Source organism: Pagrus pagrus, assembly GCF_965226575.1.
Source record: "Pagrus pagrus genome assembly, chromosome: 6".
NCBI classification, from domain to species: domain Eukaryota; kingdom Metazoa; phylum Chordata; class Actinopteri; order Spariformes; family Sparidae; genus Pagrus; species Pagrus pagrus.
The window spans coordinates 19,133,057-19,421,414 of NC_140190.1; the positions used below are offsets into that span (position 1 = coordinate 19,133,057).

At 41.0% G+C, this 288,358-nt stretch overlaps 11 protein-coding genes across 14 annotated transcripts; 5 read left to right on the plus strand and 6 right to left on the minus strand.

Annotated features, from left to right (window-relative positions):
• The first annotated feature begins 5,945 nt into the window (after positions 1-5,945).
• tsc22d2 (TSC22 domain family 2) lies at positions 5,946-42,701 on the plus strand. The gene is made up of 3 exons (XM_084355052.1): positions 5,946-8,178; positions 41,383-41,434; positions 41,880-42,701. Exons 1-3 carry the CDS (start codon positions 6,632-6,634, stop codon positions 42,171-42,173), a joined length of 1,893 nt encoding a protein of 630 aa, XP_084211178.1. The 5' UTR covers positions 5,946-6,631; the 3' UTR covers positions 42,174-42,701.
• Positions 42,702-51,465: 8,764 nt separating this feature from the next.
• On the plus strand, positions 51,466-75,779 carry rubcn (rubicon autophagy regulator). Of its 3 annotated transcripts, XM_084354334.1 has the most exons (22): positions 51,466-51,677; positions 53,517-53,670; positions 54,113-54,196; positions 55,817-55,976; positions 56,173-56,279; positions 56,678-56,909; positions 58,801-59,205; positions 59,860-59,907; positions 60,622-60,714; positions 61,223-61,338; positions 61,437-61,635; positions 62,410-62,517; positions 63,441-63,515; positions 65,956-66,016; positions 66,255-66,387; positions 66,485-66,630; positions 67,311-67,375; positions 67,652-67,890; positions 69,233-69,294; positions 69,401-69,554; positions 69,743-69,836; positions 72,763-75,779. In XM_084354334.1, the coding sequence occupies exons 1-22, from the start codon at positions 51,640-51,642 to the stop codon at positions 72,894-72,896; spliced, it is 2,907 nt and encodes a 968-aa protein (XP_084210460.1). In that variant the 5' UTR covers positions 51,466-51,639; the 3' UTR covers positions 72,897-75,779. The 3 variants fall into 3 exon arrangements, with proteins under 3 accessions (XP_084210460.1, XP_084210462.1, XP_084210461.1); XM_084354336.1 differs by lacking the exon at positions 63,441-63,515; XM_084354335.1 differs by lacking the exon at positions 59,860-59,907.
• Positions 75,780-76,155: 376 nt separating this feature from the next.
• LOC311258092 (uncharacterized protein) lies at positions 76,156-85,896 on the minus strand (the record flags this gene model as incomplete). The annotated part of the gene is made up of 18 exons (XM_084354138.1): positions 76,156-77,518; positions 77,624-77,833; positions 78,551-78,761; positions 78,881-79,041; positions 79,432-79,601; positions 79,965-80,071; positions 80,214-80,258; positions 80,341-80,501; positions 81,250-81,315; positions 82,300-82,506; positions 82,588-82,878; positions 82,993-83,203; positions 83,580-83,740; positions 83,992-84,161; positions 84,427-84,536; positions 84,697-84,741; positions 84,882-85,045; positions 85,842-85,896. 18 exons carry the CDS (start codon positions 85,894-85,896, stop codon positions 77,211-77,213), a joined length of 2,853 nt encoding a protein of 950 aa, XP_084210264.1. The 3' UTR covers positions 76,156-77,210.
• Positions 85,897-87,771: 1,875 nt separating this feature from the next.
• Positions 87,772-91,762, minus strand: LOC311258093 (5-hydroxytryptamine receptor 3E-like; the record flags this gene model as incomplete). The annotated part of the gene is made up of 8 exons (XM_084354139.1): positions 87,772-88,046; positions 88,183-88,392; positions 88,929-89,139; positions 89,656-89,819; positions 89,962-90,131; positions 90,402-90,508; positions 91,218-91,381; positions 91,756-91,762. The coding sequence occupies 8 exons, from the start codon at positions 91,760-91,762 to the stop codon at positions 87,772-87,774; spliced, it is 1,308 nt and encodes a 435-aa protein (XP_084210265.1).
• A 1,555-nt stretch (positions 91,763-93,317) lies between these two features.
• On the minus strand, positions 93,318-97,158 carry LOC311258094 (5-hydroxytryptamine receptor 3A-like; the record flags this gene model as incomplete). The annotated part of the gene is made up of 10 exons (XM_084354140.1): positions 93,318-93,632; positions 93,771-93,956; positions 94,302-94,512; positions 94,885-95,048; positions 95,194-95,363; positions 95,924-96,030; positions 96,140-96,175; positions 96,481-96,644; positions 96,913-96,967; positions 97,132-97,158. 10 exons carry the CDS (start codon positions 97,156-97,158, stop codon positions 93,343-93,345), a joined length of 1,410 nt encoding a protein of 469 aa, XP_084210266.1. The 3' UTR covers positions 93,318-93,342.
• Positions 97,159-101,535: 4,377 nt separating this feature from the next.
• LOC311258436 (receptor-transporting protein 2-like) lies at positions 101,536-103,752 on the minus strand. Its single transcript, XM_084354695.1, has 2 exons — positions 103,427-103,752; positions 101,536-102,273 (listed from the first exon to the last, which is right to left on the minus strand). Exons 1-2 carry the CDS (start codon positions 103,573-103,575, stop codon positions 101,922-101,924), a joined length of 501 nt encoding a protein of 166 aa, XP_084210821.1. The 5' UTR covers positions 103,576-103,752; the 3' UTR covers positions 101,536-101,921.
• Positions 103,753-105,615: 1,863 nt separating this feature from the next.
• Positions 105,616-111,301, minus strand: LOC311258500 (receptor-transporting protein 3-like). 2 transcript variants are annotated; one of them, XM_084354828.1, is made up of 3 exons: positions 110,950-111,301; positions 107,879-109,575; positions 105,616-106,407 (listed from the first exon to the last, which is right to left on the minus strand). In XM_084354828.1, exons 2-3 carry the CDS (start codon positions 108,025-108,027, stop codon positions 106,044-106,046), a joined length of 513 nt encoding a protein of 170 aa, XP_084210954.1. In that variant the 5' UTR covers positions 108,028-109,575; positions 110,950-111,301; the 3' UTR covers positions 105,616-106,043. The 2 variants fall into 2 exon arrangements, with proteins under 2 accessions (XP_084210954.1, XP_084210955.1); XM_084354829.1 differs by lacking the exon at positions 105,616-106,407 and having other exon boundaries at positions 108,776-109,575; positions 110,950-111,165.
• Positions 111,302-113,783: 2,482 nt separating this feature from the next.
• On the plus strand, positions 113,784-116,659 carry dynlt2b (dynein light chain Tctex-type 2B). The gene is made up of 5 exons (XM_084354830.1): positions 113,784-113,934; positions 114,462-114,595; positions 115,394-115,463; positions 115,879-115,942; positions 116,046-116,659. Exons 1-5 carry the CDS (start codon positions 113,888-113,890, stop codon positions 116,091-116,093), a joined length of 363 nt encoding a protein of 120 aa, XP_084210956.1. The 5' UTR covers positions 113,784-113,887; the 3' UTR covers positions 116,094-116,659.
• A 32,576-nt stretch (positions 116,660-149,235) lies between these two features.
• On the minus strand, positions 149,236-154,407 carry nmur1a (neuromedin U receptor 1a). The gene is made up of 2 exons (XM_084354692.1): positions 153,516-154,407; positions 149,236-149,786 (listed from the first exon to the last, which is right to left on the minus strand). Exons 1-2 carry the CDS (start codon positions 154,339-154,341, stop codon positions 149,401-149,403), a joined length of 1,212 nt encoding a protein of 403 aa, XP_084210818.1. The 5' UTR covers positions 154,342-154,407; the 3' UTR covers positions 149,236-149,400.
• A 26,093-nt stretch (positions 154,408-180,500) lies between these two features.
• On the plus strand, positions 180,501-192,882 carry LOC311258095 (uncharacterized protein). Its single transcript, XM_084354141.1, has 9 exons — positions 180,501-180,747; positions 181,583-181,891; positions 182,370-182,512; positions 183,809-183,989; positions 184,139-184,573; positions 190,087-190,434; positions 190,677-190,819; positions 191,945-192,122; positions 192,272-192,882. The coding sequence occupies exons 2-9, from the start codon at positions 181,588-181,590 to the stop codon at positions 192,712-192,714; spliced, it is 2,175 nt and encodes a 724-aa protein (XP_084210267.1). The 5' UTR covers positions 180,501-180,747; positions 181,583-181,587; the 3' UTR covers positions 192,715-192,882.
• A 3,847-nt stretch (positions 192,883-196,729) lies between these two features.
• Positions 196,730-200,507, plus strand: LOC311258025 (hydroxylysine kinase-like). Its single transcript, XM_084354063.1, has 4 exons — positions 196,730-197,309; positions 197,788-197,938; positions 199,688-199,860; positions 200,009-200,507. The coding sequence occupies exons 1-4, from the start codon at positions 197,006-197,008 to the stop codon at positions 200,449-200,451; spliced, it is 1,071 nt and encodes a 356-aa protein (XP_084210189.1). The 5' UTR covers positions 196,730-197,005; the 3' UTR covers positions 200,452-200,507.
• The last annotated feature ends 87,851 nt before the right edge of the window (positions 200,508-288,358 follow it).

Sequence of the window (288,358 nt, forward strand, 5' to 3'; positions counted from 1 at the left end):
CCCTTCTTTTAGCAAGTGCTGAGTGATGTTTGGTCAGTCTGTTTGTTGATCGTGCACTCTCGGACCCCGCAGTGCTTTGCTAAAGGCCAGAGGTCTCCCAGGTTGGGCTGCTGAAAGTGACCGCTGGCCTGGACCCCGGGCCCCAAAATACAGCGGTACAACACTGGTCTTGTTGCTGTGGTGGTACACTGAAAGTTGACCCAGCATGGTGGACTGTGTCACGCCGCAGCAGCACAGCCTGGTAGTCTTCACCCTCAGACCAGAGTAAATAAACACAACCAGCTACACAAACACTTTGGCTGGGGCTGGGAAAGCCCACGCACGGCCCGCTACTAAAGCAGGGCGTCTAAGTATAGAGGGGGCTGTTGGAGCTGATGTCGCAACATTGTTTTTTGAGGGAGTTGTTTCCAGATCCATTTAGAGAGGAGTAGGTAGTAATGTTTGCCTAATAAAAATCAAATCTCAACTTGAAACATTTTAAAGGGCACTGCTATGTGAGATCTACTTTTTTCAACATTGTTTAACTGTTTTACCTTAAACTAACAGCTTCAGAATCACGCTGATGGTACAGTGTCTTGTAACAGGGTGAATGGTGTCTCTGTCTCAGCCACTCTGCCCCCCTATCACTTGTTTCTGCACCATGTTACTTCAGCGTGAGGGTAGGATCACAGCGTTACATACATGTTTACTTCATTATACAAGTTTTCAACACATAACATCGTCATGATGTCATGAGTTTTGTTTGTAGTTAGCACCTACATTAAATCTGACAAATTGTTACAGACCTGGGATTTGCAGTTACGACAGCGGTGACAGCACCAAATAACACAAAATGCTGATTTTTACATTATGCTGCTACTTTTCCACTGCCAACACATCCTCATATCAAAACGATTGAAAATGTTGTTCCAGCAACTTCCAAAACGACATATATCACCGTTCACAGAGCAACATGACCGTTGTGGGGTACCAGTGAAAGGTGTACCTGACCCCCGTCAAATGGTGGCAATTTGGTCAGGTTTACATAAGAAAACGACTTTGTTACTTTGAGGAAAGCATCGTAGGTTGGGTTAAAATAATTTTACTTCTGTAACTTCAGTTACAAATAAACATAGGTTAAGTAAGTCTGATGTTACCTCACAACATTAGCCCAGTTTCGCACTGGACATGAACAGTGGTCTCCTGAATCAAAGGCCTGTGCTTATTTTTCTTGACCATCCATCCCTGAACTCCTCCCCATACATGCCGATAGAGGGTACGGCCTAACAAGAAATGTAAATATGGGTGGTCATAAGCTACTTTCAATTCTTTTCAGGGTTAGTTTGGATCTGAAGTTTTGTTGAGTTGTGTCCTTACATTATCTGAAACATTTAGAGCAATGTTCAACCCCGAAAAATCCATAACTTTACTAAAGATAACGCTGCATGTCATTTGATCGCCTGTTGCTATCACTTCTGGGAGACGGTCAGAAAACGTGACTAAACTTAACATGAATAAAACTTCAACCCGTCTGTGAACATGTCTGTCTGAGTCATGTATAGATTTTCATCAGCAATCGTTGTTCAACAACTCCCATGAACCCACCACATCACGTCACCAAAGTCACACAACAACACAAACAAACGATAAGTGATCGAGGCAGTGGTAGAGCTGCGGCTCCTGTGCTCTGCAAGATAAAATCACTGTTTTTGTCAATGGAGTCTGGTGGCATTGAAGAGAGCAATATAACAGCTGTTTCTAGTTAAATGAATATGATTTTCCTCTTTAACAAAAAGCTGTCTGTAAGGATCCTTTCGATAATTGTCAGTCGGAAGGGCTTTAAGTGGATATACTTTTACAGGTGTCGTTGCCCTCAAGGATTACACTGCAGCCATTGCAGCCTGTTTTGCGAGGACTGAAGCAATTCAAAAAGTTTTATTTTTGAATCTATTAGTCATTTACACAACAAAGGTTATCAAATACCAGAATTACCCTTTAAGTTATATATTTTTTTACATTGTGTCTGTTGTGCCACCGCTTAAAAATACAGAAGGAATAAAAAATAAAATGGTGTGTTTTACTACTGTGTCAACTGAGTTGTTTTCCATCTCCTCTGTGTTATCTGAGGACTCATGAAATTGTTTTTGTCAGACAGACCTTGTGAGTCGGCACTCGGACATTATGTAACTGTGTAATTCAATGATTAGTCAGTCGTGTCAGGGGAATAATACAGAAAAGCTATTTTCAACCTCACTCTTTACAACCCGTGTAGTGAAACTTTATGAAACTACAACAGTTTGTGGTATTGCCCTTTCTCACACACATAGTTACATAGTTTTTAAGATCAATAAAACTTTTTTAAAAAATGAAAGAATGAGAAAGTGAACTGTTGGTTTAAGTGACGAGGCTGAGAGGACACAGTTTGGTCCCTGGAGTCTCTTATCCTGACAGACTGTCCTTGAGAAATAAACTAAACTTAGCGCTTTCAACTGTAGCTCTACACTGCGGTATTAGAGGGTCTAAAGTTGAAGCACGTTGTACAAATTGTACTCCTATGCGGAAAATCGGGATTTTGGGCTCTCAAAATAAATATATTTGACTGTGTTGTATTCAGAATCAGGCTACACTGTTCACCATCAACTGTGGCTGTGAAAGCTCAAAATGAACCGGAGATGTTTTTCAGGGTGAAGTTCTTTAAAATGGATGCCTTCAGTTTTACTTTGATTAGTGAAGGTTGGACTTTGTATGGAACAACTTTGAAGTCTTTATATTTCCATTTTCTGCTTCTGCTCCAATACATTTATTCGACAGCTATTATCACCCATTTTTGCAGATTTTTACACACAAAAAGTTTTTAAATTATAACATAAAATATAACTGTATTTATCCCAAGGGAAATTGTTGTTGCAGCTGCCGTGCAACAGTTTAAATATAAGAAAATGAACAAAATATGAGATCAATTTCTATAAAAATAAACTGCATTATCAGATTGCCTCTGTGAGGTTAATGTGTCAGAAATGAAATTACTCAATAATTATTTTAAAATGTGATAATAATAGGACATTGACCACATCCAGGGCTAAATAATGAATACTTACTACTGTATATCAAAGTAAGATTTTATGCAGGTTTTTACTTAATAGAGTAGTTTTTACATTGTGCTTTTGCTACTTTTACTCAAGTAAAAACCTGAATGTTTCTTCCACCAAATTTGGATTTGAATATAAAAGAAACCTCCCAAAACTCCATGTGTGTGTTACAATTTCGATTTTACATTTGATTTCCTTCATAAGATGAGAGCTGTCAGGAAATGTGTGGAGAGATATGACACAAAATGCCTCAGCTACCCTTTAACAGGGTACTTTTGCAATTATATGGTCTTTAACCCCAAGATCACCAGGATGTTCCACAGTGTAATGTTTTCTGAAATTTCAGATCTGTGGCTGAATCACTTCTGGCACTGGCTCTCTCTCTCCACTTTATTTTCACATGAAAATATGTCACGTTTTTTCGGTCAAACGAGTCAGAAAACAAACTGTTCTGGGGAGAGGTGAAAACCATGATCAGCGTTGACGTCATTCACAGGACACCATGACACATATTTTTCTTTGTATCATGTGTTGATCTTGTGACAAACTGTCCTGCAGTCAAGCACTGGCCTTTGATGGCCTTTATTGAAGCAATGAGCTCCAGTCATAAGTTCGTTACTAATGAGTCACCATCAGGGCATAAAGTCATTAATACAGTGTGGGTGTGTCCTAGAGTGTCTAGGTAAATGCAGTATTTGTTAAAAATAAACTTTTATTCAAAGGTCTCATCAGATTAATTGATGATGTGAAGTCCAAATCATTTAAATCTCTGTGGGTCGATCACACCCTAAATGTTTTTAAAGAGATTGAAGTGAGTCATTGTGGTTATACTGTATGAATGAACGTTTGTATTGTGCAATCGTTAAGGTAACGCCTTCTGACACCTCATATCAAGGGTATGTTGATAGACCAACTTCCTTAACTTTTATTTCATTTGTCATTTCTGTCCATAATGTGACTATATCTGTCCTTTTATCCGTCCACTGCACTGCTTCAGTGTGTGTTTGCATTATTAAGCAATAGTGATGGTACAAGACAAGTATAGTGTGACGATAAATCTTTTTTTATCTTTCCAAAGCAGGACTAGGGGTTAAAAGTCAAGTAACAAATTCAATTGAAGGAAGGTAGAGTAATCATACAGCTTGAGTCTTTGGAGCAAGTCAAACTAGATCTATGGAGGATGTACATTTATGGTATGTACATTGTCCTCTAGTAAGAAAAAACACATGCAAGAATGAAAGTCTACACTGAAGAGAGAAATGCAGTGCAAATTCTACCAAAACATTGACAAGAGTATATTTCTCCTAATGATTGAATGTGTTTGTTTTGTGCTAAACCTTTAGGGGTCACCATAGTCATGGGCCATATGTATGAAGTATTTCCTGCTTCCTGGACATGACTGGATGTGAACACTGGCCACCAGCCAAATACCAGTATGTTATACTGGAGATTATGTCTGTGTCGCTGGAATGGAAGATGACAAGCCTGAGCTGAACCAGTGCTTTCTTTAATATGACTGGTCCGACAGGTGAAATCCTTAATTTACTTGGCTCAGCGATCAAACGTTTGTTAATGTCTTCCCACCCCGATGCTGGTGACTAACAAGTAAGCAGATGAAAGGTGAAGTTGACTTTCACACAAGGGTCGTTAAATCTGTTTTGACATGGCAGAAAATTAATGTGAACGCTTTAGGCATTTCAAGTTTAAACATCAGATTGTTATTTTGTTTTTATTATATCAACAACAATTTGAGATGATTTTTCCGGTTTCATATGATTAGGCTCATGATTTTAGTTTGAGTCTAGTCCATTTATTTTTTTAAGTTCATTTAGCCTAACTTATTATAAATTATGGTTAAATTAAAGAAAACCTATAATGCTTTTTGTTTTGTCCTTTGCCACAGTGGTTTTTCTAATAGGTTCTTGTGCATGTAAAAGATCTCTCGCACAGAAAACGCTGCTCCAGGAATACCTGGTCAGCAGCAGTATTGATATAAATTAATCAATCTAAAAGATGTAAAGTTAGAGTTAAAATAATTTGTAACTAAAGTCAGCCTGTGAAGACGGACCAGTGAGCAGATCTATCTATCTATCTATCTATCTATCTATCTATCTATCTATCTATCTATCTATCATCATTGCACAATCACACACCAACATGGTCATTAATTAAGATCAATCATTCATAATCATGACTGTCATCCCCGTTAGGCAGCATTATGCCAGCTAAGCTGTGTCTGGATGGAGGCTCTAAGATTTCCCGGAGATGAATGATTCATTCAGAAACAACGCATGTCTTGACTCATTTGATTTGAATCACAGGCGACTTCTGGCCGCGATTTTGAAGAGTGACTGTCTCAGACTTTAATCCCGGATAGCAAATGAATTTAACGACAGAGATCAGTTAAAAAGATAAAAACGATACTTCCAAAATAATTCGCTCTGTCATGCAAGTTTAGACGATTGAAAAAGGGCGATGTTAGACACGATGGTTGTAATAAAAGCAGCCGTAAATATACATGTTTACTCCTTAAAATGTATTTGTAATCCGTGAGGTTATCCGAAAGACAATCAGTACATTTTAAACCCTAAATCACCCCAAAAACGAACATCTGTCGACTGTAGGACAACTCTCTCTGCCGTTTCCACCGGGTGGGACGTCAGCCGGAAGTGACGTCGGGGACAGACATACGTTTCAGCGGTGTAAAAATTAATTTAGCTTTATTTGACATTTTTAAACAGCCACAAAACTTCACAAACAATTAAAAAAAGTCTGTGGTGCCGTCGATGTGTAAATATAATTTTTGGGATGACAAAAAAATAGTTTGACCTCCATACCCAGGATGCACTTCGCTCTTCTTGCCATCTTGTCGAGTGGTTGGGGTAGAAGAGCGGCAGCCAGGAGTTAGCAGCCTGTTAGCATACTGCCTCTGTAGTAAAGTGGTTATCTGTCAGCTAGCTGCTAGTAGCAGCTGCCAAAAGTGAGCTGTCCACACGGAGAGAGCCAAAACTTCACCGACTTTGAGACGTTTTCTCTGTCCACCGCTGGATTATTTGTTCTTTTTGACAAGCAAATGGATTTGTTTACATCATGATATCGCACACGCTGGTACCCAGGTATGGAAAACTAGCTAACATCAGCTAACTCAGCTAGTCGGCGAGAAATACATATATAGCTGAGAGAGAAGAGTGGGCTGCGAGACCGGGCCCGCCTCAGACTAAAGTACCGGTGGCAGCTGCTGAACAAGAACTTTGACAAGGGCCTGTTTGCAACTCCGCTGCCGGGACACAAGGAAGGCCGACTGGGTGTCAGAGAGGCCGGAGAAGGAGAGCAGCAGTCGCCTGTGTGCTGTGAGTGGACACCGCGGAACATTTCGGGACTTTCGCAGGGTCTGGCTCCGCTTGTGACACTTTTCTCCGACAAGAGAGAGGAAGAGGAACGGTATGGAAATGACCTGTGACGGTACGTGTCTGTGTCATATCCCTCAGCTGTGAATTACTTCAGACATTAGTCCAGCACTTCGTTTCATCTGGGAGCAGACAGACTTGACGCAGATAGTCAACATGTCGAAAATGCCAGCGAAGAAGAAAAGTTGCTTCCAGATCACGAGTGTAACGCAGGCTCAGGTGGCGGCCAGCAGCATCACCGACGAAACCGAGAGCCTGGACGATCCGGACGAGTCCCGGACAGAGGACGTGTCGTCGGAAATATTTGATGTTTCTCGGGCCGACATGGGGGTGTGTGAGAGGAGTTCATCCGAGGAAACTCTTAACAACGTAGGAGAGCCTCAGGAGGGCCAGCCGCCGACCACAGGTCCTGTCAACGGGGGACTTTCTTACAAAAGTATAGGCACTGGTCGTGTCACCCCACATAATTTAGTAGGAAGTGTGCCTGTGCCAGCTACAGCTCAGTCCTTTGTTCCAAACTCAGCCACCCATCCATCTACAGTCATCAATTCAGCCCCTGCTGTCACTGTCTCTACCAGTGTGGCTCACACTGCCCCTGTGAGCACCAGCTGTAGTTCCCGTTTCAGGGTCATTAAACTTGACCATGGTACTGGAGAGCCCTTCAGACGGGGCAGGTGGACATGCACTGAGTTCTATGAGCGAGATTCAGATTCAAATGTTAATCGAACTGTGGATAGCATAAAGCCAACTGTAACCCTCGATCACAGTATAGACAGGGACAGTGGGCTTGGGGCCACTATTAACTCTGTGGTCACTAGCAGTGCACAGGCTTTGGAGAACACCGGGGACAGTGGTTACTCCATCGGGCACCTCGCCCACCCCCACCCATCAGAGCCTCTGCAGCAAGGCTACAGCTTGGCTTCTCAGATAGGGAGCGGTGCAAGTGCCTTCCAGCCCACAGGGTATACATCTACAGCATCACAGCAGCCACAACAGGCTCAAGTCAATATGCAGCCTGGTGCTCCCCAAACCTTCCTCTCTAACAGCCTCAATGGTGTGCACCAAGGTGCCATGCAGCAGAAGTCTCCCATTATGCCTCCTGCCATGCAGGTCCAGCAGTTTGCCTATTCGACTCATCCCACTGGCCTCTCAGCGGGTCAGCCGGACTATCGACAGCAGCACTTTGGCTCAAATACTCAGAACCTTCCCATGTCGACCCTCCCTGTGGGGCCTCCATCCAGCCAGGTACCCTCGTCTCTAATCACCAGTGCTGGTGCAGGAGCCCACCGGTTGGGTGTAGAAGCAGGCTCAGTACAGGCCCTCCTCCTACAAGTGGGCAATGCAGCAGCCATGGCTCCCATGCTTATAGGAAGTGGCCAACAGCCTCATGTCAGCCAGACGCAGCCTTCAGGAGGGATACCCACCAACTCCCACAGCGGTGTCCAGAATGCGGCTGCCACAATCGGAGGACTTGTCCAGCCCCAGGGAGCCCACGGAGGAGCCACAACAGGCCTTCCCTCTGGCTTCAGTATCCAGGCAGAAGATAGTAGGCAGAAGTCTGATGTCCTACCTCAGTCCAGTGCCGTTATGGTGCCAGGGAAAGATGGTGTAAAACCTTTTATCGGTGAAGGCCTCAACCTGCCCACTCCTGCTGTCAACAGCCTGTTTGGCATCCAAATAACCATGAATGTGGATGATGACAGGTAAGAGAGTATAATGCAAAAGAGCTTGTGCGAAAGGAATTCACATCTATAAATATTGTTTACTTCTTTTTTGTTCAGCTGTGTGCCATCAGTGATGCAATATTACACTGTGGATATCAGTTTGCCCGAGTCTAAGGGGTAAAAAGCTACCTGGACCAGCAGTGATAGATTGTTGGAGGTAGTAAGTGTGTATCTGGAAGTTTGCCCTCATATTAAACATTCTTGTTACATTCTACAGCAGTGTGGTCATACTCCAAACTCTGAAGAATGTCTCTCTCTTCACTAGCGTCAAAATTAGGCACGCTATAACTACAAGTCTTTAGTTGTACTTAAAGAACAATAAAACAAAACACACATTTTACTTCTGTTTGTAAGTCTAAAGCTGTAGACTGGGAAGAAGGAGGCATTAGAAGTGTAGTGAGCCAATGAAATTTGGCTGCGACAGGAAGAATACTCTGCCTTTTTCATTAATAGCCAACCCACAAAACCCTGGATAGTGTTGCCTGTTTAGACACCCACAGCCCCCTCCCTCAAGCTTCCATTCAACCATACAGGCTGTTTGGGTTTAGGGGGCGTTAACAAGCACTTAGATATGTTACAACACACACAGTAGCTGTGTTTTGTAGCTGAGAAGTGAATAACTCTCCAAACGTAGGCAGTGAGTTTTATTCCCCTGTCTGCCTTGGAGAGACAGTGATCTCAGACTTAAAACTTTAAAGCTTGTAAATACCGACTCTTCCCATACCTACTCACTCTACTCCTGTAATGTACATACTGTAGCTATTTTTAGGGTTTGTCAGACGGCCCTCAACACACTCTTCGCCATTCCAAGCAAGCAGTTGGAGAGGTGATGTTTGACCCAGATGAGAGCTGGAGTCCACCCACACACACGTGCAGAGTCTGTCCTGTATTTATGTAGGCCTCAGTGTTTATCAGTGTGCTCTTGTTCTGTTCTTCAGTGCTTATTATGAATGACACAGCCAGGAGGAGGAGGTGCGTGTGTGTGTGTGTGTTTTAAGAGGTTGAGGTCTGATTTTTATTGCTCATAGTCCAGATATTCCAGAAGCTTATCGTTGTTTACAGACAGACTTTATCCCAGCAGCATCACTAATGTGCCGAGGGCAGAAACAGTGTTGCGTTGTGTGTCCCTGATTTCATCAGAGGAACAGCCAGTGCCCGTTTTCTAGCCATTTCTGTGTGTATGTGTGTGTGTGAGAGAGAGGAGTGACATCAGTGGCTGTCTGCGTAGCTATGGTGATGGTGGCAGCAGGACAGGACGTGTCAGGGAGGTGAAGAGGACAGACAGACGGGTGCACAGACACACACCTGTGGAAATGATAGCAGGCATTAATGCCACTGTGTCTCTGGCAACGATGACATGACCAGACTGAATCAGCAGTACGATGTCTGCCTTCTTCGACTGTGGCTCTCAGACTCCTTGTTAGACCTGCCGATGTCCATGTTGACACATCATCTTTAGGAAGTGCTGACTTGTTCCTGACCTGTAAGGGGTTTAAGCTCCTTCTTGGTTCTTGCTTGCTCAGTTTTTCATGAGACTGTAAATTGTAGAGACTTGAAACTGCACTCTTGTCATCAGAGCTGCAATGATTCATTGATTAATTTTCAACTATTAAATTAATCGCCAACTATTTTGACAATCGATTGGTATCTTAAAAAGAAGTCAAGCTTCTCTGACTCCAGCTTCTTGATCATTTTCTGATTTCTTCACTCTTTTATTACAAAACAAGACTTTGTGAAACACTCAGAAAATAGTCATAATTTTCTGAGATTTTATACAGGAAAAAACTAATCAATTACTTGAGAAAATGATCAACAGATTAATCAACCGTGAAAATAATCATTACTAGCATAAGATTAAAACAAAGCTTTGTGAAATGCGGGCTCACTTTGCCACAAAGGACAGCTATAATTAAAGTGCATGTTAAGTCCTTTTAAATTAGATGCAACTCCCACATTGGTTAGTCTTTATAAATGTTTTGGAGCCAGTTTCCATAATGTTTTTTTTTTGTTGTTCAGTTTGCAACAAAATTGCTACATAGCCCCTTCAGTCACACTTTATAACATTTTTACAGCTAAGTAAGATAGAAAATCTTCACTAAATCCACCACTTAAGATTACTAAATGGCTATATCTTATTTAACATAGTCAATAGGAGACACTGCATAAACATGGTATTTTCCAAGGTTGGTGCATTTTCAATTTGTGTCCTACACGGTGTGGGCTGCGATGTCATAACTGTACAAGTTTCTCTAGAAAGGCAGTTCATGTGTGCCAAATTTCATGGAATTTCAATATGACATTTCAAAAAATGTAAAGGCCTAATCTGACACAGTGCCAGAACCAAAACTAGGTTGACAGATTCAGCCATCCAAGCTTTAAAATTGTTCCATGGGAAAAGAGTTTCTGTCATTTTGAATGTTGCTGAAAACATTCCTGATGGTTTTGCTTTGAACAACGCACCAGGAAGCTTAGCAAATATAAACGTATAAAGCGTATTCCGACGGTGAACCATAGAAATCACAAACGTGTACGTAGGTTGTATCCCTTTTAGGTAGTTTTAACTAAACTTAGTCTTTTAATCTACAATGAAAAATGCTTAAAGAAAACTGTTTCACTGATTCAGCCTGGATAAGCCCACCTCTTATACACTTTTCCTAAATAATGAGAATTGTGGCACTTTCTATATGGACCCTGCCTGCCTCACACATGCTGAATTTTGGTCAACCTCAAAACTTGTGCAGTTTTTAAATTAAGTTGTGGGGCCCAAAGGCAAGTTGGCAATCATAGGCATAATTTTAACTATCATCAGTTGTAATTAAAATGCCTTGTTAACTCATAACGTTCTTGTAAATCTCAGTAGGGACCAAAAGGAAGAAGAAAAAAAAAAAGACATATTTCAGGGAACACACCCCAGCATAACGGGACACATATTTTCAAACTTTTTCCTCTTGTCAGAGGTGCATTGTTCTGTGCACGAGCTCAGCCTTCATGAGGAATCTGCTCCAACTCTCATTGTTTGGTTCTGTTTTGAATTAGCGTGCATCACAAAAGTGGAACAAAGAATTGTGGGGGTGGAGTCGTGAGATTAGAATGATTTCCCCTCAGCTTGGACTGGTTAACATCTCTGCTCAGCATGCTGCATCTCTGCCAAAAAAAGTGATGAAGCTGCCCCCTGGGAGGAATCTGTTTCCTTCAATAGGGGCACTTGACCTTAAACTCAATTACTTCTTCCCAGGACAGACACACCCTCCCTCCCTCTTGTACTGTCTCAATTAGGGATGTTAATTATTAATCCACAATTAATTACATTTTCTCAAGCAGGAGAACAGTAGTAGCGTAATGGCACATGGGAGAGAAATGCAGTCTGATGGTTATTCTGGCACACAGTTCACTGTATATCATTACATTTTAAACAGAGGAGGAGCACAATAACTCACCTGAAGTCAAATTATTAATCTGATTGATGTGAATGAATTTGCAATTAGATTCATAAGGTCTGAACATCCCAAACATCTAAACTGATCACTTTCATCTTGCATGTTTTTGCTGGAAAGATTAATGATGAGCCATAGGAGGAATTTGTAATGTGTCCTCCTTTAGGCTACATGCTGAGTCATATTGCTCTTTTGATGCAGATCACACTGAGCACTGCTGGTGCACTCGGATATTATCATTATTAACCTTTTCCTCGCTGAATTTGTATGATGGTAAGAATCAGCTTTTAGTACACTGTCTTGCTTTCATTTGTCTCTTCCTCTGCTGGTTGAAGTGAGGCCAAAGGCCTGCACACTTCTCACCCTCCCTCAGCCTGACATTTGTAGGCGGCTGTTTTTCTTGAGTTTCACCATCCCAGTCTTACTGGAAAACTTTTTTACTGGCCTAAAAATGGTAGTTCCCTAAGAAGAATTGGTTATTTGTGACTTTTAACACTGTCAGTAATGTTGTAGCAATCTTGTATGGGTGATTAGAAGTTAGTTAAATGACCATAAGTGGGTCTGCACCTGCCAGCTTTTTCAAAAAGACCCCTCCTCTCTTTTGTAGATAGAGCCACATTCATACTTGAGAGTGACCCAGTTCAGCTACAGTGTGGTGTTGGCTGTTGAGTGGGTGCTACTGCATGAAATACAAGAGCCTGGGTGAAGATTATTGTTCACAGTCAGTATGAGGGATTTCAACCGAGCACCATCCAGTCACGAGTATGGTTTCATAAACTTAAGTTTTGTTTCCGGCAGATTAAAAGACTGCCGCGGTCTTATCAGCAAACAATCCGATGAACTTGGGCCAACAAAAGGAAAGTAAGCCAGACCTCCTCGACTTGTCTGATAGCCGACAGATGATGTCACCATGCAATTGTGGAAACTCAAATACTCACAAGATTAATTTCTCCTCACACACACTGAATGTCACATAAAGTTGTAATCTGATTGGAAGCTTTATGAAAGGTCAGCTGCAAAGTTGTGCGAGTTCAACTTGGTGGAAATTCTGAGTCTTCCAGTGCAGACACTCCTGCGGTTGTAAACACAATGGTTCCACTGGCGGAGACTGATTTTGTTGGTGTTCACAGGAAAAAGTGTCAGTCTTTGTTACTGTCAGTGGACTTTAAAGCAGTCTCCTTCTAATATACGTTAACACTGGATTGACTTGAAGCTTAGTTGGAGCTTAACTGGTATGCGGATGTTTAGCTGTTAATGTCTCTCAGCTGACTGTGTTGTGTCAGACTCAGAAAAATATTGTTTCACTCGTTAGCTGAGCAAGTGAATGGCCCTTTTGATATAAAGAAGAATCTTTGTATTTTACTCAAAATACTTCAACATGTGTATTCTGAGTTGAACAGTAGACATAACATTGGCATTGCATGATTTATTTGATAATATTGCTGCAAGTAGGGCTGCAACTAACAATTATTTTCATGATCATCACAATTCCCCAGAAGTGACATCTTCAGGTGGCGTCTTTTATCCAACTAACAGTCGAAAACACAAAGACTCTTCATAACAGCAGTTCTTTTACTGTTTTATCATTTTTATTTGTTTTGAAACAGTGAAGAGACACTTGTCTTTTGTTCAGTTGGATTAGTGTTGAATGCCGGAGAAATGAGCAGAGTTTTAACCCCCACTGCGGCTCATGGCTTTAAAAGCTGTGAAGGCACGTGTTTTACAAGCCTGGAGTGCAGTGAAATGTCAAAAGTTCATGCTGTTATTGACTGATATTTTAGTCTAAAAATGTGTGCTTGTTTTGGGTGGAAAGTTTTGTTACAACAGAACACAAAATGTATCTTTATTTAACTATACAAGAGCCTGTCTGCACTGAATGTTAGTCTGAATGTGCACATGTTCATTGCTTGTACTGTAACACCTAACCCTCCTGTTTACCTCTCTACCTCCTGTTTGACAGTTTAACACAAAAGGGGAGGGAGCTGACGACAGGGAGGGATGGAGGGACAGGTTTGGGATGGGGTGTGTGTGTTTGTGTGTTTGGGGGGTTGTAGTTTGGTTGCCACAGTGTCTGGAAACAAGGGAGCAGCTTATTTTCCACAGATAGCTGACCTGCCTGAACCTCCAGTGGACACATTCCAGGAGCCCTGAATGGCTGCGATTGTGGGATGTCCTGGGCTGCGGCCTGAGCAGACGGGTCTGCACCAGCTCTGTTTTTGGGCTGGATCACTGACCCGGCCCTTCTGTCTATATCCCTCTAATGTGGCTGCTCTGTCTCTGGCTCTTGTTTTTTTCAGTCCCCTGACAGACCTGTTTGCAGTCTCTCCCTCTCCTCTTCTAAACTGCTGATTACACTTCATCAAACTCTTCTCTTTGCTGTTAAAATTGGGGTGTACGTTTTAGTGTTGAGCAATCACCAGCATGTTTTTACAAGCCTAATTATTGACCTGGATCCTCCTGGACCCTCATAATGCAGAAAAAGACAACGCTTCTTTCTTGCACAGAGGCAGTGCAAAACTAACATCCTCATTTTGTAATAGCACAAGTGAATTGTGTTTGGTTTTAAAACATGTCAAGTTTGTTATATTTTTTCCCCCCTTTTTATAAATTCTCGAAGATCTGAAGAGGCCAGTGGTGTGAGGCAAAGTGGTTGACTAAGTTAGCATAGCAGGACCCACCCTGTTATCTCAGCAAGATGCGGTCAGGGGATCACTTCCAATTAGAGTGGACCTGCCAAAGCAAGTAAACAACCAGCTCCTGGCGGCCTACCATAGCTAACTCAGTTTGTACTGGAAGCAAGGCCATTGAATCAGCCACAGAGTATGTTGCTGGCTGTTCCAGGAATAAGGACAGTGTGTGCAAACTGTATGTGTTTGTTGTCTTTTCCCAAACGGTGTCAGTACAGAACAAGTTTGACACTATCTTTTAGGCTAGTTACAGCATGTGAAGTATGCGACGACTCATTTCTAACCCTCTGACCAAAGAGAGAACCTGTTGACAGGTCCTTGTTACCAGTCTGTGCTTTCTACATGGAGAAGGGGGGCTACGTTGAGCTGAGGGACTGTGTCATGTTCCAGTATCTTCTACTGGCGATGTTGGAGAATTGAGTCAATCAAGAACATAGTAAACAATACACACTGATTCCAGTTGTGTTTTCACAAGATTGACTTATGACAATTTTTCACCCAGATAACTGATCAGGGGCTGGTAACAAAATCAAACACAGACTTTTTTAAGCCTGGAACCAAGAGCCATGTTTCCATGCTATCAATGACTGACACCTGCTGACCAGTAGTACCAAGTAGAAAACAAAACTGCAAAACATTGCTAATGATTTGTGGTTTGCTGACAAAGGATTTAGTGATAAGAAGGGAAAGAGTTTTGAGAGAGTGCGCTTACCTGTTGGAAGTATACAGAACAGAAGACATTGTTGTTGTATCCTTGGCCTTTCTGGTGATTTAGCAAAAGCACGGAGTCCTGCCACATCAGGATGCCACAGCATTTCAGTTCTGCTTGGTTTGACAAGGTTCCTCTGTCAGCCATTTTGGTTTTTGTTTTGTTTTGTTTTACGAAGTCTTAATTTACCCAGAATTGATGGCATATTGGTGCCACTTAAGTTATCTGAACTATTGAATTGATTTAAATATATATTTTTGTGAGACTTGCCCTTGTAGAACTGCAACAATTAGTCAATTAATTGATAAGTTGATCAGCAGAAATTATTTTGTCATTAATATTTATATTAATAATTAGTTTTTAGCTCATTATTCAAGCAAAAATGCCAAGCATTCCCTTCTTCCAGCTTCACAGATGTGAGGTTTTGCTGCTTTTCCCTCTCATTGTGATAGTAAAGTAAGTATCTTTTGGATTTTGGGTCTGTTGGCCAGAAACAACAAGCAATTTGAAGACATCACTCTGGTGTGAAGGAAGTTGTGATGGTTATTTTTCATAGTTTTCTGACTTATTTTGGACAAAACAAAATCCACAAATCAAAGGTAGTAATGACCAGGGAATGACACTCAACAATAAACTGTCTTTCTCAAGAATTGCCTTCCCTACCTTAAATCGATGATGACAATAATTATTTGCATACTGAGTGCTTACCATGAAAAACAGTGATGCATGTTATTTTCATACCACAGCAACAGCAGCTTGTTAAATGGCTCTTCACTACATATCTTACAAAGTTCTCCCACAAGCACCTGTTGCCTGCAGCTCTTCCTTTAACTTGCTCACTCATGCTGTTTTCTTGTGACATTGACATATTTGTACTGATCTTGCTTCTGACGTAAAACAGCAGCATCCACTTTACAAGGGACAGTGACCTGTTCAAGGACCTTAATCTGTTTGAACTTTCTGTCAATGAGATATTTAAATATATTTAAAATAAAACCCCTCTTGACAACGGTCTTGCTTCAGCCTTCTCAGAAGCATGTCACATATTTCCGATTTTGTTGTCTCGTACCCTGGTGGTTTACAGTAAAGTCAGATATTCTGATACAAAATAGGGGAAGTGAGAGAGAGAGGAAAGTTCATAGTCTATTTAGGGGACTGTTTCTTTGCAAGCGTCAGGTACAATTTCTGGACAACCGCTGGGCAGAACTGGCCACATCTCAGACTTTCTCTTTTCTTGTTGACTCTCCGATATGTCATCAATACAATCAATAATGAAATAATCAATAAAGCTGACCATAGAGTTTACTCTTGAGGCATGGAGGAGAAGATTGCTTTTCAGCTCTAAATAAGCTAACCAGTTACTGTAGAAAATGTGGAGCTGTCTGTCGCAGCCCTTCAGTCTCCCAGAGTGGGAAGCAAGGCCTGAACAACAGGGTTTCAGTGCATAGAGCCCCCCGGAGCCTGACATGACTGAATAGTGAGTAATGAGGATGTGTGGAAAGCATGGCAGGCAGCTGCATTTGAGTCATCTATCCTCTCTCCGTGCTCTCGCTCACTTTCAATGGGTGTCGTCGACTGATCTGGCTCACTGGTGCCTGTGACTGTTCATCTGTTCTTCAGTCCTGTGTGTGTGTGTGTGTGTGTGTGTGTGTGTGTGTGTGTGTGTGTGTGTGTGTGTGTGTGTGTGTGTGTGTGTGTGTGTGTGTGTGTGTGTGTGTGTGTGTGTGTGTGTGTGTGTGTGTGTGTGTGTGTGTGTGTGTGTGTGTGTGGTGTGTGTGTGTGTCACAGTGACATTGTGGGTTTGGCTGAAGAGAGTTAAAGAGAGGCTTCAAGTTGAAGAACAGTTCTCATGTTTGGCTTCCTCTCAGCGTCTCCAGAGTCTGTGAGCTTTTTATTCCTCAATCACTGCCTGCGTTGTTTTTTCTAATTTGTCCCAAACTTTTTCCAAAGGGTTTGTCTGTGGGTAAGTCCCCACACAGTGAGACAAATCACTTCTTGGATGAACAACATAACTTAAGCAGATCTGGCCTGGCCTGTTTTGGCTTAAAGAAAATAAAAGGCTAAGATTTGTCAGTTATGATCAAATGTTCATTTTTGAATTCAGTGTTTACTGTTTTATGTTTATGGAAGCCACATTTCTCCACTGAACAGCTCTCTCTATTGAGAAGCCAAGGCTAGGTGGAAACCATTTTCCAAACTAACGTTAGCTACTGTTGCTCTCTGCTAGCAGAGCGGAGAGAGGCTCTGAGACGAGGCATGTGATTGTCAACTGTTTTGTTGTCGCAGAGAGTCCTTCACAAAGAAATCCACAGTCCAGCAGCATTAAACAACTCAAAACAAATCGTTCACAGGATCAAATAGGCAACTGAGAGAGACAGGGAAGGTATCATTTTTTTACCTTAAGAAAAATCCCATAACGATATATCATCCATTATCAATTTTTAACTTAAACACATAGCATATACTAGCATATAGAAATTTGATTATTAAAGAATTATGAGCTGGATGTACACTGTCTAGGACAGTGTACTGTGTACAGACATTGCTCTCTATATCTGTAATAGAGACGATGTTTCTACATTACCTCAATCATATCTTTGCCATGTCTATATTGATAACCCTTGTTATTAATTGGTTGACTTTTTTAAAAAGTTTTGCTTATAAAACTAATAGTTGTGGTATCCTAGCAAAACTTAAATCATTTCAGTCATCATCAGTCATTTCACTGATGGAGAATATATTGGTCTAATGTGTCAGAAGGGCAGAAATGAAAGAAGATTTTCATTAGTGATTAATCTTGCAGTTATCTTTTTGATTAAAGTAAAAAATGTAATCACAACCTCCTAAAGTCCAAGGCGATGTTTTCAGATTACCAAAAGTCCCAAACTAATTTCTCTGCCTTACTGTCTTGCAGCAAATCCTCCCAATTTAGAAGCTGGAGCTGGAGATAGTTTGGCTTTTTGCTTTAAACAATGTATTGATAATACATTAGGTATCAATATCAATACGCTTATGGATTTATAGAGAAGATCCCAACAAGTAAGCAATCACGAGCACAGCCTGCTCTAAAGGCCAACTTGGGTCATATCAGTTCTGCAAGTTGAATCTAACATCCATGCAGACACTGCAAATTCTTCAGTGTGCTTTTTTTTCTGCCTTCAGTTGAGAAAGGCGCAGGTTTAGTAAGAACCGAGGTTTCCTGCTTTGCTTTGATGTCCGCTTTCATATTCTGTCAAACGCTTCCGCCGTTGTCTTCTTCCTCTTCTTGTTCTCAAGTTGACTTCATCTCGAGTGTCTCCTCTCGTCAGCAGTGAACCACTCTCTGCCGCCCCCACCACCGCCACCACCACCACCACCACCTCCTCCTCTAATGTTTTACAATGAGCAGGCTTCTGCAAGGAAACGGACGTGAGTCATTGTGGCTAGGTAGACTGATAACGGTTTATTCACTCACTCGAAACGCCGGTGTCGAACAGATGACACCTTGGCTTGTTATCACTGAATCAGGTTGGATTTGTCAGTAGTGCCCAAACTTGTCCTCTTTTTCAAACAGTGGGGATCATCCAGATCATATAATTTATCTCCTAGCTACCAACAAATAACTTCCTGTAATTATGTTATTATATTTGTGTGTCTGTGTAACTACTACCGCTTAGAAAATGACCTGCCTTTTCATAACTCTTTGTTGAACTTATTGCGTCATGCTGTTGTGATTCATTCTCTGCTCACGCGAGTTATTCCGTAGAAATGCTGAAATGTATAAAAGCTTTAGTTGTCATTGTGAAAACCAGAAGCCTTTCTTCCTCTTGAAGCTTTCTAATCTGCTCTTTCAACATTTGTTGGTTCTCTTTTAGCCTTGTAAGAAGCAGTCATCATCGGCAGTGTTGACCTCCTGGTTAGCACTGTGGTGAGGTGTGATGACTGGTTCATTCGGAACTTTCACACCGTTGTGCCTTTTCATCTGAGTCAGCCTCCGAGTTTAACATGTTTAAACATTTCACTCACATTCTCAATCATACAGCTGTGAAACAGGAACACAAGCGAAAAAGTAACAACATGTGAAGTTAAAGCCCAGCAAAGTTATTTTTTGAAAAAAGACAGTTTCCTATTATATATGGTTTCTGGCCAAAAAGACAATATTGGCTTCCAAAATAAAGTAGAGTGGAAGTATAAACTTCTATAAAATGGAAACACTCAAGTAGAGTAGAGGTGCCTTAAATTTGTACTTAAGTACAACACTTGAATGAAGTGAATGTACTGTAAATGTTAAATTCCACTGCCGGCAGTGCTCTGCCCTGCTGCCACCCTCTGCTCTGACTCAGAATTAGGTCATCCAAAAAACTCCAAACAATGGAAAATATCCTGCGAGCACTTCCCTCACTGTCCATGAATGGACCTCAGCAGACGCAGCAGCTGAAACCACAAAGGGTAGTGCTCTGGCATTTAATGTAGGACTGCAACCAACATATCTGACTGTGCGACAGTCACTGTTATGTTCACTTCTTGGATGTGAGAGGAAAGCTAAGACTATAGAACACATACAGTAGAGCCAATACAGGATGACCTGCTCATAAACACATTGCTCTGCAGTGACCAGAATATAATGCATATATAATTTTATTCTCACATTAATGTTGTGAAACGTAATGTTTCTTCTATATACTTTTATTGATACCTTGTGTTTAAAAACACAACAATAACTACATTCGATTGAATCGAAAGTATCAAAGCTATTAAAAAAAGAAAGAAATACCTGTAGGTCTAGGTGTGATACATATTTGTATTGAATTTCATACATTAAGGTGAAACTTTCCTCCGAGGCTGGTCTTTAGGAGGTGCTAGCAAGCCCGTTTTGCCCTGTCTGCACAAAAGCATTAAAAAATCACCAGTTCAAGATGCGTGTGCAAGGTTTTTGTGCACCTTTAGCCCCTCAAAAATGAGTCAAAGATGTCAGATAGTTCTAAAGCATCTTGAATTGTGACCATAAGCATATATACACACAGCAAAATAATATTTAATTTGCAGACATTATAGAGGATTGAACCTTGAAAGAAGTAACATACTTCACAGTGATACATATGCTATATTCAGCATTAAGGCCCTCTTTGTCTGCATGGTCCTTTTCTCTACTAGAGATCGCTTTACAGCAAGAAAAGTTTACCTTAGGGCAGTCGATGTAAAGCCCACAAGACACACCCAGTGTACGGTATGTTAAAGGAGTTGGTTGTGATTTGTCACAGGAATCTGCCAGTGTTTTTTCTGCACAGAGATATGAATGCCCGGGCAACCAGCAATAGAGCAACTGGGAAGATCTTGGAGCAAAGCCAGAGTGTGGTATTGAACAGTTGCAATAACACTTCCATGTTTGGAAGTGTGGCTCCTCCTGGGAGCATGTATAATAAACTGGTTGGAGTGTATGGTTATGTTGTGATGTTAGGTTTTCTTGGATAGAAAATTCAAAATGGAGACAACCTGCCCTGCCAAAAGCCACCAAGAAATTCATGCTCCATGTCTTGATCTACACGTCTTTTGTACTTGTGGTCAGATCTGTGCTCTGCATCGGCTTGACCTGCCCACTCAACCCGTGGCAAAGTCACCGGAGAGTGACAGACCAGTGTTGTTACACAGCAGCTGACAAGCCGGGACAGAGACCGACCTGAGGGCCAGTGTGGCAGAGTTCACTTGGCTGCCGTCACGCTTCAGGAACCAATTCTACACTTTATTTAACCGGCTGAGTCAATGAACTTGAGCCCTGCAAAGTGAAATTGAGCAGAGATAGGGAGGCTGTGTAGCTCCAGGCTGACACTATCAGCTGCCACCCAGCTGAACGAGCCACCACGGATCCTGAAGTATACTGACAAGACGGCACTCATGGTAACAATTATGTGTAACCAGAGCAGAAATTAACACCCGCTGCTTACGAGAATGCTCATATCAGTGTGACATATTTTCGCTTGTCTTTCTTTGACTCTGTGTTTGCTGAGGTGTTCAAGCCTGCCTTTAACGTCCATGAAGCTAAAGCTGTGATCTTATCATGTTTATTAATGTTGACTCATAAATACCCCAGCAAACCCCTTGTCTCTGTCATACATGCTGTATAGTCCCATAGGAGAGTTGCTGGAGTTGGGTTGTCAGTGGTGGTAAGCTGCACAGCTGGGACTTCGCCTGACTCGGGTATGACTGCAGGCTCAGCCCCATGCAGAGGGTCACGTCCCTGTTTGCCATTGAGCCTTTTCTCCCTCTCTCCCACGGCATCTCCTAATCACTGCATTATGAGGAGAACTCCTCCAGCCGCCGGGTCACATCTCATCCCTCCAGTGTCCAGTTTATTCAGCCTCCCTCTGTATCAGGCTTCAGCCAAAAGACTCTGCAAATGCAACTTGTTTGATACAAAGAGGGAGAGAGTTTGTATGCATGACATGAAGATAAAGATGTATTGTCATGTGTGTGGGGATAAAGTCTGCCCAAATCTGCGTGCATTCAGCAACATCAAAAAGTCTGCGGCTGGAAAAACAACTCCAGAAAAAAAGCCTGCAGTTGAAAACCCAGTGTTTGGCGTGCTGCCTGTCCTTATGTTTCTGAGTCTATGGACTAAAGACTCCTTGTTTTTAAGTTATGTTAAAGGGAGGAAATTCAATTTTTCTGCCTTCCATTAAAAGCAGCAGCTTTTCCTCAAGTGACCCGAGGGAGCATGTGTTCATTCAGGTCTGTGCAGCAGCCTTTTCTGATTCAGCTTAAGGATTGAATGGGCTTTTTACAGGCAAAATCCCACTTGAGACTCTGTTCTTTACCTTGTGTGTGTTGTGCCATGATTAACCTGTCAGAGTAGAGAGATTTTCATAGGCCTACTTGTTTTTATAAGTTCCTGTTCCACAGCAGGAAGTTGGAACATCATCAAACCAATACAGTTATATCACTGTAGTTATATCACATGTTGTGGATATTTATTTAATGCCTATTTTTATGTTCCCAAACACTTGTCATCATTAATCAAATTATGTAATGTCCAAAGCCTTTGACACTGCGTGTTCTACGTGTTTGAGTTTATGGGCTCGCATTGTGTGATAAAGGGTTGTGACATCGACAAAGTGTCTCTGTTGACAAAAGTTCTGGCTGTTAAATCCCTTGTCAATCACATATGAGCAGAGAAAAGTCTCTCAGTTTTGGCTGTTTGGTGTGACTTTGCTTCAGGCAACTCATCCTAATGTGAGACCCATTTTTTGGCATCTTTTTGCAGGGTGTTTAAGCACGTTGTCATGCACCGTGACAATGTTTCATTGTGCTTTTATCCAAAATATATCACAGCATAATGACTGTGTGAAGGGTTGCAACGGTATGAGATTTTCTCAGCATGATAAACATGTCAGAAAATAACACGGTGTCGCAGTATTAAACAGTTATTATTATTATGGATATTAGCAGTTACCATGACCTTCAACTGAATGAAAACAGAAACGGTGTTTCCCACAGGACTTGTGGCGGGACCTGAGTCGACCTCAATATGAGACTCAAAAATCAACTATCTTTTTTTCAGGTTTCCTACATTATTGTTACATACTGCTTGTTTGTCTCCACCAGTTACGTTTTCTGCATTGTTTTTCAGCAGTAAGTTTTATAGACACACCTCGCATTTAGGATTTTCACCCGCAAATCCCTTGTCATTACAGCAGTGTGGAGGAAGCTTGTTGTTAATTATGTAGCAGATCAAAACCAACATGTACCAAACAACAGTGCAACAACAGTGCAACAACCAGGTGCACTTACAAGTTTCGGGTGGCGTCGTCCTCTCGGACGGATAAAAAAAAAAAAAAAAAGGAATAAAATTCTAAAATGGGTCGCCAAATATACTTGGGCAGCCAGTAATATTAGGGGTCACCTGATATGTTTTTTTCTGGGCCAGTACTGATACAGATTACAAGTATTCCAGGAGATCGATTACTGAAAAGTGGAACAGATGTACATTTAGAGGACAAATACAATTTTTGTCTCAAAGTCCAGAATAACCAGTAATGGGATGAAACAAACTACAGTTTACTCAAGTACTGCCACTTAATACTTTCACTCCACTTCATTTATTTAATAACTTTAGTAAACAAAATCAGATTATTCAGTGCTGATCGGCTATAACTCGTGACATCATTTAGTGTTGTGGACACTGAGACCACAGTAGTGGTGACCACTAGCAGAGAAAGGATGTTGCATCATAGCCAAATTACTGCATTTAGAAAGTTTATTTTATTTTATCGGCAATCAGACACAAAAAAGACCAGCTGGATCAACAACCCGATACAGTTTCATCGCTAAAATATTTTTTAGCGTGAACAGCTTTGGGATTTCTACATATCTATTTGAAGTAAACAGATCCAAGCAAACTGTTTTGCTTTGATTGGTGGGATCAGAAATAACCTTGAATCAAACACCAAACATCTCCTAAATTTCGATGCTCTTACAGGAGTCACGCGAACAGTGGACAAGCAGTGGCCTGATGTGGATGCTCCGCAGGGCTTTCTTAACCTCTGATCCACAGAAACTCACCTTGAGGTCAAGTGCAGTCATGTGCACATCAGTCAAACTGAAAGATAACTGCTGAGTCCAAAATTAATGCCCGAGGAGTTTCCAACACGTTTTCCATCACGTTTTCTAGCATGGCTTGAGGCTGTAGGCCAACCAGTTAACATACACTAAGATGCTTATATGAATGTAGTTTAAATATTTGCTTCTGGCAATGATGCAAGTCCGAACGGCTCAACTAGGCCAATTTTGTTATAGGTGCAACATGTCAGAACAGAAGCAGTGCTGTCAAATTACAGGATGATTGTAATTAGTGCCTCAATTTATGTATAGCTGCAATATGACCTCGACTTCGCTCATGCTTTACACGCATGACTGCGACCCAAAGTATCTTTTTATGCTTTAACTCTTTTTTTTCATTGAGCTTTGAAGTGTATGATTGTGTATTGAGCTGAAAGAAAATCCGGAAAAGATGCATTTAGAGTAAATCTGGTGAATGATTGATGACGAGGAGTGCAATGGATCACAAACCTCACGTTTTGAATAGTATCACAGTACTGAGTAATGGATTAGATTATTTATCAGAACAGCAAAAAACAGGGTCAGGGTCATAAATTGATTAAGAAATGTGCTAAAGTAGCAGCCTTTCGCCGTCTGTAGTTACCACTCTGTAGTCTTGCTAAGTGTCTGTTTGGTTACACATCAGAAAAATGCTTTGATGCGTGGCAAAAGTGTTTCTTGAAACTTTCATGCCAATAAAACCTTTGAATTGACTGTAGCTACTACAGTGAGCGCGTGGAGCTGTGTTTCAAAAGAAAGGCGGCAGATTTTGCCGAAGTTGCACAAACACACATCACAATCACATGATCTCTTTCCATGATGAAAAGCATGCCCAGTTTCCCAGTAAAACGACTGAAAAAGCCCCGAGGTCACAGCCTTAGGGATGTCACTCAGTGGAGGCAAAAGTGACGCCTCTTATCTCATTTTGCTTAATTTAACCTCTAAAACACATGAAGCTTGACACCTTAATTTGCAACGGTTCAGATAAACAAAGAAACAGCTAAATAACTGCAAGTATTTTATACAAAAAGAGAATCTGATACATTTTATATCAGAAATAACTGTCACTCATCTATACACTTATTTGAGATCCCTCTAATGTGGTTAAACCTGCTGTAAAACATGAATGATTCCTAGTTGTGTGACCTGCACAGGCCTGTGACAGAACACAAACAAAACACCGAGCATTGGCTTTGAAAGTGGCTGTTACAGTACTGTTTAATGTATACTACTGTAACACATAAAATAAGACTTCTCCACTTCAATCCTACAATTCTCGCTGCAAAAGGTGAGGTAACTAAAAGGGGTTCAGGTGAGGTGACACGCCACGCCTCCTGATTTTCCCGTTCTCTTCTTCTTCGGTTTTGAATTGCTCAGCTTCTCTGCAGGTATCTCTGCTCGTCACCTGTCTACCTGATGAACTCATCATGCGTTCAAAAGTCCTCATAAAACCAGTTATCTTGGCTAGTTAAGAGAGTCCTTCTTACAGCTGCTGTGTACAAGTATGTTGTTTGTGAGCTCTTTAAACTTGCAATGTCTAAATGCCTCACCAGCGCATGAGGAAACTCGAAGGTCCAGAGCTACTGTTTGTGGGGTGTGGTGGAGATAAATCTGTCAAGGCCTCAGATATGGAGAAACTTGTCTATAAATCACTCTTGTCAGGTCACCAATACAGTAGTGGATGGTTCGCCATGCTTTTCTTGTTTCGTAAATGAATTCCTTTCTCCCGCCTGCTTTTGTTTATCGTTCCTCCAGGCTCTCGTATATAATGAAACTGTCCACTTTACGATTTTGTAGACCACCCCTGCTCTTATTAAACAAGCTGCCCATAGAAAGTTTAACATTTAGGTTGCAGACAGAAGGGTGACTGACATGAACTTGAACCCGGCAGGAGCATTCACTTGTTCAGTCACATGTTTTGTTTCGTGTCACCTCACCTTGTCTGCCCGTTTGTTTGTTGTTTGTGGTCATTGGTTTTAGCTGAAAGTTGTTTCTTACATTGCACCTCAGTTAATGGCTATCTAGATTTTTTTTAATTACATGCTGTCTGTGCAGTTTAATGAAAACAATTTAGTTGCCTATCTAAGCATTAAATTGAGATCAGTGTAGAGCAAACCTTGCAAGTGAAAATAAATCTTTTTTGCCCGGAAAGCATGTGGTCATACATGCTAAAAATGTCAGCACATAGACTAAAATGGCTCAAAAATTCCTGTAAGCAAAGTTTATTTACAGGATAGAGTGCCTCTATAGATCAGACTTGTGCTTACAATGAAAGATCAAAAAATAAAATAAAGACACGTGAGTAGTAAATGAAATAGAGATAATAAACACTACATTTTTCTGATGATTTTTTTGTTTAAGCAAGAAGTTGAAGTTTCCGTTGAAGTTTAAGTGCTGTAATGAGTGAGACAAAGTGCAGCACTTGGAGTCGTGCAATAAACCAAAAGAAGAGAAAATATCGTCAAATACTACTCAAATTGGTCTATATTTTTGTAGTCAAGCATCTTGGACCGTTTTCAGGACTGAGATTTGTCACCAAGTGATATCATGAACTTGGTGTATCATTAACATCCTGTGCTGCCACTTACCTGATAAATATTTGATCTGGTTTGTAATTTTATCTCCTCTCAGCCACTGTGCCAGGACAACCGCCCCTGTTTTAGGTTCACTTTCTATTCCAAAATCGTTCTGATCCAGTAATGTAGAGTAGTAGTAGATTCATTAATGTTAATGGGTCACTACAAAGTTAACCTACTGTCCACATCCTCCCTGATAATGACGGTGGTGGCCTTCTGACAATGTTTACTTAATAAAAACAGCACCGAACAAAATCCCATGATTACAAATGTGTTGTTTGTTTTGGTTTTATAGAATAACAAATAGTAGATTTACATATGTATAAAACAAAAAAATCATCAGGATGGCCTTTTTTGCATCTTTGTACTTAACAAGAGGATACAAGGGGAGGCGGTGGTCCGACATTCATTTAAAATAATAATGCACGCTTTTACAAAATCTGACTCCAAACTATTGATGAGGTATACAGATGTTATTGTCACATCTTACAGCAGACAAATAAATGAAAACAGATTGGTTAAGCACTGAAATGTTTGCATTGAAGTTATTTGGTTTAAAAACACTGATATGTCCATAATGCACTTGGTCTTGCTTCACCATGTCATGTCTGAAAAGAGCTGGGCAATCTGGATCATATCATCATTTCCTCTTGACCTCTCACTGTGGTTCAGGATCTTCCTCTACTCTCATTCACATTCTCTCTCTCTCTCCTAAAGCCTGTCTCTCTCTCTCTCCCTCCCTCCCTCATGTCTCTCTCTCCCAGCTTACATGTTTCCCTTCCTTTACTCATGTTTCTCCTGTCTCTGTTTCCTCCCCCATTAAAATGCAGGAACCCGTCCACTGCTTTCTACCAGGCTTTCCGGCCTAGCAGATTACGAGGGTCAAAGCCTGTCAACGATAGGTATGAGCTCGGGTGTGTTTACATGTATGTGTGTGGCCTGGCCTGGCTGACTAAAAACCAGACCCTGCACCCCTTCAACCGTGTGCACCTTGCAAGAAAATGTCCATTTTGACATGTCGCTTGTAGTAATTTTTCTAAAAATATATCAACAAGGTGAGACATTGCCGTCAGTTTCCAGAGGAGTCAAATATCAGGATGTTTCAACTCGACCTCAGCTGCATTAAGTCTTCAGACCCAAATATATTTTTTTACACTTGCACTCACTGCACTCTGCAATTATGGCTTTTCTATAGTAGTTCTCCTGTTTATAGAACTGAGACACCAAACAAAGAGTAAGTGTCTCATATTTTAAATGCTGTGTAATACACTTTTCCTGCCAAAGGATAAAAACACTAAATGTACTGGAAAAATTATCACATGAAGATTGTAAGTATTGGCTATCAATAACGTCATTGTCAATCGTTATTTCCCTCTATTGGCAGACTAAGTGTTGACCAAATACTGACTTAATGACTTGTCAAGCTGGACATTTCAGCAGCTGCGAGTGTGTAGTGCATGGAGAGAGCATGGCACTGGAGGAAGTGTCAGGGTGCAGTTAGTGACATTTTCAGCGACACTTTGAGTGTCTACGTTCTGCCCATCACGAGGATCCGGTGCTCAGGTTTCCCTTGCCCCTACGACGTGTGAAGCGTGGTGCCAGGGGGTTTTAGCACTGCAAATAGCAGACCACACTTAGAGACACACAGAGGTTGTGTTATATTATGTCATATTCTCTCAGAAGTCTTGTTTGTAGGCTCAGATGAGAAGCTGCTGATTACTGACCCAGATTCTTTGACTCAGGGAATTGTGTTTTGAAATGAATTCACATCCTTTAAGAACTCATCCTGAAGCCAAAGAATGAAAAGCTGAGCTGCAGCTGCACTAGTAACTAACCCGTCATGACTGTTGGCACTTTCTGTTTGAAATGCTATCAGCTAAATAACAAGAGTGTTTCCTTTTAATTCATATTTTTTGTGACATATTTTTTTGTTTTAGTTTTATATCACGTTAAATTGAATGGCATTGTTTTTTGGAGATAAGCAATTTAAAGTTGACTTGGAGGAATTATAGTGGGCATTTTCACTATTTTTTATTGATTTGGTTGACAAATCATGAGCAGATCTGCCAACTATGAAAAAGGAATGACTTTGGACACTTCTTGGTCATTAAGAAAGTTTGAAATTGGACAAAAATGGGGCCAAAAACAGTGAATTCACATTGCATTTTCTCCATACTTTACTTTATTAGGGATGCAAATTTAAAGCAATTTCTTTACTTGATTGTTAGCTGTCTTAACAATCGATTATCAGTTAATCATTAATAATACATGAAATATGTTTCAAATACAAATTGCTTGTATTTAAAGTAGCAAGATACTTTTTGATGCACTTGTGCCCATCTAATTGTTGGTCAATACATTTTTAATTGGTTAAATTCTTAACAGCGATTAATCAATTAATCATTATTCATTAACATTGCTATTACACATATAAATACCAGTTTTTGCTGGTATACCACCCTCTGTCTGTTGTTTGAATAACTGCAATGGTTCATTTCCTTTCTTTCGGTCTTCTGTCTCAGTAAAATTCACATTGTTTTGCTCTCAAATAGCTAATATTTGAACTACATATTTGATTTGGGTGGGTTTGCTTGTGATACAAAAAACACTTTTGAGTTGTAATTGGATTGCTTCATCAAACATATCATAAACTTACAGATGTTGGCCTACATTATCAATGGATTGTTGATTATTATAAAACATGCGACTACCTGTCGAGGAATGTCAATACGGGAAACAAATAATTGTTGGTTTTCACTTGGGAGTGAACATGTCCGTGGTTTGAGTGGTTTGCATTAGTCATGACCACTTTTTATTCCCATGTGCTATGTCATGACTTTCTGACTCTCTGCCAAGGATATTTAATTGGCTCCCAACAAACAGCGGCAAACAAACTTTGGAGTTAAGGTGGCAGCGCATTTTTCATTCAAGTCTTTTATGTCAAATGTGGTTGGCTTGTCAATTCATGAAATTATACGATGTTGTCTATCAAAGATCTTAAAGAAAACAAGTCCTAGGACACGGGTTCTTTTGGGGGAGTCTTTAGGGCATTGGCAGGGAATTTAGTCATTTTAATTTAGTCTTTTACGTAATCTGCCAAATTTGAACAAAATGGGACAGTGTGAGCTTTGTGTTATAGCTCGAGGATTGACCCAGCTAGACTTGTTCAGGTGTGTAATTGACAAATACCTTTTTAGCCCAGGGGTTGTTCCTGGAACAAAACCTGTCTCAATTAAATTAATCATTTGATCGAATTTTACATTTGGCAGCGTTTGAAACAAATATTTTTCAAAAACGCTGCTCTTAAAAGAACTAATTTATGTTAAATTTGTCATTGTGAGGCAGTACAGTTTGTGTTTGTCTACAATTTTCATTTCATTAATGTGATCAAAGAGATTAGTAACTTGCATTATTTGATTATATGACTATTTAATTAACCAAGATAATTTCAGGCTAAATAGCATCTCACTATAATAGTTTATCTACACTCCCAGGACTTGTGACAGCTTTTGGCAGGTGAACAAAGACAGTTATTGGACTACAACAGATGTAACTGTCATGAATCCAAATTTTGGGTGTGAGCAATGCGTTGCAGTCAGCATAAAATGTACCAATGTCCAGGCCACAGAATTGACACCTACCACAAGATAAATGCTGGTAAAATACGTAAGTGGCTGGTAGGTTTGCTTCACTCACAAGCAAAAAAGAATCTTATCGAGTGCCTGGTCTTTTTCTTTAACATTTACTAATCATTTGGCTGGTGGTTAATTTTGCACCAACGTCCATATGACCATATTCTCTTGAGCTGCTGCAGGTGAGACGTGGATATTTAAGTGAAACAACAGTAGCAGTTGAGCAAGGGTGTAGCGTCAAAACTGGCAGAAGATTCAACACTTTTGTTTGTTCTTCATCCAGCTCATGTTTGCCTGTGGGCTCTGTGACTAACAGTGCAGCTTTATTCAAAAGTTTCAACTAACCGCAGGTAAACCCAAGGGAGGCGCCGCATTTCACCTCCCTTTGTCCAGAGCCTGCTCTCCTGCAAGGTTGGACTTGTTGGAAGTGAAGGGGGGATTGCACACAAACAGTTTAAGGGCATGAAGGAGCATTCCTGAAAGTGATTGCTTTGTGAAATATGTGAAACCTCAACTGGGCAGCATGCCCCCACATTTCTTTTTTATAACCAGCTGTGGTGTTTTGCGCAAGTTTGTGGGCTACTACGTAGTGGGCATCAAAACATGCACATCTGCTGCAGCTCTGTGGGCTCAAATATGGCTCAAAAAGATGAAAGCTTGTAGAATAATGGGTTGTATATCAGTTTTTTTTAACGCTGTGGCAACACTGAATTAATGTTTAGAAAAGATTTGTTGTTGTAGATTAACATGTGTAATGTCTGAATAATATTTGTGCAAAGTACAATGTGTAAGACAGTCAATAGTTGAGTCTCATTCCCAGATTGTCAAATACTGACACTTTGGGTCAGTGGCGGGCCAACTCATCAATCAACCATCTTTCTCCAGATTAACTTTTTGCACCTTTTTTAAACAATGATTGATAATAAAAAAAAGTTTTTCAATAATCTGGGCACAATTTCCAGGTCTTTTTTTCAAAGTACATTTAAAGTGCAAATTTTGGCCCTAAATTTGTACCTGGAATAGGGCAAAGCGATATGGCCTTAAAATGATAATGCAAAATGAAAAATGATCTATATCGCCGTATTTTGAAATCTCTTCAAAAGCAGTAGGGGTGACTATTGGTACTTTCTTTAAATAATATATTAACACAATAAGACTTTGATCAATAATCATCAGTAATGTGGATAATAATGACTAGGTGGGCAAGTATTAGAACAAGTAGAGTCCGGTAATCTCATAACTCGGCATATCTGCTAATACCTATTGTTTTCTGTGTTGTTATTGCAGTGTTACATCACTTTGACTGCCTTGTAGTGTATTGGAGTCTCCACCCTGATGCAGCATAAGACTTTATTCTATGTGACTGTACAGCATTAAGTAACCTCATAAAGTCAGTGTTGTTGGACTGGCGAGTACTTACTACCTTTGTTGGGTTAGGGTAAGGGTGAGAATATTACGGTAAGCCAATCGGAGGCAGAGTAGCATATGCCTCTGCCATCCTTGGGAGAAAAAAATATTGCGAGCAGTTTGAAGAACTCCCAAGGACTGATTCACTCAGAGTCTCTCTCACAAACACTAATTGATAACTGAGGCGCCTGTAAAAATCCCCTCCTCTCCTTGGGGAAGCTTAACATTAGCCATGTCCAGAGGCACATATGATCATGCGTCCAGTGTTCTGCAGTTTTCCCCATTGCTTGAAGATTTACATTGCAATAGGGACAGAAGCAGTTCGTCAAGATTCTTTGTGTGTTACAATTTTGGTTCAATGTGCGGCAAGTATGCGTCAGGGTATAGGTCATTTGGATCATGTTGATGACTCACTATGCAAATGATCATTTTACTTACATAACTTTTTTTTTTAACCTAAAAACCGTTTTGATCATCCTGAAGTCGATGTAAATGGTCCTAAAATCAAAATGATGATTCTCTACTTGGTTATTTAAGTATTGGCATCCAAAGTACCTTTAATTCCAAACTCAAATGAATAACTTCAGTACACTGATTTATAGTAAGCTTGTTGCGCCGTCAGATTAAACGGCAGTTAACTGTGTAATTCTTCATGTTCCTCTGAACACAAACTCTCAGTCCTGTGTGTTTCTATAGGTGAGCTCTGTAAGCTCTCTTGGCTCAGTTAGCCAAACACACTTCAGGACTATGCTAACTAGCTCTCCTGCTTCAACACAAATTTTTTTTTTGAAAGTGCAGCATCATTAGGCAAAACATAGGGTGCATACCCTGTCAGTAGTGAGTTTACTGCATCCTTTTTCAGATTTTAATGTATCATATTTTTTATAGGTCTCGCAGTGAGTAGCCTCCCCGTACAGGGACTAAAAATCTACCATGTCCAGAGGCACACTGAAGCTTTACAATGCAATTTGGACAGAAGCAGTTGAGATGATCTGATTTATGACTTTTGGCTCAACATGCCAGATATATGTTTTTATGGGGAATTTAAAGTGCGCAAGGTATGCCTCAGGTAACAGGGTAATTGTTTGGATCATGACAAGCATATTGATAGCATGTAGATTCCTACTTTCATCTCGCTATGCAAATCATTTACTTGCGTAGCGCTCCAGACTTACTTTTTTCACTACTGTCCTGGAAAATGTCCCGAAAGACGATTTGAACCATCCCAAACTTAAATATATTTTCTTATATTTACTTGGTTATTTAATTGTTGCGATGTCACATTAAACTGTAGTTCACTATTTAACGATTTATGTTTCCTTTTGAAGAGAAACTCCAGTGTGTTTCTATAGTTAGCTGTTAGCTGTTAGCTCTATTGGAGGCGTCCCAGGGAAGATCTCTTTGTTCCCAACACATTTTCTATCATCCCTGACAACATGATGCCATTAGTCTCAAACCCTGTACTCACATTTTACTGCGCAAGTGAAAAAGAAATAACCTACTGTGACTGTATAGTTTGAGGTAAAGAACCTCATAAAGTCAATTTTGGTGGTCTTGGTGATGATGTTACTTAGTCGGTTCAATTAACAGAGTAGTACAAAGAACTCCTAAGGATTGATTTGTTCACAATGTATTAGTTAAACAGAGTACCTAGAGGCAGGATTAGGCAGTGATTTTCTGGGTGCTGAATGATCGGTGGCTGATGGATCTAGGCATCCCTAATTTCCACCATTTTCTGCAGTTGACTATTTTTGTGAACAATTTTGTTGACATGCTCAAATTCTTAGTACAACTACATATTATTTCTACTCATTTCCCATGCTGAGCTTTTTCACAGGTTTACAAAAGCTCAAAATCTAAATGACCCTCATTTGATCCCATGCAGTTCTGCTTCAGTCTCCTCTAGTTAACAGCTCGTATTTCAACTGCAACAAGCGAGAGATGAATTTATTTTAGCTGAACTAAATTACAAGTTACACTCTGCGTTTGTAAACATTCCAGGAAAGCGATTTGTTGGTCTGCTGAATGGAAACACTGTGAGGCTGCGATTGGTCCCAAGCAAGGCAACAGCAGCCCTTTTACTGCCCTCGGTCCACAATGATCAACTTTATGATCACGGACAATAAAGAAAAGACAGATTTATATTCCGACTGAGTGCACCTGATCAATGGCCCCACGCTCAGCCACTGAGAGTTACTTGATCCAGACCAGGTATGCGGTTGCTGTTTATGGCATAGAAACAAACATTTCATTATTGGGACAAGAGGGAGGAGGAGGAGGAAAGTTGAACGTGGGAAAACTGCAGCCTCACTCTTGAAGTTCTGACAGGAAAGAACTGTGCCAGTAATGTCCTTTTTTTGATTGATACATCTCATCAATTTGTTTTTGTAATTCTTTTATTTTTAGAAACACACAATTGGTTAATTCAACATCTGTCACTAAATTTTTACCAACTACGCCTTTTTTTTTTTCCTTGGCATGAACTTGATTGGACACACTTTCTCTCTCTCTACAAACAAAAACACACACACACAAAAACACACAATGTAATTGCTAACAGGCTTTGGGGCATTTCCACAGAGGACTTAGCCAAATTCAATTTCAAGGTCTTTCTTTGAGGCACGAACAATAGTAAGAACATAGTTTTGAACAGATTACTCAGCAGTTGTACACGAGGTTCTGAAGGCAGAGTATTGATGGACATGACGCGACTTGACGTTCTGCAGAGGCGGGAGGATCTGATAGATGATGGATTGAGATCATAACCATTTTTCCGTTGCTTGCATAACAGACCTCATGTCTCAAAAGCGGCACTGTGAGAGTGCAACATTTTCATCCTGTCAACTTTATCTTTGGAAACTTCTTGGATGTTTGACCTTTTATTTATCCAGGAAATGATTGCTGAGCATACATGTGTCTTTTTCAGCATCGTCTTGCTTCACAGTCAGTCAGTTAGAGACATTCACACCTGGGAGATGCCTAATATAACCAAAGGCGTCTACTTGCACTAATACGTGCACCAATAAGCAGCCAAATAGTTAGGAAGGGGTTGCGCATTTCACCTCTAGTGTTGACCTTAAACCCCTTTTCTAAACATTAAGATAACTGGAATGATTCAAGCTCAAGCCACACAGAAGCCAGAGTGAAAGACGGTGGGCTGAGACACGTATTAGGCTCAGTGTTTTTGCAGCATAGCTCCTAATGACATTAGTCTGACCCAAACCATGCACTTCAGAGAGAAAGCCCAAATGAGGCTAAGTCCTTGATCCCGTGATAAATGCTCTGCTGAATACAGAAGCTCGTTAACGGCGAGGTGCCAGGATTTTCCCATTAAAGCCTCGGGAGTAACACTATTACTTTTAACACATACCAGAGGGGTCCACATTGAGTCAAACGAGTGGCACAGGCCCAAATCACTCATAGAAAAAAAAAAAAGGTAGTGAAATGTGATCTTGAGGCGCATGTTACATGCTGAAGATCTGGTTTTAGTTGAGCACCGTTTTGGCCCTGATTATTTAAGCCTGCCTGGAGCCCCCGCTGTGTTTGCATATGGACATTGATGGTCACATTACACAGGGGCTCTTCAACCATTAACAGACACCCCTGCTGGCAGTTGTTTTAGAGTCTAAAATAATGAACGATGATGATCCGTTGTCTCAAGAATTCAGATTTTATCAGGGCCTTGATTCCTTCTCATGCTCCCTGTCGTCCGGTTCATCCGTCTGCTAGAGGTGAGCGTGTCTTCAGGGAGGACATGCTGGTGGCCTTTGAGTACGTCATATGCATGCCAAGATGTTTGTGCACAAGTCTGGGGTTTATGTAACAGGCGAGTGGGACAGTTCCTTCGGTCTGTTTACGAGGAAGCTCGGTGGCAGTGGACACACCTACTCATGACTCTGATTTAGTGCTGGAAAAATAAGACTTCCATCACCAGACAGGAGGTCCCTTCGGTCTGTCTAATTTTGTTTAGTCTCCCATTGTGCAAGTATGGACCACCCTTTACCCTATATGTAGACGATACTTCTCAACAATACGGCATTCGAAAAATCCACCGTGTTGTTCAGACGCACTCGTATCCTGCAGCCCTCACCATTCTTGGAAGTTTTAGAACAAAAGCACTTTGTCAAGAATCTTTTGGGGAACTTCAAGGCCACAACACCAATTACCGAGTAGGCCTCATGTGTTATGTCACTTGTTTCCCTCCTCAGGTTTCAGGCCATTTGTTTGTGACAAGCGTGTTGATGGCATGATATGTATGTTCCTAGTTTCACGTCTCACTATGAAAATTATCATGTGACTGCCACCTACTTCGCAAGTGAAAAAATGAACAACTTAAAAGTCAAAAACCAGTTATGTAACGCCGAAATCAAGCTTGTTTCATAACAGTGTGACAGCGATTAAACAAAGTCAACACAAGATTCATGTAGGAGCAGTTTGTGGCTTTTAATTGTATCATAAATCTTCCTCGGTTCGCCAAGTTGTCAGGGCATTGTACTTTTAAAAAAGACTTGTCTATGTTGGCTAAGTAGTTGAGATATTTAATCTTTTATCTCGAGTTCAAGACATTCTCAGTCGATTATTTGACAGAACATTTATGTAAGACTGTTTTGATAGCTGATAAATCCCATTAGTCATTTTTTTAATATAAATTCTGAACATTTGCAGGTTAATTGTTCTGCCAGGTGAGGATTTAATGCTTTTTTTTGTCAAATATTTATAAACTAGGGCTGAACAATATGCAAAAGAAAATCATATTGTGATTATTTTTGACAGATATTGTGATTGCGAGTCACACATTAAGTGGGAATGGTCATTTTTCCATTTCATTTGCTCTTAAAAGAAAAAAAAAAAAAAATGGTGTGATTTTTGCTTGGGTCTCTACCAAACAGACATGTTCCCTTACGTCTGGAGAACATGATTTGTAGGCACATTTTACCTTCATCAAGCGCCTGGCCATTCTGTGATAAAATTAATATTTTGATTAACCCATTAAACACGTTGTTTGAAAACGCCTCCTAAAACATGAAACACTTGAGAATTGTCAACCTTCACTAAAACTATTTCTCTGCCTTTTTTCATTCACATGTCTTGAAAGTGACAACGTCATCCAAAACACGCTCACGTCGCATCAGTCAACACTCAAACGATGCATCTGGTCCTAATAGGTTAATTTTGCAGACTTAAAATAAACTGTATATCATTTATGTTTTAAAGTGTTGGTCAAACAAGCAGTTTGGACAAGTCACTTTGGGCACGTTTAGTTGTTGTATGAGTTGTTTAAAGACACAAAAAGTTAGATGGTATCTTTCTGAATTAAGTTAATCTCCAATAAAAATGTTTCAGTCCCTCCTCTAACTGATATTGATGTGCATTTTATGAAAAAGAAAATTCACAGTGGAGTTTTTTGTGGAAAACTGGATGTGAACGCTGCCATGATCTAATTTATCTAATAAGACAGGTAAGCATGAGAGGCTCGTAGATCCCTGTAAAGAGCTCAGTCTTTCAAAAATACTGGTCTCTTTGTTTCCACAGTGATCATTAGTTTAGTTGCAGCTGTTTTTGAGCATGTCAGTAAGTCAGATTTAGAGGCCACTTTCAGTTCTCTGAGCCTTTTACAAAACATGTGACATTTCCTTGTTCATTTATAGCATTCGGCTGACACGACAGAATACGTTAGCGATTGGTATCAAAAGTTTCACTCGCTAGATCACAACTACAAATGTTAATGAAGGGTCAGAGCGACGATGACAGCATCCCTGTGTCTGTTGAGTGGTTTTGTCTCATTAACATAGATGATGAAGGGTAATAATTTGAAACGACATACTCATTTTTCAGTGAGCTTGTAAAATAGAAACTTCTAGTTCATTTCAGGCCCTGACAATGAATTCTTTGTGATCATTTAGACATGACTAAACTGCTCTTGCCTGAAGCAGCTCTGTGGAGTTTTGTGTCGCAGCTACTCGGAGCCTCTGCTGACCTCATCTGGCGTCCCGGCTGAAGTGCACCTCTAGGGAACGGTCTCTATTAACCGGGGCTACATGCATCTCAAAGAGAACAACAGTGAGTCGTTAGTGAGCGCACTCGTCTGTTGTTACAGCCCCCACCCTCTAGCTATTGTTTTGAAATACACTTTCCAAGGGACGGGGGTTATCACTTAAAGGCTGAGGTCTGATTTATTCAGCTGCCTCCCCCCACAGTGAGTGTTTGTATGCTTTGCGATGGGGACGTGTGCCGGTGCATGTGTGCCCTCAATGGAGAGAGCGCATTGGATTTCTGATGCTCTGAAACATCATGTGATAAACCCAGAGACATGGAGGAGACCACACTTTGCTTGCGCACGTGTCTCCTCTGATGTAGAGCGACGCATGAAGTCAGTCTCAATCATATCTACATTAAAGGCGTGTTGAGCTTTACGCCTTTCTTCGGAGCTGCTTGCAAGAATGTGAGCAAGCCGGTGAGACTTTTCAGCTGGTATCAAACCCAAAACTCGTGGTTCCAGGACTGTTTTGATAGTGAGGAACTCGACTGTGTGCTTGTCACAGCGTGATGGTGGCTCTGACACAGATGTCTCGGTTTAGAGGTGCTGGCCTCGGGGCCGGAGGTGTCCGGAGTTGGAATGTGCTGCCTTGTGGTCCTGGAGATGTTTGGGGGCATGTGTGCGCTGCCGCAGTCTGCGGGGAAGGCCCATGTTGAGGTTAACACAGCGAGCGGTCCTTATATAAACCACCACATGTCTTCCTCCTTGAATAAAATGTACAGTTGGCTTTGTTTTGCTTGGACACCGAATGGCAACAAATGAGTTTTTGTCCCCCTAACTTTAACATTTCTTGTAACTGCTTCAGGACAGATCTCCCAGTCACTTGTCATGTCTCTTGTGGACATTCTTCTGTCCCCCTTTGTCCCAGATGTGTAAATGCTCAGTTCAAAGGGAGGAATGTCTTCTCCTCGTGTTGTTTATCAGCCTTTAGATCGCACGACCGAGTGAGTCCCTCGTTGTGGAATGTAACTCATTTACCCCGCTGTCGTCACGTCAGTGTGGATCTGTCATGCTGTACATCACCTCCAATCTGCATTTATGCTATTTTTAGAGGCTCTGAGCAGATAAATAATCTAACTATTACTTTTCCTCACATGTTTTGTACTTTGGGAGAGAGAAGTAGTAGAGGAGGACTGTGGAAATGTGAAATGCTGCATTACAAATTTGTTTATGACTTGTTATGGTGTTTCATTTCACTGATGTCAGCTTAATGTCAATGTGAGCAATAAAAACGTGCGAGATTTTATCACTAATATGCATTTTATGTCGCTCAGTCTGCATTTCACACTTGATGTTGATGTCGCCTGCTCAGATTTGACGATTTCACAGCTTGAAGTTGTTTTTCCTCAACACTAGGTACGGAATAATCACATTAAAAGGGCGATGGACGGTCCACGTGCGGAGAAAACCGAAAAATGTTGCAGTAAGAGACCGATTTAATGGCTCATTTGACTGCAAACAGCTCCAGACTCAATAATTGTCATTCACAGAATAGAAGGGAACAGGTACAACCAGATGTTGATGACACGATGTTTTGTCAGTACATGCAAAACCACTTTTTAATTAACGCTTGGCTTTTAAATAAGCCGTCTTGTCCCTCAGGAGTCCTGGGTATAATTTTTTTTGACAGACGGTTACAGTTAATAATGTAGTTTGTACAGGCGTCTCCCTCAGAGTAAATTAAGTGGAGAGGGGAGGGAGGGGAGGAGGGAGAGGCTCAACTCCGCCTCTCTGTTTTCTCACCATGTGACTGAGCGTGCTTTTAAAGGACACACTCTCAGCTCCGACTTTCAAACAAGAAGCATCTGTGTTTTAACACTCAGTCAGTAAAGAACGGTAAAGAAAGTTTTAGAGGAACATGCGCTGCAAAATGAGCTACAGCCTGCCCTGCTCGCCGGGAACCTCGCCGACATATTCAGGACGTTTGATGTCCTACAGGGCCAGATGCGTCAGGTAAAGGACTTTCATATACGATCTGTGTCATTTGTTTACTTTCGGATAAGTCAACTTATATATGTCCTGTGTGCTTCGGGGGTAATGTCCTTTTGGCGGTGCGTATTATGTTTTATTTTATAGGATTAATTCCCTCCTACATACGCGTTTAAACTTAGTGGCACGCTCCCACTCCGGGGACTGAAGACATCTCATTCAGATGCAGCTCTGGTAGAAATCCAATCTGCCCAGTGTCCATTTGCTCTCGCTATGTGCCCCCCAGATGGACTAAGTGTTTTGCCATCAGCTGTTCGGTATGCAGGACGCTCTTCTTTCTGTTTGTGGCACTCCAACATGTTTCCTCCTCAAGTGTGGGCATCTGTTTGTGATCGGGAGCGGTGTACGTGCCCTCCAGCACGCAGGAGAGCGACATACACAAGCTGGAGAGACGGCTGGTGATCCGTATGGCGGTGTGTGGTTAGATAAAAAGTTTGGCTAGAATTTACGCACAGCTTTTACGCACACCAAACCTCTTGTATTTACCCAAAGACTGAAACACGTGAATATATTTTACATACTATATTTAGTGTGTATCAAGCCTCCATCACCTTTTACGTTTGTGTTTTTTAAGATAAGTCGAGCCAGGAATGATTTTTCCGACAACTCTTTTGTTTTTTGTTGTTGTTGTTGTTGTTTTTCTTCTTTTCTTCTAACGCGTGTTTTCTCGCTGGACTTGAGTCACAAACTTGTTTCCAAACATCACTGGATGCTCTGCACATTATGTTCCACTCATGTCTCAGACTCACGCCACAGCGCCTACTAGCGGCGCAAAGACGCGTCGGTCCTTCTTTGTGTTTGCATCCACATCCCAGCAGGGCGGTGATTGTGCAAGCAGCGTTATCTGTCGAGACGGATCAAGATCTTTAAAAGATATTCCCGTTCCGTGAAGTCAATCCCGAAACTTGGCATCGTTTTTGTCCCGCGAGGATCGTACGCGTGGTTTAGTAAGTCGATCTTTCTTATGTGCAGATTGGTTGGAGACGCGTTTTCGTTCTTTGTTTCAAGGGGGAAGGGTGGTGGAAAACAAAATGTGCGCTGCTCGCAAGCGATATGTAGATGTGTGGGTGCACACAGCCTAAGAGCTGCAACAGAAAACGCGTTTTTTTCTTTACAGATGTTTATGAGAGGTGGAAGCGATCAGCCGCACCCCGCAGGAGGAGAGTCCCATTCCTCGTCTGTAATCTGCTTTTATTACAGTGGAGGAGTCATGCATACATTAAAGCGGATGCCACCGCGACTGGTTGAGATGTCGGGATTTGAACAGTCTCCAGGTGCTTTGTTATCCGGGCTCCTGCTGGCAGATTTACAGCGGGGATGTTTTAGGAAGACGTGTTGAGAAAACGGCGCTTTTACTACATTTCAATGCCTCTGAAACCCCATAGACGAGCACAATAAGATGAGCATGCTCTGATTCAGGCATCAGCATCACGGCTGGTTGCACTGATGAAAGACGTCACACTAGGCGCGTCAGCTGCTGCTGTGTTAATGGAAATTTACTCCTGTTAATCTCCTGTAGCCTCATGCCAATGTGGGCCAACAAATATACCTCTAGAGTAAAAGGATATCCGTGTGTATGATTTTTGTTGGGTGTGTGGTGGAGGATTATGCAGAAATATTTGTCTATTAAACGTGTGTAAGCTGAAGGTTTTTCCCCTTGACGCTAGAGCTGCAACGATGCTTTGATTGATCGTTCAGAAAATTGAAAGAAAATTAATCGGAGAGCTGATTACTGTTGAGACATCTTAACATCTCACCCTCCTCACCTTTAAAAACAACACCTCTCCTCTTCGCCTGTATTGACAGTAGCTCTTGGAAGGTTTCGAAAGAGTCCATCTGAGACGCTTCCTGTCAAGTGCGCTAAAAATAGTCTTGTTTTTTATTTTTGGTCCGTGTGTTTTGGATTCCATCTCAAATCTCTTCATCTCATTCTCTGGAAAGGGATTTGACCGTTAATCTACGCATCAGATATTTGTTTAGCCTCCCGAGGCACCAGTGAGATCATGTTTGGGCTCATGCTTGGCACGTTAAGGACCAGATTTGGCACTTGAAGTGAATGCCAAATAGCTGATATCATCTCAAGCACGCGTAAGACATGAGATGAGTATCTTGTTGTTAACTGTCGCTCTTTGTCTCTACAGTGCATCCGGTGCCAGCGTTGTCGCCATCGATAACAAGATTGAACAGGCAATGGTGAGTTTCCACACATTTTAAAAGCTAAAACAATGTGACACACATTCTCTGTAGGCCTCAACAGTGACTTGTTTCCTGATGAGTTGTCCCAGTTACACAACTGTCTCAGAGCTGATGAAGGTAAAACTCACTTGGAGGAACATTTAATCTAATAATCCATGACAAATTCACCTATATTTAGCTCACGAAAGCTCCCGCATTTCCTGCTCTGGACAACTTGCCTTCCTTTGGCCTCTCTTTAAAACAACACAGTAGAAAACAAACAAATTGCTGTATATTTGTTCACGCAGTTTGACTGACAGGTGACCTCAGGTCACCACAGGTGAAATTTCGTTACAAAACTGTCACAGAAATCTCACCGCAGGATAAAGCTGTCGGGTGACATTTTCTGTTGTCTAAAAACTATTTATGTGCTAATCATAGTTTCCCTTTTCTCGTCTTACAGGACTTGGTGAAGAGCCACCTGATGTATGCTGTTCGCGAGGAGGTGGAGGTGTTGAAGGAGCACATCAAGGAGCTGTACGAGAGGAACTCGGTGTTGGAGCGCGAGAACGCCGTGCTGAAGTCGCTGGCCAACACGGAGCAGCTCGGTCAGCTGTCCACTCAGCTCGTTCAGAGCAGCAGCACGTCGCCGCCGCTTCTGCAGCAGCAGCAGCACCCGCTCGTCACAAACAACAACAACAACAACAACGAGGGGAGTCAGAGTGTCCCTCATCAGCCCAACATCACGTCGGCGTGATCCCCCTTCTTCAATACACACACTCAAACACACACCACCCACGGACAGGAGTGGAAGATCCTGTTAGTAATGACAACAACTGCTACCGTCCCCTTAGCTCCATAAAGCAAAAGGCTCGGCTCTGCATTCAATATGCTCCATTCGAGGAAAAATCAACAACAGCAACATCTTTGTTTGCCACCAAGAGCCATGCTTCAGTGTGTGCACGCTGCCGTCACCGGGCCTTCACATTATTAAGACATTTACCACCCTGTCAAAGTCTTATTCTGTCCCCGTGGTTGGCTGCAAAGAAAGCTGAAAAAGAAGGAGTGGCAGGGGAGCCGGTGCACACCATAAAACTGCATGCTGTTCTTGTGCAGGAGACGGTGTCAAAGGGCACAGAGAGCTTGATTTGTCTGGGCAAAAGTGGTGGAAAAGGGCGGTGCAACCCTGCGAGGGGACTGACATGGGTCCTGTAACATCCAGCAGGGACTGTCCTCCCGGTATCCCCACGCCACATCACTCTCTGGCCCAGAAGAGTCCAGAGAACTGGGGGTGGGGCGGGGTGGGGTGGGGGGGAGTTGGGGAGGGTGGAGGTGGAAGTATTTGTCCTCCCTGAGCAGAGGAGGACGCCAGCGGTTGCCTCGGCATGAGTGGAGCAAGTCGAGAGCCTCGGCTTGTTATATGCTGCAACAAATGCTTGTGTTGTTTTCTCAGAGCCACCGTTCTTTGACATGAATCATAATACCTTTTTTTTTTTTCATTAGTTCAGTTTTAGTATTTGCATTTATTTATTTCAGGGCTGCTATTTTCATAATGTAAGTGAACAGTGTCATGGAGATACTTATTAAAAACAAAAAAGAAAACCTTTCTCTTTGGTCTTTTGGTATTTTAGAATCTGTCAGGTATTAAATTTGGTAGTCTCTCTTGCAACAAGTAGATCTCAGTAAGTAGGCAATAAGTTCCATACTAGAAACTTTTCTTCTCATGAAATAGTGCTAACACTAAAGCCGAGCTTACATTAGGTGAAATCCAGGTTGAATGTATATTTTGTAAAGTGTAAAGTATTAAGAGCGAGGAGGGTTTGTACAGGAGAACACCTGTTGTTAAAGATGTGATGGGATGTTTCGATAAAGAAAACTATTAATGTACTTTTTTTAGACTTTCTTTGTCAAAACAAAAAAAAATAATTTGTGGGTTTGGTTGGGGGATGAAAAGCTGTGAAAATTGTTTGACCTACTTTATAACCAAAGACGCAAAGCTGTGTAAGTCTTTTTTTTTTTTTTTTTTTTTTTTTCATTTTTAAATGCACACTCATACTTTTTTCTACTCTCTCCTTCCCTATATTTTTTTTTTGTCGCTGTTTTGCATGTTCTGCATGATCTATAATCAAACCACTTTCTTACCTCATGTTTTTATCTAGCACTCTTTATTTTTCTGTCAGTCTGTGAATGATTGTGAAAGGATTTATGAACGAGAAAGGGAACAATGAGGGCAGAGAGAGGGTAGAGTCGAGGGGAGGAATAAGATGAAGAATGGAAAGGTGTTTGTGTCGGGTGGAGGGAAGGGCCTTGTGCACAAAACAGTCAGAAAAGGAGCCATCTTTTTTTTTTTTTTTTGGTCATGTAAATGCTGTGTTGACTTTCATATGCAGAGAAAAGGTTTTGTTACATTGCCGATTTTAATGTATTTAATGAATGCAGCATTTAGATTTCGATTGTAGTGTACCAACACTTTGCTTACAAAGAAAAAAAAACAAACTAGACAAACATTATCTGCAGAAAACAAAACAATGGAAACTATTAAACATTTCACACTTTAAAGCTGGAACCCAGTCGATTGTGTGTGAGCATATTATGGGATGTCCTGTCTGTGTCACGTCTTTTGTGCCTCCTGTGCCGTCGTCTGCTGTCGTCAGGCGATTCGGTTTCTCTGTGGCTTAGAACCAAACCAAAACGCTTGGTAAATGTACAATCAGTCATCTTTTTACAGGATGGACTCTATGATTTCCTTTTTTTTTTTTCTTTTTTTTTTTTGCAAATGGGCTTATTTCTTCACTCGTTTAGACTTTTTTTTTTTTTTTCAGTTTTCTTTCGTTTGAAGGAGATGCCGTGTACATGCCAAGTGTACTGTATGAAAGTGATCACTGAGCCTTGGATAAAATATCTTAATGCCCTTGTTAATGTGCTGTTTCAGACAATTTTAGTTTCCAGTCAAAAATAAATTACTGTTTTATTAAGAGAATGTCTTCATGCTTGTTTTTTTATTACGTTTATTCCTGACAGCAGTTTGATTACAAACATGGGTCTGCAAAACACCGAAGATTTTCATGAACACATTTTCCCACTAAATATAACAGTGAGCCAGGGTGCACAATACCAGCACCCTGAAACTGAGGCAGCTAAATGAACATCAGCCGTTATTATTTTCACCTGTATTTTACTACTCAACGTGTCAAAACGTCGTCTGAGCCCCGAACAGTCCAGAGTCCCAGATGTTAAACAGAATTAGCTTGACCTTCAAAATAAAACTTCAGCTCTTCATGTGCATGATTTCCAGAGTCGATTTGATCCATTTTGTTAATACAAGAGGATGCTTAATTTAAATTTATTTTCACTTACATTTACATATATATAAGAAAAGTTAATAAAAGTGAAATACATGTGCAGGTGAGGTAGAAACCCATTACTGTCCTCGGATATAGAGAGCAGATGAAACGGGACATTTAAGTTATGATTAGCTGCTTATTGAAAAAAAAAAAACACTGTTGAAACACAAGATCAGTTAGTTCAAAGTATAATTACATGTATTGTTCAGTTATCTATAACAAAAATATACTTTGTCAGTAAACAAAGTAATTTTAAGTAACTTAAAGTTAGATGAATATAGAGAAAGTGTTTGGAAACCAGGACACAGGAGAAGTGGGTCGAGGGTTATTCCAACTGTTTTTTAATTTCCTGCAGAGCATCTGACCAACATAATGATGAACAGTTTAATGCTAATCATTTCCCATCGTAAGTTTTACATTTAGATGAGGATTTAGACATTGTATGTTTTATTTTACTCTATTTCAGTTACATTTTTTCTCCTTTACAAAATAAATGTTTCCATTTAATCCACACAGAAATGTTCAATAGTGTAAATCACAACACAAGCAAAATCTTATGAAAGGAAAAATAGAACAAAGAGACAGACTGGCCAGGGACAGCAAAGGAGAGGGAAATTTAAATAAAATGGATTTATAGAATGAATAAATACAATAAAAAAAGGCAGTTTAAACTCTAAATATTTTCATAAACACAGAACATTTAATTGTGTTTATTATTCCTTCAGTTCAGAGCTGATTCAATATGTAAAATCTTCAAGGAGTAAGTGTAAACATTGTCTTTTATTATTTTCTCTATTAAAATCCCCAAATTTGAAATAAAGTTAATTGTGTGGCCTTTACATTCAAAACTGTGAATGATAAATTTAACATACACTTTTGTATCTGTAATGTTCAAAATGCCAACACAATCTGACCAATATGACTGATGTGAAACTCTCCAGTTCTGCTTTTCAGATTGTTGACTTCGTCAGTGGTCACGTATCCAGCTAACCCTGACCGCGGCATTTCCAAGTCACAGTCTGTACAATACCTCAAATCCTCTTCCTGCAGTTCCTCAGAAAAGCAGGAGACTCTGATAAAGCTCCTCTGTGGAATCTGATTGTTAGTTTTGGAGGAATTTATTTTTCCAACAGGGAAGTAAATAATCCCTGTGAGTTCGCCTGAAGGAAACATGAGACAAAACAATCTGCTTCTTCTGAAGCAGGAATGGAAGTTCACATCGGCACGGAAGAATGTGTGAAAACCTAAATGACGACACTAATTACCTACCTGTCATCATTTCAGACATAAATTATGACATGCCTGCTCAGAAAGGTGGTAATTTTCATCCACTGACGCCTGACGTCACCATTAAACTATCAGTGTCTAAATCAAGTCGGCAAGATAAATCCAAACTTGTTTACATTTCTCAGTTCTTCTTTATGATGAGTTTACTGAAAGGAAAAGTTCATAAGAAAATGAAAATTCAGTCATTGTCTCACACTAATGCACTTTATGCAAAACATAAAATGCCCCCCCACAGCTCCTCGGGGGTAATCTAGTCTACGGAAGCCCCAAGATCCAAGATTGATTTGAAAAGACGTTTTTTTTTTACACCCTTGAAGCTGAGATATCCTGAGATTCATGTGCATTTTTCAAGGATTCGGCCTTTCACTCTGATTGTTGGGCCTGCAGTGGTGGAGAGGGTGGTGTTGAGCACAGGATGGGTGCTGGATGGAGGTGTCAGACGGGTGGTGTCAGACTTTTTGACCCTACTGTACTGTATGTATTTTATTAACCATAGCGCTTTCAGTGGTTTATCCCTGCATTTTATTCATAATTATGTTTTATCAACCACTTTGTGTTACTTTGCTGTATGAAAAGTGTTGATTGTATATGTATTTTATATGAAGTCGTTTTATGTTATTTTATTTTTATTTTAAATACTTCAGCTGTTTAGGAGAATGCTGCAACACTGTTTTGCTGTGAAGTTCCAGAAATGTTTTGCGTACTACCCCTTTTTTGGGGGAACTTTCCCTTTAGTGTGTGTCTGTGTGTGTGTGTGTTTGTGTGTGTGTGTTTTAAAGTAATGTGAGCCAGTCCTGAGCCTTCTTTATGTAACACTCTGTTGTTTGGTGCCCAGATCTTTGTCTTTCTCTGAGCTCGCAAGTAATCTTTCAGTTCATTTCTCTTTCCAGGTACTGACTGAGTGTTGTGTTTGGCAGAGACTCTGACACGTTTGTCACGTCTTAAATCAAACCGCGTGTCATCATTTTCAACAAACTGAGAATACGAGCTCTGTAATAACTCCTAGATGTCAGCAGGAAAAGGCTGCAGGCCTTGTTGTCAGCTTCATCAAAGACGAAGAAGTTCTGCAGAATGCAAATAATCAGTGACAGCTGGCTCATTCTGTATCTCCGTCTCTGCGCAGGCCTGCAGTGGTGAAGATAAATGTGGGAAAGCCAGGCTTCAGGCAATGATCATGTCAGTGATGCCAACAAAAAGGTTGTAGCTTTAAAGAAAATAATTACCTAATCTCAGATCTTCACCAGTGACCTGAAGATGCTGCAACAGTGTGGATGACCTGATTCGTTCCCTCCAGTTTTTCCTTTGAATAAGTGGCCTGCTGATACAAATGACTGACACATTGTTGGTAGGAGGAGAGTTTCGTTCCAGTGAGTGCATGCCCCCGACGAAGAGGGTTTTCCTGAGAAGCAAATATCAGCAACTTTCCAACTAACTGAGTCACAATCCCATGACCTACTAACATACGCTTAATTTCTCTCTAAAGACCTCTGCATCTGTTTTAGACAGAAGCGTCTTGCTGCTAAAATCACGGATCACTATCACATTATAACTTGTTTTTCACGTTGTTATCACGAAATGCAAACGTAGCATGTGTTTTTTGTGTTATCATGTCAATAATCTAAGGAGAAAACCTTTTTTCTCTCTCATATATGATGATATAACAAGAAAATATGGGGATATAATGTTAATATATCTTTATAGAACAAGAAAATATAATGAAATAATGTGAAAATATTGTGTTATAGTGTGAAATATTGTCATATAACTTGAAGATATCCTGTTGTAATGTGGAAATATCTTGTAATAACGAGAACATACCTTGATATAACCTGAAAATATCTCGATATAACAAGAAAATATCTCGATATAACATGAAAATATCTCGATATAACATGAAAACATCTCGATATAACAAGAAAATATCTCAATATAACATGAAAATATCTTGATATAACAAGAAAATATCTCGATATAACAAGAAAATATCTCGATATAACATGAAAACATCTCGATATAACATGAAAATATCTCGATATAACATGAAAACATCTTGATATAACGTGGAATATCTTTAAATGATGAGAAAATATCTTGATAATATGTGTAAAAATCTTGATACAACATAAAAAACATCTTGTTATAACAATTTTTCATTTTTCAGCATATAATTTGATCTTGATCTGTTTCTGGAGTGGCGGCGAGATGCTTCTGTAGCTTCATTCTCCTCATTATTGATACAGAATTAGAGAACAAAAAGTCTTTTCCTTGAACTTATTTGTACAAAAACAAAACAGCAGCTTTCTTTTTAAGGCTCGCTGGTTGTTATGTTTACAGGCGCCACCATGTGAATCCAATTGAGTTTTACAAAGTTACTTGTAATCAGATCATCTGTTACTGAGGTCCGAACAAAGCTGGACCGGCCCTGCTGGCTCATTTTTACTGCAGCATCTGGCTTGACATTTGGATGGCCTTAGGTTTTTGTGTAATCATCATCAAAGGTTTTTTTTTTCCTCTATCATTTGAACATTTGTCCCTGTTTGCCTTGGAATGAATCAATTTTGTGTTGTATAATACAATTTGTGCTGAACGTTATATAACAGGAACAAAAAGGACCTCAGAAAACACCAGTTGATAGATTTTGTGTGACCTTGATTCCCCACCGCTGTGCCCTGTTGACTTTATTAACACAGAACTAAACTGCATCTTCACTTGTCTGTCTCCTCCATGAATATATGAACAAACTACAACAGCTCCTTTGTTGCAAACTTAAAAAACTGGATCGACCGGGCTTCGTGTTCCTCCTCAGCTACTTTCCACTCATCATGTGTGTTCATGTTGCAGCAGGTCAAAGCTCTGAGTCACAGCGGCTCGTCCACAGCTGTGGGAAGAACCGGGTGTGTTTTCTACGTCACTGTGAGCAAATACAGTGAATTCAGTTCAACACCGTGACATTGTCTGTTGTCTCATCTTGACGTGTTCTGATTTCTGACACGTATTGAAAAGACAACACGTCGTATGAGCACGTCCAACAGAGTGTAGCGTGTGGTCATGTGCCTGTATGATGTGAGTGTGTGTATGTTTGCTGTCTTTGAGTGTATTTTTGATTACTTTTGTATTACATGGAAAGGTACGAGGCTATATAGATTAAGTTTTACTTACTTACTTACTTCTTATGCAGCGGCTGAAAGTAGCTTTTATCCAAGCATTTTAGTGTGATACAGTTCTGAGGTACTTGTGCTTATTATTATGTACTCTACTACATTTATTTGACAGATACAGTTACTAGTTACTTTATCAGATTTAAATTTTACACATAAACTCTACAACTATATGATTAAAATCAGTATTAATGGTTGAAGGAAGAAAAACAGCATCAAAATGCTATTTACATGCAATGTAATGTGATTTTGTTTTCATAAAGATCCATCCATTATTCCTGGAGATCTATCTCGCAATGTTAAAGGAGTAATACATAAGAATGTGGCCACAAATTCTTACGAAAAAACAAATTAGTACTGTAGCTGTCGATACCTAATCGAGTCAGTTAGTCACTCAGCTGGTGATTTGGACTGGGAGCTTTGAGAACCGGGGAAGGGTCTGTGTTTACAACACTAGCACAGGAGCTCTCATTTTTTAATGTTTCCAACTAATATTCTTACATAATGCACCTTTAAAGAAGGTGAGAAATCTGTCCCTCTATCAGATCCACACCAAAACTTAACGGGGTCTATTGTAGACCAAGACCCATCCTACTTCCAAGGTTTTTAGAAATCCGGTCTGTAGTTTTTATGTAATCCTGGTGACAAACCAACAAACAGACATGAAAAAATAGCCGCCTTGGCAGAAGTAATAAGACAAAATAAAGGGACCATTCTGCAGATCAGATTTCTGCCCTTGCTCCAAATAATTTGTCAAAATTTGTCCTTTCTCGGCATCAACGAACAGTTCCTAAGAATCTCAAGTGTCACTTCGTGTCACTCAGGACAGGGAAGGAAGTGTTGTGTAACCACAGCGGTCATTCGTGCTCTGTAGGATCTGTGTGTGTGTGTGTGTGTGTGTGTGTGTGTGGGCTACACAGGGACAATTACTCACCATTCAGTCATACACAACCACGCCCAGCAATTATTGTTGATGGGATTTACTGTAAGAGTGTGACACTACTGGCTCCCTACTGCCATCAAGTGATACAACTGGTTCATGTCAGTAGAGTCCATGGAGCTGAGCGATAACTCAAGACTTTGGTGCCATCTTGTGGGTTTGACCTGGAAGTGCCTGCCAAAGTTAAAATACATGGTCTTTTATCACACAACACAAGATGTCGATGAGCTGTTTGAATGTCTCACTACCAGCAGTTATCTCTGATAGAGCCACAGGTTCGGCAGTGAATAGTGAAGGAGCACAACTCTGTTCTGATTAAAGGGTTTACATTTCTCACCGTGGATTCATTTTGAGATTATATGTTTTAAGTAATAATTTCCTCTGATGAATATCAATAGGACATAATTAGTTAAAACACAGGAGGAGGGATTACATTTAGCTTTTCCAGTACCAAGGCCCTTGTTTTGTGTATGATGGCTTCCTGTCACAAGAAAGTAACAGATCCATCTAGAATGATATTAGTTACACCGGTGCTTTACCTGCCATGACGAATCAAATCAACTTTACTAATACAGCCAAAAATCACAATCACGTTGCCTTAGTGGGCTTTACAATCTGTACTGTGAGCGACGTCCTCCATCCTTAAACCCTCAATGCGAGTGAGGGAAAAACTTCCCATATTGAAAAAAAAAACCTTTTAGCTGATATCTGATACAAGAAAATTATAGAAAATATATGTGAAGAATGTGGATCCTTGGCATGTTTTATTATATTTTTGATTTATTTATTTGTATGATTTTTTAAAAATGGTTTAGTATGTGTTCAGTGCAAGCTGTTCACACAAATTGCCCCTGGTGGGATTTATAAAGTTGTCTGAAGCGACTGAGGAGGCCAAGGCCACATGACCTCCACTCCCCTGTGGTGACCTGGAAGAGGGCAGGCCACACAAGATTGTCAGCCAAACAAAACAAATATCAGAATGTATAAAGATTTAATTTGTTTTACAGAAGTACAGATAAGAGGACATAGTAAAACAGAAGAGAGCAATGATCCATCGGGGCCTAAGACGTTTTACTCACTTCATTAATTTAACAACTTTAGTTACAAGTTACAACTTTTCAGATTATATGATTTTATGATGCTCCTAAAGGTGACAGGAGGCTATCAGGAGCAGGGTGAAGCATTGTGGAGTTGAGTGTGAGTGCAGGAGCTGACCTCCTCCAGCAGGTGGCAGTAACGCGACACTGAGAACGCCAGCTGCTGTTGAAGCCTCGTGAAGAAGGACGACGCCACCGCCCACTTGCTCATGCGGCCTCCACTGTTTTGATTCACAGCCCGGACAGGCAGGGCAGAGATGGCAGAAGACTGGAAGTCCGGGTAACTCTTTCAAGCTGCCCTATTGCTGGGTTAAAACTCCGTTTTCCCTTGATAAGACACAGGTAGTTATCGGGGAAGCTGGCAGCTGTGTACGGTACTCGATTCCGGCCTGATGACATGGAGATCTCGGCAGAGGGAGAGGCGGAGGAGCTCAGGTGAGAGTGACAGCCTGGGCTGGGCTGCTTAACTTACCCGGCTAGCTGTGCTAAGAGCGACTGTGGTTATAAAAACAACACAACTAGATACCGTACCACTCAGAGTCCACTCGCTTGTTAAACAAAGACGACAAGAAATTACTTTTCGAGCTGCAGCTCAACTTAAACTGAGCTATTCTAGCAATGTTACAGAGATAGCTCGCTAGATAGCTAGAGCGCTGGTGGATTACTGACGCTGGAGTGCTAGCGCTAAAGCTAGGCTAGGCTAACCTGACATGTCAATGTTTGACAGCTTCGACCGGACAACATTATCTGCGAGGTTTGTCAACCCGGCTAATATGAAAGGTCAACTGATTGGCTAATTACTGAACGTTTTGTTTCATCAAGGGAATCCGTACATGCGTTTTGCTAACCGCTAGAGCAATTAGCGTCAATAGTGTCAAATGTTAACGCAAGCTATCTCCTAGCTAGGCTAGGTTGTGCTAACGGCTAAAGCTAGCTGTCAGGTGACATTGCGATGTGTCGCTGATTGTGTTGTGTAGATTATTCACACCCTACTAATGGAAATAATACTATGCACCTGTTGTTTTCCCAGAGTTATTACATTATTAGCATTTGTTAACACGATTACTTGAAGCGTTTTGCTCGGAGGAAATGCTGCATAAGATCACTAACTTTCTACCGAGTTGGCTGCAACAACAATGTGAACGGTGAACATACAGCATACATACTGGTTCAATATCAGTAGTGTGTGTAATGTATCAGTAGTATGAGTGCTTGTTAGGATGTTTTAGATACAGGTGTAAACATACACACACACACTAAGCAGAAAGAAAACAATCCTTAACCTCAACAACCTCTGAGCCTTATAGAATTTCATGCCATGATGTCAAACAGACACACACACACACAGACACACACACACACAGACACACACACACACACACACACACACACACACACACACACTGTGGACCATGTTGTCTAACACTCAGCCTGTTTACATGATGTGATTTAATTAGTTAGCTCGGTGGCTGAACTCGTGATGCTGCTGCTTTATATATAAAGACAGGCTTGTTGTGTTATTTGTACCTTTTCATTCTGACAGTCTCTGTTTTCTCTGTCTGAGGTGATGGTTTAAACTTCAATACTTTATGTTAAGAAGCTACTTCTTGTATCTTATAATGCATTAAAGCACACACCACATGCTTAAATAAAATATATTGTGTCAAGTGAGTTGAATTACCCTATGTTCAGAATACACCCTCAAGTGTTGGTGCAGTGTCACAGGACCCTTTTTTTCCTGTTGCAGCTATGTGACTAGTTTTCAGTGGTGTTCGGTTTGAGTGCTGACTTCAGGGGAAAAAGAGGAGCATATGAGCCGGAGCTTTATGGCTCTGAGGGATTGTCACCTGATATAATGTTGCTTTGTATCAGACACTCTTGATACAACAGCGTTTCATAGCTGTATCCTAAAGATAAGATTTGACTCGCTGAGAAGGACTTGCAACTTGTTGTTATGTGGATCAATGCCAAGTGGCTCCATATCAGCCATTGTGGCTTGTAATACGGGATATCAATGTTGAGACTTTCTTCAGGGAGTGGGACAGTGTCATCTGTTTAGCCTCAGATGTGGTAATACTGCATCTAGCTAGGTCATTGCAACTAAAATGCTGAAGACTTGATTTTTGATAACAGGAAAAGTACTTTTGTTCACGTGAGTAATGATTCAAGCCACAACACTGCTAACACCAGCATTTCTTTACCTCCTTCCTCATTCCTAAACCTCCCTTGTGTCCCCCTGCCTCTCTCCTTCCTGCTGCCCTGTTTTCCTGACAGGAGGGAGCACTGGAAGCTGCTGTCCAGCCTGAAGACCACGGTGGAGGGTCTTCTCTCCACCAACAACCCCAACGTGTGGTCTCGTTACGGCGGCCTGCAGCGCCTCCACAAGGACATGAACAACATCCTGAGCCACGGCCTGAAGAATGAGCAGGTCAGAGCTCAAGAGATCTGATTTATTTGCTTTTATCCAGTCTCTAAGCAGATAACTGATCACTTTCTTCCACTTCTGGATGATTTGCAGGACAACGCTAGCATTTGTTAAACTTTGACCTGACAATCTGCATGTTGGTTAGTAGAAACAACATGTGTTTGAACATGGAGGAGTCAGTGATTTAAGGTGTGTCCCATAACCCCCCAGTATTCACATATGACCCATGTTACACCTGTAGCATCCCTGTCTGCTCTGGTGCCTGTCGCTTTATTTACTGAAATAAATGAGTATCAAACTGGTTGGAAACCATTTTTTCATTGATCGACTAATCGTTGCAACACAACATCAGATGGGTATTAACAGCCATTATCGGTTGACTTTCCTGTTAGCTTACTGTGTTTGTTGAAGCCGGGATGTGCTAACAGCTTGGTTTGTGTTGCAGGTGTACTACAAGCAGAGAGACTACTGGCCGTTTGTGTGGTGCGTCCGCTACATCAGCCCCCACCTCGCCTCGCACGTCGAACAGGTATGGTCGCTGCCAGCCATGTGCAGTGTTGTTTTTAAACATTTTAATGTTGAGTCAGCACACAAACTGTTGTTTTTCCTCATTTATATCTCATTTAACAGTGTGAGGTAGACCTAGAGCTGTCACATTGTGAACTGACTTTGCAGTTTTCATTATGTTACGTAGCAGTTGGCGTAAGTGATCAGGACTTTACTGATTTGAAGTTAATGTTGAGGAGGAGACAAATGTGATTACAGTCATGTAATCACATCTGTCTGTGTTGCTCTTGAACATAAAGGAACAAAAAATGACAGCAGTTGTAAAGTTGACTGTGATGAGCCACAAATGTAATTATAAAATGTCACCACACAGGCTTTGACCCTTATGCACAGCAGTTTTAATCATCACGAGTCAGCTTGTTGCTCGTCTGTTTCAAAGCTTAAATCAGTTTGAGTTTTTGAACCTTTCAGGTTCCATATTTACTGCAGGAGGTGGTGGGGCTGGTGTGTTTCAGTTCTTTAATTCCTATTTATACACAACAAAAGGTCTGATGCCTCTGCGTTTTATTCAATCTGATAATTCAATCTGATGATCAGCTGTCCTCAATATCAGGAGAGCGTACAGCGTTTTCCCTTCGGTTTGTAGAAGACTTACGTGCATGTATTTGGTTTTTGCAGCCCCCCCACCCCTCATCACACAGTGAACAAGCCATGCTTTATTTATCTGTTACGTTAAATGAAACATTTTATGCTCAGAAAGTTGTATACATTTTTCTCTGGGGTATCAAATATTGATATTTTTCAAGGTATTGTATGTGTCAGCACTAGCCTCGGTGTTATAATGGTATAGAAAACCCTTGAATAAACTCCTGATTTACTTGTGAAAACATAGGAGCTAGGCTGCAAAGCTAATGACTTACATAATCCATACACTGCTCAATGTTATATTTTGGCATTGGCAAATATGTCTGTTTGCTCCACCAGCCGCTGTGGCAGGAAACTGACTCATTTAACTGTTAATTGTGTGTGACAAAACTTGTTGGAGAGTGAAAATGGGTAGTATGAAACTCTCAGACTGCTGCCAAATAGTAGTTCCTTCTTTTGCAAAGTCGTAACATGCAGTGTTTTTATTGTCGTGAAGAACACACCCAGTAAGTAGTTAAAGTTAAGTTAAGTTGTGCAACAACAAAAGGATTTACAGTAGTTGGAGTTTAATTATCTTCATTTCAGCCTCTGTTTCTGACCAGCAGGGATTACATCGCTCCTGACCTTGATGTCATTTTTATGTGACGATTGGTTGTAGACGTCTCGTCCTCTAGTTTGTTTTCTCCTCACTCCCACTCAGTTTAGACTGTCAGACCTATCGTCTACATCAGAACTGTATCTACACCATTCCCACATGGCTTTTTTAGACAAATAGATGAAGTATCATCCAAACAGGCAGACTTACTTTGGCTGCAGAGAAACATCAGTATGTCGGAGTAAATACAATCCCATGATGCAGGCCGTCATGCTGTTTTACCAGCAAACCTGCTCTTTATAATCAGATAAAAAGTGTTTGTCAGTCTGCCAGCTTCTTTGCCAATCTACCTCTCCCCTCACAATATGTTTCACAACTCTCTCTCCCCCCCCCCGTCCTTAGTTCAGTCACCTGGAGCCTGTACTGAGCAGCGGGATGAAGAGTGCTGGTGAAAGCTACAAGGCCGAGCGCTGGCTGCTTCACAGCTTACAGGTTCACATGCTGTCGGCTCAGCTGCGACCTCTCCTCCGGCACCTGGGACACACGCGTAAATACTTTAATGGTGAGTTTCAGTCGAAGTGTATACGAGAGCAAGAAGCAGCTGAAATGATACTTTCTGTTCCTCCTCCTTATTATTTCTGTCCTTCTGAAAGACTTCTCACTTTCATTTCTCTTTGTCTTCACTCATGTCCATCCCATTATTTATCTCCGTCATTATCTTATCTCCTCACCGCTCTTTGTTTGTCTCTGTCATTCAGATGATGCCTTTCTGCTGAGCGAGCCCCATGTGACCGCCATGTTCCAGTGTCTGGAGGCTGTGGAGCAGAACAACCCCAAACTGCTGGCCCAGGTCGACACTGTCGGGGTGGGTGAGATTAAGTCTACTTAGCTGCATTTATGTGTCATCCATGATAATTTTTGTTCTAAATCTTTTGTTCATCATCTGTTCATGACTTTTTAAGTTCATGACATGATCTCTGTTTGTTTGTTTTTGCATTCTGTGTATTCATGTCTTGTGTATCTGTTTTTGACATTATGTTTTATCACTGTAATTATGATAGAAACAGATTTAAAATGTAAATACAAAACATGAATACAAAAATATTATCATCAGAGGAGAAGGAGAAGAAGATGGTTATTTTATTAATTATTATTATTAATTATTTTGGTCTATAAAATGAGTGAGTGTTGTTGTCTCAACCCCCCCCGTAGAGGGTCTCTCAAAACCTTAAATGTTTTTCCCTCTCCCTCGTCACCTTCCAGCTGTCCCCTCTGAAGGGCCCTCCGTGTCTGGGCCTGTTGAAGAGCCAGAGCCTGTGTGTGTTGCCAGGTGCTGGAGGGGCTTGGAGGAGCGCTGACTCAGCTTTCAGAGGAGAATCTCTAAATCGCCGACTCACCACCTCCAACTGCTCCCTCAGAGAAGCAGTTGCCACAGGCCTCAACTCTGGGAACACTACGGGGGGCGGATCCCAAAACGGCAACAGCAACAGTACAAGTGAGGAACGGGTGGAGGATGACACATGTAGTTTTAATCATTTCATGCTTTTAATTTGTAGTATCTTCTGATTCAGCTGAAGGGATCAAATCACAAATCTCAGCCGACAGATTAATGTTGGACCAGACTTCACTTATTAATCAGTTTAAAGCTCTGGTCTACGATCTGAGAAAGGTTTGAAAAAAGCATCCCCCCACACACACACCCCCCTCCCCTCTGTGCTCCTTAACCCCTCCCCTCCGAGCTTGTATCGCTCTCCCCTCGGAGTCCCGCGACACACCCCCTCCGGCTACAAGCTTTTTTTTTTTTTTCTCATCAACAAACTTTATACCTACCGCAACAAGCTTTTTTTAATTTTTTTTCTCTTCAACGAACTTTATACGTCCCGCAACAAGCACCAAGAGCAACAAACCGGCAGAAACCAAATACAGCCCAGCTTTGAATGCGGAGTAACGATGTCGGATTCACAGATAAAGTTATTACAATGCACGTTGAAACTCACGTAAATCTTGTAAGTCATTACAATGTCCACAGCTAAGCTCCACAGCCAAGCTAGCGTAACGTCATTAGCATGCTACAGCTACGTTTCCTTACAGCTACGTAATAAGTTACAACAGCTAAGTTAGCCACTTCTAAAAGTTACTGAGGGCCAAGAGACTAACAGATGCTGCCGTCAGCTTTCATCACAACGATCGCTTCCACATTGTGGCTGAAAAACAATCCTGTGTGTGTCCCAGCTGCTGTTCGGTGCTACTCAGACTTGTTGTTAGCTTACAATGCTAGCATAGAGGCTAACGTCTCCGTCGAACAAGTAAACAATTGTTGACAATACTGCAGCGACAGGCACGTCTAATAACACAGAAACAAACTAACGGCAGATCTCACAGTCATAAGCAGCATCAGCATGAAAGTTTTCTGTGTCACAACATCCACAATAGAGACGAAGGTTACCTGCTCAACAGAAACGCCGCTGTATCAGCACCGGGTCCATATCTTCACGGACCTTTCGCCACCGTTCAAACGATGACCCATGTTTATTCGGTTTGAGCCCTCTTTGTTTCACATCTCCGGTGTGTATCTTTTCAGTGACAGACTTTCTTTCTTTGACTCTTTGTGGTGGGGCGAGCAGAGGCAGCTGAACTGCTCAGAGCAAAACAAACCTCTTGTCCGCTTGTAGTTTCAAATGCGGAAGTGGGTCGGGACCAGACGTGAGCAGGAGCAGGAGAGTGAGCGAGGATTGGATCGGAAAATTGATCCAATAGGAGCCATCCGGGCCGGATGGTTCCTGTTGGTCCATTTCTTTTCAGTTTTACAGACACTAGAGAGAATGGATTTTTTTGGTTCCTTTTACTCTCCACATTGTGTAGGTGGTACTATTGGGTCATAACCACCATCTAAATGATGTTAATAATAACAACAAATCTTTCAAATCGTAGACCATAGCTTTAAGTCGAGGATTTTAAGTGAATCATGTGAAATGTCACTATTTTGTTATCCGTACGTTCAGGGCTATAGAGGGTGGGGTTGGTGGATGGCACCATGAATGCGCTACAGTTTGTATGTGAATAGGCTGACTGACTTACCCATACAGAGGCCTGATTGTTATTGAAGAATGTGGTGATACAGCCTCCAAAACTCAACGTCCTGAACGGGCTGTGCTCACCAAAGTAGATAAAACTGTTTGAGAGTTGTTTTCCTCAACATATTTTAACATTAGTGTAATTTTTTTAAATTGAAAACACAAGGTAAACATAACATCTATAAGGTAACTCTAGTACTCTCCATTCCACATCAGCCGAACTTGAGCAAATGAAAGGGAAGTGACAGAGAAGCAGGCCTGTAGCAGCATTTGTTTTAATCCTTCTCACCTCCTCTACCTGTCCTGTTGCAGACACTACCTCTCCAGTTAGCAACCTTGGAGCTCCCTGGGTGTCTGTGACCCAGCCAGGGGAGAGCGATCGGGTTGTGACGCCCCCTCCTGGCTCCGTCTCAGTTCCCTGCATCTCCCTCACCTCGCCACAGCCCGAGGCTGGGGACTCCTGTGACTGCGACTACGACGATGGACCTGAGTACCTGGCTATTGGCAACCTGGGGCAACGCAGTCGCCGAAGCTCCACCCACAGCAGTGAGCAGAGCGAGACCCCGGACCTGACCCCGCAACGGGGTTCCCTGGTTCCACCCCCGCCCCCACCCAGACGCTCGTCCTTCTCAGAGGGTCAGAGGGGGCCGGGCCGGGGGTCCCGAGGACATACGCGATCATTTTCTGACACGGGGATCAATCAGAAACTCAGGAACGGTGAGTAAACTCTGAGGTAACTTGTGTGACATCGCTGGGCTACCCTCCATCTATTTGTATGTTAGTTATGTTGTATTGAATTATAGAGGTTGAAAGGAAACTATTCCTATTTATTTCTTTAGTTTTTAAAAATAACTTCTCTAATGTAGACTCTAATGCGTATTCGTGCGTTAAAGCAGTAATGCATTCCTCGTGTTCAAACTGCAGCAAGTGTTGAATAATCTTGTCCAGTTGTACCTTGTGTGTACATTATGATTGTATCATAGGCAGACATGTTACATGAGAGTGAATATAATACATACTGAAGTGTTGAACTTCAGTTTTCTTTTACAGCTACTAGTTGGTTTATGTCTTCCTTTGTGCTACGTGTCACAGATTAAAACGTATGGTTAGAAATACTTCCTGTAAACATATCGGATTAACAGCTTTTTTTTGTTTTTTTCACAATATTTGCATGAAGTGAAGGCGTGAATTCGATGGGGCTGCACCGATATAGTCTGAGTTATTTGTAGCTCGGCCACACTTCCTGTTTGAAGGCTTCTGAATTAACATCTCTATTCTCTGCTCACTGTTTCCTCCTCTTGGCTTGAGGTAACTTTCTCTCCTTCTGCTCTATCCCTCTCTCTTCTCTCCCTGTTTACGGTTTGTGCGAAGGCGGAGGCCACCGAAAAATCACCATAATAATAGAAGATCCGGTAGCAGGTTGGCAGTGCAGTTCCACTGTGCTCCATCATTTGACTCCCCCCTACCCTCCTTCATTTATCTCCTGCATGCTGATGAACTCTCCACAATTCCCTTCTCATTTCAAGTCTTGCCTTCAGCTCATAATGTCTTTTGGTGTTTGACCTTCTTGTTCAAACAGTTTTTGTTCGTGTTACTCAGGTCAAATACCCAACAAGGCCTTGAATCACCTCTTTTACTGTTCTGTTACATATTGTTCATGCACACATTTTTCATCATTATCATGAACGTTGTATATAAACTGTAGTTTTCTCCTGATAGGAATACAAAATATACCATTTTCTCTAATGCCACAATTTAACAAATCCTTGTGTACAGAGATGGAACAAAGCAGATGTTTTCCTGTATTTGTTACACGTAGAGGATGTGGGCGGACTGTCAGAAAAGTACAGCTGTGCAGTGTAATACAATATAAAATAAGCTTATTTAAGTTAAAATGAGAATTCAATCACACTTCTCCACCAACGAATACATAGTGTATCACTTCTGAATCTTTAAAGTCCTGAGCAGTCATGCTTTTCTTTCTGCATGCATTCAAATAAAACCATCTCCATAGATTCATTTATTGTTTGACACAGAAATCAAAACAGCCTTTAATCCTCTTTATATATAAATGAGGACGCATGTGGCATTTAAGTGAAGACAGGCCTTTAACATGGACTGTTTGTCTGTCAGAATCGGCAGGAGGCGACCCTATGAAGGACTACGGCTCTTTCTCACCTCAGTGCAGTGATGCCAGCACCCCCGGGTCCCTCTACATGGAGTCTCGTGAGTTTTACTGATTTTGTGTTTGCAATACTTTTAAAGGTTTTGTCGTAGCTATGGTTACAAGAGTAGGAAAAAGTGCTCTCAACCAGTGATTGTTAGATGTTCGAGGAAGGTGCGAGTCAGTCCACAGCAAACTTCACTATGGCAGGAAGTCTGACAGGAAAGCTGACGTGAAATGTGTCTTGAAGAAAAATTAGTCTTCCGTTCCTGAATGTGAATGTAGCGAGCCGAGCGTGTCGGCTGATCCATAAACATAACACTCTGGACTTGAGCAGGAAGGTCATAGTTAGGTCAGCGTTTTATTGGACACAATATTTATAGCTTATCTGACTCAATGAAGACTTTTATGGTTTGGATGGTAAAATATTTTGAAAGCATGAAGCTGGCTTTTAGCAGGATTTTTAAAACAAAAAATGTATATATTACATTAAAATCCAACATAAAATGCAGTTTATTGTAACTGTTTCTGCTTTGTGTATTTTCTGTGTTCTCGTTTTGGTCTTTTCAGATGGATCCCAGCACAGCGGCGTTCCAGATGGGATGTTCAGGAAGCCGTCAGAGGGTCAGAGCCTCATCAGCTACCTGTCAGAGCAGGACTTTGGCAGCTGTGCTGATCTTGAGAAGGTCAGGACTCATCCATTTGAACTCAAGAAAAAACTAAACTAAAACTACAGTTCTGTCGCATTACTGAAAAGATTTCTAATTCCCTCTGTGTTTTGTAGGAGAATGCTCATTTCAGCATTTCCGAGTCCCTCATTGCTGCCATCGAGCTGATGAAGTACAACCTGCGGCGTCAGGAGGAGGAAGGCGAGGAGGAGGGAGACAGCGACTGTGAGATTCAGCAGCTCAAACAGAAGATCCGCCTTCGGAGGCAGCAGATCCGACGCAGCCGCCTGCCGCCCTGCGCAACCTCTCAGCACAGTAAGGCAACGCTATCAGCTATTGGATGGAAAAGAAGTCCCCTGTGTAGAAGCATGATGAGTTTTCTTCATGTGATTCTACAATGACTAAGAAATTAATAGTTGATTATATACATACAAGAATACATCCAGGTAACTTTCACAAATATGCTTTTTTTCTGTAATGGAATCTAGATTATCAGAGTGACTTCTTCCAACATCGGTCAAAGGATCTTTTAATTGCAAAAATAGGAGTGTAAACACACATACAAGCCAGAGAGGGCAAAACATGAAACAAAAAGATGGCTTGCACACTGCAACCAATTATTTGATAGACTGTCATCTACTTGGGTGCATTAAATAATATTGAAATTGGAGCCCTGCAGTGTGTGAGCCGTCGCTTTGCTTCTTGATCTTTTAATTGACCATAAATGTCATCCGTTAAAAGTGAATAATTGTGCCAGCTAACTGCTTCCCAGCGGTTCCCAGCTTGGACTTCATGGTGATTTGATTCCAGTTTGACGTATCTGTGCAGCCAACTATGTCCCCTAATGTATTTCAAGGTCCATCAGTGCAGATAATCATGTGGGAAATGCTGTGATCTGTGATGGTGCAAAGTCCTGTCAAAAACTCAACAACTTTCTGGCATGATAAAAATATTTTGCCATGAATTTTACCAGGTTGGGTCTTAAGAGTTTTGCCAGTCGATTAGCTTAGCTGCGTCTCCATGTCAATTGCTGCTGTTGATTTCTGTCTCATTCTTTGTTTTGCTTCTCGTCTCCTTCCTCTCCTGCAGTTTTCCACTCCACTGACAGCGGAGGCTCTAGGAGGAGCTCTCAGGACTCCTACCAGGGCCTGTCGGACTCTGGCTCAGCTGAGGAGGTGGAGGAGTGCGAACTACGAGGTAGAGAGAGGGAATGAGGGAGCCACTGGGAGAAAAGAGCAAAAAACCGAATTTGATATTTTCGATTTTCGCTACTAATTTTGACCGAACATCTTTAATCCTGGCACGTGACTGCACATTTCCGTTAGTTTTGCTTTTTACTTGATGATGAACAGGCTACTGCTTAAGAAAATGTTGGCATCTACATTGGGAAAAAAAGTATTGCATTTTAAAATTTTAAATGTTTAAGAAGCCTCTAAAGAATTCATTGTTTGTCTGTGTGAATGACTTTGTTTCTGCCTCGGTCATAATTCATAACCTCATCACCACACTTGCTTCATGTTGCTCACCAAGCATGTCACGTTTAACTCTGGACCATAAACATGAAGAGCATGAAGTACAAAAGTCACAGTAATGAATGTCTGCAGTGTTTGTGACTGTAAAATGTTTTTATTAGAGTTACTTATTCATACAGACGATCATGTGAGTCAGGTTATCTAGGATTTATATGGTCATGATAACTTGATAGGGCGTGTTTGGTCTGGGGAAGCTTCTGGTTTATTCTAGGCAGAGTTTACTAGGATTCATTTTTCTCCGAACTAAGAGAAAAGACGTCAACTGCTGTTTAGTGTGACAAATGGTAACTGAGAGTCTAATCACTAACATGTAGACGTTTCTGAACATGTATTGCTTTGATACTATTAACATGGGTTGTGGGATTTTAAATGTGCATGTACTTAATGTATTTGACTGTTTGTGTATATCTGCACTGCGGTGTGAGCTCACAAACTTTGTTGTATCTTTGAGCTGTATAACTGCATGACTTGCCCTTGTACTGCATCAGTGCAGTACACTGTGACGCCGACACACACAGCTGTGGACTGTTGAAAATGTGTGCGTGCTTGTGGTGACGGTCGTGCTGAGTGTTAGTTTCTGTCCCTCAGATGGCTGTGAGGGTCAGTCCCTGCTGGCGGTGTCTCAGAACGGCCTCTCCCTGTCACTCGCCTCCCTCTTCTCAGGTATCTGCAGGCAGGACGGGTGGGCGAGGCTCCACAGCTACACGCAGACTGTTTACTGTGGTGTTGCTCCTCTGAGAGGAAGCTGGTGGCTCCACTCCAAACTGAGAATTTCTTTCTTTTAATGCCTCCTGCTAAACTTGGTGGCACTTCAGCCGTATCTCTGGCCATTTACACTACTTGTACTGATTGATTTATGTTTAAAACTTCCCGTGTATATAACTCCCAGTAAATTTTGCAGATTAATCAATAATGAAATAATCATTAGTTGACTAAATTCACTTTTGAGTTTGCGTGGCTGCATATATGTACACTTGAAGTCTTGCAGTACCATCTGATGAAAGGGAATGATAATATGATAGCCAGTTTTTTAAATTAATTTTTTATCTTTTTACTAAAAATGTGACTTTGGATTAGTTTACTAATGTATTTGAATGCCCGTTTAAAAGTCTCCTGAGGACTCACAACTAGCTGTTTAATGATAATATAAACAGTTCTGGACAGAAGCTATGATGAAGTATAATGGACAAAGACAAAGCAACATGAACCAAGCCATTACTGGCGCTGTGCAAATGTGCATGTTCCAGATCGAGCTGATATCCAAACACCAGAATACTCCACGAGATGATCAGGATGAACAGTAGAAGTGTTCAGTTCCTGTATTCATTAACATTTTTTGAAAGTTGGAAATAATCCAGAGGCCAACTGTTAAACTTATTTAAAAACTGTTCGGCTGTTAAGAAGAAGTTTTTACACCCCGTTGTTGTTGATGTTCTTAAGATGACAAGATTAGTTTCCTGGTACGGCCCCCCATTCATGTAAGAACTGTTTCAACGCAGGGCAGGGAGCACTGTAAGTTCTCAGTTTGGAGACGAGCCAGCTGCCTCCTCACCGCAGCTGAATTGTGCACTTGGCTGTTTGTGTTGATGCTTGTTGCTCAGTGCTTCAGGGTTTTGGTGGTGCAGCAGGACAAATGTGCCTGGACTTGTTAGAGTTCAGGGAGGAGACAAGTTAACAAGTGTCTGTGGTGACTGTAACTACGGGAATTATTCACTAAATTCATTCATCCATCATCCACCCCATTAGTCATTATTCCACTCCAGTGAGAATGAGGTGTGATTGCTGTCACATTCACTCCCTTCCACCTTGTTGCTCCTCTTTGAACAACTGCGATTCTGTGTTGTGGTTGTTTATGTCAAAACTTAGCACCGAAAAAGTGAATTTATTAGCCGCACACAAGCGGTTATGTCTGAGAAATATTATGAACATGGCTGCAGCTAATTACTGTTGGACTAATATCACATTGTGATGCAGTATGAAACCAGATATGCTTGGGATTTTGGCTGTGGTAATATTGTGATCTTGATAAAAATGTTATGTTTTAATGTCTTATTATATTCAACTGTCTCAGCTCCGTCAATTGAATGTTGAATGCATCTATCCGGCCTAATAATCCCAAAAGATTCGTACTTAATGACGAATTCCTTTAACCAAAACCCTTAAACCTAACCAAATTGAACTAAAGCTAAAATCACGTGTACGATTGCATTTCAGTGCTGATTAGATCAAGATTGTGCTCTAACAGACTGCGTTCTTGCCTAATGCCAAGAAATATTCCTCCTAATCTGAATTAATCTGCACTAACTGTGCTGCAATTACACCTCGCTCCTCTGGACACAAGATCAATCTCCGTGCCCTGTCTGCTCTCGTGTGCTTTTTGCTGTGGCTACTGATGAAAATCAGCCCGTGTCTGTTGTGTCGCTAAACTGTAAATGCAAATGAAGTCCGATGAATGACAGATTATGTGAGATGATCCTCACACACTGTTCAGACCAATCTGACTATTGTTTATACAACTATTACATCATTTTAAAATCATTCCAATGGGAACAGTGTCTGCACATGAATGACAAAGGGCACTCGTTGAGCCGTGCAGCTGAGTAACTTGCTCATCCAGCTCGAAAAATCTTGCCAAGAGCTTTGACTGACTATAACCCAGAACTGCTCTGAATCCAAACATTGTTTTAAGGTGTTGATCTTCTGATAGAAAGAAGCTGTTACATTCACACAAGCGTTCTCCTGTCCTACCAAACCTGTGCTGCTTATTGTCTTTGCTTACATGTTGTTTGTGGAGTGTGAAATATGGCAGAAATGCTCTGCTTCTGAATGTGTCTGGCTTTCGTGCATGTTGTCTGCTAAATTACATTTAAAAAATGCTTCATGTGATGCTGCTTTTAGGATCAATGGGAAGAGATTGTCGTCTTTTAATTTATTCTCTCAAATGATTTCGTCTCAAAACATTGAATGCTGCTTAGCTGGAGCAAGTGGTGCCAAATTAACGCTATGCACCAGCCAACTGCTGCTTCATTTCCAAATCCATCCATAATGTGACAGTTATACCAACTCTACAAGCTGTATAACTTTATTTTACTTTGTCTTACAGATGCAGACATTAAGCGCAGCGTCAGCTCTAGCGGCAGGTCTTTTCTCAGCTCAGAGTCCATGTAAGTCACACAGCCACTTCCTGTTTTGCTTACTACTGATGATAAATGATGATGTCATTTTGCAAGAATATTAAATCCAACAGGGACTTAAATCCTTAAAACCACATAAGACTTTCAATATTTCTCATTTTTGAGTTCATGTCAGTTCTGTGGATCAGTGACAAACAACAAGTGAAAAACTTGTGTATAAAAAAAGTTGTCCTTTAAAAGAATTTTCTGTCCCTCTGTGTATTTTCAGCTCTCCATCCTTCCTGCAGTCTAACTCAGCTGAGTCAGTAGCCATGGGTTTACTCAGGCAGTTTGAGGGCATGCAGCTTCCTGCAGCCTCGGAGCTCGACTGGCTGGTTCCAGAACACGACGCTCCACAGAAGGTACGACATCTTCCTTCACAGATCAGCAGTTCTCCACACATGGCACTCCTTCTGATCTACACAACTAAACACACTCCACTTCTTCACTCCCCCGTAGCTGCTGCCCATCCCCGACTCTCTGCCGATCTCGCCTGACGATGGCGAACACGCAGACATCTACAAACTGAGGATTCGGGTCCGAGGCAACCTGGAGTGGGCGCCGCCCCGACCGCAGATCATCTTCAACATTCATCCCGCCCCCAAGTGAGTCTTCCCCAGGTTTTACCTGCCCTCACTGACTTTCTCACTTTCTTTTTCTTCTTTTTTATTTTGTTGTTCACTTGTTCCTGTTTTAATCTCCCATATTGTTGCTGTCGTTTTTCCTGACACACATACAAACTTAAATATATAAAAATATTTGCTAATGAAAGGCAAATCACAGCGGAATTGGTGGGTGATCTTAAATGATGACGTTAGAAGTTTTCTGTTTCGGAAGTGATAGTGAGACTGCAAGTGTTATCTTATTATGTGACTCCTCTCATGGTAACTGTATGGAGACAAAAAATAAGCAAAAAATGTGAGTCTCCTCTGGTTTCTGGTTTTGCATCCATGGCAAATACAGCTTAGATAAAAAAGCTTCCAAAAAGAGCCAGAGAGAAACAACATCTTGCTCTAAAAGTAGAGAAAATTAATCAAATTTAGCAAGAGCACAAATAAGCAAAAGACCAACATAAGTGGCTGTATGTGACATAATTTATGAAATATGTTTGTTTTTCTTAGTATTTTGGCATAAAACTATTTATGTACCTAAATATTGATCAGATTGGTGTCGATCCAGTGGGCCATGTCTAAAGTTGTACGATGCATATTCCCTTTAATAAAGAAGAACACTGTCTGCGCTCTTTGTGCTACAAATGTTACTTACATGTTTTGTTCCCTGTCAGGAGGAAGATAGTTGTGGCTAAACAGAACTACCGCTGCGCTGGCTGTGGCACCCGCATCGACCCAGGTATGTCCAGCAGACCCCAGAAACACACACATAGTAGTAGAGTAAGTAGCATCACAGTACTGAATGTCTTATTCCCATTTACAGTTTCAGTTCTTGTTTTCAGTTTAATTTCACAGGTGCAACTAAGAAACTTGCTTTCCAACTTGACCAGCTGGCATAAAACTTTGTGTTTTCCTCTGGCATTTCCCTTTATGTGTAGAAATAGTATGCAGAGATACTTTCCTTCTTGTTCAAAATAATTTGCTTCAAAATCTTGTTTCTGCTTCCTGTCCACAGATTATATCAAGCGAATGCGTTACTGTGAATACCTCGGCCGCTACTTCTGCCAGTGCTGCCATGAGAATGCCCAGGCGGTGGTTCCCGGCAGAGTTCTGAGGAAGTGGGACTTCAGCAAATACTACGTCAGCAACTTTGCCCGGGACCTGCTGAGCAAGATCGCTGGAGACCCGCTGTTCAACCCTAATGACATAAACAGTGGCCTGTACAAGAAGAACAAATCTCTGGAGGCTGTCAGGGTGAGAAATAACACATTAACACGATGAATGCAAATGTTTGGCTGCGTTCATTTCTCTATAACATTAATTAGAAGGAATCCCACCCTAATGACCAGTTTCAATGATGTTTAAAAAATTAGCTGATAAATGGTGTAATTTAAACACCCGCTGTCGACGGAAATTACTGTGGGTCCCTGAGCATCAAGTATGCTAATTGTAAAAATAATGACTCTTAACTTGTGACTGATTTTCTTCCACCTAAAATACTCAAATTATGTGGGTCGCAACTCAGAGTGAATAGAGCCATTTATACAAATGATAACCAACAGTGAGGTGATACTGAAAAGGGCACTTAACCTGTAAGTCTCTTGGAGTTATTGCTCAGTGGATACAAGACTGCCTGACACATGCAGAATATTAAGTATTACAATTTAATCTTACAGCAATCCTTTCAAAGCAGTGACATGAGAAATATATTGCATGTGTCTTTGGTTGATAGCCTATAACCACTAATTTAATCTATTTTTAATGAAATAGTCAATCTAACTTCATTTCCTGTGCGCCAATTAATTTCATTTTGAATTCAGAGCCTCTTATTTCTACAACAGTGTGATGAAGTTATGTGTTTAGGCAGAATTGCAGATGGACTTCTAATAAGCATGGAAGAGGAGGATATCGAGCTAATGCCTATTAATGTCGAGCTGAAATGGAAAATTACTTTTTGATCATTTTACATTACGCCCACGGTCGACATGTTGTGCTCCGATTTAACAATATATGACAGACAATTACAAAAAAATCCATTTATTTGTATTTTTGTGAATCAAAGTCCAGTCATGTCTTCTCTCTGTTAAACAAAATGTCACATGTGCTTACGTAAGCTTGAACCAACTAATTCAACCAGTAATATCATGTCATCGACCATCAGTCAATCTTCAACTATAAGTGGTCCTGTGCTGAATAACATTAGGTGTAGGATGAGCTTGTGGCATCACGTCACGGCACTTTGGATTGAGGGGAAAAAAGAGTTTTAAACCTTGTTGTAGGGCAAAGTCACCAGACCTTTTCAGCAGTCGGTGATGATACACCTGCTGTTTTTGTATCAAAGTAAATATTGACAGTGAAGTTATGGCCAAGGTGGCTGCTGCGTGGCAAGACTTACCTATAAGGACTTTGGTCAGAAGGCAGTTTATACCTACTAGCAAATAGAAAGAGGGGACTTGGATGTTTGCTGACCTCAGTCAGCTGGCAGGGACACTGAACACAGGGACACTTCCTGTTCTTTCCATCATGTATTAAACTGTGTGTCTGTCAGTGAACGTTAAAAGTAACAAGATGATGTTTTCTCCATGTTCTTGTTCAGGTTCTGAGGGTGCGGCTCTTTCACATGAAAAATCTCTTCAAGACCTGTCGCTTTGCTAAAGAGTAAGACGTCTGCTCGTGCACGTTTTCTTTAAGTTTCATAATCATTTCAAAATCTTCAAGTACAAAAGTACAACATCAGCAGTGTGTCTCTATGTGTGTCGCTCAGGGTGCTGGACCAGTTCGACAGCCTGCCAGGTCACCTGACCGAGGACCTTCACCTCTTCTCCCTCAATGACCTCTCTGCTGTGCGCAACGGTGATCTGGCTCCCCGAATGAAAGAACTACTTAAACTTGGTACCATGCACGTAGATGGCTGTGTGGTAAGATAACCATCCGCTTTTAAATGTGGAGTTTATCCAGTTATAGCAGTGAGAAAACACACAATTGAAATACAAAGTGAGCAATCATACAGTATTAAGAATCGCTTCAATGTCAGGAAATAACCAGAAATTCCCATCTTCATCTCACGCCTGTCTGTTTTCTTTCTCTTTGCCACGAACTTCCCCAGCTGTGCCAGGCGAAGGGCTTCGTGTGCGAGTTCTGCGGCAACGACAAAGATATCATCTTCCCCTTCCAGCTGAACAAGTGCCAGCGCTGCGAAGGTGAGCCCTCTCTGCCGGTGGCAGGCCTGGGTGGCTTGAGAGCCCCCTCCCCCCGCCCCTCCTTTCCACTTACCTGGAGAGACTGGAAAATCTCCAATCCTCGTAGGCTGGCAAAGGCCCTCTCCAAAGACAGGAGAGAGGGGGAGGGAGGGGAGGAGGACTTAGAGAAAAATGTGAGCCAGGAGGTGAAGGGTGGAGAGGAAAAAGGGGACACAGCAGAGGAGAGACAGGGAAGAGGGACAGAGTCGGAGAGGGAGGAGGAGACAAAGTGTGATAAAGAAGATGGAGGAAGGAAGGTACATAGCAAAAAGGGGGGAAGGAGTAAGGAATTGGGAAGGGAAAAAGTGAACTTATTGAAGGTTCTTCACATAGACAGACTAAAGAAGAGCATCGCTAAAGGAGACAGAAGTGACAGTGAAACATGCAGCAGCGTGGAAAGTTTAGATGAAGTCGGACAAGAGAGGAAAGGACGTTGGAAGGTGTCAGGCTTAGCAAGTCTTGTCAAAGGATTCTCAAGAGATATTGAGGATGAAGGGAAGAAAGAAGTGGAAGAGGAAGAGGAAAGATTTTTGGACAAAGCGGACAAAACGGGAACTAAGGAGGAAGGAAAATCCAGGAAGGAGGACGAGCAGAGTGATGACATTTCAGAAAAAGGACAAACAGCTGAAACAGAAAAACCTGGTGCAGTCGAGAAATTTACGAAACTGTTAAAACCTCATCGGATGTCTGGCGTTTTCTCCAGAGCGAGGAGCAGGGCAGAGTGGGATAGAAGTGGGGAGAGTGATGACAAAAGAGAGGTAGATACCGAGGAGGAAGAGCCGGCCTTCACTACCCGGACTACCTGGAGAGGTCGGAAAACGCGCAAAGCCATGAGAGTAACCAAAGGCAGGAAGAACAGGGAGGGGACAGAAACGGAAAGCAAGACAGAGAGTGGAGGAGAGAGTGCAGAGGTAGATGATTGCAGTGAGGAGGATGGAGGGCAAGAGTGAAAGCAGTATACAGTATTTCAAACGGCTCAGGCTCAAATCAGCCAAGTTAAAGTTCACAAAGATGCTGAAAGTTTCATATTTAATGGATCGGCTGGATAAAACAGTATCTTGTATTTGTCCAGATTGAATTATCTGATGACTTCAGGATTAGTTATCGTCAAGAAAAGTCCACTCGTTTCACATGTTTTCCTCAGAGTCTGTAAATTTCAAATACTTTTTCCGTAGGGCTGCACAATCTCAACTACACTGACAGTGCTGAATATTTTGGCAGATTAGACAGTATTTTTTTACGAGAACTAGTAAATAAGTGTTTAAGTAACGTTAATAGGTTTGTCTGTACAATTAATGTGATGCTGGGGCTGGTTAGCTTAGCGTAGCTTAGCTTAGCCTAAAGACTGGAAACGGGGAAAAACCTACAGCCTGGTTCTGTCCAGAGATAACAAACAAGATCACTAATTAGCAGGTAATATCTTGTGTGATTAATCTGTACAAAGCACCTGATTATAGAACATCAGGCTGTTGTTTAACGGGGAGCTGTGCGCTGTACTATTTCTTGCAATGACGTCCTTGTGGTTGTTGCCTCACATTCAGCAGAGAGATATAATAATAATAATAATAATAATAATAATATGAGAGTGAACAACTCTGCATATTTCCCTAAATGTTGGAAATGTTCCTTTTAAGTAAGAGAAATACAGAGAGGTAGGACTGCACAAGTTGAGCTTGGTTTGATTCTGACTTCCTGATGTATCACTGTTTCGCACATTTCAACCATCTGCTGGTTTGAAACATTTTCCACACACTGTTCTCATGTAGCTCCTTGCACTTTGGTGGTGTTGGTATTTCTTGTATTTCTTCTTTATTTCTGATTGTTGCACTTTGGTGGTGTTGGTATTTCTTGTATTTCTTCTTTATTTCTGACTGTTGCACTTTGGTGGAGGGTAGATATTTGGCACCTGTTTGGTGGTGGATGCCTTTGGCTTTGTGTGTGTTGGTGTTGTGATATACAGCTTGAGAACGGAAACTGAAGCTGTCACCAGTGGTTTAGTTTCCTGTCGTTGGTTCTCAGCTCTGTGCGGCTTTTGACTCGACCACAGGGATGATAAATGATTCCAGCGCGGTGTATCGCTCATAAACGTTTACATTTCAGTTTCCTTTGGACGATTGTATGCATAGTCTGTTAAACCTGTTTGCCTTGAACCAGTGGAGGAGCCTATTTGTTTTCCACTCTCGCACTACTGTAGCTGATTCCTCCCCTCTTCCTCGATCTGAGAGGAAACGTTGCCTGTTGTCACGCTGCCTCATCTGCGATTGTTTTTAAGCCATTTATGTGTTTATTTAGATTTTTTATTGAAGGAAGACTGATATGTGTCAGAATGAATGTGTAATTTATGCTTTTAGTTGCTTTCACATCTGCCTGCTATTTATTTAAGCTTCATCTTCATGTGAACATGTAATAAACACCATTTTTGAATTTGAGTTTCCTGTCATTTCATCTACATTTCATTACATTTAAAACAAATACTAAGAATTTCAGACATAGACTGCACTCATAAGTATCTGTTAGAGCAGATAAGTTGAGACAGAAGAGTTTTAAAACACTCCTCAGGGAGAATGGGATGAGTCTGAACAGGTTTAGGGTGGGTGTTTCTCAGGATATCAGCTTTCTCTCATACCTGCTCTCCTTCTGCCTTGCTGCCTTCAACTTCTCAGCCTTTTATACTTCCCCTCTCACCCTGCCTCCCTCAGGTCTGATTGTGATTGGCTGAAACATCACATGTCATCTTCGGTAAACTGGTTAAACTGGTTAATCTCTGTGAACACTGCAGTGTTAGGTTTAGCAGATGAGAGCTGTAAATGATGTTATCTTCATCTGTGTGTTGTAAATGTGTGTGTTGTCACACCCCTGACTCTTCTGTTTTTTTTTCTCTTTTCAGAGTGCCACGCGTGTTACCATCGCAACTGCTTCCGGGCAGGTAAAGACTGCCCTCGATGTCAGCGGCTGGCGGAGCGGAGAGAAAGGATGACCCGCAAAAACATGGAGGAACAGGAAGACGAGGGCGGTGGGTGACCTGTGGTTGGTAACAGAAGAACCTCAGAGATTAAAGAAGATGAGCACAATGCGACAATGATTGTAGTGACTTGACCACCCCTCTTTCCGTTCCAGTCCTCTCAGACCTGGGTGACAATACTCGCTGCAAACAGATGTTTTGATCTCATTACATTGCCAGATGTGCAGGTTTTACTACATCAGGGCATCAGGTGTGTTGGTGCCTTCAACAGGAACATGTCTCATGTTGATTTTCAGATGCTTTTAGTGTAAGCTAAGCCCCTTTCACACATGCACTTTACTCTGTGAGTACCGGCAGTTTTTTGTGTCCGTGTCATATTTGAATTGGAAATTTTTGGGGTTGATTTTCTATGAAAATGAAGCTACTTTTACAGAGAAGTAGCTCAGGATCCACAGTTTACCATTCAGAATTTCTTTAAGGAAACACAGCAACTTGACTTTGGTTAATTCTCAATATTTAATTCCTAAAATATTTATTAAATTGGATTTCCTTGCTCATAACAAGTAATAATGTAGGATTTGAATTTTTTTATACATTGGCGCCACCTAGTGGCAGTATCAAAAAGTCATCAAGGCAGACACCAATCCCTGTTGCTCCAATTTTATTTAATTTTTATTTTCCACCTTTTTTGAGCACTGAACAACACTGAAAATCAACACTGAATTGTTCTGTATGAGAGAGTGTGAATGACAATATTCGCCTTACGGAGGATATTTGACCGCAGTCATGTTGCAGATACATTAAATGTCTTGGCACTTAGTTCCTCTGTTATATATTTAAGATTGAAGTAGATCAGAAAAGTAAGTTTTTGCTCAGACTATTGTACCCAGGTGTGATATTTCTCCTTCCTACAATTGCAGCTTTTGGCAACTGCTTCAACTCTGGTGATTTTCTTGGCTACTGGCTTAGCTGAAGTTTGTTTTTATGACGTAAAATGGCAGGATCTATTTTTGAAAAGAATCAAATAGCCAGTAAAATCTTAGTTTTCTTTTTATGATTTGACTGGTGTTTCAGTGCCGATACTGTATTTGAGCAACCCTGTCCTTTATGTTGAGGTGTTTATTTTAATTTGAAGATTTTTTAACTAATCATTTAGTTTCCCTGCTCCTTACTGTCTTGTTTTAAGCTATTTTAGCTGCGCTTATGTGCCTCTGGGACCAATGAACTTAGACTGGAGGAGCAAGTAGAGTTACATTGGAAAATTAAATTTATAGACAGACTGGACTTCAGAAAGAGGTTTCAGTGTCAGTGCTGCAAATATTTTAAACAAAACTGCAAATGCACCATTTCTGTGCTGCTTTGAGTGAGTGTGTGTGTGTGTGTGTATATGTGTGTGTGGTTACTAGAAAAAGCTGCGTGAATAAGAGTGTGTGTGTGTTAGTGTGTGTGTGTGTTCACACATGTCTACCTGCTGTACATGCAGCCATGCACAGGTGGTTTGCACCAGCCTAATCAGCACTTGCCTGTTTTCTAATGTTGTACGTTTTGGAACAATAGAGAGAGAAAGAGTTGAAGTTAAATGCACTGATCTCGTCTGTTGTTGTTGGAGGGGCGAGTTGGGACGTCACTTTTTGGGGATTTTTCTAACGTTTGTTTTTGAGAACATGAACTTTCACCTTGTAATGTTTCTTTGATGAAGCTCCTGTCACCTGGGTTGCAGCAGGTTGTGGGTCCACATTTAAAGAGCCTCAGTTAAGTAGATAATAAGTAATACTCTTTAAAATCATTATCAAAGTAAGACTTTTGGAAGAGCGCATACCTCCGCCAAGGCCCAACAGTTCCCTTTAATTCAATCAAGCTAAAAAACTAATTAAAATCTGCTGGATTCAGATTTTAATTTGGATCAGCCACCTGAATACGCTGCATCTGTTTTTCGTTAAGATGCATTGTTCCCCGGGAAATTAACGAAATTTTCGAAAAATGCCCTACACTATCTCACCATGTTCAAGAAAGTGAGGAAAAACTCCTGTATGCGTCCGTTTATCGGGATTTGCACCAGAAGTTAATGGGATCTATTCTGGGCTCAACCAAACAGCAAACGGACACGAGCGTAAACATAATCTCCTTGGCGGAGTTAAGAATTAAATATCAGTTGATTAATTATTGATGGATTGATTGATAACAGATATTTTCTTGCTTTCTTGCACTTTTAATCATCTGGTGCCCCCTCAGATTTATCCTCGGACCTCTTAGGTTTGGCACCACTGATCTTGTATACAGTTAAGAGATACTTTTCGTCTGTTATGGCTTAGTTGAATGTTTTGAGAATGCCTCATTGCCCATGAAATGCTTAATCACAAATGTCTAAAAAGTGACTCTTAGTGAATTGTATTGACAATAAAGTGTATAAGTGGAAACAAATGAATTAATGAAATTAATGCAATAGTTAATGATAATAAGGAAGTTGTGGGCAAACTAATAGGCAACCCTCTGTATTAATCACACGTTAGATTTATTTCTTGGGTTCTGGTACCAACCTATTAATGGATAAGTGCACACCATCCTCAACAGGCTTTGCTTTATGTGTACAATCCCCATGAGATGGTCACACTGTCAGGAGACAATACTTAAAGCAATAAATGTGACATTCATGTCCATAAACCGTTAGAGAGACAAACTGCACCCGTGTGTTTTGAACAAAACACTGAAGTCTTCATCTCCTGAACGAAGTGACCGCTGAAACGCCTCCTCAACTCAGCAGACTGTTTGTCCTTGGACTGCCTTTAACACGGAGGCGTGCGGTGGTTTGAAGTGCACTACAGATTAAAGTGTCTATTATTAAAAATGTTAATTATTGTTATAATTGTGATCATTATGATTATTTGTGTTCATTTGCCTTTGTTCTGTAATTATGTTGATAATAAAAGACTGGCCAGACTGTTGATGAGGGTTCTTGTTTTTGTGTGCTGATAGAAAAGTTGAGTCAATAAGACTTTTTAATCATAAATAATGCTAAACTGAAGCAGGGCTGTATTTAACAATTATTTTATTATCTACTAATCTGACTTTCATGTTCTGGATTATTAATTTGGTCTTTATAACTGCGAATAAAATTTCTAAGAGCCAAATGTGACTTTTTCTACCCACAGTTGGATCCTCAAATAGATTTATTTTATTGTAAAACACAAAATGAGCAAACTCAGAAAAGCTGCATGTTGACAGATGAGTTGAACTGGTTAATTATTGCATCTCTAAAATGAAACTCGGTGAAAAAGACTTTAATTATAATGAGTTATTTGGTACAGATACAAACTGAACAAGTTCACCACAGTTTTCACAATATTTGTAGAAAAAAAACAGCTATACAGTAAATATTCAGTGACTTATTACAGTATGCAGTGTGTGCTACAATAATAATGCCTTCCTGTACTGTAGTACTACAGTGGAGAAATATTCTTACTAAAAATCACGTGTACTCATCCAAGTGTACTCAAAATATACTTGTAGTACAAGTACTCATTGTGCAGACTGGCCTGTTACAGAATAATAATTATAATATTAATGTATTCTTGCTTTAATGCTGCTATTTAATTAACACATCTCCTGCTGAGTGGCTGTGAATCCCCCCTCTGGGATCAATACAATCCTGTCTTAACCTATAGTTTGTATTAATTATAAGTCATTTAAGTTATCAAATGAATGTAGTGGAGAACAGAAAAGACAGAAAATGGAAATATTTTAAGTACAAGTACCCCAAAACTGTCCAGTGTTTCAGTAAATGTCTTTCCACCACTGATTGTGCAACAGTCTATGTTAAGGGATCAAAAATGTGACGTGTTTCTTGAGACTCTAGTATAACAAGGTATGTTGACAGTTTGAGAGATATACTCTAGTTATAATCTAACTACATAAAATCCTGCATGGTTTAAATCCAGCACTTCACACTGTGCAGTGAAACGATGGCGCCATCTAGTGGATATAATGCAACATAATCAGTTTTTCAGTAGAGCTGTGTGGGCTGGAGGACCCTGAACATGTTTCTTGGGATCAATATTAAAACAAACAAACAAACATTAGTATTACAATAAAATGAGACGATGATTTTCAGTATGCAGTGTACATGTTATGAGAGGCAAAAGTTTCTATCTTGTACGCTGTCCTTATTTTTTGTTTTATGCTTTTAAAAAGAAAAAAATCAGAGGTCAAATCTCAGCCTTAACGCACAAAATACAGTTAGACTATGACCGCCAGTCTGACTTTATTACAGGTTTCAGGTTGTGGCTCTTTTTGTTTGTGTTCACAGGCCTTCATTTTCTCTATTGCATGTTCCTGAGGTTGACTTACACACAATAACACGTGTATTGCCAGAAAAATCATGCTGCATTCAAGTCGTTCCAGGCCCAGATACAGATGATGGTGATGAAGCTGACACTGATGAAGACAATGTACAAGCTGAACAGCAGGCGGTCGATGACTATCCCGACCATTAGCCAGTCCTGCGAGGATTTGGTCCCCTGGGAGTGTTTGTCCACCTGGAGGCGGATGGCCATGAGGTCTCTGCTCAGCTTCCTCAGTTCAAGCAGGGTGAGCTCCGGAGGGGCTGGAGGGGGTTTCTCTGTGGTCGTGCTGTCAGAGATGTTCTGAACTGAGATGCTGGCGATGCTGGAGTCCATGGCCGGGTCTGTTAAACAAAGAAAATCACAGGTTTGATTTTATAAAATATCCTTTTATGTATACGAGTTCTCATGTGATTTATAGTTAAATCAGTAGTTATAATTTCATATACCTGGAGGAGATGAGTTGAGGTGGACTGTGACTCTGTTGCTCGGTTTCTTTGGAGTGAGACAAACTAAAAAAGCCAGGTATCGCAGCACGAGGACACCGAGCCAGTGAGGCACCGCACCGTACTGGTTGGAGCTGAACTGGATGTTAGTGATGAACACCGTCTCCAACAGGCTGGTCACCATCAGGGCGAGGGTGAGGGAGAAGAACACATCTGCAGGAAACAGCAACAGCACAAACGAGGAGGATATTTCAGTAAGCATTGTGTGTCTTACTGTTTTCAGTCATACCTTCTTTTTTGTGATCCTGTTTTGGAAAATGATGTTTACGTTAGAAACCTGAGAAACCTGTTCATTCATCTGCTTGTATACATAAAGTATGACAGCTTCCAGGAATCTGGCCATCTGCCTGGTGGCAGGTCTTTTAGTGAGACCTAGAGCATAACCAGAGTCCTAATTTTCAAGTAAACACATTCAGTGAAGCGTTCGCCCAGTGGATTTACTCTCTTGCCTCGCGTGCAGAGGTTTTTTTAGTTTCAGTGTACACACTGAGTAACATCAGTCGTGTGTTAAAGGGAATTTCTTTGTCTCAGTGAGGCAAATATTGGTAGTGCACTATTTTTGTTTAAATATATTTCTTTACATTTGGTAAATGAGCACCACTAAAAGTTTGCCGAATGACCCATTAGCAGTTCATTTTTGCAACGCACCCATAGATGCACACACAACTGTGAATGGATTACTTTTATGTGGAAGAAAACTTAAAAAGATGATCATTTAGAGGCAAAATACACTTTAATTGGAACTCATTTCAAATGAAGAAATAGTCCCTTATCCAGACACACTTTCCTCCCTTACTCTTAGAGTTTTATAACATGTTCCTTCGACCCCCCTAATTTAAAAGAAGTAACACTATCACAGGCGTCGCTCACTCATGAGAGGCGTCTGCTCCCCGGTGACAGGCAGCAGGTCGTTCATGATGAGCAGGAAGACAGTGTAGCCCAGGATGAGGGTCATCTTGAAGGAGGACCGGTCCACACTGTGGGGAGGCAGCAGGAAGCTGAAGAGGTCCAGTGTGACAAGGAAGCAGCTGGGGATCAGCAGGTTCACCACGTAGAGGGTTGGCCTCCGTCTCAGAATGATCTGAGGGAGACACAGAAGTACAACACCTCGAGATTTAATTGCGTTTACTTTACTTTCTGATATTATAACAATTAAAACAAAGTGATCATAGAGTATTGAGGATGATTAAAAGTGCTTACATGGTATTTGATCTCAGAGTAGCTTCCCACCTCTAAGGTCAGGGTGGATTGACCTAGAGTGATGTCTGCCAGCTCCCACTCCCCGTTGCTCTGCATCACTGCTCTGGACTCCTCCAGGATCTCTTCAGCTGTGGAGCCCTGAATCATCCTGATGTCCGAAGCTTGAAGAACAGTTTTGTTTTGAGTTATTAGAAGCCCAAATTACAAACACCCTTTTTGTCAGGGGAACGATGAAAATACACCATCCCTGCAGCACTATACTGAGTGAGCAGCTGTTCGCTGATAGCTGTGTTCTGTGAAGACTGTGTTAACCTGTGTGTGTGTAATGTAATTTAAAGTGTGTCACACACGTTTCTTTACCAGCACTTACAGTACGCCTCAAGTTAGGGATTAAGAATTGGGAAAAAAAGCACAGTGTAAATCCCCAGGCAACATTTGCCAACTCCAATCACTGTTTGCATTAGACTTTTTCTAGCATACACAGCTACATTTAATCCTGTGGTGATTTTTTTTAAGTCACACAGAGTGTTTATATATTTCATCAGGCATACCAAAGTGTAGATATGATCCAAAGGTCAGAGAGCAGTTCTGGACATCGAAGGGGAAAGTGTAGATCACTAACTGGCAGGAGCTGACCACTCTGACCGGCTTGTCATCGAATACCTGACCTGTGTTGTATAAGTAGACGTAGGGAGTTCCCGGAGATTTGTCCTCCTCCATGCTGGAAAAGAAGAGAATAAAAACAAACATTGATTAAATTTTTGTACGTATGTTAATAATTCTTTACAATTCTAATAGGAGAGGGGAAAGCAAAGACAAGAATTTGAACAAACTGTTCGCTCTTTTCTTTGTTTTCCAAAATGTTCTATATATTTTTTATGTTTAAGTCCAACTAAATGCCCTACTTTTTGCATTAAATTGATTTAAAAAGTGCATAAAAAGCAAAAAATGCATGTAGATATACTTTTCTTCTGTCAAACTAAGATTGCTTTCCATGTGCTGGCAACATTTCAGGTTTTTACTTTACTCATTTCTCCAGTTTGGATGGTAATCTGGAGAACTACTGAACTTCCTTTTAACATACAATTCGGAGATGATGACGTCGGGCGTCCAAAGCATCTCCCGAGGGACGGACACTCTTGTAGTTCCACATTCCTTCTCATCCCAGCTCAGTCCGTCTATCTCCCACTCCTACATTAAACAGAGCAATAATGTGAAGTACAGCTTGGAAGATGTGTATATTTCAGCTGTGTCACTTCACAAAGACAAATGTGACGTTTCACCCAAAAAAGACTTTGAACTGCTCTTTTTGGTCACTGCACTGAAAACTTACCAGAACTTGCCACAAGACTGTCGCGAGGGTTTGGGATTTTTCATCCTATAGGTGAGACGGAGCCAGTAATGAACATCAAGTATGGATGTCTTTTTAAGCATGAATGAAAAGGTTTGTGTGAACTCACCACTCCTAAAATCCCCACCACAGTGATGCTGATGGTAATGTTCAATGGATCTGAAAAGCTTTTCACAGGACGCACCAGTTTTTCAGGTGACAAAGTCTTATCAAGTGCATGAAACAAGGATTTAGGAGTTGGGCTGGTGCAGTTCAACGCAGCAACAAAACCTGAGTTTATAAAGAGAAAGTAGAAAACAAGATTTACGAGGTCGTTCATGTACATAGAAGTATACATCCCCAGTTTTTTCATTGGTATGGGCACAGAAGCATTACATATCTTTATTAGTCTGCTGTGCACGTTAGGGAACCAAATATGATTGTTGATAGAGATAGTGGGGTTAAATGAAATGACCACGACTGTGGCTGTTCTCTGTTAAAAGACATGTTAATGAGATTTAGTCACTAAACTGCCAATTTCCTGTGATACGTCTGTAAACTCAGATTCCTTTCAAGTCACACACAAAAACTTTTAATTAAAGCTTAAGGCTTTATCAATTGTTAATTTCCACAACCTGGCAACCCAATTTGTTTTCTTATTAACTGTTATCTGTTCTAAAAACGCATCAGTGTTTTGCTGCATTTCTCTGTCCCTCATCTCCTGCCAGTAATTAAAACATATTGTTAAATGCACCCAAAACAAATATATTATGTATATGTAATAATGAATAATAAAAAATCCATTAGTTACAACTTGCTAGCTTTTCATTGGAAAATGAAAGTGAGAAATAATGAATGAATACAAGAAACATGGACTGAAACTGTGTTTCTTAATGTACCATGTAGCTGTTATAAAACTCATTTAGTCAAATGTGTATTATCTAACTTAAGGAGACTTTATCATTACTTTTGTATTGCGAACAGTTCCCACTGTGGAGGCGCAGCAGTAGCTGAACTGTAACAGGTCAAAATGTCTTACCGTGAAGCAGCATGAAACAGATGAAGATGAGCTCCGTGGGCTTTACCTCCCCCATTTTAAGTCTAAGTTAAGCCTTTATCTTGAAAAGTACAAAACAAAAGTAGTCCGCAGTTACCTCCATCAGACTGAGACGTTGTGACAGAGAAACATGACTTGATCAATAAACAGGTGAGGTGTGAAACCACCTCCAGAGGACAATATTGACGCTAGAAAATATCACCTGGTAGCGTGACTTAAGGCTTTCAGGTATTCCCAGTTATTTGCAAATTATCACACTGATGTGTGCATAAAGCGTACTTGAATCGTACAACAGGTTTTTCAATCATCTTCTGCCAAAGCAAACAGTTTGCACATGGCCTGTAGCTGTCAGTTTGCCTCCCAGAGGACTGTAGGTACCGCGTAGGTAGCTTTGCCTCATCCATTATTCAATAGTTTTACTATCCTTATATTTGCTAAGCACTTACACAAAGTACAGCTGATGCTGATGGGAATGTCACCTGTTGATTTAGTCATAAACAAAAGTACTGTCAATCAGGACTGCTGACAGTCTTGTGCCCAGGCCGGGATGAGGCCTCTGGACTGGTGTCATGTACCAGGAAAGGGGCGAATGCAACATTGGTTGATTTCCATAGTGATTCACACAGAGATGTGTGCTTGAATAAGAAAACAGAGTTTGTGACGTATGAAAAATAAAATAAGAACTTCGTCCACCAACTCACTTGCTGCCAGGACAGAATGCCACATGTCAATATCCTGATACATGGCTTTATTTTGAAATGATCATTTATTTACATTAAACTTTTCAGGTTCACATCCCCCAACCACAAAACCCTCTGGTAACACAGGTCAATAGTTAACATCTGTCCCGTAATCTTCCAACCTCCAGGACAACAAACCACCAGTGCTGCATGCAAATGGCTTTACTCTGCAAAATCAAACACAGAAAACAAACTTTAAACAAATACAGAAACAATAATTGATAAATGATGATCTTATGAATTGAATCCCAGCCAAGGTTCAAATCCAAACACACGTCCACTCAGGTCTGGCTGATCCAGATGCACCACATGGAGATGATGACCAGGGCGTAACAGGAGATGAGCAGCAGATAGATGCGGAAGAGCAGGAAGTCGAGGACATATCCCACGTGGCACCACTGGTCCTGCAGCTCGCTTGCCTTCTGCAGCGAGGTGAGGTGGGTTCGAAGGTCACCCAGGTACTGACAGATCTGTTGCAGTTCAGGCATAGCAACTGTACCTGGTAGGAGAATAGCGAGATGAGGGATCACAGTTTACACGCAGTGACAGACAGTTTTTGATATTTACTGAGTCTGATTACCTCCGTTGCTGGCTGGGGTCTGAGCAGGTGCCTGGCTGGCTGGTGGGATGATCCCCGGCCCTGAACCTCCATCCGAGCTGTCAGTTTTATCTTTTCGTGGTACAGACAGGGGCTGGATGTCCTCCGGCCATTGGTAGCAGATGAGGTTGGCTATGTGTTTGAGGACAACCACCCTCACCCAGTTTGGAACCTCTTTATATTTCATCGTGTTGTTGTGGAGGACGTTGGTGATGATGACCGTCTCCAGTAGACTGATGACCATGAGGGCCAGACACACAGAGAAATAGATACCTAGGTTGAGGGATAGATTGAGAGATTAAAGGGATAGACTTGATGTTTAAACCTCTTCAGTAGCAGCCAAAATAAATCTACAGGGAGTTGGCAGAGTTGGATTTGATTCCTGACCTATGATGGGCGTGCCGTTTGCTGTGCTCGGCAGGAGGTCGTTCATAATGAGCAGGAAGACAGTGTAGCCCAGGATGAGGGTCATCTTGAAGGAGGCGCGGTCGACGCTGTGGGGCGGCAGGTAGAAAGACAGGATGTCGATGAGCATGAGGAAGGAGCTCGGGATCAGCAGGTTGACCACGTAGAGCACCGGCCGCCGCTTTATGACCACCTAGTGGACAAGAATCAGTGTGAAGAGACTCACCAGTATTTTTATTCTTGAGAATACATCTGTTTTTATAAATTCTTAATTCTGTGTTAACTGATTGTCTTCGTTCTTTAGGGTTAGGGTCTGTTTTTGGTCTCTACCAACGCCTGAGAAAAATATCTGGCTCTCCGCTAAATGCTCCACTATCTAGTTGCTGTCTGTTGTTTGGTGCTAGACAGGAAGAAAGTATATCGGGATGTTGTTAGATGTTAGATTATTATTATTATTTTTTTTAAGATTCAGGGTCTAATTCTCTGTATGTTCATCAGTATGAATGACCCCTTTTTGCGGCTGTTATATTTGCAGATGTTACAGTAGTAAACGCAGTGGTTTTCCTCACCCAGAAAGTGATGATATCCCACTCGTCAATCCCAAACTGGAGGATGGAGGTCTCCCCCAGTATGTCCACCAGCTCCCACTCTCCACTGGCCTCCAGGTAACGCTTTGAGTTTTCAGACATTTCCTTAAATGTCAGTGCTGGACTGACCCTCACATCCCTTACTGTGTAGAGAAGAAAACACAATGAGAGAGCGAAAACTAGTGTACGAGTACAATCAAAGCTAAATGTAATAACTAATTTATATTTTTATATTCCTATTCCTTTTGTATTTACTTATATTTCCTGCAGAAGTTCCCCAAAGTGCCCCAGGCTGCAGCTGCATTTTCTGACCCACTATTTAGCTTTAATGTCTCTTTGTCCAAGTGTAGCTAATGACTGGATGAGCTTATCACTGTGTGATGCCTTTTCTTACTGGTGTGCATGTAGGAGCCAAATGTAAATGTGCAATTCTGCACGTCAAAGGGAAAACTGAAGATCTTTAGGTTGCAGGCTGAGACGAGCCGCAGCATCCTGTCCCAGCGGATGTGACCTGTGTGGTTCACGTAGACGTAAGGACACGCTTGGGAAACATCATCGTCCACACTTGGAGCGTTGGCAGTGGAAAGATGAGGATGGAGTAAAAGAAATGAACAAAAACACAGGGAAAGAAAAACATTGAGACATTGTCACAGTTTTTCTGCATTAGCCTGCATCAGTTAACGAATTGGTGTGAGCATAAACCAGTGACACTTGATGTGAGAGGGTGGTAAGTGCACCCATCCGTCTCAGAGCTCTAACTACTCTGTAATGAACCATTTAGTTTGTGCACACTAGACCCCCGGGGACTTATTACAGCTGGAGAACTTACAACTCATACACGATGATGTCTGGAGACCAGAGCTTCTTCACAGGGAGAGAAATCCTGGTGACGCCATCACACTCATCAGGATCCCAAATCAGGAACTCATGGTGCCAGTACTGCAGTGAAAAGATGAGGAATAACGCACTAATTAATTATAACATTTAAAAGTCTGCTTACTAATTTTATAATCTCTGTATTTGACCCTGCTGTGGTTACAGGCAAATGATGAATTTGGATCAGACTGCATCACATTTATTGACTTCTCGTGCTACTTACCAGTCGAAGCCACAGGAAAGTAGTGAGTATCTGAGTTTTCTCATTCTGAAATACATCAAACAACAGGTAAACCTCATGTGAAGCTGATTGACATCAAACATCTGCTGACATGACATTTTGACACTGAACTTCTTTAACGTGGATTTAGAAAACGTTCTTCTCATATCGCTAATCGATTAACTCACCACTCCCAGGACCGCATACAGGGTGAAGGAGATGTTGGCTATGGTGGGGTTGCTGAGGTTCTCTGCTGGTCTGAAGGGCTGTAAGTCAAACACAGCCTGCATGGACTCGTAGGTTGGACCGCTGTGGCCGTCTTTACAGGTCAGTATACTATAGCACAGAGACACTGACAGGAGAGAGTTTATAAAAAAACACTTCTGAAATGCACTTTTTTTAAACTTTCCCTTTCCAATGCAAATGAAATGCATGTTTTATTCTATATGTAAAGCAACAGTAAACTATATAAAACAAAACACTGTGCATTTATTGAAAATGACTCAAATGCAAAGCTATGGTATCATAACTGTTAGCTACAAAGTTACTAAATAGAATATTATTACAGACTTTATCTGAGATGGAAAATCTGAAAATTTGAATTATTTGGATATTAAGCAGAAAATGAGCTTTGAATAATCTTTATATCATAAACTGGAGGCTAAACACCAGATTCACTGTGTAATGTCAGGATACTGACATTGAGAAGAACAGGGCAGATGAGGTTTGACAGTAGTTAGGTAGCGGTAACATCCTGTGATTGCTCTTCAAACATAATGTAGCATAACAACAATTCCTTTATTTTGAAATGAACACACACATGATTTATCACAAATGAGAGGTATACCCAATCGATGTAAGACAGAGTAATGTTTTCAGGGTTTTTCTCCATTTATATGTTCTCATATGGAATGATACATGTCAATTGAAATTTGAAGCAGAAAAGCAGAACAATTATATCAATATCATCACACTGTTAGGTTCATTTAAACCTGAAACACACAGGGGTAACTAACTTAATAATACTATAATTAACAACAGAACTGCTGTTATTATATTATTGATTACATGAGGAGGAAGAGGAAGTTTTCAGTAGCAGAGGTAAACATGCGTCAAACAATAAAGTAGTGAATAAAAAGAATCATTACCTGACAATAAGAGTAAACCTGAGAGGATGCTGGTTCTCTGCAGAGACGGACTCATGCTGGATGTTTCTGAAGGACCGACTGTTCTCCACCACCACCATCAAATCATGTGTAAAACAAAGATAGCTGCTACCAGCAGAGGAGAGCCACACACTTGTTTTTGCCACTTAGCAGGACGCTGAAATGACTAAACCTCAATTCTCTGGAGACTCACACTCACCTTAACCACTTCCACTACAAGCCTGAATCCAACCCATAACATGATCCTCAGTAAACGCTAAAAAAGAAGACAAGTCGATAACATTTGGTTAACCTGTAGACCCAGGTGTTAAATGCGACCTCATAATGTGTGTTTTGTCTCAACTTACACACAGTCACATGCAGATTAAATCTCTGCGAACGAAGAAAAAACTGGCCTAATTACAAATGTTCATTAATTTGCCCCATTAACCAATAAAATTGTGTTTATTTTTTACTCAAGTGAAACGAAACCTGAAGTGAAAAAAAGGTTTTCAGCCTTTATATTGACAAGATGTTTCCATCCTTTTGAGGACATTCAGTTCTCATGAATAGAAATGTAAAACACAAAATTATCATATCTGCAGATGGATCGTAAACACACACAGGACGACACACAACTTGTTGTTCCACACCTCCAGTAACCACTCACCCATTTTATTTTTCAACACCTCCACCTGTGGGAGTTACACATCTGTTCCACACTCTTTGCTGTGTGCTGTTCTTGTTTTTCTTTGCTGATTTTAATACCTGTGACTCAGTGATCAACAGTCAGTTTTAACTGCTTAATACATACTGGTGAAAGGGTAGAGGTCGGGGTCTGGTGTACAAGTGAGAGTAAAAGGGAGCATGAGATGGACAGGCGGTGTAGTGTGGCCTAGAGGGCATGTCATCATTTCTCTCTCAGCCTGGTCTCACCAAATGGCGTACGAACAACATGGCAATGTCTTAAGTCATTTATCACATTGCATCTTTTCTTTTTTGTTGCACAGTCCACATTCAGCTACGTTCAATAGATTAACAAACTCAAAAAATGTGCTTAAAATTCACATGCTTTGTTAGCACATTGAACCTCCATCGAGGGAACTTCATCATGTTTTTTATTTAACACAGGAGCATCCAAGACTGCACTACTGTAGCATTTTTTGCAAACATAGGCGACTGCAGTTATTAATGAGGAGACCTTGGGAATATATTTCCGACCATTTCTGGGTTGACAAACAGGTGTTTCTAAACAAGACCTCCCGACATCTCCTGCAGTATTTGTGGCAACGCAAAAACCACTTGGTCAGGAAAAGTACCTGGTTCAGTCGTTACAAACATGGCAGGAGATGTTCAGAAGTCTCATCAGAAATATCCAATTTTTTTCATTACAAACATTGTTGGGAATTGCTCTCCTTACAAATATCCTGTGTTATCAAGCTTACAAATGCTGAAACGCCAGCTCAAGCTGTGATCACTGGCTTGGACTTAAGATGCTTTTGGGAAATGAGGAAAAAAGGCAAACAGAAGAACTTGTGCGACACATGGACGACACTGTAGTGTTTTCTAGTGTAGATGAGATTATCAGAAGAATCTTCTCTGTATTTTTATTTCATTCTCTCTTCGTCACAAACAATCATACACTGAACAATGTAGTGAAACTTGTTCTCTGCAGGAGCAGAACAGTGTCTACTGTAAGTCTTCATGCTTGCTGAAGTTTGCAAATATTTGCTGCTGAACTGGCTGCAAGAGAAGAGTCAGCAGGAATTTCTCTCTGATATTGGTTTCAGATACTCAGCACTTCACTGTAAACAAGATCATTTTAAATAAAATAAAATTTTAAACATTAAAACATTAAAAGAGATTTAAATCTAACATATTACTTTCAAATATTAAGTTAAGTAATTTGACAAAGCTTGTTAACAGATAATAATTAGTATGATTTCAGCCAGAAAAAGGTTATAGTAATGAAGCTGACGACTATGAAGAGGATGTAGAGGAGGAACAGCAGGCGGTCTATGATCAAACCAACCTGGACCCACTCCTCTGAGCTCTGGCTTCCACTCAGCTGCTGCTGCACCTGAAGGTTGAGGGCATGGAGGTCTCTGCCCAGGCTCCTCAGCTCCTGCAGGGCCTTGTCCTCATCCAGTGGCCCCTTCTGCTCTGGAGCCTCATTGTTCTCTTCCACCAGAGAGGAGACATTTGTTTCTGTTGCAGAGGACACGAGGGAGGAGGTGATGCCAGCTCTGACACTTGAGCAGAGATCTTTCTGCAGTTCATAACGCACATGTCTGCATGAATAGTCTAGCTTGTGCTAAACCACATTGCAGGTCAGACATCCTACCTTGAGCAGCAGGATTTTGGATGACTGTGTCCTCCAGCTCTCTGGGCTTTGGAGGAAGCCGGACCAGGCGGCCCAGGATGTGGAGAACAAACACTCGGACCCAGCGGGGGACTGGAGGGTAGTGAGCGGAGCCAAACAGCAGGTTGGTGATGAGGATAGTCTCCAGTAGACTGGACACCATCAGAGCCAGGCACAGACACAGGAAGACATCTGGGACAATAATAATACATGTTGCTTCACGTACGATAGGCAATAGACACGTTTTCTGCTTCAGCATTCATCCATCTCAAATTAGTTCAAGCTTTTGAAGAAAAGAAAAGAAGTGTATTCAAGTGTGTAACCTTTGCAGGTCAAGACAGCATTTTTCTGTAGCCGATGGATTTGTAATTGCACCTTTGTCTGTCAGTTTCATCTCGTGTATATATTACTCTCTAAACTTTTTTCCATGAATACTCAATTCAATACTATATTAGGAAAATAATACAGGTGGGCCAAAAGACGTCATTAAGATAAATAAAAACAATATAAAAGTTTTATTTCCAGTTGTGTCATGAAGTTTGAAATAACAATGAAATATTTATAATTAAATAAGATTTAATAAGGGACTAAGATTTAGTTTTTTACTTTAGAGTTACAGGTTAGAGTTTAGGTTATTCACCTGTTAAACTGAATAAATCACCTACTGTCTACAAGTAACCTCAAAGTACTGGGTTAACTCACACTGGCAGAATGTATTGTCAACTTACTTATGAGAGGTATGGTGTCTCCAGTGACAGGCAGCAGGTCGTTCATGATGAGCAGGAAGACCGTGTAGCCGAGGATGAGGGTCATTTTGAAAAAGGAGCGGTCGCCGCTGCTGGGAGGCAGCAGGAAGCTGAAGAGGTCCACTGTGATGAGGAGGCAGCTGGGGATCAGCAGGTTCACCACATACAGGGTGGCCCGACGCTTCACTGAGACCTGCAGCAGAGTCGACAGCAGCTGGTGAACCTCACTTATTCTTATGTCTCTGGTGCTGGTGATGTGCCGTTATTTTATACAGTTTTCTACCCTAAAATCATGTTTCTCCATTTAACACTGCCTGTTAATATGTAAGTATTAAGTATGTTATGACTCTGAGACATTTTTGTTTTGTCGATTTCATTAAAGAATTTCTAAAAGCTACAACACAATTAAAGACATGCAGCATTTTAACACAACATACAAGACTGTACTGTCAATTTTCAGGAAAAAAAAAGAAAATTTGGAGTGTTGAATGCCAGTGGTATAATGGTTTTACAGACATTGTTCACATTTTAATTTATTTAACCTCTATTTAACCAAGAAAACTCATTGAGATTTCTTGTTTTTGGATCACTTTTCAAAAGACTTTATTAATCCTGTCCCTCTGCCTGCCATCTTTCCTGTTGTGTGTTGTGTTGTGTGAGTAAATAAAAACAGTACAAGGTTTTTATTTAGTCTAGATTATTTCCTTACAAAAAAGCGAACAAATTGGTAAGCATCTCCATCCGAGGCTGGGCTTTGTAACGTCTCAGATGCGAGTCCAACTAGGTCCCACTCCCCCATTGTTGCCATCACTTCTTTAGAGACCTGCAAAATGTCCTCTACAGTGAATGTATGGCCAATCTCCAGATCAGACACTGAAAGGAAAACATAATCTAATTAAAGCTTTGGTGAGATTTAATCCATTTAAATAAAATTATTTACAAAATACCAATCTGCACCATTCAATTTACAGAATGTGTCTTAATTAAATTAAGATTTGGATCAGTTTCTACTTACCACGATATAAGTAGGAGTTAAAAGTTAAACTGCAGTTCTGGATGTCGAATGGAAACGTGTAGATGTCGAGCCTGCAGGAGCTGAAAACTTTGATAGGCTGTCCATCAGACACGAAGCCATCATGATACACATAAGTGTACGGGACAAATGGAGCCGAGTTCTGCTCCATACTGCAGGATGAGAAAAGACATAAAACCCAATAAATATGACTGGTAATATCCTTTTTATTGGAATGAATGGCTACATTTGTAAATCATAAACATTTACAAAATCTGAATAATGATCGTAAGATTTAGAAGAGATATTTTTGCAAAAACAGATTATAATAATATCAGTTTTTGCTCGTGTTTTTATGTCAATTTGTTAACCTGTTATTGAATCTGTGTTTTATCTGGGGAACAGCTGAGGCTGCGCTGCTCTACAGAGAAGATGGTACTCACAATTCATTGATCACCACATCTGGTGACCAGAGCAGTTTTCTTGGAATTGTAATCCATGCAGAACCGCACTGTTCTGGGTCCCATTCGACAAACTCGTTTCTCCACGTCTGCAAAAATGTGAAATATTTCATTTCATGATTATCCTGATTCTCGATATTGTTATATATATTGATATATACAATTATGGGAGGATATTCAAGATTATCTCGATTCAGGATCATCCTGATAATGAAAATTCACCACGTTCAACTAATTGTGAGTGTTTTTTTTTTTTTATTAGGATCAGTGATAAAACCTTTTATTGTTACATACAGAGTTTTCAGGTGATGTCTGGTGGGCGTATTAGCTCTTTAGCTCAGATGGTCCCAGTTTAACAGAGTTGTACTGTGATGTTGTCTGTTACACCTTTTTTTGTTAGATGACATCGTGCAGTATCTGGTTTTCTATTGCTGGTATACACTAGGATTAACCCAGAAGATATGATCCAATTTGACTTCTGTCTTTTTCATAATTTTTAAGGCTGGAGAGAGATCAACAATTTTATAATTGCAAGACAACAGTGAAGTTGATTGTAAAGCAAGAACTCACTAAAGCTTGCCAGATATACGTCTTCAGGATTTGGGCCTTTTCATCCTGGAAAAAGAAACAACATTTTCACCATTTAGAAACTAAAAAAAAAGATGAACTGCTACTGTGTTTGCACGCAGACAGAAAGCTGTTAAAAGACATAAAATAAACCGGTTATTTATGAGTCTGCACTTTGAAGCAGCGTTGCCTAACAGTGACTATGTTTTAGATTAATGTCGTGTCACTTACCACTCCCATAATGCCGTAGAGGGTGAAGTCGACGCTGATGCGGGTGGGGTTCGACGTGTTCATGACAGGTCGAATGGAGCTCAGGTTGAAGACCGGTTTCAGAGCTTCCAACAAGGACGGCCGGTCAGGTTTAGAGCAGTTCAGCTTGAAGGAGCTGCACGGAGCTACGGAGGGAAGAAGGAATGTGCCATCATGATTATAATAGTAGACTCACATTGACTGCATCAGCAGCAAGACTTTCACAAACCCCAAACTGTACAGTTACTTAAGTAACTCGTAAGCAAAGTACAGTAGGCGTTCTTAAACAACAGAAGAGAAGCAAAAGATTGAAGTGTGAGTCAGCATGGTTTGAAGACATTGCAATGTTTTTCAGTTTGTTTGTTTTTTATTATCACTTATTGTTGGTGATTTCCTTTTTTTTGCCAATCAAACCACTGAGAAGTGCCCCACATCTTTCTGTGTCAATCCTGTCTTTTACATGACATACAATATACAGAATATAGGCTGTATTTACACATGTATAGAAGTATGTACTCACCATGCATGAGGAGAGAAATGAAGATGAATAGAAGCTTAGAGGGCTTGACTTTCAACAGGCGGCACTAAAAACCAGTGGTGGAAGAAGTATTCAGATCCTTAACTTCAGCAAATGTATCAGTACCACACTATGCAAATACTCCACTACAACTAAAAGTCCTGCATGAACGCAGTACTACAAGTAAGTAAGTATTATCAGCAAAATGTATTTTGAGTACCAAAAGTAAAAGTACTCATTCTGTAGATAAAATGTCTGTGTGTTTTACTAATATGTCATGTTTTTGGATTAATGTTACTGCTGCATTCATGTGTTTGCTACATTGCGCTGCTGTAGATGTTTAATGTTGTGTACTTGTACTGTTTGCTATCTATTATTGGGAAGTTTAATCTAAATCATTGCATCATACTGTATGTTTGTAGTTACCAAGGACACCATGAGTTTTCCAGCTAGTCCGCGGTGGGTTATGTTAATGCAGCTGAAGACGAAAACGAGTAACTAGCAGCTAAAGCTGTAAAAAGCACATTGTTTGCCTCTGAGATGTAGTTAAATAGAAGTATAAAGTTATACTCTTAGATAAATACCTTGAATTTGTAATTACAGACCTTTGTATGAATGGTGTGTTGGTGGATAGACCTGTCCAGTAAATATATTTTAGGTGGCAAATATACAGACTTGCTGCACTTTATGAGATAATATGTAATATATGTACTTTCTCACATATGCAGTAGTACTTCCCAAGACCTGTAAACACACTTTAATGTGTGAAATTGGTGGAGTGACCCTTTAAATGTGATCTAGCAGCAGAAGAAGATGCTGTCTAGGTAAAAAACATGTCCCTCCTGCTGACACCCTGATGAGTTCTGCACAATCAGACAGCTAAATACAAGATATTTACTCTAAATCTAATCACATGGAGTATTATTCTTCATCATAAAAACATGTTTTCCACATAAAATCATCTTATGTTATTATATACAAGGCCTTATCGCCCAGTATCATTGTCTGACCTCAATAATCTCTGCAGCCAGTATAAAATCATTAGCATGGATGTCTGCATACAGTAATAAATAAAGTGTGCCCTTTTCAGTTTACCAAATGATTATTTTTGTTTGTGTGTGACTCCACAAATGTTTGTTGTTGATCTTTAAGTACTCTTCCTTGTCTAAAAAGATCTGATTACAGCTGCTATTTATTGTACGTGATTAAGTTGTTCTGATCCTGTTGCCTGTGGACGGGACATGATTTTTATGTTTGAAATGAATATCAATCGAAAACTGAATGAATTTTTTCAAGTGATTTTATTTTGTATACATGGTTTTCTCCATTTTCTGACAGGCACAATATAACACAAAAGGCTTAAAACTACATCTTGTCAAAAGTAGAAGAGCTAATTTAATGTCCAGTAGCAATAACATGAGTGCTTGTTATTGTTAACAATAATAAAACAGCTTTAGAGTATGTATGAATGTCTTGGCTCCAAACAAAAATCGTCTAAACACACAGCAATATTCTCATGTACTGATCAAACAACAAACATTTGAGTCACTAGCTACACAAATGGAGCTCTTTAAAACAGACAGCAGTTGTCTACTGACTGTACGAGTTGGACCAGATTATCATGATGGTAATGAAGCTGACTGAGATGAAGAGGATGTAGACGCCGAACAGCAGGCGGTCAATGATGAAACCCACCTGCATCCACTCCTCCGAGCTGTTGTTGTCCCCCAGCTGCTGCTCCACCTTGAGGCGGATGGCCTGGAGGTCCCTGCCCAGACTCTTCAGCTCTTGAATGGCCATGCTGTCCGCCGCTGGCTCCTTCCCCTCTGGAAGCCCATCAACAGCCATTTGCTGTGCAACCACAGTGCTGAGTTTCGTGTCTGGTTCATGAGGAAAAAAGTTTGAAATGTTTCAAAATCATTTCGATAAATACTGTCGTTCCATCATTATGAACCAACTGATCGCTCCTCTTGATCAGTCATTTGTAATCTTACATTCCTAACATATGAACTGTTTACCTGAACCCTTTGGTTCTTTAGTCTTCCGAGGCATGCAGACAACACAGGCCAGAATCTGCAGAACAAACACTTGGACCCAGCGAGGGATGGGAGAGAGGTGAACAGAGCAGCTCAACAGATTGGTGACGAGGATAGTCTCCAGTAGACTGGCCACCATCAGAGCCAGGCAGAGAGAGAAGAACACGTCTGTCAAAGAGAAAGTAAGAAGTTAGGCCGGGACCAAAAAAAACAAAAAGGTTTGCACTGTCAGAAAGTGTTTTAGGTTTTACTGTATAATCAACAGGCGGACAGCTGCTTATGATGGTGAAAAACTGAAAACGCATCTGTAGTCTAAACATAACTTAGGACATGAAACTCATGACTGCAGCCAATTTTGACACATTCTACAAGACCAAAATCTGCTAATTTCCCAAAACTCTCCTCACACAGCAGCTTGTGCACTTGTGGGATGCTTATAAGTAAAATGTAGAGCGATGCCACCATAAAAAAAAACGTGAGATAAAACTTTCCTTAAGACTGAATAACACTGACTTATGAGAGGTATGGTGTTTCCAGTGATAGGCAGCAGGTCGTTCATGATGAGCAGGAAGACCGTGTAGCCCAGGATGAGGGTCATCTTGAAGGAGGACCGGTCCACAGCCTGAGGGGGCAGCAGGAAGCTGAAGAGGTCCACTGTGATGAGGAAGCAGCTGGGGAGCAGCAGGTTCACCACATACAGGGTGGCCCGACGCCTCACTCTGATCTGTGAGGGGAAAATTCAAAAAACACTTCTCTGTGCGTACCTGATACTGAAAGTTTTTGTTTCTCATTCATCTGAAAGGATGCCAGAGGGTGTAACTTTAGATCATCTAACAAGACATGAACATACTGATCAGCATGCATCGTATATACTCATAACACAGTTATATATCACAAGCCAAATGATGATCACACAAACATCCAACATAATTTTAAGTTAGGACAAAATACTCCCACACTCTGTCCTCTTCAGTTTCAATCAGAAAAAAACAACATGATTTAGGAAAAATAAATCAAAACAGAGATAACTGAACTGACCCTGAAATGCAATTTACAGTTCATTAACCCTAATTTAAGGACGTTACAATCGACCTACATGAAATGCGAGCTCATCGATATGTGGGCCAACAGAAGAACCTTGGGTGAATTTGTGGGAGGTGATGTCCAGCAGCTCCCACTCCCCCATGGTGGTTATCACCTCCTTGGAGTACTTTGTGATGTTTTCTGCAGACTTCCCCAGGGAAATTTCTAAGTCCATCGCTGCGGAGAGAAGAACAGAGCACTGTTATAAAGTTGAGAGCGATCAAAGCACAGATCCATGTGACACTGTGCATCAACAATAAAACATTGTTAACTGGCACACAAAGGCCTTTAAAGAAATTGGACATTTGGTGTGTGAGCTTACAATAGTGGAGGTAGGAGTTGAAAGTCAAAGTGCAGTTCTGTATGTCGAAGGGGAAGGTGTAGATGTCGAGGTTACAGGAGCTGACAACTCTGACTGGTTTAGCGTCGTGGATCTTCCCGTCGCTGTGCAGGTACACATACGGGACATGGGGGGCTGTGTTTTCATCCATACTGCAAGACAGGGAGCAGGTAGAGGAGTTATGAGTGTCATGCCTTCAAAATAAGGGCATGCTGACTTTAATGTATCCAATCCATCATAAGTCCTTATTAGATGTTAATTAACATCAATAAGACTATATCAGCGTAAATAATCACATCATAAACATGGTTATAGTTAGATTATAGACATTTATAAGTATCTTGACAATTATTATTACTACTACCAGTTAACTACGGACTTATAAGGGTCGTATCACCTATCAAAGGATGGTTATTACAGGACCCTTATTTTCGAGTGTTACCCAAAATTCAGATTCAGTTGTATAAAAATGCAGTACAGGAGTATTAGACATCGTTAGGGATAATAAGACAACATCAAGGACTTAGTTCATCTCAAAACAACAGTGTTGCTTTTGTTGTTTTCATGGGATTTGTTGAGAGTGAGACAAATATGGCATATCAGCTTTATCCCTCAACATAGATATATTGTAAGAGCATGTTAAGATGACTCTATTGTACAGTACAGTTCATACAGCAGATGGTTTAATATGGTCAAGTATGATGGAACTCACAATTCATTGATTACAATGTCTGGCACCCAAAATTTGTCTCTGGGAAGAGAAATCTTATTGGTGCCGCACTGGACTGGGTCCCAGCTGACAAACTCGTTCACCCAATACTGAAACAACAACAACAAACTGGTGTAAGTGCACAGAAGATGACACATGCCATCAATTATGACCAATTTGGAAATTATGATGGATGATTGCAGTACTTACATAATTTACCCAAAGGAAAGTGAGCAAGAGTTGAGCCTTTTCATCCTGTGAGACAAGATTTTTTTTTTTTTTGCACAAATCCTTAACAAAGTCTCAGTGGAGCACCACAACAAAAACACGTGGTTTGATCAATGTGTTTAATTCAGCTTATATTTAATTGAATAATAGATGGTGTTTCTTCTCTGGTGACAATATTAAATATATGATACTAAATTATACATTCATAAAGCTAATCCTGGTAAAGAAATTATTTGTTTTGTTTTGTAATTTACCAAAAAATACTGTACATCTGAAGAGTTTTAGAAGTGCCCCGTACTCGTGCAAAATAATCTACTGAGAGCTGAACATACCACTCCAAGTATCCCATACAAGGTGAAGAAGGCGCTGATGTTGGTGCGGGTTGTCATGTTCATGACGGGTCGTATGGCGCTCAGATTGAATAAGGGAGTCAGAGCCTTCAGCAGGGCCGGTTGGTTCGGCTCGGTGCAGTTCACATGGATGGCACTGCACAGAGCTGACGAGAGAACATGAGAGAACATGCTCGCACATCAGACCTGCCACTCAAAAAGTGGATCATCTCTCATGTCAACTTTAATGCACAATACACTGAGATTTAAATCTTCTGGTATCTTGCTTACAATACTGCACGTACATTATATATTGTATATGCAGTTTAAATTCTTATGCACTTTTTCAGGTTTGTTACCTTGTTGGTTATGTTTTTTAAGAAAACCTGTAGATGTCAGTAAGACCTCCTGCTTGGTTTTCAACATTGTGCTTACCTGGTAGAAGAATGAGAAACATGACCAGAGTGGGCCGGACTGATGGAGGGAGACTCTAGAATAAAACAACAATTGTTTCAATATAAGCAACTTAAAAATAATTAAGAAGTGTTATAAGTTAAAGAGAGGATTGAACATTATTTATTTATTCATTTTAACTATATATGGCCTTAAAAATAACTTGGTAAAATGTAAAATATGTAGGAGAAGATACTTTACCTTCACTGCAGTGTCCTTGGATGTCATGATGTCAAGACTTCTCTCCACAGATGTCAGATGAAGTTACTCCAGAATCTGTAAAGGACAAAGAATAATTACCACACTGCATTATGGGAACATTTACTTTAAGTTGCCACCTGTATGAATAGATAAGGCATCCAAACCATTGACACACAGCTAAAGCATAACCTCCACCTACCTTGCAATCCGACTCTTGCAAGACTAAATTCAGCTTTAGCGGCTGAGATATACATAGTGCCACTGTAAACCAAGCGTGATGTGGACAAACCCCCGGCAAATGATGTGGGAAATGGAAAATCCCTCAAGGCGGCTACTTTCCCTGTCACTGGTTTCATACAAAACAAAGACAAACCTCAGTTAAGGTGTTGAACCGCAGTGTGTGACCTGCAGATGGTGAATAGTGACCACAGCTGCATCGGGGTCACGCCTGCTGGACGTACGCAAATAAACGGTGGATTGCCTGTGAGAAACAGGTGTCCTCTGGTGTCACACTGAGCCTCCTGCCTGCCAACCTTTTTACATTTTATCAGAATTAAACAAGTTGCATAACTCTGCTCCAATATACAGTGCTTTAACCCCCAAACCACCTTTGTTTATGTTACATAACTGCTGCTGCAAGTTGCCAAACTCTGGTATCCGGTAAAGAACTTAGTGTTGACTGAAAATGTACAAAACAGACAATTTCAGCCTCCCATATTGAAATTGCAAGTATAAGGAAGATCACTGCTGATTTTGTTGAAACGCTGAGGTTTTTAAGCATTCATTGCACTGGTGGTCCTGTCGGCCACAAGCAGGGAAGCATAACAGTCGTGGTCTTTTTTATAAACATCTGTTAATGAAGCGACCCGAGTGGCTTCCCTCCTGATACTGCTGGTTGTGCTGACTGTGCAGTTGTTGTAAGTGTATTATGTGGTTTTCAAAAAGAAATTCTGAAAATGAGACAAGTAATATTTACAATATTGATAAGGTAATAATAGCCACATACTCAGAAATATATATATATTTTCCATAACTGAATAAACAAGCTGTTCTCAGAGGAAAATAAGGTCCAGAACACTGTTTGAAGCTAGAAAGGCAGCAGGGTCCGCCAAATATAAACACAATAAAACAATATGAAACTGTGTTGTCTTTTAAGGTCAGTTTGTTTATTCAGTTCTGGAAACGAAGAGAGTTTGTTTTTATTTAGTTTCTTTACGCATGAAAATCAAATCAGTGAAGATTTTTCTCTTATGATTAAAATTTCCTCCCAAAAACTACATCATGCACCTTTAAAATCTAAGTACTCTGCTGTTTACAGATCACCTGAGTGCAGTGGTGATTTTAGAGTCTGTTGGGTGGAAGGCAGTAATTCCCAGGGGGCCTCTCCTACCATCGTTCATCACCATTATGTTATAAATAATGTGTCACCATAATGTATGAAATCCAAACCTTTTGCTTTTTCCATGTTCACATTAGTATAATGTTTTCTTATATAAAGCTAAAAGGGTCCCATTTGTAAGACAATTGTTCTTTGAGTCTCATTCCCAAAGCTTGGGGATGGTAGGACGGGTCCGCCACCATCCCACATGAGTTTCCCAAATTTCTTTGAGGAGCCTGAAATGTTTGCCTGGTTTGCCTCTCCCGACGGTGTGCCTCTGCCTTAGTGACTGCATAATACTGCTTTAATGCTGTGGTCAGATCACGTTCTACTTGATTTGCTCATAGATATTGTGCTCTGGTAAGATGTCCTGCCAATAGAGGGTGCTGTTGGTGAAGGTAGTACTGTTGTGGATAAGAGGGGAAGAAGAGCAGCATGCGAGTGATAGGAAATACAGATGGAGTTCCCTTGCTAAAAAGCATTTGTGTTGGTTACAAAGCCTCACATAACATTTTTATATTTGACAGGCCACACTGTGAAAAAACAAAGACGTTAGTTTATTGCTTGTTTCAGCTTTATTTAGTCATTATAAGTCTTGTTTAAACATTTGAGCAGACAAATGAATGTTTAACTGAGTGCCAACAAAAACAATTATGAAAGCTGATAAGCATTTGATTACTTCATATTATAGAGGAAGCTAATGCAATAAAACAGAGTGACAGGAAGAAAAGTCAACAATTTGCTAATATTAGTTTAGGCATACATTTTAATTGAAACCCTTGATATAACCCTCAAGAATAGAAACAAGACCGTCTGAGACAAACATTAATTGTCTTTAAAGCAATAAAAGGCTGACTTAAAAGTAAGACACTCAAGTCTTTTTACTGACCACAGACGCCTTCAATACAGGCCTGACAACAAGAAGGCTCATGGCACATGGTGATCGGAAGACTTTCAGGAAGCCTCTCTGCTCTGTACAGGTTTTCATTGTAGCACTGAAGTCTTATCTCCGCCATCAGATTCTCCACAAGGACTTCGATGTTCTCGTAGGAGATGTCCGGCATCTCCATTGAACCATTTTCACAATCGATGCATTCCTGACCGAGGGGCTTCACCTTAACAGTACCCTTTCCAGGTCCCAGGTGCATGTGGAAGACCACCGTCACGAGGTTGGAATTCCACTCTCTTCTTCCACAATCGCTGCATCTAAACCTTGAAAATCACAGTGAACCCAAGTTAAAGACAGTCTGAAGTGGCTTTTCAACAAAATGACGACTAACCAAACTTACAATGGAAACTGAAGTTTAAGCTCTCAAGGCACTTCTTGAAAGCAGCCATGCTCCAGGAGAAGATTTGGGTTTAAAAGTCAGTTGGCCAAGTTATTGACTAAATAATGATGTAAGATTGAAGCCAGTGAGAAAGGTGAACGGGAGCAGAAAGAGACATTTAATGTCCTCTCCTTTCTGCCTACATAACGAAACCAGAATCCTTTCTCTGCCATTCAAGTTTTGCAAGTCAAACACCTACGGTGCAACTGAAATTGATGGGGAAATTCTGCACTATCGCAACAACAGAAGCTCGCCTTTGTTTGTTCCTCCTCACCAACATTATATTACATCACCATCAGTCCTTAGCAGACCCTGTCTGCCTCTCATGTCCGGAGAGGGATACTGTCTTCCGGGAGGAAGTTCACTGAAGTCTCGGTCGGGAGGGCTGACCGTCGCGGTGACTTTTCCTCATTAAATTTGGTGTTTTTTTTCTCTGTAGTAGTTGCCAGAGACAGTAACTACAACAACACAATAGCAGACGGCTACAAAGACATTGTGAGTGAAGTTTTTTGCTCTAAAATGTGTCACATAATCACCTACAGACAACAGTGGGAAGAGTCGGTAGGACAGACAGGATGACAGCCACTTTTCCATGTATTAATGTGGTATTTCTTTACCTCGTATAAAATGCTGAAGACATGACCTGCTACCACATTTCTCTTTTATTTGATGAGTGAAGGATCTGTTTAGACTTTGGATGCCATCAGACCAACACACCCCTGTCCCTTGAGAAACCTAATACATCCACTAGACTATAATTTATATTAACCTATCATAAACAATATTGTAAATACACACCAACAACAGTAGTTCAGCACACTGACCTTGCACTTGTCTTCCCAATGTACTCCATCCAGCCCGGATTTGGGTAACAAGGGACAATTTTTCTATCAAACTGCAGACGCCAGGAGTCTCCTTGTTCAAGATTTTTTGCTTGAGTCTTGAAGATACTATGCCACCAATAATCCGTCGGTCCCGCCATCCTGTCAGTCAGTGGTGCTGGTGGTTGAAGAAAAGGGCAAAACCTTGACAGCTGATCGGTACAGTATACAGTCAACTAGATAGGATTTATCACCCTTCGCTTGAGAGAATTTGATTGTGATCCTGCCAGTAAATTTGAGGAAAGCGAAACTGGACAAGTGGTTTCTTGAAAATCCACGCCTAGTTTTAGAGACTTACGCAATGCCTAATTGCGTATCCGCCCTATTTATAAACAGAAATAAAGAAAGGGACCAGACTATGTATGAAGGCTATGTAGAAATAAAGAACGGCTATGTATGTGTGTATGCAAAGCAATGTAACTGCTTTGTATTTGCATAGTGAGGGTCAATTATGCAAATACACACATACCTGATGGTGTGCCTCTGCCTTAGTGACTGCATAATACTGCTTTGTTGTGTTCAGATTACGTTCTACTTGATTTGCTCATAGATATTGTGCTCTGGTAAGATATCCTGCCAATAGAGGGTGCTGTTGGTGAAGGTAGTACTGTTGTGGACAAGAGGGGAAGAAGAGCAGCATGTGTGTGATAGGAAATACAGATGGAGTTCCCTTGCTAAAAAGCATTTGTGTTGGTTACAAAGCCTCACATAACATTTTGAATAATTATGAAAGCTTATAAGCATTTGATTGCTTCACATTATGGAGGAAGCTAATGCAATAAAACAGAGTGACAGGAAGGAAAGTCAACAATTTGCTAATATTAACCATAAAGTTTAATTGAAACTCTTGATAAAAAAATAAATAACCCTCAAGAATACAAACAAGTCCGTCTGAGACAAACATTAATTGTCTTTAAAGCAATAAAAGGCTGACTTAAAAGTAAGAGTAAGTCTTTTTACAGATCACAGTTGCCTTCAATACAGGCCTGAGAACGAGAAGGCTCATGGCTTCTGGTGATCGGAGACTTTTAGGAAGCCTCTCTGCTCTGTACAGGTTTTCACTGAACACTGAATTCTTAACACTTGAACAGACAAATTCAAATTTGAACCCAAATTGACTTCCAGCGAGAACAAATATGAAAACTTATGTGCACTTCAATACAACAGATAACTAACAAGAAGCCATGAAACAGGAGAGAAAGTTCAGAAAAAATTAGGGGTTGTAGCATCTCTTTGGCAGATGCCGAGCTTGCAGGCCTCACAATGGGCCGGCTCATGTGGACTTCTGACATCCTCTTTTTTAGAATGCCTCGACCTTCTGCCCGGGTTTTCACCGTAGCATTTTATTCTTATCTTCTTCACCAGGTTCTCCATGAGGATATCGATGTTCTCGGGATCGATCTTGGGCTTCTCCATTGGCGCTGCGGCGCACCTCTTGCAGTTCTGACGGAAGCGTCTCACCTTGACCACGCCCTGTCTGCGTTTGAGGCGCATGTGGAAGACCACCATCACCCGGTTGGAAGGCCAGCTTCTCCCACACTTGGTGCATTTGAACCTGGAAAATGGCAGAAGACCCAAGTTAAAGACAAAATGACAACCAAACTAATGTACACTGGCAAGTTTCACATTTCTTCAGACTTGCCAACCCCGACTCCTCAAAAACAGAGGGAGGATTTCGAAACCAAAACCAGTTCCTGGAGGCCCACCCCCCAAAAAACTAAATTGCAATCACATTTTTATGTCAACTAATTTGAATTTTTCTTTGAATTTGCAGAAAACAACACAGGATAATTCAATAAATTTTTTGCCCCTGCCTTCCGGGGTATGTGCATGCCACTGCCCTGTTTTGTCAGCCTCTTGATGTGGACTGAAACGGCAGATTTTACAGCCCCTTACCTTTAAAACTTCACGAGAAACAGGAATTCTGTTCTCCAGGCCATCTGAAATTTGTTGAAATATACTTTCTCTTCTCCATTTCTCTTTCCGTCTCTCACTTACTGAGGAGGACAAGAGGAAAGAGTACCGCAGACTGCACGCTGTACAGTGCCAGGTTGTGAGTCTCCCGAGAAAATAAGGAGCCTGGCAAGTATGCATTTCATTATAGAAGCGATGCTCTGACAGAAGAAGTTAAACAATTGGGTACAAACACAAACTACTGACTTCATTATGTTGTGAAAAGGTAAATGGGAGGATAAAGAGCCTCCTTCCTTATTATTAGTGATGGTTGGATGAAGCTTATAAAGCTTTGATGCTTCCTGTTTGTGCTGAAAACATAGAGGCCTAAAAAACTCAGCACAGTGACATCTGCTGGTTTGCAACTTGTATAGCAGCCTGTCCACTGGTTGCCTGTTATCAAGGGGCTTGTAAACAGGCAGGAGATGTACCAGGTTGTGGTCAGATCTACCCATGAGATAATTTCTTCTCTCAGTATATCTCTACCTTCAAAATAATCCAGTTTTTGTCACACGGACATGACCTCCACTTTACATTTATTAATCCTTAACCATAGTTAAGCAAGTCTTTACCCTACATTTTAATGGTTTAGCAGTTGTTGACCAATTTATGCCCCCAAATCACCACATAGTAGTCCAAGAACATAGAGACAAACCTCGGAGAAACCCAAAGCAACCACTTTAATATTTTATAAAGCTAAAATATCAGTACTTTAAACTCCAAGTACAGTGATAACAGCAGTCCAACCCACTGACCTTCCAACTGTGCTCCTGATGTACTGCTCCCAGCCCGAGTTTGGGCGGTTAGGCACAATAGTCTCATCAAACTCCAGACGCCACGAGTCTCCTTGTTTAAGCTCTGTGGCTTTATCCATGAAGGAACTTGTCCAGTCTGTTTGTGCCATCCTGTCAGTGTCAGTGGTGCTAGTGGCTGCAGAAGAGATACACCTCTGACAGCTGATCTGCTCAGTGTATAACCAGCTTGTGAGGATGTCTTATCAGCATTAGGTTGTAGAGGCCAATTGAGAGTTTCTGGATAAATGAAACTTAAGTGTATTCCTTAAAGCTCTGGTCAACGATCTGATTTGAAGATTTGAAAAAAGCATCCCGCCCCACACACACACACACCCCTCCCCTCCGAGCCTCCCGCAACAAGCCGGCAGAAACCAAATACAGCCCAGCTTTGAATGCGGAGTAACGATGTCGGATTCACAGGTAAAATTATCACAATGCACGTTGAAACTCACGTAAATCTTGTAAGTCATTACAATGTCCACAGCTAAGCTCCACAGCCAAGCTAGCGTAACGTCATTAGCATGTTACAGCTACGTTACGTTACAGCTAGGTAATAAGTTACAACAGCTAAGTTAGCCACTTCTAAAACTTATTAGGGTCAAGAGACTAACAGATGCTGCCGTCAGCTTTAATCACAACGATCGCTTCCACATTGTGGCTGAAAAATAAACCTGTGTGATCCTCAGACCAGCTGTGTGTGTCCCAGCTGCTGTCTGAGCAGCACCAGACCGCGACACAAACGTGCTGTAAACTGTAATCTTTTGGTTATGACCGATAAGACACACAAACACACACATCGTAACGCCTATATGATAATCCATCATATTGATTTAGCAAAGGCTTCGTTGAAAACAAACGGACAAGACCGGGAGGAGGGTTAGCAAAACAGTTCAAGACAGTCTGGCTGCAGACCTGCACTGTGGGGACCGGACGTTGACTCGAAGCTTTTCAAAATAAAAGCGAATATACCGGAAGCACGTATTTTTCGTCCCCCTTGTGAACATACTTTATTTCTTGGGGCTTTATAATGTAAATATGATTTATGTGTTCAATTAAAAATATTTTTAAAAAATGTATGTTTCCAGTTCAACTGAAGGGTTAGGGTTAGCAAGAAAATATCAAGATAAAAACCAAACAAAACATTATATATATATATATAGAAAAAGAAAATACGAAACGGTATGGCCACTTCTAGGGTTATTCTACAGATAATCAATGCAAACTAGATGTACAGCTATTGTTAAAACATTATTACTCAAAACATGCATTATTATACTCCAGTGTTTTCATTTACTTTTCACTTGCTGCTTCATTTAGCTGCCATGAGCAAATAAATAGGCTGATTTGGTGTAAACATGTTAGCTTACAATGCTAACATAGAGGCTAAAGTCTCCGTTAGTGTTGACAGTACTGCAGAGACAGAAATTGTTTCGACACCGTCTAATAACACAGAAACAAACTAACGACAGCTTTCGCAGTCATAAGCCAGCATCGGCATAAAAGTTATCTGTGTGACAACATCCACAATAAAGACGAAAGATTACCTGCTCAACAGAAACTCCGCTGTATCAGCATCGGGTCCATATCTTCACAGACCTTTCGCCACCGTTCAAATGATGATGTTTACTCAGGTTTGAGCCCTCTTTGTTTACATCTCTGGTTTGTGTCTTTTCAGTGACAGACTTTCTTTCTTTGACTCTTTGTCAGTGGGGCAAGCAGAGGCAGCTGAACTGCTCAGGGCAAAACAAACCTCTTGTCCGCTTGTAGTATCAAATACGGAAGTGGGTCAGGACCAGAGTGAGCAGGAGCAGGAGAGTGAGCGAGGATTGGATGGGAAAATTGATCCAATAGGAGCCATCCGAACCGGGTGGCTCCTATTGGTCAATTTCTTTTCAGTTTTACAGACACTAGAGAGAATGGATTTATTTGGTTCCTTTTACTCTTCACATTGTGTAGGTCGTACTATTGGACCATAACCACCATCTAAATGATGTTAATAATAATGATAAATCTTTCAAATCGTAGACCATAGCTTTAAGTTTCAGGTTTGTTTTTGTGCTGTTAATGTGATGGGGAATGTGAAGCTTGTTTTGCTAGTGCAGATGTTAAGATTATTCGAAACAGTAGTTATCAGACTGACAAATGGCCTAATAGATTATTTATTCACATAAATGAAGAGAAGGGGAAGTCAATGCAATGAAGAGTATTTTACTGTTTACAGATCTATTACCTCAGTTACACCTTTATACATATTGTAAGTCACAAAATTCATTGACAGGCCTTAATTCTCTCATTAAGTGTCATGTTTACATGTTAAAAAATAAAAGAATCAGAACAATTCATGTGAAAATAGAAAATAATCACACTGCACATCACATTTAGTTTACAGCCTGTGTAAGCTTTATCTATGGCATTTATTTGTAACGTTTGTTTAATGCACTTGTACAGACAAATTCAAATTTGAGCGCAAATTGACTTCCAGCAAGAACAAATGCAAAAGCTTATATGCACTTCAATACAATAGATAAATGAGAGGAAGCCATGAAACAGGAGAGAAAGTGCATATTATTTTTCAAAATCAATAATAAGAGGCTGAAGGATTGTTTGTAGCTTCATCTCTTTGGCAGATGCTGTGCGCGCAGGCCTCACAATGGGCCGGCTCGTGTGGACTTCTGACATTCAGGTTTACATGATGCCTCGACCCACTGTCCAGATTTTCACCGTAGCATTTTATTCTTATCTTCTTCACCAGGTTCTCCATGAGGATGTCGATGTCCTCGGGAGCGATCTCGGGCTTCTCCATTGGCGGTGCGGCGCACCTCTTGCAGTCCTGACGGAAGCGTCTCACCTTGACCACGCCCTGTCCGCATTCGAGGCGCATGTGGAAGACCACCATCACCCGGTTGGAAGGCCAGCTTCTCCCACACTTGGTGCATTTGAACCTGGAAAATGGCAGAAGACCCAAGTTAAAGACAAAATGACAACCAAACAAATTTATACAGGAACGTCTCACATTTCTTCATACTTGCCAACGTCGACTCCTCAAAAACAGAGGGAGGATTTCGAAACCAAAACTGGTTTCTGGAGGCCCACCCCCCAAAAACTAAATTGCAATCGCATTTTTATGTAACTAATTAGAATTTTTCTTTGAATTTGCAGAAAACAACACAGGATAATTCACCCTCTGGCTTAAATCTGTGGCAATCTGTGTATTTATCACTTTTCATTCATTTGTTTTTTGCCCCTGCCTTCCGGGGTGTGTGCACGCCACTGCCCTGTTTTGTCGGCCTCTTGATGTGGACTGACGCGGCAGATTTTTACAGCCCCTTTCCTTTAGAACTTCACATGAGAAACAGGAATTCTGTTCTCCAGGCCATCTGAAATTTGTTGAAATATACTTTCTCTTCTCCATTTCTCTTTCCATCTCTCACTTACTGAGGAGGACGAGACGCAACAGTACCGCAGACTGCACGCTGTACAGTGCCAGGTTGTGTGTCTCCCGAGAAAATAAGGAGCCAGGCAAGTATGCATTTCATTATAGAAGCGATGCTCTGACAGAAGAAGTTAAACAATTGGGTACAAACACAAATGACTGACTTCATTATGTTGTGAAAAGGTAAATGGGAGGATAAAGAGCCTCCTTCCTTATTATTAGTGATGGTTGGATGAAGCCTATAAAGCTTTGATGCTTCCTGTTTGTGCTGAAAACATAGAGGCCTAAAAAACTCAGCACAGTGACATCTGCTGGTTTGCAACTTGTATAGCAGCCTGTCAAGATCGAGGGTAAAGCACATTAACACCTCATTGATTTGAACTTTTAGTCTCATACACTTTCAATAAAAGTCCAAGAAGCTTGTGTGTTATTAAATATGTAATAATTTTGTAGAATGATAAATGCATTGTTCATAAAGCATTACTTTCATGACATTATCCCTTTATATTGGTAGGAAATGTTCTCATTTACCTACGATAATGTCTTTCTTGTGCACACCACCATATTTCTCATTTATTCCCCTTCCCCCTATTCTTCTAGTTTAGCTGCAAAACTTTCACTTGACACAAGCTCTGTGTACTGAAACACTGTGCGTCACAGGAGTAAAACTAGCTTCAGAGCTGTTATCTGTCCATCTCTACTTCTTAAATAAACCAGAATCTAAAACCTACAGTCCTTTGCCTCATTAATTGAGGTTAATCCTTAACCATAGTTAAGCAAGTCTTTACCCTACATTTTAATGGTTTAGCTGTTGTTGACCAGTTTATGCCCCAAAATCGCCACATAGTAGTCCAAGAACATACAGACAAACCTCGGAGAAACCTAAAGCAACCACTTTAATATATATTTTCCAAAGCTAAAATATACAGTACTTTATATAAACTCTGAGTACAGTGATAACAGCAGTTCAACCCACTGACCATCCAACTGTCTTCCTGATGTACTCCTTCCAGCCCGGGTTAGGGCACTTAGGCACAATAGTATCATCAAACTCCAGACGCCAGGAGTCTCTTTGTTCAAGATTTGTAGCCCATTCCCTGAAGATATTTGTCCAGTCTGTTTGTGCCATCCTGTCAGTGTCAGTGGTGCTGGTGGCTGCAGAAGACCTCTGACAGCTGATCTGTATATCAGTATATAAACAGCTTGTGAGGATGTCTTATCAGCATTAGGTTGTTGAGGCCAATTGAGAGTTTGGAGAACTTAAATGTGTTTTCCTTAAGAAAATTGTTTTGTTGCTGCCCTATGGTTTCTGAACAAAAACTTTTTTTCAAAAGTATTTTCTATTTACGTATAAAGGTATTTACCTACAAAAACACTTAAAGGTCATGAAAACTCATTCAGATTTAGCAATTTGATGATGCATCCACTTTAATTATTATCGATATCAGTATTAATCATTTTTTAATCCCACTGATCTTCCAACTGTGTTCCTGATGTACTGCTCCCAGCCCGAGTTTGGGCGGTCAGGCACAATAGTATCATCAAACTCCAGACGCCAGGAGTCTCCTTGTTGAAGCTCTGTCGCTTTATCCATGAAGGAACTTGTCCAGTCTGTTAGTGCCATCCTGTCAGTGTCAGTGGTGCGGTTGGCTGCAGAAAACCTCTGACAGCTGATCTGTATATCAGTATATAAACAGCTTGTGAGGATGTCTTATCAGCATTAGGTTGTTGAGGCCAATTGAGAGTTTGGAGAACTTAAATGTGTTTTCCTTAAGTTTCAGTTTTGTTTTTGTGCTGTTCATGTGATGGGGAGTGTGAAGCTTGTTTTGCTAGTGCAGACGTTAAGATTATATGAAACAGTAGTTATCAGACTGACAAATGGCCTAATAGATTATTTATTCACATAAATGAAGAGAAGGGGAAGTCAATGCAATGAGAGTATTTTACTGTTTACAGATCTATTACCTCAGTTACACCTTTATACATATAGTAAGTCTCAAAATTCATTGACAGGCCTTAATTCTCTCATTTAGTGCCATGTTTACATGTTAAATAATAAAAGTATCAGAACAATTCATGTGAAAATACAAAATACTCACACTGCACATCACATTTAGTTTACAGCCTGTGTAAGCTTTATCTATGGCATTTATTTCTAACGTTTGTTTAATGCACTTGAACAGACAAATTCAAATTTGAACGCAAATTGACTTCCAGCAAGAACAAATGCAAAAGCTTATATGCACTTCAATACAATAGATAAATGAGAGGAAGCCATGAAACAGGAGGGGAAGTGCATATTATTTTTCAAAATCAATAATTAGAGGCTGGAGGATTGTTTGTAGCTTAATCTCTTTGGCAGATGCCGAGCTTGCAGGCCTCACAATGGGCCGGCTCATGTGGACTTTTGACATCCAGGTTTACAGGAGGCCTGAACCCGCTTCCCAGATCTTCACCATAGCATTTTATTCTTATCTTCTTCACCAGGTTCTCCATGAGGATTTCGATGTTCTCGGGAGCGATCTCGGGCTTCTCCATTGGCGGTGCGGTGCACTTCTTGCAGTCCTGACGGAAGCGTCTCACCTTGACCACGCCCTGTCCGCATTCGAGGCGCATGTGGAAGACCACCATCACCCGGTTTGAAGGCCAGCTTCTCCCACACTTGGTGCATTTGAACCTGGAAAATGGCAGAAGACCCAAGTTAAAGACAAAATGATAATCTAACAAACGTACACTGGAAAGTCTCACATTTCTTCAGACTTGCCAACCTCGACACCTCAAAAACAGAGGGAGGATTTCGAAACCAAAACCGGTTTCTGGAAATTACAATCACATTTTTATGTCAACTAATTCGAATTTTTCTTTGAATTTGCAGAAAACAACACAGGATAATTCACCCTCTGGCTTAAACTGTAACTGTAAATCTGTGGCATAAAGTTATATTCATCACTTTTCATTCATTAATTTTTTGCCACTGACTTTCGGGGTGTGTGCACGCCACTGCCCTGTTTTGTCGGCCTCAAACTTCACATGAAAAACAGGAATTCTGTTCTCCAGGCCATCTGAAATGTGTTGAAATATTCTTTCTCCTCTCCATTTCTCTGTCCGTCTCTCACTTACTGAGGAGGACGAGACACATATCGATAATATCGATACCAACGTTGGTATTGATATTGATCGATACCTGTGTAATGAGATCGATACTTTAGTTTCAGTTTCCCTCCTGTATGCACTGCTGCAGTTTTGTCAAAGAGGTGACCTGGCTGACTGTCTGTGTAAGTGCTGCTCCTGTCACAGCAGGCACACTTTGCTCCTCCTCCCCACTCTTGTGTTTTGATGTTGTACCGTCACATGACTCAGCAGCACCAGGCAAACAAGCAAGCAAACAGGCTCAGCCAGCACACACACACACACACACACACACACACACACACAAGCAGCACAGAGACGGAGCAGAAGAATGGCAGAGAGGAAGAGGAGTGTGGCTATATTATCAGGCTGAAAATGAAACAATGGCGAGCTGTATAATTTGTAAAAAGGCTGTAAGAAACAGTGGTAACACAACAACTTTATACAAGCATAAAAAAATATTAAAAATCATGCGAAAGAAAGCGAACAAAGAAAAAATAACTTGTTTTAAATGTTTTACAACATTTGTTGTGGAGTGATAATTTTATACACTTTGTTTATTTAAGAAAAAAATCCAGAAAAGAGTGCAATGAAGGGAGAGATTGTATTTAAGTTTTGTATTGTAGTTTCTTCTGAACACAAAATAATCTGTTTTAATTTGTTCGAGTGATAATTTTGTGCACTTTGTTTATTTAAGAAAAAAATCCAGACATGACAATGTATGGGGAAAATTGTTTTGTTACTGCCCTATTGTTTCTGAACAAAAACTTTTTTTCAAAAGTATTTTCTATTTACGTATAAAGGTATTTACCCACAAAAACACTTAAAGGTCATGAAAATTCATTCAGATTTAGCAATTTGATGATGCATCCACTTTAATTATTGTCGATATCAGTATTAATCATTTTTTAATCCCACTGACCTTGCACCTGTGTGCCTGATGTACTGCTCCCAGCCCGAGTTTGGGCGGTCAGGCACAATAGTATCATCAAACTCCAGACGCCAGGAGTCTCCTTGTTGAAGCTCTGTCGCTTTATCCTTGAAGGAACTTGTCCAGTCTGTTAGTGCCATCCTGTCAGTGTCAGTGGTGCTGGTGGCTGCAGAAGACCTCTGACAGCTGATCTGCACAGTATATAAACAGCTTCTGAAGATGACTCATCAACATCAGGTTGTTGAAGCCAGTTGAGAGTTTCTGGATAAATGAAACTTAAGTGTTTTCCTTAAGTTTCAGTTTTGTTTTTGTGCTGTTCATGTGATGGGGAATGTGAAGCTTGTTTTGCTAGTGCAGGTGTTAAGATTATATGAAACAATAGTTATCAGACTGACAAATGGCCTAATAGATTATTTATTCACATAAATGAAGAGAAGGGGAAGTCAATGCAATGAAAACATACTTATATATAACTATATACAATACTTTGTTTGTGTTTGGGTAGTGTGCCTTATGATTATCACTGACTAAAAGTTAAATTTTCATATAGTAACAGTGAGTTAACTGAAAAGAAGATGTGCCTCATAAGAGAAATGAAACTGAAATGGTTTTTCTGTTGTCCGCAGCACTGCCACCTGCTGGCGATATACTGCATCATTTCTCTCTGTCTTTCATGCAATTAAAACAGACCGAGTTCATCAGGGTGGATTGTGCATTAATCATGCTTATATGAAGCCAGAATCATGGCTGCCCTCCACATTTGCACATTTACCTGAGTCACATTTAGCTTTCTGTGAAGGAATATAATAAACACATAAATCTTTAATCTCTTCCATGAGAATTATGCACACAAACACTTGTTGTCAGAAGCAGTAATTAAAAACATTATGGTCCAATAATCATTCTCTTAAAGGAACTCTGTGGAACTGGAAGCCAGTCGTTAGTTCATGTGAAAGGTCTCCATTTCTAAACTGCCAGGGATAGATGTAGCAATAGCATCATTATGTGGTGCTTGTGTCTACAGTACATGGTTGTCTAGAGTGAGACACTCGTGAGGAGAAGCTGAATATAGTGTTAGTAAAAAGAGTTAATTGTCTGTTCTGTGTCGTGTAGAGTCAGGGCATTGTGAAACAATGGGCTCACATACAGAGGTCAGCTTCAAGCAGGTTTATTATTGTTCAGGAATCTGAAACCAAAAGAAGACGGGGAAAAGAAACTGGAGTGTTTGAGTGGACTAGTAAAGTATGTACGTCAGTAAGTGCTGATTATCTGGTTTTCTTGATAACTAACCTGTTATCACAACTAAACGAGCTTTGTTATCTCAAAATAATGCAATCATTAACTTGTGATGGCCAGGTAATAAAAATATACAACTACAGCTGTTCTCTGCTTCCGTACAATACAAATCCCAAATACATTTAGTTGCTAGGTTTCACATTCACGTTCATGAGAAGGCTGCACTTGAGCTTCACTGCCAACAGAAATAAATTTGAAAGCTTACATGGGCTTGATGATTACAGAGATAAAATAGTGGAGGGAATGACATTAAAAAATAATGCATGACTCCACCTCAACTTAGAATCCAATTGAATCTATGTTTTGTCTGAAAAACAAACAAACAAACAAACAATCAACCGAATCAAACAAGAGATTAAAAACTGTTTATTGTACTTGATTGTGCAACAAATCATTCTGATGATACCAGTGTCGTGGCCGCCCTCGCTGTTATCGCTGCATATTAACCTGAGTCACATTCTGCCATCAGTGAAGGAACTAAACAAGTCGAGTAAATGCTGTTTAAAACTAAATAACACATTTACATCTTCAATCTCTGTCAGGAGAATTATGCATGTAGACACTTGTTGGCAAAAGCAATACAAAACACATTACGGTCTAATGGGTCATTTAACCTCTTCTGCAGGTATAATGTTAGAACAGAGAGTAAATCAATCACTGTTATTCGCAATACTTCTCCAAGGGCCTGCAGGTGATGATTTTCAATACTGAATGTAATGTAGCACACTGTTAGGCCATTAGCGCGGGATTATCAGACATGCAAACGATTTCCTCTTCCCTCATGTTAGCCTGCAGGCATGCAAGCAGGCATTTAAAATGAGAACCTGGTGTTTACCCTTCTGGCTTTGTGACACAAGCGCAATTGATCTGGAATTCAAAATGAGTAGCTTTAATTGCTCCAATACATCTTCTTGTAGATTTGAAACAAAATGGTTGGATTTGTGTTGTGTGACTCTCTGGTGTAGTCCATCAAACATTTAGCTACATTAGATGTTGGACGATGCAGAGAAAATACTTGGGGAAGAAAAGCTTTGATTGGGGCACTGTGTAGTGTGGAACATGCCTTGCCCTTTCTTTTTGCATGTGTGTGGTTTAAATCCAACCCTATCTTGGACAAATCAACCAAAGATGGGAGATTTGCATGGCACAAATGTGTCCAGAGAGTACAATCCCCACTTCTATCAAGCTAGAGATTGATCTTTGAAGCCAGGAATAGTCTGAATTTGCCTCTAAAAAGCATTTTAAAAAATGGAAACTGAAATTGAAACAGACCCAAAACTTAACTCATGGTCCATTACGTGCATTTTCTGGAGCTTTCAACAGTCTCTTCCTGTTTTTCAGAAAGACGGGGGAATAATTCATGACGCGTATTGAGGAAAAAAAGGCTTTTAAATAGCTTTTTTTTTTAAAGAAGAAAAAAGAAAAGGAAAAGAAATACCTCACGAATACTGGTAAAAATACTCAATTTAACCTTAACCCGTAAAAACGTATTTACCGTACTCTTATTTTGAAACCGGAAGCTGGGAAAAGGCGTCGCTATGGTAACGGATACAACTCCGCAAAGATTAGCTTGTTAGCAACCTCTCCCTTCTTTATGTCCTCTCTATTATTGTCATTATATAATTGATACGCGATGACGGACACGGACACATACCTCATACGACCTAATCACCAGCACAAGTGAGTGAGTCAGAGTAGTTAATATAATTTATAGCAGGGTGGAGTTAGCTTTTAGCCAGCGAGTTTATTGCTAACGAAATATGTTCAGCCAGTATTTAAGTCAGGCAGTATTTAGCCAAGTGTCCTCTAGCGTGGCTAAACTTGTAGTAAATTAACCATAAAGACTGGCGTTAGTCTAAATAGTCTCTAACGTTTACAAAGCTACAGTATTTGGGGTCAATACTGTAAGTTAGCTAGCTAGCCACTGTACTTGTGTCAGTTCGCTAGCTAGTTAGCTGCAATGTCAAACTCTCCACTTGCTACCTAGCGTTAGTTCAAGTAGTATACAAAACCATCTATGTTTAAAATATAAAACACATATAATGTGGATCATTAATAAAAATGTGCACAACCATCATTTACTTAAAGATTTCTTTATGCTATGTAAAGTCTGTAAGCCACACTGAGATAGGCTGACGAACTGCTGCCACTGTGACCTGTGGAAGTCAACTTCCTGACTTGTTGCTCTCTATTGATCTATCTTCCAGGTTTAAGCCAGCCATTGTGAAGGAGTGTATACGTGAAATTGTGAGGGAGAGACTGTCAGGGATGCGGTACGATCCAGAGGAAGTCCCAGAGCTGTCCCGTTCACTGGCAGACAGCATTAAGGATAAAGTGAAGAGTGAGTGATGCTTTCTCCCTCTCTCGTCTCATCACCCAGGAAGACAGATCAGCCAAGTATTGCTGTAAAGAATTGTTCAAGATAACTACTTAGATAGATAGATAGATAGATAGATAGCTGTAATGTATTTCTGTCATGTCATTATCTGGTCCGTCCCACCTGCGATTAGAAGACACAATCAAATACAACAACTTCCCTTTACAAAGCATTAAAAATGTTTTTATTACAAAATACTATGTCACCACTTTCTTGCAAGGAAAAGAGATAAACCCAACAACACATAAACAAATTGTTCAGTGAAAAGAAATGTTTGCTTTTTATTTAAATTATATAAACTGGGATTCACAGTGCAAATATTTGGATTTATTGATTTAATGTTCATAATACCAGTGGAATGGCTATAGAATAGTAGCCTTCAACAAAATAAAATGTAAACAAAACTTGATTGTGAAATTGATTGTGACTGTGCTATGAGTTGAACATAAATGTGCCCTCTTGGGTTTAACTAGATCACTTTGAAAATGTTGCATAGAAGGTTTTGTGCATTCATTATCCTCCTGATTGTAGAAGCAACATACAAAATATGTTCTGCCAGAAGAATAAAGCAAAATGAAAATAAAAAGGTTTTTGTCATCGCGAATATAACAAGTTAAATAAGTCCTTCTAGTAAAATGTCTTACTTATGTACATGCTACACAGAAATGAAGCATATTAGTACCCGTCCCCGTATTGTCCCTACACAATGCTTTCACATGCTCCTGATATACACCATTACAGCTCAGTTCTTTTCTTCAACAGCTTCAGGATTCGACAGATATAAGCTTGTCGTGCAGGTGGTTATCGGAGAACAGCGAGGACAAGGAGTCAAGTGAGTGAACATTGGCTTCTGGTAAACAAAAATAGCTGTCAGAATTTGCAAAGTGGGGTACTCTGTTGTCTGGGGAAAGCAGGCTAGAACTTTTAATCGTTGTATACAAAAGTATTAAGAAGATATTTTAGAAAACAATTACATTGAGCTGACAGCATTAGTAAACTAATATTGTTTAATTTGTAGTCTCCTTTCTTACTGCAGGATTACAGTTTCAAAATAGCATAATTCAGGCAGCATTTCAGTTGTAGTTTCATCTACGACTGATAATGCCTCCGCTCTTCTCTTCTGATTTACATCATCAATGTTAATATATAAATACCCTGTATACTTTAAAACGTGGTGATGTTAATTCTGGATTAAATTAATCCATGTTGTGACACTCTCTGCTCTGTCTTCTCTTGTGTTGTAACAGGATGACCTCAAGGTGTTTATGGGATGCTGACACAGACAACTATGCAGAAGATGTTTTCATGAACGTAAGTGCCTTTGCTCTGGTTATTCAGATGTGGGGGTGAAAAAAAAAAAAAATCCTGAAAGACTGTTTTTTGTTTTACAATTAATTGTGTTTCACCTCTGCAGGACAGCTTGTTCTGTGCGGTGGCTGTTTTTGGAAGCTATTACTACTGAAGACCAAAGGATGGATGAAAGAGTATTCTTTCAGATGATGGATGTGAGTGGAATGTCCAAAGGATACTGCTCACCATCAGCATTTCGGGGTCCAGGATGCATTAATCTGAAGCAACTGTGTATGTAATTTCTGCATCCTGAGATCAACACAGATGACATCCAGTGTAGAAATACCTCAAAACAGATTTCTTATGTCACCAAACAAGATGTCAGAGTGAAGTGGGAACCCTCAGTGTATCCAGTACTTTGTAGTACTTTCAGCTGCAAAAACACAGTAAAAGCAGCTTAATGTAAGGCAGTACAATACATATTTGTATTACACTTTGGGTGCTTGACTTAGCACAGCAGCTACAGTAGAGGTCAGTGTTTGTCTGTGATTGTCAACATCATGACAGGGATAATTACTGTAAGCCAGCTACAGTGAATGAGCTAGAAATAATTTACTAAAATTCTGTCCAATGTCTGTCAAGTGCACTCACCTTTATGATCACCTCTTTATAAAAACAGCTGCCTTTCTGTTTTGTTATGGCTGAAGTCCTTGTAAATATTAAATGAGTTTGACACCATTACCTTGTTTTCTCCTAATATGGGCACCCCATCCAGCAGTAAGCAAATATCTGACACGGAAGTGGTCTAAATGTTACCTACAGTTAACCTAACCAATGTTTTTTATGTACAGTGTATATATAAATGTAACATTATGAAATCAATATATTATTACCACATTTAGCATTTGCCGATCTGCCACAAACAAAGAAACCATAACTAAAAATATTTTGCCAAAAAACATTGGCACTAATGTTGTGGACATTTGTCTTATTTGTGAGATATCTGAAATACCAATTGTCTTTTAAGGATTTTATTCTTTATAAAGAACGTTCGACAATCATACAGAGTGGCATGCGGTCTGCAGAAAGAAGATGAGACAGTTGAGAAACCTTTTTGACAGGGGAAAGGAGTTCCCTGTGTCCTTCTCATGCCTGTACCAGGTTCTGTTCCCATAGCAAGAAACACATAATAATAACAGTCAGTGCAGACAGTACAAACATTCAAGGATGTGGGAAGAACATATGAAGACAATGTAAAACATAATAATGATAAAAGAGTTAAATCATTTCTCATACAAGAGTCTAGTAATATAATTTTCCATTACACTAACAACACAAATCACTCAACTCAGAGTTACACTTGTTTATATAAAGTAAAGTTTCAAAACTAATTTGACAATGATACAAAAAAAAAAAATGCTAACACATTTGTTACCACAAAGAATTTCTTGGTTTAAGTTAAATTGATTTTGGGTTATATTTGTATGGTCACTTAGCAACAATCCACATGAGATGCCAACTGAAGTGAGCCAGACAGGATTTTGTTTGTTATTTTTATATAAAGCCATGATGATAACTATGAATCAAATGAGTAGATTTGCCAATTCTATATAGAATCAAGACCCAAATCTGCTCCTCTTTGCATTTTTCACAAGCTTTCAGGTCATTGTCTTGCTTCACTCTTAAAACCATTTCAGGAATATAGACACATCTGCCCTGCAGGGAGCAGTGTAAATGAGTTGCTGGTGAACCTGAGCTCGACCATGCCAAATATTTTCCCTCAGGAGTTGGTGAACCAAACCAGGAGTAAAATGCACTAGTCTATTCACATAAACACTTGATAAGATGACAGTATCAGCTTTTAAGCTATCGTCAGTCAAGTTTCAAGGTATCTTCATTATCCCAGAGAGGCAATTTGTTGTGCAGCCAGCAGTAATCACATAACAGTCAGACAAACAGGTAGCAAGAGTACAACAATAGTCACACTGACAGCAGGGACAAATGAGTACTTGAGTCTATCAGTTGTGCATCTTGGCAGATTACATCGGCAGTCACACGGAAGGACCTTGAACTTCTTGAACCGGCGCTGGCTAGAATCTGCCAGGATTGATTGGACCCTCTTCAAAGTCCGCCACTTGTACAGATATGTGAGGTTGTTCAAGGTTGTACCTGTAATTTGCCTGCGCAATTTCACAATACCCACTAACATAAACTAACAAGTGGCTTCCAGCACAACACAGAAGTCCTACAGAGCCCCTTTAAAACTTCTGTATGTGCGAGTTGGCTGCCATGTTCACATTCTGCACCAGATTGTCAAAAATCTGTTTACTATATGTCAACACTAAAACCTATTCAAAAAGCAGTGGTAGGTCACAAGAGATGAGGGTCAGTGAATTGAGCTGGTTGCATGTCACAGACCCTCAGTTGCCCTCATCCTGGAGCCATACTGGAGAAGGCTGGCTGAAGGGTGCACTGAAATGTGGCTAACCGTGTTGCTGCACTGTACTGTATGTGCTCACTCTGGTGGTGGTAATGAAGGAGAAAGCAGCATCCTTTCAAGACTCCCAAAAATCTGTCTCGGGAACTTCCTTTTTTTCCCCTTGGCTGACTGCTCAACAGGGCCTCTCGACCTTCTCCTATCAGTCTCTATGTCTTTGTGTCTTCCCTTCAGGGCAATCTGTCATCTCTCAAGCTTTCAGTCAGAGATTGATTTGGCAACTGTTAGTAACTGATAGCTCATTTGCTGATGCAAGCATAACTTCGGACTCCACTAACACAATTTTCTGTTCCCTCATGGTCATGCCCTTGGTCAGGACTGGCCCACAATTAGGTCTGTCATTTGGCAGCATTACAAATCTAGATGATACTCAGCAACAATTCAGCAGGAAGGGTTTGGGCAACACAGCGAAACACACACAAAAATAACCCAAATTAGCAAAACACAACTCATAACCAGACAAAGAGAATGAAGTCCAAACCCAACAAACACGAAAATCAAATTTCCATCCAAATATAGCACAAAGAATGAATGCAGGAACACATCCACTACTATCATCCAGCAATCAGGAGTGGTGCACTTCAGTTAACTCTCTACTCTGGTGCCATTAAAAAAAAATTAAGAGATCATCATTTAGATCTCAAGTGGTGGACAATCATGTAGAAAATATAGAAATATGGCAATTATGTTTGTTTCATGTATTAATTTGAGGGACATTAAAGTCTCTGCATCAGTTCAAACAGTCATAAACATTTGTGTTGTTTGCTGTAACACCCACAGCTGATGATGGATTCACTGAGACAGCGGGAGCATGACCTGCTGTCTGATGTGTTAGTATGTCTTGTCAGATGAAATAGCCTGTACCCCGTTGACAGGAGTAGTGTCTGGAAGTCTTTGTCAAAAATGACTTCAACTGCAGTGACAAGTCAACAAACAAACAGCGACCATAACAGTTAGACATGATAGAGAGTCTTCAACCCAATCGCCAAAATAAATGTTTGCAATGTACATTTCTACGAAACAGATACTTTGACACTTTACATTTCTTTGGTCTGGTTAGGTTTAGGCACAAACACGCTTGGTTAGGGTCAGGAAAAGATCATGTTTTGGCTTTAAAAACCTAGTTTTGTCGCTTCAAACACGTCTGGTCCATGTTTTGCAGAAACGTAAAATGTCTGTTACAATCTGCTTTTGCTCATTTCACTTCAGATTTATGACTCTTGTAAGGCTGACTATAAACCTCACTATAATTTCTCCACACATTCCTATTAACTTCACTATTTACAAAAAAAGCCAGTTTTCTGTTGAACAAAGTTTCCAACAGTCCAACAGTGAGACGTTTGCTAACTCCTCCTCCCTGTAATTTAATTTCAGATAAGATTTGGAATTACTCTCGGGTCTCTTTCATTAATTGCAGCTGGAAAGGTAGATGCTTTTCAGACTATATATAAAGACTAATGAGACAGAAGTGAGCAATTGAAGTGATCAAGATTAGCTCAATCAATTAGTCAAATGACTCACTCTAATTAGGGCCCGAGCACGAATCTCGTGCGAGGACCTATTGAAACTGAAAGGATTCTTATTAGGGCCCGAGCAGGGAACCTGCAAGGACCCTATTGTAATTGTAATGATTATTAGGGCCCGAGCACGAATCTCGTGCGAGGACCTATTGGATTCGCTAGGATTATTAGGGCCCGAGCAGGGAACCTGCAAGGACCCTATTGTAATTGTAATGATTATTATTATTATTATTATTATTTTCCTTTGTCCCAAATGATCGCATTTTTCACTGCCTGAACATGGATGAAATCGCGATTTTATTTGGTAAATACATCAGGCCTCGCGAAAAATTTTATAATCTGTTGTCATTGTGAATTTTCACCACTAGGTGGCGCTATTATCAAGGAAAGTGCGTTTTGCCTAATAACTCCCACATACTTTGTCGCACATTCAAAAACCTTATATCCACGCGTTCAGTGAATCCTCCTGAATCTCTGGGTATAGGCCACGCCCATATCCGCCTACCGTTTTTTTTCGCTAGCTCGCAAAATGTCGCAAACCTACTTTTTCAAACTCCTCCCAGGCAATTTCACCAATTTGCACCAAACTTTGCACACAGCATCTGTGGACCCTCCTGACAAAAACTTATTAAAATAATTTTGATATTCCAAATAATACTCAAGTTATTAAATTACAACTTCCTGCAGATTTCGCTCAAAACAGGAAGTGTTGCATTTCTCCACATTGGTGTGTCCGAATGACTTCAAACTCAGGATAGTACTTCCCCATGAGCCCCTAAGGCTCTGTGCAAAATTTGGGACGATGACCACCAGGTGGCGCTGTTTAAATTAAACTATTTTATATCTCAACATCGGTTGGTCGGATTATCACAAAACTTGGTACAGTTATTCCCAATGCCCTCCTGAGGATAGCTGACAAATGTGTTCCAGATCCGACACTAGGTGGCGCTCTGGTGGCCGTCTCATTTTATATTTCGCACTGTGCCCACACCATAACACTTATGGATATGAAATTCATAGGGGTGCTATAGACTGGCCCCTGTAACTCACACACCAAAAATGACCAGCAGGTGGCGCTATTTTCAACACAAAACCGTTTTTGGCTAATAACTCCCACATAATATGGAGCACATTGTTAAACCTTATATCTATGTGTTCCCTGCATTCAGCTGAATTGTGTGATGTCGGCCACGCCCACTTTCGACGTACATTTCCATTTGCACATTCCGGAATGTCTCAAACCTACTTTTTCGAACTCCTCCCAGGCAATTTCACCGATGTGCACCAAATTTTGCACACACCATCTGTGGATGCTGACCACAAAAAGTTATTAAAAGAATTTTGATAGTCCAATAAACACCCAAAATATAGAATTACAATTTCCTGCACATTGTGGTCAAACAGTCAATCTTGCGTATATTGACGAAATACAGTCCGATTAACACAAGACTTTAACTTATTGTGTTCCATGGCCAACTGACGGCTTGTGCTAAATTTGGTGCAAATCGGCCAATAGATGGCGCTTTTATTGCTAAATGATGAAAGAACAGCTTGACTGCCTTCACTTTTCATTCCTCAACGGAAGTTGTTGCATGAAGAAGCCCCGACAGCTGCATGCCCCGACAGCAGCATGCCTCGACAGCAGCATGCCCCGACGGGAGCATACCCTGCGAGGGCCCGATCATCACTGCTTGCAGTTTTAATTAGGGCCCGAGCAGGGAACCTGCAAGGACCCTATTGTAATTGTAATGATTATTTTTTGTTATTTGTTATTTTTCTTCTGCCAAAATGATCGCATTTTTCACTGCCTGAACATACCCCAAAACTCACCAAACTTGGAATATAGATCAGACCTGGCGAAAAATTTTATAATCTGTTGTCGTTGTGAATTTTCACCACTAGGTGGCGCTATTATCAACGAAAGTGCGTTTTGCCTAATAACTCCCACATACTTTGTCGCACATTCAAAAACCTTATATCCACGCGTTCAGTGAATCCTCCTGAATCTCTGGGTATAGGCCACGCCCATATCCGCCTACCGTTTTTTTTCGCTAGCTCGCAAAATGTCGCAAACCTACTTTTTCGAACTCCTCCCAGGCAGTTCGACCGATTTGCACGAAACTTTGCACACAGCATCTGTGGACCCTCCTGACAAAAAGTTATTAAAACAATTTTGATACTCCAAACAATAACCAAGTTATTAAATGACAACTTCCTGCAGATTTACCTCAAAACAGGAAGTGTTGCATATCTCCACATTAGTGTGTCCGAATGACTTCAAACTCAGGATCCCACTTCGACATGAGCCCCTAAGGCTCTGTGCAAAGACTTGGCCAATGACCACTAGGTGGCGCTCTTTAAATTGGAGTAATTTATATCTCCACACCCGTTTGTCGGATTAACATGAAACTTGCTACACTCATTGCCAATGCCCTCCTGAGGATAGCTGAAAAAGGGGTTACAGATCTGCCACTAGGTGGCGCTCTGGTGGCAGTTTAATTTTATATTTGGCACTGTGCCCACACCATAACACTTATGGATATGAAACTGAGTGGGGTGGTATAGCCTGGCCCCTGTAACTCACACACCAAAAATGACCAGCAGGTGACGCTATTATCAACAAAAAAACGTTTTTGCCTAATAACTCCAACATAACATGGCGCACATTGTTAAACCTTATATATACGTGTTACCTGCATTCACCTGAATTGTGTGATGTAGGCCACGCCCACTTTCGAGGTACATTTCCATTTGCACATTCCAGAATGTCACAAACCTACTTTTTCGAACTCCTCCCAGGCAATTTCTCCAATTTGCACCAAACTTTGCACACAGCATCTGTGGACCCTTCTGACAAAAAGTTATTAAAAGATTTATGATGGTCCAAATAACGCCCAAAATATGAAACAACAACTTCCTGCACATTGTGGTTACACAGACAATCTTCCATTACTTCATGAAATACAGTCCCATTCACTCTAAAGTTTTTTTTATTGTGTTCCATGGCCCCATGACGGTTTGTGAAAAATTTGGTGCAAATTGGCCAATAGGGGGCGCTTTTATTTCTAAATGATGAAAGAACAGCTTGACTGCCTTCAGTTTTGATTCCTCAACGGAAGTTGTTGCATGAACAAGCCCCAACAGCAGCATGGCCCAACAGCAGCATGCCCCGACAGCAGCATGCCTCGACAGCAGCATGCCTCTACAGCATTGTGTCGCGACAGCAGCATGCCCCGACGCGCCTGGACTGCGAGGGCCCGTTCATCGCTGCTTGCAGCTTTAATTATTATTAGGGCCCGAGCACGAATCTCGTGCGAGGACCTATTGGATTCGCTCGAATTATTATTATTAGGGCCCGAGCAGGGAACCTGCAAGGACCCTATTGTTTTTGTAGTGATTATTATTATTAGGGCCCGAGCAGGGAACCTGCAAGGACCCTATTGTAATTGTAATGATTATTTTTTGTTATTTGTTATTTTTCTTCTGCCAAAATGATCGCATTTTTCACTGCCTGAACATACCCCAAAACTCACCAAACTTGGAATATAGATCAGACCTGGCGAAAAATTTTATAATCTGTTGTCGTTGTGAACTTTCACCACTAGGTGGCGCTATTATCAACGAAAGTGCGTTTTGCCTAATAAGTCCCACATACTTTGTCGCACATTCAAAAACCTTATATCCACGCGTTCAGTGAATCCTCCTGAATCTCTGGGTATAGGCCACGCCCATATCCGCCTACCGTTTTTTTTCGCTAGCTCGCAAAATGTCGCAAACCTACTTTTTCGAACTCCTCCCAGGCAATTTCACCAATTTGCACAAAACTTTGCACACAGCATCTGTGGACCCTCCTGACAAAAAGTTATTAAAAGAATTTTGATATACCAAAAAATACTCAAGTTATTAAATTACAAATTCCTGCAGATTTCGCTCAAAACAGGAAGTTTTGCATATCTCCACACTGGTGTGTCCGAATGACTTCAAACTGAGGATCCTACTTCCCCATGAGCCCCTAAGGCTCTGTGCCAAATTTTGGCCGACCACCACTAGGTGGCGCTCTTTAAATTGAAGTAATTTATATCTCCACATCCGATTGTCTGATTGACATGAAACTTGGTACACTTATTGCAAATGCCCTCCTGAGGATAGCTGACGAAGGTCTTACTGATCTGACACTAGGTGGCGCTCTGGCGGCAGTTTCATTTTGTTTTTGGCACTGTGCCCACACCATAATACTTATGGATATGAAATTCATAGGGGTGCTATAGACTGGTGCCTGTAACTCACACACCAAAAATGACCAACAGGTGGCGCTATTTTCAACACAAAACCGTTTTTGCCTAATAACTCCCACATAATATGGACCACATTGTTAAACCATATATCTACCTGTTCCCTGCATTCATCTGAATTGTGTGAATTAGGCCACGCCCACTTTCGACGTACATTTCCATTTGCACATTCCGGAATGTCACAAACCTACTTTTTCAAACTCCTCCCAGGCAATTTCTCCAATTTGCACAAAACTTTGCACACAGCATCTGTGGACCCTCCTGACAAAAACTTATTAAAAGAATTTAGATATTCCAAAGAATGCTCAACTTATTAAATAACAACTTCCTGCAGATTTCGCTCCAAACAGGAAGTGTTGCATATCTCCACAATGCTGTGTCCGAATGACATCAAACTCAGGATACTACTTCCCCATGAGCCCCTAACGCTCTATACTAAATTTTATCTCATGACCACTAGGTGGCGCTCTTTAAATTGAAGTAATTTATATCTCCACATCCGTTTGTCGGATTAACATGAAACTTGGTACACTCATTGCCAATGAACTCCTGAGGATGGCTGACAAAGATCTTACCGATCCGACACTGGGTGGCGCTCTGGTGGCAGTTTCATTTTATATTTGGCACTGTGCCCACACCATAACACTTATGGATATGAAATTCATTGGGGTGTTAGAGACTGGCCCCTGTAACTCACACACCAAAAATGACGAGCAGCTGGCGCTAAATGGCTCCATAGCGCCCCCTGGAATATTTCAAAATTGAAACCCTGCCTCCTACATGCACGTACATGAACAAAATTCGGTAGGCTTATGTATCATCACCAGACGCACAAAAAACCCTCTTGGACACATACCCTCAGTCCAACAGGAAGTCCGCCATTTTCCTTCAAATTCAATCCTTCGCCATCAAGCAGGAAGTCCTGATTACTTCAACATACAATTTCCCATCGGCATCAAATTGCTCACACATGTAGAGGGGCTCGCCCTGAACACGTCTCTGCATCAATGCTGTGTCATATCTATAGCGCCACCCTCTGGACACAGGAAGTCACTGAAGATGTCACTGCTGTGTTTTGTGTGACACGGATCACATTTACATTAGGTAGGACATTTCCACAGGCAATAGGCAAGCACACAACTGGGCGCACAGGCCTCCGACGGCGCCACAGCCAAACGTGCGTGGACTGCGAGGGCCCGTTCATCGCTGCTTGCAGCTTTAATTAGGGCCCGAGCAGGGAACCTGCAAGGACCCTATTGTAATTGTAATGATTATTATTATTATTCTTATTTTATTCCTTCTTCCAAAATGATCGCATTTTTCACTGCCTGAACATACCCCAAAACTCGCCAAACTTGGAATATAGATCACACCTGGCGAAAAATTTTATAATCTGTTGTCATTGTCAAATTTCGCCACTAGGTGGCGCTATTGTGAAGGACAGTTCGTTTTGGCTAATAACTCACACATACTTTGTCGCACATTCTAAATCCTTATATCCACGCGTTCAGTGAATCCTCCTGAATCTCTGGGTATAGGCCACGCCCATATCCGCCTACCGTTTTTTTTCGCTAGGTCGCGAAATGTCGCAAACCTACTTTTTCGAACTCCTCCCACACAATTTCACCGATTTGCACCAAACTTTGCACACAGCATCTGTGGACCCTCCTGACAAAAAGTTATTAAAAGAATTTCAATATTCCAAAGAATACTCAAGTTATTAAATAACAACTTCCTGCTGATTTCGCACCAAACAGGAAGTGTTGCATATCTCCACATTGGTTTGTCCCAATGACATCAAACTCAGGATACTACTTCCCCATGAGCCCCTAAGGCTCTGTGCAAAATTTTGGCGGACGACCACTAGGTGGCGCTCTTTAAATTGAAGTAATTTATATCTCCATATCCGTTTGTCTGATTAACATGAAACTTGGTACACTCATTGCCAGTGCCCTCCTGAGGATAGCTGATAAAGGTCTTACCGATCCGAAACTAGGTGGCGCTCTGGTGGCAGTTTCATTTTTTATTTGGCACTGTGCCCGCACCATAACACTTATGGATATGAAACTCATAGGGGTGTTAGACACTGGCCCCTGCAACTCACACACCAAAAATGACGAGCAGGTGGCGCTAAATGGCTCCATAGCGCCCCCTGGAATATTTCAAAATTGAAGCCCTGCCTCCTACATGCACGTACATGAACCAAATTCGGTAGGATTATGTATCATGACCAGACGCACAAAAAACCCTCTTGGACACATACCCTCAGTCCAACAGGAAGTCCGCCATTTTCCTTCAAATTCAATCTTTTGCCATCAATCAGGAAGTCCTGATAACTTCAACATACAATTTCCCATCGGCATCAAATTGCTCACACATGTAGAGGGGCTCGCCCTGAACACGTCTCTGCATCAATACTGTGTCATATCTATAGCGCCACCCACTGGACACAGGAAGTCAATGAAGATGTCACTGTTGTGTTTTGTGTGACACGAATCCCATTTAGGTAGGACATTTCCACAGGCAACGGGCAAGCACACAACTGGGCGCACAGGCCTCCGACGGCGCCACAGCCCAACGTACGTGGACTGCGAGGGCCCGTACATCACTGCTCGCAGTTTTAATTAGGGCCCGAGCAGGGAACCTGCGAGGTCCCTATTGTTTTTGTAATGATTATTATTGTTATTTTTTTTTTTAGGCCAAAATGATCGCATTTTTCACTGCCTGAACATACCCCAAAACTCGCCAAACTTGGAATATAGATCAGACCTGGCGAAAAATTTTATAATCTGTTGTCATTGTGAATTTTCGCCACTAGGTGGCGCTATTATCAAGGAAAGTGCGTTTTGCCTAATAACTCCCACATACTTTGTCGCACATTCAAAAACCTTACATCCACGCGTTCAGTGAATCCTCCTGAATCTCTGGGTATAGGCCACGCCCATATCCGCCTACCGTTTTTTTTCGCTAGCTCGCAAAATGTCGCAAACCTACTTTTTCGAACTCCTCCCAGGGAATTTCACCAATTTGCACAAAACTTTGCACACAGCATCTGTGGACCCTCCTGACAAAAAGTTATTAAAAGAATTTTGATATACCAAAAAATACTCAAGTTATTAAATTACAAATTCCTGCAGATTTCGCTCAAAACAGGAAGTTTTGCATATCTCCACATTGGTATGTCCGAATGACTTCAAACTCAGGATCCTACTTCCCTATGCGCCCCTAAGGCTCTGTGCAAAAAGTTTTGCCCAATGACCACTAGGTGGCGCTCTTTAAATTGAACTAATTTATATCTCCACATCCGTTTGTCTGATTGACATGAAACTTGGTACACTCATTGCCAATGCCCTCCTGAGGATGGCTGACAAAGATCTTACTGATCCGACACTGGGTGGCGCTCTGGTGGCAGTTTACTTTTATATTTGGCACTGTGCCCACACCATAACACTTATGGATATGAAATTCATTCGGGTGTTAGAGACTGGCCTCTGTAACTCACACACCAAAAATGACGACCAGGTGGCGCTAAATGGCTCCATAGCGCCCCCTGGAATATTTCAAAATTGAAGCCCTGCCTCCTACATGCACGTACATGAACCAAATTCGGTAGGCTTATGTATCATCACCAGACGCACAAAAAACCCTCTTGGACACATACCCTCAGTCCAACAGGAAGTCCGCCATTTTCCTTCAAATTCAATCCTTTGCCATCAAGCAGGAAGTCCTGATAACTTCAACATACAATTTCCCATCGGCATCAAATTGCTCACACATGTAGAGGAGCTCGCCCTGAACACGTCTTTGCATCAATACTATGTCATACATATAGCGCCACCCTCTGGACACAGCAAGTCACTGAAGATGTCACTGTTGTGTTTTGTGTGACACGGAGCCCATTTACATTAGGTAGGACATTTCCACAGCCAACGGGCAAGCACACAACTGGGCGCACAGGCCTCCGACACTGCCACAGCCCAACGTACATGGACTGCGAGGGCCCGTTCATCGCTGCTTGCAGCTTTAATTATTATTATTGTTCCATCCCCAAAATCGCATTTTTCACTGCCTGAACATACCCCAAAACTCACCAAACTTGGAATATACGTCACACCTGGCGAAAAATTTTATAATCTGTTGTCGTTGTCAATTTTAGCCACTAGGTGGCGCTATTATCAAGGACAGTGCGTTTTGCCTAATAACTCCCACATACTTTGTCGCACATTCAAAAACCTTATATCCACGCGTTCAGTGAATCCTCCTGAATCTCTGGGTATAGGCCACGCCCATATCCGCCTACCGTTTTTTTTCGCTAGCTCGCGAAACGTCGCAAACCTACTTTTTCGAACTCCTCCCAGGCACTTTGACCGATTTGCACCAAACTTTGCACACAGCATCTGTGGACCCTCCTGACAAAAAGTTATTAAAAGAATTTTGATATTCCAAAGAATACTCGAGTTATTAAATTACAAATTCCTGCAGATTTCGCTCCAGACAGGAAGTGTTGCATATCTCCACGTCGGTGTGTCCGAATGACTTCAAACTCAGGATCCTACTTCCAGATGAGGCCCTAAGGCTCTGTTCAAAATTTGGGATGATGACCACCAGGTGGCGCTGTTTAAATTCAACTATTTTATATCTCAACACCGGTTGGTCGGATTAACACAAGACTTGGTACACTCATTGCCAGTGCCCTCCAGAGGATACCTGACGAATGTGTTACCGATCCGACACTAGGTGGCGCTCTGGTGGCAGTTTCATCTTAGAGTTGGCACTGTGCCAACACCATAACACTTATGGATATGAAACTCATTGGGGTGGTATAGACTGGCCCCTGTAACTCACACACCAAAAATGACCAGCAGGTGGCGCTGTTATCAAGACAAAACCGTTTTTGGCTAATAACTCCCACATAATATGTCGCACAGTTTAAAACCCTATGTCTACGTGTTCCCTGAATCCAGATGAATTGATTGATGTAGGCCACGCCCACTTTCGCGCCAGAATTCCATTCGCAAATTCGCTAAATACCGCTAACCTATTTTTTCGAACTCCTCCTAGGCAATTTATCCCATTTCCACAAAACTTTGCACACAGCATCTATGGACCCTCCTGACAAAAAGTTATTAAAAGAATTGTGATAGTCCAAAGAACGCCCAAAATATAAAACAACAATTTCCTGCACATTGTGGCCAAACACACAGTCTTGCCTATCTTGATGAAATACAGTCCAATTAACACTAAACTTTTTGTAATTGTGTTGGATGGCCTGATGAGGGCTTGTACAAAATTTGGTGCAAATCAACCAATAGGTGGCGCTTTTATTGCTAAATGATGAAAGAACAGCTAGTTTGAAGGATTTTTAGCTCCTCTTCTGGGTTTATAATGGGTGTGTATTGCGTGAGCTAGAGTGGGTGACATCATCGCTAGAGTGGAGAGCAGCTGCAAAAACTTTAGAAAAAACTCTCTTCCGCTTGATTTGGGTCCCACAGCTTTTACTTCACATAGACAATATATACATAGAAATGTAGGAAATCTTGTTGGCTTTCATATGATTGTCTTATTTCAGATGTGCGACTTAAAGTTTTGGCTGTGGAAGCCCTAGAGTGACGAGAACTCCAGCAACTCCGCCATAAGCCGCAGTGTTAACTTTGAGCCTAAATCTCTGGAGTGGAGCAGACGGTACCGGTTTTGTCTCTTGCTCTTGTGCCCTCATTTTTCACTCTACAGAAATAAAAAATACATCACATGGTTCAGCAATGTCTCCTGTTACTCAATGTATACATATTTTGGCCATAACCATTACACTTTTTTCTAAACCTGCAGGTGTTTGGGAGGTGTTTTCCCATTCATTCTTATGGGAACATTTTCACCTTTGGTTCTGCTACTGCTCCAGCATCTGTGCAGCTACAGAAACTGTTTGGTTGTCAAACTGTTCAGCTTTTTAAGCTCTTTCAGCCTATTACTTTCAGCTTTTTCAAAAATTCTGCTTTATGTTCAGCTATAGAAACCATTCAACTATCAAAACATTCAGCTTCATGTTCAGCTAGAGAGACCGTTCAACTATCAAAATGTTCAGCTTTTTAAGCTCTTTCAACCTATTACTTTTCAGCCTTTCTTCCTTTTCAGCTTTTGAAAAAATCTGCTTTTTCTGCAAATTCTTCACGCAAAATACGTCTCTGCATCAATACTACGTCGTATCTATAGTGCCATCCACTGGACACAGGAAGTCACTGAAGGTGTCACTGTTGTGTTTTGTGTGACACGAATCCCATTTAGGTAGGACATTTCCACAGGCAAGGGGCAAGCACACATCTGGGCGTGCGGCTTCTGACGGCGCCACAGCCCAACGTACGTGGGGGGGCGAGGGCCCGTTCATCACTGCTTGCAGTTTTAATTATTATTATTATTTTTCTTTTTCCCAAATGATCGCATTTTTCACTGTCTGAACATGGACGAAAACGCGATTTTATTTGGTAAATACATCAGGCCTCGCGAAAAATTTTATAATCTGTTGTCATTGTGAATTTTCGCCACTAGGTGGCGCTGTTATCAAGGAAAGTGCGTTTTGGCTAATAACTCCCACGTACTTTGTCGCATATTCAAAAAACTTATATCCACGCGTTCAGTGAATTCTGCTGAATCTCCTGATATAGGCCACGCCCATATCCGCCTACCGTTTTTTTTCGCTAGCTCGCAAAATGTCGCAAACCTACTTTTTCGAACTCCTCCCAGGCAATTTCACCAATTTGCACAAAACTTTGCACACACCATCTGTGGACCCTCCTGACAAAAAGTTATTAAAAGAATTTTGATATACCAAAAAATACTCAAGTTATTAAATTACAAATTCCTGCAGATTTCCCTCAAAACAGGAAGTTTTGCATATCTCCACAATGCTGTGTCCGAATGACATCAAACTCAGGATCCTACTTCCCCATGAGCCCCTAAGGCTCTGTACTGAATTTTATCTCATGACCACTAGGTGGCGCTCTTTAAATTGAAGTAATTTATATCTCCACATCCGTTTGTCTGATTGACATGAAACTTGGTACACTTATTGCAAATGCCCTCCTGAGGATGGCTGACGAAGGTCTTACCGCTCCGACACTAGGTGGCGCTCTGGCGGCAGTTTCATTTTGTTTTTGGCACTGTGCCCACACCATAATACTTATGGATATGAAATTCATTGGGGTGGTACACACTGGCCCCTGTAACTCAGACACCAAAAATTACCACTAGGTGGCGCTGTTATCAAGACAAAACCGTTTTTCCCTTGACTGCCTTCACTTTTCATTACTCAACAGAAGTTGTTGCATGAACAAGCCCCGACGGCAGCATGCCCCGACACGCGTGGACTGCGAGGGCCCGTACATCACTGCTCGCAGTTTTAATTATTATTCTTCTCCTTCTTCCTCACAAAGGATTGCATATTTGGCGGCTGCAACATACCCCAAAACTCACCAAACTTGGAATATATGTCACACCTGGCGAAAAATTTTATAATCTGCTGTTGTTGTGAATTTCCACCACTAGGTGGCGCTATACTCAAGGAAAGTGCGTTTTGGCTAATAACTCCCGCATAGTTTATCACACATTCAAAAACCTTATATCCCTGCCTTCAGTGAATTGTGCTGAATCTCCTGATATAGGCCACGCCCACTTCCGCCTAACGTTTTTTTTCGCTAGCTCGCCAAATGTCGCAAACCTACTTTTTCAAACTCCTCCCAGGCATTTTCACCGATGTGCACCAAATTTTGCACACAGCATCTGTGGACCCTCCTGACACAAAGTTATTAAAAGAATTTTGATATACCAAAGAATACACGAGTTATTAAATTATAACTTCCTGCAGATTTTGCTCCAGACAGGAAGTGTTGCATATCTCCACGTCGGTGTGTCCGAATGACTTCAAACTCAGGATCCTACTTCCACATGAGGCCCTAAGGCTCTGTTCAAAATTTGGGATGATGACCACCAGGTGGCGCTGTTTAAATTCAACTATTTTATATCTCAACATCGGTTGGTCGGATTAACACAAAACTTGGTACACTCATTGCCAATGCCCTCTTGAGGATACCTCACGAATGTGTTACTGATCTGACACTAGGTGGCGCTCTGGTGGCAGTTTCATCTTAGATTTGGCACTGTGCCAACACCATAACACTTATGGATATGAAACTCATTGGGGTGGTATAGACTGGCCCCTGTAACTCACACACCGAAAATGACCAGCAGGTGGCGCTGTTATCAAGACAAAACCGTTTTTGGCTAATAACTCCCACATAATATGTCGCACAGTTTAAAACCCTATGTCTACATGTTCCCTGAATCCAGATGAATTGAGTGATGTAGGCCACGCCCACTTTCGCGCCAGAATTCCATTCGCAAATTCGCTAAATGCCGATAACCTATTTTTTCGAACTCCTCCTAGGCAATTTATCCCATTTCCACAAAACTTTGCACACAGCATCTATGGACCCTCCTGACAAAAAGTTATTAAAAGAATTGTGATAGTCCAAAGAACGCCCAAAATATAAAACAACAATTTCCTGCACATTGTGGCCAAACACACAGTCTTGCCTATCTTGATGAAATACAGTCCAATTAACACTAAACTTTTTGTAATTGTGTTGGATGGCCTGATGAGGGTTTGTACAAAATTCGGTGCAAATCAACCAATAGGTGGCGCTTTTATTGCTAAATGATGAAAGAACAGCTAGTTTGAAGGATTTTAGCTCCTCTTCTGGGTTTATAATGGGTGTGTATTGCGTGAGCTAGAGTGGGTGACATCATCGCTAGAGTGGAGAGCAGCTGCAAAAACTTTAGAAAAAACTCTCTTCCGCTTGATTTGGGTCCCACAGCTTTTACTTCACATAGACAATATATACATAGAAATGTAGGAAATCTTGTTGGCTTTCATATGATCGTCTTATTTCAGATGTAGGACTTAAACTTTTGGCTGTGGAAGCCCTAGAGTGACGAGAACTCCAGCAACTCCGCCATAAGCCGCAGTGTTAACTTTGAGCCTAAATCTCTGGAGTGGAGCAGACGGTACCGGTTTTGTCTCTCGCTCTTGTGCCCTCATTTTTCACTCTACAGAAATTAAAAACACATCACATGGTTCAGCAATGTCTCCTGTTACTCACTGTATACATATTGTGGCCATAACCATTACACTTTTTTCTAAACCTGCAGGTGTTTGGGAGGTGTTTTCCCATTCATTCTTATGGGGACATTTTCACCTTTGGTTCTGCTACTGCTCCAGCATATGTGCAGCTACAGAAACTGTTTGGCTGTCAAACTGTTCAGCTTTTCAACCTTTTCAGCTTTTTCAAAAATTCTGCTTTATGTTCAGCTATAGAAACCATTCAACTATCAAAACATTCAGCTTCATGTTCAGCTAGAGAAACCGTTCAACTATCAAAATGTTCAGCTTTTTAAGCTCTTTCAACCTATTACTTTTCAGCCTTTCTTCCTTTTCAGCTTTTGAAAAAATCTGCTTTTTCTGCAAATTCTTCACCCAAAATACGTCTCTGCATCAATACTACGTCGTATCTATAGTGCCACCCACTGGACTCAGGAAGTCACTGAAGGTGTCACTGTTGTGTTTTGTGTGACACGAATCCCATTTAGGTAGGACATTTCCACAGGCAAGGGGCAAGCACACATCTGGGCGTGCGGCTTCTGACGGCGCCACAGCCCAACGTACGTGGGGGGGCGAGGGCCCGTTCATCACTGCTTGCAGTTTTAATTACATTTACATTGCAAGTAGGCTGTGCTCGTCTGTTTCTGGCTGCATGCACAGCTGAGTTGTGCGTGATCTTCTAGAAGCTCAAATGCATCACAACTACGCTCTGACCTTGTTAGTCCCTTTGCAAAGTCTATCAGAATTTGCATACATTTGTAGTAATAATCAGTGATAGCATATTACGAGATTATTCTCAATTAATATGTAGCATAATATATTTAGATTTAATTTAATTTAATCTCTTGGTGAAGAGCAGTCGATAGCACAGATATTTGTACCATTCCCATTTCTTTTCACGTGTACAGCACTTGGTACACTATGCAGTTTTGGGGAAGAAGAGAAAGTTAGAAGAGGAAAGTCTTCACTGATGGATTTTCATGACCGTATTAACTGAACAAAAATCACAAGAGACTTTAAATGTAGATTAAATATTCATTGCAATGTGCACATCAGATGAAAAATGCCCCATCGTGATGTCCATTATGCTTTAGGAGGGAGGGTGAAGCCGTGAGTAGTATAGGGAACCCCCCTGATGGAGACTAGACGCTGGTGGTGGTGGTGATGGGATAGAGACGATGGCTGAAGATCTGGATGTGATGAGGTGGACTTGGGCACTGGGGTAGAGGAGGGTCGCAACGATTTTGCACTGAAATGACAACTGACAACAGCATGGAGGAGAGCAGAGTTAAAGTTTGACCGCAACGACATGACTGATTGATTTAATGGAGGCAGAATCTGGTCGGTTTAACTGAAAGTAGTAAACGCCCAGAGAGTTGTGAAGGAGTGAACAATAAGATCGTCTCCCTGACTGAACTAACGACACGTTTTGAATATTGTGCAAACTATTCTGTGTGTGATATACATATAGTATCTGCAGAAGGCAACAGTATCTGCATTATGCATCATTTAGTGTTTTGGTCTTTTTTTTTGCTGTGTGAATATAAATCAAAGTCAAATGTGGATAAGCGAGGGAGAGGAGGCGTACTGTAGAGCTGTGTTGATTGCAAAAGTTCACTTAGCATCTCAAGAATGTGATTGTGGAACTGATTTTATTACATTCAGGTTACACTTTCAAAAGTATTTTCTAGCCTCACATGGCTTCTCTTCTCTGTCAGCAGCCTATAATAAACTTGCGCCTCAATTCTTTCTCAATCTGTTTGCAGTCTGATGCACAGCAGCTCTTTACAATTTAAGCAGTTGTTTCGATGTTGTTTTTCCATGTGAATCCAGGATGACAGATGTTGTTTGCCACTCAGGGAGCAGTGATCGTGGCGACTTCTGCACACCCTCTATTAGACTCTGCTCTCTGCTCTCTACTGCATGTTGTTTTGAAGGCAATGCTGTGGTGTTTGAAAATATATATATATATATATTATATATTGGAGAATATTGTCACTGGCATGGCTTGATTTGCTTCAGTGGCTTAAATAGATTAGATGCCACGGTGAATTTTGTTTTGTTGGCTGAATTTAAAGTAAGTGCTTTTACAAAATTACTTCCTTTGTAAAGGATTTAGACTAGCTCCACTTCACACCTGATGAACAGTAAGTGGAGTTCTTCAGTATTTTTCCTATTGTCAACAAATCTGTGATAGAGATGCATGGAGTCACTGTTAAATCATCTGCTGAATAATTGAAAGCGGCCGTTTCAACCTTTATGCTCTATGGTGTGAGAAAAGGTTCAGACTGTCCTGCCATAAAGATAAGAAGACCTTGAGGTATCTTAATTTCTTGTGATATGCTTGAGGAAAACTGTCTCTGTCGGGTTTTGTTGACAAGACAGCTAAGAATAGGGCCTTGCACTCATAAAAGCTTGAAGGGATTGTCAAGATGTCATCATAGTGTATTTTTCCACGTTGGCAGGATTCAACACATGGTCAGTACAAGAGGCATATATCTCCTTTTGTCTTTAGCTGTGTGCCATTTGACTCGATCATAAAAAGAAGAAAATTATACGATTTGATTATTGTCAAAACATGAAACTGTATAGTGAACTGTATGAAGCGGCTTCACGTCTCCACTGTACAAAACATGAAGCCAAAATATCCTGAATATTCAACCCAATGGCCAGAACAAATGTAAGCTAAGTACGTTTCAGCAAAACCCCAGATAAGCAAAAAAAACCTAAACGTTTCTTTATCAGCTTATAATCATTAGTGACAGGCCATGTTTGCAATTGATGCTACCTGAATCTAATCTGTTTCCAGGGATTTAGATTACAAGGAATATATCTAATGCATTGTATCCATGTCTTGTTTCCCAACAGTCACAGTGCACTGCTGATACAGCCTCATTATGGGATCCAACAGCTCTAAGAATCAGAAGCAGGAAGAATAAAGGTCCAAAGAGGTCAAAACACCCACAACATAGAGGAGTGGTGAACATCACAAAATGGGTTGATAATAAGCTTCTTCGTGTAATGAGTCACTGAAATCCCTACTGTGAAATTGACCTTTACACTCATTAAAAACACATGTTCAGCAATAGATTGACGGACTCTCACCTCAGTACCCGTCCTTCAGAATATAATCCAGAAGTGCTCTGGTGGGAGATGTTTCAGAGATGCAAGAAGCGGAAGATTCCCTTTACAATTAAAATCTGAGTAAATGTGAAGCTGGGTGAGGGATTTCTCACCTCATTCCGCCATGACTACATTACTTAAATGGATGAACTGCTTAAAATATGAAAAGACACGGTCACGTCCATGTTTAATTTAATGTGTTTTCTCACTTTAAATCTTTTTTAAATCTTTAAATGGTCTTGCCCCACCTTACCTCTCTGAGCTGCTCCATCCCTACGCTCCTGCCCGGTGCCTCAGGTCAGCTGACCAGCTGCTCCTGGAGGTACCGAGGTCTAAGCGGAAGCTCAGAGGGGATAGAGCTTTCTCTACCGCCGGTCCCAAACTTTGGAATGACCTCCCACTGCACGTACGACAAGCCCCCTCACTGTCCATTTTTAAAACTCATCTTAAAACCCATTTTTATTCTTTGGCTTTCAACCCAGCATGAGATTCTGCTCTGTTTTAGTGTTTTATCGTTTTAACTTGGTTACTGTTTTCATGTTTTTATTGTTTTTATATTGTTTTATGTTTTTATGTTTTACGTTCTATTTCTCATTTATGTACAGCACTTTGTCCCAGCTGTTGCTGTTTAAAGTGCTTTATAAATAAAGTTGAGTTGAGTTGAGTTTAAAACCATCCACCTATGTAGTGTCAGATTACTCTCACAGGACCCTCTTGGATGCCTTCACAGCCACCTTTTCTAATTGGACTCCCACTGAGATTGAATAGAGTGTTATCAAAGATGGTTATTCCTTTTATCAACACTTAAAGGATCTTTCATCTGGCTATGTGGCAGTGCAGTAATTGTTCACTAAATTGAACAATCTGCTAAAGACATCACCTCTTTTTCTACCACCACTCAAGGTCACTGTGTCTCATACGCCATCATTTATTCAAAGAGTCATTAAGATGAGTGGGCGGGTTTTAATTCATGAACATGGATCTGTGGCTCGGTGTCACAGTCTGCTTTCACAGCCGCCACTCGGTTAAAGGATTTGCATATTACAGAGTCTTCATCAAAGGAGAATGCAGCGGAAGAAAAATGTCACCTGCTTTGGTCTTATCTCTTGTAGGATTCTGACCTTGAGAAATGATGCATCAGACCGCTCAAGATTTGTGAAATGTTGGCAAACGTGATGCCGTTGGTGAGCTGGTACGTTAAGATAAACTTAAGTGAGTAGATGAAACTGAAGCTGTACAAGTGGAGGCAACAAAAAGATTTGAAAAGTGTGACACCTTTCCCTGAAAATGGAAATCTGAAAATGCTGATCTCGTGGCTTCTTTTCAAACTCTGTTATCTTCAAATCTACCGTTTAAAAGGGCAACATGTAATTAGTATAAGTATAAGTATGTATGCTGCCCCCCTTTTAATTACTCAGAACAGTGCAATGATAATCAAACTCCCTCTCAGTAGGTATATTTATAAATCAGCCAGTGCAGTGGTTAGCATCATTTCCAGACTGGCTATTAAAAACTGGTGGTTAGTATAATTAAAAGGTGAAAAATCTAATTAGTTGAAGTTTGAATATTCTCCTTTTCATCCTTATAAAGCACTCGTCTTTCCTAACAATTAAAAAGTAAAACCTGACTGCACATTCAGGACTGTTGAATTTTTATAAATGGATGTTTTGCATTGAAGCCCCGATAACAACGCAGATAAAAACACATGAAGATGACTGGAATGAAATTACGATACAGGTAAACACCCACATTCGTATTGCTTACAGTCTATTACAAGGGATTTAAAGTGAATTGGTTAAAACATCTACATTCACACTGATCAATATCTACTGACTGGAAACATCACAAACTGGCATGGATCCCGCTCGGCCCTGGACAGGAAGGCGCTACAGTGGGTGATTAAGACCGGCCAGAACATCACTGGTACCTTCTACAGAGCATCAGCGACACTTTTTTGTAATCCTGCTTATTGTCTAATGCAATAGCAATATCATTAAAGAACTTGGATGCTGCCATCCTGGTACTATGCCTCAATCTAAACACCTGAAAAAACCTTTAAGTTTTCCCTGACGTAGGAAGTCCAGTACCAGATTTTACCCGTGGACAAACACCACTGCACGCACACTATACGGATCATGCTTTAATTACAGTACATACCACAAAGTAATTGTGTTTACATCCTGTTATTAACTCTGTCAAGGAGAACATACTGTTGTGCAGCCATTCATGGCCGAACTAAAATGTGTTTATATCCATCCTTCGTCTCAGATAATGGGAATCGTGAGGCAGAAGATTTGCTTTGTTTGTGTGTAACTGAGAAGAATATTATTGAGAATACAGATACATACAAATGTGGACTGACCTTATATGTTCTGTTTGTATCTTTTAACATTTTTCTTCTCTGTTATTTTATTTCCCAGCTGCAGCCTGTCTTAATGCTCTCAGAAAGCTGGTGAATCAGTGCTGTGAGACTGAGTGCCAATTTGTTTTGTTTGGGCTGACTGGTGCTGAAGTGGCTTTTTCTTTACCACCATGTTTAACTCTCCGACTTACAATTGCCCCTAAGAAACACCCAGTGACAAGATATAATTAAAGTCATCATCCAACTCATCAGCTGCTTGTCTATTTTGGCACAACGCTTCCAAAATACGGAAAATATATAAGCACAGGAACGAACACATGCACATAAACACACACATTTTCACTTGAAAATGAAAAGAAATGAGAAAAGGAATGAAATGCCTGATCATTTGATGATATTTTTGCATTTTTCATGTTTTACAACGACAAAACCATTAAAACAAGTTATACAGACAAGAACAGTGTTTTCCATCAGTGCGTGAAATGAAAAGCTTGCTGTCAAATCTAGTGTGATCTGCAACAGAAGTCCTGCACAGCCATAACTGATCACGTCATCATGAGATGGCAACTTCTTTAATTTATTTTTAAAAGGCAAATTCATTGTGACGAACACAATCATACACAGTTCAATACAGTGAAATTCACACCGACAGGAGAATTGACCATGAAATTGTCTTTTCTTCTGCATCAGTTTAGCATCTTATTATCTAAACGAGACTGATATCTTGACGTCATTTCATTTCGTTTTCTGAAGATTGTTACAATTGCGAAAAAATGTGAGGGCCCACAATGCAAGACACTGAAAACCAGGAAAAGTGTGCACGTTGAGAGGGTGAGTGTCAGGGGTTTTTTTTTCTTTTTTTTTTCTTTGAATATTTTATTCAAATGAATAGCTAAATATTTTTTCAGGTGGCCTTAAATGCTTCATACTTAACTAATGAGTCACCAAATGATTTTGATTTTGTATCTGCGAATCCCACCTCCATTCATTTTGCGTACAATGCGAGTGCAAGCTGAATGAAATTTCAAGTGTTTTCATTTAAATACCCTCCTCAGGGACGTTAGCAATTGTTGATTCGTGCAACAAAAGGATACTCAGGAGGAGCAACCTTGAGCTGGTCTTTGCCGGACGGAGACGTCCAGAAAACATTCATTCAATAAATTGCCAATTGACTTAACTTCCTCTCGGAGCACAATGTGAGGAGGAAATTTCATCTCAGAGCACAATCGGTGTCTTTGTATCTGTGGATGAACCTGGAGGACACAGGGGACGCCGCATGTTTGCCTTCACCTTCGAGTTCATTGAGATACTTTCCAGTTTCTGTAGCAACATCTTCCGATGACTCAGTGCCCAGAGACAGAGCCACATATTTCTTGTGTTTGGAGTGCGTTGGTGCTGTAGGAGAGTGGATGATGTGATGATGAGAGAAAACCCTTAAAAATCTTTAACCTGAAAACAGCTGTGGGTGATAATGTGTCAGCTTGCATTTATGGATTGATTTAGTTGTTGGGTGATGTTTTTAGTTGTGATCAGAAACTCTAGAGGTTGCTCAGTCGGTCGGTCAGTCCACAAGATTTTGCCTTGCCTCACCCTTTAGCAGCTTGACGGTCCAACATAGAGGACCCGCTCCCTCTATAAAAGGCTCATTCTAAGGTAACAAAAACACAATGCTTCTTATCTTCAGGTGATAAGACAGATAGAAACATATCAGTCAATATCAAATTTCTTCCAACCTAAACCCTACACACTGAAACTTTAATATAAGACACAATCACCTAGAAATGAGTACTTCAGTGAGGTATGATACTCTTGTTTTTAGACTATTTTCACTTGTTCAACCAGCAGATTTTTTTTTTAACTCATCGCTAGCAAGATTCAGGTAACTAGTGGATCATCCAGCTCACCTGGAGGATTTTCTGCTAGATCGCTTCTACACCAACTCACACACATGATCTCTTGCTGAAGCAATAAGGAGCTCGTCTCTCTGACTTTGATGCACCAGTTCTGTTTGATAAAAAAATGTGATAGTTTATATATTTATGGAAGGGACTCTGCTATGGTTTGCTGTGTTGTGTGTTTTCAGGGCTCTTCTCACCTCTATTTTGTTCCTCCTCCTCCTCAAAGTGGGTAGTATCGAGGGGTCTCAATCTCAAGAGAGGAGACGAGGAGGCTTTTTGGAGGGGCTGTAAGTGAGGATGCACAGGTGTATCCCTCGCGGATATTTTATAACTCATTTTAAATGATCAAATGCGTTTGGCACCTGGTACCACACTGTTCTAACCACGTTCCTTAATGACATTTCACCTCAATATTATTTGTCACATTGAGTTGTAAGTTGGCGTGTTGTCGTGAAACTATAACAAAACAAAGGACAGATGATGCAGCTGTGCCGCACATCACATTTAATTGACGTCGCTTCCAAAAACGTCTCCATGGCAGAGGTGTCTCATTTTTTGTCGAGTGCCTCTTGCCTCGACTCTTCTCTCCTCGTGTCTCCTCCTCGACTCCTCCACTCGCATCTTATGTGGGAAGGATTGGGGAGGGGAAGTCATCAAGGAATCGGAGGCAGCTGGAAAACCTGTTACTCGGTTGGCTCCCTCGTCCCCTGGCACCGTGTCATATTACTTTGAAGTTGTTTTGATTCTCCGTATAAATTAGTCGGCATTAGCTTAGTTAACTTGGCAGTATTTTTTCTGCCTGATTCATTTGTTAGAAATAATAACTTTTTGTTACATTTTTTCCCTCTTAAAATGAATCTTTGTTGAATAAAACACCTTTTATTTAGTTAATCCCCTGCGTGTGCTTCCCTTATTCCTTATGGTCTCAGAGCTGTTTATTGAGTGTAATGATGAACGCCACATGTTGGTGTCATTGTCTGGTTGACAATGACGTCTTTCAAAAAACACAGTGAAAAAACAGAAATATACAACAGAAATATTGTCCGCCTTGTTTTCATCTGAGAGCTCAGCACGTGCGATTCAGCAGTCAGAGGTTAATATTCCTCCAATGTCACGGCGTAAAATCACCTCAGAGTTAAGCTTGTGTTGGTCCTCTTCCAGATGGGTCCAAGTGGAGGTTGTGTGTCTGCATTCACAATTTATTGATGGATGTGTCTGTGCATTGATGAGGCCTTGTTTTCCAATCCCCCCCCCCCCACCCTGGGGAGAGCTGGCTATGCGACGATCACTGGCTGTTATTTACAAGAGGAGTATTTCAGTGGTACCCGTTATCGCTCACAGATTTTTAGTGATGCCTAATCTATCTTGCCAACTGGTCCGAGGGTTTCAAGCATCTGCCACTATTCAAGTCATTTTTATGGCTCCGGGTTTCATTTCAAACAGTTTAAGGCATTTTATAGAGAATGTTATTGTCGAATATACTGAGTATTTTATTTACATGATGTATTGATAATATCTTTATGTTACAAAGGCTTATTTCTTACTCCCTTTACTTGTTGTACGCACAGGTTTGAGTCTCATTCTCTTATTCATTCTCATTTTTTTTCAAACTGGAGCACCTCATCATGCACTATTGCTTATAAGGTGAATTATTTTTATACTTGTTTTGTTTTCTCCGCTCCACGTGACATTTGCGCCCTAAAGAAAAGTTTGAATAAAGGCAAATGAAGCAAACATTCACCATTTTGCCGTTTTACCAAGGGTTATGTGCCTAACTGACTATTTCTTTTCTCTGAGTGAACAGGCAACTGTCACAGACTCCAGGAATATTAAATGGTAAATGGACTGTATTTATATTGCACTTTTCTAGTCTAGGCGACCATTCAAAGTGCTTTACACCCACATTCATACATTGGTGGCAGAGGCTACAATGCAAGATGTCTCACTCCTTAGCAACGTCTGTTATCAGCTAAGGAAATAACGATGTGTCTCATTCAGTATATTATGAAGTATATGATTTGCTGCTTTCTGTGTACCTGCTTCTTTCGCAGTTCGTGATGATGAATGTGACACACAAGGGGAAAAAAAGGAAGGCTTACCTTTCTCATGGCAATTGAAAAAGTCAGATGCCTATTTTTTGTGGCTTTCCCACGTTTAAAGACCCTGTACATACATGCTAATTTTGGTGTCAAAGTGGTAGCCATTGGTGAGCTATGTAGGTGGATTTTTTTCATACGGTTGGACAAAGCCACACCAGCCTGTCCCCCGTTTCTAACCTCAGTGCTAAGCTAAGCCAAGTCGCTGTTTGCTGTAGCCTTATATTTAACTGACACAAATGAGAGTAAAGCCATTTAAATTAGAGCCCCTCGTTTTTTTCTCTAGGACCTGCATTTGCATTTGTACACTATTAAGTGCCTCTTCAATGAGAAGAAATCAATTGAAAGTGTATTACTACGCTTACTGACAGCAGAGCAAGACTTTGCTGATTAGACCCCGGAGATGTTCATCTTGAAGTTAGGACATAGGTGGAATCCCCTGGAGTCTGGTCGCTGCTGCTGGCGGAGTAGCGCCTGCAAATGGAAGAGGAAACCTTTTATTCGATTCACCTGGCTCATCCTGAGGGACAAGGTGGATGAGGAGGTGGTGCGATGCTCAACTGCAAGTCTACAGGTAATAAAGACAGTGAAGAAAGTGAAGTGATATTTGAAGAACGTCATCAGCTCTTCATGTAACACTAATCAAGCGCACTCTACGGGTTGAATAAGAGAAAAGATTACCTTTGATTGTCAGTTTGGCTGATTAAAGTTGATGTCACAGAAGAAGCCCTCACTTCGCCAAAAGGTGTAATTTGAAGCCCTGGCGAGCTTTTGAGGCAATCACTCCACACATTCAAATCAAATTAAATCATTTTGTCACATTGCCTCAGTGGGTCTTACAATCTGTACAGCTACATCAATCCTTATACACTCAATTCGAGTGAGGAAAAACGTGCCATATTGGGAAAAAAAGAAAAAAACCCTTTTAACAGGGGAGAAAAAGACGGACGAAGGAAGAGCCACAGAGGAGGGATCCCTCTCCCAGGATGGACAGACATGCAGTAGACGTCGCATGTACAGAACAGAACAACAAAATCAAAATTTACAAATTGCCTTGGCAAAATATCTGATACATATTATTTAATATATGTAAAGTGTGTGAATCCAAGTGGTGCACGAGCCACACGACCTCCTCTCCATCAATTTTACAGAAGTACAGATATAAGGAGATACTAACGATGATCCAGATCCGTTAATATGCGAGGCAGCGGGAGCCAGGAGAAAGAGATGTTCCCAAGGGCCCATGGTCCATCAGAAGGGAGCCTGAATGAAAAGAGAGGAGGAGGAGGAGGAGGAGGAGGAGGAGAAAGCTACAGAGAGAGGACAGTGAGAGAGCGACATGGCTTGCAGTTTGACAGGACAGAAAGCAAAGTACAAAAGTTAGAGAAATGCAATGTTAATCAGAATAAACATAATGGCAGGACAATGTGAATTCTAATACTATAGGTAGGAGACTCATTGAGACTGAGACCGACCCACTGAAGAAGCTAGCAATCGAAGTCAAGGACTAATCAAAGGTTGAAGTACGTTTTGAGTTTAGATTTAAAGGCGTCAATAGAGCCACGCTTGTCTGATGTCAGCTGGGAGATTATTCCAGAGGAAGGGGGCACGAGAGGAAATATCCCCGCAGTCAGCTGACTTCTTCTTAACCCTGGGAACCATCAGGAGCTGGATGCACATGTCCTACATGTACCATCATTTCTTTTGGTGAGCTGACATGTGCAATAATTCCCTGAATTAATTATTTACGAGAAGAAGAAACGTGCGGCGCAATAAGTGGAAATGTGTCTGCTTTAAGGATGAATTGTGCTTGCGAGCTAGATAAACCCACAGTGTACAACTGAAAGGTGGAATAATCACATGTTCGGACTTATCACATGAATCATGCTCATACGACTTTGTAATCGTTGTGTTTACTGAAACTTGTGACGCCCTCATAAATTTCCTTGGTCAGACAAAAGCTGCATTGAATGTCACCCTACATGGGATCTCCATGGAGATGTGTAGGCAGCAAAAGGAGAGGTTTGTTTACATTGAACTGTTTACTAAAGGCCACACGCCTCTAAGAAAATACCTCTCAGCTGTTTAGCTCTTTTCAGGAAATGTGAATGCAAAGTATATTAAATGCAGCATGAGAGGTTCAGGTGAGAGTCTTCACAATAAGTAGAGAACCTCAAGTGTTCTGAAATGAATCAGATGGATTATTTAACTAATTCTACATGGTAAGATGAACCAGTTGAGCTTGTGTAACAGTGGGTAGAGCATCATGAAATGGGACCCCATTGTATGACTCTCTAATAGATTGCACATGGGTGTATTAGTATATTTCTGATGAGCTTCTTTCTCTCTCGCCTTGTTTTCTTCTGCTTCCCATCTGTGAACCTGCACAGCTGAGGCTGATCGGCTGCTGTAAATGAAGTTGCCTAACTGTTGCAGAAAACGGCCAACCGCTGCAAAAATGTCATGTAACTGAGAGCGAAGTCGTTACTGGAAGAATTATAGCAATATATATGCATTTATAGAATGGTTAAGGTTAGATAAAGACATGGCTCTGACCGATCACCTATAGCTATATATAGCAGTTAATATCTAAAGCACTATGTTTATTAGGTACCAATCATATATTCATGTATAAATGCTTCCTCCTTGCTGAATATCATATAATCATGGAGGTTCAGTCCCCTATGCACTTGTATTAGATACAGCATGAAATGAAATGGCATTGAAGTGGTTTACATCGTCAGAGAGTGTTTGCTCTCCAGCCACTTCCACTGTCTTATAAGAGCCACATCTCATGGTGTACACCGAGGTACAGGGCCATTAAGTATGGAAGAGCATAAACACTAGAATCAGGGATTTTAGATGAGCCTGCTGCCTCCGCGATCCAACCCCGGATAAGTGGAAGAAAATGGATGGATGGATATTAGACCTATTAAGATGCTTATTAACATTAAAGAGGCTGTATAAGGGTTTATAATAGTGAGTGCCTTATCAATATTAATACATATTCTATTATGCATTTGTTATCACTTAACTATGCACTTATTAAAAGTTAAGGGGCACTATGTAGTTTTTGAGAAGAAATTCAAACTCAGAATTTATAATATTAACGGAATAACAATATTATTAAAGGAATTAATACAAAATCAGAAATATGTATTTTTTACATAACTGAATAAAAAGAAGAAGATTTTTTTTCTGATTAAAATGTCTTGTAATTAAATAGTTCACCTTTAACAATACATTTTTTGCAGCTACAAGGTCTAACGCAGAACCAGTGCCTTATTCAGGTTAATAGATCATGTATCATTCACTTAACTATAGTTTAATAGTTTATACGTTTTATAGTAATCTCCATGTAGAGTTCATTCACATAGTGCTGGCAAAATGTGAATAAATAATAAAGAGTACAGGAGTCTCTGGTGAGTACTGAATTCATTTTCCTGATTTTAACCACACAGACACACACACACACCTGGTGTATGCTGTTGCTCGCTAATGTTAGCTTGTGGCTAGTGTACAGTAAACTGGCTGTCTGGGGCAGAAAACCACTGCACGAGTAACTAACTAACGCAACTAGACACAAATGTTCCTGCCGTCAAACTCCTTTCACTGTTGATGCATCCACCATTAAACATCACTGCTCACTGCTGAAAATCTATCTGATGTGACTCGGGCACAAATGTTCAGACGAGGGAATGATTTAAAGTTTTATTTGTGTTAACTCGGCAACAGCAACCAAATGAGATGCACCATTACCTTGAGTACACTTGTGTATTTCTCTGTGTTTGAACATTGTTTGAAACCTTTGTGATAATGCGAGTGAACTCAACAAAATATATTACTATGGTCTCGTTATTAGTTTGCAGACATTTTAATGTAGAATTCATATCATTTCTTTAAAAGCATTTCTTTTTTTCTTGAATACTTCTGTAAATTTGAATTTGAATAAAATCAAGCTGCCGCAATGACAGAAAACCACCGTAGGACTGAGACCGAAACTTGATTCATCACACAAGCACTGCTTTGACACCAAATCAGTGACAGCTATGAATCCTTCACAGTGGAAGAGCAGTACATCTCTATGGTTAGAGTGGATAAATCCATTTCAAATAATGACAAGGAGGTACTCATGAAAATTGCTGTTGTTTTAGAGCACCTTGTGACCAATAGCAAATACTGGTGATGACGGTCTAACAGAGCACTCAAGGAGAAGAAAGATATGCCGCAGTGCAGATGGAGGATTAACAGCAGGTGTAGTGTAGTTTTCACTGGACTGTATGAATCACCACTATGGTGCTAACCTCAACAATTTCATGTTTTTCAATGCTTCTAAAAAGTTTTTCCAATTGTTAATCTTCTTTTAAAGTGGGAGCCTCAGGTAGTACACATCACAAGTGTACTGTTGGCTTCAGTTGACTTCTGACCTTTCTGTGTGAATGGCTTCCAATAGCAACACCAGGTATGGAGCACTGGTGTCACCAGGTCATTTTGTGGATTTTTCCAAACAATGAGGAAAGGTAAACATTTAGATTTTGCAGTTACTTTTGTCTCCTGTAGTTTAGGAGGTAGAGCAGGTCATCCACTAATCAGAAGGTTGATGGTTTGAAGTGACCTTGGCAAGATAGTGAACCCCAGATTTCTCCCGATGGCTGTTCCATCTGTGTGTGGGAATGGCTTCCCATAGAAATATCGGGAGGTGCTTTGGATAGGAAGCGCTGTATTGCTCCTGTTGAGCAGGTTGACAAATTACATGGCAGCTTCTGCCACCAACGTATGAATCTGTGCATAAATGAGACAAGTGTTGGCAGGCTAGACAAGTGTGGTATATATGCAAGTCCATTCACCATTGCTTTGTTCTGTCTTTCTGCCTTCCTACTGTCCAACATGTTGGTCCAGAGCAAGAAATCTGATCACTACGAGCAAGAATCCCACGCTTTGGATATTCATGTTACCCTGACGATGAATCACAATGCTGTTTGGTGACCTGTTGACCTTTGTTTAGCACCATCATCAGGCCAAATTGTCCACTTGTGCTCAAAGAAATGGATCAAACCCAAATCTAAGTGCGTGAGCACATTCCCAATAGTTCTGGTTTCAAGGCTCAATTCCAATGTATGGTTTAAACTTTCCACTCTTCCCCTACAGCGTCACGATTCTTGTTGGGAAGGTTGAAATGGAGGTTTTTCAGAGGCACACTTCAAATCAAGGGTTATGACAACTCTCTGTTGTTTCAATATATTGTGGTCCTGTTCTTTAGTTTGCTGATGTCTCTGTAGTAGCTAGCTAGTTAATGCTACATTGTTCTGCTGATTTCTGCATAACAGTCCCACATTTTGGTGTTGTTCAATGCTGCCTTCCTCCTCTTTTATGACACGACACCTGAAATTTAACTAAAGTTGATCTAAACTAAAGTCATCACTTTATTTGATGACGTGATTGCAAGTGGACAATTTGTAAGCATCCATGCTGAGGGGAAAGTGGGTACTGGAAAATGAGAGGTAGGGGTAAAAAAAAAAAAACTGGAAATCATTTAAAAGCATTTGAAAATTTATTTCATTTGAATTTCATGATGGATAACATCTCAGCACAAAGAATACTTTGAACCATAAAAAACATTACAACATAGAGCAGAAATTACTTTAACACGTGCATCATCACTGTAAGCAGTACACATACCTGACGAGCACTTTTGTTATCTGAACATGGCAATTTCCTTTACAGCACATATCTTTACACACAATGCAAGTGATGAGAATCTTTCTAATACAAACACAAATGATTACTTACTGTACACATTGTGGCTAACCCTGACATCATGGATGATTACAGCAGCAGTCTTGTGAATAGAATAGACATTCAATAGACATTCTATAGACATTCATTATTTACAAGACCCCTTTTTTTTATAATCTTCGTCCTTTATATTGTGTTTTGTTGTTGTGTTACACATATCCTTACAGCACGTAACCAAGTGAAACCTCTGTCTGGCTTAGACCAGCTTTTGTATTCACTGGTCCAGCTGGCTCATCTAATCTTGTACAAATGCTGAGATTTGTAAATTGTATTTTATCATATTTTTAAAAAAATAAATAAAGAAAGAATAATGTGCACACAAAATATGTATCTGATTAAAATGGCTTTTGTACATTGAACTTCGGATGTTCTTTACACCGGAGAACTTAAGATGACATTCGAGTCTACATTCCTGCATGATTCCCAAAGGTTTGAGTTAGCAGTGTGCTTGAAAAAGTTTGGAGTTCATCTTCGGTAAGTGATTTGCTGAGCTACTTATAAAGTTTTCAAAAGCAGCATGGTAACCCTTACACTGCAGTTTGACAGCTTCAGCAAAAGAGCGTGCCCTTTTTTTCTGCAGTTCTCCCAGTCAGACTACTTTTAAGGTATTTAGCTCAAGCACCAGTTCAAAGAGGATGTTGATGACAGCTGATGAATGCGGTGGCTCTGAACTGGACAGCCTTTCTCAACACCATGTTATCTCACCAGTATTATGTCCCCCTTGACATACCCTTCAAGATGCTTTTTTCAACATGTAAAACTCGTCTCATCTTTCATCCTCACATCTGCATCTTCTGCCTCGGCTTCAACAACAGCGGCCCCGTTGCTGAGCGGCGCATCACTCAGAGTGCTGCGGAGCGTCACCCGGGTGACACTGAGCGAGTGTTTCCTGGGAGCGATGTGATGTGGCCTATGGCACATGACCTCCTTGAACATTTCTCGAAAGCGTGTGGACATGAGGTTGTACAGGATCGGGTTGACTGTTGAGCTGAGGTAGAAAAACACTCCGGAGACAATGTGCACGTATTCGAAGATTTCATGGTGGTTGTCAGTCCAGTCGCTGATGAAACTCCACATGAGGCGGTCGGTGTGAAACGGGGCCCAGCAGATCGCGAAAACCACCACCAAAACGACTGGAAGAAAAGCAAGAGAGAGAAAGAGACAATGTGGGATGGGTAGAGGGGATTTTAGTAGCAGTACATTGATTATTTGCTCTCTCTAGTCTCAAATTGATTTGTGTGTGTTTGTCGTAGGGGCCGGCAGCCTCCCCCTATAATAAGGGCCGACATGACGCCTTACATCATTAAAAATTTTAGCCCACCTCTTCCTCGCTTCCCACCAGCGAAGACGGTGGTCTGGTGAGACACTCACTCGTGCTACTTACAGAACCGGGGTAATGCAAATGACCTAAAGTTCTCTTTCATAGCATTCATTGTGTGTCTCACTATGGGATAGACTGACTCCTGGATTGCTTGAGAGCCCATTAAAGGAACCAGCCCTGACAGCATACTTATTCTGGTGAATAATCCTCATTCCCAGATTCCCCTACACTCAGCACTATGTGAGCTAAGGAGAGTGCTGTAACATCCAGGCTGTAGAACACAAATATCCTGAATGGAGACCAGGAGCCCAGGAAGATGCCAGTCTGCTAGTACCGTGATTTTCAACCACTGTTCCGTGGCACACCGGTGTGCTGTGAGAGACCATCAGGTGTGCCGTGGGAAATTGTCCACTTATCTCTCAGATAACACGATTGACATATTGATGACATGTCTGCAGACATCGGAGGCGTTGTTGATACGCATCAGTGGGAAATTTGCATTGCAACTTGATGAGTCTACGGACATTAGTAGTCATGCTCAACTCCTGGCCAATGTGCGTTTTGTGGATGGAGACGTCATCAGAGAAAACTTCCTGTTTTGGAAGGCATTGCCAGAAAAAACAACAGGAGAGGAAATTTTCCAGGTCACATCAGATTATCTTGAACAAGGAGGACTTCAGGGGGAAAACTGCACGAGTGTCTGTACGTATACAGGCACTGGCTGCTCTTGTGGTGTTCCCGTCGTTCCCTAGAGAGGCTTTCCCCTTGAAAGGTCAACCTGAAGCGCTAGCCTTCGCCGCAACAGCTTGAGGGAAAATCACACACAGTGGATGCACTCACCAGGTGACAACAGTCAGCTGGGGAATTTTCCCAGAGAGGTCATTACAAAATGCAAATACACTGAACTTGTATTACTGGAAAAATGAAATGCGACCCTAAATAGAATCAATAACTGTTTTATTTCTTTGGCATTATAACTTTAAGTACACATTTAAAAAAAAATACTTGGAACTGTTTATATTCATTACTCTGTTAATTAATTAGAACAATATGATATCACAATGGGACACGTGTCAGCGTGGTTCGAAAGTTAATAGTGCATATAATCCCATGAGTTGGGAATGAGACTCAAAATCAACTTTCTTACAGATTTGACTTTTAAGGCTACATTATAAATTAATGGCTTATCTGTGTAAATCCCCTCATGACAGATACAAACATGATCCCTGCCCTGAACCTGATCAGACGAATGCACCGAGCATTGTGATGTAACTAGTCTTGTCTGTTAAAACTAGAGAATCACAGCAGCTGATTTGAGACATCATGAAAAAAAATCTATCAAACTATCACTGAAATCAGTTTGAAGGCACTGCTGCTGTTGAATGCTTTATGTATATCTGTACCTTTTTAAGAGTGAGGTGATGATTCAAGTAACCATCTCCAGTAGTATATACCATACATTTCTGAATGGTCTGACATACTGTATAAAACTGTGTAAAACTGTGGCTGGAGGTAAAATAGTCACAAATTCAAATAATTATATACATTTTCTCCCCATAGTTAACACCAAGTTGGACCTGTTTATGGTGTCACCATCAAAAGCAGTCACTCACTGTTGGGATTTGAACTGCGCACCATCTCTGACCTTTAGGCTATTGTTCTTTAAGTCATATTGATGCAAATCTTACAGGACCGCTCTAACCTTTATAAAGATAGAAAACATAAATGTTATACTGTCTTGACCAAATGTTGCATGAAATCAGAATCACAACCTCAGGGGTCTCATTGGTGGCGTCTCTGAGGAGAAGTGTGAAAAGAAACGCCTGAATTTTGACAACTGCTGACATCAGAGTCTCGCAATGTTGTTTGTTTTATTCAGTCAAAATCTCAACATATGTGTCCGTGCAAGCCAAGCATCTAAATCAATGTCAGAGCGTCATATTAAGATAAGGACAAGATTAATACGTTCCCACTCTCGTGCTTTTGCACCCTGAAAGACACTGACTTCTACGTTATGCTCTCACCTTCACCTCTGAGCGATACAAAAGCACATGTGGGCTCCATCAGTAGGCTTATATGAAGGTCTATTTCAAAGCCTGTTAGATGTCAGTGTGTCTGTGGAGGAACCTGGTTAATATTATCTGCATGGTTGGTGTCACCTTTCATTATCATCTCATCAATAATAATCATGTTCATAAGCAACTGTAAGTAAGATATGTTTGGGGGAAATTAAATGCCTCATTAATTCCACTTTCAGACAGTGTTCATGCAGAAAATGTCTGCAAAATTTTCACTTCTAACATTGTTAATTGCTGGGTGCAGCAGCAGCATCTGACTGAAGTGCTATTTCTGGAGTAAAAAACAAGTAATAATCTGTAATTTAAATGTAATTGCATTAAATAGATAACAGATGTCAGGTGTGACTGGTTTTCTTATTTAAATTTCCCTTTCCTTTTCGATCAAAGCATATTATTGTTCGACTTGCACTCATTTTTAAATTAATCAATTACAAATTTTGACATAAATGACTTGAAAGGGTAATCAAGTCTCAACATTTATTTTTTTCTTTTGTCAAAGCAAATGTTTGATCCTGACAGGACTACATTTCTTTTAACTTTACCCTCCACATGACCAGGTCATATCTCACTGCTGGCCACCTCATGGTGTTCCTAGCAAGTTATTTCCTGCTTCTAATAAAAAAATGTACGAGAGCCGACAAGTACAAACTGGTGAACCTTGCCCCATTCTTGCTTGTGAACGACTGCGGTCCGATTTATAATACTTAAAATGAGTTAGAGATATCTGGTTATAGGGGCATATATGCATGTGCATGGATATGCAATAAAAGTCAAATGAAATGTGTCGCGTTATTTTTGGGGACCAAAAATATTCACAAAACACAAAATAAAAATTCAGATGTGTCACAGAATAAACAATCATGTCAAACACTAAAATATCCCCAGCTAGGTTTGAGTAATGTACACGACATGTTAAAAATGAAAAGTTTGACGTTCATCCGGCAACAATCAACATCCTCAGAAATGTTTCGCTGAAGTATGCATGCCAGGCCGGCAGATGGCAGTGTAATATAAACACCACAGAATAACAGCACGTGCCTGCACCCAACGTTTTCTTCTACTGAGCCGAGATGATTAATTAAATCTACACTTTGCGTGAAGGATTCTCAAAAGACTACACTCTGGAGCCTGGTGCCCCCGAAAACGCTGTTGTTGTGTGACGAATGGCCAAAACGCCATTTTAAAAAACCATTGTGGTGTTATTAGCCCCTGAGCCTATCGAGGATCCCTAATCATGATACTATGACCTGTTATCAATGAAGCGATTTACCTGTGGAACGTTCCAAACAGGTGTTTTTGGAACATTTCACAACTTTCCCAGTCTTTCATCTATCATTCAACAGCGTCCCAACTTTTTTTTCGGGGTTGTAATTGTCCCACATGCAAGTTTGCGTACAGTGAAGTTCGGCACACATCTCTGGTTAAAAGAGTCTCAATAAAGAGAAGGAAGGTTCGATACTCACACAACATCTTAGTGACCTGCCGGCGACGTGCCTTCTGCTGCTGTGTTCGGATGTTACAGAAGCTGTCCTGTCCAAAGCCCGACTTCGCCTCCAGTGCCTGACGCATCTTCTCCCGCTTCAGCTGCAGCCCGATAAGCATGTAGAGGGTGCTGATGGTAAGCATGGGTAGAACGAAAAATAGCAAGGTGGTCAACTGGATGGTCAGATTGTACATCCAGTGTGGTTTTAATAGCGTACAGATGGCTGAGTCAGGGATCACCACGCTTATGTTCCCAGCAGGACTGGTTAGATTCCTGTGCAGGACGTCGATTCCATGGAGACTTGTGTTAGGCAGGGCACACAACACGGACACACCCCACACCGTCAGGATGACTCGCTTGGCATGGGTGCGTGTTACAACATACTTTGCGCGCAGGGGGTGCACTACAGCAATGTAACGCTCCACGCTCAGCGCCGTCACGTTCAGGATAGAAGCTAGGCAAACAGTCTCGAATAGGAATGTTTTGAAATAGCAGCCGCCCTTCCCCAGGAGGAAGGGGTAGTTCTGCCACAGCTCATACAGCTCTAACGGCATGCCGAGCAGCAGCACCAGCAGGTCGGACACCGCCAGGCTGAACAGGTAGTAGTTTGTTGGCGTCCACATCACTTTGTTGCGTGCAATGACGGTGCACGTCAGCACATTGCCCAACACGCCTACCAAGAAGATGACCAGGTAGATAAGGCACACGGGAAGGAACACAGGCGATCGACGAGGACCAAGATAGTTCTGTAAGTACTCTTCATTTGTTAGACATGCATCACCCAGATCCACATGACTGCCGTTCATGCTGGATGTCAGATTGGCACACTCTTCCCTTGGAGGACATAGCCACCCACCTTTCTCGGCAATTAGGTCCAAAGAGCAGTTGAAAGAAGCGGACATGTTGCTGCAGTAGTCGGGCTTGGTATCTGAGAAAAAAAAGATCATACATTCATCAGTATAAATGACATTTTCGAGCAACGGCCAGTGGGTAATGACATTTATACAAAACAGACTTCTAATTAAAGTTAAACAGAATCAAAGTTTGGTTAAGCACAAATGAGGAAGGAGTTGTTACACAGCTTGACATTCATCTCTCTTCATCATGTTTCCTGATCAATTCCCAAAACTCTGAATTAGATTAGCTCTGACTGCTGTTTCTGCCAATGAGTTTTGAAATCACTTCTGACAGCGAGCAGGAGACTGAATGATTGAATAAGCTTGAATTGCCATCTGTTTGCCGTCCTCGTAGTATGGCTCAAAACCTTCACAAGCTTTGCCTGCGTGCTTCAATAAACACAAATGTGCAGGATTTTCTTTAAACCAATTGCAAATTAAACATCAGAGAGATGTTGTTGATGCCAGCCAGTACTCTCTAAAATAAGAACAGGACTAATCTGCAATGAGAAACTGACTTACTGAGGCTGAGCCTGGGGAATGTGGCATGTCATGTCACGTAAAGTTTTCATTTTTCTTACTGTCAACACTACCTGCTCACACTACCAGCACCATACAGCAGTCAACTTAACGATCAACTGGTGACATTTAGCGCCTAATGAGCCAGAAATTTTCCCCTGGAGTTGGTCGAATCCAAAACAAAGCCGAAAAGGAATCCAAATAAATACTAATGTTGCCCTATGTCAGTGCTGAGTTACAGCTTTTACTGCCACAAAAGGTCAAGGTCAAGGTAAACTTTATTATCCCACAAGCGGGAAATTCATGTGGTCACCATTGCACGTTCCATTGCTATATACTGTGTAGCATTAAAAAGAAAAGAATAGAAAAACATAAATACAAAGCATTAAGAGAAACAAAATTAAACAGAACAAAAAAAAGTCAGTTAAAGGGTACCTCCATCAATTTTTTCTAGGGGTGTGACGATACACACTATTGGGTTCACAAGAACGAGATGATATTTTGGCACTATTTTTATGAAAACTTCTTAAAATGTTATTAGGTCAAAAGTCACAAAATGCAAAACAATGCAGGACAATGCAATATTTTTAACTAGTAATTGTCTTGTAATGAATGTTACTTCAGTTCTACTTTGACTGAGTATGACTTATTATACGCAGTAAAAGACATGAATGCTGTGTTAGCACTGTAAAAGGTTTTGCCACAAACTCGGCTGACTGGCTTCTCTCCTGTATGATTTCTCATGAGTCTCTTGAGACCTTATAAATGTGTGTGAACTATGTGTGAGCTTCTAACTGAACTCCTTTCCACAAATTGAAAGTAAAAAAAAACCCAGTATAAATAATAAAGATAAATAACACTAAGTTTGTCTTTTAGTTTTTTAAGAGCAAACCATAATCAATGTAGTACTCTCTCAATACTTGAAGTGCAAACAGAGACTGACTGAGATTTTTTTCTGAGTGCTGGCTAAAAGATGCCCAGCCTAAGATATGGTCACGCTCTTTTTCAAGAATATAAGCACGTCTACGTTTACTGGCAGCAGTTGAGGCCTTTGAGCACCAATTGTGTCTCCTGCAGATGAAAAGACATGCTCACTCAGAACGGAGGTAGCAGGGATGGAAAGGTATGCTTTCTTTATAGAGGTTCCACTGTACCACTGTGCGTAAAATGTGTGTGTGAGGATGGTGTACTTTGGATCCAATGTGTGGGGGAGTCGCTGATTTTCCTCCACGGAAAATGGCCTCATATTATCTGCAATGAAAACGGCGATGTCTTTCGTTATTGCCGTGGCTCTTGCACTTGACTGTGGACACTATTTTCTTAAGTGCTTACATAATGTTCATGTCTTGTTTGTTACTCTGTCGCTGTTTGTTTCCACCTGGTACCCAAAATGCTGCCACACAAACGATTTACAAGTTGCGGGGCCATCTTCTATGCTAATTTCAAGTTCAATTCGGACTTCATCATGCCGGCGGCTGCTCCCTCTGTTATGTATTGACACGTGAGAGAGCTTTTCACCTCGACGAGAAATATCACGTTTTAATATCGCGAAATCTCCTGGCACAAAATCACCTCTAATTCTTGCACATTAAAGTGTTTGCAGGTCTTTGGGAGTACAGCTGCATATGTGGAAAAAGTAGTATAAAGGCTTTTGTGGCTCCAGAGGGAGCTGCATTAAATCTGATCAACTGCCTGCAGTGATGTCACTGCACAAATATATGTAATATATATATATATATATATATATATATGTAATATAGGCACAAAGTGTCAATAAGTGCAAAAGTGTGGCTCGCTGGTGTCACACAGAGGAATGAGCTGCTATATCACACATCAGTTATTTTACTAGTATCCGTCCATTGTTAAGTCTTTTCATGGGATTTATTGGCAGTAAAAAATATGAAATTTCACCAGACATTTTTCGATTTCTGCATTTCTTTGTTCAATCAGTTGTTGGTTGTCCAATCATTGTTTCATTGGCAGGAGCTCAGTGCAGCGTGCTTAATACCCAGAGACTTCCATTAAAGGTCCTCTGTGGTATTATTTGATTCCCTTGACCCTTTGCAGCTCAGTGGGTGGAGAGCAGCAGTGAAATTGGTCGGCGCTGTGTTCCCTGTGTGACCCAGTACATAATGAATCTCAGTGTGGCTGTTCTGTTTGTTCAAATCCATTCTATTAACATTACTTTATGTACTCAAAGCACTGAGTCACTGGACTAAAGTGGTTCAGGATAAAGGGTTTAATAGTTTTATCTACCAAAGGAGACAAATTACTCTTCATAGTTCAGTACATCATTTATCTTGTCTGAACTTTGTGAGTACTGGTCATTGCTCTTATTTGTTGTTTCCTCGCTTGAACCGGAAATTGTTCCTGTTCGCCATCTTGCAGGCTGCAGAAGTTCTTATTTGTGCTCTGAGGAGTGAGGACACAGTGGAGCAGCCTTCACGGAAGTCTTACCGGCCAACGCACCCCCTTAGTGGATATCAGTTATTGATGGGATAATCAGGTTATCAGAAGATGCATCCTATCCTGACATGTCCAATGACTGATAAAATTGTGAGAATGAAATAGGAACTGAACTCGCACAACTGCACAAATAGGCAACAAGCTGTTAGAGTTTCTCCAGAGATCAGCCGTTTGTCGCCTGCTTTAAAGAAATTTAATGTACTTGCGCCCACCTTTGGGCCCCTGTGCGCGTTGGTCTTCAAGTGAGGTGTGGTCAGGCGTACTGATGACACGTTGCTATCTTGAGGCAGCAGAAAGCGACAGCGCCATAGACCAACAAAAGCTAGTCTAAAGTCAAAGGCAGGGGTTGCAACCTTGAAGGCGGCATTTGAAGACCGAATGTCTCACAGTGGCACGACAAGGCCGTCCCATTTCGAAGGCCTTCAAATGCGACAGAGGAATGCAGCCTTTGTTTCCTGTGCCGTGAAGGATCCTAGCGTTGAATCCCTTGTGGCCAAGCGTATCCCAAGATTCATATTGCGCTGTTTTTCCAAAATCACAAAAAAATATAGCGAAAATATCAACTGAATACACTTTTAAATGTAAGTATGGGGTTTTAAGTCACTCGAATAGCCAACGATAAATTATTTTAAAAAACAAGGGACCCAACACTGGCAAAGGTCATGGTGCAAGGGTAAAGTCAGGGGGAGCTGGTGATGTATGTAGGAAATTCGACCATCTCATTTAACAACGCTCTGTTCGACCTTTAGCTCCATAGACCATGTCTTTTCGAAGGATGCATTAACGAACTGAGACAAAGCTAATATCCAGCACATAACGTAGCATAAAACAGTCAAATTGTTGTTACACTTTGTTTTTTGCAGATCAAAACATGAGATATAGCATGTTATTTAGTGAGTTTCAGAGGTGCTGGTAAGTGGATTTTGTTACCTTTAGACAGTTTCCTCCTATTTCCAGTCTTCATGCTAAGCTAAACTAACAGCCTGTTGGCTATAGCGCTAAATTAACTGCACAGATATGAGCAGACATGAACAATTTTGTCATCTAACTCTGCGTAAAGGTGTATATGCATTTCCTAAAATGTTGAACTATTCCTTTAAGGACACCTCAGGCAGTGATAATGAGGGCATGCCAGCGCTGCACTTTCACTTCTCAGATCCTGCCAGTCTGGAAATCAAACCAGTGACCTTTCTCAAACCTTAAGGCCACTGCTGGTGCATTACAGGAACAAATCAGCAGATTCTCATTGTCAGCAGTATGTCCTTCAGAAGAAAGGAGCACACATCAGAAAGCAATGACTCCATATACAGTATAATCTTCTGAACTTCTGTTCAAGGAAGAGTCATTTGCAATAATTATATTCCTGCGTGAAGTGAACTTGTACAAGATGAAAGTTCAGAACATCTGACATTTGATCATCCATCATTAATGATTGTTTGCTTGTATTTGCTTATATTTTTGGTATATTTTTGGTTCATAACATGAAGGACATTTGATGATATAAAAGTTGAGACGTTGGTTTAAAATATGCAGAGATACAGGCAAAAAAAAAAGCATTGGCCTCTTGTCTTGAGTAGGAGAAAAAGGAAGCGGTCCATCAGCTGAATATACATTTTGAATTTGGAGGTACAGTTTTTTTTAAATGAGAAATACGGAGCAAAGGACAACACTTTCCTGCCAGTTTACCTATGAATGACCGTTGAAGATGCAGGAAACACAGCACTGATTTTCCATACATTTACATACATCAGTCAGTGGTCGTTTCTGTGTCTGGCAGAGAGTTGCTAGAGGCTAATATGTGTTTCGTAAGGATGCGTTTTGTGTCCTTTGACTAAAGCCTTCAATCTAGCCAAACAATAAGCCTCTAACACAATAGGTGGACAGGCAAGTTGTCACTGTACTTTAGCAGCATATCCACTTTATTTCAATGATTTGCATCCCATAGGCTGTTCCCATGTGGCTTTAATGTGCAGCCATGACTGTTCCATAGGCCCTGATGTCCATTAGATAGTTGTTCCTTTCCCATCACACTGACGGGAGGCTGAATAAAAAATCCCCAAGTGTTTTATTACATTAGCATAATCTGCTGATGGAAAGCCCCGAGGTTGGGATGTAGGATGCTTGAGCGTATTAGCATTCTGTACACTGTATATTATAAAGAATAACATAGTATGCTTTATAAATATAGAGCTACGTCTATAATGAATATTTCAGTCCTGCAGGACACGGGATCTACATTGGATCTGATGCATTTATGGAAGACACATCATATTTTTTTCTCTTGAGCTTTCTGCAAGTCATCACGTATCTCTTATAGGTTAGGTCAAAACTCAAGAACACTAGATAGATCTTAGATTTTTGATTTATTACAATAATTTAAAGCTAAATGCATCTTGTGATTTGTTTTCAAGCAAAGTGCTAAGTTATAAATGATAAGATACGCCCTTAGTTTTCAAACCTTCATCTATAAAAGCACATCTTTCGATGCCTCTAAAGTTAATTGCCGTTTCCACTAAATTTCACCCGCAATGAATGAAACAAAGTCATGACATGCACTGACCTAAAACTCATAAAAGAAAGTGGCTGTCTGGGAAAGGATTTCTAAAGGTCTTATTTCTTCTGTCGGACACAGATGAAAATCTCGCAGGTTAGGTGGTAAAATCTGTTTTATTGATCTCTCAGCAAGATCGATAAAAGTGAGGGAACCCAATGTTCTGCTTTTGGAGGTAATACTTTAAGGCTGGTGAGCACTTGTATGGCAGAAAAATCTCATGCATGTTCATCAAATGACTCCATGCATTGCCCTTTTACGTCACTACAACCATGGAGGCGAAGCCACGCCCTTTCCAGTGTGCCCCATCAGAACGTATATTGTACAGTACAGGGAGAGACAAATACATTTGTGATTTGTGAGTGTGGCAGATATTACACATATGATGTTTGTCTTTGCTCCTGTGTTAGCTTCCACAGCTATGATCCTCCTCTTTGTTCACTTTTGGGTTCCTTCTCTGTCTCAAAAAGTATTTGTTAGTACTCACTACGTGTTGTAGACTTGCAAGAATTTGCAAAATGTAATGTTGTCACTGCCATGCATATTATTCTGAAATGAAGTCCCATGGTGGGGGCATGACTTCACCTCTCTATACAAATTCAGGGTTTTTTTCCACGCTCACAATAGCTATGCTGCAGTTGTTGCCTATTAGTGGCAGTGGATACAGTAGTTCTGTCTTTATACGACCAGCCTACAAACACCTCAACCAGCGCAGTCTTAGAAACGGCTTTTCACCTGGGAAACTTCAAAACTATCACTCAGACATAGACATTCATATCTAGTCTACATCTCTCAACCTCGTTCCGTGAGATTTTAAGAATGACTCCATGAATAATTCACATCACGACACCAAAGCATGTCCATCTACCCTGAGAAAAAGGCACCGACAAAAATAACAATGTGTTCCAGCTTTTGGGGACAACATGATCTTGCTGACTACCCAGGTAGATGTGACTTAATGGAGCTCTCTGCCTGTCATTAACTAAGACACACCTGATCTCTAGCTTTGTTAAAATCTCTTAAAACCTCTTTCATTGTGAAAACTTTTGGAAATGTTTAATAGACATATATTTATTTATACTGTTTTTATTAATTTTACTGTTTTTACTTCCTCCTGCTCATGTCCTTTGGCCTTATTCCCATTTTATGTGTCTTGTCTGTTTTTTTTCTTTTCTTTTGCACTTTTTCACATCGTAAGAAAAGTGCTTTATACATAAATGTTAAGACTACAAATGTGTTTCAGTGCATTAATGCCTGTAATGCAGAATTTTTCAGGCGTTCCTCTCTACCCAAGTCCTTTAAATGTCTCACTTTAACAACACTGCAGACATTCTGATCCCTCTCTTGATGCACTGACTGTACAGACCTTCTCTGTCTCTATATGTGCAAGCTGCATCTGTCATGACTTCATTTGATATTTATGCTTTTCCCCCCCAATTACTACAAGACAGTGTGCTTTTCTGGTCACTGTCATTTCCTTTTTATTTGTACAGATCTACTTATTTATTAATATTTGGTGTTATTTCAAAGTTGGGCAGAAGGAGGCACGAGAGCCAACAAGAGAGGATCCACTTAACCTCAGCATATCCTACTTACATTATATCATTATTAGTTGAATGAGTCACCAGGACTAAGAATAGGTTTGCACGTACAAAGGCAGAATCAAATGATTTTGAGACTTTCTTTATATATATATATATATATATATATATATAGAAAAATGCCTTTTTTTCCTCCTTCTTGTAAAGATCTCATTACATTTCAGTGGCTTTAGCTCACCGACTTTGCTCCCTGCAATCCTGTTATGCTCAACTTGGCTGTGGCTTTCACAGAAAGGCAATGCATAGTAAATGAAGGTGAAACACTAGAGACAAATTAAATTATAGCCTCAAGTAAATCCCATTTTGTTGATTTCATGCGCAAATATTATAGCAACATAAAATGTAAGAAATATGCACTGTCCCTGACATGAAGCATCGATTTTTCCAATGATTTATTAACACAAATGTTATAAAAGAACGTTTCTATAATCGGTAATCACATTCAGTAGATCATAGCTGTTTAGTGAGTCCCTGCATGTTCACTTAATTATATTATTTTATACGTGTTTTTTATTTTCTCAAAATGTGATATCTTTAATTACAAAACATTAAAAAGGTCTAGAATTGAGAGAAAGTTTAAAAGAAAGTTGAAGTACAAATAGTATTGAGTGACTAAACTCCCTGATCACCACAACCCTGTATTTTTGAGGCACTGAATGATGAAATTATGTTTTGTAATAGATTATTAATATAGATGACAATGATTTAACCCTGCGCTTGTGATAATTAGCTATCCAAAGAGCATAATTTGTCTTACCTGTAATGTATTCCCTTGTTGTTATTCCCTGGTGTAAACACAGATTAGTGTCTTGGTTGGAGTGTGAACAATGTGCTGCTCTCTCAGTCCACTCTCCTCCTGCTCTGTCGCTCCCTCCTCAAGCCTCTCTCACAATCGCATCACATACATACAGTACACACACATACACACACACACGCACTCTCTCTCTCTGTCTCTCTCTCATCCAGTCTCACCTCCACCCTCCCTATATCACACATAAACAGATGGACATTCAAACCTTATAATTATATTACTATAATGCATGTTAATTGCATAATGATCTGAGCTGTGTGTCTTCACAGTAAATCAACACTCCTTCACTGCTGAAGACGAAACATCTCACACCTGGAGGCAGAGCATTCAGTCTTCCAGTCTGAACGTAGCCTCATGCTTCAGTATTCATTTTCACATAATCCACATGGCACCGTACGAGGTTCAAGGTTAATTTATTTGTCATTCTACAAGACACAGTCACACAATTAAATGTTAGTTGTAGTCCCTTTATGCTGTACAAGAAAAAATATTCCTCATGGTGAGGTGTGAAGGATGAGTTCAGGAGTCTCACAGCCGGACAAAAGAAGCTACTCTGTAGTCTCATGATTGCTTGCCTGGTGGCAGCAGGTTAAACTGGCTGTGGCTAAGTGGTGTCTTTTAGTATCCTTCAGTTCTGTGCGGTTGTAGTCACCCGCTGCAGAGCCATCCTGTCCTTGGCAGTGCATACCCCATGCCAATTCTTACTAATTCCGGTCAGGATGCTTTCTTTCACTCCTCCGTAAAAGTTGGTATCACCTTGGCACAGGAATTTCGCTTCTTGGCCATCCGATGCAGGCTAACAGTTGTGTCGCCAATAATTCTCCATACCAACAGGTAGCTGTATCTGTATCCGTCATTCAAAAAAGGAAAACACGAAGAATTGGGACTTATTCACTTGATTCACTGGCAACTCCTTGTGAATCATCTCAGTGACATGCTCTACATGCTCAATCATCCAGAAATTTGGGCGACAAGGGCTGACTAGTGCCAACAGTGTGGCACGCACCACAACAACCAGTGCCACAGCTGCTCACCGGCTGCCCCGATATTGGCCGACAGCCGACTGATGGCCTGATGTGTCAGGGTCGCTTCTGAGCCTTCTAAACCAGGGTGGACATGGGTGATGTCCGTGACAGGTTTACTGTAATGCTGACTACACACCAAAACAAAGAAACCAACAACATTCTGATGTAAGTGTAATTTTCAAGGTGTGTGAAGACTGAGTGGAGGGCAGTGGATATGGCAACCACGGCGTGACGCTTGAATGTTTTGGGCCTCTGCTGGAGTGATGCACTCAATTGGTAATTACTGCTCTTGTCTGTATGAGGCTAGCTTGCCTGTCTCCTGACAGACTTAATACTTTGCATTTACTGTTTAACTGTATGTTAATGTACTGCCTTGACTATCTGTACTTGATTGCTGACTGGAGCCAGAGGGGGAAGGTAGTTTATCTCATGGACCTACAGAGAAGATGGTGAAAAGAAGAGAGAGAACAGGAAATTCTGGTGAGTGCTGAGTTGAATGAGAGGTTGACCAGAATTCAGAAACACTGACACACACACAATCCACATGCCATTGCTCGCTAGTTTACAACTAATGTACAGGAAAGTTTTCTGGCTGATCAGAGCATGTATTAGCATGCATGAACATGTGCAAGTAAAGTGAATAAAGAATAAAGCAAGTTTTCAGTGTGAACACATAAGAAAAAAGCACCGGCTACCCTGCACACTTCCAGACCATTGCCATCTGTCCCTCCTTCCACCATCTTCCAACCACAGCAGTCCAGCAGTGATGATGCTGTGCATGAGATGGGCACCACAGTCCCTGAGTGACTGTCCTTTGATAGAATTGGGGCTGGTAATGAAATCATTCTACCCTAATCAGTAATTGACCTATAAACAAGGATTCATTGATGCCCTGTGGCAACCAGAGACATTGTTGGAGGTTATGTGGACACATAATCTATATTCACACATCCCCTTCTGTGACGTTGCCTATTACATATATATATTTGTCGCATGTGGCAGGCATATAATTAAATGCACAGTTGGCCCCCGCTGTACCATACGCACCCTGTAATTTTGGGCTAATTAATTGGCTTTTAGGGTGCAATGGTCCATAAAGAGGCGCATTAGAAACAGGTGGGCAGCTGTGCTGTGCAGCTATGCTGTGCAGCTATGCTGTGCCCACTCGCCTACCTTCACTTAATTTTGGAAAGGGAAGGACTGTATTCACCAAATTTGCCTGATCAATGCAATTCCTTTATGTCAGCAATATAGTACAAGTTGATCAGATTACTGTGTGTCCATGAAGAAAATACTAATATTCCTCCCCAGACAGATGGCCTGGTGAAGAGATTAAACAAAACAGTAAGAAGAAGATCAACACATCACCATACTGTCATCCTCATACCGGCGTACCATAGGTACAGGGGAACAGTGTCTTACTTTCTGGTTGCATGAGTAATGAAGAGAGGTGAGCTTTAGCCAGTAGCTGTAAACTCACTAATTACAGTCAAACCATCTCTCATAACACACAGCAGATATGGAGTGGCTCCAATGGCGATCGATTTACTGGTGTATTTGCTCAGGGGCAATAAGTTTGTAGTCCCCTCATAGTATAAAATAGGGCTAGACCTGGCCGATAATTAGGGCCGATATTCAGCATTGTCCATTAATTGGTATCAGCTTTTTTTGTGTGTGCCAGATTTCTGATAACATAGGCTAATTTAAAAATGTGCTATTCCCGCATCTTCTCACACAAGATCCAGCCCAAAAAGATATCTGATTGGTAACACGTTGCAATCAATAGCCTATACACACTAAATAATCTTAATCTGCTAAGTAACTAACAAAAGTTATCAAATAAATGTAGCGGAGAGGAAGTATGAGGTAGCAGAAGATGGAGTTATTCCAGTATGGCTATTGTGGCTGAGAGCAGCATCCACGGGTGGCCAAAGGCCATTGCTCCTCCTGGAGATAAGAGGCTGTCATTTGGGTTTGTCCAAAGCACCAACTCTGCAGCATTGGCACATGCCTTAATTGATGTCAGTCGAAGGCATACAGGCACTGGTTCAGTGGACTGTATTTTCTCTCCTGGCTGTAAGTGCTGCATCCAAACGTTTGGATCTAGATCATAGCCCCCAGGAGATTCAGCCTCGTCTCTTCTCCCCCTCCCTCTCTCGTTTGCATGCAATCATGTCTCTCTCCTCCTCATTGTGTTTGTCAGTCGCTCCCATCTGTGTGAATGCTGTACTTGTCCTCTCTGCAAGTCTCTGTGGTTGAGAGGTCAGGTGGCTCAGCTTCCCTCTGGACCATTATATTTTACCATCTGCATATTTTTTGTCATCAAAATGTGTTTATTTTGTGATTTTGCTGCTAGGAGCGGGATCCCTACTCTGTCCTCAAGGGACAGAGGTTGTAGTATGCTGTACAGACTGTAGAAGCCTTCAATTTGATATAACATCAATTAATATAATAATATCGATTTGTTTAAATGTTCTGGCTGAAACAATTTACAGACAACTCAACTGTTGCTTCTTTATTTACAGTGGGTTTTCTTGGGAGGGACACAGCAGTGTCACAGTGGCGCAGTGTTGAAGTTACAGCTGCTGTCAATTAGTAAGTACTGCCCATGGTAATCTTTTCTCCAGTGAGTCTGCAGCTTGTGACCATGCACACCAGTCATATCTGATGGCTGAGAAAAGGCCGAATGAAAAGTTCCAAGCTTATGTTATCTGCATTTTCCAGCTGCTTAATTAACATGCCAGTGTACACAACCCCTTACAGCACCTGTGAGTGTATGTGCAATGCTTTTATTTTAAGGAGCAATCGACAACCAAAACAACAATTAAATCTCTGGGCATTCAGTACGGAGTGCTCCAAAATGTGTTGAGAGTAGGTTTGTCTGAAAGTACAATTTTGAGGCACTTTGAGTATGTCCATTTTTGCACCACAGTTTAAAAATGATTTATTTTATTGCCAGCCTAAAATCAGTCGATATAGTATATAGTTTACATCGATGTAAATATGTATAATTTACTTTTACTTGTGCTTTTGATAATTAAGTGCATTTACTGCCTGAAAATGTCTTTCAGTACTTAAGTACATTTAATACTGAATGCTTTAAGACTTTTACTCTTTTTCTTGGGTGCCTCTCACTTATACTAAAGTAATATTTTGCACTGTATCTTTACTTTTACTAAAGAATGGCTTTTGAGAAGCGAGCTCTGTTCTCAAAATGTGAGATTGACCCTTTAAAGCGCACTAACAAGGAATGTAAAAAGAAAAGTTCATAATAAGATCAACGTTTTTAAATTGCCTCATTTCGGCTTATCACATAGGCCGAATACCAGATACGTATACGTTTGGAAAATTAGCTTTTACCGTTTTGCAATATCAGATGTAACTATCTCTAATTAATTAAAATGTTACGTGACTGGCATGATGTAAGGCATCGTTTTTTACTGGGAATTCTTAAGCAATGAGAGACAGCATCATTTCTTACGTGCCAGCAAGCTTGCATCTTCTTTGTCTCAGCACCCTCCATAATCCAACTCTTCTCCCCTCTTTCTTGGCAACATGTACAAGGGAAGGAGGTGTCTCACAGCAAATAGAAAAATACACCGATCATCCTCATCTGACCCTAATCTTGGTTTGCTTGGTTTTGTTGTCATAAGAGGGGACATACTGAAAGCTCTGACACCTACTGCACCTCAGACAGAACAAAAGAAAGGAGTCAGATTCAAAATAACAATGAATACATGTTGCTCTCATGATATGCTTCTATTACTTAAGCGCAATGCCTTTATTTACCCTCAGCTGTTGCATTAGACACTGTAGATTAATCTGATGAGTGCATTTCCTCCCTTAGGAAACATTTGCAAAACTGATTTTTCAAAATAATTTGAGATGTGGGTTGTTTACATCCATTTAACAAACATTACCCTGTTGGGCATCCAGTGGTCAAAATCTCCACAGTATACTTTTAACTTCAAGTCAGAGAGAGACTTGCAGAGAGTATCAGGACATGTAAAGTGACTGAATAATCTTTCCACTGTGTTACTATCAGTAAATGGCGCAGTGCTGTTGAATGAGGTACTCAACCTCCAGAACCAAAGTGCACTTTGCTGCTTTTGTGTAACTGTGGGAAACAGGTGTGACGATGACGCTGCTAACACGCTAAAAAAGAAACTTTCCTCTTAAGATTATTAAAAACCCGAATGAGTCATGGTTAGCGTCAGCAGGATCGATCCTGTTCCTAAGGATCTTCACTTAATACTTAACTCTCTCTCTGTTTATTCACACACTGTAACAGCCAGTCTCAAGGTCAGCAGTCCTTCATTCATATGGAAGTGTTTGTGATGAATCTGTCAGAGTAGCTGCTCGTGAGGAGAGAGGCCGAGAGCAGATAAAATGATCAGGGTGAGTAGCTATGGGCAAATTTCTTCAAATTGTAACTTCGACATAAAACAAGCCAAAGTCTTGAACATGGATTTCATATCACGTTGAAAACTAAAGGGCTTCACAGTAATACACACAACTTGTACTTCATTCAAGTCTCATGCACTTGACTACATGAAATAATGCCTTCAAAAAAGTTGGTATCAAAAAAAGTAAGAAAAAAAGGCATAAAGTGTTTGAGTACTACCTTGAAGATGTATTTAAATATTGAAGATGCTCTAGCTATGTAGTTTCTGACAATGCTCTCTTGTTTTACATTAATAGTCGTATAAATGTAGTGGAGTAGAAGGATGTTTTCTCTCTGAAGTGTTGAGTAAAAATGTTGAACAAGTGGGCTTCGGGCTTCAGTTCCTACCAAATTGCTTTCAGCTGTTCAATTTTAAGTGCTGTATCATAGGCAACTGGACCGGTTTCAGTTTGTTGAAGACGTTGCACCTCTCATCCAAGAGGCCTCTTCAGTTCTAACTAGCTGGAGGGGAGTTTGCAGGCTTTTACACTCTGTGTAGGTGTGACCTCACAGAGTCGTTAAGGACACGTGTGAGCTCTGAGTTTCAGAGTCGTTAGGGCCACTTGACCCAACCGGCCTTCATGTGGGTTGCTAGGGCTACCTGAGCCCAGGTTTGAATGGTTGTTAAGCTGTCTGGGGAGAGAACTCAGTACAGCATTGTAGGTGGGTGACAAGTAATGTTTCAGGCCATCATGGATTCTTTTACTCCTCTTTCCAGCCATCTGTCTTCTCTGGCCAAGATGTTTACATTGTTGTCCTCAAAGGAATGATTTTTCTCCTTCAGATGTAAATGGACAGCAGAGCCTTGACCTGAGGAGTTGGTCGTCCTGTGTTGTGCCATTCGTTTATGGAGAGGTCATTTTGTCTCCCCAGTGTACAAATCTGTGCAGTCCTGGCTGCATTGAACAGCATAAACTACATTACTCTGCTTATGCCTGGGTGCTCTGTCCTTAAGATGGAAAAGTTTCAGGCTTAGCATGTTGCTAGGTTTCTCACACATGTCCTTAATGACTCTTTAAGGACACTCCCACATAGAGTTTAGGGCAGGACACTTTGTTCCTTTTTATATTTGTATTTACAAGGTCTGATGGCCCTTGTTGAACAATCAATGGAGGTTATTTTTGGTCAGTTGAGAGTCCCAGTCCGAATAAGGCAGACTCTGTAAAAGAGCAACGCACCAATTTGGCCTTAAACTCCATTATAGCCGAGATCTATCTATCTATCTATCTATCTATCTATCTATCTATCTATCTATCTATCTATCTATCTATCTACATATTCCAGGTTATTAATTTTTGATTTATTAATAATTTACAAAGTCTGTGGGGAAGGCAATATATTTCATTTACAATCAATACTAATAATTAAAACAAAAAAAAACCTGCTGCCACTTTTTAATAATCAAACACAGAAGCCTGAGGCGTGACGACTCGATGAGAGAGAGCTCCCAGTTTGCTGAACTGTGTATCTATTCCAGTAATCACACCACCTCAAAGAGCCTGATTCCCCATTCAGTGATCAATTTGACACTGGTAGGTAATCATGTCATGTTTAATGAACCTTCATGAAATAATCCTCATTTCACGAGTAAGTGATACAGATGATAAGAGTGAATAATTTAATACCACACATGGTATCACATAGCATTTCTGTTTATCATGAATAATAAATGTCTGCTGGGCAGATGTTTACCGAGCCCTGACAAGACTGATGCATGTTAATAACTGATCATACTGACCTTTCACACACGTATATCATTTTCATGGGGTTTCACAGGGTTTCAAAGAAATAATCAGATCTAAGTGCCTATCTATGACACTTAATGTCAAATTTGCAAAGCAGAAATATCTTGATGACTTTTGTTTGATTAATATGAATAATAAATAATTTAATTATCACAATAACAGTAATGATAAGAGGTTTTTGATCAGCCCTGCATTGTCCGCTAGTATGAAAGCCCTTTTCTGCCAGTAAAAAGAAATTGATGAATACTTGATTAAAAATAAATCCAATGGTAAGTCATAATTATGAGATAAAAGTAATAATAATGACATTAAAAAGTAATAATTACGAGATAAAAAGTCAAAATTAAGTTTTCATTGTTCTTTTTAACTGGCAGAAGTGGCCTTCCATACACTACTGTAGTGTAAAATAGAGAAAATCTTGTATGAACATCTTTTTGAATAAACAGATGGTGTGAGTGAGCAAAATGGAGCTTATAATGAAGTTTCAGACATGGACTTGTCATTAGTATAAATGCTATTGCTAACTGCTAGCTAATCACTGGCCATCAGCCACAGCTACAGTGAAATCCTCACATTAGTTCTGCGTGTGTGTTTGCAGCTGTATTTTGGAGGATAAAGCTTTGCTCTTGCTCGCATTGGATCACATTTTATATTCAAAACATTACAAGTCTGTACTTTAGTCACTAACAGTGCGGCACTAAGAGGGTGACATGCTGAGCAGGACTGGCAGATTTCTTGTTTTGGGCACTGTGCTGTCAGTGTAGATTCAGTTGTAGCCATGACAACTTGAAAGCTTGTCCTTTCAGTGAAGTCTATTATATCTGAAATCACATATGGGCTGCTTGATATTCCTCAACATCAGAGGTTGTAATGGTAATCTCACCAACTAATGTGTCTGTCACGTTCCATGAAGCATGTTCTCACACAACTGGTGGCTTTTAATGGTAAAAACATCAACTACACATGAACCACATATCTAGACTTCAGTTTCCAATCATTAAAAAGCCCTGATTACTTTATCTCCTCACTTGGACAAGACATTTTTTCTATGAAGGCATTATCCTATGTTATCCCAGTCCCTAGAATAAAATGTTGGTTATTAACGTTTCTGCAACCGCTAATACATTCATGATACGTATCGTGTAAACGTCTATCCTCACCATTGAGAGGTGTTCACAACTAATTGAGAAGTGAAAGTTTTTTGACTGACTATTTGAAGACGTTAATTAAATGTTATTTTTAGACCATATTTCACTGGGTCTATCAATAATGACTTTGAACTTAGAAAAATGAATGTGATTTCTTTTAGTCAGGCTTTAAACCTATTTCACCAGCACAGCCACTACAATAATAATGGGTGACAGCTCCTATTTACTTCTTTAACATGTGAAGTTTGCCCTACAACTCATGGTGCGGAGTAGTTGAGGCTGTGACGCTCTGAGCACTTGTGCATGCGCTTCATAGCAGCAAGTGCAATGTCTTATTTTACATATTGCTTTGCAGTAAAACTGCTCGTATTAGGATATTATGGAAGCTTTTTGTTAGCAGTTCACAAATATAGTTCCATATTTCTGGTATTTTATACATGAAATTAAATGCTTTGAAATGATGTCTTTGCATAGACCACATTTCACCTGCCAGTGCAATATGACTTTTCACTTTGTCTCTCTTTCAATTTACAAATAAAGAAATTATCAAAATAATTGCACAAATCTGTGTTTTGTGACAGCATAAATGCATTCTAGACGGTTGAAAAAAGGTCTTCAGACTGGAAATCTCTCGGTTGAAATCCCGGTTTGTGCTGAATGGGTCATTATGACCAGACTTTCATGTTGGGAGCTGGAGGGGACGGTGGTGGATACTTTTAGGAAGGCACCGAAACAATTACCTACAGCACAGTCACGAGAATAAAATATCCTGCTATTTATTTAATGTGTCTGCAAACCCTGGATACATAAACATTTCTAAGTGTCACATTAACAGAGCCAAGCCAGAGACCACTGTTTGAGATCTGTATTTCTGTGCGTGACACCACCAGATATTTTTAACAAAAAATCGGGATAATTAACAGCCGTGTTGGGTCGACAGAGCCCAGTGAGGAAAAACATGATCTTGTTCTAATCCTTACCAAGTGGATTTGTGCCAACTGTAACCAAACCTGAGGCACACCGTTGTCCAAACATAAAACGTATCTATGTACAATATATACATTTATTCTGGCGATAATAACAAGTTCATTTTCTGTGTGTGTGTGTGTGTGTGTGTTTGTGTGTGTGTGCCATTCACAAATCATCTTCATTATTTTATAAAAAGCAGCTTCATCAAATCAGTCCTGTCAGTATTTGCCTGAAATGCTCTTGTTAATGGATTCTTACTATTGTGAATACATTTACTTTTCAGTCTGTGGAAGAACTCCAACTGGGATATTACAGATATTTAATATGCCTGAAAATTGTTACAGTGCTCACAATGCGTAAAATGGAGACTATTCGAGAACAAGATGATTGGTTCCCATTGACTGCAGCCGTTAGTAAGAAATGGTTCACAGCGGTTGCTAATTTATGTAGCCAGACTATTGTGTGTACAATATGTTATTTCAGCAGGGAACATCACTGCACATCACCAGACAGTGTGGTATGATGTTTTAATCAACAATCCACAAATGGACACATACTGTATATGTATTTATGTCTGTGAATTTCATGGTAATCCTTCTACATATGTAACAAGTAAAAAGTCTGTTATTCACTCAGAAATGTCAAAGATATGTTAAATAATGTTTTTATCAAATGTCTGATTTGATTGCTGGGAATGAGTCCAGCTGGGGAACACTTGACTTGACACGTCATTTCTCAGCCCAAATGTAGTGAATGAATAGGCACTAATCTGGTGATTAAAGAGAGAAAAAAGGCCTATAAATGGGAAATAACAAGAGCAATCAGTGGTTCAGCAGGAAGTTTGACCGGCGCGATGTGGGCGGTTTGGGTGGCTGAAAGAGACTGGAAGATGTAAAGCTACATTAAACCCTTATTGATCAAACATATCAAAATTATGTAAAACCACAGATAAGTTCAAACTTAACGTTGCCTAATTTCTCGACTACACGTCTGTTTTGGTTCAGTTTTCTATTTATTTCTTGTCACGACGCTGTGCTCATGGTCTGCTTAGGTTTAGGCACAAAAACAAACTTGGTTAGCTTTAGGAAAACATCAATAGTAACTGTCTGTCTAACTGTCTGCCGTCATGCTAGCTGCTCTGTGTGACACGGCAGGTCTTTGAGCTAAATTCGCACATTAGCATGCAAACAGTAGCATGGCTTATGTGCTGATGTTTACCATGTTCACCATCTTTGCTGTGTAAGGGCCCAGACACACCTAGCCAGCATCAAAGAACTATTGACGATGAAGGCTTATGTGTCATCTCATGTTGCCTGTGTCTGCCAAAAAAGCTGCTCTTCAACACTCTGCCAGGACTACAGCCGATGGCCAATGAACTTGTACGCTCTCCGCCTACGTGAGAGTAAATGAGTCTCATGCCACCAGGAAGGGGAAGTCTGTATTTGTCATTCAAATAGGGAAACCTGAACTGTGCACATACAAATAGTAGTTAGGCAGCATTTTTGACACCACTCTCCCTAATATAGCCACTTGTAATTCACGATATATGTCTAATAAAAAAGTTACAAATGGCGCTGGCAGAGGTTGAAAAATAAGGAGAAACCGCCCTAATGGGTGAAATCAGAGATACTGTAGCGACAGCTTGTTCCTAAATGTTGAGCCAGGGACACAATTTTACCAATAAATAACTTTTTGCAAATATAACTACTACTAAATATAACCTACTAAGCTTGTTGAATGCATGTTCATCCTCATTAAACATTCGCAACAGTGATTTTTGAAGTATTTAATACCCTCAATGTTTAATTCGTGTTGAGCGTTAACATAACTAACATTACTTTGCTTACCTGTTGATCGGTGGAATAGTGTGACACCACTGACAAGACTTTGGAAAAGTGCCTGCTTGTGCGTTCTCATGCTTGAGATTAACCTTCAGTAGCCAAAATAATCTCAGAAGGTCAGATAAGTTTCTCAGATTTTTTAAATTATACACTTCCTGCAGAGGCAGGAAACCATCTCTGCTCATAGGACATTTACCCCATTTTTACCCCCAACTATATGAGGGAAAATAGAAATTATTACCATGAAAAACTGTGTACAATTTCGCTGATGATATATTGAAAAGGTAAGTTTTAACATGTATTCTGGCAGTTGTGGAACATGATCCATGGTGGTCGATATCCTTGATTACTGAAGGATATTCATATGCAGTATTTACACTGACTGTCACCAGTGTCTGTTTCACAGCTGCAATGCCAGACACAAGGTGCTCATGGGATATTTCTCAAGTCATAAGCAAAGGGAGGGTAGACAGTGGTGATGACTGGACTAGCGAAGGCCATATCATAAATAGGAGCAGGAAGGCAGATGGAGGCTACAAACACGATGCATTTATTTTAATTTTGACCTTTTTCTCTTTTTTCCCTTCAGAGGCTCTGATGAGTCATGGGAGGTAAATTGCAGGAGCAGTTCACTAAGGTTTTCCTTTTAAGATTATCAGATTCTTTATTTAAGGCTGCATTACCAGATAAAAAAAAGTAGCCCTCGAATTTAAGGTTGCTGAGAGCTGATGCCATAAAATCAAAACAGAGAGCTGATGTTAATTTCTCTGTAGAAATGAATTGTTTTGCAGAACTGAGTAATATTTCTCTGTGGGTTCATCACTATTAGTGACCCTGTTGCATTACATTTGGCCATTTCAGCCACTGGTATTGATTAATGCAGCTTTTTATAATAAAGGTGCCAGAATTCTACTGAAAAATCACAAAATCCTGTTTTAAAAATAAGTTGGGACACTGTGTAATACACAAATAAAACAGAATGTGATCATTTGCTTTTCCCTTTTGATATATTCACAATTGAAAACACTACAAAGACAATATATTTATTGTTTTACCTAATCAACTTCATTGATTTAGCTTATTCTGAATTTGATGCCAGCAACACTTTTCAAACAAGTTAGCAGGGGCAACAAAAGTGATTGCGTCTTGTTTTTTTTTATCTATGTATGTGTCGCCCGTACTGCTCCCTCTCAGTTTTTGATGTGCCTGAAAATAACCATTTATAGATGGGCAATATCTAGATCTTGCAATTTGGTATACAATCCCTTTATATTGCCAAGGAAATGGGGGGCGAAAGGATTACTATTTATTCATAAATATATATTCAATTCAATTCACTTTTTATATCTTCTACTCAATTCTATTCATAAATATTACATGCTGCTATCAATGTATCCACCCCTCTCATCAATGTCAATATATCAAAGGTTCAGATATACGTTTTTGTGTTTTTTCGAAAGTAATGTGTTTCTTCAGGGAATATCAGGGAATATGCCAATACAATGACAGCACATCATGCAACAGGTTTCATTTGTTGCTCGTCACACTTCTAAAACAATTAGTGAGATAGGAATCATGCTGTGTGCAATAAGCCTTAATTGATTATTTTTAGTTAAAATGGCAATTTAAACTTATTATACTACACACACTTGAACCAATTCAAATACAAATCATTGCGCCTCCAAACTTTGAAAAACCAAAACAATCAACGACCTCATACCAAATTCATACATGGGATGATGATCTCAGTGTCTCCTCCTCTTCCACAGCTCTTTATGTTACTAAATATTAATTAAATATTTGACTGTCTATTGCAAGGGATGCAATGAAATTGAACTGTAGGTTTAACGTTTAGCCCTTTAACTTTTAAGTTTTTGTTACATTTATTTCTTGCCTTCCAACATGACAGCAGTCACAGAAAGTTTGCCTCTGAAAGTTTGTGGCTAATTGAATCAGACTGATGAGTGACCGTTTGAGCTGCCACAAACATACGATACAGTACACTGTCTATCTTCACTCTGCCTCCCCCGTATTGTTTCATGCTGCTCTCCATTTCTCTCTTGGGAGTCTGTCGACAGTCCTTTGTACAGAAACTTTTGAGTCACAGCGTAATGGCTGTTCACAGGAAACATCAATGTTTGCAAAAGGCTACCCACTGACTAGCTGACAAAGACACAGCCTGGTCTAATTTTTATGGTATCAGAGTCTTATTTTATACTACACCTTGGGTGTTTGCCTCAAGCTGCTGTCTGGTATTTGATGGGATCCCACTGACTAACATAACTGAAACTTTTGATGTCACCTTGACCTGCTTTGCCTCCTTTTAGTGCTCCACAGCACATGAACTGGGAAATCAAATCGAACTGTGAAACAACAAAAGGCCTCCTCTGACTCTCTCATGTAGGCCAAGAGTTCATTAACCATTAAGTGATCCCATTGAGATTACTTAATGTAATCCCACTTTGCTAGTTTGTGGAGTGGTAAAGTAATGGCCAGTGACTCTTGACTTCAGAATCAATTATGATGTTATCTAAAGGAAAATGTTTCACAGTAAGTGGCTTCTTGGTGGTTCCTTGGGTAATGGTAGTCCTTCCATTACTGCATCACATAACACTTTACTTCAGAGTGTCATTACTGGCCTTCATGTGGGTTGCTAGGGCTAGGTGAGCCCAGGTGTGAATGGTTGTTAAGCTGTCTGGGCAGAGAACTCAGTACAGCATTGTAGTTGGGTGATAAGTAATGTCTTAGGCCACCTCCTCTGTTCAGTTATGTCTGGGTGTTTTGTCCTTAGGATGGACAAGTTTCTGCCTCAGCGTGTTGGTAGGTTTAAAGTGAACCGGGACACGATGTTTATTGAAGATCCTCCTGAGTTTCTCAGATGTTCCCATGACATATGGAATGACGATGTTGTTACGTTTTCTCGTCTACTCATCTCTGTCTGCTCTGGATCTTTTAGATTAGATTACAAAAATGTAATTAACTTCATAAGAATACATATCAGCATATTGTGCATCTTACTCCTTTTTTGATAGTTACAACTATATAGAGTGACAGACAAGAGATCACAGACTGAAAGGCTGAGAGGAGTTAGATGTGGCGGAAGACAATATTGCGTGGGTGCATTGCAATCTATATTTCCTTCACAAATAATACAAGGCAGTGACAGTAAACCTCTGGAAGTAATGATGCTGTTACAGCTCTCATAGACATAAAGATTTTACCTTGAATAACTGTCATGCATGAATAAGGGAGTGTGTGTATGTCTTGCCTTCTACTGTACATATATCTATAAGTCCCCCAGGTTCAAATGCTTGATAAATAAGCTATGTTTAAGACTGATCGTGACAGTATATCGATTTCCCAGGTCTTTCTGCAGAGATTCCTTGTGTCTTGGTTAAGGTCAACCTTTCATAAAATACACTGCCTGTCACAAAATACAGTACAGTACAGTACTGACTGCAAAACTGCTGGCATGAAGTCTTATTGTTTCGCTTTCCTTTAAAAATATGATAAAATAAATACATGATTTAATGCAGAATCCCTACTTTAAAACACATTAAGACTATAAATACCTTATAAACATTGAAAATAAATCACGCCATATAATTTTTTTTTCTCAAAAAACACATTATTCATGATGTCAGATTGAATAATGATGACTATCTTGTATTATTCAACATGATATATAGAATAACCTTGGTTTCTAACAGTAATTATTCATGTATGGTTACAGGTGTAAAACTGTGCCGGGTGGAAATTTTACTCATTGGGATAGGTGGCATTACACCATCATGGCTTTGAAAACGAAGCATAATAATTAATCCCCCAAACCCTCACATACAGCTGACTCATACATAGCAGCTCTGAGTGTGTTTCCAGCCTTCCTGATTTCCACAGATTCTATAATCATCTCACATGTGACACATCCTTCAGTGCTCCTCTCGTTCTTTTATGGCAGCAGAGCAGCAATTGAGAATAAACATGTGTCTTCCTCAGCAGCTATAGATGCATGCAAAAGTGAGATACCGGTTCAGAAAACCTATAACTGTTTGGAAAACATGTCATAGAAGTCATGTTGTTCCAATGATTGCTTCTCAAACTGCTGCACATCACCACAGATGTAAATTGATATGTGTGAAGATGTGAATGTGAGAAGGAGTCACCTGCTATGCAGCTATGTTTCTCTATAAGAGTGCAATTTTGTTGAAGCTGCACCAGTAAAAAAAAAAATCCATTTTCATGATTGGTCAAAGGGCTGTATAATATGAAAGTGGTCATTCATGATGAGACACAGATAATTATTACTCAACTTTGAAGTTCCACTCAGAACTTTTTCTTTCAGCTCTTTGTTTTGTTTTTTAGAGCCCACAACAATAATTTGATCCAGTCTCACTAATCAGCGCCATTCAATCCACAGCAGACGTCAAAAAGGACTGATTAAAGAGTCCAGCCAACATGTTTTCATTCCAGGTTGTCAAGTACCGATGCCCAGGGGTGTAGTGCTTAAAGTACCAAACCATACCCTCGATGTGTGTGTGCACATGCTCATGTGAGGCATGTTTTGTCTTTTATTTGTTAGTTTCTTTGGCTCTCTTGCATGACAGCCGCTTTAGTGATGATTGGATCTTGAAGTGCTTCAAATGTATATGATTTTTAACCACATTATGCAAACTGTGAACACACTATTTTCTCACTTCTTTACAGACAAAAAGTTGCGGAGCTGGCCTCCCGCAGCACTACACCTATGCTGATCCTGCACAAGTAAACCTTTAGCATCTGCAGAATGAAAGTCTTCTAAACATCAAACAGGAGTTTGGTTAGTTTTTTGACACAAATCTCGTTAATGTTGAAAAAAGATCATTGACTCCTTTTTTGACGAGACACAAACCTTGGTCCCCAGGGTGGAGGTCCTGTGTGTAACCTCACATCCACCCCTGTTGGGACTGGTGGAGCAGGTGCTCTTATCATTGCAGTGGTAATACCATGTGCATCTCTTATTCGGACGGCAAAGGGTTCCTTCTGTGTCTTTGTGAGACCCTGAGGGACATGACAAAACATTGGTATTTGATGCCCTGGGAATGAGACTGGGCTTGTCTAGCATTAAATGGCAGAGGGACAAAGTTAGCAACTAGCTGGTGAACATAGTCAAGTATTTAGTGGTCACACTGCAAGATTTATCTCTCAGGTGAGGACCAAAGGGAGGGTTAGAAGGAGAGTCAATGTAATGTACTGTGGTTGAAGACTGTAAGCAAATGTCACAAAAGTGACCGCTGCTCCATGTCTGTTAAATCATTCTGGACAGAGGGAGGAGCCTCTGAAAGCAGAGCCAACTCCACTGATTGAAGCAATGTGACAGTATGACAAGCATCTGTCGTAGTTTCTTCTGTCTTGTTAATTTGCCCTTTAGAAGGGGAGGAAACAAGGATTCATCTGTATGCATTCCAAGTCAGCATGAGAGGCGGACAATCATGGAGCTGACATATTTGATGAACATTTGTGAATATATTGTGAAGTTCGTCTCCACCCCATGACAATGCATTGTTATAAGTGTCACATCACAGTCAAGTATCCAGGTAGTATTAATGATAAGATACAAAACATCCACATCTTCATGTGAGTTATCAGTGAAAATAATAAAAAATGCAATGAAGTTTGTTGAACAATCTGCTGTTTCAGCGTTTTTTATATGTAATTATCAATGCAAAGAAAGGGAGGGATGAAACAAATGGAGTAAATGAATAAGGATAGCGATCCATCTCCAATATATTACATTTAATCAAATTCCTCATGAATCATAACATGAACATAATTCAAATAATCTCTATATTACATCTTTACCATCACAGAAGATTCCCACAAAACCTTCAAAGTTTGGGGAGGCTCATAAAAAGAAGTCCAACTCATATCTGAAAGCTACAGAGATAATGACAATGAGCAGACAGAAAAAATGGCAGGCAGGCCACATCAATGTAAAAGTGCAATTTATTCAAAATCTTGCACAGAGGCCCATGATTGCCAGCGGTTGCCACTGAGTATGAGTAGGTATTTTTGGGAAAAAAGAGAGATCTATAATAGTTGTTTCAACCCGTTCCCATTCCCAAGATGTCAAATGGTTCTTTTAGGAGAGGTATGGTAGGGTGGTGGTGTCTTTAAAGGCAAGCAAGCACAGAAGGACAGTGAGGTTTTCAAAATGTTCTCCTCTATCCTCAACTTACAGTGTGTCGTGACCACCTGATTGACTAATTATACCTAGGGTTGATAAGATAGTAAGACACTAGGGTAACCTGTCTGATCTTTTCATATTTATTTGTCAGAACATTTGATTTATTGATTGCCGCCGGGATGTTAAGAGAATTCCTACAAATAGGGGATTGTGTGAAGATCAATATGGATCCACAGGGTGGAAGGGGGTGAAATGTAAGAGAATTTCTGATTAGGATGTTTAATAATAAATGACTTCAGAACTTTTTCTGAAGTTAGAAAACTTTAAAAAGTAAAAAAAAAAAAGTCAAAATAACACCTTTGCCACCACTTTTATTTTGAAAATTATTTTCAAGTTAGTTTTTCTTTCTTTCTTTCTTTCTTTTTTTCAACTGTTGAACATGATCTCGCCACAGGCAACGTTTAGGGAAACAGTTGCGAACAAAAAGAAACGCTTTCACTTTAGTGCGGTGTCAATGTCACTACGTCGAAATTAGACACCGGAAGTTATCTTTTTTTCTCACTTGACACGCTAGACATAAAAAAACCCAAAAAACTTTCTATGCTGTGAAAAGAGCTGATAAATTACAAGACGGATACACCTTAAAATCAGCACTAGGATTTTAAATTTTGTGTTTAAATCACTCCCTAAACCCTTCATTCTTCACACTTCAAGCTATGCTCTACGGATGTTAGTTGTATTTTGAAAACCCCTCCCCACCGGATGTGGTGAATGTACTGTGTACTGGCCCGTGGAGCTGGTGGGATGCCAGCACAGCAGTGGACTTGTCTCGTGTGGCTTTACCTGTAGGGTGGTCGCACAGCCGGAGGTAGGTCAGCTAACATGTGAATAACCTTGTGTTGTACTTTTAACCGTGGTGGCGGCTGTTTCACGGAGCTAGCGTACCGTTTTCTGGCGCAGCGCGTGGAATAACGTTACGGTCGCCACGAACAGAGACGACGCTGCTGTAGAGACGAGGGTCAACAGGAAACGTGTGAGTGGTTGTACTTTTCTACACTCGCGCTGTCACTGAATGTCTCAGACACCGTCCTCAGCTTTATGTGTGTAACCGCGCTTGTCTGTGCGCTTTATTTCGACCTTTCCTCTCTCTTGTTATAACTGGACGTGATTCTGCTGATGGCCTAACGGAAAAGGAGCGTGCTTGACTCAACTTGTGCAACTTTGCAAGAGAGCATTGCAAACAATAGAAAGATAATCGTCTGAACATGTGAAGAACATCTCCAGGAACTCACATTTTATGTTGGGCTGCACCCAAATTTGAGTTTTCCGGGTTCAGTGATTTATTATGTAGGATATAAGATCTAAGAAAATAATGGAGAACGCCCATCACAGGAGAGGAGAGACTCCAACAAACAAACAACTTAGCTCATCGATATTTGTTTCTTATTAAGTAATGTGTCAGAACTACATTTTTACATTGGCCATAGTATGCCCTGGCAGAGAGAGCTCACAGCAACCTCAGAAAGCACAGTCATGCAAATATCCACTAGCAACTTAACAAGACATCAATATCAATCTGACTACACACGTGCAGCATTTAGAAAACGTGTACGTGGCCTACAGTGTGTATCCTGTGAACAAAAAAACAAGAAAATCAGAATCACACAATACCAAACAACAATAGTTTGAAAAATAAAAAATAATCACATAATTGCAAAAGTATTTAATCTGATTCCTGATGTGACAACCAGGTTTCTGTAATTCACACTTTGGCAGTTTAGATCACTTTAGATTTACTGTAGCTTACTCTGATGCTTTTGTTTCGTAAGTGAATTCCTTTTCCTCTGATGCATGTTGTTTTCATTCAGCAATCATGGCACAGAAGCATGCCAAGCCCAACTTCAGTCAGTCTCAGGTGGAGGACATGGTGAAGAGGCTCTTCAGGCTAACACCATCAGAAATCCGCTCGCTGCCGAGCTACGATGACCAGAACTTCTATGTTGCGGCCGTTGAGGGTGGCGAGTACGTCCTGAAGATAATGAACTCAGAGGACAGTAAGAACCAGACTCTGGTCGAGATGCAGACGATTGCCATGTCCTTCCTGCACCAGAATGGACTTCCTGCCCAAACAGCTCTGCCCACTACCTCCGGACAGCTCATGAGTCTGGAAGAAATAGGTATGAGACCCGTCAGTTTGACTTGAAAAGATAGATGGAGACGTCAAACAGCATTTTCAGAAAGTCGCATCCATATAGGCAAGAGCATCTTGTACTCTTTGTTTCTCAGCAGCCCTGCGGTCAGTGTTTGTCAGTCAGGTATATGTTCAGAATATTCTGTCTTGACTGACGTTACATAATAATGCAGGACTTATGAAACACTGCTCAGGTGAAGCAGCTGGAAACTTGAGTGAAGTAGGATTTTGTGTTAAAAGGCTCGCCTGGAGAAAGATAGTTGACTGTTCAGTCTCATTGCCAGGTCATTAAATAGTAACACATTTGGTTGTGACAACCTTCTCTGTTAAACAAATACTCACACTTTTCAGTTATCGTTAGTGTGCCTTTTGAGCAAAGGCCACAAACAAACAGGCTGTGCTTTGTGAGGGGTTCAGAGTGAGGTAAATGGCTGCAATACTAACCCTGTGTTTACCTTTGACAGACTGTGGCTATGGCTGTCAGAAGTACCTGGTGCGGCTGCTGACTTATTTGCCTGGAATCACCATTTCCAAGGCTCCTTTAACACCACAGTTACTGTATGAAACCGGCAAGACAGCAGCCAGAATGGACCAAATCCTACAAGAGGTAAGACAGTAAGAAGCCTGTGAGATTCATAAATCATTTAGTTGGTTTTGTAATATTAGCAAATCTGTACCAGATGACACAGTGCTACACTATGTGAAATGTTCTTATCTTCAGACAAAACATCTCCCATGTTTTGTGAAATTGTCTTGAGAGACCTGTTTTTTGTTTTTTTTTTCCTTCAGTGTTTTATTTACGTTCATATGCATATAAAATATCTTGAAAATGAAAAAGGTCAAAGTCTGCACCAACAGGAGCTCCTCTCTCCCACAGAAAACTCTGCTCCTGAAACGACTCGTCAGTAGTCCCGCCTTTAGTTCCGTGACTTTGTGACACATTTGTATAATTTATGCGTAGACACTTGTTAGGCATGAAGAAATAATTAAGCACAGGTGATCCATTATTGGCAGCACTGGGTCAAGTGTGTGTGATCAGACCAATCAGAGGAGACTGGGTGTCTCAGACAGAGGAGGAATGCAGCGCTGCAGTGCTGGACAGTATGAGAACACTGCCATTTTTTTGTGCACTAAAGCATGTAAATCTATTCTAGTAGTAACCTAAAATGAAATTATTAACCTGAAAATGAATAAATCTTCTTGAAGGAAAGATATTTACCACTACTGGGGCCAGATGCATAAAAGTCTGTATCTAGTGTAGATAGATACATGACTTAAACAACGTGTATGCACAAAGACAGAAATATGTATATGCATTATTACTTTTACGCCTGATTCTTATTCATACATCACCCACACATCTACCTGTAAACCATCATTGTGGTAATATCTCAATCATCATTGTTAAATGTCAGTCATAAATCTGTAGAGCTCAAACAGACTTGACAGTGCTTCATAGTTCAAGGTCAAGATCAATTACAGGGAAGTAATGGCTCCATTGAAAAATAAAATAAATAAAAAAACATGTTGCGGAGGTTTAAAGTTAATGAGGTAAAAAATTAAATATATTGTTTTACACAGTGTCACAACTATTTTTGGAATTAGGGTTGTATAATAGAGAACATACTCTTCATTAAACATGGAACTGGACTTCTGGCTAACAGCTGGTTACAAAAGCTCAGTTGGTAGAGCGTGCTCATCATTCACAGAGGCTGTGTCCACGCCCGGGGTTCGAAGCCAACCTGTGGCCCTTTACTGCCCGCCATCCCTCCTCTTTCTCATCCCACTTCCTGTCATCACTCTAAGCTGTCCTGTCTAATAGAGCCATTAAAACCTCCAACCTACGTCTCGTACTTCTCCTTCCGCTTCTTTGTATTATTGTTTTTTTATTTTGTTTTTTCAGCTAGAGCACCCTCATCTTAGTGTGCTGCAGAGAGAGAAGTTCATATGGAGTCTGTCAAGTATTCCCCTCCTGGAAGAATACCTGAATGTGTTAGATGGAGATCCTCTTCAGGAGGTTGTGAAGGCTGTCTTTCATCAGTACAAGACCACTGTGGTCCCCAAACGCTCCAATTTCCGCAAGTGTAAGTGATGTTTACTAGATTTATCAGATTCTCTTGTAGATTTTCGTTTTTGACGCTGCCCTGTATAACATTCATACATATTTAAATACTGGTCAGTACAAACACCTACCTGATTCCCATAAACAGCATTTTTTTCTTTCTTTTCTAAGGCATTAACCACGGTGACTTCAATGATCTCAATATTCTTGTGCAACCCGATGAGACTGATGGCTACAGGATTTCTGGCATCCTTGACTTTGGAGACATGAACACTGGCTACTACATCCATGAGCTAGCCATCAACATCATGTACATGATGACAGAGCACCCTGAACCCGTAGAGGTGGGTGGACCTGCCCTGGCGGGGTGGGAAAGTGTCTTTCCTCTTAACGAGGCAGAGAAAGATTGTCTCTATGTGCTGGTGCTGTCCCGCTTCTGCCAGTCATTGCTGTTGTCCCGTTACACTGTGAAACTGCATCCAGAAAACGCAGAGTATCTGACGATTTCATCCAAGAGGGGCGTCCATACACTCCGCCATCTCTGGGAGCTTGGAAAGGAAAAGGTGGAGAAGGTATGGTTTCAGAGTGCTGCCCAATTCAGTGACTGTAAGTGAGGAAGATGTGAGGAAAGCTATTCATAAATGTATCAGCACAACAGGGTGACCCATTTGTCAGGTATTATTTTAAGACCACGAGTTAACAACGATGTATTATGTTTTCAAAGACAAAATAATTCAGACATATTGAAGTGTGTCTGCAGTGTGTCTAATAGGAGATAAGTAAAACACTTAATACAAGAGTAAGTATTGATCTTCCATGGTAACAATGGACCATGTGCTGTAAAAGCTAAAATTTACAAACTAACTAAAGCCCCGTTCAGATATGAACTCCGGATAGTAATCTTTAAATCACATCAGGACGTTCTCCACATTTGCCCGTTAACACATTTAACACAGAACAGAAGATTGTCCGTGTCAGACGTCTTCGCACATGTAGGAAATACTCATCCTCGGACATTTGTATATGTGCCAGTAGTATTCACATATACAGCTCCTCCGGGTATATGCACGTGTGAAAGGGGTTTAACAGTGAGAATGTAAGAAAGCACTGAGGCCAAAGTGCTGTGTAATGAGTAACTTAATAAGTAACTTAATAACTCATAATGAAGAGTCAGTAGTTTCTGGTAAACATGGCTGAACATGATGAACTTTTAAATAACTTAACTATGCTTAATAAGTTTTGCCTCTGTTCTTTCATTACACAAATACACTTTGGTGCAGACTATATCTTTGTCCAGAATCCCCCTTGATTAACTTCAGAGAGCATTATATTTACTTCCTGCATTTTATTCTGTCAGAATACTGAGTGTTTAAATCCATGCTGTACGCCATAAAGTGCCTTCAGAATCTCGTATAAAAATATAAAAATGGATCCATGGCATTTACACTGCTTTCTGCTAACAATCCCACAATACATAAGCAAGCTGTTCTCAGAGGCTAATAAGGTCCCCAGAACACTGTTTGAAGATAGAAAGGTGGCGGGGTCCGCCAGAGTTTGATTCTTTTCGTTTTTAGGCATTAAAAAAATCAGTCAATGAAGATCTTTCTCTCCTGGTCACCAAAACTACAGAGTGCTCCTTTAAGGTAATATCACACGTTGTTTAACGTTAGGAAGGTTTATGACACCTTGACAAGAAACAATACAAATCTCAGGAACCTTTGGGATCTTATTAGATAATGGGTGGCTTTTATCAAATTACCAGCTGTACTGTATGTTTGTAATTGAACAATGCAATAGGCTACAGTGTGTCCTCTGTAACAGATCTTATACCTTGTCAAGCAAATTTCATGTGGTTTGCCAAGCAAAAGACACATTTGATGCTCTGGTGACATGTAAAAAAAAAAAGGATGTCAATCAATAAATTGCAATCGTTTACACAAGACTTTTGTGCAGTATGACTTTCTGTTTTGGCTGGAAATCTATGTCAACTTTTAGACTGTTTAATGAATAACTGGGTCTACCAATGTTTACCATTTAATACCTTTTTATACTGTTCCAATTATTTCAATAAACAATTTTCAATAATAATAACACCTCAAAGAGTATGTTTCAGTTCTCTGATATGGTAACTGTACTATAGTGTATATACACTGATCAGCCAAAACATTAAAACCACTGACAGGTGACGTGAATAACATCACAATGCAATGTTCTGCTGGGAAACCTTGGGTGCTGGCATTCATGTGAATGCCACTTGACAAGCACCACCCATCCAAACACTGTTGTGGACCAAGTACACCCCCTCATCACAACAACACTACCCGATGGCAGTGGCCCCACCAGCAGGACAATGTGTCCTGACACACTGCAAACCCTGCACACAGATCCCAATCTGATCGAGCATCTGTAAGACGTGCTGGAGCAGGTCTGATCCATGGAGGCCCCACCCCCCAACATACAGGACCCAGAGGATCCACTGGTGCCAGACACCACAGGACACCCTCAGAGGTCCATGTCTTGACTGGTCAGAGCTGTTTTGGCTGCACAAGGGGAACCTTCACAATATTAGGCAGGTGGTCATAATGTTATGCCTGATGGGTGTATATACAATAACACTAACTCTATAATGAGGTGGTGAGAAATATTTGTATTGCATCTCCATTAGTAGTTTTTGACCCTAGTCCAACCAGAAAGAGCTTATACATGACAAGTAGTGCAAAATTACACACTAGAAATATGAATGAGATTAATAAGGGGTGCCAAACTTTTCCCTTTGAAGGCCGAAATTGAAACTTAATGGTGGGCTACTGGCCAAAGCAAACACCTATTATAATGTGTGTTATTGTAAAGATACAAAAATGGAGCTAGGACACTGAGTTCTCTTAATTGACTGACTTCCTGCTCCAAGTGTCAGTCTGATCACCATGTTCAAATAATGAAAATGAATGTGTAATTGGGGATCCTACACATTTGGTCTCTGTAGACTGTGACTGATTGCAGCTTGCTAATAGACAGTTAGCCTGGTCTTCGACCTGCATTGTAAAAGATGCAACATGCAACATTTTCTTTGGACTTACTATTCCTTTAAAACAGGAAATTGGTCAATCTAGTTACTATTAAAGCAAAATTATGTACGTTTTTTTTACTGTCAAATAACAGCTCCAAAATCATTTTGATGGTACACTGACTCATCATAGGGTGAATGGTGTCTGTCAGTCCCACAATTCAAGTGAGTCGGGCTATACATGCTATAATGCATTAAAGATTGGGAATAGGAGGTGACAGCAGTCAGCAAGGATAGACTGGACTTTCTTTACGGCTCTGGCTCTGTATGAAGGTGAAAGATCATCAAGATTTGTGCCAGTGATTTTACTGCAAAGTCTCACAATGCATATCAACCTGTTCTTGTTTTTTAGGGTAAGTGACTCAAACCAACAGGTAAAAGAGAAGGTTAAAACAGACTCAATAAAACAAGAATAACACATTTTTATCAAAGAAGTGTAGATATTAAAAAGTATGCAAACTTCTGTTAACTCAGTAGCAAACATTTGTTAATTATCACCAACAAGTGTTCCAACAGATTCATGTGACAAGTTCACAAGTTATCTGGGATTGCACATTTCCTTTTCAATTGCTCTAATCCTGCATAATGCAAAGAAAACAACACACCAATCCAACTCAGAATGCAGCAAAAACCGAAACAAACACACAAATCTCCTAAAGCTGCAGATGCCAATATATTGTTGGAAACTATGAAATACTGATCTCATTTGATTGTTTGCTGGCGTCTTTATTGTTTTGTTAATTGTTTATTGCTCTCTGTAGCACATTCTCGTAGTAGTACATTATGTTCTAAGGCTTGGCTGATTTTTGACACTGTGGGAGTGATGGGCCACTCCTCCAGTACATCCTCACACACTACAATCAAATAGATTACATTAGAAACATTGTATACACAGACACATACTTTTTAAAAGTATATTTTCCATTAATTTGTCTTTTTAAAAATATTTAAAATAACTCATTTTTATTTGTAAATCACTGAGTCTGACATGTTATAGCACTGGCCAGGCAGCTACCTTTATTTCACTCCTGACACTTTGTACTCACATTTTATTATGAGCAAGATTCAGTTAAGTCGAGTGTTTACTCTGCATTATTTTCCTTTCTCTGACTCTTACCAGATCAATTGTTTAAGCAGTGCGTATCGCCTGTCTTTACCCTCCTAGACAAAATCTAGTGTAATACTGCCCTCTTATGGTGATCTTAAGCTCCTACTTCTAATGGAGGCTACATTAACTTTGATAAAAGAAATTAAAATTGGACCCTGTATGTTCATAAAATACTTTTAATTGGAGGAGAAAGATCTTCATTAACTGATTTTTTTAATGCCTAAACAAACTCTCTTCATTTTAATGACCGAATAAACCGGATAAGCAAACTGACCTTAAAGGACAACACATTTTCATACTATTTTACTTTGTTTATATGTGGCGGACCCTGCCACCTTTCTAGCCTCAGACAGTGTTCTGGGGACCTTATTGTCCTCTGAGAACAGCTTATTTATTCAGTTACTGGGAAAAAAAAATAATATTTCTAAGTTTGTATTTTTACCTCATTAGTGAATATTTTGAGTTTTAGTTCCTTCTCCGAAACTACACAGTGCCCCTGTAACAAACAAACAAATGATTTATAGCCTAAAAAGGTTTATATACATCAGTTGTAACTTTAGAATTACCTTCCAAATATCGTTTATAGATGAACTACACAGTATTTATTAACCATTTAAAAAGCATTATAAACATCAGTTGTTACTTTACAATAAACAATTACTCTTTAAATGCTAAATAAAGCATTTCAGTGTTTGTTATTAGACTTGTTGCATTAGGAGAAACTGTAAACTTTGTAAAACATTGTCTATAACACATTTTTCATTATTTGGGACTTCTTGTAAATACTTGGTAAAATGCAGGTATTTCTTTCTTTGTGTAAAAAATGTTGTGTCCGGTTTGTTCAAGTAATTCTTCTGTATATTTGCACAGAGATGTTGTTTGACAAGTGTGTCATGTTTAACAAAGTTAGAGCAATATATTTATTTTGCCTTAAAGCATAAACAAGAAAAATAAGATACTTAGAGAGGAGGAATCTGGTTTGACCGGCTTTTCCACAAACAAATGGTATAAAGCTGAAGATAACAACTTGTGACTCTCACACTCTGTGGACCTCCTCCACATTACCTCCTGAAAGACGAAGGGTAAGTGCACTTTTTTTGTTACATACAGTAATTAGAAAACAACATCCATATACTCATGTGTCCTGCTTTATATCTGTGTTTGTATGACATATATCTTTTTCAGTTCAGTAGTTATAGTAGATATTGAAAGATGATTTTTTTATGAACTGTTAGAGAGACTTCTTTGGGACCCTAATGCTTTAAACAATCTGAAGTGTAAAATATAACACCATCCAATCACCTGTTGTATTTATCATATATTGCAATAAATAAGATCCACAGTGTCTTATATATATAAATACATGATTTTTTGGTAATCTTACAATTAATGACACCTAAATTTGATTAAGCTGCATTCATGTGTGTATGTATGTGTGTATTATGGGCGTGTGTGTGAAAAAAGAGAAAACATTACATTTTCCCTGCAAACTGTCTGGCTAATTTTTTCTTAATTAAGGTCTGTGTGGTTGTGTTTGCGGGGCACAAACCTGCAAGACCTGTGCGCCAAGCAGAAACTCTGTGCTGACATTGAATGTATGAATGAATGCACATTGTAGAAGCTGGACTTTTTACCTGATGAGTATGCCCTGGCAGAGAGAGCTCATAGCAACTTAACAAGACATCAATGTCAATTTGACTAAACACATGCAGCATTTAGAAAATGTGTACGTGGCCTACAGTGTGTACCCTGTGAACAAAAAAACAAGAGAATCAGAATCACAAAATACCAAACAACAATAGTCTGAAAAATAAAAAATAATCTCATAATTGCAAAACTATTTCATTTGGTTCCTGATGTGACAACCAGGTTTCTGTAATTCACACTTTGGCAGTTTAAGTCACTTTAGATTCACTGTAGCTTATTATGATGCTTTTGTTTTGTAAGTGAACTCCTTTTCCTCTGATGCATGTTGTTTTCATTCAGCAATCATGGCACAGATGCATGCCACGCCCAACTTCAGTCAGTCTCAGGTGGAGGATGTGGTGAAGAGGCTCTTCAGGCTAACACCATCAGAAATCCGCTCGCTGCCGAACTACGATGACCAGAACTTCTATGTTGCGGCCGTTGAGGGTGGCGAGTACGTCCTGAAGATAATGAACTCACAGGACAGTAAGAACCAGACTCTGGCCGAGGTGCAGACGATTGCCATGTCCTTCCTGCACCAGAATGGACTTCCTGCCCAAACAGCTCTGCCCACTACCTCCGGACAGCTCATGAGTCTGGAAGAAATAGGTATGAGACCCGTCAGTTTGACTTGAAAAGATAGATGGAGACGTCAAACAGCATTTTCAGAAAATCGCATCCATATAGGCAAGAGCATCTTGTACTCTTTGTTTCTCAGCAGCCTTCTCACACTTTTAAATTATTGTTTGTGTGCCCTTGAGCAAAGGCCACAAACAAACAGGCTGTGCTTTGTGAGGGGTTCAGAGTGAGGTAAATGGCTGCAATACTAACCCTGTGTTTACCTTTGACAGACTGTGGCTATGGCTGTCAGAAGTACCTGGTGCGGCTGCTGACTTATTTGCCTGGAATCACCATTTCCAAGGCTCCTTTAACACCACAGTTACTGTATGAAACCGGCAAGACAGCAGCCAGAATGGACCAAATCCTACAAGAGGTAAGACAGTAAGAAGCCTGTGAGATTCATAAATCATTTAGTTGGTTTTGTAATATTAGCAAATCTGTACCAGATGACACAGTGCTACACTATGTGAAATGTTCTTATCTTCAGACAAAACATGGGAGATGTTTTGTCTGAAGATAAGAACATTTCACATAGTGCTACACTATGTGAAATGTTCTTATCTTCGGACAAAACTTGCTTTTACAGCTTGCTCCCATGTTTTGTGAAATTGTCTTAAGAGAGACCTGTTTTTTTTTCTCTTTCCTTCAGTGTTTTATTTACGTTAATATGCATGTAAAATGTCTTGAAAGTGAAAAAGGTCAAAGTTGCACCAACAGGAGCTCCTCTCTCCCACAGAAACGACTCAGTAGTCCCGCCTTTAATTCCGTGACTTTGTGACATCACACTACATCACTGTGTCACAAGTTTTTTCTATAATTTATGCGTAGACGCTTGTTAGGCAGGAAGACTTGATTTAGCACAGCTGATCCGTTGTTGTTGGCAGTTGTGTGTGATCCGACCAATCAGAGGAGACTGGGTATTTGGCAGTCCTGAGCTAAAACACGGTGTTTCAGACAGAGGAGGAATGCAGCGCTGCAGTGCTGGACAGTATGAGATCGTATCAATCGTAAATCTTTAGAGCTCACATTCAAACAGACTTGACAGTGCTTCATAGTTCAAGATCAAGATCAATTACAGGGAAGTAATGGCTCCATTGAAAGATAAAATAAATAAAAAATGTGTTGCGGAGGCTTAAAGTTAATGAGGTTAAAAATGAAATATATTGTTTTACACAGTGTCATAACTTTTTTTGGAATTAGGGTTGTATAATAGAGAACATACTCTTCATTAAACATGGAACTGGATTTCTGGCTAACAGCTGGTTACAAAAGCTCAGTTGGTAGAGCATGCTCATCATTCACAGAGGCTGTGTCCACGCCCGGGGTTCGAAGCCAACCTGTGGCCCTTTACTGCCCGTCATCCCTCATCTTTCTCATCCCACTTCCTGTCATCACTCTAAGCTGTCCTGTCTAATAGAGCCATTTAAACCTCCAACCTGTGTTTCTTACTTCTCCTTCCGCTTCTTTGTATTATTGTTTTTTTATTTTGTTTTTTCAGCTAGAGCACCCTCATCTTAGTGTGCTGCAGAGAGAGTTCATATGGAGTCTGTCAAGTATTCCCCTCCTGGAAGAATACCTGAATGTGTTAGACGGAGATCCTCTTCAGGAGGTTGTGAAGGCTGTCTTTCATCAGTACAAGACCACTGTGGTCCCCAAACGCTCCAATTTCCGCAAGTGTAAGTGATGTTTACTAGATTTATCAGATTCTCTTGTAGATTTTCGTTTTTGACGCTGCCCTGTATAACATTCATACATATTTAAATACTGGTCAGTACAAACACCTACCTGATTCCCATAAACAGCATTTTTTTCTTTCTTTTTTAAGGCATTAACCACGGTGACTTCAATGATCTCAATATTCTTGTGCAACCCGATGAGACTGATGGCTACAGGATTTCTGGCATCCTTGACTTTGGAGACATGAACACTGGCTACTACATCCATGAGCTAGCCATCAACATCATGTACATGATGACAGAGCACCCTGAACCCGTAGAGGTGGGTGGACCTGTCCTGGCGGGCTGGGAAAGTGTCGTTCCTCTTAACGAGGCAGAGAAAGATTGTCTCTATGTGCTGGTGCTGTCCCGCTTCTGCCAGTCAGAGCTTTTGTCTCGTTACAACGTGAAACTGTATCCAGAAAATGCAGAGTATCTGATGATTAGGTCCAAGAGGGGCGTCCATACACTCCGCCATCTCTGGGAGCTTGGAAAGGAGAAGGTGGAGAAGGTATGGTTTCAGAGTGCTGCCCAAATCAGTGACTGTAAGTGAGGAAGATGTGAAGAAAGCTATTCATAAATCACTTTCTGTTTTGGCTGGAAATCTATGTCAACTTTTAGACTGTGTTTAATGAATAACTGGGTCTACCAATGTATACCATTTAATACCATTTCATACTGTTCCAATTATTTTAATAAACAATTTTCAATAATAATAACACCTCAAAGAGTATGTTTCAGTTCTCTGATATGGTAACTGTACTATAGTGTACAGTATATACACCAGTCAGCCAAAACATTAAAACCACTGACAGGTGACGTGAATAACATCACAATGCGATGCTATGCTGGGAAACCTTGGGTGCTGGCATTCATGTGAATGCCACTTGACATGCACCACCCATCCAAACACTGTTGTGGACCAAGTACACCCCCTCATCACAACAACACTCCCCGATGGCAGTGGCCCCACCAGCAGGACAATGTGCCCTGACACACCGCAAACACTGCTCAGGAACAGCTCCAGAACACAATAAAGGGCCCAAGGTGTTGACCGGGCCTCCAAATTCCCCAGATCCCAGTCTGCTCGAGCATCTGTAAGACGTGCTGGAGCAGGTCTGATCCATGGAGGCCCCAACCCCCAACATACAGGACCCAGAGGATCCACTGGTGCTAGACACCACAGGACACCCTCAGAGGTCCATGTCTTGACTGGTCAGAGCTGTTTTGGCTGCACAAGGGGGACCTTCACAATATTAGGCAGGTGGTCATAATGTTATGCCTGATGGGTGTATATACAATAACACTAACTCTATAATGAGGTGGTGAGAAATATTTGTATTGCATCTCCATTAGTAGTTTTTGACCCTAGTCCAACCAGAAAGAGCTTATACATGACAAGTAGTGCAGTGTTATACACTAGAAATATGGATAAGATTAATAAGGGGTGCCAAACTTTTCCCTTTGAAGGGCCAACAATTAAACTTAATGGTGGGCTACTGGCCAAAGCAAGCACCTATTGTATTGTGTGTTATTGTAAAGATACAAAAATGGAGCTAGGACACTGAGTTCTCTTAATTGACTGACTTCCTGCTCCAAGTGTCAGTCTGATCACCATGTTCAAATAATGAAAATGAATGTGTAATTGGGGATCCTACACATTTGGTCTGTGTAGACTGTGACTGATTGCAGCTTGCTAATAGATAACTAGCCTGGTCTTCGACCTGCATTGTAAAAGATGCAACATGCAACATTTTCTTTGGACTTACAATTCCTTTAAAACAGGAAATTGGTCAATCTAGTTACTATTAAAGCAAAATTATGTAAGTTTTTTTTACTGTCAAATAACAGCTCCAAAATCATTTTGATGGTACACTGACTCATCATAGGGTGGATGGTGTCTGTCAGTCCCACAATTCAAGTGAGTCGGGCTATACATGCTATAATGCATTAAAGATTAGGGAATAGGAGGTGACAGCAGTCAGCAAGGATAGACTGGACTTTCTTTATGGCTCTGGCTCTGTATGAAGGTGAAAGATCATCAAGATTTGTGCCAGTGATTTTACTGCAAAGTCTCACAATGCATATCAACCTGTTCTTGTTTTTTAGGGTAAGTGACTCAAACCAACAGGTAAAAGAGAAGGTTAAAACAGACTCAATAAAACAAGAATAACACATTTTTATCAAAGGAGTGTAGATATTAAAAAGTATGCAAACTTCTGTTAACTCAGTAGCAAACATTTGTTAATTATCACCAACAAGTGTTCCAACAGATTCATGTGACAAGTTCACAAGTTATCTGGGATTGCACAAATTGCTCTAATCCTGCATAATGCAAAGAAAACAACACACCAATCCAACTCAGAATGCAGCAAAAACCGAAACAAACACACAAATCTCCTAAAGCTGCAGATGCCAATATATTGTTGGAAACTATGAAATACTGATCTCATTTGATTGTTTGCTGGCGTCTTTATTGTTTTGTTAATTGTTTATTGCTCTCTGTAGCACATTCTCGTAGTAGTACATTATGTTCTAAGGCTTGGCTGATTTTTGACACTGTGGGAGTGATGGGCCACTCCTCCAGTACATCCTCACACACTACAATCAAATAGATTACATTAGAAACATTGTATACACAGACACATACTTTTTAAAAGTATATTTTCCATTAATTTGTCTTTTTAAAAATATTTAAAATAACTCATTTTTATTTGTAAATCACTGAGTCTGACATGTTATAGCACTGGCCAGGCAGCTACCTTTATTTCACTCCTGACACTTTGTACTCACATTTTATTATGAGCAAGATTCAGTTAAGTCGAGTGTTTACTCTGCATTATTTTCCTTTCTCTGACTCTTGCCAGATCAATTGTTTAAGCAGTGCGTATCGCCTGTCTTTACCCTCCTAGACAAAATCTAGTGTAATACTGCCCTCTTATGGTGATCTTAAGCTCCTACTTCTAATGGAGGCTACATTAACTTTGATAAAAGAAATTAAAATTGGACCCTGTATGTTCATAAAATACTTTTAATTGGAGGAGAAAGATCTTCATTAACTGATTTTTTTAATGCCTAAACAAACTCTCTTCATTTTAATGACCGAATAAACCGGATAAGCAAACTGACCTTAAAGGACAACACATTTTCATACTATTTTACTTTGTTTATATGTGGCGGACCCTGCCACCTTTCTAGCCTCAGACAGTGTTCTGGGGACCTTATTGTCCTCTGAGAACAGCTTATTTATTCAGTTACTGGGAAAAAAAATAATATTTCTAAGTTTGTATTATTACCTCATTAATATGGTGAATATTTTGAGTTTTAGTTCCTTGTCCGAAACTACACAGTGCCCCTGTAACAAACAAACAAATGATTTATAGCCTAAAAAGGTTTATATACATCAGTTGTAACTTTAGAATTACCTTCCAAATATCGTTTATAGACGAACTACACAGTATTTATTAACCATTTAAAAAGCATTATAAACATCAGTTGTTACTTTACAATAAACAATTACTCTTTAAATGCTAAATAAAGCATTTCAGTGTTTGTTATCAGACTTGTTTCATTAGGAGAAACTGTAAACTTTGTAAAACATTGTCTATAACACATTTTTCATTATTTGGGACTTCTTGTAAATACTTGGTAAAATGCAGGTATTTCTTTCTTTGTGTAAAAAATGTTGTGTCCGGTTTGTTCAAGTAATTCTTCTGTATATTTGCACAGAGATGTTGTTTGACAAATGTGTGTCATGTTTAACAAAGTTAGAGCAATATATTTATTTTGCCTTAAAGCATAAACAAGAAAAATAAGATACTTAGAGAGGAGGAATCTGGTTTGACCGGCTTTTCCACAAACAAATGGTATAAAGCTGAAGATAACAACTTGTGACTCTCACACTCTGTGGACCTCCTCCGCATTACCACCTGAAAGACGAAGGGTAAGTGCACTTTTTTTGTTACATACAGTAATTAGAAAACAACATCCATATGTCCTGCTTTATATCTTTGTTTGTATGACACGTAACTTTTTCAGTTCAGTAGTTATAGTAGATATTGAAAGATGATTTTTTTATGAACTGTTAGAGAGACTTCTTTGGGACCCTAATGCTTTAAACAATCTAAAGTATAAAATATAACACCATCCAATCACCTGTTGTATTTATCATATATTGCAATAAATAAGATCCACAGTGTCTTATAAATATAAATACATGATTTTTTGGTAATCTTACAATTAATGACATCTAAATTTGATTAAGCTGCATTCGTGTGTGTGTATGTATGTGTGTATTATGGGCGTGTGTGTGAAAAAAAGAGAAAACATTACATTTTCCCTGCAAACTGTCTGGCTAATTTTTTCTCAATTAAGGTCTGTGTGGTTGTGTTTGCGGGGCACAAACCTGCATGACCTGTACGCCAAGCAGAAACTCTGTGCTGACATTGAATGTATGAATGAATGCACATTGTAGAAGCTGGACTTTTTACCTGATGAGTATGCCCTGGCAGAGAGAGCTCATAGCAACTTAACAAGACATCAATATCAATTTGACTGACATGCAGCATTTAGAAAACGTGTATGTGGCCTACAGTGTGTACCCTGTGAACAAAAAAACAAGAGAATCAGAATCACACAATACCAAACAACAATAGTCTGAAAAATAAAAAATAATCACATAATTGCAAAAGTATTTAATTTGGTTCCTGATGTGACAACCAGGTTTCTGTAATTCACACTTTGGCAGTTTAAGTCACTTTAGATTTACTGTAGCTTATTATGATGCTTTTGTTTTGTGAGTGAACTCCATTTCCTCTGATGCATGTTGTTTTCATTCAGCAATCATGGCACAGAAGCATGCCAAGCCCAACTTCAGTCAGTCTCAGGTGGAGGACATGGTGAAGAGGCTCTTCAGGCTTACGCCATCAGAAATCCGCTCGCTGCCGAGCTACGATGACCAGAACTTCTATGTTGCGGCCGTTGAGGGTGGCGAGTACGTCCTGAAGATAATGAACTCGAAGTACAGTAAGAACCAGACCCTGGCCGAGGTGCAGACGATTGCCATGACCTTCCTGCACCAGAATGGACTTCCTGCCCAAACAGCTCTGCCCACTACCTCCGGACAGCTCATGAGTCTGGAAGAAATAGGTATGAGACCCGTCAGTTTGACTTGAAAAGATAGATGGAGACGTCAAACAGCATTTTCAGAAAGTCGCATCCATATAGGCAAGAGCATCTTGTACTCTTTGTTTCTCAGCAGCCCTGCGGTCAGTGTTTGTCAGTCAGGTATATGTTCAGAATATTCTGTCTTGACTGACGTTACATAATAATGCAGGACTTATGAAACACTGCTCAGGTGAAGCAGCTGGAAACTTGAGTGAAGTAGGATTTTGTGTTAAAAGGCTCGCCTGGAGAAAGATAGTTGACTGTTCAGTCTCATTGCCAGGTCATTAAATAGTAACACATTTGGTTGTGACAACCTTCTCTGTTAAACAAATACTCACACTTTTCAGTTATCGTTAGTGTGCCTTTTGAGCAAAGGCCACAAACAAACAGGCTGTGCTTTGTGAGGGGTTCAGAGTGAGGTAAATGGCTGCAATATTAACCCTGTGTTTACCTTTGACAGACTGTGGCTATGGCTGTCAGAAGTACCTGGTGCGGCTGCTGACTTATTTGCCTGGAATCACCATTTCCAAGGCTCCTTTAACACCACAGTTACTGTATGAAACCGGCAAGACAGCAGCCAGAATGGACCAAATCCTACAAGAGGTAAGACCGTAAGAAGCCTGTGAGATTTATCAATCATTTACGTGGTTTTGTAATATTAGCAAATCTGTACCAGATGACACAGTGCTACACTATGTGAAATGTTCTTATCTTCAGACAAAATATCTCCCATGTTTTGTCTGAAGATAAGAACATTTCACATAGTGCTACACTATGTGAAATGTTCTCATCTTCAGACAAAACTTGCTTTTACAGCTTGCTCCCATGTTTTGTGAAATTGTCTTAAGAGAGACCTGTTCTTTTTTTCTCTCTCCTTCAGTGTTTTATTTACATTCATATGCATGTAAAATGTCTTGAAAGTGAAAAAGGTCAAAGTCTGCACCAACAGGAGCTCCTCTCTCCCACACAAACGACTCAGTAGTCCCGCCTTTAATTCCGTGTCTTTGTGACATCACACTATATCACTGTGTCATATGTTTCTATAATTTATGCGTAGACGCTTGTTAGGCACAAAGAATTTATTTAGCACAGCTGATCCGTTGTTGTTGGCAGTTGTGTGTGATCCGACCAATCAGAGGAGACTGGGTATTTGGCAGTCAGATGCTAAAACACAGCGTTTCAGACAGAGGAGGAATGCAGCGCTGCAGTGTTGGACAGTATGAGATCGTATCAATCGTAAATCTATAGAGCTCACATTCAAACAGATTTGACAGTGCTTCATAGTTCAAGGTCAAGATCAATTACAGGGAAGTAATTGCTCCATTGAAAAAAAATAAAAAATAAAAAACATGTTGCGGAGGTTTCTATGTAATGAGGTAAAAAATGAAATATATTGTTTTACACAGTGTCACAATTTTTTTTGGAATTAGGGTTGTATAATAGAGAACATACTCTTCATTAAACATGGAACTGGACTTCTGGCTAACAGCTGGTTACAAAAGCTCAGTTGGTAGAGCATGCTCATCATTCACAGAGGCTGTGTCCACGCCCAGGATTCGAAGCCAACCTGTGGCCCTTTACTGCCCGTCATCCCTCATCTTTCTCATCCCACTTCCTGTCATCACTCTAAGCTGTCCTGTCTAACAGAGCCATTAAAGGATAACTACCGTTTTTTACAACCTGGACCTTATTTCTAGCAAAATATATGATCATTTACTCACCCAGATAACTTTGGTGTCATTTGGCGTCGTTTGGACGAAATTAGATCTAGTGGAGCACCACGTACATCCATATAATGCGAGTGACGGGGCACCGAAGCGCAGCCTCTACGAGCATTATCTGCCATGAAACTAGTTCATTTCACCAATATTTTGTTATGATACGCTAGTGCTATTCCCCTCTGAGTCCGGGCTTGTCTATTGTTAACATCCAGGGTCTGTAGGTTGACCTACTACCTCTGACCTGGATGATGTCATCTCTGAGCTGCGCGCGCACCCGCGACAGCCCGGCTTGTTTACCTGTAGCTGCTACTGCTAGTTTGACCCCGGATGTTGATAACAGCCAACCCCGGATTCAGAGGGGAATAGCGCTAGTGTATCATGACAAAATATTAGTGAAATGAACTAGTTTCGTGGCCGATAATGCGTTATATAGAGGCTTTGTGTCGGTGCCCCGTCACTCGCATTATATGGATATATCAGCGCTACACTGGATCTAATTGATGAGTGATCATATATTTTGCTAGAAATAAGGTCCAGGTTGTAAAAAACGGTAGTTATCCTTTAAAACCTCCAACCTATGTCTCTTACTTTTCCTTCTGCTTCTTTGTATTGTTTTTTTATTTTGTCTTTTTCAGCTAGAGCACCTCATCTTAGTGTGCTGCAGAGAGAGTTCATATGGAGTCTGTCAAGTATTCCCCTCCTGGAAGAATACCTGAATGTGTTAGATGGAGATCCTCTTCAGGAGGTTGTGAAGGCTGTCTTTCATCAGTACAAGACCACTGTGGTCCCCAAACGCTCCAATTTCCGCAAGTGTAAGTGATGTTTACTAGATTTATTAGATTATCTTGTAGATTTTCGTTTTTGACGCTGCCCTGTATAACATTCATACATATTTAAATACTGGTCAGTACAAACACCTACCTGGTTCCCATAAAGAGCATTTTTTTCATTTTTTTTAAGGCATTAACCACGGTGACTTCAATAATCTCAATATTCTTGTGCAACCCAATGAGACTGATGGCTACAAGATTTCTGGCATCCTTGACTTTGGAGACATGAACACTGGCTACTACATCCATGAGCTAGCCATCAACATCATGTACATGATGACGGATCACCCTGAACCCGTAGAGGTGGGTGGACCTGTCCTGGCGGGCTGGGAAAGTATTATTCCTCTTAATGAGGCAGAGAAAGATTGTCTCTATGTGCTGGTGCTGTCTCGCTTCTGCCAGTCAGTGCTTTTGTCTCGTTACAATGTGAAACTGCATCCAGAAAATGCAGAGTATCTGACGACTTGGTCCAAGAGGGGCGTCCATACACTTCGCCATCTCTGGGAGCTTGGAAAGGAAAAGGTGGAGAAGGTATGGTTTCAGAGTGCTGCCCAATTCAGTGACTGTAAGTGAGGAAGATGTGAGGAAAGCTATTCATAAATGTATCAGCACAACAGGGTGACCCATTTGACAGGTATTATTTTAAAACCACGTGTTAACAACAATGTATTATGTTTTCAAAGACAAAATAATTCATTCCATTCCATCTTCTTCCGCTTATCCGGGGTTGGGTCGCAGTGGCAGCAGAATCAGTAGAGAGCTCCAGACCTCCTTCTCCCCAGCAACACTTTCCAGCTTCTCCGGGAGGATCCTGAGGCGTTCCCAGGCCAGATAAGATATGTAATCTCTCCAGCGGGGACAGATAGATGTTCCGAAACACCTCCATTGCGAAATCCCTTCATTCCGAAACACCCCCACTCCGACACACCGCTGTTCCGAATCCGACTTTCAAGTTCCAATTTCTTCCCAATAGGGTTAGGGTCAGGGGTTCCCCAATAGCCTTTTTTGAATAGCGGGGTGTAACCCTCTCCAGCGGGTTCTGGGTCTGCCCCAGGGTCTCCTCCCAGTTGGACGTGCCCGGAAAACCTCCAAGGGGAGGCGCCCAGGAGGCATCCTGATCAGATGCCCGAACCACCTCAACTGGCTCCTCTCAACGCGAAGGAGCAGCGGCTCTACTCCGAGCTCCCTCTGGATGTCTGAGCTCCTCACCCTATCCCTAAGGCTGAGCCCAGTCACCCTACGGAGGAAACTCATTTCGGCTGCTTGTATCCACTATCTCGTTCTTTCGGTCACTACCCACAGCTCGTGACCATAGGTGAGGGTTGGAACATAGATGGGCCGGTAAATCGAGAGCTTCGCCTTGCGGCTCAGCTCCCTCTTCACCATGACGGTCCAGTACAACGCCCGCAATACAGCAGATGCTGCACCAAGCCGTCTGTCCACCTCATGCTCTATTCTCCCATCACTCGTGAACAAGACCCCGAGATACTTAAACTCCTTTGCTTGGGTCAGGAGCTCACTCCCCAACCGGAGGGGGCAATCCACCATTTTCCGGCAGAGAACCATGGCCTCACACTGAGCAGTGTGATAATAATTGGAGCACACCCTCCAGTCCCCCCTTTTGAAAATGGGAACCACCACCCCGGTCTGCCAGTCCAGAGGTACTGTCCCTGACCTCCATGCGACACTGAAAAGACGTGTCAACCATGACAGCCCAACAATGTCCAGAGCCTTCAGCATCTCAGGGTGAATCTCATCCACCCCTGGCGCCTTGCCACTGGGGAGCTTCTTGACTACCTCAGTGACCTCCGCCAGGGATATGGACGAGTCTTCCCCCGAGGCTTCAGACTCTGCCTCAGTTACAGAGAACGTGTTAGCTGGGTGCAGGAGGTACTCAAAGTGTTCCTTCCACCGCCTGACGATATCCCCAGTCCGATTCAGCAGGTCCCCTCCCTGACTGAAAACAGCCTGGGCTGAGGCCTGCTTCCCTTTTCTGAGTCGGCGGATGGTTTGCCAGAACTTCCTTGAGGCCGACCGAAAATCCTCCTCCATAACCTCACCGAACTCCTCCCACACCCGGGTTTTCGCTTCAGCGACCGCCAAAGCTGCAGCCCTCCTGGCCTCCCAGTGCTAGTCTGCTGTTTCAGGAGACCCCTGGGCCAGCCAAGCCCGAAAGGCCTCCTTCTTCAGCTTTACGGCTTCCTTCACCGCTGGTGTCCAATAGTGGGTCCTTGGGGTGCTGCTTATATCTCTGTCCAGAATCCCCCTTGATTAACTTCAGAGAGCATTATATTAAGTTCCTGCATTTTATTCTGTCAGAATACTGAGTGTTTCAACCCATGCTGTACGCCATAAAGTGCCTTCAAAATCTCCTCTAAAAATATAAAAATGGATCCATGGCATTTACACTGCTTTCTGCTAACAATCCCACAATACATAAGCAAGCTGTTCTCAGAGGCTAATAAGGTCCCCAGAACACTGTTTGAAGATAGAAAGGTGGCGGGGTCCGCCAGAGTTTGATTCTTTTCGTTTTTAGGCATTAAAAAAATCAGTCAATGAAGATCTTTCTCTCCTGGTCACCAAAACTACAGAGTGCTCCTTTGAGATAATATCACACATTGTTTGACGTTGGGAAGGTTTATGACACCTTGATAAGAAACAATACAAATCTCTGGAACCTTTGGGATCTTATTAGATAATGGGTGGCTTTTATCAAATTACCAGCTGTACTGTATGTTTGTAATTGAACAATGCAATAGGCTACAGTGTGTCCTCTGTAACAGATCTTATGCCTTGTCAAGCAAATTTCATGTGGTTTGCCAAGCAAAAGACACATTTGATGCTCTGGTGACATGTAAAAAAAAAGGATGTCAATCAATAAATTGCAATTGTTGTTTACACAAGATTTTGTTTTGACTGGAAATCTATGTCAACTTTTAGACTGTGTTTAATGAATAACTGGCTCTACCAATGTTTACCATTTCATACTGTTCCAATTATTTCAATAAATAATACAACACCTCAAAGAGTATGTTTCAGTTCTCTGATATGGTAACTGTACTATAGTGTATATACACCAGTCAGCCACAACATTAAAACCACTGACAGGTCCCAGAGGATCCACTATAAAACGCCCTGGTGCCAGACACCACAGGACACCCTCAGAGGTCCATGTCTTGACTGGTCAGAGCTGTTTTGGCTGCACAAGGGGGACCTTCACAATATTAGGCAGGTGGTCATAATATTATGCCTGATGGGTGTATATACAATAACACTAACTCTATAATGAGGTGGTGAAAAATATTTGTATTGCATCTGCATTAGTAGTTTTTGACCCTAGTCCAACCAGAAAGAGCTTATACATGACAAGTAGTGCAGCTTTATACACTAGAAATATGGATGAGATTAATAAGGGGTGCCAAACTTTTCCCTTTGAGGGCCAAAATTGAAACTTAATGGTGGGCTACTGGCCAAAGCAAGCACCTACTGTATTGTGTGTTATTGTTCACAAATTACTCTGGGTTTGATCATTGTTGAAAACATTTCCTGCGGAACCATCTTCCAGTCTCTGTTCGGGAGGCAGATACCCTCACTACATTTAAGAGTCAAGCTTGTAGTGGGCTGCTAGTTACACTGCAATAAGCTAGGACAGCCAGGAGACTTCCCATGATGCACTGAGCTCCTCTTTCCTTCTCTTCCCCCCTATATGTACACATTCATGTCTCATTAAGACATGACACTAACTTGGCTTCTTCCCCAGAGTCTCTGTGCTTTCTCCCAGGTTCCCACGGATCGTCATTTGCACTGCTGTTGTCCTGCTTGACTCCCATTGATATTATTGTTATTATTATTATTATTATTAATAATAATAATAACAATAACAAGAAATATGAATATTAGTAATATTTCAAGTATTATAGCTGGTATAACTGTTGTTGCAGCGCATCTCCCCGCAATGACATTTCCCGGATAAATAAAGGTTATCATCATAATTTCATGAAACAGACTTCACTAGCTCTCCCACATGTGAATGATCCAGAGGAAAACACTTACTATCAAAAACCATTACATAAATCATAATGACATTTATAAGTTTTTAATCAGACTAAACAGAGTTATGAAGCTATTTTTATTAATTTTTTTGAAACCAAACTGAAAATCCCAATTGTACTATCCCTAACTATTGCAGAATCTGAGCTCACAATGCAAGATCTTTTTTCAAGTTGGCAGGATGGCTGCCACCCTGAATAAGACATTGCAAGAAGTAAGTATTTCTATATTTCAGCTAACAGACATTTTGGAGCAGTAGCTGATGCAAGGTCTCCCCTTACCTTGACTAGCAGTTGCTGCACTAGTGGCAATAGAGTATTTTAGCATCCAATGTGGAACTACTTGTGGTCAATCTTCACTTTAATGAATGTGAGAATATATAGTACGTAGTAGCAAAAATAGAAAGTATCAGAACATTTGAATTTTTTCAGCTGGAGTCTCCAAACCTCGATGTCTTACAAAGAGAGGATAGTATTTGATGTTTGGACAACGTTGCTCCCTGTCAGTGATGGATAGAGATACAGTGCAGGAAGTGGTCAAAGCAGTCATTGGACAGTTTAGATCCCATGTGCTGTCCAAAATCAGATCTTTCCGAAAAGGTACAAGGTACAAAGTGTACATTCTGTATTCTTTTGGTCTACTATTATACTCTGTTTATGGTTCTGTTTGTTTCGTTTAGTTATTCTTAGTCAATAATAATCAATCAATCAATCAATCAACCAATCAATCAATCAATCAATCAATCAAACTTTATTTCTATAGCACATTTCATACAAATCAATGTAACACAATGTGCTTTATACATAGCGACAACATGATTACAAGACAAGTGCAGAAAGTCTGTGCAATTATACAATTATACAATTACAATTATACAATAATAATAATGATAACGATGATGATGATGATGATAATAATAATAATAATACCCAGTATCTCTCGGAATTATGTTCATATTGGACGACATCTTGATTCCAATGTCACACTGAAGAAAATATTACTGTAATTTTACAGTAAATTACTGGCTAGTAATTGATGTACGTTCTAAACTGTGAAAATACAGTATTTTTTAAAAGCACAGTTACAGTAGTTTACTGTCAGAATCTAACAGTAACAGTGCCATGTTCAGTAAAAATGAAGGAAGCAGCGTAGCGAACCCGACTTTAATTTGCAAGACGAGTTTACATCATTTAGTGTTGCTTTTATTGCAATCTTCCCACTAACCGTGAAGATAGAGTGTAGATATATACCTCTTTCACACTGGACAAAAAGTTACTCCAGCTAACATCTGGCTGGTGCAATTACAAAAAGTTACTTAGTGTGTCTGTGTTGTCTTTCACAGGAATAATACTTGGGGACTTAAATGCCTGGAACATTATTGTCACACCTGTTGACAGCGGGCATCATGAGGTGTCAGGCGTCCTGGACTTGGCTTTCCTCATGAATGGATGCTGTGTGTTTGAAGTGGCCATAACAATGTCGTATGTAATGCTGGACAGGCCCAGTCCTGAGGATGTAGTTGGAGCAGTGTTAGCGGGCTGGGAGAGCCTCATGCCACTCAGTGAGAATGAAAGGGATTTCCTATTCCTGCTGGTGCTGGGTCGGTTGCGTGGGTCACTGGTTTATGGGCTAGATGCAGGCTTAAAAAAAAACCAGACCAGAAACATCTCCTGACTACGGCCAAAAGTAGGAACGGAAAGGAAATAGTTCTCACATGCCAGCACATTCTCAATCAATTAAAAAATAATAATAATAATAAAATAAATAAATATATATATATGTATAGACACACAGTTGCAATCACAATTATTAAAAATTAAACAAATTACACAAGAACAGTTTAAACAGTTAAATAAAACTAATATTACAAGGATTTTATCCAAATTCAACATTAAATCCTACTTTCAATGACTACTGCGGTCTCAAAAATATTCAACCCCCTGAATAGAATTCCTCATAAGAGCACACATTTGCAAATCAGGTGTGGTCTCAAGCACACCTAATCCAACCAATCAAGGGCTTCATTAGTTGCATCAGGTGTGCTTGAGATAGAACACCTCAAATACCTGGACTGTTGACGGTGACATTTCATTGCATGTTAGAAATATGGTTAAGTCAAGAGAATTGTCCAAAATGTTCAGAGAAGAACATTTTGGACAATTCTCAATTCTCACTGCCTTGCACAAACAAGGAAAATGATTCAAAAAGATAGCAAAGGCACTGAATGTTCCTAGAGATACAGTTGGAAGCATAGTTCACAAGTTTAAAGTTAAAGGAACAGTGGCTACACTACTTGAACGTGGCAGAAAGAGGAAGCTATCAGCGGCTGCCACCAGAGTCCTGAGGAGGCAGGTGGTTAAATACCCTCGACTGACTGGCACTGAGGTTTCAGTTTGCACAGTGAGGCGCATACTAAACGCTGAAGGGCTCCATGCCCGAACTCCAAGACGTACACTACCACTGACCCAAAAGCACAAGAAAAGTTGGCTCCAATTTGCTCAAAACTATATAAATAAGCCAAAGAGGTTTTGTGATTCTGTTCTGTGGAGCAATGAAACAAAACTGGAACTTTTCGGGCCTATGGATCATAGGCCCGAAAAGGTATGTCTGGAGGAGGAAGAATGAAGCATACGCTGAAAAGAACACCCTGCCTACAGTGAAGCATGGCGGTGGCTCAGTGACGCTCTGGGGCTGCTTCGCTTCCTCTGGCACTGGAAACCTGCAGCGTGTGGTGGGCAAGATGGATTCAATCAAGTATCAGGAAATCCTGGGAGAAAATGTAATGCCGTCTGTGAGGAAGCTGAAGCTTGGGGGTCATTGGACCTTCCAGCTGGACAATGATCCCAAGCATACCTCAAAGTCCACCAAGGCTTGGTTTCAGAAGAAGTCCTGGATGATACTAGAGTGGCCATCACTGTCGCTTGACTTGAACCCCATTGAAAATCTCTGGTGGGATTTGAAAAAGGCGGTTGCAGCATGCAAACCCAAGAATATTAGTGAACTGAAGGCCTTTGCCCATGAAGAATGGGCTAAGATTCCTCAGGAACACTGCCAGAAGCTGGTTTCTGGCTATGCATCACGTTTGCAGCAGGTCATAACAGCAAAAGGGTGCTCTACTAAGTACTAAAGATGCTTGTCATGAAGGGGTTGAATAATTTTGAGACTGCAGTAGTCATTAAAAGTGGCATTTTGTGTTGAATTGACAATTGGATAAACCAATTGTAATATTAATTTAATATAATAATATATGAAAGAGCATAGGTTTCATTCAGACTGGGGACACTGCATGGGAACACGACCCCACCATGTTTTAAAAAGCATGTCCGGTAAAAAAGGTTCTGAAACATAGCTTGCACCTACATGTTCACTAACCACTAGTCAAAGTGGCTGTTGCTGGTTGTGGTGTCAAAATCTTGGACAAAATGTGAGTTGCTGTAAATTAGACTCCTGCACATTTTACATTTGTAGCTGTCTACTTTTCTATCCTCCAATTATCCTTTGTGGAGGAGATTAACAGGGGTGGCATTTGAGTTTAATTGTGTGAAATGTGTGAATTAATCGTGTGGAATTTCTAAAAGAATGAATAAAAAGGTTATTATTAGATTATTTAAAATCAATATGGATAAACGAATACAATCTAATCCTGAACGACTGATTTTTTATCAACACTTTGTTCGTCCCTCGATTTTGTTTGGGAGAGGCTCCTGTTTGCAGTGTGATTGCAGTCTCATCAGGGATATTTGGTCAGATCCGCCCTGTTTGGTCACAATATTAGCAACCCTGTCTAGCAATCCTGTCTGTAGATATGGTTTTAGTGTGTTTCTCCATGCATCTCCCATTGACTTCAATACAGTCAATACTTCTTACCACAGTCTGGCCCCAAAGCAAGATTTGGTGATGTGACGACCCTTCCTTCTTTGTTAGGTTGCTTGTTTCTGGCAACAGACTTTAAGACCAATTGGCAAAATAAACATGATTCTACCTTTACCACAAACTCTTACCTTCTCTCTTTGTTATAGAATATTTCTGTGAAAGCTGTGGTGCTAAAAAAAGAAAAGAGAAAGTTGAACACTAGATGGAGACATCATCCCACTTATTCCACACACTGCATAAAAGACCCCTTTTTGAGATTCAGTTATTCAGACTCACATTCAGGCCTAATCTCAGAGAACTTTGATAATTTCCTCTCGCAGTGACTCAAAATTGTTAGTTTGTGGAAAAGTTTGGAAAAGGAAAAGACCTCAGGCTAAATGATTTTGACAGTATTTTAAAGATGTACATTGCAGTGTGAGTAGGAAGAAGCTGTATAAAAAACTGAGTAAATGGAGAAACTATGCTTTATGGGAGCTTAATCCCAGTCCCATCACTTTTAGAAAACCAGAGGAAATAACTTGGAAAAAATTAACAACTGCAGATGAAATAATCATAGCAGCAGGATTTTTTTTTCTCCTATCCGTATTATATCACCTCCAAATGCTGCTCCAAACGCCTCAGCCAGAGCTTTATGTCAACACTCCCAGCACCATCACACTTCACACACACACCTCGTCTACCTTTCTACATTTCAACCTCCCACCTCAAAGGCACCATCTGCCCTCTGCCCCCGCTGCAGCTCGCGACATGTACCTCCAGTCATGCAGAAAAAGTCACAGTGTGCGTCTGTGAATGTCTGCCTGTGTTCACGTTTGTTCTCCGTCTGTTTCACTGCAGCATTCGAGCCCAGCGAGACAGAGGAGGCACATATCTGAACCTTTTGCACTGCCTCCTGTATAAGCCACAGTCCCTCCTCTGTCTTTCTCTCTGTCGCCTTTTCTCTTTTTGTCTTTGTAATACTGTAAATCCATGTTCCACAAATTATAGCTGAAATAGAAATGGCAACACTCAAAGGACTTAGCTTAATACACCAACCCCACTTATCAGTGCCATTAATCCTCTTGGCATTTGAAAACAGAGCGCTGGGTCTACACTGCACCTTTTTTTGAAAAAAAAAAAAAAAATACAGCAGAGAAATTTAATTTACACTCCAAAGACCACCAATCTGCAGGCTTTTAAAGTCAGAACTTACTGTGTAAAAAAAACTGTGCTGCACCCAGTGTGGAGCCTCTTGAATGATTTTTCTTTTTCTTTATCTTATGTATGATATATGTAAATATTCTCAAAGCTCTTTTCAAACAAGTCAACAAGGTGCGATACAGCGAGAAACAAGAGATAATGACAGAAAACTAAGGACTCGTTGACTGTAAAGAAAAAGGAACGCATAAATGTTACAAGAACAATCTCAGCACGATTCGACTGTCCAAAACATTCAACTTCACTCTGGGTTGAGAATCATCTGAATGCCACAAATGTAATTAAAAAGCAAAGCCCTCCATTTAAGAAATACATATTTGATTGAAAAAGGTAAACAACACTCAAGCTACTAACGTTAAAGGCCTTGAAGGCATTCGTGTGGATATCATATTCACTGTTTTTAATTATGATTTGAACTAAAAATTAATTAATTTATTACAGTCTGTTATCCCTACTTAAATACATTAATGCAATATGAAAATAAAAGGATTTTGGATTTTTCAGAGGATTAAAAAATGAAAGCGAAAGAGATTCTGGAGGGAGCATTTTTTGCTTCCTTTCCTCCAACTGTGTCTGGGGATTGATCACTCCACTCGCCAGTCATTTGCCAGCTTCTCCAACCACGAGCTCAGTGTTACTGATATCCATAAAAATATATCTCTATGGGTAAGTTCAGCCCCTCGGGGTCATTTGTCAGATGTTTTTGGACTTTTTCGACCACGAATGTTCCCGAGCTTTACTGGAGTATAAAACATCTCCTCAGTTTTTGTCTTTACCAGGACAAGACAGCACTGTGTTGTTAATGTGATGCTATGTATGTATCACACTACATTTATAATGCCTACACACTTTGCCTTATTTTTGGAAATGGAGCCATGTACCATGTATATCACCTGCCTCAAATTCCAGCTCCATAATGGCTACTGGGGACAAACAACTGCCACTTTTCTTTAGCTGTCATCTACATTGTGTTGGGCAGTAATGTGTAATAATATTATTTTTCCCCAGTAACGAATAGTGTTAGGGATTACAACTTCAAAATCAGTAATAATATTACAGTTACTAAATTAAGTAACACAGCATTACTGTGTAGCCAGAGTTCAATTCGTCTTTTGTCCTAGGTAGGCTGTCTTACGATGAGGTGTACGTGTGGCGGGTTGGAGCAGGTCACATTGACTAGTAGCCAAAAAAGCTAAAGGATGGGGGAATGAGGGAGAGAAGTATTTCTCAGTGAGTCTGTCTCTAACATACAGAGAGCACTGTGGTCTGTTGCAAATTTTGTGTCGAGCATCAAAATGCTTTCAACTGCGAAGCATACGACGTGTAAATTATTGAAGCGTCTGATACGGCAGCACAGCAATGTGAAGCTTGTGGAGAAAAACACTGGTGCTGGAAATGAGGCATCAACTGCCAGTGAAGCAGCATGCACAACAAACTGGATTTCAGAGCAGGAGACGTTGTGGAGAGACGTTAAGTGGACAGGATGTAAAGAAGCTTGTTGCTGGGTAAGTTATAACATGGAGGAGATGTTACCAAAGGTAATGTAGTAATATAACAAGTAATGTAACTACCAAGTATTAAGTCAAATTGCATTACTTTTTAACAGAAGCAGAGTTGGGGAAAGTTACTCACCCAACACTGGTTTTAAGCAGCTGAATTCATGATTTAGTTGTTCTCATTTACACAGTTTTATGTTTATGGTTTCAGATGAGGATGGAATATTTGATTGCAGCTCATAAGTAGGCAGTCATCCATACATTTATTTGTAAATAAGTGATGACAAGGAAATTTAAAGTCAATAAAAAGGTGTCTTGAGGTGAAACCCTATACAATGCTTGTGAAATATAACAAAAGCTGTTGACAGAGTCCTAATACCACCGGAGCACGATGTAGTCAAATCCAGACAACATAAGGTGCTGGATCGTTAACTGGATTCCTGGACAGCCAATTTACACCTAAAATACTGACTTTGTATTTTGAATCTGGATGAACTTCAACTGTTAACAAAACGTTAATTCACTCTATCATACAGTGAACTGTACATTTCATAACACACAATAAAGCATATAGTAGTTATACAAAAAGATATTCCAGACTTTACAGTAACAACTCAAATATCACTGCAAAGTTGGCACATATTGACCTTCCTAACATCAACCTGAGTGAAAATGACTAAGTACTGTGACCCCACTGCTTTTCTTCGGGTTTGTGTCTTTATTTTGTTGCAAACAAGTGTTTTACGTCTTCTTCTGTAAAATGGATTCATCAGTCGTGCAGCTCTTGGCCGTCTTGCCAGGCCTTTCACAGCTGCCAAGCCGACCTGTTAGGACTAATTCACTTCATGGATCCCTGACAGACTCTCGTGTAATGCATATTAGCTTTATGCCCAGGCAATCTATAGTGGCCAAGATGTCAGAGATTGATACAAGGCTAATGGGTCTCTCTCTCTGTTAACAAAGATGTTCCTCATCTGTTATGCCAGTCAGCAGTTTGGCAGGGTCCTGAACTAACAGCTTTTAACACAAAAAATGTGTCCATTACTAAATTATGTAGCGCTTTGTGCATGTAGTTAACCAACATTTATTGAAGAGCTTTGCTTACTCAGATGCAATTAATACCAACGAGACTGACTTCTACAAAGTGTTTGCCTTGCAGTGTTTTCTTCGTTAAAGTTTGTGGCGTCATTTGTATTCGAAAGACAGCAAATTTTCAAGGATAAAGAAAGTCACATCTTAAGTGTGACAACTCTCGAACAGAGGAATAATCACAACAGCATCCAGCCTCTAAAATCATGTAAAAACAAAAGGGATGCTCCTCGCAACCGGGAGTAAAGCTGAGGAGGAGACATTAGTAAGCTGCTGCGGTAGCTCAGTGACTTCCTCTGTCTTATCAGTTTGTTTCAGAGCGTCTGGGCTTTGCAGACGGATGCTGGCCTCGGTCTCCTATCGTGAACCGTTCCCCATCAGACCGACAACACTCACCAATGGGAGAGCAAAAGAAAGCCATCAGCATGAATTCATTAAAACTTTCTCACATTATCACATGCCGCTTTTCAGTGGACGTCTCTACATTCGCCATAACAAGCGTCATGGCGGCCTATCTGCTCGGAACAGGTGGGAAGCACAGTGGCCTCTCAGAGCTCCAACATTAGGGAGGCGCTTAGAGAGGGGTGGCTAATCGATTGGACAGACTGGATTTACTGAGATGACTGAGTCACAGGGTGACTGCGGAGGCAAAGTAGGAACTGTGAGTGTGTGTGTGTGTGTGTGTGTGTGTGGGAGGAGGATGGTGTCTGATTCCACTGAGAAACTGACTACCTGAGATATCAAAACAAGGCAGTTTTGAAGCAAAGTTCATGCTCAGGTAAGTTAGAAGTACAGTATTAATATGACTTTAATTTGACATTAATATGACCGACAATCTGGGAAAAGAGGAAGAATTTTATAGAGTTTACTGCAGATGGTTGTGTTTATTTATTCATGAATACATTTTTTAAAATCTTTTATGCCATTAGACCACAAATGGAAAGGTGGAAGTTACTGGCATGTAATGTCAAAAAGCAAGTAGGACAGAAAATGGTGAAAACAGGATGTTGGCGCTAACTTGGTTAGCCATCTAACATTAGTACTACACAAACACTATTAATGTTTTCTTTACAAAACCCAGTTTGGTGCCATCTATCACTGTCCTCGCTGGGTTGAGCAAGTACTCAGCTCAAGCAGATGATATTTTTACAAGTGCGAGTATTATACAAGTAGGATGTGTCAATAGCCGTATTTGTGATGAAGGAAATTGGGCAGCTGACTGAAGTTTATTCTTGATAATGCAGGAAACAGCAGGCAGGAGGAACAAAGGATGATTCATGATGAATCACAGGAACAGACAAACACAACAGATGACTCGACAAAGCCCAAATAAAGACTGGACTTACTAAACTAACGAGGGGATGAGGCGCAGGTGGAGTGAGGCGGAGAAACACAGGTGAGGGGAATAATGGGTGGTAAAACATTAGCAATAGGGCTGGGCTAATGACGGAGATGGACTGGGGAGGAGCACAAGAACAGTGGAAGGAAACAGCAAAAGACGACACGAAACGACAATTCTCAAAAAAAAAAGCTAAATAAATGTTGGAACTTTGAACCAACACATATCAATACATTGTACTCGGAAAAAAATGACCTCCGACACACAAATGTGTAATGGAACGGTGATCCGAGTGGGAATTCCAAGTTGGAAACACAGATGTCCGCGGCACATATAGTAAACAATTACTTTTTACCTCATGTGGTGTTTGTTCATGAAACATGCAGTAAATACAATCTGTATCTGTCATTTTCACGATCATTCAGCTGATCTGTGCTCAATGGGTGCTGTCTTTTTTTAAGTGCCATTAGCTGTTAAATCAGCCGCTGTAGTAGCTTGCATAGTTTACAGACTATCCATTCAAAACCCTTTGCAGCGAGTGTCAATGGTTTTCTGATCAAATGGACTGGGACGCTTTAAGATGCAATGGAACGCACCATTAAATCAACAACTTCCGGTGAATCCCACCCACTTCTGGTTTAAGCACCACCCACTTCCTGATTAAGCCACACCCATACTGATTGTGGCTACAGATAATTTAGTTGGCTGACCAAATAAGCTGGTGTACTCGTTCAGCCTGACTAAATCTACCTTCAGGATTTTTTTTTTATTTGCTTAAAAAATGATCAAGACAAGATCAACCTCTAATCGACCCTTTCTAACCTTCCATTTTTTCTTCCATAAATATTGAGCAATGCAACAACAGAATTACACTGATGAAGCTGATGGCTGTTAAATGCATTAATATGCACAATACAAATGATCGCAAAGTAAATTATTAAGAAAGAGATTTCTTAGAAGAGATGAGGAAGAAGGACTAGAACACAGTGTCTGTATTCATCAGCTACTTTCCGATCATATGAGATGATGTTCCTAAAACACAATGTGCGTAAATACTCTTGAATTGTGATCACAGCAGCGAGTTCATGAAATTGAACCTCGTCACGAAAAGGCTCACTAATTAGGCTTTTCACTGATATCAGTCTGTTTTTATTGTTGCTTTCATCTAATTTTGTTCTCTATACAAGGAACAACAGCTCAATGGTACTTAAAAATTATATGAAGTATGTTGACTCCTTGCAGTTTTACATGTGTAGGCCAACAAGTTCAAAAGTCTGAAGCAATTACTAATTATTTGAAAGCAGAAAAAGCAACTTTTCAACAAATGATGTAGTAAACTTTATCCTCCCAGCAACAGAAAAGTAAAACTTTTAATATACTTAACTTTATGATGATATAAGTAAGATTTGTGTACTTTTATCAACTTTTTCTGTCCTGTGATTCACATCCTTGACATCGTCTGACTCGATGGTGTTGTGATCCTGATCCACCCACACAGCAAATTCATAGCTGAACTCGGAGTATAAAAATGGACACTATGTCTGACACTTAAAGATAGTTTCGAACACCCCCACATGCCCCACAGCCATCCAGTGGACACATAACCCCAGTCAAGTCTTGTCACTCAATATGTCATGAAGAAAATCAACTCTTACTGCAGCGCTGGAAGACTTGCTGAACATGTGGTGCTCCAAATATGTTGCAGCAATAGAAGCATCTAGACAACGTTATTGAACAAGATCTGCTAACAAAGGATATGGCTCTGCACTGTCTGATTCTTTGGGAGTTTGTGCTTGAAAGAAGTCAACAGCTCTTTGAAAAGAATGAGCAGCTTCAACAACAAAGAGGTTTTAATTTTGCGCCCACCGAATGCTGCAAAGCTGCAGACTGCAAGACGGATGAAGACGTGTTTGTTGTTCGTTTCTTGTCAAGACCAAAAAGATGATGATGCACACTCTGCCTTTGGAGACAACACACTGTCTAATGATGGTAGTTATACATACAGTATACATGGTACTATATATGGTGATATGTGGCTTGTACACATGGTTCTATATTTAGATAACAGGATATTCTGGCCAGTTTATCTAACCTGTAAACAAGTCTTTAATTTCAAGTCTCAAGTCTTTTAGGAAGTCCAAGTTACAATGTCTCAGATCCATGTCTTCATTCGCTTAATATGAGGCTGCCCTGGTCCTAACAGCCACAAGGGCCTTACATGACTTTGATCAGTTGTTTGGAAGTTTATGTTCTTCAACAGCAATAACAAAGTTGGCCCAGGTGGTTAAAAATGCAAATGTGATATAGATACTTTGTGAGGGGGAAAAGCCTGCATAATAAAAGTTGTTAGCTATTACCATAGTACCTGAAGTAGCTCTTTTATAGTACTGTGTAACATACTGCATACAAATGATGGACAGGGGGGGGCAAGAGATGGAAGAGGAGAGGAAAAGGGAGAGAAAGTCAGAAAGTCAATGAATAAATAAACATTCAAAAAATAAATAAACAAAAACGGGAAGAAAGAAACAAGAAAGATAGGTCAAATTATTTAACAGTGCATTGTTTGCTCTGACGGATGGTCAAAAGTGGTTGGCTGGCCATGCATTTCTTATATTCATCTTGTATTCATTGTTGATTGACAGTAAATGAATAACAAAAAATGATATATCAGATAGAAGCATATTATGTTAGTGTTAACCAAATTTCATGTATGCCAAATAAACAGCGAAATATGAGTATTTTGTATATACAGTTACATTAAGTGCATTTTGTGACTAAATGTTATTTACTCACTTATTTATTTGTCTTCTTTTCCTAAATTATTTGGTAGGAGATGAGTGGTATTAAGGGTCGAGTGTAATTGAGCTGTGCTGCTGACAAACACACCCTCTAAGAAGCTGCTTACATTCCCCTCCAAGCACTACTAATTCTTGTCTGAAGCTGACATTATGCACAGCACAACTCAAACTGAGAGACGTGTTCAACATAAGACTGCCACGGGCAGTGACCCAAAACCCAATACGTCCAAACTGCAGAGAAAAATGTGAGATTAGAGGAGACATACGATTGTTGCAAACAAGGCCAAAAGCAGGGCAGGAGAGAGAGAAAAAAGTGGGAGAATGAAAGATTGACGTACCATCCCGTACCCTCCAGAATTTCCAGTCTTTTGCCAGCTTGTCTCAGGTGGTTTTAGTCAGACTATGTAGGAGGAGTGAGGCCTTTTCATCTTTCTACAGTTCTGCTTCCATTGAAATCCTGTGGCACAGGAGGAGATGCAGGGCAGTCCACGCATCTGCAGAGTTGTTCTGCAGATCACAGGAAGTTGACTTACACGGTGGAAGTAGCAGGAAGTAGTTTTTGTTGTCACTATGTTGAAATGCACACCAATGACTACTCAATACCTTTATCATTAAAGATGTATTAACATGTAGAAAGCATTTTGCTCTTGAAGTCAGTTGAGGTGGAGCTGAGTTCACTAACCTGCACAGCAACTCGTCAAGTACGGCAGCTCGGTCAGATGCCTTAGGCTTCAAAATATGATGCTCTACCTACCCCTCTTGTGTCAGTTTGCATGCAAAGGGCTTCCGGACAAGGGAGCAATAATACGGTATATGCAATGTATGATATATTATTACTTTTAGACTGTAATTAACATTCGTCAAACATTGGTGGTTTGGTTAGGTTTAGGCACAAAAACTACTTGGTTATGATTTGGCACCTTAAATACTTGGTTAGGTTTAGGAAAAGATCATACTTTGGGTTAAAATGCCTACAGCCTGGTCACATAATGTAAGTTACGCCATCTATGTGAACTGACTTACGTAACATACAGTAACCATCAGTTAACCGGAGTCAAATCATTGACATGAACCCCAGTCTCTATCCAACCACCCCAACCACACCCTGACTAGGACTTTTGACACTGTTGATACTGCAATATAAGTGCAGTACCAGTGTTGTAAATACAAATCCCTGGTCTGTAACAATTTGTCTTGAAGTAAACATGTATGTAACGCTGCGCTCCTACCCTCTCACTTAGGTTACATACAGTAGTGCAGAAACAAGTAATTGGGGGGTGGAGTGGCTGAGACAGACAACATTCACCCCATTACAAGATGTTGTACAGTCAAAAGGATTGATTTTTGAATGATTTTTAATGTAAAAAAGTAACATAATGTTGCTTTAATTGCAGTGCTTGAGAAAACTGACTTAGCTACTTTCCACCACTGCTTTCCCAGCACCCCATCTCTACATGGATATTAAGGTACTGAGCATGTGTGCTAGTCGACAGGCCGATGATACCGTGAACGCAATGAGAAAATTGAGGGTTGGTTGGTGTTTGTTGCTCTGATTAATTTGTGACTTAACTCAAGCTCCAGTATGTGTAATGTTGCAACAGCTGTTTCTCTGCCGCTTCAAAAAGCCAGTTTTATTTTCCCCCCACCTCGAGCCATTCCGCTTTTTTATTAAACACATCGCTTTGCATCTGGTTTAAGTCAGTATCAAAACACCACATGGTGACCACATTCAATAATTCACAGGAAACAAAGGTCATTCAAAAGAGCCTACCTTTGAATCCAGTTAGCTTTAATAGAGACCAACATGTTCGAGGTGTTTACATGATAATTAATGTTATGGAGGTTATAGATGCATCATTAGAGGTCATCATCATGAGGTGTGGGCCATCTAATGGAACAGATTGCACAAGTCAAGCACAGTTTATTACATTCAACATTGTGTGTGTGTGTGTGTGTGTGTGTGTGTGTGTGTGTAGGTACAGTAGGTGGCTGTGTGGGTGGGTCAGCATGTGTAGTACAACTGTGTATGTGTGGCTCGCTGTCGGTGTAGGTGGGTCAGCATGCACAGTATGATGGAGTAAGTGTGTTTGTGTGTGTGACTACTGCACGAGTGCAGGGTGGACCGTTAGATACACAAACAGACTGTGATTCTGGACGGCAGCCCGGCAGAGAGCTTCACTGGGAGATTTGGTGCAGAGAAACTAGAATTGAGAATCATTACATGCAAAAAACATTAGAGGAGCAACATAAATCCAAAAAGTTCTGGGGGAGAGGAATCTTTCCCTTGAAAAATCCCACGGCTGAAAGTGTGTTTATCTCTCTCCCTTTTGACAAATGACATCCATTAAAAGGATAGTTGAGAAATTGAGAGAAAAGCTGAGGGGGGCAAAAGCTATTTCACTGAAACAATAAAGTAATGCAAAATTGTGCAGGGTGGCAGGAGCAGTTAAGCCAACTGAGAGCTTTTGCCAACACTCCATAACATTTTGTTTCTGTCACACGCCCTCTGCTTTTAATTCAACACGTAATTTCCAGTAATTTTGCACAATCTCCCCGGTCTTTGAGGGGAGAAATTGAGGTGACTCGGGGTTGATTTTTTTGTTTCCCAGCTGTTGGCAAGACTGAGGAAGCGGAATTAAGGCGCTTTTCATTCATGCTGTTGTTGTTCATTAGTTTTTCAGCGCTCATAATAGAGAACATAATATTTTGATTGTTCTCTGAATTAATTTTGAGATCTAAAGAAGTTCCCGCCCAGGACATGTGTTTCTGATAAGAGTCTTGATGTGATGCTGTGATGTTTGGCTGTGCGAGTGTGTAATTGTGGACACATATGTGCGCATGTATTTACAGATAGATAGTCTGTGAGTAAATGGCACCAGAGACGGAGATGGAAACAATTCGTCACTGTTGGGGAAAAGAAGGCAAGAGATCAAGAGAAAAAGAGGTACGTGAGTGGGAGGTGTGGACGTCTAAACCGTGAATCACTGGGAGGGAGTGAGGGGGTCAGCATGACCTCTGATGACCCTTCACACCCATCGACATAATGCAAAATCCCTCTGAGGGCTGTTGTTGGCCTCCATCGCTTTTCTGTTCGGCCAACATCAGAAAACACTGCTTACCCATGAGGCTCTCTTGCAAACTGCAGCCCAGATCAGTCAGCCTTGGCTCCACGGCACTCTCTGAACTACAAATAATGCCCATCACAGCAAGAAGAGATTTAATATTGTATTGGTGTTTTGAGAGTTTCTCTTATAATAACTGAAAACACATGGAGCTAGATCATTGATGTCAGGAGTGAAGAGTGCTACGAGACAGAGGTAGAGGAAAACAACTAGAAAACAATCAAAATGATTTTATTTCCAAAAACTGCAGAAGTCAGAGACGTCCACTCCGACCGAAGATACCCAGTGATTCATTGTAGTTTAAAGAAATTTACATTTTTTGGGTGTGTTTGTTGGTGGGGAAACTTCTCTGCTCCATCCCGGATCAAAGCCCATTACTCATTTCAGCGCTAATGATTTCTCTCGACTAAAAGATCCTAACAAATACATCTCAGAAACCACAAACCAGTGGGAAGTTTTAGTGCACCCCCTCTGCGAAGAGACCGCAGTTTGAGATTGTGTTAAATGTGAAGCCACTGGATATTTTTGACGAAGGACCACTGCGTTTCAACACTGGATACATACAGTACATGTGGTGACAAAAAAAATGATATTTTTGGCGTGAATATTAGACATTTCCGACCTTGTTTGACATGACAACACCGGGGGTTTTTGACGAAAATGGGAACATCTCTAACATCTCTTCCTCACCCTAACCAAGTGCTTTTTGTGCCTAAACCTCACTAGATCACAAGCACAGTGTTGTCATAACATAAAATAGAAAACTGAACCTAAAGAAACATACTTTGCCAGTCACAGGTTAGTTTGTGTTCCTTTACAGGTGATACAAACACAATAACCTGGTCTGTTTGCCTTACCTACCTTCTTATGTTGGGATTTGTTTCCTGGTCATTACAACACAGTTTATTTGACTTCTGAACATATTAAAACTCCTTGTTTCTGTACCAGTTGGGCCTAAGTGTCTGCACTGTCAGTAACCTCACTCTCCGCCTGAGTCTCAATCTTTCTACTTTTTAACCTCAGTTCTCTGTTTAGTCGTTGCTTCTGTCTGTGCAGAGACTCTCGTCTGTTTCTCATCCCGGGCCTGCATCCTCCCCTCTTTCAGAATCTGCTCCAGTCTCCCTGTGAGACCAATTTCCTGTTATCTGGCCTTCTCTGAGGTTCACCTCCAGTTTGTCTCTCATGCAAAACATCCTCACAAGATGGTTCATCCTACAGGATAGACGCAATTTATCACATCAGGGCAATTAAAAATATGTTTGGCAACTTAGCAGTAAAAATGTATTGTAAATGGTCGTGAACTCATCCAAACGTCCTGGCTCTGTTTGTGTGGTGGTATGCACAAAATCTTGCCGCTCTAGCACGCTGTATGCCAAAACAGCCTCCAAAGTGTTTTGGCAAACACTGTTTGACACAGGTCTACCTCTACAGCTCCAGTATTAAGCAGATTCTCCAGTCACTGTCTGCTGATAGACAGAGGAGGAGAGTACTGTGGGAAAAGAGGTCAGAGGCGTTGTTTTGGCTGCATGCGGCAGCCTCATAAATCAGAGGCTGTATAAACTGGCTTTGCTGAGAGAAGGACACAGAGGCGTCTGTTGGCCTGCTGGATCAGAAGCAGCAGAAGAGAAATAAATACTGAGTTTATGTTTGGCTGCTTGAGTGTATGTGCTTATGTATTTGCTTTTATGTTTAAGCATGCTTGTATGTGTACATATGTATACTTAATTTCCCCACAGGGATCATTAAATCTCAGCTTGGCAATATTTTTGTGTGTGCAATGTGCATGTCTTTGGGAATGTGAAATAAAGTGTGCATTTGTATGTGTGTATATTTATGTGAATCTGTTTACAGCGTCTACTGTCATGAACAAAGAAATGTTAATCAACATGTTGCAAGTTAATATTCGTGGATTTATCACTCCTATTAATATAACTTTGGTTTGAGGGGAAATGATGCTCTGAGTTTGGGAACTACAGTTTCAGTAATATTGCTAATAATAAGACATATACAAACAGAAGGTATGCTATTGCCATGGACTCAGATCATTAGCCGTGGGCTGCTCAAGCCCCACTTTTGTCTTTTGCTTATATTTACTGATGCTGAAGAAAACTTAAAAACCTAATAATTCTCAAGTCAGTTCTTTGCCTGACATCTTTCCCTCTGCACCTCCCATGTACATGGGATGTCTCCAGGAGACATCATGCTGGTCTGCTGCAGAATAAAATGACTTTTGGACATGTAAGCCAACATTTGTGAAAGACTAGAGAATGTAAAAACGCTATAAATTCTTTCAAGTGGTTCAGTTATCAACAAACTGCAACCTGTGAGTTATTTAGTGGATTTATGATCGTCTTTTTTCCTGTTAAATTCTGGATTTGATTTTTAGATGGACTAAGATCTATGTTTACTGAGCCAAGAAGATTAATGTGAGTGAAGTCAGTAAACACTATTTTGACATCTGGAACTAAATAGGGTGGTACATGATTAATAATTTCAACATGCCTAAATGCTTTCGTAAATTCTCTCACTTTCCTTGACAAATAAACAGCTTTTGATTGAGCGAGCTCTTTATTCTGTCAGTTTTCAGTTTTGAGATAGTTATGACTCATCATGATGCCACGATATCATCATTGGTAGCATACAAGTGTGGATTTTCCCAGACACATGTAGTGCAAGTTCCTCCTGGTTTGCTGGGAAAGGCTCACTGGTCGACACTGGAACTGGACTATAGAGAGAGACCCTGAATCCAGCCTAATGCTTTAAGCCTGTCCACTGATGTAACTTTGCTCCACTCTCAGTGGCTCTTTTTGAGTTTCTTTGCTGACACTTAAGATTTTCTTTGTTGCGCTAATGACCTTTTTCCACTAATAAGGCACTGTGGGGATGACCCTTAACCATAGTTTGATCCTTCAGTTTCATTCTCATGTGGTTCACATTACAGGGAAAACAACACGGTGGGTTGTTTCACAGCTCAGAGGAAATGATGCCACTATGCCTGCAGTCATGTCCTGGAAGACCGTGGCTGAAGACATGACCTCACAAAAAGTGCTGAGCTGACCTGTGGTAGCTTGAATTTAGGAAAGTGGTATGTCAGAGACTTCTGTGGAGAATCAATCCCCCTGAGCGACTGAGCTTTGTGTTCATGACAAAAGGCTGTGACGAGAGACTGATTCACATTTTGACCCACAGCATTCTCAACTCTGTCTCCTACAAATGATGTTTTCCCAATTATGTTGTCATGAAAAACATGATCTCTGGCTGGATTATGTTTGTTCCTTTCAAAATGTATTTGCTGTTGCAAATTATTTGTATAAAAATCTAATTTTCTAGGAGAGGTTTAGCATTTGAATCTGTCTTTTGCAACCTGATGAAAAAGTATAATTTGATCGGGATGCTTGCTTTATTACTTCCAACCAACAAAATATGTGCTTAATTAGCAACAAAGCCCCCAAAGTTCACCTTGTCATATCCAGCAAATCTCCACTGTATCATCACCAAAGTACCAAATATGGAAAACTGGGAATACCCTCCACCTCCTATTCATTCTTTCAGTTAGATTTCATCAACATTCAGTACGTTTCCATGCACACTTAAGTCAAGCTACGGCCATAGCTCGATTAGGCCATTTAATTGGACTACTGCCATTGTCCCAGTATACACTCACCAGGGGAGAATCGATTTATTGACAGACATATGTCCTACTCAACCACAGTAGGTTGCGATATGCACCGTTTCAGCTAGGCTACTGGACCTCCATCTGATTGACCTATTACGTCACATACCAAACAAGTTTAGAAGCGGCAAAAGGGCTACACAGCAAACGATGAAAACATGGATGACTTTTTGGTGCTGTACATTACATAATATTAATTGTATTAATACCTTTGTCGTCGTCGTCTTTTTTTTGTTTTTCCCAGCTTCCTGCTATGGATTTATGCGATGGACAACTTCTGGAAGGACATGGACAAGTCCGGTTTCAGTCAGACTAACACAATAATCCAACTTTTTCTAACATCATGTAAACGCTCTGAGTGTGTGAAGCATTGTCAGTCAGAGCTGAAGGATTTCTAGTGGTGCTGCTTTACTCAGTGGCTTCAGTGTATGTTTATAGATGTGACAACAGTATTTTGTGGTTAAGGTCTTGTTAGGTTTAGGCTCCAAAACCACTTGGTTAGGGTTAGGAAAACATCATGATTTAGCTTAAAAGTATTCTGAAAGATATTCAGTGGTTTCACACTTACACATGTTGAAACCCAGTCTTGAACTGCGGTCACAGGCTTAGCAGCCTTCTGGCCTTTAACTCCACCACCATCCCCTCCACCTCCCAATTTCAAATCGAGGTCAGAAACATGTAATATGAACATGATATCACACATTTTGTATAAATGTCAATATGTATGACATGCAAATGTGAATGCATCAGTGGTTTGCCTGGTTAGGGGACCTAAGCTGTGATGGTAAAAATAATAAACACCTAAATAAACACAGTTAATGTCACGGAACAATCGTGGTCATGGTAAAAAAAAGGGAAACGAAAACAACATTAACTGTTGGTATGAAACTGCAAATGGATAGTGGTCTCCCATATTAAAGTCCTTGCCCAACCTCCCTTCTATGTGGACTGAGCTCTTTAATTACCTCATGTGACGTCCTCCTTTGCTCCCGTTACACACATACTTGCAGAAACTCTTTTCAATCACTTGCAGTTCATGCCGTAGTTTGCTTGGGGTTAAATGAAGGCAAGGGAAAGTGAGAGTTGGGTGATTTGGTGCCGCTTCTCGACAAACAGGGTCAAATGAATCAGTCTAAATGATTTGTGATTCATTTTTTGCTCAACTAATGTGAGATAACTCCAGTATGTTTCTGTGCCTCAGCTTATTTGCATTATTCAGCTACTTCTAAATTATCAATTAGCAACAGCAACATCAGTGGAGTGAAGTCACACCCTGCTGGCACTCTAGGGCTTTATGGTTTTTATTATTTTGCCCCACGCTGCTTTTATCTCATTTCATCTTCATCCCAGGCGATAGGAAATAGTAGGAAATGTAATTTGTCTGCATTGCTTTTGCAAAGATCCTCTGTAGCCTATCCCTACACAAGCACGTTGCTTCTAATAATGAGATTTTGACAACAAAACAGGATTTTACTTTATTTCATCTCAAGCATTCACCGAGCATCAATATCATGACACTCAGTTTTTCATTTCACATCACATCATGTAATTTTAAAGTGCCTCTGAATCAGAGAGTGGTGACTGTGTTTTACCAATCAGCTGAAGACCCTGATAAACCAAATATAACAGTGACTAGCAAGATATTCAGGATATTGCCTGAGGTGTTACTTTGCAGTCCAATCACTTCTGTGTTCAATATCACTTCCTTAATACTATATATTTGCTGTTATGCATGCATTTGTAGGTGCTGTGTGAGTGCATGCTGATGGCTGTTCTGGGGTTTCCCTCAGTCATCCCAAACATATTCTTACTCTGTCGTCCAAAGCTAGCAATAAAAAACATGTTTGAAAATGTAATTTGTGTGAAAGCCCATCATTTCCAAATCATCATATCTTTGCTTTTCTACAGTGAAGAATGTCGTTATTGAATCAAATCCTTCTGAATACATCCCTGCGGATTTGAGCGAACGGGTGCACTGAGACAAGAGAATCTTTGTGATTCAATATTCTACATCAGTGCACACCAATTTGGTCACATAATTGTTTTTACAGTATGAAAATTCTCAGCGTTTAACTAAAGGAACTAGATTGCCTGCAGCATAATTTGCCGAGCTACAGTGGTAGGTGGTTGCGTTTGGACATAAAAAGTATCATGAGTTGGAGAAGTGTGATAGTGTCAGTCAATGTGTTCCTGTACAGCCCAGTTGCGGGGATATAATGTGAGCAATTAACGTCGCAGATACGTCCAAGGTTGACATTTGCATCAAACGTGGCATATCACGTTCACAATATATGCTTATTAGCTGACTTTCACATTAGGAGGTGGAGAGATTTACAGCCGTGTTTGTGGCGGACAATGGCTGTCGGACCATCTCCAGCCATTTCTGTGGTGACAGAACCAGATGTTTGTTAAAGATCTTTCCTGCCGTTTCTGTGGTGACCAAAACCGGCTATTGTTCACGGGAAGTCGGATCATCTCCATCTATGATTGTAGCGACCAAAACAGGTATTTTAAGCCAAACCATGATGCTTTCTTAACCCTCTTTGTGCATAAACCTTACCAGACCATGAGCACAGCATTGTGACAAGAGAGAAGGTTTTGCAGAAGCTTACTTAGCGAAGATTTATTCTAGCGGTTAGGTTGTCCCGCAAATGTATGTATATTGGGTAGATTTTCATGTTTGATTAATGATCAGAATCAACACTAGCTCTTCCTCCTCCGGTCACAATGACTCCGGCGCCTTCCTAACGTCTTTGTTTATGTAAAGGTTCTTATATTCAAATTCACAGTCAGGAAGAGACACTGATGAGCCCGTTGGATGACTAACAGGATGGTGCTGTGGCTCGTTTTTTGGAAAGCAAGCTGGTGCCATTAACAACAAACTCCGGTAGCGGTTGCATGAAATTTAACTGAACCACAAGCACAAACCTCCCACGGCTTTGAACATTATACACATCATATCCCTGGCTTAATCACCTTTTGCTCTATAAGTAAAGAGGAAGTCTTTATTGTTGCTCGCAGGAGGTTTTGTGCACTGTTGGATGCTGAATGCTGCTTTATATTTTCACAAGACATTTTTATGCATAATGTACTTCCAAATTCCGGTTTGTTTTTGGCACATTATGAAACAAACATCACAGAGTTCATAGACTGCATTGTCTCCTGTCTCCATTCCCTCGGTCACTGCACCAAGCCAATCCAAGCAAATAACTCAGTGTGCCCATGAAGATGACTTTGGAGAGGAAAATTCTCTTGGTAAGCCACATGGCTTTTTGAAAGCTTGGAAACATCATTTAACCGCTTGGAGACGGGGTCAGTCACTCCACTGTCCTCCTCGTGCGGGTGAGAGGGGCCAATCACACTGTCATTACTCTGCTGACAGCATGTGTTTGCTGTTCTGAAAGCGGCTGCAGGGCAATCTCCTCTTCTCCTCGCGTGTTTCAGATAAGCAATTGCCCTTTTTGTTTATTCAAAAGCTGGATAAATTTCCTGATTGTTGCACGCATCATTCGGGGAAAGCAAGTAAATCTATTTTCTTGACTCTCTGCCTGATTTCACTCTTTATAAATCATACCTTGAGCATCTGTAAGACATAAAGCCATCCAACTGGCCTGAATAAATGATCGTTCATCAACGATTTGCTTACGATTCAATAATTCTAACACGGTATCCATCTTCTTTGGCGGCTCTAACATTTTGGCCCAAAGGTCTTACTGTGTCAACACCCACAGGAAAAAGAAACCTCTGAGTAACAAGAGAAAGGACTTTATTTGCCTTATAAAATGTCTTGGGGACATGGGCGTTGAAACCATTAAACGGCTATGAGAGACGTAACCCCGCTGACACTGATGGTATCGGAGATAAGTGGGCGGGGAACACACCGGGGACGGATCGCGCAAAACTCAACCCACCCCCTGAAAGCCCTGCTGCTCACCCAGAAATTCCACTCTCGTCCTCCATCTACCTCCCCTCCTCTCTTTTCCCTCACTCAATCAGGATGGGGTCCAAGTCTCCCCACATTGGCTGACACCGGCACCGCTCACTGTTCATGCTACCATTTCCCAACCCCATTCTCCCGCTGACTAATTAGTGTTATGGTTAGTTAGCATTTTCGGCAGGCCGGGGGGTTCCCTGTGACATTATGTCTAAAACACTTGTCAGAACAGCGGTTGGAGGAGCCGTGCTGGCCTGCTGGCTGGGGAGGTTGAGGCAGCGGCAGGGGTAGTAGAGGTGGAGAGGAAAGGAGGGCCAGCCAGAGAGATTGCGGGTGGGCGAGAGAAGGGGAGAGAGGCTGACCGGCTCAGGCCCTGACAGCTCCGGTCTCCAGGCCCTCTGCCCACAAACGGCAGTGGGAATCAGGAAGACAGGCAGCATTAGATGAGCTTGGCTGAAGCTAACTGCAGTGTGCAAACTTGTGCCTGCTGCCCAGAAGCAGTCGTCTCCCTTCCCTGCAAATCAGGTTACAGATGCTCACGTGTTGCAGTGCACAAGCTTGGCTGCTGTTGTCATTTGAACACAATCTCACAGGCTGTAAGAAGCAGAACAAAGGACATTATTGCTTCTCTCTTGTCCTCTTACTCTTGTTTTTCTCTTCTTCTTCCCGCTGATACGTCATCTCTCATTTGTTCCTCCTCTCTTTGCACTGATTTACGCACAGCCTCCCTTCCACCCTCCTCCCCCGTCCTTCTCCTCTTTCCCCATTCTATATCAGATTAGACCTGCGCTTGTGTTTTTTCAAGTGTCCTCTATTTGCGTTGACTTGTACCCCCCCCCCCCCCCCCCCCCGCTTGCTGCCCATTTACCTCTGATCTTAACTGATCCCCCCACTGATAAGCTATCACTCATTTCAAAAGGGAAACCCCTCTGTATTATGACTTGTTATGAGAGTCGGGGAGCATAGTGGACTCAAAAGTGAAGACAGTTTACACGTCCCTCGACCAGAAAGTTCAAAAAGGGGATAAAGGTAACATTGGATCGGACAGATTGGAGGTTCAGAGAAGAAGACTGGCATAAAAGACCATATACAAGACTGAGGGATTTGCTGCACATCAGGCGTTTCTTTTTACTGTTCGCTTTTAGCTACTTAATTATTGTGTGAATTCCTTGAAGTAAGGAGATTATCGATGCACGACCATGAAGCAAAATACCAACTGGTGGGGAAAAAATCCACCCCATGCACAACAATGCACAAACATGAGAACAAAACAACCAAATTAGTAAAAAGACTCAACAGCTACGACACATAGACGTCTTTGTCATAACGTCAAAGTCTCTTTTTTTCACAATCTGTTGACAAATTTTGTTAATTTTTGAATGTTGTAATCTAAAATTCTTACATTTAGCATATTTATACTTCCACAAGTATTATTGGTTCTTAAAAGATTTTCTTTACCCAGTTAGCAATGTAAAGCTGTCGCCCAACAAGGATCAAATTCCCTTAAAACTAATAAAAAACTGCACACTGTGTCCTTCATTGTTCAACATTATTTGGATGGCCATTATAAAATTACAGCTGATGTTTATAAATGTTCATTGTTGCTTAATAATAAAGCTGTGAAGTAACTATAATAACCCTAAAATGAATGACAACCTGTGCAGGGTTCCTCGGACTGTACATACTGTACGTGTTGAACAGTAACAGTGAGAATTGGACTGCAAACAACTATCACTGTTTGGGTGTTTTTTTAAACTCAACACCATGATGTCACCACAGCCACAGTCCTCTGCCAGCGCCAGACTGCCCAAAATCCGACCCCATATCCCTCCATCCTGCTCCCCCTCCTCCTGAGTCCGGTATTTATTTGAAAAGTACAGACTACTCTTGTTGATTTATGGCTTTTAAAAAGGCGGGTTTATGGTATCCCTGCCAGTTAAAGGCTCCCTGGGTTGCAGTTTTGTTGGCTGGAAGCTTACTTTTTCTCAGACAAGACCATTACTCGTCATCTTTCCACACAGTGCATTCACAAGTTCACTTTCTCAGTGCAAGTACCTGTACACTCCAGAATACACGTTCCTTTTGTTTTCCATCCAACGCAGGAAGCAGACTTTAGTACAAAGTTCTGTTTCCTTTGAAATCCCTTCGGAAACCTTCCCTCTTCCCCCTGGATCTGGCGGTGATATGGAGCTGAGGTTTTCTTCAAGTCCTCCTGAGTCCTCGTGAGTGGTGTTAGAAAAAGAGGCAGGTTGCATATCAGCATTTTCCATCCGTGACCCACAGTGTGATTTCACACCACACACTGTTTTACTAAACACGCCTACTGGGCAGCGTGCAGGAGCCAGAAGCACGCATGCATTCTTATTCAGACTCGCTTCATCCATACAGTCTTCACATACATACGTCCACTGCTATAATTCCCAAACTCCAATCCAACTTCTTCTCGCTGCAGAATCTGTTACAGTATAATCCATCTGTAGCGCAGAGGCTGTTAGAGAGCTCCGCAGGGCAGAGGAGCTCATCAATAATGCAGCAGAGAGAAACTGATGGCTGGGTATGGTGGAGAGGAGCGTCTGCCCTCGGGGCTCGGAGGTCCGGTTGAGCCCTGCAGGCAGAGTGATAGGCTGGTGCCCTCGGGGCAACGGGCCACCGACACCAGCATCACCCGAGGAAGCCTAGCGAGCAGCCCTGCTGTTTGGATTAGCCCTGCCAGACGCGGTGCGTGTATGTGTGTCTCTGCATGTGTGCGTTTGTTTTTGTGTGTGTAGGAGCAGGGCGCTTAAACAACTGTGTGCTATCAGTAACCATTAGCACCTCTGATTATTATCGCTGCGGTCTGAGGCGCAGCGACAGGCCGAGATGTAGATAAATAAACACAGAGACAGACTCTGATAGAAGCGCACACATGCAGGCACATGGATGAGTGATGTTTGGAAGTCAGGCTGATATTTTCTTTGTTAAGCACTACCAGTCGTTTCCAACCACTATGTCACTGCGCAATGTCACACAGCACACTGAAACCTTTGGAAAATTCATCATAACGTCTCATATCTCTTTTGATCTCAGAGCGTATTTCCTTTGATGAAGCAGCTTAAAATACTCTGCTCATTCTCAACTACTTCCACTGCTGAGATGCCTACACACCCCCAATGCTTGACCGTGCTAAACAGATTAAAAGTGGCCATAAATCACATCGAAATGGAGTTCTGATTTCCCCGCACACACCGCGTTGCTCACATACGAGACATCTCCGCAAACAGAAACACGATCTCCCCTCGAAGGAAACCCCCAATTCCTCCAATACCAGAACTGCTCTCGCTGAGGTTCCCTGCTCGGTGTGATTGCTGCTAGCTATAATTATGTTCAACACTAACCAGGATCAGGCTGTCCGCAAGATGGTTGCGCGACACCGATGTGGTTTGGAACAGTGCTCCTACTGAGGAGACTTGCCTGGGAAGTAACCTCACCAGCAGCCCTTCCTCTCCCCTCTTCCATGCATCCCCAAATTATAGGAATGCTCCTGAGTGAGTGTGAGGGCATGTTGGGTTTGAGCGCCAGACTTTCACAGTTCAGTCTCTGTCTCTGACACCACCGTCGGGGTAGGGGATGGTGGGATTTGATTTAAACCTGCAGGTGGTTACAGTGCAGCGGCTGTGGAACACATTATCGCCGGGGTGATCCTGCTTCCAGCTCCCCATCTTCGTCCCCTCCTCCCACCAGGCGGAATGACATTTATGGGGTCCCGTGCAGCGGGCTGTGACCGTGAAAACCATCGTTGCTCTTGAACGCACATCCCACCCTTCCTTCTCCACAGCATGTCAGTCAGATAGTGGAGAATGTGGAGATGGAAAGTCTGCAGGGCAGAGCAGAGTGGTTGACTGACTTGTGTGCTCGGTCTGCTTCAACTTAAAATATGGAAATGCGTGTGCCCCGAGCTGATTTTACACCACTGACCTGCGGAAACATCGATGCAAATGTTTCTGCTTCTGTTGTGTTCTTCTGTGCTGCGGTCTTTTCTTTTCTATTCTGCTCAACATAATTTACTTTGAAAATAAATCACAGGTATAATGTATTGACTGTATGAAGGCGCAGTCACAAAACGACACAATGGCTATGACTTGGTAAATCAATAATAATTACTCTGCATACAATATATTTTGCGATGCCTGAAGCCACTATGTGTTGAATTTGTGTGTCAGTTTTCAAATGTGCCAGAAATGTTCACATCCTACACACAGTGGATCTGAAGTACAGTAGCCAGTGTGGGCAGTGGTGGCCAAATGTGCATGTACTAGTTTAAATGTATTTCCCTGTAATGACTGGGTAGCTCAGTGTGGCTCCTTTCATTCAAGACAAGAGTAACACTTTGAAATAAGCATTATTAATAAATGGTACATTTATTGTTAATTAAACTTTAGTTGATAATCACTTTATAAACCATTTATTAACCAACACTAAAGGTTTGTGAGTTTATCAGTTGTTACTTTACAGTGGCCATCCGAACAATGAAAAATCTAATCTGTATGATGAACAGTTGCTTAGTCAAAAGTTCATACAGCATTTTATTGTTTGTTAACAGCAAAATAACTATTACTATAAGTGACTACGAGGAACTTTTAAGTGTTTATTACACGCTAGCAAGGATCTTTATGACAGCAGGCACTGGTGTCATAGTGCTTTTGTCAAAAGGGGCCACTACAATCAACAGTCACTTTAAATTACCTATAAATGTTTATTAATGATGGTTAGTATAAACTGTTACCGAGTAGAATTGCTGTAGTGTAAAGATCCCTTCTACATGTATTTTATGGTATTTAAAAAACTAACACTTGTAATGGATTACAAGGAAACTTAAGACCAGAGGGTTCACTTCTAATTTCTATTTAAATAACTGATCACAACTGGCTATGCGTGCTGGACCACGATCAGCTTCTCGACTATTCGCAATGTCACAAAAGTAGTTCTCTTCTGTAGACGTCTGAAACTGAGATTTAAAGTGAGCACAGAGAAACTTTCCCCTCCTTTCACCAGATGAATGTGAAAACAGCCGTATAGTGTCAAACTCTGCACATACGTCACTCTGCCCAGGGAAGGTCAAACAAGTAGCCAAACACATTTTTGAGATTCTTACTTCCAGTGTAGAAAAACTCGTAGCTTTACTACATGAAGCTTTCCCAACACTTAAAGTTGATAATAGTTTACTATAATAATGGCAAGCTTTAGTGTTTCATGTTGTCTTATGGTGACTTATCCATATAAATATTACATTTAACCTGTTTACCATGAAATAAAACATCTATTTTATTGTATTGAATTAACTGGAAAGACCAGAACTCTCAGAACCACAACACTCTGCATGGAAAATATGAAGACTTATATCCCGGGGAAGAGATATCACATCTTTTCACTGCATGTTTATCCTTTTCATGACTTTCTTGACATCATTTGGCCAAACCTTCATTTCCTGACATTCAAATTATGCTTTTGACTTCTTTCAGATGTGTGTATCATCATGGGAATTAGTCAAAAGAAGATTTTGTAACTTTTTCGACTAAATTAAATGATTTTAATGAGCAGGATGTTTTTTTTCTTTTGAAAAAACATGCCCTTCAAAGAGCATAAGTAATGGAGAGCCAGCAACTAGAACTTGTAATATTTCCCATTTGCTTGTAAAACTGGGCAGATAACAAGTTGATATGGAATCAAAGGGAGATGCTGTTACTGGTGAGGGAGAAAATAGAGGAAATGTGGGGGGAAATGAGGGTTGAGGAATGTCTGGCACCGTGTGTGACTGGTTGGCTGGTTGGTTAGCTGGTTGGCTGGCTCTCTAAATGTGGCTTTTCATGGATATTTATACATATAAGTCCTAAAAAGACGCCCAAGAAACCGCCGTCGCTTACCTCCCTGCCCCCGGCACCACGCCCCTAGTTGACGCAGGGTTGCGTGGCAGACAAACATGTGCCTATATTCACAAGTCTTCCACCTTAAATCCCCATTATGACACACATTTAATATACATTAACATACGCATAAACACACTTAGCAACCGATCTTTTCACTCAACTCTTCACACTCTCACACGCGGGACTGATAAAACCCCAAAGTGCTCCTTTATCGTTTGCAGATATTTATTTTACACTGTTTATAGTTCTGTATGTCAAAATCAGCGAGGAAAGTGTGCTCCAACATGTTGATTTAAGAGAACATTTACATAGGCCGCTCTCCTCTCTCTTGCTTCTTTGTCTCCCGGTTTCCCTCCCTAACCAGAACCACATTGACCCTGCCTTTGAATGCAGCGCACTCAGAGCAGATCTACGTGTAGAAATGAACTGAGTGTGCACGTTCAGAGCTGGGCTAAAGCCAGACTAATAACTGTACCATATTAACAGGTCGCACAAAAGCCATGTTTTTACTTGTAGTGGGCTGAAGTCAAATAAACCGATGGTTTGCTGTGAGCTTTGCCTGGTGTTCTTAATGATTAGTCGGGTTGAGGTTTGTACCCTTGTTTTTAGACTGCTCTTCAGTTCTTCAGTTACCTGAATGTTTTTGGTTAATTTCATGGACCAGAAATGTTTCTAATGCAAATATATGCATGTCCCACAGCGACCATCCAGCAGGCTTCTGTGCCAGTTAGAAAAGTGAAATGCTTAAAACAGGAAGCAACAAGAAGAGCTTAAAGCAGCAAAAAAAAATTATACCGACCCCTATAGAACCACATGAATGCAATATATCTGCAGAGGTTTGATTGAGTTGATCAGTACCACTGATTTAACCACTAACACACCAGATGATATCAAAACTTTAAATTCTCTACAGTACTCTGTGCTACACAAAGACAAACATGTACACGATGTTGTTTACGCTGAACAGTGAGTACATGCTGTAGAGGCTCAAGAACCAACAACCTCACATTATTAAATTAATTTTCTTTTTGAAATGCAAACTAAAGAGGAAGGAAAGAGTCGTTATTCCTTCATATTTCTTCCCTTACTGATCATTTCATTTTCACATTATTCAAGTTAAAGTGGATACAGACAACTTCTGCCCCCCTGGCATTTCCAAGTGGTATTATTCTTGGCGCCACTGTCATATAGACAACTGCAACACATCCACATATCAAAATGACTGAAGATTTCCAGTTCCCCAAATCTCCTAAAACAACATCATGTATCGCTGTTCCCAAAACAACATGACTGTCCAGGTGCATGGTGGGAATGAGGTTTAGGGAACCAAACTAAACACAGATGGTGTCATTATTTCTTATATTTGCTTTATTATAATACATGTTGTATGTTTTTACTGTTTTTAGCAAATGTGGCGAAAAAGCTGATTTTAAAATCAATTTGGAGAAGGACTCTGGTCAGGATTGCTCACAAGCCACCAACCATTTTTATTTTCATTTTTCAACAGTGTGACTGGCACCGTCTTTAACAATACAAGACATTACAAGCATCTGAAGCAGCAGCTTTATCATCACAGCATGAAAACAACAACACATGACCTTTTATTGTAGGATGCTTTTACCGGATCACAGCTCTGATTTACTGGCTTCATCGCCTCTTCTGTTCAAACGTGTTTGTCAGCGTCTAATGCGAACCACTGAAAGGAGACAAGATCTATCAATGCTGTAATTAACATTGCAAACAGTAGGCATTAATTAAGTTGATTTGGCCTTAAAGAGAGAGCAGACTACATTACATGAACACTTAATTAAATTACAGTAGTCCTGTTGGAACATCTGACAGTAGAGACCATTAGTTAGGTAGACTTGGCTCACAATCTTATCTCTACAACACTAAAGGAAGTGATAAGGTCAGGATCCGGGGGACATGCTCTAGCCATCAGAGCCGATTCGGCTGCTCAGACCTGTGGCTTTTTTTGTAAGAGGGTTGGTCACTGTGACCATTAGATTTTGATTGATTTTGTCTCGGTTGTCTGTCACTGCTTTGTCATAGAAATCAAAAGTTAGACCAACAACAGCCAGCAGGCACTGTGCATGTGATGCTTCATCAATATAATCAGTCTAGTGCATACATGTTTATTTATTCATTTTTTAAATTTTTGCTTGTCTCTAATGTTGACTGATTCGAGGGAGCTGTTGGCTCGGAGGCCTTGAGACGAAATATGTGTGTTAACAGTGCATTGGTAGCTCGATGATTGTCCTCTCGGGACAAAAGCACACACAAACAGCGCTTATTTTGAATGCCTGAATGTTTATTTCAATCTTTCTCCACTCTGTTTTTTCTTTTTTTCATAATGCGTCTGTCAAGAAACAATAAAAGTTTAAATCGAAACAGAGCCTGCTCTTGGAGGAAGGTAATGGAAATCATTGTTGAATATTTATGTGTGTGAGTTTGTGTGTGCATCTCCAATAACTCTTATACAAGTATCAGACTGTTCAGCTTGTGTGAGCCTCGCTCACGATGAGAAACACGCATGCGTCCACACAGTTTGCTTGCATCTGTACAATCTCTCTGTTTACAGGCTTTAAGAGAGAACCGTGTCCCGAGTTGCAGCCATTACTCATAGCGTCAGAACTTTTTAATAGGAAACCAAGTGAGATTTGTCTCGGTGGAGACTCATGCCCAGACAATAGTTCATTGATGCTAGCGCCGTGTCCCTTCTACCCTCTCACTCCCTCTGCGCCTTTAGGTGCTGACAGACTGATAGGCAGCTATTGTTCCACATCTGAATCGGAGGAAGGCGAGCTATGGCCTCTCCCCTGCTCTCCTGCTTCCCTCTTTTGCTTTACCCCCTGCTTCTCCTGAACTCCCTCTCTTACAGTAATTCCCCTCTCATTCTCGCTATCTCCCGCTTTCTCCATGTATGTTAATATTTTGATTTCACTCTTGCTTGCCCACTCATCTCCGGCTCGCTTCCCCTTTGTGCTAGTCTCACTTCCTCCCTCTCATATCGCTCGTCTCTTCCTTCCCCCTCCCCGGCTCTTCCCCGCCGTGCATCTGTCATTCCCATTCTCCCTCCCTTTTTATCTTCCGACTGTACGTATCCGTCGATCCCTGCCTGGAGTGCCACAAGCAACTTGGCAGGTCACATTCTTTGCTCCTCCATCTGTTGGCTTGATCTCCAATTTCACTTTATCGACACTGTCATCTCTTTTACTACATTGTTTCCCCTCGCTCCCCCTGTCTCTCGCGCTCGCTCGGTCCGTCTGTGTCATCACCTTCATTTGTCCGCAAATCCGTCCGCTCTCATAACCTTCTCCGCCCTAAGTACCCAGGGGACCAATCTGGGGTGACTTCATGGTGAAAAGCATGTTCTAAAGTTCAAAGCAAAGTTTTCTCAGCGGTGGAAATTTAAATTAAGACAACTATTATCTTCTAAAAATTTGCCTCAGTGGTGTCACGCTCTGATAATTGCTGCAGCACTTTCTGATAATTGGGGTGTTATCGAAATTCCACTGTGGTAACGAAACCAGATATCCTGTGTCTTCAAAGTATCCTGTTAATGCAAGCAGCAAAAAGGAGTATTTTAATGATAGATGGTTTAATGTGCAGGTGTTAGAGCAAACGGTGTTCGTGAAAAATAAATTGTAAAATCAAAGGTTTAATTTGACATTTTGGAAAAATACACTTTTAGCTTATGTTTTAATAGAAGATCAGTAGTGTGATAAAGTCTGAACAGCAAAAATAAAACCACTCAAAACAGCTGGATAGCTTAGCATAGCATGAAGACAGGAAAACAACTAGACTGGACTTTTTCCGAAGCTCACAAAATTATCTTACCAGGACCTGAAGTCTGCGTCGGTTGGATGATGACATGACTCTAAACGACAAGAAATTATCTAAGACCTGACCCTCCCCAAAATCACAAGGTGTTTTACCCTTTTGGTTTTCATACGGTTTAAACAAAATATCACATGTTAATTATTTTTTCTTGGACCATAGACCACATACATAACGTCACGCTCAGGGTGGGAAGCTCGAAGGTTGTTCGGCTTTCTGACCGATGAGCGACGGAAAAGACACGAGGATAGAGAAAACATCTGGCCACATCTCAAGGTAAAACAACATATTTCATAACTCATTAGCTACCAGTAGACAACGGCTAATGTTAGCAATCTGGATGACATTTCAGCTTCTCATTTTTGCACTTCTCATCTCTAAGTCAATTTTTGAATAGGTTTTTGGTTAAATGCCTGAAATAAGGTCTGTGGTTACCAGAAGCTTAAGAGATCTTCACATTTTGTTCTATGACATAAAAGATGTCAGCAAATACACCTAGTTTGAATTATAAAGGGTGTCTCAAAAAAGGAGGTTGCCAACAAGTGGCTAAATGAGACAGCAGGGGCTGTCGGTAACATTAAACGTCATCACACTCAACACAGAGTCGTCTACTCACTAATCCATCTTTACAGGCTCAGTGGTGGTTACGATGAAGTCATGCAACCATGTGCAGTTTGTTTATAGACTGAGCTTTGCTTTTTACTTCTGCTGATTTCATTTACGCTTCAAAACTCATAAAAGTTGTGTTCATTTGTGAGGATTATCTTGAGCACAGAGCTTTTTTCTGGGGCAAAAAAACAAAGTTCGATTAAAAAATCTCATGGATGTCGACAACTTCTGGGTAAGCCTACACAAATACATCTTTCCTGCAGCACTCCATTAACTTAAGGCAGGACAAGGTTAGTCATTTCCCCGTTTTCTGACTAAGCTAAGCTAAGAGTCTGCTAGTTGTAGCTTCATATTTACCATAGAGAACTAAGAACTATTATTGATCTAAGCTAAGCTAAATAAACCTAAGATTAGATGAGTTAATAAGTTTTTAGGCCCATTCTTCAAAATATTGGGTAAAAGTACCATTAATTGCCATTTTCAGTCAGAACAAGTTAAAAATTGTTTTCCATGCTGAGATGTGCAACAAAATGGTTTCTACAGAGCATTATACATCATTTTTACAGAATGTATCAGTCAGTTGCAGGCCAATGTAAGCTGTGCCAGTTTCTTGCCATACAGATGACTTAATACATTTTAAAATTCAGTACATACTGTATATGTAACAGCTGTTTCTGAGTATGTAATGGAGTCTCAGTGGACAACGCCTCACTCTTCCATCTATTCATGTTGCATTCTGGCATCAGTCCACTGAGTGGCAGTGTCATGTCACAGCATACGTTCAGACAGACGCCCTCTGTGGCCACACACTCACACACACACACACCTCCACCCACAACTTCTTACAAAGCAGTTTGAAAGATATATGGCCAGAATGTGGGAGACACACACACGCACACAAAAAGCAGGCATGCACAGACACACACATGCAGAAACAGAACAATCTCCTCTGTCTCTGACAGCACCAAGTGACACTTTACAATAACACTGTGGTCTGAGGGGAGAGAGGAAGTTGACTTAACGAAGTGTCTGGGAATGAAAGGTGGCCTGTCTCACTTGCTCACAAAAAAGGTCAAAGTGGAGCAGCCAGAACAGGCCAGTCTCTGAACCGATGTGTCACACATACACTCTCTTACTCTGGGATGTCACATGAACATTTAAAGAGTGCCGGTTCACAGTGAGACAGACCTTTTGAACAAAAGACGCATACTTGATCAAAATAATGGCCATCACATAACAAAACTTTGCAATACGTCTTATTTTCTTTAATCTTTTATCATTAACTTTGATGAATGCAACATTCCTGTTCTGTCTGTAAACAATGCATTCTTGAATTGCTGTTATTTTCATTTAATAGCAAGGCATTGCATCCGAATAATGCCTTGAAATCGGTTTTTAAATTGTTGACTAAACCTTTAAAAAGTGAGCCAACCCACTACAACCTCCATTATACTGGATATTCTGCCATGTCCTTACATCAAATCTACGGCAATCGATTTAATTTCACGTGATATAAAGAAAGTGTCTCAGTGTGAAAGTAAACATGTCAGTAAAAGTGTTCGTGCTCCAACATAAGAGCGGCCCCTCTTGCTCTGATTTCATTCTGCACACATTCATCCCCTACAGTATATCTGAGTTCACTTGGCTTTCATTTATGAAGGATGGAGGAGTAAGCCTGTTCCTGGCACACCAACACACCCCATACTGCATACATTCAGTTCAGACAGAATCCTGTTAACTCCTTAAAGGTCCAATCCGTAAATACAATGTAGTGTTGAAACTCTGCTGCGAGACTACTGGCTGTGTTTACACAGTGATTTATTGCGTTGAGGACATTGCTTTCAGTGAAAGTTATTGTCTGAGCTTTAGATACAAGGTCTCACATGGTTTGGCAGCTAAACATGAATTCTGCATGTGTTTGAGTCCATACAAGGCTTGTACAGTATAGTACAGTAAAGCAGAGCTGTAAAGGTGAATAATAGATATGTTCCTTTATATTGTGATTCTATATATTGATGATAGTAATACGCATGTAGATGCCAAGACTTCTGAAAATAAGTCTAGATGGCCTGTATTGTAATTAAAGAAACACTTTCTGCTTTTATATAATACAAATATTGAGGTCATGACAGAAATGTAGACATTTAGTACATTCTTCTTATTAACATGTGACCAGTTTGCACATGGGTCAATCATCAAAGGTGGTTGTAAAGTATAACGTTATGTAACATGCTTTCATCCGAATACATTGGATGATGACACTTTTTTAAAGCAACATTATGTAAAAATCTGAATTTTGTGTGATTTGGCGCCCCCCACAGTTTCTGAGTGCAACACCTCTGTCCTAAACACAAATCCCAGGTCTGTCCCAGTTTGTCAGATGTAATGTAGGTACTACCTACAAACAAAACTCATGACGTCTTACAATGTTATGTGTTGAAAACTTGACTCTTGATGTAAACATGTATGTAACGCTGTGATCCTACCCTCTCACTGAAGTTACATGGTGCAGAAACAAGTGATGGGGGGGCAAAGTGGCTGAGACAGAGACACCCTTCACCCTATTACAACACACTGTACCATCAACATGATTCAGAATCTGTTAGTTTAAGGTCAAAAAGTTGAATAATTTCACTCTAACTATCGAACATTCTGACTGTGTTGCCCACATGTCTTTCCTCATATTAATTGTGGTTGTTTTTAAAAGTATGTATATATATTAAGCAAATGTTAGCTGTACATAATTCAACTGAATACATCAATATAATCAAAACAAGTTATTGGGCCTCGGTTTTACTGCATTGGTCACGCAAACATGAATGATAGATGATCACGGCAACTTATGCAGCTTTCACAATGGAATAATAATAATTATTATTATTATTATTTTATTATTTCCCAGAATGATACAAGTCACACCTCCTGGAAAGCTGGTGCAAAGATGCAGTCAAAGGTGGGTATTTGGTTAGTTAACACTGACATGTAATCACGGCTTTATCACTTTAGAGTGGCAGCTCAACAAAGAGGCTCTGTTCATGTAACACTCTGACACCAGAACCTGGCATTTTGTGTTTTGGTTTCACATAGATGAAAATGTTCTGCCATAAAACTCTAAAGTAGTAGCAGAAAACAAAAATGCACCACAACGACCTAAGGAATCTAAAGTACATGAATTGTCTGGTTTACCTTCCAGTGTTTCAGGATGAATTTTCCTTCAGAAGATTGTATTATTCCCTGCAGCCTTATCCTGAACAAAAGAGTTGTCGATACCGTCTTTAAATACAAGACACCGCAATATAACAGACACACACTGTCTCTTAAGAATTTGTATAGATTATGGAGAAAGAAGACTCAAATCAACATATAAAGAAAGTTTGAATCCCAGGAATAATTGGTTACAGAGGAGAAAACAAAGGTAGCAAATGTGGGGAAGGTGTGTGTTGGGAGAAAGCTTTGGGGTGATTTGTGTGTTGGCTGCAGTGGCCTTTTAGTGCAAGTGTGTGTCTGGAGATGGTAGGACTAGAGCTTCCAGATGTGGAGTGGGCAACCTGCCTGTCAGGACCCAAACACAGGAACTTCCCCCTGACGGCGGAGATTAATCAAAGCCAGGGGAAACTCTGCAGCAACATGAGGAGGGAGTATGTGTGTGTCTCTGTGTTTATTTGCGGGAGGATGAGTACTTTTTATACATATGTTTCTGTGTGTGCATGACTACCAAATTCCTGTATAAAGGGAGAGCTCCTAGTCTTTGCCAAGTCTGTTGATTTGTTGTCCAGTGCCTAGAAAAGGAATTCAACCCTTTGCTTTACTGATGGCGCCCTTTGGGAAGAGGCTAATATTATGGGAAAAATGTAGTCATGCTGGCATGCACACAATATTTACAATACAACCAACCAATGCAATGTATGACATTTTTCCCCAAAATTTCAATCTGATTATAAATCAGCACATGTGTATATACAATAATCACTCGTTCAAAACACATTCACCGCATCCCTAATGATGGTTTTCAGATTCAAAGTCCTGCTCATGGAACTTCATGAGGCTGTGTCAGAAGCAATCAAAATGGGTTTGCAGCCTTTCATGGAAGACTTACAGACTTTGCCATAATCTCCAGGGCTTGGTGCAATTTAAAACTCACGCTATTGCCCTCCACTATCAGTTGAGGGCTTTGGTAGGTTAATGGCATTTCTCTAACTTTCTCTTAATGCATTTTTCAGTCTTTGATTCACGCCCCAGTGCACACTTTTGCAGCACTTCCATACTATCTGACGGGACATCACGTCCTGGCGTTTATCAATTAATTGCACACTGCTCCTGGGTGCCATTGTGAGCCAATGAGATTTTTTTCCCTCAGTAAATGAGTGATGCATGTCTTCTCTGAGGTTCCCTTGATAGAGGAGAGTAATTACTCACAGGCAAAGCTCTGGCCAGATCTTTGGGTCCTGTTGCAAACTGCTGTGACATCAGTGTCATCAGTGTACAGGGATGCTTGGCACTTCAGCGACAGCCAGAAATTTACATTTATCACTGTCCTATTTCACATTCTTAGGGAGGGCCTTGTGTTCTAGGTTGACCTACTGAATACAGAGACAATCTCATAAAAAAAGTCCCTTATATCTCCAGTTTCAGTCTCCATCAGAAGTCTCATAAAAATTCTGAAATAAGCACAACCACTGGAGCTGTAGGTACCGTGTGAGGACCGAACTGGGAACAAGCGTGATGTTGTGTGTTCAGGAAACAGTTTATGCACTTTCCAGAAGAGTTGAATGAGTTGATCAACACAATTCTTATGTTCCGTCTGACACAATTTATCTTAGCATACAAAAAATACAAAGACTCTGGAAAGTCACTGCTTCCAGCTGTTGTTTGCCAAGATATAGTTACAACACATTATGCCCTCTGAAACCACAAATTGTTTGTGCATGCAGTTTGTGCAAATGCGATGTGGATATTTTTCTACCCGGACAGAGCCATGCTCACTGTTTCCCCCTTGTGCCCAGTTTTTGTGCAAAGCTAAGCTTGTTTCCCATGTCTCTAGTTCTAAAGGTTACTTAACACACAGACATGAAAGTGTCCTATTCCCTCTGGATTGTCACTATCACTTGTCTTTATAGTTGCAGAAAGTACAACTGTTTGTCAGATTTCCTACATCTACAGGACTTCCAACCTGGAAATCAGCAGTACACCATTTGAGCTTCCCACCCTGAGCGTGACATGTGAATATTGTCTTTAAAGCAAACTGGTGAACAGCAGCAAAAGTTACTCTAGCTACATTAATTCAATTGTGTTGCCTGACATTTGTCACAGTGACATTATTTTGTCACGTCTCTGTTGACACTGTATCCATATTTCTCCTGTGAAAAAGGTTTTCCTTTAACTCATACAGCAACACCCCCACTGCTATGTTGCACAAATACTAAAGGTTCTTGGTATATTTCACTGTACAAGTGATTTGGTATTGTTGGCTGCTATTATTGATTCTCTGTGAAAAGTACAGTTCCACTAAAACTTGCTGTCCATCACGTCAGTGCAGGCTAGAGGAGATGCCTCTGACTGCTGGCTGGACGACACCATCTTGAGCAACGAGAACAAGAAGGAATTTAACTCTTTGGCCAGCACTAAAAGATTATTTCCTGTAATAATAATAATAAAATAATAATGCAAATCATGAAAGTCATCGTTTCTAAAACTGCCAGTTTCGGGTTGTTATTGTCTACTGCCAGTGAGCAAAGAAGATGGCGGAGACATTTCTCAGTCATTTGATTGTGACACCTCCTCTCTTAAATTGGCCTCTTTTAGAAGTGGGCCCATTAAAATTGAGGAAAGAGATGCTTAACATGGTCTCTGCTCTTCGGAATAACCTATTTAACCCAAAGCTTTTCCACCCAGCTGTGTGAACAGAAATGCAATTATTTTAAGCGAGTATGATATCTGCATTGGCTCCTTATAGTTTGGAGCTCACCCTCTGTCACGCAAGCATCAGTAAGGTCTATTTTTCCAATTAGCTTATATTTAAATGGAAGGCTGTTACATCACCGACAGGCTTTCAACTTCTTCATTTTGATTCCCCATCATTTAGCGGCACTATAACAACCCAATGCCAGAGGCTATAAGGCATTATTTTTGATTCACAAAAAATCTTGTCTAAAACTTAACATTAAATTTGGAGTAATTTAACACTGACATGTCTGACAAGATTGACATCTTTTATTAATCAAAGCCCCAGAGAGGATGCAGTACACGTTTATTCACAACAATCATTTTGACTTGTCGTGGCAGGAAGATCCAGGGTGTAACTAACAACAGTAATGATGGCTGCGTTCCACCGAGGTCTCCAGTAATCCATGCAAATGAGTCAACGTGTACAATAACAGGGTCCTGGCACCGTCACACATAAATACAATGCAGCTATTATTAATTGAATTACACCTGTGCTCTCAAACTCATAAGGCCTGACATTAACCAGGTGAACAAGAGCCCATTGTAGAATAGGTCATTGTGAGTGGGCATGTTGATGATGTTGCACAAAGTGTAGTTGACTTGACTTGCCCAAGGAAAAATGACCTGCTGGGACTGACTTGAGTTGAGACCGACTCTCTCAGCGATATTGATGCTGAGGATGATTCAGGAGAAAACACTGGTGCTGAGGATGGGGATGATGAAGTCAGTCAACCTGAGGAAGAGGACCCACTTTCTAGAAGATCTAGGAAAAGAGCAGGAGAGTATGTATTAATGTATCAATAATATCTCATGTCTGACCTCATGCAGAAATGGGTGTTTCAGCCATCCATCGATCTGTGCCCACTCATCCAGGATCAGGTCAAATGGTGACAAATGTCATTGCCTTTATAATCTGGTGTATCATGGGGAGATGAAGACACACTCCCAAACACAGGATGCAGCAGGACGTTTACTCTGATGTCAAGCTTACCTACATGTTCCTCTCAAGTAGTATCAAGAGTAACCTTAAAACTTAACCAACCCTTTTCTTAATATTTTAACATGAGGGGGATTCGAGTTGTTGGAGATCAGGGCAAACAGATGACCCTAACACTTGGGGATGGTCGAGAGGACTCAGAGAACTCTTTTCCATCAGGTCCCTTCTTTGTGAATAAACTTGCACTGTAATTCTTTTTCGCTCTTTGCTCTCAAAACACGATATTTGCATTTTAAGAGGGTGCTGATGTTACAATATTCCAGTAGACCTTACTGCATGCTGAAGCATCCTGTGAACCCCTGCCTGCCCTCTTACTGATCGCTGATCCCGATAAGAGCATCAGCTGACGCTTAAAATGCAAATGATATTCACAATGGCCCAGGGTGGAGTGCGGCTCAGCTCTGTTCTTTGTATCTGGTTTGGAAGTGCGAAACTATCTCAGGGATGTGGAGTTGTGTAGAAAATGTAAGAGGAAGATGAGCAGGTCTCTGTTGGCCTGTGGAATGCGTTATCTGTCATCTGCTTGATGAGACCTGCGGTCGTGTTTGTGAATGGTTTTTACCATAATGTAAATACTTGGTGCTGAAAGTTCAATGATGCACATATGCAGTAATGCACAGCTGGTCGCAGTTACAGTCCTTAGCTGAAATTAATCGCAAACACAGCAGTAATACACATGTGTAACACAATTACTTTGGTAGATAGCCCACACACTTGATTTGTATTATAAACTCTTGAATATGAGCACATCTCTTTCTCCCTCTCCTCTATTAATATAACTCCCCTCCCTCCTAATTTTCTGCATGACAAGTTCATGACGCATCACCATTCAACACTGGAAAGCACGAGATTATTGTAATTACATGGGTGCACTCTCCCACCCAAATTAGGAGCGTTACATTTGTGACCCCTAAAATGAGAGAGCGACTATCTCTTAGCAACCAACACCAACAATAAAAACCTTCCAGTCGAAAGGGGCTCATACTGGCATATTAGTCGGGGAATGTGCTCTTGCTTTCTGCCTGCACAATTTGCATTGTTGGAAAATAGGTGAGGGCGCCAGGCAGATGGTTCAAATTGATTCTTCTGTTCATATACGCGGAAGTCTGAAAAGTTAATCCTGAAGCGTACTGCCTGAGCCAAAGCTCATCTGCTTCTGGCATTCCTGCAAAAGGCTGTACGCTGAGATGAAGCCATGCGTTCAATGTTTAATCTCAGCGTTGATTGTAATGTTAAACATGAACTAAACAATGTGCATATGTGCTTAAGATACGGCAGTAAACATGTGGCAAAATACATTTATTGACAAGTGATTTTATGTCAAAGGTTTCAAACATTTGTATAAATTCCTTTAAAGGCGCTCTATGTAGTTTTGTGGAGGACACTTTAATCAGAAGAGAAAGATCAGCACTGACGGCTTTTTATGCGTAAACAAACTAAATAAACAAACTTCCACGTTTTCATGACTGAATAAACTGAATAAACAAACTGACCATAAAGGACAACACAATTTCATCCTGTTTTACTTTGTTTATATTTGGCGGACCCTGCCACCTTCCTAGCTTCAAACAGTGTTCTGGGGACCTTATTTTCCTCTGAGAACAGCTTGTTTATGAAGTTCATATGGAAAAAATAAATATGAGTTTGTATTATTACCTCATTCATATTGTAAATATTAAAATTCTGAGTTTAAATTTCTTCGCCAAAACTACACAGCGACCCTTTAACAAGCTCATTTAAAATGAGTGTCTGGTGGTTTTGCAGTACATCAAGAAGACCTCCCTCTTCACCCTCACCTCCCAGGTCTGTGTAAACCTGTGGGGATTAGCCCTTTACCCCTGTATGCTAACATTTTGGAGGGCTCAAAAAGCTGGGGGCCACGGAGTTCAAACAGGCCCCAGACCCCAGGCGAGCTCCCTGAAGGAAACTTGGCACTCATTGGCTCTGCATTTCCTCAGCTTCCTTGTCGGTGTACGACCCCGTCATAAGCATGATGTCACATCAATGAAGCTGACTCAGAGGCGAGCAGAAGCAGGAGCATGGCGTCGTCACTGGGGAGCAGTGGTCCCCGGTGTAAAGAGGGAGGGGTTGGAGGTGGGGAGTCTGCGATTAGTTTTGTTCTGTGTGTTTTTACATGTTTATGATGCTGCGAGAAAGAGCACGGAGCTACGGAGCTCATCTATCATACCGACATTCACATTTTAGGACTTTAGCTGCTGCATAATAATCCACATTGAATTAGGGGCCTTGGTGTCTTGCTCAAGGATACTGGGACAAGATGTGTGGATGTTAACGACCACATTAACTGTTACAGGACTTTGCTTGGCCCCAGTGGAGAGGACCGGCGTCACAGAGGCTACTGATGTATTGTTAGACCAGTTTCACATTATTTTCTGAGAGTGTCGATTTCTTTTGTCCTTGGGTGTTTGCGCTACGTGCTTCTCATTATTAACTTTTACCCAACCTTTTCAAATGTTATGCGGAAGGTTAAAAGGGGTCACTTCATTAGAAAGATAAAAATGCCCCGGGTTCACAGTCAGAGTACTCTATTTTGCTGTGTTGTTTGCGCTCCACAGGCTTAGTCAATCACCATTACCCGGTGTCAGCCTCATCTGCTCTTTGCTGCTCCCTCAGGTGTTTGTCCTCCCTCTTCCTTCGACCGCCTCTTAACAAACAGCGTGAGATAACGTAACTAAATACAAGTTGCAATAATAAAGGGGATTTATTCAGAACTTTGAGTGAATGAGGAGGATGCTTTCTCTTCCTCTTGGCTTGCACACTGATTAATGGGTGAAGCAGATTTTATCTACTTTCTTATTAACTCCTCTCCCTCCTTGACTCTTTTGCTCCCTCTCCATCTTCCTCTCTCTCACACATTCCCAGAGTCTTACCTCATCTAATGAAGATGTGCCGCCAATTTTTATTTTCAGCCCTCGGTCTTTTCTTCTCTCTCCAAATAGCTCCCCTGATGATGCGTGTTTCTTAAATAAACCCGTTTCCGAGATGCTCATTTTTCCAGTTAAAGCCTCGATGTGTTTGTCTGAGTGCGTTTCACATTTTCCCTTTCTTGGCACACAGACTTGGATCAAATTATTTACAAGTATTTGTCTGATCTATCGTGAGCTATCAGATGTAACACATATTTTATTCATGCAGGCAAAAACAGTGTCACTCAGAAAGCGTTGCGAAACTTGGTACTAAATCTTAATCGTCTCTGTAAAACCCCACATCAGATTTTGGCTCAATCTTTCCTTAATCCTGATTATTGCATAGTCAAGACACAAATCATGAGAAATGACCGACATGTTTTTCACATGGCAGAGGTGTGTGTTCATGTTGGACAACATCACTCATAGCTGGAAGCTGTGTGAGAAGGAGTGTAAGCTTCATTTGGTTTCATGGCTTGGTACTTTCAAAAAACAAATTATGCATAAAATCCTTCATTGGGCTGAAAATCTGGCTTATATTTGAAATTTGATTTTGATTTTTCCCTACAATTATCAGGAGTGTTTAAAATGTTATTGATAATTCCTTTTACTCCTACATATGTAGTCTCTGAGTGCTCAGTCTCATGTTGTGCTTAGAAACTAGTCTTTTCTGCTCAACTACAACTTAACTCCACAGTACGACTCAAATCATATGCTGCTGTAAAGGCCCATGCCGGCAACGTATGACGCATAAAGCAGCAGGTGTGTGTTCCACTCAAAGGTTAATGGAGTAAAAAAGACTTTGTTTGGATAAGTGATGTACATTTAATTCCCACTTAGGCTTGTAGATGTCAATAACGGTGATAAATCACTTATAAATACATTTCATAGGCTTCACTGTTATCATACGATACTGTGGGACTTGTCACGATGGTTTCAATCCCGTCCATCTGGTACCATAAGGCCGCCGAAGTCAATGTTGACAGTTATTTGCAAATAAAGTATTTGATCCAGCTCTGCATGCTGGTGTGTGTCACTCTGACTACCTCCGGACACACACACACACACACACACACTTTCTCTCTCCCGCTCTGTGTGAGTGTCTCTGCCTCTCCAGTTTTGTGTCTTGGGTTACAGGGTAACTGGAGCCATGTTAGTGTGTGGCGTTCCTCAATCCCCCAGAGGACCTCAGCTCCATGTTATGGTTTCCATCAGTCTTGTGCAGAACTGGAAAGAAGGTGTGTGTGTGTGTGTGTGTGTGTGTGTGTGTGTGTGTGTGTGTGTGTGTTTCATACCGGCCAAGAGTTACCGGTTATTTCTTAACCACGATGATTCAGTTGTTTCACTGTAATAGTGTGAGATAGAGGATGTGCTGGACAAGTTCTGCCTGATTTAAACACTGTTACACTTTGTATCCGTGATACTTTACATCAACATATGACGTTATTCACTTATTTCTGACCTCTAACATTTTCCCGCGGCCTTTTTTCACATTACATTTACAGTAATAATGTGTCTGGGTTTTGTTAAATTAAAGTATGAAGCATACTTTGACAGATTGCCGCCTGCTATTTCATACAGCTGACGGTACGTTACAAAAGGAATGTCTGATCTCAACGTCTCACCATTAATGTCACACAGTGGATGTCGGAGCTTTTAAGTCACCAGCAATAAAACATGAGTAGGTGATGAAACAACAAACAAAAATGCACCCTGGCCTGTGGACTAAAGGTGTGGTGGGCCTCTCACATGTGGGGAAATGACTACTTCTTCCTTTGTTTATCGTGGAGTTTTAAACGAGCAGGGGGACCAGAGCGGCCACCTTCTGACTAACTCTGTCTGTCCTTCTATCACAATAGCGAATGTTTCATTAAGCATGTTTAAGCTTTTTCTTTGACATGGCAATGTGTCCTCACAGTTCTACTCCAGTTGGTCCAGTTCTCATCCCGGTACCTGCCACTCATGTTCATGAACAAACCACCTTGACACATCTAGCCTGAGACTGGGGGTAACAAACACCTTGAAAGCCTCAACGGGAGCTTAAGGAAAAGACAAAAAAATGCAGGAAATCAGCAATAAAATGCCAATTATCCCCAGGTTTTTCAGCTTTACTGTATTTTAGTTCTGCTGTTGCCGTAATGACTTCGTGGAGCTTAACAGCCACAACTCAGCTTATTACTGACTCTGTGGTTCATGGTCCAGAACATCCTAAATATTACTGAAAGACCAGTTTCAGACAGAGGGATTTAAGCAAAGTTGCAGAGAGAATTACTGTATGTGTACAATATTCCTTTACTGGATATTTTCAGGTCACAAACATGTAACTCCCACATTGAATTGCATCATTGTGGCTGTGACTGAGGAGTGGATAAAGTCCCTTCAAGATGCTTCAGCAACCAAATTGCCAGAATAAACGTTAGATAAGTTAGACAAGAGATAAGCTAAAACTTTACGTTTCTTTATGTTAACATTTTATCTTGTCATAATGCTGTGTTTTATGCTCTGGTTAGGTTTAGGCACAGAAATCACTTGGTTAGATTTATAAAAACATCATGGTTTGGCTTAAAATACTGTTTTGGTTGCTACAAAAGCATCTGGACAGCTTTGACGCCACAAATGTCACATGACACTTTTTGTACAACTGTAAATATGGTGCGTAACCACTATGACGTACGTATGGACGTATCATAGTGTGCAGGGACCTATTCATAGGATTCAAACTGCATCTATCCCAGGGTCAAAGTCTAGTATCTGCTGCTGTGCATGCTTTCATTCTTTATAGTAACGTGGTATGTTTGGGCTAATACAGGCTGTTTGCTTGGCAATGCCAATAAGCAAGCTATGGTTGCACTGCTGTTAGCAATTTCTGGATTAGCCTCAGCTCAGATGGCTTTTATGCTCCTGAATCTCTGTGCATTCATTTACATTGATAATATTCCAAAACTCCAAAAAGTTCCTGTTGCTGTTGAGTTGTTTTCTCATGCTGTCGTCTGCCATGTGTGTGCTGTGTTGTTACTTACTGGTGAAGTTTTTAATCTGAATCACTTGTTCTGAATTGGTGATGCGTTGGATTCCCCTCCCCTGACAGCTTAAAGTTGTTTGGGTTTTTTTTTTTCTGTTTGCTAATGCATGCTTTTTAGCCAGTCACTCAAGAATAATTCGACTTGGTTTATTGTTGTTTATATCATGATGGAATCAAGAGTTGAACTCGCGTACTGCTAATTAAAACATTAAGAGAAAAGAGCAGGGCTCCATATGTCAAGACTGAACCACAGATCTGAACACACAGTAGCAGTAAAACACAGTCTGTTTTTGTGCAAAAGGCTGGTACACAGGGTGTCCATCAGATCAGGCAGAAGTATCAGAATCAGAAGGTGGAGGCTTGGTCAAGGCAAGCAATGGTCAGATAACTAAACTCACAAAACACAAAGACTCACACTAGGAAAAGCTTGAACGGGGAACAAGGCGAACTGGCGGGAGGGGGACACACACTGAATACTCTACGTGAGGGGAGGCAATGAGACACAGGTGTAACACAATAAGGCAGGTAATAACACAAGCAGGAAACACAAGAAAGGAAGTGAGCAAACCTGAAACAAGACAACGTGTGAGTGGCAAAGTAAAAGTTCGGCACATAAGGATAACAAAAAGTTTCATAATCTAGGTTAAAAGATTTTTGTTGTCTTATACGATTAGTATCTTAGTAGGCTGGTCGATAAAAAAAATCACTGTGTTACTTTTCAGATGGGCACAAGACAAGATATTCAAAGTTCAAACTGTTAACTTTATTGTCTTCTGTAAATGTACACTCATGAAACGGATGTCTGCAACACGCATCGTGAGAAGAAGCACAGCGTCTCTACATTTCATTCAGGATATTTTCCTTGGATTAGGATCCTGTTAGTATCCTGCCACGTGTTCATCTGAGGGCAGCCAGGATGTTGAGCTTCATCTCAGATGAGAAGGGCTTTACTTACATTCAAGGGAAATTGCAGCACGCTCGTTGCGAAGACTCATGATGGCAGCTCACAGAGGCTCTGTTGTTTTGGGGGTTCTAATGCTAATACTTATTAAGCAGGGAGCAATGATTTTGTTTTGGGGGATTAGCTCTCTCAGCAGAATTCCCTGACGCAGATGTCTCTGAGTGAAACGAAGCACAGCGTTAATTCAGGCCGAGCACTGAAGTTGCCCTTGTATTGGTTGATAGGCATCAGCTGTTTGCAATACTCTTAATGATGATTGTTTTGCAGCTGTGTGGCTAATACCATCCTATCATAATCATGCAGGTGGATACTGCAGACATTATAACCTGACACGGTCGCTCTGCTTGTTGTTTCTCATGCCAATGCTGTTGGCTGCTGCAGCTCTCTCCACCACCCTGACTTCCTCCTAATGTGGCATTGTTGATTAAATTAATAATACATGCAAATGTAAGTGTTTATTAAGGGGAATTGGCTCTCTCAGCAGAATCGTTGCCGCTGGTCAGATTCTTCGAGAGCTTCCTCAAACAGCAGAGCTTTTCCCAGAAAATCTAGCTGTATAACCATCTGCTATAAATGGTCTTGGCGTAAGAGTCTCTGACTAAATTAAATTTAATTGCAATGAATTCCCCTAAGCCAGAAATGCAGCGACTTCATTTTTATGTTTCCTTCAACATTATCATTATTGTTATTATTATTAAACTCAGGGTAAAGCTAGTAATGGGCTGCTGTTATTATTATAGCACTTGCAGCATATGAAAACATCTCAAATCCCCTGTGATCTCGGTGTCACATGACCCACATGACATGTGTAAGACAGCAGCAGGCTCGGTCCTGACAGCGAGCCGGTGTGGCCGGCTTTGTTGTGGTCATCGTTGACAAATCAAAGTTTCCCGTTAAGTCTGCGGTTTGCAAGGTCAAGGGCTCGATTGAGGTTTTTCTCTCATAGGATTAAGACGGCAGAACAGGCTCCTTATTTTTCAAAACGGATGGCGTGCTAATCTGAGAGCTCCCTCTGTGATCTTGTGACCACAGTTTTGGGGTCGAGGTAGCGGGCCACTGAATCGCTTCTGGTTAAAATAAGTTTTACCCTTCGACCCCTTGCGCAAACCACCACTTCCCAAGATGGCAAGTATTGTCAGTTGTGTACAGAGCACCTGTTCAGTCCTTGAACCCTTCATATATTCAATATCTCCTGTATATTAACTCTAAAACTTGACTTCAACTTTTTCAAGGGAATACATTGTGATATTTCAGAGACTGTTGGCAGTTGACACAACTTTTTATACCCCTTAAGACGATATGTACTCAAGATGCTTATCCCTGATATTTGTGTGTTTTTTGAAGAAACTTGGGATCACGTGATGTGCCAGATGGTTTGTTATACAGAACCATCTGGAAAGGTGTCACTAGGGGCTAGGCACTTCCAAAAAAATATCTGGCAGGTGATTGGACGAACCATCTGTCTCTTGTTGTCAAACACAAGCCAACTTCATCCAATCAGATCAACAGTAGGACAGTTGATAAAGTTGGTAAATCAAATTCTTACTGAAGCCAAAATTAAAAGTGGAGAGAAGGGTGAAAACATCTTTTCAATCATGAAAAGTCTTCAGTTGTTTTTCTCTTCTTTCAATAAAATAGCCTCTCCAGTTTGGATATAACTATTAAGGCTCGCAAGATGGTAAGCAGGACCCAAATGCAGACACAGAAACAGGCAGGAAGTCATAACAAAAAGTGAGCTTTAATGAACTAAAGCTGTATCCCAAATAAAGGGGCTGGCAACAAAAAACAAGAGCAAAACTAAACAAAGTACAAACCAGGATGACACGAGGAACAAAATGCAGGTAAAACGTGGAAACAAAGGAACACAGGAAATGCAGGACAAAAACAGACGAGCTGACCAAGAGCAAGGGACAAACAGGCTTGAATACACTGATAGACAAATGAAATGAATGCAAATGAAGGGTGAGAAAAAGACAAAGAGCGGAAGTGAAAAGACACAGGAGGATATAATCTACAAAATCTGGAAAATAAAACCGAAAATGACAAACCGAAAACCAAAACCACGACAATAACAGATGCTACAGCAGCTATGCTAAATTCCTGAGCTGCTGCAATTGTAGTTTTCAAAAGAACAGTTGCATCTAATGCTGGTCACCACACCATAAAACACACCGGTAGCTGAAAGTAGTTCCTCATAGGAAACTGAGGAGGGTCTTTTCACAGTTGTACAATATGGTCATTTAAAGGGTTTTTGCTTTGAGTGGTGATCTGTTATGAGTGAAACAGTACTCCTGTTGACATACTATATGAGGCTTGTAAAAATGGGTAACTGTTATAGGGTCACATAAACTAATCGTATAAATTCCCCTCTTCTCAATGGCAAAAACAAAGCTTCCACACTGTCTCCGATATTGAAATTTAAACTTCTGAATGCAGAAAATCACACGTGCAACCAATGACTCTACTAAAGGCTCATTTTGGTGCATTTGTTTTGTGCCCTTGTTTTCCTAATTTGAGATGACTACTCTCCCTGCTGCACTGTGCTTCATGTCAGTGCTACCTCCACAGTTGGCCCCTGGCGGGTGTAGACAGACATGTGCTACCTCCACAACACATGGTGCTGTTGGCCGCTTCCTTTCCCCTGCCAGCAAGACGCTTGGGAGGGTGTATCCCCCTTGAGCGTCACTCAAGACCCAGATCCTACACCTGAAAACACTCCAGCTAATCAGTAGGAATCACCAGTGTGGCGGTCCCTCAGAGGTTTCCCACCTTCCAACATGAATGACCAAGCAAACGTTACGGGAAATGAGCCCCGGGACTCCACCAGTGAGCGAGAATTCAACCTGTAAGCCACCTGTGCACCTCTCAGTGATGGCTCTGCTCCATTTAGGTGTGCCAGTGAGCCATGCCAGTGAGCAAGCTTGAAAATTAGCAAGGCATATGTCTACTGGAAGTGGAGTGCGACCCTTGTGAATGGAAAAAAAGCCCGTTGTGTGTACAGAAGGCTTTCAGAGCAGGAGGTATTCTTTACAGCTGTGTCTGGCTGCCCATTAAGCTTTAAAGCTTATGAAACTCATGTTCATGCCACGCTGTATTCATACAAGAGTTCTCATCTTTGTCCCACATACGGACAACTGGATGTGGATTGGGTGGCTGAATATACGCAGAGTGTCAGTGAAGGTCTGGGTAGATGCATCATCCATTGTCATATTGCCATAATTTATGAGTGACAGCAGAGATATGATCAGAGATGTGGCAGAGTAAATCGGATTCCCAAAGGTCAGTGGCAAGGTCTAGGGGAGGGGTTCATTATAGCAGATTTTATCGATGTCCTTCAATCATGTTTGTGTGTGTGTGTGTGTGTGTGTGAGAGAGAGAGAGAGAGCAGGGACAGTGACTGAGCCCAGAAGGAGGGCAATAGGAATACAGATGAAGAAACACCACAGTATGTGGATAGTGAACCGTTTGAACTGCCTCTGTGTACAGTAACTGTTATGATGTTTCCTTGGTGGCTCCAAATATGCGTGCTTGTCTGTGTGCCTTTGCGTGTTTGCTTGTAGGTGTGTTCATCTGCTTTTTTGCTCAGACGGCCACAACTGTGTGGTGAACAACATGTCCTGTTTGCGCATATCTGTGTGTGTCTCCGTGCTGTGTTTTCCTGAGCTGGAACGAGGAAGGGATTTGGACCACTGGCCGAGGGCAGCCTAATTCCTTCTCCCTCTCCCGGCCTTGATTCCCTTCGGTCGCAAGTGTGACTGCAATTTGCACGCTGTCTTCATGTTCGAATTTACGACCTCTCCTGGCTTTGCTGAACAAAAGAGGGGATTGAAGGCGAAAGGATCCATCGGGCCCCATCGAGCGCAGTTCCTCTGAGCGCCACTTAATTGATGCCAGATCGTCTCAGGGGCCAATCCTAAGTGTATCAGGAGGAGGAGGTGGATCACTGCGGAGTAACATACGTTCATGATGCGGAATTAAGCACTGGCATGAAACTCCCAGCGCCCATCCTCGCCTCTAAGTGCTGAGGCTACACAGCCTGGGCCTCTGCTGCATGGAGGGAATCACACTGGTAACACATGTGTGCATGTTTTGCGTGCGTGTGCACGAGTCTGCGGAAGGGCTTTCTCACAAGTGTCAGTGCCTCACTGTGGCGTGAGTAAGTAGGGTGTTGACCCCGTCTATCCCTGGAGAGCATATGGATGCAATCACGCAGAGTGAGAGAGGGAGAGAGGAAAAACTATATGAGGAGGAAAGAGAGAAGGAAACGGCGAAGCTGAGAGAGAGAGAGAGAATAAGAGAAGAGAGATAAATTGGCGCCTGGCTTGTGTATTTGGAAGACAGAAAATCTCCCTAATTCCTTGTTCTTCTTTCCCTTTATGGATTTGCCAGTGGAGGGTTTTGGTTAAGTCAAGCTGTGATGGTTTCCTCACCCGCTCTCGTTAAGAAGGCGAGGGATGATTGCGGTCACTTTGATTCCACTTTTTGGATATGGCCAGTAGCTAATTAGCACAAAAATAGCACAATCCCATCCTTGTTTTGGATTACAAGAAACAATAACTTGGGAGTGCCTGCCATATGTATTGTGTGTTTACGAGGATCTGTTTCCACAGCAGGAGCAGCGGGGGAGATTGTTGGAAGCCTGCTCGACTGACACACATTTGGAGTGTAATGGAGATGATTACACCAAATGATCAGCCATAGTCTGAGTCCAACTTTTAATACATAAATTCATGGCGGCCATCATTCCTGCTCGGGAATCTATCTGGCATGTTGTCACACATGCGGCGGCTCCACATCCCTCCAGTGTGATTCCGTTCATTTAGTCTTATAAACATCTCGCCGTTCTCAGAGTCCATTACTTGCAATTTACTTCTCCCGAAGGCATGTGGACACTGGCAATTCTTATTGAAGTTACCTCACACGCTCGCTCATCTCAGGCTGCAGGCTTCACAGCTCACCAGAAAGAGAAGTTGTTAAACTGACTGGCTAAGTAATCACCAGAGAGATACCTTCATTAGTGTATCTGTGTAAACATACTTTAAGCCAGTTATGCTTCGAGATTATTTCGCTACATTAGCCAATACCACCCCCCCACACACACACACACCCTAAACTCCTTAAATGATGCTCTTTTTTTTCATTCTTGGATTGTCTGATTATCAATCAACACCATATGCTCATTTGTCAGTAAACACTGGCTCTAATTATGTCCTGTCACACTCACTGAAACATCCTCCTATGTTTTAAACCCACATTTTCAAGTCTCTATCTGTCACAACAATGAGCTACAGTCCTTTTTTTGACTGCTACTGTAGGGTCTCTTAAAAAAAGTGACTTGTTTTGGGGCTATTTGCATGTCAGAGTCTGAGGAGAAAATCAATGATGCTAATTAGTGTTCCAAAGGCAGACTTTGCTGTGCGCTGATTACTCTGAACTAAGTGCCAGGGGATTAGGGTGGACTTGCCTCACAGACTCAGGAGGCAGAGGAGCTATTAATTAGAGAGCTTGTGTGTGTGAGTGTGAGTGTGTGTGTGTGTGTATGAGTGTGTGCACATGTGGGTGCTTGAGAATGTACCACGTACCATTATTTTGCCTCGGCTTAGCTTCTTTGTTTGAAAGCCTGGACCCAATAAACACGGGGCTGTGCGGAGCCCCACTCACGCATCTACTCCTGTATGTTGATGCATTGCAAACATTTACGTGGCAGAACCAGCGGGGTCAAGCAGGAGGAGGAGAGGTGTGTTTACATATGTGATTATCGCTTCGACCTCTCACCCTGCGCGGGACCATTTGTAATCCAAACAAAGGAGGCACCCTGCGGACTTTGCGGCGCTTCACGACGCACCTCTCAGGAGCAAAGAGGGCGACTCTCGACTCCTCTCAAAGCACCTTGCTACCTCGGGAGGTCACATGTTTCCCATTGAGAACAGTTTACTTCCACCGAAACATATTTCCGTAAGCCTTTGATTCGAACCAGAGACAAAAGAGTCTCTTTCTTTCTCTCCATCCTGAAATGATCTGCACCATCAGGAATTTCTGCGCTTTTTTCTTTTTCAGTCTGGTACCTCCACCGCTTTCAAAAAGGTGTATTGAAGGTTATTTTACACTTCATTTTAACTAATAGACCCAGACATGTGGGATGGTGCCGGACTGGGAATGAGAGGAGGCATGTACGCCTTACAGAGCAGGTTGGGTTTACATATATATTCCCACTCGCTCAGTACCAGCCTGCCTTTAACCAGGGCTTGAATTTCACAGGCCGCTTCGGCCAACCATCTGTCCGTCCATTTGAATTAGACGGGCCCTAATCATCTCAAAGTTTGACAAATTTGATAACGTTGCCGTGCTCAGACGTGTTGTGATAGATCTTGTACTTCAAAAGTATCCCTTTCGTTCTCGCCGGTCGTTTCGTTTTGTTCTCCGTTGTCTGATCACACTCAGGGCTGCGTCGTGTTAAAAGACGGTCGTTCACCTTAGCTCAATGTCAAAGCCTGCACGTGAAATAGAGATGTCCTTTACTGTAATGTCCATATGTGGACAAATTGTGTCTCATGCTGTCCAAGAACTTTGAGAAGACATTTTATCTGAAGTTGACACAAAAACCCACCTTTCAGCTTTCATTCACCACTTAATGTGTGATTCTTTTGACCTTTCGTTTTTCTCATTGACCCAGGTGTTCGATATCGATGGTGGTTGGAAAGTCCAAGCTCCTCCCCGTCACTAACGGTAACTCTGAGGATTGTATTGTCCGTGAGGAGACTGTTTTGCCTGCGAGTACTTCTCCCTCTCTCTCCTATTGTTCCCATCTATTCTTCATGCATTTAAAAACCCCACATTTGGCTTCAGTGCAGAAAGTAGATATTTATAGCGCGTCAACAGTTCAGATTCGCAGAGTGCTTGGGAAAAAAGAAAAAATTCCCAGTCTGGTGTAAAGCGTAGATGGAATTGAGTTTGTGAAATGTATGAGCTTGCAGAATGCAAATGAATCAGTTGATAGAAAAATCTATGCCTGAGCCAAAATTGTGTTTGTTTTCTCCTCTGTTTGGACGGATTACGGAGAGAACCCAATGGTAAACAAAACTGTTTGTTGCAAAAAAAAAATTACGATTTTATCCGCATACCTACAACCTGGTCTTTCAGAAAGGCATCCAATATGTATGTGCTTCACTTTAATGGCATTACATCTACCTTAAAATAATTCCAGAGGTCTCATTTACATCCGTTGCAGCAAAACAAACAGAATATCTGATCACTCTCGCCAAGTTCTCTATGAAAGCCAGTGTGGCAGCGGCAGCCCCACACAGGATGAAGCTCCTACTGTAGAGCATCCCTGTGGTGGAAATACTTTGAGTAAGAGTGGATGAACTTCTCTTTGGCTGCGAGGCTGTGGTCTTGGGATTTTCATAAGCAGATTGAGATGCTTTTTGATGTCTCGGCGCAGCTGCACCCCATGGTGAGGTGGTGAAGCTACAGGGAATCGGCTCCAACGCACCCAACGAGGGGGAAGGCATCTGTTCGGCACAAAGGGAGGAGGTGAAGGGGAAAAAAATAAACAAAGCTTAATTGTTTGTGAAATAGAAGACCTTGGATTGTACTGAATATAAAGGGATTCAATTACCTGAAACTGTTTCTTACCACCAGTTGTCATGATCCAGCGGCTGATTTCATATTTTCTAAAATAATATAATCATTCTTCAACTTTAAATTTTACTTTTGGTTTTTGCAAAGCGAGACTTAAAGGTTTTATTTTATTTATAGATTCGCTGCAGTTACATGGACAATATTTATTCAGTTTTTAATCATTCTAATTGGAGATTCCCACCTAATGGTTTACATTCACACTGATTAAACTGATCTGATAAGAAATGTTTTCATGTCCCATAGCATTATTAAAACTATTTTGACATGCATGAAGTTGTCTTGGTTTTCTTTGCCTCCCTGAAATTATTCATGTCATCTAATGTTACCTCCACATGTGGCAAACATGCAACAAAAGAACATATTAATTTAAAACAACAGTGTTGTATGAAGTACCCAAAAGTCATACTTGAGTAGTAAAGATATTGTGTTAAAATATTAGTACAGTAATTTTCAGGCAATTATTGTCCTAAAATATCAAAACTACAAGTAAAAGTAAATAATACGTACTGTATTTTTACATTTATGTATATACTGTATACTGTGGGTTGACTGATTATCAGCCTGGCTGATTATGGGAACCAATATTCAGCGTTTTTCTGTTTTTTTTAAATGATAATTTAAAAATGTGCTACTTCAGCTCTGATGCAGCATGCAAACTGCAAAGTAACTAAAGTAATCAATTAAATGTAGTGGAGTAAAAAATAAAATATTTGCCTCTAAAATTTTGGGGAGTGGACGTATAAAGTAGCAAGAAATGGAAATTCTCAAGTAAAGTACAAGTAATCCAAAATTGCACTACAGTACAGTCCTTGAGTAAATGTACTCAGTTGCAGTCCATCACTGTTTTGTTTTCTTGTTGGCAATCAGAAAGTACTGGTTTACATGGCTGGTAGGCACTAATATTTTCCTTCTGATATGAATATTAGGGTACATATAAAAAGGCACAGTGCAGAACTGCTGAGTACTTTGTACTGGGATTTAGTTGCGTTAATTTTACTCTGCTTCTTGTGTGTGGGACTTCCTTAAGGCGTTTATTGACACTTGACAACAAATTAACATGCAACACATAAAGAAGAAGCTGAACATTTCCATGTATTATATCAGCTTATCTCCCACAAGCTAATCCCTCGGCTAATCTTTAAAACATTTTATCACTGTGGATCCACTTTTCTACCAGTTGCATCATTTCAGAATGGACTTCAGGAGGGTTTGCTATTCTTCCTGTCGCTGAAAGGGAATTAGACAGCAATTTCAGGGGAGGTTTGGTGCATATTACGTCTAATTGAATTACTCCTCCAATCCCTTTAGGCGCCCCCCCCACACTCATTTAAACATTAGGCAATACTACTTGTGTCACATTCAGAGGCCCTCCCTCAGCGGATGGTATGACGCTTATTCAATAAAGCCCGTATTAAAGACGCAGAACTCACACACCCTTAATTGTTTTCACCCTGCTTTAATAAAAGATGTTATTAAAAGGGAAAAACTGCTCAGAGTTGGCGTCTTCTCTGTAGAGACTTGGCTATGTTTGCATTTTGCCAAGATGGTGGAGATTACCTCGGGAGGGCCCTTTTTAACTAAAAGCCTAAAGACAATATTCCAATTACGGAAAACACACAGGAGGAAAGGGAGCTGGGACCAAAATATGACCATTTACAAAGGCTCACATTATTAAGGCCACCTTGCGACTAAATGTAATGTTATAGGTCATGCGTGAGTGGTAGGGCGGTACAGATAGTATAACATTAACAGGGTTTTCCGAGGGCCTGTAGAGAGGCACATTTTGTGTCTGCGTTCTCGACGCAACATGGTGTCGCCTTGAGATTGAAACCCTGCTGAGGTGTTACTACAGATCTCAGTGTGTACGGCCATTTGATAGAGCCATTTCCTGCTCTTTGGAGAGTTATTCTTTATACTATGTGAACAAGGAATAAGTCCAGGGTCTCTGCTTTTAGGGAGTAGTATAAACAGTAGTATAAAAAAAACCCTTTTTAAATCCCATTCAAAGGCTTGAGACGTCTGCATTGAAGGAGATCATGAATATACAGCAGCACAGTCACATCCCAGTGGACATAAAGTCAACACAGACCTTAATCTCCCTGCCATACTGAACCAGGATGGTCTCTGTTTGTGTGTGTGTGGTAGGGTTGGTTTTGGTTGGCAAAGGTCGCGGCATTGCTCCCATCAGGTCATGGCGTGTCTCCCAACAGAGGATGAAGGGAGGGAAAGCAAACAGAAAGAGAGAGAAAGATGAGGAGGGAACCCAGAGAACCTTAGTGGACAGAAGGACGAATAAAAGGTTTTTTTTTTCTGGATGTTTATTTGAACATGGCACAGAAGAGAAGGCGGTCACTGTGGGATTTAAGGGTGGGGAGTAATAAAGTCAAGATGTAGTCAAAGCCCCCCCGCTGAGTCAGGTCACTTTACCTCAGAAAGAGCTGAAATAGGAGGACACTATTTGTCTATTCACACACATGGGAGAAAGCTGGCCTGCCATAATACATTATCAAGAGGGGTTTGTGTAGTATGTAGTTTTAATTGATGGAATATGTTATTGTATTAATAGGAAGTCACAGAGAGGTCTGTAGGAATTGATTTTGGAGTGCTACTCTAGCAGAATGACGGGAAAAAAATGTAAACCAATCATGAGATGTTTAATCCATGCTAGCAGCGAGGCTGTATGGCTGTTAGTTGGCCCACCACTTCCGTCCCAACTGAAATCTGAAATATGCCAGCAACTACTTAATGGTCCTCAGAAAATGAAACCGAATGACGTTAGTGATCGCCTGAATTTACCTCTAGTGTCACCAACAGTGGAAAATATCTCAACACGAGTTATTACTTTTTTCTGCATACAGTCATTCATGGTTCCCAGATGATGACTCGTAGCTTTGGTGATCCCCTACCTACAGTGTTTCCTCTGTAACTGATTTGGAGCAGTGGTGGCAGTGGGTACTTTTTGGTTCTTGTGGTTTGCAGCACTAACATTGTCCATTTTGGTTAGTTGATCACGGTTAAAGGGCTACTTACGCACTAGACCTTTTGCTTGTTGGTGTTTATTTGAGCTTGTATTAAGATTATAAGGTTCAGTTTCCCATTCTATCCAGCTGTGGTGGTTATTTTCTTACTCTGGGGGTCAACCACTCCTCCACCGGAGAAGGGTCTGCCTGCAACTATTATCATTCTGCTTCAGGGGAAGAAAGGCTCTGGCTTGTCTGTATTTCAAATAACAATTGTCTGGGGCGCACAAAGTGTTCTTGCACATTCGCATGCGGGGAGGGGAGCCCTGGCAAATGGCTAAAACAAAATGTAACAGCCTCTGGCCTGTTTAGGTTCAACCCAGGTAAGGGTTACAGTAACTTGCCATTTTCAGTGCATAGGTTGCTTGCTTGGAAGTTGTTGTTGTGTCCCACAGTGGTAACACAGAGGATAGCACTGGCATCCTGAAAGTGGCAGGTTCAATATCTATAAAATGGACTGCAATTCAATTTGGTGCAGACCCTCATGTGTGGACATTTTAATGAGTGGATGAATTGTCATGGTGAAATTTCATCTAGTGCTGTCATCTGGTCAACATTTAAATTTGTTCAGTACTTTTACAATATTTGCCTGGGCTTTACTTTATGTTTATTGCTAATGTTAGCATGCTTACATGCCAAACTAAGATGGTGAACATTATACCTGCTAAACATCAGCATATTGATAGTAGTGTTTAGCTCAAAGCAAAAGATCTACCTAAGTACAGCCCCAGAGAGCCACTTGCATGGCTGTAGACTCTTTTTAAAGGCCAGTGAACATCATAAAGATCATTTTAAAAAATGTTTCCTATTACAGACCAGTATGATTGATGATGTGGAAAAAGGGCCTTGGTATAATGGTGTTATGCTGAGTCTTATTTAAAACAGTTTCAGTGAAGAGTATTCTTCTCCCATTTTTCACCCTTCTCACTCAGGACGGCACACTCCTTAAAATGCATTGTTAATATTGCTACCCAGTATTACATTTTACCCTCAGCACTCTGTGCCTCAGACAGACATGTGGAAACAACTGCATCCATAATCATGCCTATTAACCGAATGCTAGACTGCTGAGTCTTTGCGCTTCGTTTGTGTACTACCAAGTTTCCCATTTCATTCAGCGTACATTTAGCTCTGTCTGAGCCATGCATGTGTTCAGCCTTTCGCCTGGTGCTCATCTCATGTTTTGATCCCGGGGTGAATGCATTATTTATTAGATGTTAAGGGCTCCATTGCGAACTTTAAGTGGCAGTGTGTTGTATTTGCTTAATGAATGGGGTTAGAGGAGATCAAAGCTGAAAATATGACAGATGAGGGGGAGGGGGTAGACGCAGAGATTTGGTTTGTCTGACTTAATTGCTTCCTAGCAAGAAGAATCTCATCAAGTCAGAAGTGAGTTCATGCTCGGTTTCAGGAACTGGGAATGTAGTTTTAATGATCTTCAAAGACAATTGTCCTTCCACATACATTTAACTTTGGGTAATGTTACTACTTTATTTAAAACTGTCTTGCTTTTTTAAAACTAAAAGCTTGTTACGTAATTAATTACATTTATCAACCTCTATGATAGTGAGATTAGGCAGGCCACTGTGACGCTAATCCCAATAATATTGCAGTAAACATATTTACCTCTGACAACCAAATGATTGAGGACATGTACTGGAATTAAGTCAAACCAACGAAGATACTGTACAATATCAGCAGTTTCTGCTTTTTGGCTTGCAGTAAAAAAAAATCAGTTTGTTTACCTTCAAATAAAGCGTTTTGCATGTACCGCAGTTAAAACTGATGTCATGGCTTCAAGTATCAAACGATCCTCCAACAGTAGTAGAAACCATGACCTCATTATGGCACGGATCCCACAGCAGAAAAAAGTTTTCCGTCGACTTTGTGCTGGAAGTCCATGTCTGCATGGCGCCTCTGAAGGTAGCTCGCTAGCTAGCCACTCCTCTTTCCTCTCTCCACAGATCATTAGCAGTCATGTTCCTGGCCTTTGAAGTCTGTGAGGTCTGCTGTGTCTGTCACAGCCATGCAAATCCAGGGGACAACCCCAGCCACCTGTTCTCAGAAACATCTGTCTGCGGACCGAGGCTTTACTCCGGCACCGTTCAGCTGCCTCGCTCGACTCTGATCCTCAAAGGGCTGGAGGATGGCAAAGGGGCTATTTTTAGGGGCTCACTTGATATGCTGGTGCAGACCTTATGCTCTCTAATGAACATACTTTTCAGTACGAGTGCAGGCAGAGATTTGTTACTTGGTGAGAATGTGGTCTCTATTGCAGTGAGTTTTTATTGCCTAGCTGCTTTGAGAGACCGGAAAAAAAGATCCACAAGTTAGAAAAGAAGCATAATAACTTTTGCACATTTTATAATGCCTATCTGCCTCATTACTCTGTTTTATTTATCATGTTAAATGAATATTCTGATATGATAATATAGTTGCATTTAGTTTAATATGATCTCCATGATTTTGCACTAACATAGGAGAAGGAGTATACCCGGCCTGGCTGATTATCGGGCCAGTATTCAGCATTTTTCCGATTTTCAGCATCTGTTTTTTTGTTATAAATGTATGATATATGTGCTACTTTGACTCTAACGAAGCATCTTTTCTCTGTCTTTAGTCAACTTTTCAATCTCCAGCCCACAACACTACCTGATTGGTGTCAGAAGTAATAGCCTATCAAGACTAGGAACTAACTAAAGCTGTCAAATAAATATAGTGGAGTGGAAGCAATATGTACGAATTGTCGTTTACATCATTCAAAAAATAAAGGAAATTAACAGAATGTGAGGAAATAACAGTTGTGATCATATGTCATCAATGTATTGTGTTGCAGATATATACCTAAACTGTATTGTGTAACAGTCCACCACTGGTTATTCTAAATTTTGACTTTTACTGCAAATGTATGCCAGTTCCAGATAACGGCTATCAGTGTCCTTGATCAATACTTAATATCTGTATCGACCCTGAAATAAACATATCTGTCTATCTCTGATGGCCAGCACTGCATTTTTTGAAAGATATTTTAGAATAAATAATAGATAATTCCTTGTTTAGAGAGTTGTTCATGAGTTATAGTGCAATCAAAGTATCCCATCGACACATATCTGCTGTACTGCTTTTAATGAAGTCCCTCGTCTGCAAGCTGCAAGACTTCACCAGCCTCTCCTTGCCCTCGCTACCACGAGACCTGTGAAGACTGGTATCTGTCTGCGTTGATGAGGAACATGATCAGAGCGCTCCAGGTTTCCGAGGGTGGTTCATCTGCAGAATGATGGCCACATTTCATTAAAAGGTGTAATAATTTATTCGTGCTCAAGATTTCCACAGATACATTTCTCTCTCTGGGTGTGGGAGTCAGGATGAAACTATGAGTAATATATACAAATCGTTTATATTCGCCCTCATGGGACTCTCCCAGGAAATATTTCATATGTCAGCTATCCACTCGGTCTTAGACAGACCATGGCACCTGGCATTCATGATAAACTCACCACCCAGTATTCAGGAAGCAGGGCCCAGTGACGTAAGCGCTGGGCAATTCTAAAACTGCACAGTGGGTTTGCCAGCTTCCGCCAAGGGACAGATTGTTTTCCCTGTGTCGTGTCTTTTTTGTGACAGCCGTACTTTGGTGGGAGACCACTGAAAATTAACCCAGAGGGTATGCGCCAAGGGATGTGGGTGGAAAGCTACCTTTTGATTGGCTGCCAACAGGATAGCATGTTTGAATACAGAATTGTAATAGGCCACCTGGGAAGTTGTTGAAGGATGTTGTGGGGGTCCTGGTGATTGTCCATCATGGCTTTGGGCTCAGGTTGAACTAAGCCAAACTTGCTACGAAACAAGTAAAAATAGTGAGATGTTATGATTATTTATGCCTGGCTCTCTAAGGGACCCTGAGGCTAAACTGAAAACACACACCTTTCCGGATCCCGTGGCCACACTTGGAACCAAGTGCGCAGTGTTGGAGAGTTTATTGTAACGCCAACATCAGGAATACATTATTGAACAAAGGCTTGCGGAGAGGAATACAAATACCTCGATGATAATTCCCCCATCTTCCATGCAGTGTATTTTAAACAGATTACTGGCACAATTAACAAAGCCAGCCCTCAGGGGGGTTGTGTTACTACTGACCCGGCAACAACAGGACACCAAGCATCTGTCAACAACCCATGTGGAGAAATGTAATCCTAGAGAATAAAGTCTACGCTGTCACTGTACATTATACAACATGAAACGCAAAATAAAACAATGCAGGACTCGAGCACAGAATCGCAGGATTGTTGGACGTGGTGAAACATTGCCGGGACTCGATTACAGTAGCACGGCACTATTCGAGACTGTGTGCGAAGTCTTGGGAAAGTTAGCAGCTGTGTAGCCTCTCCCTCTGCAGGGGGATGGAGATCAGTGGAGTGTGTAAGAGTAGCTGTGCATGAGGGGGAGACCTGCTGATCCAGGTGTTGAATGCTGCCTGGCACCCTGACAGCTGAAGGGAAAGAGAGAGCACACGCTTTGATGCACACCGAGATCTTGTACGGATTCATTCACATGCATAGCCGACAGGAAAACACACATGCAAAATTCCAGCACACGCACACACACACACACACGGGCAGTGTTGTGCCATATTGTTTCCACCGGATGCATGCTGCATTATCCTGCCAACCATTCATTTGGAAATGCATGAGACAGAAATTCCTGTCGGGTGTTGTGCCAGCGTTTATGGTTCAACACTGTACAACTGTCCTCCGCGTGTGTGTGATTTGAGCCATGATGATGGGCTGAATCAAAGATCCGGCAACACAAGTTGTGTTAGCCCCACATCTCAGGAGCAGCAGACTGTTCTGCAGTGAGCCAATTACAACAACGTGCCGCAGTCCATTGTACATTCTCTCACAGCTCAAATCTGTGAGGAAAAACCCTCAGGCCCAGAACTAGCTGAGCCTCTGGCCCCATCTGTAAATAATACGTCTGTAACTGCAACCAGCCTCACACCCCGTTGTTGTTTTAAAGCTGTAGCCATTTCAGAATGTCAAACCCCACATTTCATAGTTTTTATGGGATTATAGACTTCAAATGTCCAGTTTTATTTCAAAAGAGTTCTTTATTTGACTTTCAATCCATTCAAATCCATCTTTTATACCTTTCATACCAGATTTAGTCATTTTATTTCAAATCTTTCATTAACTTTATTCTTTATTCATATTTCAAGCATCTGTTTCACCCAGTGAATGAATCTGGAACAGTTTTTGTTTCATTTCATCTTGAAGAGGTGAAACAATACTGTATTTAAAGAGAAAGTGTAACAATAAGTTAAAGGTCCTGTTTACAATAAATGTTTATGTTTGAGTCTCATTCCCAAACCATCTGTCTATCATCATCTATCACAGGCTAACTGCAACCAATCAGGTCAACAATATGAGAGTGCTACCACCATCTGAGCCGGTTGGTAAATCAAAATCTTACTGAAGCCAGTCTTCAGAAGGGTGAAAAAATTTTTCCATCAAGAAAAAAACCTTTATTGCTGTCATTTTGTCCTCTTTCAGCGAAATAAAGGCTCCACTTCTAATATAACTGATGCTAGCAGTATCTACGCTAACCTCTGTTAGCTGCATGCACATAACTAGGGGCTAGACAAAATGGACTTGCAAGGTAAGAGACAATAGTCCAAAACGTAAGAGTTTTTGTAGTTGACCATCACATCAGACAAAAAATGTCAAATCCTCACCATTGATGGAACTAAAGTTTGACTTTTTGCATATTATTGATTATCAAAATGACCGTCACTTTCCTGTTGGTCGACTCATAGCTGAATTGACTAATGTTTCGGACTCTATGCGACCTTCTAATGAAGTGTAAGGTGCTTGAGTGCATGGTACAGTATATGGTGTGTATGTTTTAACTTGTAAAGCTTGCTTGCTTAATTATCTCCTGACCTTCAAAGGCAAAATTCAAAAGCTTGACGGTAAATTACTCAGTTGGCACCCATTATGCGAAGTTCCATTATGGCCCAGTTAGCAGACTGTGATTTAATGCAGTCCATTCTCCACACATGTATGACCACAAATGCATTGTTCTGTTTACCCTACCATTTCATTTCCAATTAAAGACCAAGTCACAGAACGGTGCCTTTCACTTCACATTATTTTCTTCACTTTTGATCCTGTAATGACTCCACAGAATGACGTTAAGCTCATTACAATTAGCTATTTTACATTATAAATGCACTTAAATTTTCCACATCCTCCATATTTCCACTTTGGGCTGTCCAGATCTTGTGAGGTGATTGCAAAGCGGGCTGTTTTGTTCTCCTGGAGAAAGCGGGTACTTCCCGATTGAGAGGCCTGCAGCTTCCAGGCAACCAGTGTGATGAAATCCATCTCAGACGAGGTCATCTGCTTGCTCTGTAGTGTAATTTCAGACAAACAAAAAGGTTTCTGATTTGAATCCTTACGCCATGCACTTGGTATGCCTTTATGAAAAGCCGTCACGGGCGTGTGCGGCTGCTGGTAACAGTTAACATCAGCCTCCTTCCAATCAATCGCTCAGGAAAGGGCAACAGTGATTTGTCTGCGGCCATTTTGCCTGTCAGAGATGTTTAACTTCCTTGCGCATAATGGCTCTTGTACTCTGGGTAAACAGCCATTACTAGCCTGTTTATTTGGAAGGAGGGGCTCGCTGTGGATCTGACCCGGTTTTCAAATGACAACCCATACCAGGGAGATGAGGGGATGAGGGGGAGAGAGGGAGGAAGAGCAAAGGAGGGAATAGAGAGGAAGACCCAATTTATTTTGAGTAATTGGCTCCACTTGAGCAAACACTCCTTGCTTGCCCAGTGGTCGTCTCAGTCCAAGACTGTGCCAACAGCAAAAACGAAAAAATATCCCTTCCTGTGTTCAGCTACAGATTAAAAGAGAATGAACTGGGCATTTTTCGAGTTGGTGTACCTCCTCCACAATAATCCATTTTTATCACTCTGGCACAGAGCCTTCCCGACGCTATATGGATTTATATTTCTCAGAAACATTCACAAATATTACTGCTTTATGAGTGAACTTGGCAGGGCATAGGAGGTATTATCGGCGTTAAAGTTGCTCACTTTCCCTTCAAGCCTAATCACTTTAATCAAGTTCTTGACTCAGGATATCTTCTGAGCTCAAACTTGACATCTTTAGATTGTAAAGCGTGATTTAAATTGGCTGTTTAAAAAGAGCAGCTTAATGACTTCACTTGGAGAACACAATCTGGCCGAACAGTCACCTTTATTTCCACTAGATAGAGAAAGGAAACACCGACTGGAACCATACTTAGCTTCTCTTTGACAAAAGCAGACAAAGAAATGAATCAAAATCTGATAAAGTCAGCACAGCGCTTTTAGCAGTGAAGTGGAAAAACACACTCCTGGCGAGAGCTGTCACCTTGTCAAATGACACACTTACTGGCATGGAAAGTCCGGCTCTTTCACTCAACCATATACATCTTTCATAGCCGGCGTGGCCCCAGGCGGTTTGGCGGCCCCATGGTGGCCCCCCGAGCAGGACAGTCCCGTACAGGAAAGAGGAAGCCCCCTGAAACAATAATCTCTCATCCCTGAGCCTTGTGACAGATAACACGGGGCCCGGCCACTGGGGGCCATGGCCTTGTGAGCCTGATGGGCGACGTAGGGGTGCAGCAGGGTTACAATGGATCCCCTGAGAGGGTGTCACTGCTGGGTCATTTTGCTAAGTTGGGAGATGTGAGTCAGTGTGAACATGTAGGTATGTGAGTGCATGATGTTTGTGTGTGTATAGACGTGTGTGTGTGTGTTTTTCTGGTGTTTGTGTGTTCCTGACATCGCACTGGGTGTTTTGAAGTCTGTCATGTGGCTGGTTTCTGTGCAGACCTGATACTAGACGGCGGCTTCTGCTCCCTGAGGGCCGCCTCAAATGTCACACACCATGTGTGACTAACACCACTCCCTCCCCTCTGAACACACAGCGCACAGCATGTTAAGCTGCATCAGTAGGCTGCTTTAGAGTGAGCGAGTGTATCTGAAGTGTGGACCTCTGTTTCTGGTCATTTTGATAAAACAAAAACAGTATAAAAAATGTACTTTTACGTTTTCATAATATAACTGCAAAGGTGTGTTTTTTTTTTTTTTCAAATTGCCAAGCGGGGACTAACTATCAAAGAGGGGACATCCATATACTGCAGAGGAGCACATACATACACACACACACACACACACACACACACACCCACACACTCACACAGAGGCATACTCACAGAAACAGATGCAAAAAAACACTCACAAAGTCTCGTCCACAGCTACAAGCACACACATGCCGAAGCGCAGCATAACAACACACACACATCCTCATGTACCCATCTGTCTGTGTGCCACGGATGAAGTATTTCTAATAAAATTTCAAAAAAAAATACACAATTCAGATGGACGTCCCTCCCTCTCCACTTTTGGTAACCAGTCCACTCACCCTCATCGCTCTGTCGTTTCATTAGAGTTGCAATAAATGAGAAAAGGAAGACTTATTTTCTGCGGCTGCATCAAAGAGTTCCTGGGGTCAAGTGGCCATCCCCAAGGCATATTTAACAGCCAGCGCTTAAATTAAGACAAACGCTTTGGCCCTAACTGTTGCCTGGAAACACACATTGGATGGTAAAAGCGTGTACTGTAGCTGCTGATCAGCAACTCAGCAAATCAGGTAAGGTGTTCCCGAACCTTTATGTGTGTGTCCTTGTGTGCACACACACTGCCTGGAGCCTGGTGGGGCATTAAACAGAGAAGCCAAGACTGGTTATTAAAACAGAAAAATTACTTCAAGATAGAAAAAGCAGGCAGGAAGAGCAGGCTGAGAATATTCAACTTTTCTCTGATTCAGGGTTTGTTGTTGCGGTTTTATATGGTCATCTGGATAGTGTTTATGTAATTATTGCAGGATCAAACATGGAGTTAAAAACTCAACATGTTGTAAGGCAGGAACACACAGTATACATTAATCACTTCAGATGCCAGTAATCAGACCTGTCATCAGCCTTCAACTCACAGTTGAAACTTTTCCACTTTCCATTAAACGTTAATCTCTTCTGATTTCTCTCCACATCTTTTTCTTCTTCTGCAACTCACTGTTTCTAGGAAGGAAGGTGATCAGCAATCAGTTTTGACCTCTGAGTGTTCACGAGAGGAGCCGGACAGCATGAAATAACAGGAAACATGAGAAAGAAAACTTTATTGAAGAAAAACCATTTTGGCTTTACTGCCCATGAACAGAATTTGATTCCTTTTAAAGGCCAGTTTGCTTTTTCACAATACTTTCTGAAGAAAAGGTCATTATTTTAGTAAACATGCCTATTCGTTTTCTGGTGGAGGGTTGGAAGATTGATTCTACTCTCATGTTTGGCCTTTTAATATATACGGCTGCACTCAGCTGCTGATCAGCTTAGTTTAACACCGGAAATGCTTTGGTTATTGGAGGGGCTAAACAAAATGAGACATAGGACTCCAGAGGAAACATAATTAAACTTTTAGCTTCTGAAATAAATATTTTTAGGCAGGATCTCCAAATTCTTAAGGAGGACGGCTACTTATGAGCAGACCACATGTAAGTTGAATCGGAAATTCTTCAAACTCATTCTCAGTGAAAAATGTATTTTCGTATTCTTTCAAATATTGTTAATTTGAAAAGTTTAACTGCTGGACAACTGTGTCAAACTGTCAAACACACATTTTTAGTGGAAGGGGACTCGAATGACTGTGTGGAAGACTGGCTTTTTAGTATCAACATAAAATGTAGCCAGCGTCAACGAAGAGTTTTACTGCTGTTAGAAGTTAACACAGACATGATAAACCTACAACATAACTCTTCTTTCTCTCTTCTGACTTTCAACTCCGGCCTCACACAACGTTCTTGACTGCTCCGCAAAGTCACATAAACATTGGTCAAACCAGATGTCTGCTACAGCACAGAATCCCAAGCAGCTATAAATCTTGACCGCCTCTATTTTGTCCTCGTTGTCAATCAAAGCCACATCCTAAGTGGGGACTCGTAACAGCATGAATCCCTCCACGCTTTACACCGCCCTGTACTGCTATTTCGCAGGTTTTACCCTTCTCACTCGCTGTGTTGCCGTGAAGTTAATGGGCCCACTGCAACGTTGGCTACAGGTCTCTGAAAACACACTGCTCTTCACTTGGACAGAGAGCACGAGAACGGCCAGAGACTTAGTATTTTTCTTGGACGCGACACCGGTTGTCAGATTTTTTTGTTCGCCCCAGTTAAAAGTGGGTTCTGTAAACACAACGAGAAACGTTTGACAGTTTCTACAGCCAGTACAACTCATCAGAGTCTTATTCAAACAGGTAAAAATATCAACATAAGGATTTTGCCCTACGCTTCCACAGGCCAAAGAGGAAGAGGAATGCAGGGATGGAGATGTACTTGCAGCCCACGCACTGCTGTATGGTGTGGTCTAACCTGTTTATAGCTGTTGGATTCTTTCCACCACATAATTTCTCGATTTCCATGGTCCAGCTTTGTCTGTGCACTGTCACTTTTGAGTGCTTACATGAACGATTGTGGTCAACCATTTTCACTTGTGCGCACACACTGCAGCTCCACAGAGTTTTTATCCTAACAAGGAGCTTGCAGGTTTCAACAAAAACACCGAAAAGTGCGTGGAAAAAAGAAGGATTTCAAAGGCTATTGAATCCAGGCCACATATGAAGCAGATGGAATTATTGGCTGCAGGATCATCAAATATCATAACAACTAGATCATTTAGAAATTGTTGTCATATGTCATGTGTTGTCATAAACGCTAACGTGGCCTGTAATGCTGTCGAGGACACTTTTGTTGCCTTAAATGTGTCTGTAGATAGTGATTGATAGTGTTTGGGTCTGCTGGGGTGTAAAAATCTCTAGTCCAATGATATCACTGCATTTCTGGGTCCGGGGTTTCAAGTGTGAATGTTGACACGGGCTCGGTGCCAGAATGCTGTCGGCACCTCAGGACACCCTTGTCTCTCTCCTCAACAGGCCTCGGGGCCTGAAGTGCGCCATTTCCTTTGGCAAAATAGACGAACCGCAGGGTGATGTCACCCTGTGGACACTACACGGAGAGAGCTGCCATCAATGACGGGCGGTGGGGAACCCTCAGCGAGAAGGGTGACCCAGGTTCAGATAAACAAGTGCTACAAAGCTGGCAGAAACTGTCTGTACCTCACATGTGTGCTGTTACTGTTGAAGTCTGAGCGATCTAAGATGGGATGATGGAAGCCTGATTGCTTGAGTATGTTGTAAAGCTGCTGTTATAAATATTCTTATTTGAACAATTAATACAATTACCATGTTTGTCTACCCACAAACAATTATCACCCGACTCTGCTGTCCATCTGGAGCTCTTGAACATGTTTCATCTTATTGCTAAGTTTTAATTTGCCCACAACTTTACTGCTTTGTTCACTTGCAGCAGTCACATACGGTCAATTCCAGGCAGCTGTTGGCAGCAAGAAAGTTCAGATGAACGCGCTGCACACTGCGTCACTATGGATCCAAATGCAAGACCTGACGCCTTCGCCCTACTCTGCTTCAGATTGCCTTACCCTGATATCCTCACCCTTACCAACCTCGCTCCTCATGCATAAGGCCTCGGTCACACATACGCAAATACAGTTCAATTCAAAGTTCACCAAAGTTGAACTCCAAGTGAAGCCAAGATGCAGATCTGCTTGGCCTCCAGATGTGAATGTTTTTTTGTTGTTGTTGTTTTGCCCTTTTCACGTAGAATGGAAGCAAACGGGAGGCAAATATTGATTCTGGGTTTGTGTGTCCGCGGCCTAATCCTAACCAACCCAACCCAACCCTTTTTCAGTCTTACTCAGCTATTCTGAGCTTTTTTATTGGATTTAATTTTTTATGCTCTATTATTTCCTCTTGCCGGACAATAAAGGTTTGAAGTGACTTGTTTGCTAGCAAGTTCATCATGTGAACTTTATAAGCTGATAATATGTTGATTTTGTGCTCGGTATGCCTCCCGCAAGTGGCCAAGGAATCAATTATTGCAAGTTTAAGGATCGTACATATTCTAATATGTATTACACTCTGGCCTACAGCTAAAGCATACATCAACATGACAGAGGATGGAATTTTTTCAGACATTGTGACAGTTTAAGATTTTACAGCGTACAAAATGACGGTACACTTTTCATTAGTTTTGATTTCCTGTGAAATGTCCGACCCCAACATCCTCCTTTCATTTCAATTATATTTCGTCACAGAATGAAAACACCATCAACATGCCTTCTGCATGACTTTAAAACTGTCATGGCATGAAGTTATAAAGAGATAATATGTCATTCTGCCATCTGTGGCAGAATTAAGCTGAGATTTGAAACAAAATTTGCTAATGAATGTGTCCTAATAACTGCTGTACTAATTAAGAAGTGTTAGCATGTGGGCATGCTGAGAAGAAATTACTCCTTAATGTCAGTAATCATCCTTATTATCTGACAATATATTTCCCCAGAATGTGTTTAAGGAGCTGGCAATCTCTCAGACTGCTGCTTTCATGAGTCATCACTGCCCAATTTAGGTTCCTTTTGTATATTTAGTGTTTAGCAATTTTAATTTATGTTTTTATGGATGCTTACTTAATTATGAAAGCCAAAAAAATTAATGTTGAAGACTGAACTGTGCAGATTCTGAGTGCAGAGGACAAAGAGGCATGTGGAGTTCAGTGTGGCTTCTGCTATCACACAAGTCATCATGGCCCCATCATGTACCCGAGGAAATACTTATAAAATGCTTTTAGTCTGAAACTTTAAGACCTGCAGCATTCCTAGATTTGTATCAGAAAAACCTCCCTCTCACCCAACTGCCCACTTCCTACTCGTGCATGAAATCCGAACCTTCCCCCATGAATTTATACCAACTTTTTACCAGTCCTACTTGCCCAATCATATTAAGTGTGTGCGAAAATTGACGGGCACCGAGGCTCCGCTGTGGCCCCTGGGGTCTGGTGGCGGTCAGGTCACCCTTCCTCTCATCACTCTTGCCTTGTCTTCAAGCTTCCTTCAGATGCTGACTCTTTATACTTCCTGACATCGGATCAAAGTGGGACACAGTGGACCTTCTCCTTTCTCTGGGTACTCTTGTTTTTGGAGCCACACCACCACCCTCCTTCCCCGGCAGTGATCTAATCGGGCTAGCGCTGGCTCTGGGGTGCAACAGTGGGTTTCAGTGCCAGCACGTACATTGTGCAGCTCCCTGGTGAAAACTGCAACTCAACACTAGCTGTGTCACACTCCAAGAGAGGACATGGGATGCCTGCACCCTGCGGTGATTTCTTTGAGGGAGAAAACAAAAGTGCATGTGTCTTGAGTGCATATTTGTCTGCGTGTGTGCGGAGGCGGCAGCGAGGGACGGACTGGAAGAAATATACATAACTAAACATCCTCAGGTACACAGAGAAATAAGCAAGATTGAAATACGGGCAGGGACCATCAAAGAGTGGTTCCAGGATGTCAGAGGGGGTGAAAGGAAAGAGGGAGGAGGAGGAGGAGGGCTGGAGGGGTTTCTGAAAGCCTCCCTGGTTGCACACAGCTAGAGCTTGACCTGAAAAGAAGGGGACTCGCCTTTCAAGGATGAAAGGGTGGCAACGCTGACAGTCAGTTCTCAGGTATTCACGAACTGCCTCGAGTCGGAGGAATGAGTCAGCATGATGTTTGCAGCAAAATTCAAAGCAGGAGGGAGGGAGGGAGGTCTGCCTCCAGTCATGTGTTTTAATTAAAAACGCTGGGCGAGCATGCTTTAGGTCTTGCTACGGCCGTGCATCCCTGCTAACTGCAGTGATGCGCAGGGTGACTTTGAGTTTCTCTCTTATCTGAAAGCTCCAATCTGAACCTGATGTTTGCTCTTTTCTGTTTCTCACAACACCTCCAGTGCATGACGTCCATCTCCAGCGCTCACAGAGAACAAAGAGCAACGGCAGACAAACAGGATCAACTTTAATTTTTCATTTCAAACGCAGCAATCTGCAGGAGAGTGAAGGGTTCCTGGAATGTGCCTCCCTGTTTTGATATCTCCCAATAAAACGGTAATGATACGCTCCCTCCATCTGGATCCAGTTGCCAGTCCGCGCCAGAGGTAGACGTGTCAGCTGTTATTATTATTTTCCCTCTGTGATGTTTAGGTCTGGTCGCAGATGAAGGAAGGTCACTCGGCATACCTTGCGTGCTCGCCCGTAATTATGGAGTCACTTGTTGAAGGTCACCTAATATGGCTTCACAGGGCAACACATCGCTCGGCAGAGTAAATACTCCATGAGGAAAACTGCTATCACCAACATACCATGGATTTTGCATTTGAACATTTACTAATGCAATTTCTATTTTGTGAATAAGATGAGTTATGTCATACATCTACCTAATGTTTAGATTTCAATTTCTGTATCCTTTCATCCAATCGTCTTTTTCTTTTATTATTCATTAATTTAAATAAACACACACTCTTAAAATGTATGTAAGTTCAGAGCCCTTCCACCAGAAAAACAAAAACAAACAACATTTTTTTAAAATGAAGATCGTCTAAACAGGAAATTAATAACAAATTGCTAGAACGTTGTTTCCAGGTATGCATCCATGCGTTAATTGTGACAAAGCCCGCATGATTAGTTTTTGGGTGTCAGCCATTTTCCTCCGCAGAGCTTATCCTCCCAGGAGAAGATGCACTCGGCAGGAGTGCCATATTCCAGTGACAAGGCTGTCTGCCAGCCTGCTAACCTCATGATTGTTTCCAGACAAGTGCAGTTGCCCTCTGGACAGCACGCCTCTCAGTTCTAGAATAATGGCCAATTACCAGGAGGCAGTTTGTTGAAAGGATGCAGCCAGGAACTACATCTGCCTTCAAACAGCCCTCAGATCCAAACATATGCTCTGGAACAAACTACCTTCAGAGATGAAATGCATTCAAAACAACCAAAACTGCCTTCAGAGCATCATGTGACTGTCGAGAAATGCCCGTTGTAGCCTGACATGAGAGCTGGGATGTATTTTTTTTAGAATAAGTTGTTTACTAAGATGAAATGAAGAAAAATGGTTGATGAAAGCTTGTAGACAGAAATGACATGTGGTGTGTGTATATAATTTAACACACTCGGTTTTTATCTTTGTCTCCGTTTAGTCCGGAGGTCTGAAATCAAACGTGGCATTTGACCAGGGAACATAACAATGTGGCTCCACAAACACAAAGTGATACTTGAAGTTGCATCCATAAATGACACACGGAGGAAGCAGCAATGGAAACAGGCATCAGACTTCTCGCAGCCACCAGCCAGAGGTGTTTTTTTTTTTTTTTAAACTTGTTTCCGCCCTCTTTCCTTGCACTCGCAACATTCGTGTGGAAACTGATGTGCACCTGCAGTCCTTTCAACAGGCCTCTGCAAAGCCAAAATGAAATAATTTCCGGAAAACCAACATGGGTTCCAACCAGCTTCTTTTGTCACCGTGTCAGCACCAACAGCTCAACATATCACCCGACACAGACCTGCTGCTTTTACAACCATCCTGAAAGCTCAAGACAGTGTCAGAACCCAAAAAATATTAGAGCAGGATATTTGAAGGGGTGAAAAAAAAAAAATCCTCCTTCAGCTCTGTACTCTGGTTAAGTGGTCACTGTTGGAACACCAAGTGTCTGCCAGATGTTTTCCTGATCCTTTGATATATTTACCGATTTTCTGGAAGCTATCAAGAAACAGCACATGCAAACAGAACAAACTCAGGGAAAGAGTAATCCTTTCCAACAGTCCACCCACCGTGTCAAAAGAAGTCTCATGACAGTGAAAATAATTGTTAAAACCTATATATGGCAAGAATAAACTAAGAAAATGTGCTGAAACTTAAAAGGGGCGCTATGTCGATTTGGAGAAGAAAGAAGAATCTTTATATTTACAATGAGGTAATAATACAAACTCAGAAATATTTATTTTTTCTAAAACTGTATAAACAAGCTGTTCTCAGTGGAAAATAAGATCCCCAGAACACTGTTTGAAGCTAACAAGGTGGCAGGGTCTGCCAAATATATACAAAGTAGAACAGTATGAAAATTGTGTTGTTCTTTAAGGTCAGTTTGTTTATTTAGATTGTTTAGTTCGTTAACAAATGAGTCAATGAAGATCTTTCTCTACAAATTAAAATTTCTTTCCAAAAACTATTTAAGATCAGTACAGGATTTAGACTAATAGGGTCAAATAACCAAAGAACAAATAAAAATAATATTAATAATTACAACTGTAAAAAAAACCCAATAACTTTATTTTGTACAGTATCTTCTAAAACTCATATTAGCAGTTGGATAAATTGGGATTTAATAATAATACAATTGTAAACATAAAAAAAACAGGTGACTGATCTGTTATTCGCCTTCCCATACATATTGTAAGAGATAATGTAAATGTTGCAAATGACAAGTTGGCTGTAAAGTCTGACTTTTGTGCTTTTACATATTATGCAGAACACAGTTTCAGACTAAACAACAAGTTATTTGACCTCTTACCTTGTCTTTTTATTATCCTGTGTGTCATAAAGATGACTTGAAATGCTGCGTATCTCGTGTCAGCTCGACCCCATGCCGTCACCACAGCTGCTTCCTCTTACGGCTGATACAGAGCAGGTGGAGACATGATCGGCGGGCGGCCAGATATCGACCCATCAATCATTAAAGTGTAGCAACTCTTAATCTTACGCTCTTAAATACATGGCATGTAAGCAGCCCAATGTACCTTACACATAAACGTGATTTCGGCTTACTTTTGCTGCAATTTCTAAACATTTTATGCTGGTAGATCAAATGCTATAACCAACAGGTACAAATGAAAACTTTTAAACGTGTGCATTTACTGTGATTTCTTGGATTCCCACACGTTTCTTAGATCATCTGAAATGATGTGCTTGACTTCATGAGGGATAGACTTATTTCCTTTTTTCTTCCTTCCTCTTTCTTGTTAAACCCCTCCAAAATAAAGCAGACTTCCTCCAAATCCAATCACCAGAACTATCATAAGAGTTTGATCTCATTGCCATCAGCACTTTAAAGATCGCTGTCATGTGAAACCTTTACTTCCATCTGGACGCTGTGGCAAACCTCAAAATATTTTTCCATGTTTTGGATGGAGCTTTTCCACATTTATAATATCCTGAATTTTCTCCTCTTACAGCCCTTCCTACGTGCCTCTTTTTACCACAAATTTGGACAAATTAGGAGTCTCCTTTAATCTCTTGATTAGGTGCTGTTGTGATAGTGGATATCCGTGGAGGATGAAGATTGATTGACTCCTCTGATGCAGTTGTGGGAATCCAAACAGTCCCGTTTCCACCGGTGATGTCACAGCGTTTAAACCAGGTGCAGAGGCCAGCGAGTGCATCAGAGAGGCCCGCTGTAATTCAACGCACACTTTACAGCTAGTCAACACGGCTCAATATGATCCCGTAGTGTTTCTTAACAGCGTTAAGTTAAATTCCTCGAGATCATATGTTTCGAATTCAGACGGCTCCCATTTCAATCATCTAATTGAGCCTGCACCTTTCATTGAGGATTTTGGTTCCTCTATTTATGAAAATAATGGGCCGTCAAGTGTTCAGAATTTTGAAATGGAGCAATGGGGCCCGGGGGCGAATTTAAACCTCCACCTTCACATGCACGTGTTGCTCTGGTCCTTTGATGATTTTCCACAGCTATTGCTGCATCCCTACAGGAACTGAGAAAACAGAAACATCAGCTAATACGGCAGCATCCTGTTTTTCTGCCTCCATCGTGCTAAGATCCTGTTTCTAGGTTTCAGGTTACTGTTTTTGATTCAAAAGTAGCTACACAGAACCAGATAATCCCAATTCTACTAGACTTAACATCTGTGTCACGCAGATTTTCAGGAAAGAAACATCGACCAACCAGATGGAGACGCTAGTGCACCGAGACAGATATGATCCCTCATCGTTTTCTCACCAACTCACTTTATTAATATTGCCTGTACTAAAGAATAAGTGTGTTATAGAGCTGCAGAGTGACAGGAGTTATTTCTAGCAATTTCTATTTCTTCAGCAAATATCTTGTTCTTTGATTTAGAAAAAAAAATCTAAGGTTTAAGCCTGTGTAAATAAAAATACAAGCAGAATTTTGTGTGCTCAGCCAAGCAGAAGATAAAGTCTAAACTTTGTTAAAATCTTAAATAATCCATTCAGTGGTTCACTTTTGGATGAATTCAGCAACTGTGCTACAGAGTTTTTTCCCCCCGAATTGCATCAACAAAACTTTATGAATCCAATAAAGATATAGTTTTGATTCCTGCTTCTGACTGGCGTCTTCTGCATCACAAAAGCCACTGAGGTTAATCGATATTTTAGTATGTAGAGCATCCATCGTTATCTGACTTAAAAAAAAAACATGATACTTCTGAAATGAAGTGAAAATAATTAGTACTAATGGCCTACAGCATAAATCTACAGTATCATTAAATCACGGATTGGTGTGGCTCAGCACTTATTGCAGGGTTGGCAGTTTGATGCATGGCTCCTTTTATCCACATGTTCATCACCAAGACACTGAACACCACTCGCTCCCAATGTTAAGGCCGGTGCCTTGAAGGTACTGTACTGTAGGTTACTGCCATCTGTATCTGCATTTACATGGAGCCTTATATTGATTATAATTGGTTTAAAAGCCCAAACAGAAAAAGAAATACTCTATATAAACACCTCAATCAGAATAAACAGGCCCAGAATGAAGAAAACTGTAATCAGTTGAAGAGCAGTAGTTTAAACCATTTCATAAACCTATCAAAATAAAAATTGTCCCATGTAAACAATATACACGGATTATTTTCCGGCCCCTTTCTGCGCAGGCCCACCGCATTGACGTAAATGCAAAGTGATGTACGTTTCTCCACTTACCAAAGATGGCAGCGTCTAAGCTGAACCTGGCCTGCTGCGGAGAATTTGTTTATAATACAAAGTCTTAGAGAACTCAACATAGACATGGATAGATGTCAGTCTTCAGGACAGGGAGCTGATAAAACATGAGCAAATGAGTAAATTCGCTGTTGCATGTAAACACCAGACCCTATTAATCCTATCCTACGCGAACAGTTGACCTGAAATCTTCAATCGGAATGAAGAAATATTGTTCATGTAAACATAGAAAATGGTGCAGAAGTGTGATTTAAATGCAGCCCATTATCATCGAGGATACTCCTGTGCTTTAATGATGGAGGAAATGACTTAGATCCTAACTTCTAACCAATATTTACTTAATACTCGTCAAGTGGTGTAAGCAGGCTAACCTACTCTGAGCTGTTACATTATATATTCTATAAATATAAAATAAGCTTCCGCTTTGTGCATTATTTTTTGATAACTGCATGGCTCCTTTAGGATTTTTACCATTAGTGATTGTGCATGTGTGCATTTATCTTAGTGGCAGATGGGGCAGAGGGGAGGTATTGAAGGGGAAGCTGGGGATCTATAACCAGACTGTTGCCGTGTTGTCTACAAAACTACAGTGTGTAATAATGTGGTCTGCAATCTGGTCTTTAACTGGCATACATATAGATGCCTCCATCCCCTCTCTGTTCATTGTTGTCAGGGGAATTGTTTACCTGCGCCGCAGTGTTGCTATGTCTGGACTCTATAAGGCAGCTGAACACTGAATTAAAGATGCAGGAGCTCTGGCCTGCTAGGAAGCAGTGTGTAACTGTATACTCCCCCAACTGCTCCGGCTCTATCAATCAAACCACAGACTGGCCGACCCTCTGATGGGATAAATGATTTCAAATCTGACTAAAGCTGTTGCTTTGGCACTCGGGTATAAATCTTGGCCCTTAATTTAATAATGCGCGCTCAGAGAGGGTGAGGCACCTGGGTTGTGATTGGTCAGGGGGAAGGCAGTCACAGAGGGGAGTCCTTGGATACTATTTTTCTCTTTAGCAGCCGCTGGTAGCATTTTTAATTCAGCCCGGTCACTCTCAGTGATAGACTGTGTTTCATTTTTCAAATCACTCCTCTCCTACCTGAGCTATTCCGCTTATCGTTCTCTATTCCGTCCTCTTAATCTGTCCACCGCTAAAGGTTCAAAGGGTTATGTCTCTGTTTTACAGACTCCTGATTCATCTCCTCTTTAATCTGCAGTGTTGGTGGGGGAGGCGGGGAGAAAACAGGAGTGATGGGGTGAGCCGAGGCTTTTATTCGATATAACTACCATAATACTTCTCGCAGGCTCAGATCTGGTTTCTCCTTGGCTGGTTTCAATTCAGTGGCCAGTAATCACCGTTCCTCAGGAGTTTCCACTTTATGTCGCACTGTCCTCTTCTCTTCAGCCAACAACAGCAGGTAATCTCGTGAAAAAACCTCTGAGAAGCACCGGCTGGTCTGGTTCATTCTGATTGTGGGCGAAAAACACATGATGAGAACATGTGATGATAGAGAAGAAACTGAACAGACATTTTCCTTTTTATGTACATTTCTTTAGGTTTTTGATGGTTCAACATTGCTGTGGTTAAGTTTTAGGGTTCTTATAGAATGCTACGTTTAAAGGGACAGTTCACCCCAAGATAAAAAACAAGAACAAAACAAAATATATTTTTCCTCTTACCTGTATTTATATTATAGAGTATATTGTATCTCAGGAAATCATGACCCAGTTCATAAAGATAATCCACACCTGCCCATCACAATGTGGAAGGGAGGGTGCATCTACGCTAATTAGCTAATGAAGAAAGCTAACGTGACAGCCCAGCCGATGAGGACGCCATTAACGTTTGCATCCCGTGCTGTCACTGACACAAGACTCTTTTTACTGAACCAAACATTATTGCAGCGCAGAAGGAAGTGAGCATCAACCCGTGGATGTAAACATTAATGGCGTCTGCCTGGGCCGGGCTGTTATGTTAGCTTGCTTGGTTAGCTAATTAGCTAGTTAGCTGAGTAGATGCACGCTTCCCTTCTGCATTGTGGTATGGTTAGCAGGCCTAGTTCAATAAAAAGAAAATAGTTCCTCCATGAAACTGCTAGAAACAACGTCTGGGTCATGATTTCTGGAAAGACACATTGCTGTTGAGCATCACAAGTCGAGTTCGATTTGTCCCATTATATTCAAGAGGACGCCGATATCTCCAAGACTCGGCAACTCCCACCAAAACACTCTGGATGGATAAATAGCACCACATCTATAAGGGAAAATATGTATTTTTGATTTTGGGGTGAACTATCCCTTTAAAGTTAGCGACATAACAAGTGGATGTTACAGGAGACGAGGGTCAGCTTTTGTCTATTGATACTTCAGCAGTAGTAATCAATGGGACTAACTGCTTCCATATGCTGGGGGTTTGTATTGGAGCGAGGCACACGTGCGGCTGCACAAATGACAGTCTTGGGGAGCATTCCTGTAATGGAAACACATGGAGTTTCCTTGCGATGGTCAGGTGCTCCTTTATTTAGAGATGTTTTACATGGAAAGAAGCCTTACTTTCAAGGGACATCTCATCTTTGCGGTATCCAGGGGATTTGTTCATTGCTTGCCACGTGTTATTTCAACTTTGACAAGTCGCAGAGCTCAGTCTTGGTGTATTTTGATCCTTTCCCTTTTTTCTATGACGAAAAGAACAATTTCATCATTTTTTTATGGCGTCTGTGAGATTGCACCGGGTTGGAGTCAGTGGTCTGTAAGCTGCATTGCCTGTCTTTTGTCTGCTTTAGTTTAACTTTCTCCGGAAAGTACAATTTAGATGCGTACTGTAAAACCCTATACGTTGAAAAGGGGGTTTTGGGTCTTTAAGATGAGAGCAACCATTTGCAAAACTGTTGAGTGATGAAAATTCCCCTCTGATCACTGGTCACTTGTTCATCACTTAACGAGACCCTCAATCTTGGACCCTTTCATCACTCCTGAGGAAGTTAACCGACCATCACAGCACACACTGGCCCGCCTGAGCATATGCGTGTCCTCATGTGCATCACACACACTGGTGGGTGGTTAAGTGAGACCTAATGGATCATTGCTCTCTCAGCTGTTGTCCTCTGTTTTATTTGGAAATCAGGCACGGATGACCTCATCTCCCTTGACTTCTTCTAGGTCGTCAGGCTGTGCGGAGCCCTTAAATCCTCTCACTTGTTTTCCCATACACAGAGGTCCTATAGTGTGCGAGCATTCAGATGCCTGCAGAGTGACCCTGGACTAGTGGCCAATTAACACGTCACACAACGCTGCTATTTTCACTGAGAGAAATGATCACAGAGGACGCTAAAGTCACTCCCTGCAGTGCCAGCCACTCTGAAAACCTCAGAGCAAGCAGAAACGGAGACAAATAGAAACGGGGTAATAACTGCAATAATAACAATGTGAATTGTTTTCTCACAAGCAGGGGAAGAGAAAAGCAATTGACCGTATAGGTAAAATCATAGTTTCCTGTGTGCAGTGCAGTATAGAGCCCTGTCATGCAAATATTGGAGAAAATGATGCAGTGTTGTATTTTCTCTGTGCTTACAGGGAAAAAGAATCAGAAAGTAAGAGAGAAAACACCAAACATTTCTCAATTAGTTTGTTTCACACGCATCGCATGCATCATAGCCACTCATGAAAAACCACCACTGCATTGTGGGTGCTGGGTGAAACGACTGAAGTAGCACCCAGTGGTTAACCCAGATTACTTTTTTGAAGTAAAGCGAGGAAACAGAGGAACGGATTCAGTCCAGAAAAGAGGCTAAAATACAGGCACGGGACTGAATTTCCATCACATCCTGTATCGTCCACAAGTATTTTAGATGGTGAGTAAATCTTAAAGAAACAGCCCGAGGCTAAATCATGCAATCCCTAATGACAACAAAATGTAGTAAGCAGTTTTTTCACTTTTTTTTAACATATTTCTATGGTGTATGGTCTGAGGGAAAAGGGCATCAGGAATATCTATTAATATATTCCACGGGAACAAACAATAAATTATTCACTTAACCTCATGGTTTTCTACTAAAAGGTTAGGTTTCTATTAAGTAGGTCAAAGAGTGGAACTTGAACTTAAGTTCAGTATATGAGCCTTAGCTTTACCCATAAAATCTAAATGCAATCCTTCCAGGATCTTTCCCCTGCAAGGGCTTGATAAACTCGGGTAGGGTTTAAATATGACAGCAGTGTTACTTACCAGAGCAAATCTAAATGAGGGCTGTAAAAATAACGAAAGACTAGGTGTCATCCTTTAGAGCAAGACTACATATTTCACAATGACTGTTAGGGAATCACAGGACAGAAACCAGTTGAAGTGTGCAGGTCCAGAATACACTATGAGGCCCATTAGTGGCTCGGCCGAGGTATCTGGTGTCTCGTGCATTCATGAGGATCTGTGTGTGGTTGTTTATGCAAGTTTTCTCAGAGAAGACACAACCAAAGCATCCATTTCAAAGGCTTTCTCCCCGGTGGACTCGTGTCTTTCTGAGTTTCTTGGAGAGAATATACAGGTTCGACGGGAAGGCGGATACAGGAATACACTGCATACTTAAAACAGACTAGAGATTAGCTAAGCTCTTTGATGACCACAGAGGAAGAAAAACAAGGACTAGAGGCAAGAACGGAGTCAGTCTGAGGGAGGGCTACCAGAAAAAGTCTAAAAATGCCAGTGGAAAATGTTGATTTTAATTGATTAATTTCCAACCTTGCAGTGAAGAACGGCAGCCATATTTGAAAGACTGTAGGTGTTATGTTTCGGGGAAACTATTAGATAAAGCACCAAAACATTAATCTTTTACAGTATTGTAGAAATCAGTTTTTGCTAATCTTTGTGAATTCCTGCACATATTCGTATCACATATAATAATTTATTTAAAATGTCAATACTGCTTTAAAGGTTCAGTGTGTAGGATTTAGTGGAATCTAGCAGTGTGGTTGCAGATTGCATCCGACGACACTCCTCGTCTCACCCTCCCCTACCAGCGTGTTGTCGCTCCCCACTCTCGGTTACAAATGGGACTCAAACCCGGGCTCCGGAGGGAAAGTCCAGTACATGACCCCTCCAACCACCACAACCACCCCCTGATTCAGACAGGCGCTTCAATAAGTGTTGCTAAAGGGGTACCTACAGCGTCAAACTCTGAAGTGTTGGGCCATTGACCTGGTGGCAGTATTGGATGTGTTAGGAGTGAGAATATGTTGCCCCGCAGTGGCCGCCATGGCCCTCTGGGCTACTGTAGAAACACGCTGGTGCAATGTGGAAGACGAGCCACTCCCTCTGTAAATATAAAGAGCTCATTCTAAGGTAACAAAAACACAATTAGTTACACAAGATTATACAGTAATGAAAACATAACAGTGAATACTATGTACCTATAACCACCTAAAGTCTACACACTGAACCTTTAATGCTTTTTATGCCCATGTTTCAGTGTCCTTGAGGAAGATGCTCCACACCTACATGTCCACTCTTTTTTCAGTGGGACCTAAAGCAGGAAAACCAGAAGCTCTAACACGTAACTAATGTTGAAGTCTTTATTTGGTTTGGGCCTTGTTCAGCCTCCTAAGTAGACTTAGGGGTCCATCTAATCCCTGGGACGCATTCTCTCCGACACACTCATCCGTTCCAGTTCCCCCCGCCCTGCTCTCCACCACCACCAACTCCCACCTCGCTAACAGGACATTCAGTCTGTCTGTGGTCTTCACTTTAGCGGACATTGATAGAAGGGAGACTTCATCCGCCCACCATTTCCATAGCTTATCATACCAAGACACGTAAGAAATCGTTTAGCTCCTTCCCTCTGCAGGGGCTCTGTGTGCAAGTATCCATATATTTCCACACCATACCACCTTAGGCCTTTTTTTTTTATCCTTGGCTGCCCTCAAATTGTGAAAAGGAGTGAGCTTGATCCAAGGCTGTCTCTGGACAGGCTCAGTTTTGATGGAGAACAGGACCCTGTTGCTTGGGGTAAAGTTAGCACGTTAACCATCAGGGGAACACTGTCTGTATACACGTTTGGAGACACTGCACCCCGGAGAGGGGAACTTAACTTGGGTTTCTCTGCGAGAACTGAATATCTGCTCTGGGAACTGTGATAACTGCCTCAGGACCGCATTTTGAGTTTTTGACTGAGCTGTGGAAGGTTTCGAATGATGGGAGAGTCTCAAGCACACATGGTAAATGTTGCGGGATAGAAAGGTCAGCCAAACCTTGGTGAGCTGTTCTGAACATTGTATATTATTACTGAGTGATGCAGTGTTTTAGTCAGAAAACTCAATCAGTCAGAATCCTGAGGGGAAATTGTTCCTCCAATAAAAAAAAAACTATAATTAAATAAATCATATTTTGTAATCAGCGCTAACTATGAATTGTTGCTACAATATTTATTTTCAAGCATATTTGAGCGTTTCATTGGGATTCTGCTGGGGAGTTTGCACCTAAAGCTACAACAGCGTGTGTGATAGAGACACATACTGAACTCAGGCATGGACTCGTGAGAAAAAAAGAACTCTATCGGGACATAAGAAAATGTCTGTTTTCCTGATACTAATCAATCTACAGTCCTACGTTTGGGATAATATTTTGAAATAAAACTTGTTATTCAGGAAATGGCCAACAGGCATCCCTCAGCCAGTCCTGCTGGGTCTTTGGATTCATAGAAGCCATTTATCGGGGCTCACATCTCACCTCAAAAACCTCAGTGTATAAGAAACACACACAGACAGCTTCGCAAAGGTACACGCATAGCAAGAGCTTAGCAAAGATAGACATACTGCAGGCTTTGCGCCTGCCGTCTGCAGATAAACACTGACTATGGGTTAACGCCACTCACACTCCCTGGGATTCAGCCACTTTCCGTGTGTCTTTGCCCTCCAATGTCAATGTTTTGAGCAAGGCTTCTCACCAAGAAAGACAGTGTGTGGCTTTGAAGGGGGTGTAGATTTTCTCCTCAGCTTCCATGCAGTGACACTGCAATAAAAACCAGGAAAGCAAATCACTGACATTAAAAGCATTAGACTATAATAGCTACTCTGCCGACACATTCCAGTGTTTGTACATTAATATTATACTAAATGCCACATGAGTCACTTAGATGCTGCTTAATTGCACCACATAATGAATAGAGAGAAACTTTTCCCCGTGTGGAAAAAAAAGTCTGTGAAGCTAATAAGACATGCATATTCAACATTATATTCATGTTCCCTGTTGATTTTATGTTTGCTTTTGATTCATTTCTGTCTGTGTAGTCGTATAATTTGAACGTACGCCGCTGCGCATGCCAAACAGTAGGTGCATGGCGTGCGTGTGAGCAAAGGTTTGGCTCTGTCAGACACCCGATAATAGAATGTGACTCAAAAGGTTAAAGGAGCATTCTTAACTATTTTTTAAGTTTAATCATGCACGTTAACCGTTTGATGGAGTCCTCCCATCAACGGCAAAGCTTTCTTCATTACCTAAAATGGAACAGCTCGCAAATCAAGTGTGGCAGACCATTTTTTCCCTCCTATGAAGGGGAAGGTGGACATTAATTAGCTTGTATTTATTTAGCTGGAAGCCTTTATAATTCCACAGAAAGAAAAAAAAACCTTGAGGCAAGTAAGCTACACTATGTTAGATAACTGCCCCTTTCTATTTCAAAGCCAGTATTTTGTTAAACTCTTAGCAGGGAAATGTTCAGCTGAGTCGGAACGAGGTTTGTATTGCTTGTAGACCCTGCCAGGCAAATGCTGATAAGATAAGATGCATCAACAAGATAAATCAGGGAGTACAAGAACAGAGAAAGTATGTATTAGAGAGGAGACTTATGCTAGCAGTTGAAGATGGAGAAAAGAGGGGACAACACAGCAGGAAACGGCTGGCTGTCTTACCACACAAATCTCCCGTGCAGTGGCTAACAAAGTGATGATGAGTCTGAATGAGACTGCGGTCCTCTGGAGAAGGATTATTCTGCGCCTCATCACTCCTTCACTGTGCAGAGGCTGAGAAACTATGCCCACAAGGGAACAACATTTCATCATATTTCAGGTTGAAGCAGAATGTCGGGCTGGGGGGAACAAAAATGG

Bases quoted from the DNA above. Each gene is read 5' to 3' on its own strand.
- dynlt2b (XM_084354830.1), top strand. From the start codon at position 113,888: ATGACGGACACGGACACATACCTCATACGACCTAATCACCAGCACAA. The intron at 113,935-114,461 runs GTGAGTGAGTCA...TCTATCTTCCAG, and splicing joins CGACCTAATCACCAGCACAA to GTTTAAGCCAGCCATTGTGA. The intron at 115,464-115,878 runs GTGAGTGAACAT...GTGTTGTAACAG, and splicing joins CAGCGAGGACAAGGAGTCAA to GATGACCTCAAGGTGTTTAT.
- LOC311258025 (XM_084354063.1), top strand. From the start codon at position 197,006: ATGGCACAGAAGCATGCCAAGCCCAACTTCAGTCAGTCTCAGGTGGAG. The intron at 197,310-197,787 runs GTATGAGACCCG...TACCTTTGACAG, and splicing joins CATGAGTCTGGAAGAAATAG to ACTGTGGCTATGGCTGTCAG. The intron at 197,939-199,687 runs GTAAGAAGCCTG...TTTTTCAGCTAG, and splicing joins ATCCTACAAGAGGTAAGACC to AGCACCTCATCTTAGTGTGC.
- tsc22d2 (XM_084355052.1), top strand. From the start codon at position 6,632: ATGTCGAAAATGCCAGCGAAGAAGAAAAGTTGCTTCCAGATCACGAGT. The intron at 8,179-41,382 runs GTAAGAGAGTAT...TTGTCTCTACAG, and splicing joins ATGAATGTGGATGATGACAG to TGCATCCGGTGCCAGCGTTG. The intron at 41,435-41,879 runs GTGAGTTTCCAC...CTCGTCTTACAG, and splicing joins ACAAGATTGAACAGGCAATG to GACTTGGTGAAGAGCCACCT.
- rubcn (XM_084354334.1), top strand. From the start codon at position 51,640: ATGGAGATCTCGGCAGAGGGAGAGGCGGAGGAGCTCAG. The intron at 62,518-63,440 runs GTAGAGAGAGGG...TCTGTCCCTCAG, and splicing joins GGAGGAGTGCGAACTACGAG to ATGGCTGTGAGGGTCAGTCC. The intron at 69,837-72,762 runs GTGAGCCCTCTC...TTCTCTTTTCAG, and splicing joins CAAGTGCCAGCGCTGCGAAG to AGTGCCACGCGTGTTACCAT.
- LOC311258095 (XM_084354141.1), top strand. From the start codon at position 181,588: ATGGCACAGAAGCATGCCAAGCCCAACTTCAGTCAGTCTCAGGTGGAG. The intron at 182,513-183,808 runs GTAAGACAGTAA...TTGTTTTTTCAG, and splicing joins TGGACCAAATCCTACAAGAG to CTAGAGCACCCTCATCTTAG. The intron at 192,123-192,271 runs GTAAGTGATGTT...TTCTTTTTTAAG, and splicing joins ACGCTCCAATTTCCGCAAGT to GCATTAACCACGGTGACTTC.
- LOC311258436 (XM_084354695.1), bottom strand. From the start codon at position 103,575: ATGGCACAAACAGACTGGACAAGTTCCTTCATGGATAAAGCCACAGAG. The intron at 102,274-103,426 runs GTCAGTGGGTTG...GCCATTTTCCAG, and splicing joins ATCAGGAGCACAGTTGGAAG to GTTCAAATGCACCAAGTGTG.
- LOC311258500 (XM_084354828.1), bottom strand. From the start codon at position 108,027: ATGGCACAAACAGACTGGACAAATATCTTCAGGGAATGGGCTACAAAT. The intron at 106,408-107,878 runs GTCAGTGGGTTG...GCCATTTTCCAG, and splicing joins ATCAGGAAGACAGTTGGATG to GTTCAAATGCACCAAGTGTG.
- nmur1a (XM_084354692.1), bottom strand. From the start codon at position 154,341: ATGAACGGCAGTCATGTGGATCTGGGTGATGCATGTCTAACAAATGAA. The intron at 149,787-153,515 runs GTGAGTATCGAA...CTTTTCTTCCAG, and splicing joins GCAGGTCACTAAGATGTTGT to TCGTTTTGGTGGTGGTTTTC.